The following is a 288,358-nucleotide window of genomic DNA, read 5'->3' as shown; positions in this document are numbered from 1 at the left end:
GGAAACCAAAAAGAAGTGAAAATGAAATGTTGTGTATTAAGGATGGCAGAGGTTTGTGCTATTCTCTTCCAATTTAAGTTTTTACACTCCCTTAACATTTCTTGTACCAAACCTTTTCCCTTTAGAAACTATGCTTTCAGAAACACAACTGTGACATTGTATGTTTGCCCCAGGTCTAACTTCCCCTTTAAAATACAAGATACTGCGTGTAGACATCTCTGTCACCTTCTGTGATGTATGACAGAACTGTCTTCAAGCAGAGGGCATGGAGAATTTCATACACAATGTCACAGGATGTGGAGCAGTAAAGAAATAAAGTTCGAGCATTTACTCTCATGCATCACCTTTAAACATGAGGCTCCCCAAATTGTGCCATCTTCCATGCAACTATCACTTCTACTTTTCTATTTTGCTATTATTTGATGTGGTAGACAACACTCAACTTGCTGCTTGTGGTGCAACAGGTCAAGACAAGATAGGATGGTGTGCTTTGCTACATAACTGCATGAAATAAAGCTTTAACTTTGGAAGCACAAGAAACTGAATGAAAGAAGTCCTATGGTAAACACTAAGACACGTGGATGTATTGTGGCACTTTACAATGTAATGACATGAGAGAATGTTTTAGATTTAGTCAGTTCTTTTCCTGCTTTTATTTGTTAAGCCTTGGAATGGAGACAAACCTAATTATGGTACTTAATTTTGATTTCAGAAATTGATTTTCCACTCCAGTTTCTGCTGGTGCATAGGAAACTCCAGTGAGTCACACAAGTAACATAACAACCATTAGCAGCCTTAGAAATAAATAAAACATGGAAAATGCCATTTTATTCTTGCCTTTGTCCCTAGTTCAGCACAGATCGGATCCTGCTTTACCTTTCTGCTAGAAATTTTTAAGCCTGTTCATGCTATGTTAAGAAATCACAACTAAAATGGTGCATAAACCACTCAGATGTGCCATTATGCTGCTCAGATTCTTGTATCAAATCAAGCACAGTGTATGTAGTACAGTTATGTATTTGCATGGCAAGTACTCCCACAGGAAATAACATAAACTACAAAATTTATCCTTCGGGAGGGAAAAAGGAGGAACTGCACGTTGCAAGCAGTGCTTATGTGTGTCACCAATGCATTTTGCAAGGGACTTGCCAAATACAATCATGAACAAATCTGAATTCAGTGCAGAAACACTCATGTTACAGTGCTGTGCATATGACTCCCATCTTGTAGTATTCAAGTACCTCTATTTTCTTTGTACTTACGAATAAGTCTGTATGATAATGGAATATTATATGCCTCTTTCAGAAGGGGATGAGGGTAAGGCAATACGTGACTTGATAACAGCCATAAAGGAAATAAGAGAATCTGCATGCTGCCTTGGAGCCCAGTATCTCATCCCTCCCAGCTGTGTGGCCACAGGGTATGCCATGACCAAAGCCAAGCAGAGTTGGCAAGCCCTCTCTATAAGCCAGTTCTGCGCCAGTCCTGTTCAGAGCAGGCGAGCTGTCCGAGCAGGTAAATCCATTTACATGCATTTATCTACCCACAAAGACCACAGAGATATCCTTTCCATAAGATCTTTTTTTTTTAGCATCAGTAAATGAGGCAGCCTTTAATGAGCTGTTCATCTCACAAAGAACCCCCCAAAAAACATTGCAGGCACAAGAATGGGAATATCATCCTATCATAAACATTATGTTATTCTTGGCTGACTATAAGCTGCCTTTTCTTTCAAAGACTTCCTTAAATCTCACTTTCACTTTATCAGCCTCAAGAGCAACATTTAAGTCAGTTTAAGCAGAATTCATCACAAGTTATAGCAAGTTATCAGTGAAACACATGGATTCCTATGGCCTAAGATCATTTAATAGTTTGAGGTGAATATGCTTAGCCCTTATCTTTATCCAATCTCTCCAGATAACCCTCGTGCCCAAGAAATAAAGTTTGATATGAATTAAGGAATTACAAGCGATGACATCAAATGGGATAGATATAAAGTAGCCACATTCCAACACATCCTTGTAGGCAGATACATGTATGTATACCTGGGTGGGCTGAGCCCATCCAGCACATTTCTTAGCAGCAGCAGAGTTCCTGCAGCACGTGCACACCAAACACTGTAATCCCAGAGGCTGGGCTGCCCTTGGTCACTCTCCCAAGCTTCTGCCAGAGAAGCAGTCCCCCACTACCAGCTGTAACTGTCTCCAGCCCTATTCTGCTGTTGGTTGGGCCATACCGCACCTGAGAAGCTCCTACTACCCTCTACCCTCCAGGGGCTTCTATCTGGCTTTTTAATGTATGTCAAAACATAACCCACATGTGGGGAGGAAACAAACACAACAGGTAACGACCCTCTGCCACTTTCCATTTCAGTTCTTCCTTTTTACCTCTGTTCTCAGCTTTCCTAGGCTGTGAGCCTCACAGCTTATGGGAAGAGGCCCTACAGTTCAACAGTTCCATATCAGTTGGGAAGTTAAGTCATTTCAGAGACAAATAATTAAGAATATAGATGAACACTTTAGTTGCTGAACACAGATTTTTTTATTAAAAACAATGTATTCTTGCCAAAATATGAAAGAGTAGAAACATGGAGGTAAAGGTGTTCTACCTAACCCCTCCAAATATCAGATGGTCTACTAGTAAGTAGGATAGCTAAACAAGTCTTTACCCAGGACTGGCTGCAGTTCTTGTTTCCTACAGGCAGAAACAAGAGGTCTCCATGCTTCTGAACTAGCTCACCACATTCCTGTTGCTCAACAAAACAAAGGACAACCCAAACCATAGCAGACCAAACGCCAGGTTTTCTGTCTTGATTCTTCTACAACTCTTCTGCATGAGCTTAATTATTCTTTTCAAGCCAGCAGCTCGCTCTTAAAATGAAAAGAATAATGTTCTAACCACGCTGGGACAGTGTAAAGATAAAAGTATTAATAAATGTGAAGCAATGTGATAGAAAAGTATTAAGGAAAAAGACAGCATCTATCCCCACACTGGTTAATACAGAACCTCACAGAACTCTGCTGAAAGGTCTGTATGAGTCCATAACAAAGCTGATTACTCAAATGCTTCATTCTAATGTGACATGTGAAAAGGTGATTTTAGCAATAGCAGTAATAAATGGTGGTGTTATATCCAATTGGACTTGAAAGGGAAAAGAACTGCAAAGGAATATGAGGTCAAAGAGAAGTTATTCTTAAGCCTATGAGAAGATCTTCAGAAGTAGAAAAATCTATAGCAAATGTTAAAATATAAAGAGTAGGTTTACCCGTCTAAAACACACTTCAGTTAATTCACTATATGCTACATAAGAGTGAGAGAAAATTTGCCACACCATGTTTTCTTAGTCAATATTATTTGAGTGTAACTCCCATCTCCACTTTGCTCCCATTCCTTACGACAAGCATAAGAAACAGTTGTGGAGGTCAATTTTTTTATTGCAAAGTATTTTGGCACTTTGAAAACCAGAGGAAGAATTGAGGCAGCATATGGCTAGTGGGATATACTTTGGTAACAGACGGAGTAGAGCTGATAAAAAAAGTCCACAAAAATTGTAATATCTTTTTTGGACAACAATAAAAAAAATAGCATCTTTTCAAACACTTTGAAGTTTTTAGATTTAATCTGACTGTTTCAAGAAAACAGAAACTTTTTGAGCTCTCTAACCAGCAGAAAATTTAGAAAGTGCTCCTTGAAATTGTCAAAATATTTATCTTTCTTTTCCCATCAAAAGTGAGAACATTTCAGCTTCTCCAGAGCTGTCAATTCTGCTGTCTAAATTAAATTTACATTTAGCTTTCCCTCGGGATCCCAGTCAACAGGTATTTTTAAAATCTCTGTTCTGCACATCTCAGTGGAAATGCTTCCTTTGGATTCATGCATCTTGCAGCCCAAAAGGTTCTCCTACACTTTCTGCAAAGTTGATTTCTGCCAAGCTGGGCACACCAGTTATCTTCACACATGTCACCCAGACACTGTGAAGATGCTAGAAATGAACTTCTGTGAACTTTTAGGAAAGCATCTTAAGGAGAAGTACCACCACAAAGGCAAGAAATTATCTGCTTCTTATTTTTCATGTATACTGGTAAGCGCCATATTTCATGCCTAGACCTTCCAGAAGCAGAATGAAAGTTGAAGAACTGTTTCTCCACCACTCCCACAGCTAAAGATGTAAAAGATTGAATATACCCAGATTTTCACAACTCATCTTTCCCTTCCACATGGCGATGCACCAGAACAAGCATCTCCAAGGACTCCAGTTATTTGTTGTATGACTCTAGGGAGAGACAGCTAGATAGTGAACTGAAGCAAAAGCTCAAAAATGCTTTCTGCTTCCAGCTGAGATAATTAAGTAATGAGCAATGTGCCAAAAGCCCATTCCCAGCATTGGAGGGCACTCTGATCTTAAGAGAAACATTCTTGTTTTCTCCACTTTTGTCCTCTTTGTGCCATTTATAAGTCTTGAAAGGTTCAGTGAAGATAAAAGTGATAAAAGGGTCCAGACTTCTACAACTCCTTATCCTAGCAGGTTCAGGCTCCTGGATACCGCTGGTTTTCACAACCTACCAGTCTTGCAGTTAATGATGGCAGTTAGTCTGGGTTATGGTGACTCCCAGCTCTAATGTGGATTAGATCCTTGTTACAGCAAGCCCCACATTCAATGGATAATAAGGGGAGTGCTTCCAGTCTACCTCAAAATAACCTGCCTAGCATTTCCACAGGTCATCATCTTAAGGTTAAGCACATCCCACCATCAAAAAGTGGGTTTTTTTCAATGCCTTCTGACATGTCTTTTTCCTGCTTTCAAGTTTTCCCTATCAAGTGTGTAATAGTCATCTACTGGGGGGGAGGTTTGTTCCTTAAAAGCAATGGATTAAGTAATACCTATTTACCTGAGAAGATACCCTGCCTATACTAATGCTGTAGGAAGACAACAAAGAGATGGTGGATTAGCAAATGCATTACACAAAAGTGTTGGCAATTTGTTGTGTTTTAACGATGAGGTAAGCAGGCAGCATAATCTTCCAGCCTCAGATGGTTTCAGCCTGAAGCGCACTGGAGGTAATCAAAAGGTATATTCCTTATTTGTTATGAGCAACAAATCACCATTAAAACTTAGAACATAACATGACACACAAATATGTTTATATGAATGCATGACCTGCCGTATACTTCAGGGGCAACAACTCAGTACCAAAACATGCTGTTCCTACATATGGGATTTCCATCAGAACAAGCACATGAAAGAGCACACTAATCCTTTGGCTTTCATTGCATGCTCAATGCATATCCCAAGCAATATATAATGGATATATGTTACATGCTACATCTTGCATTTCTTTGCCCATGCAAAGAGATAAGAAATACCAGACAGTACTTTACAAGTCACGATTTTCAGCTGTATCTAGCACAGGGAACATGGCCTAGGTTTCAGCCTCCACAGCTGTACGTTTAGGACTGTGCAATGTACCTTGCTGAGGAAGACCTGCATTTTAAGTTGCACAAGCACTGAACATGATGTAGCGGCAAGGCAAGCTACATTACAAATGTAAATTCAAGAGATTGAAAAGAAAAAAGAAAACAATTTCAAGCCATGCTGGAAATATATGTAAATATAGTCATTGAGTTGAAACTGGTCGAAAATTACAAGTGTGTAACCTTTGAAAGCCCAAGATAACAAAATTAATTACAAACGACTTGCAAAGTTCTAGCCTTCAGAAGTGAGTAATTTTCCACAATGCTTTTCCATGCATAGGGGGAAACTGCTAAAGCTGATATAATCTGAGCTACATTTAAACATCCAGTCTGTGTTCCTTATGTGTATTGATAAGCCTAGTCAGAGCAACAAATACAGTTAATGAATATCACTTTTATACCTGTTTTACTTATACGTCCTTCTTGGGCAGGTTTTAAAATCAGGATTGTAAGTAAAATAGGACTCTAAACCACATTCATAATATATAATATTGTTTTAAACTCAGTATGTTCCTAATGGGGCTTTTGCTACAGTAGAAGTTGTAGCTGAATCATAGCATGCACCAAAATTTCCCAGTAATAATTTCGGGATGTAGACAGAGTTATACATAGGATGAATACAGTTATACCTAGTATGCTCTATAGGATGCTTCAGTTCAAACAAACACCAACCAACTCACCCCCTTCATAATTTTGAAGCATTAAATTCTGTTCTTCCACTGATTTAAATGGGAGTTTTTAACTAATGAATGACATTTTTTCTCTCTCATGACTGTGGCAAAGCCTCTCTTCTGCTTTAATATAGTTCAGAGTTTTAGGTACTATACAAGAATTTACCAAAAAGATTACATATTCACTTGATAGGAGCCTGCCTATTTCTCTGTCCCAGACAGTATTGCGTACAATGGTAAAAAACTAAAGGTTACCTAAATGGCTTAGGCATTTACAACATATCTAGCTATTGTCATCACCAGCCAAATAATCTACAAGTAATTCTTCAGTTGGGAAGAAAGGTCAAACCATTGGCTGCAAAAGTCACACACGTTTGATTCATCCAACCAACATTTTCTTTAGCAAGCAGAAAGCCTAAAGACTTGGAAAGCTACAAAAAGTAATATCTTTCACTTAATTAGGCTTCTCAATACATGTGAAAGTACTTTAGAAAGTGTACCCACAGGTCAATGAAAATAAAAAAATCGACAACCATAAAAGCTCTGAATTCATTTATAAATAAGTACTGATTCTGGCACTTAACTCTAGTGTAATTTATCCTACATGAAGAGGAGAAGCTATGCAAGAATGAGCAATTTATCCTTTCTTCAGCTGTGATCATAGTCCATAGTATTAAAATAATCTGAATGACACTGCTTTACCCAGGAGCACTCACGTATTTTTTGTGATTAAATAACTCTCCACATCTGTGTTATGATGTACATTAGTATTATTTTTAAAAAACCCAAATTTGAATCCATCATATGATAGAACATTTCTGCAGAGACAACACAGATTCCATGTCACATTTTTAATGCAAACTAAAGCATTATAACTACAAGATTCAAAAAGCAAGGATTCAGTAATGCGCATAACTCTAATTAGATGGCAACTGAGCAGAGCTGTTCAGCTAGCTGGCTTAACAGCTGGTCTGAATCTCTTAGGGAGGAGCATATTTTTACAAAGCATTTTATGAGGCCACACACTGAGAGCTACAGGAGTTTATTATAGAGGCAGGCAGGTTGATTAATAAATACCAATTTTGCTTTGGGAATCAGAAAGGTAAGTATCTCGCCTGTCCAAGATGCCTAGGCATTTTATGGATTTATGCTTATTTATGTGTGTCATTTAAATGACTGAAAATGTCATATTCGATAAATAGCCTCATACATAATTAGGGCACATCTTTTATCAGCTTCTCAAATGCTCATCTTTGGCAGCATCCAGGAATGAACATATCCATCTTCAGGACAAAAAGATTCAAAGAAAATGAGGATGAAATAGCTGAGCCAACACGTAACAGCCATCTGTCTCCAGGACACAGTTACAGACAGTCCTGGGAAGATAACTAGGGCAAGTGGGAGTGGAAAGAGAGAAGGCCAAAGACTGGGGTGTGTCAGATATGCAGTTGTGAGTCACTTTATTGTCCAAGTTACTGCACAAGATAGATGTCATGACCTTCACACAGCATTGTGGAATGAAGTGTTAGCAATACAAGGTGTCAGTCTGGACAATAACTAGAACCCTTTTATTAATACTCAATAATACTTGAGGTTTTCCAAGAGGCACTCCTTTTCTGGAGGCCACTGGTTCTGTATTCTGGGCAAGCAGCAGTAGTAGTCTGATGCATAAACCAGATTTTCTAATTTTACTTTATTTTTTTTAAAGGAAATCTCTATCTGGCATTCACTCAGAATATGCTTAATACTGAAACCCAAAACCTTTTCTGTATACTCATAGCTGTGAAAAAAAAATCAGACTGTCGACACAGTCTCAAGCTACTGTGTCCTTTATTTCCTTCTCCATTTCCCTGTTCTTTCCTTAACCTTCCAATTAATATTATAGATTGTTGCTGTTTTGTTCTATGTTTTATGCCAAACTGCTACCCAATCCTAGCTGCTTCCATCAGAATTCCAAAGCAAGTTATTGAAGAAGATGTGCGTAGGAGTGCACAGCTCCATAGCATGAATGTATACTTTGCATATATTTAAAGTACACTGGGATGACCTTATGCCTCTCTTGACTTAACTGAGCATCTGTGTATGGAACACAAACCCAAATATTTTCAATCCAACCTTTTAGAAAGCCATTGGAAATAAGAGTCAAAAAAGTACACTATGATGTCTTTGAATGTCACCAGTCTTATTAAATCAAATGTTCTTCTGAGTGTTATTCTTAACTATAATAATTAACTATACAATTACATATTCCTGTCTGTCAGCTCATGAAAAAAATACAAGTGAACGTTTTCTGTTTACTATTATAGGATGTTTACAAATGCTATATCAAGGCATGATGTGACTGTTTTTCAGACATCTAAAAGTTATGTGTCTCAGTCCAAGCCTGACATCACAGATCCCACAGTAGTCAGTGGCAAATAGTAGGAATGTTTGTGTTGCTGGTTTTGTGTGATGGTCAGTCTGAGTTTATGTGAGAAGTGATGAATCACACTCAGAAATCCTGGGAGCTTCGTATCAGTGGGAGACAGGGCTTTGGAGTGAAGCTCGCAGTTGCCGATGGATTTTTAGGGATGATGCAGCCCACATCAGGCCCCAAAACTTGGCAATTAGGAAGGATATACTGCACAGCATAGCATCTGGAAGGAGTTAACTGCTTTGAAGCAGAACAGGATTTAGTTATTCAGGGAGCAACAGCATCTCAAAGAATCTTGGTCTAGGGGTAAATTGTGGTTTAGGGACAGCTAATAGCTTTGCAAGCACTTCCAAACATTGCAGCTACAGCTTAAAATCTCCATCTACACTGTGTAATACCAAGATCATTTTTACACTGAGATCATAACTGTAAAGATACCCGTGGCACAGACTAATTTGAACCAGATAAGAGATATTCTGGTTTCTCCTTTCAAAACCAAACCCAACAACAATAGAAAACAAGTATCAGCTCTCTGGCCATGGCAATTTTCCCAGTCTCATCCGAGTGGCAGCTCTACCACAGCATTTCAGCATCACTGCAGAGCAGGAGGTACTGACCTTCCCAAATAATGAAGAATTCCTACAGGAAGGAGACATCAGGAAATGTGCCTATAACAAGCCCAATGTAACATACTAAACTGACATCGCTTTGTTTGGAAGTGGGTGCCAAACTGCTGGTAAAAATTGGTTTCTTTTCCTATGTGGTGCTGTATCAATGTGTGTGTGATTCAGAAGTTGACCAGGTATATCGCTAGAAAAATCTCTATAACAAAAGTTTTAAATATGTATTTAGCAGGTACAAAATCTAAGTTTCTAACTTATTTCTGGCTGATTTGGTGTCCTGGTGAGGTTTTTTGGGAGGGGTCTTTTTTTCTGTCAGCTTTTTTGCTTTATCTCAGGGTATTACAGTATAGGTCAGTTGTGTTTGAATTCCTATACTTTCACATATTCTACTTTAGAACATTTCCTTTTGATAGGGGGAATATACTCTATGCAGTCAATAATCAAAATGTACCAGCAGAACAAAGGAATGTCCCTTCACCTGTTTTTCTTGGATTAATCCTTTATGTCATGGTGAAGAAATTTTGAATCAGACTCCCTCTGGTTCCTGCATCATGGGCATAAAAAAGTTCTCTCATAAGCTGAAAACCTCCGAGGTTGAATGAGGTGTTTAAAAAAATGCTTGAAAAGTGACAGATTTTTAATGAACTGTGGATATGGTATTGACTTTTTTTCCCCTTAAACTTAACTGGCAGATGCTTTGTGACGTTTCAGAAAGTTGCCTAATTTTATTTCACAAAATAAATTATTGGTTAAATCTTATAGGCTGGAAATACAAGCAAAGGAGTTGGGGAAAAACAAAAAAGCAAGCTGGATAATCTTCTGCCAACTGTTGTGAGAGATCTGTGCTTGAGTGAATTGGAGAATAAAGGCGATGAGAACAGCCTGAAAGGAATGACACTGTGTCCAGTTTGTACCAAGCTGAAAGACATTACAAATGAAAAATAAATAAGAAAAAGTGTGGAGGGAACCCTGACAATTTCAGATAGGCAATCTAAGAGAGCCCAGTCTGCACATTTGTAACAAGCTTGTTTTGCATGGATGGGTTTGTCAGAGAATTAATACACCTCAACCTATCGGTGGCAGAAAGCAACAAATTGTGTTTTCATACAGCTAATATGCTCTCCATGACCCTAATGAAAGAGGACTAAAGAAGAGAGATACACAGCAGATGAACATGGGTGCCCTCATAGGGATGCTCTGAATTAATAGAGTTAATGATGGGGGATGATTGTTCATATTATAGCAGGGCCAGCTTTTCTTATACAGGGCCTCAACACAACCCTTCCTTATTGCTAAAGCAAGTCATGCCTACAGTTTGTTTCAGGCAGTATATTTGATTTCTTAGCCAGTCTCTGGCTGCAAGTGTAATCACATTATTGAAGATACTTCTTGACAATACCCAGGGATAGACCCGTTTCAAGTTGCCCTCAGTCACAATATTTAGGAACGAAAGTTCCACATAAACTTTGAGGTTTAAACATTCACCATCCTTCTTGTCCACACAGTTCCAGGAGATTTAAAAGGATGGCACCTTATCATGCATTTTCCACCAGGGACAGATAACCCTTGTAAAGATTAATGTGCTGCCTGACTACCATTCCTAAATGTATCATTTTAAAGTTTCATAAGACTTTTTTTCCTTCCCCCGCTAAGCTGAATAATGCCCATAGAGCTTCCTCTTGCATGCTGCAAGGAAGGAAAAGTAAAACTTGCCAATGCTAAATATATTTCCAATATTAATATTCATTTCACACACACACTTTGAATAAGTAAATTTACTGCAGCATCAAGACTTTAGACTGCATTCTTCTACCATGTCAGACTTCATGGTGCTGTACAATACCTTAAAGGATATATTGAGTATATCTTAATGAAGGTTATTAGCATTAATTTGTTATTTTAATGCCTGAAATATTTCAATAGGAGTATCTACAGAAGGCAGTGAAATAGGTAAGCTGAATGCCACTGCACTTTATTGACTCATGTGCCAATTTTAGTATTAAAATGCAGACTTGACCTGAATGATGCAAGAGATGGGAATTTATTATGCATTACTGCTAGAAGTTATATATTAATTGCAGAAATCAGAGAAAGATTTGACAGGAAAAAATGTGTCAGCCTGATCCAATTCCATGAACAGAATTGAAAGCATGCATCCAACCCAACTATATTTCTCTGAATAAGTAATTTTAATAAAAGAGTTTGAGTCTTTAATGTATATCTAAAAAACTGTAGCAAGACAGGTTATAGAAAATGGAAAAAACTCACTGAACTAATCTTTTAGGTCAGCCTAGGTAAAAACCAAAATTAATTCCTCATTTACCTCCTTGCTTTAGAGGCAGAATCATGTTTCTGCCTTGTTGATAACAATTATTTGCTTGTTATGCTTGCCAGGCAATGTGGTATGTATCCATCTTCACTACATGCTACATGCCAGCATTGCTCTGCTAGTGCTAGGCAGCTGGAAAGCAATCTGTTAAAGTCCACAGTATGACGCAAACCCATTCTCCTCTCCTCCTAACACCTTTCTCATTGAGAGGTGTCTTAAAGAGCAATCTCTCTCCGTCACATCTCCTTACCAGGGCCTGGCCAACAGATCTTACAGTCTACATACAAGTTTTTAAATGATGCTTACTTAGATCACAAGGGGTTTTCTTATGGGTTTGTAGAAGAGAACACAGGTGAAAAACTACTTGGTTCTACTTCAGCTAGTTATATATTCTGCTGTAATTTGGATGACCATTACTCAGCTACTTCTGTAGAGCTGGGTAATTCATCAGTCTGCCTCATTTAAATCCTCATGCACAGTGGAAAATATTTAGTGTAACAGTCCATCACATCACCACTGCATTAAAAGAATGCATGCACTTTGTAGGTGTTATTTCATATATGTCTGCCTTGCAAATTGCAAAACTTCTAAACCAGGGCATTTTTTGACAATATGTAATCCCTGTTGCTAAAATAGTTTCCATCAGCATCTGGTAATGTGGGTCCTTCAGCACTCACCCATCATGTCTGAAGTTCTGCTGTCCTGTTAAAGCATCTCTGACTTTTTGCAAGCGTTTTACTATAGAGAAAAACAATCCTTTTGTTATGCACAACAACGAATATTGGTGATGGGAAAGAATTGCTAGGGCACTGGAAGGGACCCAGGAAACTGCTGCTGGCTCAGCCATGAAATTGTTGTGCAACTCTGGGCCACTCTGTGCCTTTGTTTCACCAAATCAGAAGACAATGGTAATACTGATCTCTATAGCGCCTTTCAACATAGGCTGATTGAAACTTCTTTATGGGTCAATACAATTACGGAAAGGTAAGATTCTCTACTATTCATTACATCTAAAACACAAAATGCATAATTGCACAGAAATCTGTTCCAGTTTACAAATTACTTTATGTATGTTCTTGTAAACCTCCTTCACCTTATCCCTTTAGCCTTTTTCATTTTAGGATAAGAAAACCAAGAGAGCCATTCATTCATCACGTAAGTTTCCCTCTGGTCTAGTCCCAGTTGCTTCATTATAAATTAGTAACTGAAATTACTAATTTACTGCAAAAGAAAAATGTAGAGCACGGATGAAGCTAGTATGAGCTTTACACTTGTGATTTCAGAATGAAGAGTTTCATATGAAAGAAACTCATCTGAGAATGGTGTAGAGCTGCAGAATAGCTCTGCAAGTAAGGCAGCAACAGAAGAGATTTCTCATTAAACCCCAGCAGCTGAGTTTAGCAAACCTGCATTTCCGTGCAGTTATTGGAGGCACTACTGCACACTATTTCTGTGCTGGAATTGCAAACCCCATCATAAATATCAAATAAAACAAAAATGTTGGGTTTCTCAAATTGTAAGTACATATTGATGTAAGTACAACTGACAATGAAGAGCTAGGAAGTACTTTCCAGAAAAACTGGCAGCAGAACTTGCATTTTCATTAAACTTCATTAATTAGTTTTTAATGATAAGAAAGTTACTCTCTTCCAGCCAAAACATATACAAAATTTTCAACCTGCCCAAAAAAAGACTACTTAGAGCATATGAAATAACTAGGCTTCTTTTTTATCCTACTACACTTTAATTGCTTTACTTTATTCTATATGTTTTTCCTCCTAGAGCTACTCTTTTATGTCCTAAACTAGATTCAGAATGTTCAGGCTTCTAAGATCATGCTTTAGGCCTACTGTGTAATTCAACATAATTTGTTATAACTGCTGGAATTATTAAAAAGGTTTCAAGGGATAATTTTTTGGACTAAAATATAGCTGCAAAGATTTCTTGCTGACAGAGGCCCAAAGGAGTTTAGGTTTGTCTTTATATTCAGCTGCCAAGTGATGGCATTTTATCTTTACAATGTTATTAAATTTATATCAACTTTCTCTGATTACTATGATTTTTATCTATGAAATTCACCAGCATTCGATGCAATTGAGATAATTTCAGAATAGCTGTTTAGAATCTTGCCTTTATATTTCTAACATGTAGCATATGCACCAAAACCCAAAAATGAAATAGAGCAACTTGAACAGGAAATGCAAGGGGCATCTTCCTCTGTTACCACTGTAAGTGGTAAATATTGCTTTTGTTTTGGTGTCTGGAAGGATACAGAAACATTTATCTTTCACTCTGTTTCTTTTATTTAATTCTCTCAAAAGAAGCACCTTCTTTGCTCACATCTTCATTGTTTCATCTTGTCTACAAAGGAGGTCAGCACCATATATTGGAGAAAAAGTGCTGCTAACTCTTTAAGGAAGATGAAAGGAAGAAGACACAAAATGTTGCTTAAAATGGGTTCTGAATTTCCTTCTGAGGGATGGAATACACTTAGTATATGAACCGATAGTCTGCCTTTGATAGGACTTGGGACACAGTAATGGAAGGCAAGAAGAGAACTTTCCATTAGGGCAAATGAAGGTTGAAAGCACTAATCTCTCCTTTGTTCAAGGGGGAGAGAAAAAGGTAAGGATTATGCAAGGTTAACATCAGCATGTTAATGCTTTCGCATTGCTGCCTTTTGGCACCATATCAGAATACCTAAAGGTCATTTTGTGAGGCAAAGACATTTCTGAGAAAGGCTGATGGGCAATAAATGAGACTTCCCTCAACAGCATTACAGGAAAAGCACATTTGCCTAAAGAAAGGGTCATCTGGACTCTAGAAAAGGAGCTACAAGACCTGAAAGACAACACAGCTGCAAGGAAGTCAGTAGCTGAAAGGTTAGTATGGCCAAAAGGAAGTGAATAGGCCCTGGTGTTCATCCAGTTATTACTGGAAACATCCAAACTGGAGCTGGAGGAACAGAACAGAACAGGCAACCTTCGCTCTGCAGCCACAAACTGGACAGTGGATAGCTTCAGCATTCAAACAAAGTCCCTTAGGAGCAGATTTCAAAATTAAAGCCATAGCATGATAAATAAAAAATGTGTTAAAAATAATGCTAAGACCAATGCTGGCATAAATTCTGGTCAGTATTAAACTCAGGAAAAACAGCTTAGTGACTGCAATAAATCAGATTCTGCTTTCAGCAAGATAAAGTTTAGCCTGTGCCTTGATACGTAACAAAACCATAAAGCTTCATTATTCCTAATGCATCAGCACCAATAGTAAATTGCAATAGGCAAATACTTCTTGAATGTTATATTAATGTTTCATTTCCAATAGATGACACTGAAGAAAAAGGAGCCAACCTCGAGAATTCTCAAGTGCATATTGAATCACTGGTCATTTCATCCTCAGAAGAATTTGAATTTCAACAAGAATTTTTAATTGAACCCCCTGGATTTTAGCTTATGATTTAATCTACGCAAGTTGCTAAGGCAACCAACGATTATAGCTGCTGGGCAAAATTCACAGAATTGTTAATCAATCTTAATCTGGATATGCTGCATCAGTAGTTCTTTCACAGAAGAAAGAGATAATGCTATGAAAATAAAACAAACGTTTTAATCCTTAAATTACAACATACAATGACACCAGAATTGCAAATATGCTTTTCATACTAAACATCTATACTAGAAACACCATCTTTTAAAACCGGAGAGAAATCCTTCTAAGGTTTCTATGTCCTCAGCAGTGTGTACTTCAGAGACAATCAATCAATGAGTTTTTTAATGTGCTCAACTCTCCCTCTGCTCTGAAAGGGGAAGAATGGATTTACTCTAATCGAAAGTTGCACTCATTATCCTAACATGACTGTGTTAGAGAGTAACCTTTGTATGGTGCTATTTTCAAGTCTGTCTACTATTTGCCTGGCTCACTGTATAAAGTATAATGACCACCCAAGTTGTGGTCAAGAACTTCTGCAGCTCTGCTCTTTATCCTATTTTACCATGAGCAATAACCAATCACTGAAGCGCTCAATGTCTGTTCCAGGTTACCATTTCACTAGTAGAAGGATGTAATTAGAATTAAAGTGATGTTGTGAGATCCACTGAGTTTGAAAATTTGTTGGTTTAAAATATTGTCAATATCAAGTGTTATGATTAGTTGATATATAGCAAAATACTTTAATGGCTATCAGTAGTTAGCCAGAGAATATTTTTCTGTTATATTGTCCCATTAAGTGTCTGTAAATTTATGCATCCAGATGTATCTAACTTAGCATTTATGAGAGTGCTTTCATTCTGGTTTAATATAATTCACTTTTAAAGAAAGCAACTAAAACCTTCTGAAGATACCCAGCTAGTGTCTTATTCCTCATTTATTTCTTAGAAAAACCTTAGCTGTAGTACCTTAAGGCAGAGGTTTGTTTTTTCTTTTGCAAAACAAATCAATGTAGTTATTCAATATATTTACTTATTTCTTAAGGTGGTATTTCTCATTCAGTGACTGTTCTTCACATTCTTTTGATCTTGTAATCTAGGATATTTCTTGCTCATTTTGCTTTCCTCACCAAATTTAATCTAAAATACTCAATCTGAAAAAATAGAACAGTGAATAATGCCTTTGAACAAGTTACTACAAAACAGAATCCTAGGTGAAGGAGTAAAAAAAACCAGCATATATTTCCTGTAAATGCCTGCACAAGACAATCTGAACTCCCCTAGCTGAACAGGTTATATAGATGAGGAATATTTTTTCCTTGGGAGCTGATACACAAAGAAAATTACATGATCTTCCACCATGTCCTGGAATTTATGATACTTTTTGATGGAAAATTTACCTATTACAACATTCAGGGACATGAATTATCATAGAGTATTTAGGGTTGGAAAGGACCTTAAGATCATCTAGTTCCAACCCCCCTGCCATGGGCAGGGACACCTCACATTAAACCACGTCACCCAAGGCTCTGTCCAATCTGGTCTTGAACACTGCCAGGGATGGAGCATTCACAAACCTCCCTGGGCAACCCCATTCCAGTGCCTCACCACCCTAACAGTAAAGAATTTCTTCCTTATATCCAATCTAAACTTACTCTCAGTTTGAACCCATTACCCTTGTTCTACTACTACAGTCTCTAATAATGAAAAGTCCCTCCCCAGCATCCCTATAAAGCCCACTTTAGATACTGTAAGTGCTGCTCTGAGGTCTCCACGCAGCCTTCTCTTCTCCAGGCTGAACAGCCCCAATTTCCTGAGCTTGTCTTCATACAGGAGGTGCTCCAGTCCCTGATCATCCTCGTGGTCTCCTCTAGACTTGTTCCAGCAGTTCCATGCCCTTTTTATGCTGAGGACACCAGAACTGCACACAATACTCCAAGTGAGGTATCACAAGAGCAGAGCAGTGGGGCAGAATCATCTACTTTGACCTGCTGGACAACGCTTTTGATGCGGCCCAAGATACTGTTGGCTTTCTGGGCTGTGAGCCCACACTGCCGCTCATGTTCATTTTCTCAATTAAACTTTTCAATATTTAATAATAAATTAATATTGTTTGTGGAAATATAGATTTGGTCCTCCCTTATTCCTCCTGAAACAAGAAGCCCTAGTACTGCAAAAGCATATGTGGATGCAACTCACTGGTAAATTGTGAGTAGCCTTCATGATCATAATGTGTTAAAGGAGATTATGCTCAAAAGAAAGATAGATATGAAGACATGTTTCAATTGGAATTGTACAACTAACTTACTTTTTATTTCATATTAAGATGTTGAACCAAAAGATACACTTACTCAAATTCAAACATATATTAGATAAAGGTTTTTTGAAGGAAAGAGTGAAAAAAGATGGAAGGAAAACTGGTAGCACAGAATGTTACAAGACAACTTTTTTGTTCCATTGTTCTGCTTTTCTCATTTGTCTTCCTCTTATCTTCATCTTCACAGTAATTTATTCATCCTCTCCCCAGTGTTTATTACAAATTCCTCGTTTGTTCCAGTCCTAGTCTCTTTTCATTTTATGTACTGTTTGCTCAGGTTTTTAAAAGACTGCTGCCCCCTTGTGTAGAACGCTGTCTGTACCTTGAGTTACCCATTACCTTCGTTTCTACCTTACAGTAGTTACTTACCTAGTTGTTTTAGCTAAAAGTACATGCTGCATTGTAATGAGGAGAAATTCTGGATTATTTTAAAAGACTGAATTTAATAAACATACATAGCCCCAGTTTTAGGTTTGGACTCTGTGACATTAATGGTCTTTTCTAACCCAAATGTTTTTATGATTCATTTCTTAAAAAGCCCCAAGAGTTTTAGGCTTCTTTGCAAACATATTATATAATACACATACATTCACACATATATAAATAAGACTGTCAACTGTTTTTCTGTCTTCCTAAGGAAGCTAGATAGAAATCAGATAGAAAGCTTTGAACAAATTAAGGGATCTCTGCCAAAGATGGAAATAAAAAATTATAATACATTAGAAATTCTTATAAGTTATATGCAATGTCACACACATAACACAGGATGCTACTTGAGCAGAATGCTTAAGAAATAACAGTTGAAACAGTAAAGGTGCTTCATCCTTTCCCAAATCATTCATATACCATAGATCTTAAAAAATAACCACCCTTATCTGGAATCTTACAAAGCTTTTCCAACAGGACATCCTAGTTTTAACCTTTTTCCTCTCTTATCTATATGAGGTAGCTAAACAAAACGTACTATACATGCAGTCAAGTCTCTTGTTCCATAACTGTTTTGTCATCTAAAATACATCACTAAAATGCACTTAAACTCTTTTACACCAGATGCCTAATTAAAAAGACATTATTTATGTAATTTGATGATAGTCCAAGTAAAGGACAATCACATGGCATTTAGGCTGAACTCCCCATTGACTATAACCAGGACTTCTGCCAAAATATAGATATGCCCAGTAACAGTTTCACATGCATACAGTTACAGCTAAGTATAATACTAAACACTTTGGGTTTGGTGCTTTTATTACTTGTTATTTGACCTTCTTTTTCTACCCGTTCCAAAAAGACATGTTCATACTTGACAAGAGTTACATTTTGTCTGGCTGATTCTCATTATTTTTCTTACTGCAGTCAATTCAACATGCTGTGACACACCATGCATGTATAATTATTACCATATATAGGGGGTTTTATTATTTTTAAAAAAACCCTACAAATTATTCAGAAAGGTAAAATCTATAAAAGATGACTCAAATAGTTTATGAATGACCTTCTTAAAGTACTTGTCAAAGTATAATCTTTATATCTTCTGTAATTAATTACAAGGTATGTTATAAATGTAAAAATAAAGACTGTCATTTCCTTTGACTCTAAATATAAGAAGTTTTAATACACTGCTGTAACTAGAACCCGAGTCTTATTCATGAACCCATGGAGGATTGGATCTTCGAAAACCTTTCTGAGCTAATTTAAATCCTATCTCTTCTTTTGCTTTTTGTTGGTGGAAGAGGGAAAAACTGTGACCAAAGACTGGTGTAGCAGAGGAGCACAGAACTATGAATTGGTAATTCATAGATTTGGATTCAAGGTACAGTGGAGTACACCCTATGTGATACCCATTAAGGACTTTCTTGCACAGCCTTCCCGCTGCCTGAACATGTGTCACCCTGACCTCGGAGCTACCTCAGCTGGAAAGCTTAAAGAAGGAAAACATGAGCCATAACAATTTAAAAACTATATATTCAAGTCCAATCCCAAATACAGTAGTTAAATATATTGCCTTGTTATGTATGTTGCTATCAAAGGCAAGAGACTTATTCTACATATCCTGGACTTTAAGAAATATCACCTCTCATCTATCCCTTCCAAGCCATATTCCTCCTTATCATTTGGACCATGGTGTTGGAAAGACACATAATGACTTACCCTTAAAAAGCCTCATAGATACCCAACATTAAACAGATGAACATTCCCAAAACAAAGATTAAACCTCAGTGAGGTTTTGATAAATGAGTCTGTTTATTCTTTTTTTGAGGGGTAAGAGGATTTCTCAAGCATTTAGCAAATAACTCAACATATCCTGCCAAGAGCAGAATGGAAATGCAGTATTTCTGAAGCAACACTGCATGTTTTGCCAAAGTCAGCCATAGATGGCTCATTGCACACACTGAAAGAGTTTGCTATTCTAGAGCTCACAGTACTCCGTGTGGAAACTGTCTGCAAGCTAAGGTGTGAAGGGTAACTTTTATTCTATATCTTCATAAATCAATATTAAGATTCAAAACTAAAAGGTTTGCTGTATGCGTTCTCAGAAAGTCGGTACATGTTTTGTCACATATGCCCCATAAAGCTATGTAAATAATGGATTATTCATTCAATAAATGAGCAAAGATAGTAATAGTGTCAGGTAGACCTGAAATATATCATTCAGTCCAGTTTATCTGGAAAGTTGAACATTAATTCTTTTGCTACATTTACTTCTCTAATATTTTTCCATGTTTGAATGCCAGTTTAAAAAGACAAGTCCAAAATTATTTTACAGCTTTGAAATAAGATGGTTTAACTTTTCAAAACAAACCTTACATTAAAAATATCAGCATAAGCCCCTGCTATTGCTGATTTCTTACTTCTCCTTAATTCAGATGAAATTATTTGTTGACTTTCGTTTGAATTTTTAAGACTTAACTTTTTGTTGCAAATTTACTATTAAAAATATCACCATCTGTGCTCATGGTAAATACTGCATTCTTAGCTTTAAGATATCATATCTGACAATAAATATTCATGCCTGGATATTTTTGGTGCCGAATGGTATAGCTTTGTTGCAGCCATTTCACTTACAACCAGAAGAAATCTGTTTTCTGCATATTTGAACATTATATATCGCCGTAAATATTTCAGGAGATCACAAAATGCTTATTAATTTCAGCAGACTGCTTTTAGAATGAGATAATTTGTCAAATTGCACAGCAAAACCCACAGGAAGGTATCAAGATCTTGTAGGATCAGCTCTTTTTTGGGGACAGGAGTTGGCTTTCTGAGATGAGTGAACTGGTTGGAAAAAACCCCTTAGAATTTTATTACACTATAGCAGTAACTCTGGAGCCAGTGAAAGTTGTACATTAACTTGTGCAACGCCCTAAGGTGACATCAGAAAATTACTCCTTCCATTTATTTAGGGCTTTGAGTTAAATTGATTATCACCAACTTTTACTAAATCAAATTAGTATAAAACCAGACTTTTTACTAAAAAATGTTCTGTTTCTCTCAATCTGTGTATGATCTTATCAGTCAATGATTCAGAAAAGTAACAGGAATATTCCAAATGCAATTTCTTTTCAATTATCTGTTTGTTAACAAAACTAAATCTTAACAAAATCTTTTTCTTAGAGCATGCTAAAGTACACCAGAAAATTCACAATTAAAGTTCAAGTGGTATGCATAACACTTGGAATGTATATGTACAAGAAGCAATATATGTCTAGTACAAAACCATACCATAAAATAGAAGTGAAGTTGCTATGTATGTGTGAATTGTAAAGAGCTGTAAACAATACATATTTCCTTCCGTGAGGCATTTAAGACTCTACTGTCACTGATGTAAATATGCATTTTTTTTGTCAGTCTGCTCAACTGGAGGCATGTAATTATGGGAAAATCTGTCTTTTTACAGAGTAACATATTTTCATTGTTTCAGTTACAACAGACCTTTGAGTCCAGGAATGAAAAATTAGAAGTATAAAGTATTAAGAAAATAAAAGGAAAACTGCCTTAAAAAACCATCTTAAAAAAAAAATCCATCTCAGGAATTTCAAACACCATCAGTGGGTTTTTTCCTTCTGCAGATTCCAGAAATTGACACTGAACTAGCAAATTGCTGGATTTTCCAATCTTCATAACATGGAAAAGATTATATATAAACAGGTTATTATGTCCTACTAAATGGAGATCTGTTATATCAGAGAAATCCATGGGACAGTGACATACATTGTAATCTACAGTTTAGCTGAAAACTTTCCTAATTATATTGTAGCCATCTGCATAGTTGCTATGATTCATATGTTCTGATTTTTTTAATCTCCTATTTAAAAGGTCCTGATTTTTCTTGTTTTCTCATTAAATATTTCCAGATTTCAAACAAATAGACCCATGAGCAGCAAAATTAACATTGCCTCCCTTCTTGTGGCTTTGGGTTGTGTTGTTAAACTCTGATGTCTAATAACATGTAAGCTCCAATAGAGGCTTCTGCTGCAGTGGAAATGTCATATTTGCTCTCACGCTGCCATCTCTCATACTTACCTGTATTGATTCACTGGTATCTTATACCAGATGAAGTCGATGCTATATCATTCCCTCTATTGGTTTTCTGATTTTATGGATAGCATTGGAATTTCTTTCAGACACTGACTTCTTTTAGACTTGATTGAAAATTAACAAAGATAAAAAAAAAATATCAGAGAAGGGGGCAAAAATTAGCATCATGGCTTAATGCAGCACTATTTTTTTGAAAACGTGATATTTTAAGTTCCTTTTCCCATTGGAAATCAATGTATTTCCTCTTTTCTCATTTCTAGAAGCTTTATGTTGAGAGTTTCTTAAGGAACGAGAATGTTTTCAATATTTCAGTTCTTTTGGCTAATTTTGCCCATTCATTTGTAAGCATTTTGCTCAGTGAATTCAGTCACTTCTGTGCTTAAGGATTTGTCCACAAAACGATAAGCCATCTCTAAAACATTGAGCTGATTACAACATTATGCTTAACTTATATTCCCCTTTCTACTGTAGATAGGCATATTTTTCAAAATTACATTTTATCATCTGCCCATTCTTCCAGATCTGAAATGCCTCACAGCTTTGTCTTGTTTTCTGTATCCAGAGTAATTGTATCGCCATCTGGAAACTGCCCCATTGCCTGTCTAGCTAATGCCTGTCTTTCCCTCATACATAATTACTATATTTGTATTTTTATAGCCCAGTCTAGGACAGATTTCAAAATGTGGAATAGATTTTCCTGGTCCAGGTTGTCTTCAAAACATTAGACTTCCTTTGCATGTACAAATAGTTCATTAATTTCTCTTAGCTGTTTTGATAATTTATATTCCAATATTCCCTAATATTTTATTTATGAAATTTATTTTCTTTCCTTAGTGGCTTAGAGTGATGGGACTTTATCAAAATTATTTATTAAGTAGAAATAAATTAATTCAGCCTCTTTCCACTTATCACTAATTTACTGACACTATCAGAGATTCCGTTGAGTTAAAAATAAATCCGTTTTGCCTTATCGAAGAAGCTCTTCCTGTTTTCCCAATCCCAACGCATTTATCTCATTAAAAGTATCTGGCAAAGATTTCTGATGTGTAATTCCCAAGATCATCTAGGTTTCTTAAAAACAGATAAACATTTGCTGCCATCCAGTTCTTTGAATGGAACAGCTGTGATATTGTACAATTTTACTAGCTTTCTGTCAGCCATCTTATTTCTATATAATTAATACTACCTGTAGGAGAGAAAGATTTTTGTCTATTTCTCTTTAGAAAATAAAACCACTAACTTAAAATCTCAAGTTAATTACCCCAATTTCAAATTTACTTAAACTCTGGAAAACAGCCATAGACAAAAGTGCTTTGCTTCTAGGACCATATTTTATCCCTGATGCCCATCCACCGTTCTGGAAAACTGTGAGAAGAGTGTTTGGGACCTCTGCAACCCTCCCAACTCTGCAAAGGTTGGCTGACACTGATAGCCTGAGGCTAACAAAGACAATGAGGACAAGCGGGTGGTAGATTATTACTCTATGACCTTAATGCTTCAGAAAATTAGATGAGACTGGAGAAACACGGCATGAATACATAGGGTTAATGTGGTCTGGCACTGCATCCACACTAACCAGTCCCTTAGCAATGCAAAACACAGTATTCCAATGGCCCCAGCACTTTCCCCCCATCTTTACTGATGTGTGAGATCTGCAAAAAAGAATGTGAAGTGTGAGCTACCTGTAGACTCAGGGCATAGAAAGGCTAAGTTGGGAATGAGGATGGGATTAAAAATATGAAGAATGTTCTTTCCTGTCTTCTCCATCTTTATAATGCTTCCTTAAATGCTTGTTCTTGTCCCAGACTGATAGACAAGACTCAGCTGCCCAGGTAGCTGCCATGCCCCTCAGAAAATGAAACTTCTCCTTCTCCACAGTCAAATAGATGGCAGAACAGTCATTCAGGAGACTTCACATCTCACAGGGAAAAGGAACCAGGGAAAGATGCTGCCCAAGCAAACAGACAATTCCAGGGAAATAAGGAGACATTTCCAGAATATAAGGATTTTTTGTAAATTCTGTATTTGGACATTCCATGAATTGTCGCCCCAATAACTTTTGGGTTTATATAGCAAATTGATAATTTACAGCTTATTAATAAGATCTCTCAGATTTAAATGCCACTGCAGCCTCCAAGATATTGCCAGAGAACAGATTTACAGTATACCCTGATGCTCCCCATGAGGGCTCCCAGAAGGCAGTGTCAGAACACTAAATTCATTACTAAATAATAAACTATAATACTCTGTAAATTAACTATAATAAATAAAATCATGGAGAATTTGGATTAGACTGTCTACTTATCATAGGTCTTCAGTATCACACCAAGTAGGCCAAGGAACATCAGCAGAGTTTGTGAGTAGTGAAAATGGGTGTTTCTGCAAACAAAGGGTCTCCACAAGAATGTGCACATTACTATATTATGTCTTAAGTCTCCTAATGAAGCATTCACATTACCCTAATTAAGAAAATTCATTTATACTAACCATTATAGTGAAAATTATGTTGCAAAGCCCATCTAACTGAAAGTATAGTAACACTCATCAACTCAGTTTGACTCGTGTGGAGATTAAATCAAGGACATTTGTTAAAACATTAAGTGGTGGTATATTAGTTGATGAGTTAATTTCTACATTGGACACCCATGGCAGTTCCTGTTTAGGTCTCTTTGGTGTAAAAGGGACTCTATTGACAGAATTATTTTCAATTAGCACAAAGTATTTTGTTGTTTATTCGGGGTTTTTTCCAAAATATGTATATTTGTATGTGTGTTTCTCACTCAGCAAGATGCAAAGCATCAATGCAATGATAATGCGAAAAAGCCAGTAAACATAAAAAGGTAGCACTGGTCTATAACTTAGCCTCAAGATATGAGCATTTATAGCTAAAGAAATTACAAAGGAATTATATGACAGTAAAAAAGTAGATATAATTTGATTACAGTAGATAGATTAGTAGATACAATTTGAATATACACAGGGATTCCTATCAATTTCTGCTCACTTTTAGTGGTTTCAACCCAGGCAATGCGATGGTATCACAACATTTAAGCTTTTCCTTGTCTGTACAGTGCTGAGGACAATTGAAACCTGCACTACAATCATAGCCCCTGGGTAATACTATAACCTAAATTATCATCATAACCATTCAGATTGAATTAGAGGCTTGGAAAGAGCATGCATCTAGGGAGGAATCTCTGGGCTAGTCTTGCTTAGATTGTTACTGATAGCTATAACAAGAAGGGCAGTGTAATATTTGCTTTGATGTATTCGGGGGGCCTGGAAGGACATGCTAATAACCTGGTCAATAATCTGATGTGGCAAAGATTGCAGTCTGAGCTGTGCTAACAGAATTAAGACTTCAAGACTGGATGAATTTCATCCTCACCCACACCTCTCATTTTATTACCAGATGAGATTCTCAAAAAATAATTTAAAAGAGTTTGTAGCTTACAGCCCTTTGAAAATCAAAGGAAGCTCTATTCCTGCTTAAATTAGGCTGAAACCTACTTTTCCCAAAAGCCTGAATATAAAAGAATCCGGCTTTTCAAGATTATATATAAACACAATCGTCATCACAGGGTTTAGCAGTGTTTGGGAAAATTTTGTACTTATCCACCCACATATGATCTTACTGAAGTCTGCAGAGAGCTCACCCACAGACTGATGCGACCCACCATGCTGTATTTACAATAGTGGAGCAATACTAACAAACCCCAAATTTCAGTCAAGTCCAGTGAAAATCATTTGAAGCTCCTAGTTTTGTTAAGGTTTCTTCCTTGGTAACTCCCACTGGCAATGCAATAAGCAGCTACTATATGGGCACAGCCTCCTTTAAATATTAAATTACTGAAGTTCAGAAGAATTTAATTAGTAGCTCACCTACTTACCATCTTCCAACTATACCTCTGCTACAATTATGGTACTACATTACAGGCAATTTCAAATTAATTGAATAACTTCAGGAAAACCTGTGTTCCATGTGCTAGAATTATCTGTATTAAGATAGCTATAACTGAATTAAAACCCCAAAAGGTGAGATGATCTCTACACATGCTGCGATACCAGGTTTCCGGCAGATACTCTAGTTAATTCACCCCTGATATTACCATACTGTCAGAAGAAATAACAGTGCAGATATAAGCATGTTCTGGTGTGACCAGTTGAAGAATTGCAAATTCAAAACAGGTTGTCAGGTAGCAAAAGGTAGGATTTAAAATGTTTTCAAATACAACCCTTAGAATTTTAACAGTTTGTGCCTCTTTCCCCCAGCTGCACATACCCATGTGCACTTCAGTCACTGTCAACTTCCATCCTCATCGCTCCTCATACTTGGCTATTTGTAAAATAACTTTTCCTACAAAAAGCTTGTAACAGAAGCAAGAAAGGAAAAGTATTGCAGAGATCATAACAAAGAGAGAGGAACTGAGCAATAGGACAAAGCCTATATTGCATTTTCCTCAGGCTATTCCTCTATCCTGTCACATTTCATGCAGCTCCAAACTGGCTTGGATCCCCCTTGGTTTGAGATAATGACCTGGCATAGGAACCTAGCTGCTGAGTCATTCCACTTCAGCGGGAAACCATGAGAAAAGATGTGGTGATAAAGTCAGTGTATGAAAAGTTATGGAAAGCCATAGATACTCTTCCAATAGCTCTACAGTCCAGTTGAGTATATAGAGTTTCTAAGTCTTTTTGGTCTGAAAGATAAATCTGCATTAGGAAACATCCATCCTGCTTGTCTGCAGCTACACTGTAAAAGGACCACACAGCTCATCAAATGAGAAAGATACGGCCTCTGAGCAGAGATGCACATTGTCCTCCAAATGCATAAATGTGGAAATTTACAATACATGAAGTGCTGAACAGTGGACATTGTCTACCTGGATTTCTCCAAGGTTTTCAATACAGTTTCCCTCCACCTCCTCCTAGGGCCACCTTCAAGTGGTGTGTGTAGCAGATGGGGAGCTGGCTGGCAGGTGGGTGGTAAATGGCTCCTTCTCAAACTGGCAACCTGTCACCAGTGGATTGGTCCTGGCTCAACACTGTTCAATGTCTTCATAAACAATCTGCATGATGTTATCAAGTGTGCCCTGGTGAAGTTTGCCAATAATACAGAACTGGCTGGGGAAGTGGACACATTTGAAAGGAGAGCCAGCCCTGCCAGAATACCTGGATATAATCATAGAATGGTTAGAAATGGAAGGGAAGAATGGGTTAGCAGGAAATTTAGAGAGTTCAACTAGGACTTGCAAGGTCTTTTACCTTAGCAAACACAGTTGAGGAGTGAAGCACAGGCTGGGATCTACCCAGCTGGGAAGCAGCTCTAAGGAAAGGGAACTAGGGTCCTGGTGGACAATCAGCTCAATTAAAGTGAACAGCATGCTGCTGCTGAAAAAACCCAATAGAATGCTGGATTAAATCAACAAGGGCATCACCAGCACAAATAAAGTTGTCATTACTCTACCCAGTGTTTTTGAGGCCACACCTGGAACACAGTGGTCAGTTTTGTCTGAGGGGAGACCTTATCACTATGCTCCAGTAGTTAAAGGGTGGCTACAGAGAAGACAGAGAATCCATTTTACAAGGAGTCACATGGAAAAGACAAGGGGTGATGGGCGCAAGTTACTCCTGGGGAGATTTTGCTTGGACACAAGAGGGAAGTTTTCCACAATGAGAATAATCAGCAGCTGGAATAATCTCCCTAGTGGTGGATTCCCCAGTGTTGGACACTCTTTAAGACTGGGCTGGACAGGGTGCTGGAACATGATTTGCCTGGAAAGGTTGGACCAGATGATTCCTTCCAGCCTGGTATTCTATGATTCTGAAGGAGAACAAGTGAAGCAAACTAAATTTTCCAAAGGAATCCACACACCTGGTTTTTTTCAGCAATAATAGGCTGACACATTGATGCTCTGCCACTTTACTCAACAGGGTTTTTTCCCCTTCTGTTTATAAACATAAGTACCAACACAATGCTCTGCCTGCCTGATTGTTGCCTTTATATATACAGCTCTACTTTATTAATCTTTGAGAAACAAGTATTTAATAGTCTTTATGGTCTAGTTTATACTTCAAAACAGAGACAGGATTGAAATTCATTAATACCAGTATCTTTAGGTGAGAGTATGTAAATAGCACTTTCAGAAATGGAAACCTGTCTTGGGTATTTTAACTGAGATTGCTTGAGAGAGTTTTTCAGACAGACAATCTCTTGCATTACAGCTATTATAGTAAAGTATGAGGCAATGCAGAAATACCCTGTCTGCACTTCGGTGTATTCATTCCCCTTTGCCTTAAATAAATATCAGCATCTCCAAGATACTGAAAACATAATGCCTTTTCAAAATGGAAATACATTTATGAACATAATTAGGAAAACAACTCACTTTCAGCTGAAACCTGAGTTCAGATCTGCTCAGTGTGCGTATCTGTTGCAAACCAGTAAAGAAAACCAACTGCCTAATGACCGCTAGAGAGGAAACAGCATCAATTTGACTGTGAAATAAGATGTAAGTGTGGTCTTCAGAAGTTGGTTGATGACATTAACACTCCTAGAATTAGAATGACATTAACATTCCTAGCGCAAAGGTTGTTAATTTTGTGCTATTTTGGACAATTCCCAGCAATTAATATAAGCCTTTATTCTTGCTGTATGCTATCACTGAAAATTCTACTTCACTGCTTGGCATTTACTCATCTTCTTGATCAAAGACAGAATTTGTGACACTGAGTTCAAAGTAAAAATGTATTTATTTGCTAAAAATACAGTTCTCTTTCAGCCTTTTCAATGCCATGTTATCAATTCCTATAATTTCATTAACTCAATTACTAGGTTTATTTAATGATTAAATTAAGTTATTAATATTTTTTTATTTGGAAGCACAAATTTGAATCACCAGAGTTAACTAAATCCAATGCAGCAATCCAGGTAGATGTTTATTATAACTGTAGTGGAAGGCAGGCTTTGAAAAACATCAGCTATGTACATTGTCTTTGAGAATGCGGTTGTATTCTGCATAACACACTTGGACCTAAAAAGCTAACCTCTAGCTCTTATGACACATTCTGTTCACATTTGGAAGATAAGAGTTGCAATTAAGTGTGATTGTGTCTGTTGGTCAAAAAATCAGTTGCACCTGCATCTGTGCAGGGTTTATATATCTTAGTAGAATAAAAGGTGCCCAGAGTGCTTCCATTTCAGTGGACAACTGTGATCCACTAGACTTGATGATTTTCAGATGTATTTCACATTGCTTTTGCTTGGGGGGGAAAAAAACCCTGCCTTCCAGCAGTAAGAATAATAACACAAACAGTTTATGAACACCAGGTATGATAAAGGGAGTCACAGGGAGAACCATGACTCCTATTGATCATTTTGCTTTCTGGCTGCTTTGAGAGAAGAGGAGTACAATTGGCTTGAGTAAGAAGGGCATCAGTCATTAGATATTAACAGCTACCGGGTGCAAAACTGTACTTCATAGGTGGCTTGTGGTATTAAGATCCATGTGTAAGAGTAGGAATAAATATCACAGAAAACTAAGAAAGAAATAAGGAATGGATCCTGGGGGTAATTTGAACTCAGAAAAAAAGGTACACTGTTTAACTATGGAAAAGGAAAACAAGAGCGTGGAAATGAAAAAGAGAGCAAAACGTACGATGGGAAGTCAAGTCAGTAAACAGTGAAGATCTCAGGAAAGTCACTTGCTGACTATTTTTTGACATTTTCCCCAACTGCATCAGCTTCAGCAGCAATATTGTCTTTAAAAGATTATTAGAAAGCAAGTAACGTGATCTGCTGAAGTAGAGATGCTGAAGGGAACCAAATGGCAAAAATTATTTCCCATTTAAAAGTCTGAGAAGCCTCAATTAGCTATGGATACCAAGATGTCACACTATCTTTAAAAACTCTTTATACTAGATTCTTGAAGAGAGTTGGAAAAATAACATACACTTCAGAAAGATTTTTTTTTCCTTTAAACACCAGAATTCTGTTGGGTTTTTTACAGCTCCACAGTCCACAAAACTACATTACAGAAAGATGAAACAAGAGGCACAAGAAACAAGAGTTTAAAAAGGAAGCACTTGGAAACAAAACATGTATCAGCTTAAATGCTTCTTAGGCTGCCAAGATATTCTTCCATAAGGTCTGACTAAACAGATTCTGTCCTCTTTGTCCTGGAGGCTGCACCTATCCACAGCTTCTGGAGCTGCAAACTTCTGCTTTGTATTCTTTTACACCCAATATTGACAAAAGCCAGAACGCTTTTGATGTGTCACATCCTTGGATGTATAAACCACGGATGTAGATCTTCTGAGTGAATTATCAAGATAGTCCTCAGTGAAAATGAATTACAGCAGTTTAATGCTTCATTTAAAACGTAGAGTACATTCCCAAGTGTCAGCAGTAGCTGAAGTTTGACAGAAGGGCATTTCTGCTGCTGAGCTGAAGGAAACAACTGGTGCTAAACCTGTCTGACATCTCTGAGGAAAATCCTTCCTGTTGCAATCTGACTGAAACCACCAAGATGTTTTATTGCACTTTTCATCAGGAGGTCACAAAACACTTTGGAAAGGTAATAAACTTCTTTACGGATTCTTTACAAATATACTGATAGTCCTGTACTCCTAGAGTAGAAGAAAGGAATTGAGAGAACATACAAATCTGATGTCTGCAGCATCTAGTAGTGATTCCATGGATTTATTGGATACATTAATTTCAGGTGGGGGAAAATATAAGTACCTTTGTAATAGTACATCTCTATTTTATATTCTATAAGTATTTAATATGGCAAATCCATAAAGGGGGGAAAAAAAACAAACAAGTCAGTGAATTCCATGGAAGCAAAGAATAACTGCTATTATGCAAAACATTATGGAAAGACACGGAGAAAAGGGAATTTCTGTAATCTCCCATTTTCTTGATGGGAGAGTGATGGAGAGACATGGCCAGAAATATTTGTAATTTATCAGACTTTAATCAAAAAATAAGACTCAGGAACAAGATTATCTTTAAGGAGAAATTTACTACCTAAAAAGAAAAAAGATAAAGCAGTTAATTAATACTAATTGATAAAGCATGCACAAGATCAAGAACACAAGGTCTCCTGAAACTGCAATTCAGATTAACATTTGAAAGGACCTTCAATACCTACGGGGCCCACACAAAGTAAATAGGGACTACAGCCTGAAAATACTTCCAAATTCCTTTGAAAATTCCTTTCTTTATTCTTCAGGCAAATCTAAGAACATAAAATGGGCCAGGAGACACTGACAGAACTTGCTTTGCTTGTGTCCATCATAGGCCATCATTTATTTTACCAAAAAAGAAAGCATTGCAATGCCTCAGGTTTACCTTAGTTGTCGAGATTTCTTCCATTAAATCACCCCCCTGACAGAAGCAATTTTATTTGGTTTCTGTTTAATTCTGTCAGAAGTTCTCAAGATAACAAGATACTGTCTGCAACAACATAAATCACATAAGAAGCCATCGGTCAGGCATCCAAGACACAATAATGAAGCCCACAATACAATGGGTTTAGCTTTGATGACAAAAGCCAAAACCTAATGCTCATTAGTAACTATTGTTCACTGCAACATTTGAATTTTGCACCATTTTAGGTTTTCTTTAGAGTAAGAAAAGTATTGCAATAATGGAAGACGCTCCTGCCTACATGAAGCTGAGGCACAATATTCTTCAGAATACTAATTCATAAGCAGCTTATTTTGCCCTGAAACATAATCAACTACTTTTGCCACTTCTGTAAGAGCAAGAACAAGCACAGGCACATTTGTGTTTCCTTTGTCTCCTGATCCGATTGGATTTTTATATTAAAACACACAGATCAGATACAGATCTATGATATATGCTTATCTGCTGTTACAGTAAGAGATAAGAGAAAAGCAGCACATGATTAAACATGGATCAAGTGTTGTATCTTAATGAAGCAAGCTACTGAATATGCAGTGGAATTCACTAACTGACTGCAGCATGGGGCTTTGCCAACAACTGCATATTAAAAAGGGGGGGAAGGCAAAAAGACAGAACAACCCCCAAACACAAAGGCTAGGAAGCTACTAGGGCAGAGATCAAAAGTATTATTATAAGATCATTGCTTCTGAGCTGAGCCACCCCGAGGCCAAAAAACGCCTCATGCAGATTAGCTATACTTATGAAGTGCAGTCAGTGTAAGCAAAGAAAAGGATGCAAGATTAAGTTTTAGATGGCTTGCCAATATGTCCATGCATACATTAATATGTCCTCTATATAACCCCAATTAATTTTGTAACTACAAGAGAAAACTTCAGACTTCTGTTGCTGCCACAAACAAAACATCAGCCTCTCAGTCCTTTACGGCTCTTAAGAGCCTCTGAAATGCAGCATCTTTGCTCTGGAAGAACAGCCTATGCTATGGCACAGCCTCAGCTATTTGTCACAATTGAACAACAGGAGTTAAAGCAAATTCAGCCTTATATTGTTCTCTTCCCTATCTGAACTTCACCATTAGCATACAGTTCTTCTCAGTAATAAGAATTAACAATGTTCAGGAGTTCTGGAAAAATAAATGGGCTTTCTTATCACAGGTGATTCCTCTATAAGCACTAGAAATTCTATTTACAAATGAGTATCAGGCAAGGTAAGGCTGAAAGCTGCAGCAACCGGCTTTTCCTGTAAATCTGGTTCCCTGGTAGCTAGAGGTATTTACAACAGCATGAGAAGAGGGCTTCCCTGCAATTGCTCATTTAAAACAGGCCTGTTGAATGTATTTCCTAATGATGTTTTGCAGCTCTGTGCAGCAACACCTCGAGTGATCCACTGCAACATCATGAGAGCCTTGGAGTTTGCTCTTTACACAGCATCTGTGACTAGTGTGTGACTTTGTATAAGCAGAACAAAAGCAAGTCCAGAGGAAGGCCAAGAGGGTGATCAGGGGCTGGAGCACCTCCCATATGAAAACAGGCTGAGAAAGTTGGGGCTGTTCAGCCTGGAGAAGAGAAGGCTGTGTGGAGACCTCAATAGCAGCCTTCCAGTATCTGAAAGGGGCCTACAGGGATGATAGGGAGGGACTTTTCATCAGGGACTATAGCGACAGGTTAAAACTTAAACAGGGGAAGATCAGGTTAGATACAATGAAGAAGTTCTTTCCTGTGCATGTGGTGAGGCACTGGAACAAGCTGCCCAAAGAAATGGTGAATACTCCATCCCCGACAGTGTTCAAGGCCAGGCTGAACACAGCCTTGGGCAACAAGGTCTAGGATGAGGCATCCATGTCCATGACAGCGGGTTTGGAACTGGATGACCTTAAGGTCCTTTCCAACCCAAACCATTCTATGATTTCATTCTAAATAGAGTGTTCAGTAATAAAAATCCAGTCCAAAAATTTGTCAAATTAAGGGAACTGTTGTAACCAAAAAACAGAACACAGAAACCACAGAACTAGCATAGAGCATTTCGACCTTATTTGTCCAAATTGTCTTTAGAACTTCATTTTTATTGAAGTCAATGTTAATGAAATAAATAGATCTTACCTAATCTATGTTTTTAGAAATAAAGAATTACTCTTTGTGACAGCTTCCAGGAAGCTCAGGCTAAGGCATTTTCCATGGATTAATTAATCATCCAGGCTCAGCCTCAGAGCTCTTTCCCCATCTCTGTTAACTTGCCACACAAGCACAGCAGCCACTGTCGTGAGGTCTGACTCATGCTTGGACACAGAAGGCTTCAGAGATGACAAAAGGCTGTTTCATTAAAGACAGAAGAAGAGGGTGTGCCAGACTCCAGGAGCCTTCACAGGAATGACCTTCCTGCACCGAAGCGGATAAAAAGACAACTGATAGGTGTGCAAAGGACACTCTACACACCCACAGGAAGATGGGAGTTGGGGAAAAGATCTGGCTTGGAGTATAAACAAAGCATCTTTTCCCGTCTAGATACAGAGAATCCCAAGTAATGGGTAAGACAGGGACTTATCAAGTTATCATCAAGCTAAAATAACAAATGGAATCAATGTGCTCTGGTGCTGGAAGAAGCAAACCTTCTGAAAGCAATTTGCACAAATGTCAGTTCATGTATAGCCCTAACTTTGGAGGCCACTGAGCAAAAGAATTGCCCATGTGCTCCGTGTGGAGATAGATTTTCCCCTCTCCACTCAAATGTCATTCCACCAATCCTGACTTTCTGTGAGCTTCCAGCAACCCTGTTGAGCTCCAGGACAGTGCCCTGAGACAGAAAGCAAAGGAGGAAAACCCAGAGCAGCTCCTTCTCTTCTAGTAAGCAAGGCCAAAGAGAAGGCAGCTGAAGTTCGTGCTTCCTTGTTTGAAAATATCCTAGGCTGAGATAATAATAGCTTACCTGGCTACTTGTTTTTGTGCTGTCATTGATGCTTACACTCAAACCTTGCATTAAATGAGGAAATTAAAAAGGAGATAGTTGGAATAGACTGACAGTTAAAGTGTCCAGGCAACCAAGAAGATACAAGAACCCTTACATGTATTTTTAATTTTATCTAAAGGAAGCAGAATACACTTAAAAATAAACCTAATGCCACAAAAACACTAATAAGATTCATTTCAAAACCAGAGTTCATTCATTAATGAACACTGATTAGCTCTATTCCAGGAAGAAGGGAAAAAGAAGCATGTAATTTAGTGACAGAACTTGCAGAATTTTAGGCACAGTTGCGTTGTATTCAGATTTCTCAACATATTAAAGATTCTAAAAAGGCATTTTTACTGAATTAGCACTTTCTATGACATATAAGAAAAACCTCCATAGCATGTCACCGAAGCTTTATAGATCAAAGGATTCTGAGCTTACTGCACCATCTAGTGTCATGCGAGAGAAAGCGCAAGAACATTTTAAACGATCCTTACACCACATACGTTTTCCTTTTGCAGAATAACAAAACACAGTTTCGACACCTAACTTACAAAGAACATCTATCATCTTAATATGGAACCTCTCACAAAGCTTCTCGAAAGTTAACTTGTTTCTCAAATATTAATAGAGCTACATAATTGAAAACTTCATCTATAGCTTTATAACTTTAGTATTCAAAGGTGCTGAAGATGTAAATATTTTCTACAAACTAATCAGTAGACAAACCTTTAACAGAAGTTTTCAGCTTTCTAAACATTAAACAGTGTCCAAACCGAGTTGATCGTACAGGAAATGCTACAGGATGCTAGAAAGTGAAGTTAATGCAACAAACCTGTGAGTTACAAAAGTAAAAATCACAGTGAGAAAAAGGGGTCTAGTTTTCAGTTCAACTGTCTTTACTGCTTTCCAGAAGACAGTAATGAGCAATCTGTGTAGTACGCACTAGGTTTTAGGTACGTGAAATGTAACAAGGCATGTCTAACGCCAATGTCAACTCTTATTCATATTCCCAAACAGTATTTATCCTAATCAGTATCCAGCTGTCTCAAAGAGACTTTCATAGTGTCTAAGGACCAGATTTCTAATGACTCATCACACAAAACTAGCATAAGGCTATTAAAGAATTCTTTTTATATTTTGGTATCTAAAAAAACCCTTCTGAAGTAACCAATAATGACGAGCTCCAGTAGGATATTTCTGGACTACATCAAACCACATAAACTGAAACATAAAATTGTTGCCAAGCTCTTGAACAACTTGTACACAGCAACTTGATATAAAAATTAAGATTCTTCTGTTCTTTACTGTATGGACCATATCAAGAACTTTGAATCACAGAGGTTAAAAAAGAAGAAAAGATGAGCTGAATCCTTCCATCCTGACTGTAACGATCATAGAATCATAGAATAGTTAGGATTGGAAAGGACCTTAAGATCATCCACTTCCAACCCCCCTGCCATGGGCAGGGACACCTCACACTAAACCATAAATGCTAGGCTGTGCTCAAGCTGTGGAGCTGGAGTATGATATAAACCAAAATGCCCACTGGAAACTTGGGAGCAGAGGCAGGGCAATGGCACCAAGCATTCTATCTGTACAGACAAGGTGTAACACCTATGACTTCCAGAGATGGCCAGCTGTGAGGGATGGAACCAAAACCCCTATGACCCTAAAGGGTAGTTTTAGGATTGCATGATCTTTGCAGATTTCTTTATAAATGAACACAAAGATATGGAAACAAGCAACTCTTTCCTCTGCCAAACTCAAGTTACTTCGGAAAAGTGATGTGATTAAGATGGATATGTGGCTTGGCCTTGGGATAATGCTTCAGTTCCAAAAAATCTTAACCAATTACTTTTACGCACAAGCATTTTTCTTTTATGATACTATTTCAAGCAAAAAAAATATTGTGCAAAATGATCCTGTTGTCAGGTCATTGTGCTGCCACTAAACACAAAAAACTGCCTCAAAACCTCTTTTGAGAGGTGCACCCTGATGCTGCAGACCCCACAGTGAACTTCAGGCAGTGAAATGCAGTCAGGCAGTGACTTAACCCCACTCAGCCAGGCAGCCACCACCTACTCATGGAGCATACTGTCAGTGGGGTGGCTGGTCAGACAGTCCTAGTGCCACACATAGGGTGATGTGGTCCCTCTCTTGGCACAAGCAAACTTGTGAGACTTTCATTTACAGGCATTTTCCATTTGCACCAAGTTCTTTGACCTGTATTCAGAAAACTGGGGCAGAACAAGTCAACCTTTCCAATGCAAACAGCTCTCAGTGGAGTTTCCCAACAGCTTTATCCCACTGCAGTTGCCAGTTTCTCCTCACTCCTGGGAAGCTGACAGGCTGCATTTGTACCCTGGCATTTGTTATATATCATCAAAGCAGGATTCCAACAGTTTCACCTCTCACTCAAGGCAACCAAATATTTAAATAGGAGGCATATTTATCCATCCAATCTTTGAAACAGATAATATTCTGTTTCCCTAGGAAGGCACGCTATGGGTTGAGAAGCAGTATACCTCAGATTTAGCTATTATTCAGTGCAGCCATGGTTACACAATACTGCTAAGAAGAGTGCTGAATGGTTAATGATATCTGACTACCAGATAAGAAGGCTATACTTCAAGAGAATGACCACTTTTGATTGGATTTTGGCAAGTTTGGAATACGATTTCTCAACTATGTGGAAATCTCCATGACAAAAAGCTTTCCAAACAGGTATTTAAGTCAATTCCCAGAAACAAATAAATGCAAAGCCAATATTTTATATAGGAAGGGTATCACAGTGCCATGAGCATTAGAAGATTTATTCCAGCCCCTTGAGATGATTCTCTACCAAAGGTTAAAATACAGGACACACTCTACAGGAGAAAGCAGGCAGAAACTTCAAAGATACCACATCAAAGACAGAAATCCTCAGCCTGAGGATGGAACTTGCATAAGACACAAATTTCCAAGAGGAAATACTATATACTACTCTTCCCCCTTCACTTCAGGAAGCAGCAGACAACAACTCTCTCCTGTGACAAGAGCAATTTAGAGTGGGAGCAGTTGTAAGACAACTGTAGATGTCTGAGGATACCCTTTACATCACTTCACAATAAGCTTTATATTATCATTGCTACATTATCAGCTTGGATCATGCAGCCTAACTTGAAAGTCTCCAAATGTGAAGAAAATTACCTAGTTTTGACTTTTATGAATAAGAAGCACCAGTATAATCTTAATACTCAAGAATCTCCAGAGGAACAGGCAAGGGATTGTTCTGTCTGTGATTGTCCCCTGAGGTTCCACAGAGGAGGTAATCCCTTTCAAGTAACTAAATCAATCTACTCCAGTGTAAGAAGATATATCACTGCTTGATAGCACTGGTTTCTGCAGTATAAATTACATAAGCAACCCAGAAAGCTGCTAAAACATGCTAACACATGAAGAGACAAACACACAAACTACACACAGGAGCAACAAGTACAGAGGGCAAAGACTAGTTTGCATGACTATCCCATGAAGGCTCAATGAAGACCAGCTGCATCCACATCAATCTTTAATAACAAATATTTCATTTCACTTTTAATTACACTGTAATCACTCTGCTAGGCAAGTGATGCCCATTTCATAGGTTCTGAGCACCAGAAGGAGCAAAGCCCACCTGCCTTGCTTACTGCTTAGTTGCCAGAATAAAACCCTTACCCAGAACATCATCACCTCTAGTGAAAACATTCATTTTTTTTCTCCTCACCCAACCCAATAAAAAACAAATTAGGAAAACCATCATGCTCATCATTATCTAATGCTGGTTTCATTAGAGAAGCTTGAAGAAATTCCTCAAGTTATTACAGGCTTATTAAAGAGCAAATGTAATTTTCAGGAATGGATATCTTTTTGGTTAATGTTCAGGTTCAGCATGAAGATAAGCATTTTTCGCCCAGCAAGATTTATCAGAGGACACTAGCCACACACAGAGAAAACCTTCTATATTCTATAAATAGTTGCCTTAGATAACAGAGAAATGCCTCTACATCACTCTAAATTGTAACAAAACCTACAGAAAACAGCAAGTACTTGAGTACCTGAATAGTGGTAAATGAGCTTTTTTTTTTAGGCATAACTCACCATTTTGATGTAGCTTTTTGAGAGATGCAAAATCTAGGATTCCATCGGACAATTATACTTGTAGTATCTTTTTTCAGTTTCTAAAGAAGGGCAATCAGGAAGGGAAGTCTGCCATACCAAAATCACTGTGATATTGAGACCAAGGACCTGCATTATTCCTTTCTCAATGCACAGAAAAACAGTCTTATTTGCCAGGAACTGCTCAATTTCTTGCTTAAGCAAAAAACTCATAAAACTTTGCCAACTAAACCATCACTTGTTACACTATAGTGAGCCATAAAAAACAATCACAGGACAATGAGTCCCCAATAACACCTTTCACAAACCAGCTTGTCTGTTCATATAACAAAATAAGTTTCCCAAGTATTTCATGCTACATGCTTTCTATTATTTGAGGTCCAAAGCCACAGTGATCCTACCTTCAAAGGAGAAATGTGCGATTGTAAGACATATCCATGGACATTCTCGATTTGAGACAAGTTTTTCTCTGACACATGAACCAGCTCTGGGCCTCTCACTTCATGGGTTAATCGAGGCAAAGTATGATCATGTGGAGCATCCTCATCTTGATAACGATATTTCTAGAGAAAAGAGATAGTAAGGAAGAACAAATTAGCTTTAAGAAGGCAATGGACATGTATTCAAGTAAACATGGGATAACAGGTGAAGTATAAGACATGAGTCAATATAATCCTTGGATTTCCTAATCAGTTCTGGAAAGAATACCTCATTCTTAACATTTGAGCAGAGAAAAATATGGTATATCATATTGATACACAAAACTTCCACCAAATAGACATCTGAAACAACATACTGGAAAAGGTTAACAGTGAAGACATTTTTATCAGTTGAGCCATAGTGTCAGCTCATATTTCACACCCCCAACATTAATATCTCAACTTCTATAGCCTTTCTGCACAAAGTATTTGAGTGATTTTCCATTTAACACCATGCATCCTGATGCTGGAGAGCTCACATGCACTTCCACAGAGCCACACTTGAGCAGAAATTTACTCTTCAATAAACTTTCCTCCTTACCTGGAACGTTAATCAGCATGTGAGTTGTTATAGCTCTGTGCTCCATGAAGATGCAACATGACAAAGAGGAATCAAGAAGCCTGTCTAAGATCTAAAACAAACTTTGTAACAAGGAAAATAATCCTAAAAATTAAACTAAACTGCCAGATCAGTCCTTCAGCTTGATTCCTTTTTAAAATGGCACAGCCACATGGCTGATGGGCCCAGCTGTGTCTTGTAGTAAGGTCGTTAGAGTGAACCAGAACCAGCTGTGTCTGGTATGGGCAGTCCTGACCTCTCCTTATAGACGTGCCTGCAACCCCCCATTGCCAAAGCCTTGTTTTTTACACCCAATACACATAGACGCTGCTGTTTTGAAGAAGACTATCAAGAAAATTCACATGACCTAACCCACTTGTGGGAGATGTTGAGATGTTACAGGAGAGAGCAGGAGGACGAGAGCAGAGTGTGAATTGGGAGGAGACAGATCTTTGGCAATGAGTAGGAGAGATAGTCTGATTGTAAATGCCATTTTCAGCTGACAGGTATGTGCTAACATATTGCAATGAGGAAAATCAAAGACTAAAGAAAAGACAAAACCAAAGACTAAGACTTATTTGGATGGATATACAAAAAAAAAATAAGAAGTCTTATGTTCAGGTATGCTCACAAGGACATTGTGAAGCAGACCTCTGCATTTCACTTTGATCACTCAGTTCTGGGATATTACTTCATTTAATCATAGAATCACAAAATGGTTTGGGTTGGAAAGGACCTTAAGATCATCCAGTTCCAACCCCCTGCCATGGGCAGGGACACTTCATGTTAGACCATGTCACTCAAGGCTCTGTCCAGCCTGGACTTGAACACTGCCAGGGGTGGAGCATTTGCAACTTCTTTGGGCAACCCATTCCAGTGCCTCATCAATCTCACAGGGAAGAACTTCTTCCTTGTATCTAACCTGAACTTCCCCTGTTTCGGTTTAAACCCATCACCCCTTGTCCTGTCACTACAGTCCCTAATGAATAGTCCATCCCCAGCATCCCTATATACCCCCTTCAGATACTGGGGGTCTAAAAAATCATCCCTATTTATTCCTCCCTTCACTCTCATGTATGGAAATGTTTCAGCAGTTGCCAATTATTTTCAGAATACCCATATGACATGATTTATTCTCTTCTTTTCTGGAACATGCCTGCAACCCTTCACGTACTCACTTTTCAGATAATAAATGAATATATAAAATGACTGGCAGCAGACAAATAATATTTGGGCAAGACGCCATCAGCCTAATAGATGGTACTCCCACCAATGTCACATTTAAGGCTTGGCACATGGATCGTTTAAGCCCCAGGCAATCAATTATTTTTTGAAGCCAGTGAGGACTCTCAAAAAAAGAGATGACCGCTCAGAGACACCCTTTTAAAGTGGGTCATTTGCTAAAACATGGTTAGGAGAAATAACCACATACTAGCAGAGTCATCTCCAGGGAACTGGTAAGATGAAATGTCTAGGAACAGTTCTTTTAAAGAGACAAGACAAAAGTAATGAAAACCATAAAAAGCTTTGTCATAGAATCATTTAAGTTGGAAAAGAACATTAAGATCAAGTCCAACTGTTAAGCCGGCACTGCCAAATCCACCACTAAACCATGTCCCCAAGTGTCACTTGTACAAGCCTTTTAAATATCTCCAGGGGCTGTCACTCCACCACTTCCCTAGGCAGCATGCACCAATGATTGACAACCCTTTCAGTAAAGAAATTTATCCTAATATCCAATCTTAACCTCCCCTGGTGCATGCTGAGGCCGTTTCTTCTCATCCTATCACTTGTTGCTTGGGAGACAAGACCAACCCCAGACAAGACCAACCCCCACTTCCCTAAGACCTCCCTTCAGGCAGTCATAGAGAGTGATAAGGTCCCTTCTGAGCCCCCTTTTCTCCAGGCTGAACACACCCAATTCCCTCAGCCATTCCCCACCACATTTGTGCTCCAGACCCTTCACCAGCTCCACTGTCCTTCTCTGGCCCCTCTCCAGCACCTCAATGTCTCTTGTAGTGAGGTGCCCAGAACTGAGCACATGATTTGAGGTGCAGCCTCACCAATGCCGCTTACAGAGGGACAATAACTGCCCTGGTCCTTCTGGCCACATTTCCAATACAAATATTGTACTATATATATCATAGAATCACAGAATGATTTGGGTTGGAAGGGACCTTAAAGCTCATCCAGTTCCAGCCCCCTGCAGGGGCCCCACAGGCAGGGACCCCTTCCAGTAGATCAGGTTACTCCAAGCCCCTGTGTCCAACCTGGCCTTGAACACTGCCAGGGATGGGGCAACCACAGCTTCTCTGGGCACCCTGTGCCAGCGCCTCAGCACCCTCACAGGGAAAAACTTCTGCCTAATATCTAATGCAGGCCCCTTTAGGCACTGGAAGCTGTTCTAAGGTCTCCCCTGGGCCTTCTCTTCTTCAGGCTGAACAACTCCAAAATCTCTGTCTTCATAAGAGAGGTGCTCCTGGCTTCTGACAGTCAATATATATCATTATATATAGATATATTTACACTATTCTGTCCAGATCATTCATGCAGCTTTACAGCACAAGAAGCCATCTAAGATGGCATTGAAGAGAGAATATCTTTTGGACCATCAGTAAGTCCTTTACCCATCACGGCACTGCAGTTTTGCTGTTGTATGAGAGCCAAGGCCCAGAGGAAGTAGATTCATCCCGAGTCATTTGCTCCCAAAAAGCAGAACACTCACATGGGTCACCACCAATAGACTTTCCCATGAAAACCTATGCTATATTTAATTATAAAATTAAAATCGATCACTTAATCAAATAACTGTACATTCCCATGTCAAATTCAATAATATCCATGTTCATGTGCCATAAACTGGGAAGTTTACAGAACAGATTTCCACTTTTCCGTTTGCCTTTGTCTCCCTCCTATCCCAAGCCCAGCCTTCTTGTTCTTCACGAAGTATGAGCCTAGAGAATTTCTGGGTCAATCCTGTTATGTGTTTGCCTCATGTTCTTAGCACCAAACCCATTGATTTTCATGCATCTTTCCTCCCACAGCATCTCTTCACTGAAATGCTCTCAGCTGTGAACCAAAACATCTTGACACAGTAAAAAACTAATGGTAAGACAGAAAATACCAAACCAGAATCAAGTCTTTCCTGCAGAAATGCCTCATTTGTTTCCATTGCTCTGTCCTGATGGAGTCCTGCAAGTGTCTTTGAAATTACCCCATTCCCTAGAAACCAGAGTTTTCTCCAAGGGTTAATTCAGATTTCAGGAGGGAAAAGCATGATTGCACGGAAATGCTCCTCTTCATTTGACAAAAGAACAGGTGGATGTCTTATGATAATTAAATTACAAATCAGTGCCTGCTGCTGACAGGGTATTGTACGCTGCCAGCTAGCATCAGATATTTAAAATCCTCTCTAATTACCTATAATGGGGGAGTGGAGTGTGCTGCTGTGAATTTTTAACATGAACATGCCTTTTTATAAGAGATCAGCCTTCCTACAATGTGAGATCATTGCAGCATCACTGCTCCTTGCATCATACAGTTTAAAGTAGCATTTCTAAGGCTGTGCTTGCCAAAGAGGTGTCAGATCAACAGGACTGAAGATATGAATCAATTAGAAGGTAATGGTCAAAAGCCTTAGATTTCCACAAAGCCAGTTGTGAAGGAAAAGTAAAAAAGAAAAAAAAAATTAAATAAAATACATTAAATAAAGTTACAATGCAAGTGACAGTAGCCAGACTGCTACGCCTTTATGGAAATATGGATGTTCTAACAACTTGCCTTTGACAGATTGTCAGTGTGTTAAGATAGTTGGGCATTTGTCACTGATTTTGGGCCAAAAAGAAATATTTTTTGTAAAAGTCCTCAGTATTTCTTTGCTGTTACCATCGGTTTGCTTTGCAGAAAATGCAAACGTTTTAGATCAGCTCAAGCTGACCTGTGTCCTAAGCTGCTGAATGTGGTCCTGCTAGAGTTGCCATTCAAAAGCACACATCACTGTTGTCTAGGTGGGTTTTTGGCTGGACCACACTGCAGTACATCACACATTACTTCTGCTTTCAATAGGACTGCTGCAAAAGGATGGAAGAAATTGGATTAAAGAAATAACAAAGTTCTACAACAATCTCTGAAATAAGAGTAGCCAATTATTCCTGGTCCTAAAGAGGATCGTATCCTACAAGAAGACACCCTGACATGTGCAAAAGGCACAGAGGCAAAAAAGTGATGTTGCTTTTCACTTAATTCAAGCTTTATAGTAGGTAGATGTGATAGATACTAATGGTGGGGAAAAAAGGTACCACCCCATACTATGGTAACCTGCTCATGAGTGGATCCTGCTCCCAGTGTCTCTTCAAAGCCAGACTGTTGAAAATACTCTGGCTAGCATAGTATGTTTCTCAAAGGAAACAAAAGCAATACTTAGCTGTTACACATCAGCATTTCAAGTCTCAAATACTGTCTGCTTTATGGTCCTTCTATGTCCTTTATGGGCTTTTCCCTTGATGCAGGATTTGAGGTGCTTTGCAAATCCCATGCAGATTAGCCCCAATGCTAGTCATCTGCTCCAACCTTAGCATGGGAGCTGCCTCTAATCAGGTTTAACATCATTCCCCTTTTGCACAATGTCAGGTTTAGAATTCAATACACTGGATTTGTTCACAGTATTATCAACAGGCAAAAACTAAAACCATAATAGACTTGGACAAAAGTTTAATCTGCAAAGTTTCGTTAAAAATGTTAGTCTCTTGCCTTATTTTTGTGCTCATTTTTCTCAGTGGTCTTCAATGTGTTCAATTTTACTGGTGCTGCTCTCCAAAGGCAGCAAATTTCAATGTCATACAGACGAGTATCTTGAGAAAACAAACTTTACAATTTGCACACACAAGTCATTGGGCATTCATCCAAACATGAGTAGAAATAATGTTACTCATCCAACTGATTGCAAATGAGCAACACAGCTTGAATTCTGAATATTTGCAATCAATCCATAGAGTAAAAAGAGAAAAAAAAACCCAACCTCTTCTCATTATATAAAATGGAAGAAATCACAATCTGCTTGCCAAGACTGTGGAAGTAGATTAGGAAGCTTAAATCATTGAATAATTATACTTATTGTGAATGACTTGTTCTTTTGCTTATCAAGTAGATTTCTAACAAGCTTGTCACTATATCACAGCACTACCTTTCATCTAAGAAGCCCAAAGAGCTTTACAAGTGGCAGTCAAGTCTGATAACATCCTGTTGAAAAAACGTATGTGCATCATCTAAAGGTGGCTAAAATTAGGCACAGAAATACAACTTGCTCAAGGTCACAGAGAGAATCACTTAATTAAGCAGTGGCAGAACTTTGGGAGGCTTTTCAGCCTGCTCTTGTCAGCCTGTAGTGCAACTACACTGACTTTACAGTAATAATAATTACTATTATTTAAATGTAAGGTTGTAGGTTAGTTCCCGACTTTGTAATTTTTTTTCCCCCAAAAAACTGTTCCAGGAGACAGCAGAATTTCTATGATCAAGAGTTAGGCTTTTCTTCATGTCATGGTAATAGCTAGCAGTGCTTTGTGTAATTTATATTGTGCTATCTCTGAGAAACATGCAGTGACTTTTAGGAAATAAGAGGTATCCTGTAAGAACCAAATTGTTTCACAGAAGCAATGGTATCAGTGCTGAATACTGAGAATTTGTATAGATTCTCCATTCCAAACAACAAGAAGTTCCTTTTTTCAGAAGGCAAAAATAAAACGGCAAAGCTGTTATTTCTTCTCTCATTTTACTGAAATCAGCTGTTTTTTGCCCACTGGTATGTCGAATGAAAAAGAAATGCTAGTGCAATACATTGGAACAAATATGTTTTACATTATTATCGTCATCTGGTTTTGGAAACCCTAAATAATTTACTTTTCATGGTGAAGAAGTAGTGAAATGGACATTAGCCAAAGTACCTCTCCCTTGTGTTAGCTGAACGTAATTACACCTTTCGCTCACAAGATGGCACAAAAACCATCGAGTTAAGGCATATTCTCACTGAACTATGTAGTGTTGCAGGAAAAAAGTAGCTATGCAATGTCATAAAACTTCAAATGATTTTTGCTTCTAACTGACCTGCTATCACGTTATTAACAAAAGAGGGGAATCTTTTACATTAAGTACATATAAACAGGTAATAATCATATGCAAAGTTGGCAGCTAGAGTAAACTTTTAACAGTTTATACAAACATCAGCAACTACAAACAAGCAGGAATCTATTGGTTTCTGCAGGCTTTAGCATGAACAAAAACATTATGTATTGACAAGACTGAGACTAGCCCAGAATGCTGCATTCCACAAGGAATTCTAAATCCTAATTAAAACCGCCTGCATGCAAATCTGTACCAGGAGGTATTCAGCTCCATATGCTGCATCACATTTTGGACCTGTTAACAGCATTGGTTTAGCCCTCTGGAGGTTGCTGCTTGCTATCCAATAATTTAAAATAGATTTTCAACTCCAAGTACCAGTATAAAAAAAGACACTCTAAGAGGGCGGCTTTGCTTGTATTAAATGGTGAATGTGGCTGCAGACTGTAAATATCAGTAGCTTCAAAAACTAACCCAACAAGTCCAGCTAATATGGATTGTTCATCTAAGAGGAGCAAAGGAAAGATAGGGCTGAAACCATACAATTTATCAGAATCAGGCTGCAGCCACCTCTCTACCCTCTTGTCCTGCAATAACATCACCTGCAAACTCCTCTTTATAGTTTTCAGCATTTCAATTCAAAATATGGGGTTTTTTGATGTTTTCACAAAAACTATAGAAGTCTTCATGTCTCATTAGCTCCTATCTTCACACCTCCTTTCCCCCTGCAGCCCTTGATGCCCCAAGTCCCCACCACCCCCATTCCCTGATCCTTCCAATCCTGCTGCCACCATTCCTTGGCATGGAAGCACTGAGCCTCACAAATTATCCTTTCCACCCCTTGCCTGAAGGAGTGAAACCAGATTCTGGCACGGGGCGGCTGTGCTGAGGTTACTACTGAGCATTTGGAGAGACAGAGCTGGCAAATGCCAATTGCGGTGTCTCTGCTTCCCTGCCAATAAGCCTGCAGTGGGAAAGCAGCACGGCAAAACAAACACCCTGGTTTTGTACCAGAAGATTAAAAAGTAATCATGTAATGCAATGAATAAATAATATATTATTGTTGCCTGAAACAGATGATACAGAGAAACAAATAATAGAGAGAAACAAACACAAACCACTATTATCTGTACCCAAAATATGGACTTTGATTTAGTCCAGGTTTGCTCAGCATACGGCACAGCAGGCCAGTTGTGTTTTGCACCTGAAACCGTCTTCCCAGTCTTCACTCTTGGGTGCCATACTTAATTGAATTTATACTAAATGTAGGACTCCTTTTCCTAGTTCACAGTGCTAGCGACTTCTTTGTAGTTATCTAACTATAACAAACAAAAAATGCACATGATTTGCATTCATTAGGTTTGAGTCTAACTACTGATTTAAAGCTATAACTTTATATTTTCATTACATTATTTCCCAATGCCATTCTGAGAATCAGTGAATAGGATAGTACCTAACGAGTTACTCCAGAGGACAACCAAAATTGTCCCCTAACTTATATTCTCCATGGTAGTTGGGTAGATGTAGTTGTGGTTTTTTGCCCCCTCAAGCCTGCCCAGTTTCATAATCTCAGTTTGGGACATCAGGCAGTGTTAGTGCCTTGTCACAGTCACTGTGTAGAGCCTACAGACTGAAGGGATGCTGTACGACTGTACTAATTCCGGTGTTAATTATGCTTCCCCAAAAGGTCCCACTGATGGGAATCTCTGGAGAAGGATAGTCTCTAGAGCTGAAGCTTTTCCTATGATGCCCATGAGTTCACTTTATGTCCAAGTATTTCCTCTGTGCGGTCCTGGTCTTCCATCCTGCTCCTTTACTTGTACTGATCCTTCACTGATCAAGATTAGAGCTGTTTTACAGGTGCATCTGAAGCTGAATTATGCCCTTATGGAGCTCCCAGCCTTCAAAAATAGGTGCATTAGCACCTACTCAGCAGAGTAATTCCTTGAGACAGCATTATCAATAAGCAAAAGATTAAAATGTTCCCCCGAGTTCTCTCCTTTCTTGGATACATACATAATCCAATACAGGGATCTTTTCTTGCCAGTGCTAAAGTAAGCCAAGGGATCTCTAATGTGTAATGGCAAATGCAAGGAAGTCTGACTTGTGATTTCTCCAGGAAAGAGAAGGAATAGAAAAGTCATCAAAGCAGGAATCGGAGCAAATGTGGATGAAGACCGAAGTTCAGGTGGTAAAACCAGAAAAGGCAAAGAACTTCAGCATCTGCACTGCTCTGGTGCTCAAAAACACTTGTGAAACCCCTGGGAAAAGCATTTGTCTTAAAACCAGTGATAAGTGATGTTACCCAGAGTTCGCACATTCCTCTTTCCCATGAGTGTTCCCATTGACACCCTTGCTTTCCATGCAATCCCACTTCTAAATGGAATAAGGAAAATTAAACTCTCTGTATCTTAAATTAGGACTCAATTCATAGTTTGAAAAGTAAATCTTCTGAGTACTCAGCAATCAAGGAAGGATGATTTCCTCATGAACCCTATCACATTCCCTGGGCAGGCAGGGCAGCTTTTTGGGAATTGTGTATTGAAGAACACAGGAATTGTGTGTCTGTGGGATTCCAGTATCATTTCTTACAGAAATTGGACAATTCTGGACAAAGGCTACATGAGGCAAAAGGATGCCCTCGGGCTAAGACTGATGAAGGATATTGCAGATAACCTTCTGTTCTTGCTTTTGCCACAGATGTCTCATGAAACGCTATGCATTTGACAAAACTACTTTCCACAGGTGTAGAACTGACATATTCCTCACTTTGCATTGTATTGGTGGACACAAATGGTCAGGTATTGCAGAAGTGCTGAGCATCAGCAGTTTCAGCTGAAATCAGGGGTAGCTGGGCTTTGTACATTAAAAATGCAGTGGAATCCTGTGCCCTCCAAGAAGTCAGTCTAAGGTGGAATTGGCATCAGCTGACATTGGCCACCTAAACCCAAAACTTCTGGTATAAGCAGGTCAACCAGGTTCCCTCGCTAATAACTAGAATATCACAATATAATTGTTATAATATATATAAATATATAAATAAATATTATAAACATATAAATAAATATATAAATACATATATATATAAATATATATAAGTATATATATTTATCAAAGAACTGCTCACTCAAGGCAGTGTTTCTCTCCTTTTTTGTTTTTCTAGCTTCATCTGAAGACAGTTTAGGATTTAAGCATTTTGGATGAGATGAAGTTCATTCTTGATATTGCAAATTGTACACAGAAACTAGTTGATTCATTTGACCTAAATTCTTTTGTTAAATGAATAAAAGTTCTAATCACGTGAGTGAAAATGATTGTGAAAATAAAGTCATTAATTTTAATGGTATGATTGGATATTATCTTCAGGCTCAGTATAACAGTAAAATCAATTAAAAAATGAATAATTCTGCAAATGGAGTACAGTTTGGGCTGCATGCATTAAATAATGCATGTAGACATATGCTGAATGTAAAATGCCATATGAAATACCACTCCATGTGACTGAAAGAAACAGAGGGCCTGTGAAAACAAAACTGTAATTATAAATATATTTCAGTTATATTACACTACATTACAATATGTGGCTACAGAGGACTTGCAATAAAATTGCTTAGACCGTTTAATTCTTGCATTTCCTAAATCTGAGTGGTTAACTTTATAACCCTGCCATCCCATAACTGTTCTTTGAACACAACGTATACATGTATAAAAAAGCCTCATAAACTTTAATGGCATTCGTGCTTCTTTTACTGTGAAGAAGGTGTAGAGATAAGTATTGAATTTTTCAGCATTTGTGGAAAAATGGCTCATCTTAAATGAAAATACAAATGTTCTGTGTGCATAAACCTGAAAAATAATCTTGCTGTTGTCACGCTGAAGAACCCAGACCATTAGCTCTGAAGATAACATCTTTTTGTACCAAACCAATTTTTGTTGGTGGTGAAAAAGTTATTTCAAGTCTCAAATACCTGCTGGCTTTATCAGTCTCCCCTTTCAAAAACTATGATGTTTTAACAGCAACAAGATGGATTTGGAACAACTAGGTGTTGCACAGGTCAGTGAAACACATTTCTTGTCAGGTGAATTTGCACATGCTTGACATCTCTTGAGAGTGAAGTTCAACAATTCTAAAGCAGGGCACCTATTGAAAAAGCAGCTTTGGACCTTTGGGTCTTAATCCTTCTACAGCCTTTCTGTACAGCATAACTGTAGCAAAATATTCTGTGTTTTCAGATACTTTAATAGAGCCCTGGTTATGGCACAAGCAGACAGAATAGCTGTCGATATAAACTGAATATGGAGAAGCATCAAGCTGTTATATGAATTGTTTTACTGAGGTATCATCAAAAACAGCATTTCCTCCTCTTCACCTGTCCACAATCAGCCTAATTCTGAACCAAGGAGTTTATGGTTCTAGGGTAAGCTCCTTCAGGTCTCTGATCTTATGGCAACACATCAAAGTAAAACGACTTCCAGGCTAGGAGCTCAGCAGGAAGAGAATATCCCATTAAAGTGCACTACCTGCAGGTACACTGAGTTTAATGTAATGGGAAAATCTCTTGGGCTTACATCTTTTGAGTCCACAGAAGGAGTGAACCCATCACTCCTTAGGCCATATCTTACTTGAAATGAAGACGGAATGGCTTATCAACATCTTCATTTATTACATTTTAAAATAACCTAATAGAAGCTGTACATCTACATTTTCTGAAGAGCCAAGCACAGCCTTTCTTAGAACTTAAAGTCCTGTAGGGCTTAGCCCAAACCAAGGCAATGAGTGGGTCATGGTGAATAGAACTTCAGGTAGTTAGCAAAATTGAAGGAAACAAAGGGGTATATTTGCAGTTTTTTACTATCTGTAGAACTGCTTTTAGAACCAGGCACCTAAAATTTGCTCTTTTCTTATTTGGACAGGTAAGAATTTATCACATTTGAACTTAAATGTGGAAATCAGCCGATAATTACCCTGTTTGATGGAGAGAATGATTCTCTGTTGGAATCTCCTTCCGCAGTCACATTGGAAGAATAGGCATATCTTTTTATTTTGAAGTGATCTTAGCACTCAGTTTCAAAATAAGCTACTTGGGCTCCCAGTCTATGCAAATATAAGCTAGACTCCATGCCCAAATGATCAGGCATTTGTTTTCTGTAATGTTATATGTATCTGGCAGGATTAGTAATGTCTGAAAAGTTCTTAGAAGCTGAAAAATGCCATAAAAATTCAGATTTATATTATATGGCAGATAAGACTCTGGGCACCAGACAGAGATTTAGATGTAAATCTAATACCAGCCCATTTGATTTTCTAGAAAATCAAGATTCTCCATTTCTTAACCTGAATATCTCAAACCTTATTGCTTTTGAAAGCGACTGCCTGACTGTTCTGTTGGATACATCTGCCTCATGGTTATGTCTGCCTATCTTTGTGCTGAATTTTACAGTATTTTGCTCTTCTTGATGAGGCTTTTTGGTAGCTATTATAGTTGTAGAAAGCAGGGGAAAACAAAGGGAAAGTTTGAACCTTTAGAAGCTAGTAAAGTTCTCTCTGAAGCAATAACAGATTTCTTGCAGACACATTACCAGCGGTCAAAGCCACACTTCTTGCATTAATGTAAGCTTAATCGAAAGGTTAAATCCCTACTGTGGTCACTAAGAATTCCTATTTGAATAAATCTAGATATTGTAACATAGTTTTTTCTATTTCTTTACATTTTTGACTGAGGGAAGTTAATGTCTTGTACAAAATATCACGAAGAAAATAAAATCTAAATTCCTTTGGTCTTAATGGCTAGCCTTCAGGAAGGCTGCAGATATGACTGTCAGCTGAATAACAATGTCATGGTACATTTTCTGTTGTTCTTAATTATTAGAAAATGAGGACAAAGCAAAACCCATCCTGGTTAAAATTAGATGCAGCCCAGATCATAAGGCAATCATGAGACACTGTTAACTTTGAAATGAAAGACATTATTATGAAATGATACACAGAACAAAACTCACAAACAATCTCAAGCAAATAGCTTGGTCTAGACACAGCAGTTTTATTATTAGGTGGAGAGGGATTTTTAAGTCCTGACCCAACAAACGGATTGATTGATTATATAAATAAATATTTGCCAGAGTTTTTTATGTGTAGTAGGCCAAATCCTCAGCCCAGCAACATCCTATTTAGAGCCCTTTGATTATTCATTTTCTGTCTTTTTTAGTACTTGATGAAGTGCTAAATAAATAGCCAAAGACCTACATCACTGCATGTTTTCTGACACAGGAGCAATGTAAAGTCCCCAAAATAAAGGTTCTTTTGTAAAAAATAAAACCCCACTTCTTTTTCCCTGCATAAACCACCTTTATAAGAGCAGACAAGTCACTAGTGCTGCATTTTCTCTCAATCCTGTGCTACTCAGCTGATAATACCAACAAGGAAAACAATTTATTGAGTCTGGAGCTGTGATTTTCTGCTGAGGAAAAGAAATGTTCTTTGGAAACCAAACTGAGAGCTACAGCTCATTTTTATGTTGACAATGAGAAAGTGAGCATGATTTTAACTTGTCATTGACCTTTGCTGCAGTTGGATCACTGATCTAAAAGTCAGTGGCTATATATATAACATTATTCACATCAAACTATCATGTATAGTGTGGGAAAAACACATTTTACTATTTATAAAACATCTCTGCATGAGCAGAGTTCTGCAAACATTAATCACAACAGTGTGAATGATTATTGACACCAAAGAAAATGCTCTTTTGTGAGTGATTCATCTCATCTCTGCTGCTCAGGAAAGGGTGGACTGCCCTTTAATGGTGTCATACACTTGACACTAATGACCCAAAACCTGAGATATTGGCACAGATGAACCTCACTCTGTCTCTTAGGCCATGAGATGAACAGTGGACAAGTGCTACCCATTGGGAAGTGGTTTTATTTTTGGGCATGGTTACTTGGCAATTTGTCCTAATTGCAACCTGACTAAACAGGAGTGAAAATTGCCTATGTGGGAATTTCCACAACCTGTGAATATACATCTGCATTTTCAAAAGCTGATAATCTCCAGGTGGTGTTAAATTAGGCTGGTTCTTCCTCAGCTCCCTTGGGAAGGACTGTGTCATTTAATTTCCCTTGCTACAATGCAAATGATTACACTCAATGTTGAACATAGCATTAGTCAAATCCCAACTGCCAATAACACTTTGGCCATATACGTCCATGTTGTCATAGATACATTTCAGCTTTATTGGCTTATTAAAAGTGTGGCCTTATTAACTTTTTAAACCACTAAAATGATGATTAGATGGTACAGCAGAAAATGTTTTGAAGAGTTTCTTTTACAGATGATTAGGTAGTGTTATGAGATGCACTCTAGTTGTCTGAACAAATGTAAGATGATATCTCATTTTTGTACTGCCTGCCCTCATTTTTTTTCTTTTTTAATATTATTGCAATAGTGAAACATAGGATCTTAACAGTTTCTCTTCTTGAACTTTCCAACAAGTAGAAGTGTCATGGACCCACTATGAAAACGTTCCTTTAATTTTTTATTTCATTGTATTTACGACAAAATCCAGTACCAATTGATGTCCTAAAAAGCTTGATGAATCAGCCCCCAAAACACATAACATTAACAGGATGTCTATTCTCAAAGCTTCTGAAGTACTTTGTTGGAGCCAGTATTTTCCAAGTGAAGCACATTTAGTTGTTGTACCAAAGTTTCTGAAGTGTTTCAGTTATTATGCTGATTGAATATCTTCACCTCTCCAGTTCCTCCCACCTCACTAACTTTCACACATCACTGCTGCTCATTTGCAAGTGTTAGGCGCTCACCTAGAAATAGGTCACATATCTGCATTTTCCAACACCCTTGCATACCTTCTGACAAGTCACTGCCTGCTATCAGAGTTGACCTGCCTGTGAAATAATCTGAACACCTGCACTTTCACAGAATACCAGAATCCCAAGGGTTGGAAGGGACCTCAAAAGATCATCTAGTCCAACCCCCCTGCGAGAGCAGGGTAACCTGGAGTACATCACACAGGAACTTGTCCAGACGGGCCTTGAATATCTCCAATGTAGGAGACTCCACAACTCCCCTAGGCAACCTGTTCCAGTGCTCTGTCACTCTTACAGTAAAGAAGTTCTTCCTGATGTTAACGTGGAACCTCCTATGCTCCAGTTTACACCCATTGCCCCTTGTCCTATCACTGGGTATCACTGAAAAAAGCCTAGCTCCATCATCCTGACACCCACCCTTTACATATTTGTAAACACTGATGAGGTCACCCCTCAGTCTCCTCTTCTCCAAGCTCAAGAGACCCAGCTCCCTCAGCCTCTCCTCATAAGGGAGGTGTTCCACTCCCTTCATCATCTTTGTGGCTCTGCGCTGGACTCTTTCAAGCAATTCCCTGTCCTTCTTGAACTGAGGGGCCCAGAACTGGACGCAATATTCCAGATGTGGCCTCACCAAGGCAGAGTAGAGGGGGAGGAGAACCTCTCTTGTCCTACTAACCACACCCTTTCTAATGCACCCTAGGATGCCATTTGCCTTCTTGGCCACAAGGGCACATTGCTGGCTCATATGTATTGGCAAGGTGAACTAGCTAGCATCATATGCATAAGTGGTTAATCAAGTATTCTGAACACTTTCTGTTCCTTGTTGTGGGTTCTGAATGTTTCCTATTTCCCAGAAGTACTTTTATGTAAAAAGTACTGGCTTTGAAAAGTCTATATATGGCACATATTTGCAGTTCTAAACCAAAAACATGGAGACCCTTTTTTGTGTCCTAATAATTGTGAAGTTGTGAAAGATGCCATTGCCAGGTTTCAGCTTTAAGTTTATTTTAAAGTAAGCCAAAGAAGAAAAGGTAGCTATTTCCGTCAGAACATAATTACTTAAAATGTGGTTATATCTGAAATTTCTATACTATCATTTATTTTTATATGTCTTCTGTTTTTTTATTATACATCAGGAATCGGTATTTGGTCCTCATTAGTAAGATATACAATTTATATTACTTGTGAAAAAGAAAATGTAACCAGAAAAAGTCCCAAAAGAATACAAAAAGGACAAAACCCACCAAAATATCCCAAGTGGTATTATTGCTAATATCTGTGTTTATTTATTTCACTACACACAGGGGTTTAACATTAATTTCTACTATTTCAAAACTGCTTAATCTGCTTTCATAGTGAATCAAGTCAGGAAGTACCTTAAAAAAAACAGGCAAAGGAAAATCAACATATCAGTCAACTGCTTTACTTCAACTGGAGTGGCAGTTTTAAAAATGATATTACAAGCTAACACAAAATACTAAACAAAACTAAAATGAAGATCTGAAACACAATATTTTGCTTGCTTTGTTTTTCCACACATTTCATTTTATGTTTATTTATTCCCTGTCCCTAGACAAGAGCTTGTTTAATGAATATTTTCACCTAAAATCCCTTTAATGTACTTATTTTAGATTTCTGTATATTAAAATAATAGAAAAAGAAGGCTTAGAACAGAGAATAATCTATTCATTAGACTCGAAGGTCAAGAAGGGATGACAAAATAGTTTACTAGAGCTTTTATATAGCTGAAAAAAGTGGGCAAACATTTGGGCATACAATCTCTACTATCAAATTAAATTTATTTCTATCTTTAGACATTTCTAATCCGTTTGCCAATTAAGTTCCAAAGAGAGAATTAGAAATAAAGCAAAATAAAACAAATGCAGGAGCTGATGAATTATGCTAAAATTTGCATTTCCTTCAAGGATGAATGAATTAATTCATTGGTGTCCTAAAGTGAGATTGCCTATTGCTTATTGCAGGGTTTCTTGAATCTCCCTCTGATCTCTTTTGCAATCCCTTATATTTCCAAGTGTTGAAAGAATTTTAAAGAGGGGCTAAATTATTCCTAAGCTAGTTAAGCCACCTACAACTCATTAACTGGAGAAATTCAGCACGTACAACTGGTCTGAAGATCCATTCTGTTTCTTTAGCCTTATCACTTCCAGTGAAATTCACAATTTGACAAGTCTAAGGTGAGATGCATATGCTTAACAGTTAAGAGTTTGCATTCATCCCTTTGTGTGAGATGCTTTCCAAAAGCCATCATAGTGACAATTCTTTTGAATAACATGTAATATTTAGTGAACCCAATTCTCTCTCCCTGTAAAATGGCCTGAGCAGTAATAACACATGTGGTGAGGTGAATACTGAAGGCAGATTTTTTTCCTCCAGATATGCAGAAAACTGAATGCAGAACTTCCTTCTTCCGTCTAAATATGGTCTTAACTTCCTGAGGTTTGTTAGAAGATCCCCAGATAGTGCTGTGTCCAGTAAGTATGCCCATTTATGATCAATGTCATTTGAATAAAGGATCTCTGATAATGGAGGGACGTTTCCTGTTCTCTCAGCCCTCTTAAATTAATAGATGAGCTATGCAGTTTTCTGCCCTGCTCCAGCCCTGCAGCACTGCCTGAGATGCCTCCAAGAGATACAAAGAACACTAGGAAGAAGCAGACCTAGAAAGGGAGTGGGAATGAAAGATCCACCTCCCCAACAAATAAATGAGGAAAGGAGGTTTTGAACATTTTTATGTTCTTCATTAACAGCACAGAATACCTGAAGAGTTAGGGAAGAAAATCATCAGACAGCTAGCAAAACCAGCCAGAAGTTTCGCAAAGACATGACTGGCTAAAAAGAGTTCAGAAGTGAAAATAAAGTAGCTAAAAATAAAAATCCCTTTTATTCAATAGAGTCTTTCATAAACAACTCATGATTTGGTGGCTAGATGGAGGAATTTGCAGCTCTTGGGGATGCCAACATATATAATTGTTGTAACAAACTCAAAGGAGGCTAGTGAGCTGCAGAAGGAAAGCAAGGGCTTGAAGACCTGAAATATGTCAACACCATGTGTAGATGTAGAAACAGAAGGAAATGAAACTAGCAATGCTGAAAATTCCTTTGTCAACTGTAAGAAGCGGGGAGATAGAAAAATAATCATTGATAGAAACAGACATAGTCAGAAAGGTCCATGATCAGTGTAAATAAGATTGCCAAAATATTAAAAGACTACCTCTTTTTAAGGAAATGCCATGGATCCTACAAAAAGACCAAGTTTCACAACAGAACTGTTGTTAGAAGGTGTATAAGCACAAATATATGTGCACAATATTATATAGGGTAAGCAAAGTTGTCAGTGTCAGCTTGAACTGAAGCACCTGTATGGACATAGAATAGTTAGGGTTGGAAAGGACCTCAAGATCATCTAGTTCCAACCCCCTGCCATGGGCAGGGACACCTCACACTAAACCATATCACCCAAGGCTTCATCCAACCTGGCTTTGAACACTGCCATGGATGGAGCATTCACAACCTCCCTGGGCAACCCATTGCTCACCACCCTAACAGTAAAGAATTTCTTCCTTATATCCAGTCTAAACCCCTGCTGTTTAAGTTTCAACCCATTACCCCTTGTCCTGTCACTACAGTCCCTAATGAATAGTCCCTCCGCAGCATCCCTGTAGGCCCCCTTCAGATACTGGAAAGCTGCTCTGAGGTCTCCATGCAGCCTTCTCTTCTCCAGGCTGAACAACCCCAACTTTCTCAGCCTGTCTTCATATTGACATCAGAACTAAACAGTATTAAAAAGGCTTTAAAGTGGTGTTAGTAAATTTATCTTACTGAATTTGAAATGAAAAGTCATTTGGAATGTCAGGGGCAATTTTTCTGTCTTTCTTGATGTTTTATATTTTCTCAGGCAGAGAGAAGACTACACTGTCATATCAAAAACTTTTAAAGCGTTCTTTAGGGGGAAGAAGAATGTTGTTATTGCAAAACTTAAAGCACAGAATATCTGGTTTATTCAAAGATTCCTACTAGCTCTATGGGATAGTAATGACCAAATGCAGTAGCTTTATTCCTATAGAAAAATATTTCACTTGAGAACAACAAGCTCCCTTATCAGTTTGATGGTGATAAGAATTACCAAGAGTGTAAGCTCCAATGATTTTGTAAACAAATTTCTTAACATGAAATGAGAGATTACAAACTGGCATCTTTTTCCTGTCCATTACCTTGGCTCATCTGGTTATGGTTTCCAGTATGGCAAGAATAGATATCATTTAGGGATCAGTCTGGATTATTTACGCACTTTCCATCTCATAGTGACAAGAACATTAATGGTTGCAAACCTGGGAACAAACGTGGGGTATATATAAGCACTTGCTTTCCTTAACTAAGTTTAACTTATGATCTTGTTTTCTAGACGTTTACTTTATTTATATCCTAAGCTAACCAAATTCCAAAATATGAAAGAGAGTGGAAACAGAACATTTCAATTCAAATGTAAAGCTTTTGGAAGCAGCAAGTCCCAGAACAAGATTGCTGTGACACTCCACTGTTCTCTAACATCCTTCAGTTCTCATTATCTCTAGATAACAAGCTATTTTCCAGCATCTTTTGAAGGTTGAAAAATCTTGCTCCTGCTCAGCAAATTAAAATGAAAGGCCCAAAACTGCAGCCCCTAGAAATTCCCAATTACTTCCTACAGCCACATGCTGTAACACCTCATGCTACTGCAACCATTATCTGAAAAATCTATGGCAATACAGAGATTTGAAACCAAGTATCCAAATCTTACACTAATGTACAATCACTCAAACATTCTCTCAGGCTCTTGGGAAGAGAGAAATAAAGCCTCTAGTAGTGAAAACCCCAATGCCATGCATGTGTTTCAGACCCAGCTTGTTGAAAATACAAATGTAGTTAGAGGCTTTTTTAAGGAGGAAAGAGAAAGTAATAAAGGAAATCGAAGGTACTATGATGAAAAGTTCTTGAAATTTCAGATTGTTTTAATGCCTGGCCTGTCTACACCTGCAGATACAACAGAATAGCGTCTGCATGCAAAACAATAGTCTGTCCACTACAGAACAGAGAGCTGGCAATGTGGTATTGCAAAAGAAATCCATCACCATCTGCACACAAACTGAAGCTGACATTTTAAATTCTGGTCAATGCATTTTCTTTTCTTCAAGGTCTATTTACGCTTGAGTTTGACAAAACTCTGACCGGGGATATAATCACCGACACTATGCTGCAATTTAGAATGAGAACAAGGACATTATTAGTAAAGAGAACATGGGTGAGTTACAGTTTACCTAAAATAAAATTGTAAAAAAGGGACTCTAAGAAACTGCATTTAAAACCTGAAGAAACAATTCAACTCCACAATGAAATATTTTCCATGGCAATACCTAATATTTTGCTATTGGAAACAGAAAACAGCTTCATTATTAATAGTCACCAGGTAAAAGAAGACTTGAAGAAATAGGCACCACAACTTTCTGCACAGTGTTTTCCTTATTTAAAAGGAAATCTGTGCGCAAAGAAGGGCCTTAAAATTCACTTGTAGTCATGGGCTGTGATGTTTTAGGACCACAGAGACCTTTGGACCCAATAAAATATAGAGAAATGGGGAGGGTGAAGGAGTATTTTGCACAGTCAAATGGGATTCCTAAGACATGCTAACTGTGGGGAGAAGGAAGACTTCCTTGGAGGTGGTATATGCAGGCAGGCATCTTGCTGAGCATTATGAGCAGATACTTTTGTCCTTGGTGTGATGTTCTTGCTCCTACAGACCACAAGTTTTGCCATCTTTCTGCACTCCCCTGAAAGCACAAAATGAAAAGGAAACATCTACCAGTTGTTTCAAGATCTGAAAACCTAACAGTGTGAATTTGGCACTCAAGCATGCCACTGGGATGTTAGTAACAATCTTAGATACATGTAGGTGGGAACAGAGGTTTTCCACAAGGCAGCCACAGGGCTAATGATAGAAAATAGTGTTGCTGGACGTTCCCAAGATTGCTTTTTAAAAACAGTATACAAGTAACCAACTATTTGCTGCCTCCTGTGGAAATACAATCATCTTATAATTTCAAATGCTATTATCAACTCTGTGAAAGCAATGTATTTTGACTGCATTTAAATATGTGGAAGGAAGGATTGTTTGAAGTAGGTTTCACTCATGAGTTTTTGAAAAGCTAATCTATCTTCTGGTTGTCATTGGCTTGAAATCAGTTCCTAGAGGATGAAACCCAATGGTCTCAACTTATTAACTGCATGTTAAAAGAAAGGAGTTAAAAAGAAAGATAGCGATAGCAACATTTTGATTGATTCCCATTTATGTGAAGGCTGCATATTCCACCTATCTGTGTAAGGAGGTTTTCAACTGGGAGCAAATGCACAGATTCCACTTAACTTAGCAACCCTTTGTGGGTGGCTAAGGTAGGTTTAACAGTATTAATGCAAACAAGAATGAGGTCAAGTATAAAATAAATAAGGATGGAAGCTTTGTTGTCTGTGAAGGGTTTCTAACACATTTTCTGCAAGGAGTACATTCCTTTTCTGTTTCTTTTCACTCACAGACAGTTCTGCAAGGTACGGGAAGCATTACATTGCTAATGAGCTTTCACTAAGGCTTGTTTCGTAAAAGCCATTTTGGAAAGCATCTGCATATAACTGAACTTTATAATCTGCCTCTTCTTATTGCTATTTAAAGACTCTCAACAAAACCTGAAAGAGAGATTGTCAGTTATAATGTGGGTTTTAACCACTGGAGCACCCACAAAGTTTAGAAATGCAATGCTGAGACAATAATGGACAACTCTTTGGTTGTGATTTTGATGAAATGCCTATGAACTTTTGTAGCTCTAATGAGTCTGCTTCAGACTAGCAGTTACTGCAGGGTGAACCCAGTTATGTCAGGTCCTATGAATTTTGCTGTTGTTACTGAAAACAGAATCATAGAATAGTTAGGGTTGGAAAGGACTTAAAGGATCTGCATTGTTAATAACAAGCCCTGAATCAATGAATTAAATAATAAAATAGAGGTTCAAATATTTTTTAACCTCTTATGTAGTTGTTTCACTAATCTAGCTAAAAGGACTGAATTTTAGAGGTCAGTTGTACAAACCTATATTGTGAGTGATAATAAAAATATGGTTAACTATGTGGTTCATAGAACCATAGAATCATAGAATAGTTAGGGTTGGAAAGGACCTTAAGAGCATCTAGTTCTAACCCCACTACCATGGGCAGGGACACCTCACACCAAACCATATCACCCAAGGCTTCATCCAACCTGGTCTTGAACACTGCCAGGGATGGAGCATTCACAACCTTCCTGGGCAACCCATTCCAGTGCCTCACCACCCTAACAGTAAAGAATTTCTTCCTCATATCCAATCTAAACCTCTGCTGTTTAAGTTTGAACCCATTACCCCTTGTCCTATCACTACAGTCCCTAAAATCCCAATAGGCCCCCTTCAGGCACTGGAAGGCTGCTATGAGGTCTCCACGCAGACTTCTTCAGGCTGAACAGCCCCAACTTTCTCAGCCTATCTTCATACAGGAGGTGCTCCAGTCCCCTGATCATCCTTGTGGCCTCCTCTGAATTTGTTCCAACAGTTCCATGTCCTTTTTATGTTGAGGACACCAGAACTGCACACAATGCTCCAAGTGAGGTCTCAGGAGAGCAGAGAAGAGGGGCAGAATCACCTCCTTTGACCAGCTGGTCATGCTCCCTTTGATGCAGCCCAGGATACGGGCTGCACGTTCACCTACAAGGTAGAAGCAAGTTTAAAAAAAGGACTGTTTTCTCAAAGTAGCAAAGCTTAACTCATGTGCCAGCAGTGTCACTACATAAATATCAGTAATCACTATCATTAATAACATAAACCAATATCATTAATATGCAATTTATTATAGTACAGTGAGCTAAACTCCAAATGTGAATTTAAAATGCTCAGAGAATGATTTTACTTCAATTCCCCCCCCAAATCTAGGGGGTTTAAAAAATTATTTTATTTTTTCTTTGGATGTAACAAATGATTCTGCGTGCTTAAAGGTAGAAGTTCTCTGTACGTTACTCTGCATTTCAGAAAGGAAAAAAGAAGGAACTGAAACATTTTTCATTGAATGAAGTCTGAAATAAATTATCCAGAAGCATATTTTACAGTATTGAAATATTAAAACACAAACTGTTAAACAGAAAATATATTAACAGGTTAAAATTGTTAGTACAATTAAGTACATCACAATAAGAAACTAAAGTAAAAACTTAATGTGCTCATGTCCTGAGGGAAAAGGTAATTAAAATGGTATGTTCTTATAAAATGCTGTAGTCTCAATGAAATTGCATTTTAAAGGAAAGGGAAATGCTCAGTCAGATCTAAGATCTAAGACTGTATTTGAATGGCAAAGCTTTTGCTGTTCAGCATTGATACAATATTTAGGAAAACATATTTACATTTGCACTGTCACTTGCAATAAAGAGCTACTTGTTCTTAGCACACTAGTTTTCTAAACTCCGGCAAATCTGATAATTTTAACTTAGCCTGTGATCATTAGTAAAACCTGGGACTTAATTTCTATAATGAGGTACTGCTGGAAGCACTAGTCCTCTTTCAAATCAAAAGAATATCAAGCTCTTCTGAAATGACCTAAAAGCTATTCAAATCAGTGGAAGGACTTTCATTTCTTTGGGCTTTCATCCAGGCTTCATGCTTAGTTTAAAAGACTAGGCCCCTGAATTGTACGCAAAGAACAAACGGTGCTAGTGGACTGGCTGTACTGAAGTGCTAAAACGACACAGAAGTACATAAAGTACCTTTTTTGCCTTTTCAGTAATGGTACTTGAGAAATGGAGTTGGCAGGGGCTTAAAAACAGTATTCTTCAGAAATGCCTTGTAAAATCTGTACCTGAATACACCTGGATTCAGATAATAAAAGCTTTGAGAACACCTCACAATTATCCAACACCACACCCTACAGACAAGCACCTCAACAACTTGGCCATTATCTTTAAAGCTTTTATTGATCTGGATCAGTAACAATGAGAAAACAGCTTAAACTTCTAAGACAGAAGCGATTGATAAAAAACCCAGTGCATTTCTAGCACAATAGATTTGTCCCTCACAAGAAGAAAATAAATTTGTCCAATCTCAAACAAAGGAGGTTGGTAATACATTTGAATAATTCTTATAGTATCTGGAATCTATTTCAAAGTAGCCTATGTGTCATTTTTAAATAACAGAAACACATAATCCGGCAAAACAAAACAATTACTTTATGGCGTATAAAAAGCCATATGTATGATTTTCTTCAAAGAGAGAAAGGCAAGAACCACATATTCAGTAGCCCCTAAAAAAAGTGAAAAGCCATAGTTCTGCATGTATTTAAAAGAAATCACTAGGTATTTTCTTTAATCCTTGGAGTTACATTCTGAGGATGTTCTAGAATTTACCTTTAATTAAAAGAGGGACTTTTCTACTTCATTCTACATAAATTATTCACATGAGTTCTGTGGCTCAGTGATAGCATGTTAACAGCTCTGTTATTTTCTATAATTGCTGCACATAGGTAATCAGAATGCATTATGCTGAAAGATAATTATGACTATTTTCTATTGTCGAGTGATGCTGGGGAGCCTCAGCAGCGTGTTTTAGTTACACCACGTTTCATGTGGATGGGGAGGAAATTGTCAAGAATTTCCCAAGGCTCTGCATTTTTCTACAAATATACTAGTTACACAAAAGAGATCCCAGACTAGTTACAGTTCTTTCTAGTTCTTTCTAGTGGCCAAGTCATGGCACAGAAGTCTACTGTGTTTAGGCAAATGTTTCCTTAATTTTGAGGCTTAAGAAACACTGCAAGCATATTTTGGAGCTACGATGTTTTTACTTCAATGAGTAATTTCATAGAATCATAGAACAGTTGAAAGGACCTTAACATCATCTAGTTCCAAAACCCTGCCATGGGCAGGGACACCTCACACTAGACCATGTCACCCAAGTGTCCATTCAGCCTGGCCTTGAACACTGCCAGGGATGGAGCATTCACAGCTTCCTTGGGCAACTCATTCCAGTGCCTCAGCACCCTCTTAGTAAAGAGCTTCTTCCTTATAGCCAACCTAAACTTCCCCTGTTTAAGTTTGAACCCATTACCCCTTGTCCTGTCACTACAGTCCTAATGAAGAATCCCTCTCCAGCATCCTTGTAGGTCCCCACTAGATACTGAAGGCCACTATGAGGTCTCCATGCAACAAATTTACATGAAAGTCCCTCTAACAGTTGTCATGAAGCAGCATGAGTATAGGACAAATTTTGGTGTATGATTTTTAACCTCAGTAAAAGAAATTTCCATATGCTATGAAGCCAGCATTGGCCTTGTATGTATGAAGACCATTTGGTACTTTTTTACCTTTCTAGAGACAAAGACTTAAAACAAATATTTATCTGCACTGGGATGGAAGTAGTTCTACTTAACTTCATAGAATCATAGAATCATAGAATAGTTAGGGTTGGAAAGGACCTCAAGATCATCTAGTTCCAACCCCACTACCATGGGCAGGGACAACTCACACTAAACCATATCACCCAAGGCTCTGTTCAACCTGGTCTTGAACACTGTCAGGGATGAAGCATTCACAACCTTCCTGGGCAACCCATTCCAGTACCTCACCACCCTAACAGGAAAGAATTTCTTCCTCATATCCAGTCTAAACCCCTGCTGTTTAAGTTTCAACCTGTTACCCCTTGTCCTATCCCTACAGTCCCTAATGAATAGTCCCTCACCAGAATCCCTATAGGCCCCCTTCAGATTCTGGAAGGCTGCTATGAGGTCTCCACGCAGCCTTCTCTTCTCCAGGCTGAACAGCCCCAACTTTCTCAGCCTGTCTTCATATGGGAGGTGCTCCAGTCCCCTGATCATCCTCGTGGCCTCCTCTGGACTTATTCCAACAGTTCCATGTCCTTTTTATGTTGAGGACACCAGAACTGCACACAATGCTCCAAGTGAGGTCTCACAAGAGCAGAGGGGCAGGATCACCTCCTTTGACCTGCTGGTCACGCTTCTTTTGATGCAGCCCAGGATACGGTTGCTTTCTGGGCTGTGAGCACACACTGCAGCCAGCTCATGTTCAGTTTCTCATTGACCAACACCCCCAAGTCCTTCTCCTTGGGCTGCTCTGAATCTCTTCTCTGCCCAACCTGTAGCTGTGCCTGGGATTGCTCCGACCCAGGTGTAGGACCTTGCACTTGTCATGGTTAAACTTCATGAGGTTGGCATCAGCCCACCTCACAAGTGTGTCAAGGTCCCTCTAAATGGCATTCCTTCCCTCCAGCATATCAACAGAACCACACTGCTTGGTGTCATTGGCAAACTTGCTGAGGGCACACTCAATCCCACTGTCCATGACACCAACAAAGATGTTGAACAAGACCGGTCCCAACACCGATCCCTGAGGGATACTACTCGTTACTGGTCTCCAGCCAGACATTGAACCATTGACCACAACTCTTTGAGTGCAACCATCCAGCCAGTTCTTTATCCACCGAGTTGTCCACCTATCAAATTGATGTCTCTCCAGTTTAGAGATCCCTTCATTTGAAAAGTCTGGAAGGCAGAAACCTACCAGAAATGTTGCACTACATGCTGACATCATGCTAACAGGTACTGCATCAGCCCTAATTTATACAGCGTTTCTTCACTTAGCTTTCCTGCAGTGCCAACTTGTTTCTCTTAGGTAGTGACAGTTTTCACAGATAAGCAATTAGCTGGAAATTAAACATGGTATGTGAGTTTGACACCAGTTAAGAGCAGCCAGCAATTAAAGGATGAATCTCACCCCTAATTTATTGTGATATATTGCATTGTTTAAAAGTTATATAAGAAATAACTGTAAAATGACAATCAGGAAGACCTCACAGGTCTGGTGTTCTATCCTCTTTACCTGTGCAAGATGATTTTAATACATCCTGTACTTAAAAGTATTCAAGATTATTATTTTCCTGACATCCATGTGCATTACCATGCATATATTAAATTAATTCAGTTTACCAGGCTATGACTTAGAATCTATTAAATTGGTAAATAACAAAGTGCACTGTGCTTAAAAGCACGATATTATATTAAATGGATTTTCTTTAACCTTAAGTGGATCTGCTTCCACTTAAGGTAAGCAGGATGTGTTAGAAATGCATTATTTTTGGAGACCAGGTTTGCCTCAAGAGTCTGTTAGAAAGTTTCTAGAGCTGAAAAGTTCAAATCCCTAGTCAGTAGTTTACAAAATATGCAGGGATCTCATATCCGCATGAGTTTAGGCACTTCCACTGCAATGACTGCACTTATATTTTAGGATGAAAAATTACTATCAGTCAAATGGAAACATTAAGAAGATTGCAGTACAGAGTATGACAATTGTCACACCTTGCTGTGGGACCTTCACATGCTTTGTATCCTGAAACTGACTTTCAGAATCTGATCGCTTTTCGCTGTGAATGTTTACCCTAGCACAGCAGAGTGCCCAGGAAAGACAGTGACTTCAAAACCTATTATAATGTGTTTTAATAACTTCCATGGATATCAGAGCCTCCTGAACCTATCGCCACATAATGATGTAGTCTTAGTTTTTCTGCTACTTAGCAGATATTATAAGCAATATTGTGCAGAATTGCTTACATTGCCTATCTCAAGACAAAAATCTTTCCTGTGAGGGTGGTGAGGCCCTGGAACAGGGTGCCCAGGGAAACTGTGAATGCTCCATCCCTGGCAGTGTTCAAGGCCAGGTTGGGGTTAGGGGCTTGGAGCAACCTGGTCCAGTGGAAGGTGTCCCTGCTTGTGTCAGGGGGTTGGAGTTGAGTGTGTTTAAGGTCCCTTCCAACCCAAACCATTTTGTGATTCTATTAGTCTAGGATTTCTTGGTGCTGAAATTGGGTTCTCTTTGTTTACCACCCTTATACCATCTGTCTCCATGGGGTAACAAATCAGTATTTGCTCTAGTGAGAATTATGAAGGCATTATGGAAGGCATTGCCTGCCGTACTGTGTGCTGGAACAGAATAATACCTTTGGGTTAGTCACAGTTCTGTTGTGCTCCTCCTCCTGTGGACATTTGTGTGGCCAGGTCTCCAGGCCCCAGCTGCTTTATCACATAAGATTCTCCTTACTTGAAATAATGCTGACATGCTCTAAAAAAGACTGAATGTGGATATATTGTATTCTTTAATCTCTGGGTTGACATTTTTCTCATTGTTCCTCTTTTTATAATCTATGTTACAGACTAACTGTATGTGTTTAGGGTTCTAAATGTAATATCATATTAAGACAATTTAATGTAATAGTATAATAAAATAATAAAAAGGGTAATATTTTTAATTTTCCTTCTAAAATTTTTCCCAAAGCAGAAGTATTGCTCTTGAAATAAAAATACCTAACAGTGGCAGGTAATATCTTTTCATTTTACAGAAAAAGATTTCACCTGTCACATGGACTATAACTGTTGAAAGCTTTACATGGATGCAATTCTTACGAAATATGAGTCATTGTTGATGTTCAAGGCTAAAGCTAGACAAAAGTATTTATAAAATCTATGGATTATTTTTAAAACCTGTTAAATTTTATGTGTAACTGAAATGAAGTACCTTACCTAAATCTTTCAAATACTTCTTATTTAGGAAAATAACACTCTTACGTTATTATTAAGGAGTAAGAATTTATGTAAAACATAGAATCATAGAATCATAGAATACTTAGGATTGGAAAGGACCTCAAGATCATCTAGTTCCAACCCTCCTGCCATGGGCAGGGACACCTCACACTAAAATATATCACCCAATGCTTCATCCAACCTGGCCTTGAACACCGCCAGGGATGGAGCATTCACAACCTTCCTGGGCAACCCATTCCAGTACCTCACCACCCTCACAGTAAAGAATTTCTTCCTTATATCCAGTCTAAAACCCCTGCTGTTTAAGTTTCAACCTGTTACCCCTTGTCCTATCCCTACAGTCCCTAATGAAGAGTCCCTCCCCAGCATCCCTGTAGGCCCCCTTCAGATACTGGAAAGCTGCTCTGAGGTCTCCATGCAGCCTTCTCCAGGCTGAACAGCCCCAACTTTCTCAGCCTGTCTTCATATGGGAGGTACTCCAGTCCCTTGATCATCCTCGTGGCCCTCCTCTGGACTTGTTCTAACAGTAATGTATCTTATTTTGGCATATATTTATAAAATTCTTACGTTTTTTTTTTCCCTGAAGTTAAAATAAAATACATTTTCATTAATATTGGCCAAGACCACAAGCATTTTCATATAATGGGATTCTTTCCCATTTCTTCATTGTAGAGAAAGCAAAGTGCTATTTATAGACATTTATTCATAATTTCAAAAACAGTTATGACTTTAATGCACAGACATTACAAACAGGAAGGGTCACAGTTTAGTTTGCATTATATGATCGTCAGAAAAATTAAGTATTAAATATTTCCAATGTAAGTTGCTTCATTTTCTTTCATGACCCAACACTACCTAATTATTTTCTGCTGATTACAGATTTATTTATAAACTGTTGCTCTCATTAAACATCCTAAACTTTCCACTAGCTTTGAGGTGCAGGACTAGGTGTAAATACTGACCCTATTCTAACAGTAACTGGGTTTTATCTCCTTGATTTTTAAGGGGTTTGGATCTAAAATAAACATTTATGACTTCAGAAGGAAATGGAAGGGTAATAGCAATGACAAATATAGATTTCTTACTGATTCAATGACTGAAAATTCAAGAATGTTTTTCATGTCATGTATTAGTGACCTTGAAAGTTATAACTTGAAGCTGCTACATTTGTTCTGGTTCACCACACATACTTGATCTATTGAAGCACTGACTCATGAAATTCAGGTGTGATGAGTATATAAAGACCATTTGCCATGGAATGAGGAAGACTAGAAAGTTATAAAGGGGCATAATTTACAAGTGATATAACTGGACTAGGACTGGCAGCCTCCTACATCATTATCAGTGTATCAAGACTAGAAGAGTATATAAAAAACATCAGTAGTGATGAAAAAGTCAGACAATAATTTGATTATATATACACAATAATTGGGTAGAATAAAAGAGATATTCAGGTGGGAAAACTATAACACAGATTTATGGTGGATGGGCCAGATTTGCTCCCTAGACAACAGCAGTGTCATGGACTGAATGCAGATCTCTGCATGTAGCTTGGAGCCTTGAGTAATTCAGGGTATAGAGGCACTATGGCCAGTACATATAATAAATGGCAATTTATGAGGATAAATTGCCAACTAGAATTTGAAAATGCCAGCTTTATAGCAAAACAATTTGTGATTGCTCAAATGATTAGTAAGTTGATTAGCTTAACAAGTCTATTCATCTACTAAATGTGAAACTTTTCAAGGTTATTTGGGGATGCCTGCTCTCATCTATCTCACTTTTCCTGTATATGTGACACGACTGTATGCTCTGGCTGGATAGCTACAGGCTTTCTCATCTCTGTCTCTGGAAGACTACTTAGGTTCACTCCTCTAGTAAACTGAAACCAGTAAGGACAGATACTTATATGGTATACACAGAGAGAGTGACAAAAAGACCTTATCAAAGTTGTAAAAGAAGCTAGCTGCCAACTCTTTCCATGAAATCTAAAGTTGTAACAAAAAAGTTAGAAGATCCAAAGTTATCCAAGGTTAAACTCTTTCTTTAAGCTTGATTCAGACTGTTATGTTTTGGTTCTGTTCAGATCTGTGTGAAATTATGTACCTATGAGCCACAATTCCTTGGCAGTAAAATGAAATTAAGTGTCCATCTGCTTTAGCTTGGGCTCTTATTTCTTGCTAATAAAACTCCTCTCAGCAGAGAGCTGATAAACAATTTTCGTTTGCCTACAGTCGCTTCTCAGCAGATGCTCATATACTTTTGAGCTCTGCCAATCACCTTCTAATTCTTCCCAAATCAAACTAATGGCAATTGAAGCTGTAAGCGTATATACAGGCTTATAGACTTGTAAGGGAAGTGCTACACTGAAGTGGAATACATGATTATCTATGATATACCTTGGAATTAAATAAAAGGTTGTTTTCCTGAGATTAAAACTGACGACCATAGCACATTCACCCAACACTAAAAGTACAATGGGTATGTTGTGCAAAAGAAGTGAAAGACAAAGAGTGCAAACTAGAAAAGAAAGTGACTTGGCATGAAAAGCCTGTGCTCATCATACCATAGTCTGTATTGGAAACTATGAAAGAAGCTGTGCCTTTTGGATTAGCTTTAAAAAGGCTTTCTCCACTCCCTCACTAGCTCAGGTCTGTCCTAGGTGCTGTATCACATGCTGTTAAAAGAGAAACAGGTCTGAGATAGGGTATGCATCTTCCACAGGCAGCAACCTGTCCTGGGATCTTTGAATCCTGTCTTCACCATGGCAGCAAAACACGAAGAAATTCTGCCTTTTAAACAGGCAACAACAGACGCACTGAGTGCTATATTTAAAATCATCCCAATTAAAGGCCTAAAATAGAAAACATGGTGATTGAGTTTAAAACCCAACAAAACCAATCAAGCACATCATAAATAGCAGACTTAAAATACATAAATTACAGTGGAAGGTATCTACACTACTCTCTGTTAAAATGGGAACATACATAGTCTACAAAGTCAATAAAATATTTTAAAACAATTTATTCATACAGGATACAAGATTGTCCAGGGCAAAATTTTAGGTATGTGAGCAGATAAAACCTTGTTAATTGTTATTTCCTTATAAAGCCTGATCTAGTGAAGACCATATTTTAATATACTAAAGTAGACAAATAGTATTCCATTTCTTTCAAGGTTATACAAGACAAGTCAGCTAAAATGGAAATTTGATGTGCGCATAATGTTTATACAATAGGAATTTTAAGGGATAGAATGCATAACATAAAATTTGTTTCTAATCGCTCTTTACTTGCCTATCTTTAAAGCTCAGCGAGAAGGCTGAGTCGTTATGTCGTAGTAGATTAGGTTTTAAATCAAGTGCATAAACATCCACTGATAAAACTAATGCATAAAACATGAGACTAGGAATCACTGGGCCTGAACTCTAAACTGCATTCTGATGCACGGATTCATAGAGTCAGAGCAATAAAAAAAATAGATTGGAAGTCCAAACTACCTAGTCGATTCAAATATTGCCCCCAAATTATTGCAGTATACGATTTTATCAGTGATTTTTTTGGTTTCTCTTATTGCCTATGTCTGGTTTTGAATATTGATTTGCACTTTAAAGCTGAATGTAGTTTCATAACACAGTAAAGGATTCACTTGTTGAATTGCAAGAAATTTAAACCCTAAAAAAGAAAAATTTAGGCAAGCAGTTTGCTAGCCTAAGGATAATTTTATTTCAATAGATGAGCTCCACAGTAAATTACACAGTAGTTATGTATTACTTAAGTAGAGTCAGAATTTAACTATTTAACAGTCTTTTTGTACTTTTTCTTTTGGAAGGGTATGTACCACTACATAATTGGAACTTGTATATTTGTTATCCCTTCTTCAATTATAGTAACAAGTTAAGGAGAAGAATAAAATGCAAAATTACTCAAGTTGGAGAACAATGAAAATATAACCATATTTAAGTTTTACTTTTGGAAACACATAACTCCTCCAGAGTAATGTTTAAATTAATCCTAAATGGAACATATAAACAAAGTTAAAGGCAAGAGAAAGGTTTTGCAGATCACAGAAAAGTGTCCAAACTCTAATATGGTTACATACAAAATCTAATCATCTTACTTCTAAAATCACAACAGAGATGCGTCAAAAAAAATCAGGTAAATGGCTTTATGGACCAAGCAAAACCAGGTGTCCCCTGGTAAAAACATCTCTATTTTATCTCCCAAAGAACGCAGATTCATAGAATCCCAGACTGGTTTGTGTTGGAAAGCTCATCCACTTAAAACCATCCTGCCATGGGTAGGGATGCCTTCCACTAGAGCAGGTTGCTCCAAGCCCCGTCTAACTTGACCTTGAACACTGCCAGGTATGGGGCAGCCACAGCTTCTCTGGGCAACCTCTGTAAAGCTGTAGATATCAGAAATCAAAGAAGAAGCTTTGGCAGATAATGTATGTGTTAAAAAATGCACTGGATAGATAAAATTAGCACAAGTTTTTTCCATTGTTAATGGAATATACCAAGAAACACATTTAGGGCAAGAACATGGAATTGTGTTGACTCAGAAATATTTAAATCAAGTACATCGGACTTCCTTCTATCTGTGCTCTTTGAGGTTTGCAATATATAATCCTTACATGAATGGATCTTCAAAAACCCTTTCAGCAAGTCACTCTTTAAAATTCACGGTATTCCTTTGCACTCTGTTTGTACCAGTTCTGAATTTTATAGGTGCATGGTAGTGACTTAACAGTGCAAAACTGTTAACAGGGGTGGTGACAGGCTGTCAGTTCCTAATGGTACTGGCACCATTCCTGGAGTCTCTGATTTCAGTTGTATTAACTTTATCCTGGATGAGTCAGTTGAGGGTAATCACTCTTAAGAGTCGTGAGTATTAATTTAATTAGGGCAAACACTGTTGTTGATCTGCTACTGCAACATCTCAGCTTTCCAGCGACTGTAGTTAAGTAGTCCAAAGGCTTATTACAATCTATGCTTTGAATTGGACATGAAGTGACAGTACCATTAGTTCAGTTCTTTCACTACTGTCAGTCTAAAAGAGTTAAAGGACAGATCTGATTGTCATGAAATTCATGATTCTGCTTCAATATCATATCCTCTGAGTATTCTAAAGTAATAAGCTCAAGTGCTCTTATGAAAGTTGTACATGAGAGCCATAGTTTTAGATTTTAAAAAATAAAACTGAAGTGTTGAAAGATGAAAGAGATTGGGGAAAATAAAGAAAAATAGAGTCAGAGGCATTTATCCAATACTGAGAGGCAAAGGTCATCATTGTACAGCTTGGCCTTGAAAAAAGAATTGTTGTAGAGTACAGTGATTTAACTATAAAAAGAACTCCATTGTAAACATGCTGAGATAGGAAAGAATAACTGCACCTTCCATCACGTTGATGTTTAATCTATAGAGACGTGTGATATGGAAATTATTCCATAGCATACAGCAAGGAATTGTTGCAATTTTTCTTTCAATTGTTACCCTGATTTTGCCATTTTTCCTTTTTTAACAGGGAAAACTATGGTGCATTATTTAGAGCTTAGAACTATAGAATGAAATAGAATAGAATGAAAACTTGTATTTGATTGCACTGTTGAGCTAAGAAAGAAGGTCACACAGAGAAAAAGAATGTAACAGTCAAGAAGAAAAATAAGAAATTTTCAGTGAAGGATCAATTGTTTATCCTAAGCTACACATAAAAAATGGCAACTAATTTTCTATCTAAAACATGCCTTAAGATGCTATAAGACTAGTAAGTAATATGACTGCTAATAGTGGAAATAATTATGCCCTGATCAGACTTCCTAGAAAAAAATGGACTGCCATGAATTGGTTTAATATGTATATATGAAATCTGAAAAGACAAAGATGGCTTGTCTACAATTCTTCTTTGTCTAGTCATCACAGCATCCTATGAAAACAGCATTATGTGGAATGGAAAAAAGACTTGAAGAAGCTACAGCATTACTAGAAGTTGTAGGCAAGAAAAATTGGAGGACCTTCTTAATTTTCTGAGGAACGTGAAATTTCTGACATGTATATGTGTGTATATGTATACACACAGAAGTACAGAGATGCATATGGAAAATCTAGTGTTCCAGGACAATCCCCATGTCATCAAGGGCATGAAAATAAATTTTTGTGAAATTAAATTATTGTGGGAGTAGAATATGAATATTAGAACGCTTCTATCTCTACAGTCATGGGCTATTATGGGCACAGTTTGAACAGGGGCAGGAACAACTGTTGTATAAGGTACAATGGGATGTTTTGGTCACCTGCATTGCAAATATGGTGAGGCTATACCACAGTCAGCCAAGAAATTGCGCTGATACAGGACTGATCATCAGGACTGGCTTAACCCCAGTAGAGAGTGATACCAGGGTTTTTTCACACAATCCAGACGTGCCCTGCAGTTGCCACTTGTTGCCTTCTTCAAGAGCCTTTGTGCCCATCAGCTGCCTATGGACAGGTAGACATCATATGTCTCTCAACCATGTAACCTTTTGATGTGTGGTACATGGTCATGCAGACTGGTCATAAATATGACAACTTCCAAAATACCCATGGTGGAAAAATGTCTTGGTAAAAACTTAGCTCTGTTGACTGTTACACAAATCATAACTCTACAGATATTTCAGGTACACTACTGTACATTGACTAAGGTATGTTCAAACATCCATCTTGAATTTACATTCCCGACTTCTTTCTATTTGCATTTGATCAAGTGAAGTCTGTCCCCTAAAAGGTCTAAACGGGAGATATAAGCCTTTTCTTCTTTTTTTTCCCTTTTAATATCTATTTAAGGTGTATGTAGTCTACTTAACTTTTGACAAAGAACCAGTAAGTTTGTAATGCCATCCAGCTTCTTAAAATGGTGTGTAATAAATCAACAAATCAAAATATGCTTTACCAATAAGTTATTGAACGTCTGAACAAGTACATTACATTTTGAGGAGGCTGTTACAGACAAAACTACACTGTAACTCACATTTCAAAGATCTTTAAAAAAACCCAAACAAACAATTATCCTGTCACCTTTATTGTTGAAGTCCATAGCAACTTTGACCAGGCTAACACTGAGCCCCTCATTGGGGCTGATTAAAGTCTGGAGTAGCCGCCTCATTGAATGTAACATGGACTGAATTTCACCTGTAGCATACAGAATAAGTAGGCAGTGGGTCAGCCAGGCAATGACCAAGGCTATGTCCACACATGAGCACAGAAATTGTCATTAATACCCGATCTGTGTTAATGCATGTTCATTTCTGCTAAGCGGTGTTCTGTGATAGCTTTGTTTGAACAGTTACTTTTTCTCTTTCCTTCTGTAGGCTGAAATTTGCTTCCCCATCTGCCTCTCACTGCCCATGGCCACTATTTCCAGAATCTCACTGCTGCAGTTGCTTCTCTTGTCTTCCATTTAATTTTGTCTGAGAAACATCATATCCCTGCCAAATTACTTGACATCATAGCTGGGTGTCCAAAGAGATGCTGGCTCTGTTGGAGAGGATACACTATAGCTTGTCGTTGCTAAAATCGCAGGAAATGTCACTGGCTCTCCACATCTCACCTACTGAACTTAAACATCTGTATATCTGATTAAATTTTCTCTCCTCATGCTCAAGCACAGTGTGTAAATGCTTGGTGCTGTTAACTGTACACTGAGGGTTTTTTCTTCCTTCTGTCTTTTTCAGGCTTTGAAGCTTTGGTAGTTCTGAAACCCAAAATGTCCCAAAGGAAGAGCAAGTATATGAAAAGATAAATCAATGGGGTTTATGTCAGCTTTTAATCACAATCTCCAAAGAGGAACAGAAAACACATGTAAAAGGAAGCTAGATAGTATCTCTCTTGTATCTATCCTCTCTCTAATTCCGTACAGAGATGTCACTAATCATAATAACTCTCATTCCATGAGACTCATTCATTTTCTCCAAATGGACTGGAGCACTCGATGTAATGTCTTAGATTACATCTGTATGTAAAAAATACTGGTTGTTTTCTTACAGGAAAATGAGCAAGAGAGACAGAAAAAACTCAGTACACTAAAGAATCACAATTTTATAACTTTTCATAATAGAAGGTGGTACAAGATATATAAAACCCTCTTTCTAGAATTATAAAAGTGAGGATTTTGCTTAGCAATCCTCTACCTGACTTTATTTCACAATATAAAAATAGAGAATAGAAAAATGGCTATCACTTTAGTTTAAAATCCCACATTTGAAAGTCTCCTTTACTTAGAGCACTGGACACTTTTAGATTTTTTCTTGAACTAATAGAAGAGCTGATAGAATGAGCAGATTGTTATGCATTACATGAATCAGCACTGCTGTAGCATAAGACCCTTGCCATTGAGCTTAGACACATTTAATAAGACAAAAAGTGTAGTAAGATTCAGGAATCTTGGGTTGCTTTTCAGATTTTACAATTCCAAAAATCTTCACACATCCTTTAGGCCTGTTAAGCACAAGTCAAGCAAAACATGACAATTATTCAAAGAGTACAGTTAGACAAGGATGACCAATCAGTTCAAGGATGGCTGGCCTATGACCCACGGTCCAAATGAAAGCCATCATAAAGACTCAGTCATCTTACAACTCGCTCACTGTCCTACTTTCTTTTATTAGTAGCACTGGTGGAAAGCAAAATATTTCATATGAAAAAGAAATTTGTACATGATAGTTGGTCTGTCAAGGCATGTAACCCCCACACTGGTTAGGTTACTTCTGAGGTAGCTAAAAAGTTTAGCTATTTTGATTTCTTAATAAAATCTCTTAAAATTTCGTGTCTGTCTGGTTCAAATGATGATGATGATAATGATAATTATTATTATTATCATTATCATCATCATCATCATTATCATTATCATTATAGTTATTATTATATCCAAATATCCAATGTAGTTTGGAATAGGTTGAATGAAATATTCATAACTTCCAGGAAAAAAAACCCAAAATGACAGACAAATAACAGATTGTTTCTGAAATTTGTATGAAAATTTATAGACAAGCACTTTCTTCTGATGAAAATAGTTGGAAACCAAGTATTTAAAACAATATGAATCTAGAAATAACCCCAAATTTCAATAACTTTCATTGTCTAAGTGAGAAAACCAGGAAAAAAAAATGTATTTTTTTCTTTTTCATTAGCTACTTTTACCGGGTTTCAAGTTCAAACTTCATTATGAGTTTATATAAGAAATAACAGCAGGTTGGTTACTGGTCACTTTGTTAATCATATTTTCACCTTCTTAACAAAATGAGATAATACACATGCTTTTTATTATTAATTTTATTAGTCATTAATGGTGTATGATTGCATGTTATGATCAGTTAGGGTTTTTTGAGCTTAGTAACAACGCTACTCATTGCTGGCAACTAGACTAGATAGCAGAAGAATTAGGTTGAAGTTAAGGAATACTCTATTTTAACTCTTACTTTTTTACATGCAGCAAATAAACTACATAGTATTGTCAAGTGTTTTTTTCCAGTAAGTAGAAATATTGCTTTGATTTCTCAGTGTGGGAAAGCTGATGCTTTATTTTTGTAAACATTAATCATTAGATGATAAAAAGAAAGATACAATAAAGAAAAATAGAAGGCTTCTAACAATAAAATATTGATAAAGCATTTGTGTTAGAAGAAGTAAAATGAGCAGAACTATGTAACTGAGAAAGCTTGATGTGGTTGGGGCAGCCAAATTCTTTACTTGTGAAGAAAGAGACTTAGAATCATAGAATCATAGAATAGTTAGGGTTGGAAAGGACCTTAAGATCATCTAGTTCCAACCCCCTGCCTTGTCATGTTCTTAATGGATAATGTAATACTCAAACTTATCTTGATAAAAGTCTTCTCAAGTGCTTTCCAACAGATGTTGTCATTCTGGAAATTATAGTCAAGAAAATTTCATTGCTTTAACAAATTAGCCAATTTAGAAAGTCTTCTAGAGGTAGAGTTAGTTGCAGATTGACTACTGATTGCTCTAACTCTCACAGTTTAATGAGTCTGTAGTCATAATGACTTTACAGATGTATTGCTCCAGCACCTGTAGCAGTCTCAGTCTCTCAGCATTGAGAGAGAGGTGACTCAGCAGCCAGGTCTAAAAGATATAATTCACTGGGTTCCTGACTTAATGGTCTGCCTTTCCTAGTGTTTAGACTTATGCTTGAGATAAAGTTGTGTCCTGGGTCCAGCAGTAGCAGTCATTTTTTTTCCCTTCTTGGTAGCTGGTGCGGTGCTGTGTTTTTGACTTTCAGCCTGGGAACAGCGCTGATAACACTGATGTTTTCAGTTGCTGCTTAGAGGTATTTAGTCTGACCAAGGACTTTGTGAGTCTCATGCTCTGTGAGGGAGGAGGGAAAGCCAGGAGGAAGCAGAGACAGGACACCTGACCCAAACTAACCAAAGAGGCATTCTATACTACAGCATGTTATGCCCACTATATGAACTGGGGGCAGTAATCAGGAAGGCTAGATCACTGCTCAGTTGGGCTGGGTATCAGTCGGCGTGTGGTGAGTGGTTGTATTCTCTTCCCTTGTTATTTCCCTTATCGTTATTATTATTGGTGGTAGCAGCAGTGGTTTGTGTTATATCTTAGTTACTGGACTGTTCTTATCTCAACCCATGGGAGTTACACTCTTTTGATTCTCCTCCCCATCCCTCCGGGAGCAGGGGGAACGAAGAGGGAGAGTGAGAGAGCAACAGTGTGGTTCTGATTTACGGCTGGGCTTAAACCACAACAAGGTGTCACTGATATTTAAGGGAAAGTTGTCTACCCTCAACTTAATTGGAGAATTCACCCAAAGGCTAAAAATAAAATGGTATGACAAAGACTTAGGAGAGACTGCATGTAGGTATATCTGGTACTCTTACACATGAGGTGGCAAAACCATCTTGCATAGGCCACCTTAGCGTACAGCCAGTGTTGAGATTAGAGGAATGCAGCATAGTGTGAATACTTCTGAGATTTGCCCCAAAGCCTCATTTTCCAGGTTGAAGTCTCCTTCTCAGGTCTTTTCAAGCCTCCTTTGCCATTAACAGGAACTGATGAGATTACAAATTCACTAAAATGTTTCTAGAGGAAAAGAATATTTAACTAGGAAGGTACGATCACATCTTTGTGTCAGTGTGAAAAGTGTGAAAGAGTGAAAACTCATTACAATCACCATTTGCACAAAGCCAGTCTGGTTGTCTCAGCAGCTGGAAATAGCATTAATTGCTTTCATACAGAGCGTAACTCTATACTCAGGGTAATTTCAGTCTAATGTACAATGTGCAACATAGATTCTCCTTTTCTAGAAGTGCTTGATTGTTGCAGTGCTAATTCAGCTCCTCTAATTCTATAGATTGAACAAATGCAGTCAGAGCTTATTTGAGATAACTGACATTAAAACAATTGTGAGGGGGAAAAGCAAAAGTTTAAGATGTCTACTAAGAATAATATAGTCTTTTGCACAGATGCCTTAGCATGAAAATTAAAATTAAGCTACAGTTTCTGTAAACAAGTGCCAAACTGTCAATGTTTTATAAACATATCAACTTATATTACTTCCTCAAATCTGTACTTGCTGTGATAATCCTTAAGATAAATTCAGAGCTGAATTTGTAGGTCCCATTGGTTTTCAGTTAGTTGCACTAAATAATATGGTATCAAATAGGAGTAGAGATGTTACATTAATAGTTGTTCAAGGACATTCAGGATTTTTACCTAGGATTTCATGAGACAACCTAAACTAAACATGACAAATAGAACAGCACTGATTTTGGGCACTTCCTTTTTGGAAGAAACTGTAAACTAAATTGTACCTGCTCATTGTAAGCTCTTTGAGATAAGGGAATAAATATTTTCTTTTTATCTGTAAACAATAGAGAAGTACCTATATGGTCATCTATGATAATGAAAGGAAAATAACTGCAAGATTCAGGTATAACAGCTGACATCAACATTATCTATTATCATCAGATAAGTGACTGAAAGTTTCTACAGGTGTAAGATTTCCTGTATCTATTTAAATAATGGAGAATTAAAATATAGAAATTATTGTATTTTTAATAATAATGTCACTAAGCATCTCTCAACTGAAGCAGCACCTAGAGGTATTCACTCTCATTTCTGCAGACTTTATACCAATCTTCTGACCATTTCTGCTACCCATTAACTACAAGACTCAAATGGCTACTGAGTCCCAGATCTGTGTGCCCCACAACAAGAAAGATACTGGAACAAGTTCAGTGGAAGGCCAAAAAAATGGTTAGGGCCTTGAAGCACATGACACAGAGAGGCTGAGAGGGGTCAGGTGTTGAATACGTCTAAGGATGGAGACTTCACAGCACTTGACCAGACAAGGCTCTGGACAACCTGATCCAAGTTTGAACCTGGATGTAATTTCATAATTCAAGGTTCTTTCTATTTTGACTGGGCACTGGACCAGATGACCTCCAGAGACCTGAATTATTGTATGATTTCCAGACTGAAGAATCATAATTTGTCTTTTTAGCCTGAAAGATTAAACTTGGTGTGATTTTTTTTTTTCTTTTACAAGGAAATGTTATAAAATCACCTATTCAGCTTAGAAAAAAAAAAGTCTGCCAATGGAATCTAAGACCTGAAGGAAGATAACTCTAACTTTCATTCATTGAGCCTATGTCCTTTGAAGATACATTTCTACAACAGTATCACTGGTAGTGATATCATCATAGTATAGCAAATTATTCATAAAGACTGCAAAATTTTATAATGAAAGCAAATTGGGGGGGGGGGGTGGTGGTGTGGGGAGAAAAGGGAAATTGAAATCTCCTCCCTTTGAGCCTGTCTCTGAGTCACTGGAAATAGTGGCATTCAAATTTTCAAAGTCCTGCCAAAATCAGGAAAAAATGAAAGATTATTTGCATAAATTATATCCTGTGAGGTATGTAAACCAAAGAAATAGGCTCCTGCAGAGTTGTTTGTATGAATAAAGTTTTGCAGATTCTTCTAACAGCGAGTGAATTGCATTTCTGAACACAAGAGTAAATTAATGAACCTGCAAGTTTTGCACCACTGATTTTCTTAGCAAGGCAATATCTCCTTAGAGAATGGAGATCTGTAATATTTGTAATGCAGATAGGGCACTTCCCTTAATTCCCAGATGGCCCAAATCTAGATATCCATGCATGAATTGGAGTAGAAGAAGGAGCCTTACCATGAACTACAGAAGCTTATTTCATCTGTTGGCCAGTACATGTTATATTTTCTTTTCTATATTCAATGCAGTTTATAGATGCTGGAGACTTGTCTACACACATGTTGGCTAATGTAGCACCAATTCTGATGAACAATACAGACCCTAGCATAACAATCAGCACTCATTAGCTTATGTAAAACTAAGACACAGATGGAAATCATCAACAACAAAAATAAAAGTTCTAACGGGAATTAAGAATAGAAGAGCCTTAATACATATCCACAGAGTTTCAATCTAACATGTCACCCCTGTGGTCTCTTTTGACCTGAAGCTAGAGAGCTTAGCTGAGCTACAGAAATATCATTAGTGACCAGTAGTACAAATAATGAGCATTTCCTGCACTAGAGCCAACCCTCTCTTTTCCAGATTACAAAGGCTGTTTTTCCTGGTGCAGACATTTTATTGCCAACTACTACAAGACCTACACAGGATACAGCCTCAGCTGTTGGCAGAAAGGGTTTAACAAATATGTGCATTTGTCACTTCGCTGTCCCAATGCGCCTGATGGTGGAAGAAAACCAAGAGCTATCTAACCCTTGTACACCGAGCATGGAAAGACGTTAATGCTGGACAACTTTATGGAGCACCTCCAGAAGATCTTGCAGACGTCTGCACTGTGTGATGCAAGAATGACCTCTGCAAAAGCTCAGGCTGTGGGAAGAGGGCGATGGTAGTCCTGATATCCCAGGGCTCCAACCATGCTTGCCCGACACTGGGCAAATCCATACCTGAGGTGATGACATTTAGCTCCATCTGCCACATGGCTCTTAGCTTGAGTTTCCATGCACTCGGCCTGCTGCCAGTGCAAAGCCTGGAGTGCTGCCATGTGGGAAGGAGGAGCCCGTTACACTGTGCAAATTGCTTTCATATCTCCAGAAGCCAGCAGGGAAGAACATTAGCTGTATCTGTTCCATTCATTATTTCAAAAAACGTAAAGCATGAAAAAAGCTTAATACCCAGAATCCCCTTTTTACAACTACTGCCATCTTAACACCCAATATAAGCCATTTTATCTAGCTTAAGGGTGTTAAATGCTGCAGTAAAAACTGAAAAACCAATGCATAAAATAGATATTTTTATTTAAAATATGTTAACATTAGAAAAATATCTCTTCATCTAAAAATAGTGTAACAAGGCAGAAATGTCAAAAAACAGGGATGAAAAGAAAAGAGCATTTACTGATGTTTCATGCTTTCATTTTCTTGCAGTCATGATGAGTAGAAACTCTCCTTTAAAAGGAAAACAAAGATTCTTAATTCGTCATACATCTCCATTAGCTGGGGCAATCGGAATAAAACAACAGAAAATAATTTGGGATGTACATAAAATGTACAAAAGTTGTCATTTCTATGGGATAAGAAGGGAATAGTACAGATTCAAAGCAGAATATTCAGGAATGTGGCAAAAGGGACTTCTTTGGTGTTTGTGCTTTGAAATATTTATCGTAATTAAACAAAAAGAAACTTGCATTTTGAATGCTGTAACTCAAATGAGCCCAAGTCAAGCAGCTGCTTTATTAGCTCAGAACTCAAAGAGAGAGACAGGAGGTGTGTAGTTGGTGTCAAACGCTGCTGACATTCTGTCATATTTATAAGTCCTCAATTTACATATATGCACCTACTTGCACTTATAGGTGTGGAGGTCAATTATTGAAAGCATAATTAACATCTTACTGCCAAAAGCTATTAAGGTATTTAGGCAAAAGTAAGATTTGAATAACATAACATGATAACTAGATACTGTATGTCTTGGGTTCAGCAGTAGCAGTCAAGTTTTCTCCTTCTTAGTAGCTCATGCAGCAATGTGTTTCGACTTTTAGCCTGGGAACAGAGCTGATAACACCGATGTTTTTCAGTTGTTGCTAAGTAATGTTTACTCTGACCAAGGACTTTGTGAGTCTCATGCTCTGCCATGGAGGAGGGGAAGCCAGAAGGAATCAGAGACAGGACAGCTGACCCAAACAAGCCAAAGAGGTATTCCATACCACAGTACGTCATGCCTGGGGTGGTAAATGGGAGTTACCCAGAAGGGCTCACTCTTTTCTGGATCAGGCTCTTTTCAGCAGGTGGTATTGTACTCTCTCCCTTGCTATTTCTCTTATCATCATTATTACTGGTGGTAGCAGTAGTGATTTGTGTTATACCTTAGTTACTGGACCGTTCTTATCTCAACCAATGGGAGTTACATTCTTTCGATTCTCCTCCCCATCCCTCCGGAATCTGGGAAGGGGGGAAGGAAAGAAAGGAGGGGGAGGGTAAGAGAGAGATTGTGTGGCTGACTGTGTTTAAACCACAACACTCTATTAAAGGATGAGTAATAAAATTTAGGATCTGAAAAACTTGGCTCATTTAGAATACTGTCTGTTTCAGGAAAAGAGAGTTTAATAAAAAAAAAAGTATTAGAAATTATTGTATTCTCTAGCATAACTAATTAGCATGAAAGAAGCTTGAAGAAAAAGGTCTATTGAGTAGAGAAATTGATGTATGACTGTTTCTGAACAACAAGGAAAGGTGTGGGGGAATGTTTAGAGGCAGCTTCTCAATACTTGCAAGGAGGTAACCAAGAAAATATAGCCAAGCTCTTTACTCAGATGTTTGGTGGGAGAAAAGACAACCGTTATAAACTGAACTGGGAGAGGCTGTGAGATCTGAGTCCTTGGAGGTCTTCAGGATGTAAATGGATAACCCTGAGCAACCTGCTCTGATTTCAGTGTTGACCCTGCTTTGAAGCAGGACAGAGACCTTACAAGTTTCTTTCCAGTTTAGCACTTCTGTGACACATATAGTGATGGTGAAGACTAAAAACCATTCTGAAATTTTGATATTGAAAGAAAATAAATTTATGCTATATGCCTGTCTTGAAAACCAGAGCACTAGCAGTATTTATAGTCACAACCTCTAAAGCACTTCTCAGAAACAGTAAATGAGCTCTGTGCTGTAAAGAAGGAATAAAAAACAAAGGCCTATATCTGAGAAGCTGATTGAGGAGTAGGCGTTTAGGCAAATTAATTCCCATACATTCAGAATATAACTGTATTGTGTTTATTGACTTTAAAAAAATCTATATAACCGCTAAAATCTTATAAAGTGAGAGAAAACATGAAGCTAATGAACATGTGATTAAACAAGTGATTAAACAAGTGATTAAACAAGCATTTTATTTTTTAAAGAAAAATAAAGCTGAATTTAGATGTGGATAGCTTTCCAACTCAAAGCCTATTCACAAATTCAAAATTCAATTATCCATAAAGTCTTGTTTCTGCATCTTTGGAAGAATATTTAAGCATCTTTCACTTACTAAGTAATCTCTCTCTGGCACATGGCACAGCTATTTTGGGCAACAGGATGTACTCGTGCTGGCAAATAAGAAGCACCAATTTTGTCCTAACATAAAATTATATGAGGATGTCAGAAGTACAAAGACTGATGTCACAGAAATAAAGGACATTGCTCACAAGCCATGGAAAGCAATGAATCACTACAGTTTGGTGTTTTCAGAACACAAAACATAATGGAGTAAATCAGAAGTCTGGATGAATGAAAGTGGAGAGTTGGCTATTCTGGATGGCTTTATTCAGTTATTACCAGTCACTGCTTTGAGTCCAATGTCACCTAGACTATTAGAGTAGAAAAAGTAAAGATGCGTCATTGTCCCTGGCAATTCCGAGGAAAAGGACAATATATACTTTTATCTACCAGGGATTCTAAACATTTTATAGAGAACTCAGAGAGTAAGAACACTATTGGCTACAGTAGTAGTTGCACATAGAATCATAGAATAGTTAGGATTGGAAAGGACCTCAAGATCACCTAGTTCCAACCCCCCTTATACACAATTTTTGTGCATTATAATCCATTCTATCAGAAGACCTCATAGTCATGACTAAGAGATGTATTCTCTTTCCAAATATCATCTTTTCAACTAAGCAAAAGAAATTTTGTACACCTTTTGGTCAAAAAGATTATCTGAACAGCTGAACTGGTCTGTGACTTTAATAGAGAAGTATGATTGATGATTATTATGTGTCAGCCTTTCAAACTGGAAAATAAAAAAGGCAGATTTACCTCTGAAATTAATACTTTAAAAATATATAGATAGTTACAGCTGTTAAAAAATCCATATATACATACTTTCCAGCTAAACCGAACATTTTTTATCTATTGGTATATCACTCAACTAATAAAATATCCTTGTATTGATTTTAAATTCTATGGTATTATGGCTGCAGCTGATGTTCAGGTTGATATATCAGGAACTTCACAGTGGAGTATAAAAACCCTGCAGAGCAACCATGTGAAGGATCCCAAGAAATATATTATTATAGCTGGTCCTTTGGAAACTTAGAAAATGCACATAGTTAGAAAACAGAGATTTTCAATTAGATGAAAATCAAAGAAAAATGTGTGCTTGCCCTAGATTTTATGGAAAACAGGTAAAAAACACCTGCTAAACCTGATTGCATCCTCTGTTGAGCTTACTGCTTTGGCTGACAAAGATAACTGTCAAATGTAAAATATTCAGACTTCTGAAAGGCCATTACATGAGAACCACATAGAAAATTAGCACTATGAATAGTATTAAAGCCTAGATTTAACACACAAAGAACTGACTAGACAATAAATATAAAAAGCAGTCAACAGTGGAGTAACATGATATGAATGAAAATGTCTCTAATGTAGAATTGTAGCTATAGCAGTAAGTCTTGCACTACTGAACCATTTCATTAAAGGGTTTGAAATACATAAAAGTGCTTCTGATGAAAATTTAGGATAACACAGCAATTGGCATGGTTGAGAATATGGAAGACAGAGCTGGGGAGGTTCATTCCCCCTGAATGGATGGGTTTCATGTGACCAAATAAACCTTTCTGCTTGGCAGGTATCTGAGCTAGTTCCCTCACTGTAAGAGCCACTTACTTTTTGTAGTCAAAGGAGAGAAATGGGCACTTTTAGGTGCCTGTGGCCTATGATAGCTCAGATTAGTAACACCCTAATCACCACTGATCCTAAAGAAAACACAGTCTGACTCATGACATTGTAAATTTTCCTAATTAATTGAAAGGATGTGTTTCAGCTTTCAATAAGGATGCTGAAGATGGACTCTTCATCAGGGACTGTTTACGATAGGACAAGGGGTAATGGGTTTGAGCTTAAAGAGGGGAAGTTCAGGTTAGATATAGGGAAGAAGTTCTTCCCTGTGAGAGTGGTGAGACACTGAAACAAGTTGCCCAGAGAAGCTGTGGCTGCCCCATCCCTGGCAGTGTTCAAGGCCAGTTTGGACTGGGTTTTGAGCAACCTGGTCCAGTGGAACATGTCCCTGCCCATAACAATGGCATGATTCTAGATTATTTAATAATGTCCATTCCAATTCAACTAATTCCATGATTCTATGCTTATTTTGGGAAAAAAAAAAAATCTTAATCCCCTGATATACATTTGAAAAGCAATCAGCCCAATTAGTAGCAAAGGGCAATACAGAAGCCCAACACATGTATACTGCATAAAATTACATTGTCTACATTTTCATAAGGACATTGTAAAACAAGACATAAGGAAAGAGAATAAAGAAATTATTCAGAAGATGGGAAAACATTTTCTTTGAGTGAAAGGCTAAAAATCTGTTTAACTTTCCACCTGGTGACTGAGAAGTGATTTGAATGAAGTGCTTAATATACTAGAAAAAGCCATAACAAGAACCACTGACTGTAAACTGTTGCCAGACAGCTTTACACTGGAAACATGGTACAGGCTAATAATGGGGAAAGCAACCATCAAAACAAACTGTCCAAGGAAGTGATGACTTCTCTGTTACATGATTCCTTTTAAGACTGGAGGCCCTCCCTGCAGGGAAATAGAAGTCTTTGAAATACAAATGTTCTTTAGTCCAGTGCAAGTTGAAGCTTAAGGAAATTGGACTAAATCTAATCTCTCTCTGAGCAGCCTCCTACCTTCTGGCCTTAAGCTTCCTGAGTCTTGATTCCTGTGGATTGATGAGTGGAGAACAGGGATCAGGCAAGTACATATGCACTGCCTGTGTTTCACTTCTGCTACAGGATCTACAGGCACCAAGTCCCTGACTTTACATATGGACACATTTCTTTCCAAAACCATTTAAACAGGCCCTCTGACAAACTGGTGCTTTAGCAGCATGTGCTAAAGCATGAAGAGAACAAAAGCAGAGCGAAAACCTGCAATGAAGTATATAGATGGATATACAAGAAGAGTTAGGTTATGTGGTTCTCTACACAAAGGATCACCTGGAACAGTGACAAGTGGGAAAACCCCTGGGTTTGCATCTGAGCAAACTTGTTAGGTCATCAGACCAGGAAGATTTGCAAGAACCAAAATGGAGACACAGCAGGAGCCTTTCACTCCTGCCATCAGTACTACACTGGCATTGGATGGGATGTTAAGGACTGCATCATCATTCTGGACACTAGCACTGCTGAAAGGAAATGAATAGCTTTTTCTGAAAGGTTTGTCATTTTAATCCCAGGGCCCTGGGTAATACTGATTTAAAATTTAAATTTCATCAGTTGATTTTCCTGGTACTTTCACTTATTTTACTTCTTCCTATGAGTTACATGCACTGTTCAAATAGCTGTTTGATTCTATCTCAGATAGCTGTCAGATGCATTTCAGTGCCTGGAAAAGTTTTCTATATATACTTATGTCTCTCTAAGTTCTTACAATGATGACATTACCTGTTAGCATGCATTAACTTACAGAGACAGAGGGATATTTAAATTACATTGTTATCTTCAAGGAGATAGCTAGGCACAAAGAGATGTGATTTAAATTCCACATGGATATCAAATTTTTTCATTTTAATGGAAATGTAACAAAAGTTAATGCATAAGATTAATCATATACTTATGTATCTTTCTATGTTGATTCTTTTCTGTTATGTACTCATTGCAAAGATTGGCTAATGGGAATCCTGAAATGTTAATACAAAGAGTTACGCTATTTTTGTGGATACCAAAAAGGAAAGACTGCAAAGGCAGGAGGCTGAAAATAAAGACTGAGTTCATGGCTCTCCAATCTTTGCTTTCAAAGATAAGCCATTGCAGCAGAAAAACCCAACACCCTTTCCCCCTGCTGATACCCATACCCACTCTGCTACCCAAGACACACATTCCTCTGCACTGACTGCCTAAGATACTCACTAAGAGGACAGGAACCAGTTTCTTCACTTGTAGCTTATCAAGTCTCACTATAAAGAGGGATGGTTTTCCACTGATTGTTAGCAAATCACTCTTTCAGACTGCATGTAGATAATTTAATGCTTCTCAGCTGCTATAAAAATGTGTTGGTTCATAGCATGAAACCTCAGAATTATATGCAGGAAATATGTATATCTTATGCATGCAATCCTTACTGTTACAGGATCTGAAAATTATAACAATAACAGGCAATATTCTTTACAAATAATATTGTTTCTAAAGCATTCAGGCCATTAAATCTAAAATCTGCAGATATAAAAAGCATGCTTAAGAAAAAAGGTCACATTAATTTTATGAACAAATAAATGGTTCCAATAGAAAGAAAAGTATGGCAATAGGATAAGAATGAAGAACACTGTAATATGTTTTAGAAGAAGGAAAAAAAAAGGAAAGAAAAAAAAGCACTGTAAAGAATACAGATCAGGAAAAGCATGAGATAAAAAGGAGGTGATTACAGAAAATGCACTGTACCATCTGGATAATGTTTGACATCAGCAAAAGCAAACAAGAATCTGAAGGAATACATGTTCCCAATTATAATTATACATAATATATCATAGCTAGTATAATGAAGACTTCTGTAGTTAAGGTTAGTTTCTAATTTCCATGCTATTCCACACTTTTGCAGTTACTTGTAACATTTTGCTTCCTTTTGGTAGCATCATGTCCTTTCTTAGAATCACAGAGTGGTTTGGGTTGGAAGGGACCTTAAATCTCATCCAGTTCCAGCCACCTGCCAGGTGCCGGGATAACCTTCCACTAGAGCAGGTTGCTCCAAGTCCCTGTGTCCAACCTGGCCTTGAACCCTGCCAGGGATGGGGCAGCCACAGCTTCTCTGGGCACCCTGTGCCAGCACCTCATCACCCTCACAGGGAAGAGCTTCTGCCTAAGAGCTCAGCTCAGTCTCCCCTCTGTCAGGTTAAAGCAATTTTCTCTTGTCCTGTCCCTTATAAAAAGTCCTCCAGGTTTCTTGTAGCCCCTTCAGGCACTGGAAGCTGCTCTGAGGTCTCCTCAGAGACTTCTCCAGGCTGAACCAGACCAGTTACCTCAGCCTGTCTCCAGAGCAGAGCTGCTCCATCCCTCTGATCATCTTTGTGTACTCCAAGAAGTCCTTCTCATGTTGGGGGCCCCAGAGCTGAACACAGGACTGCAAGGGAGGGTCTCACAAGAGTGGGGTAGAGGGGGAGAATCACCTCTCTCAGCCTGCTGATCACACTTCTGTGATGCAGCCCTTTCTCTATGACTAGCATATTAAAAAGTTCCTCTCACTAGTGTCTCCTGAAAGTGTTTCACACGGATGAAAGATGATACCAGAAATACCACTGGAATAAAGAGGACGTAACAAGTGAAAGACATTTTGTTCGTTTCCACCAATATTTTCAGGGTATCAGACTCAATATTTGGATTTCTTTTGGCCCATGGAATAATTGTATATAAACTATGCTAAAATATGACAGTTTGGTTTTATTAATTGCCACAGTTGTTTCTGAGTATTAAGTGCCTGAGCAGTCCCATTTTTTTCTGGTAGAGGCACTGAAAGGAGAATCCAGTATTTCACCCTGAGATGACCAATGGCCTGGACAGGCTGAAGGCTGGATAGAAGTTGCTATTAGAAAATTCCTTGTTCATGAAAATAATCTGAAAAGGTTAAATGCTTTATTCCCATGTCTTAGAATAAGGAACCAAATGCAATTTTGCCTATATTATATAAATTGGTCTAGCCACTAGACTGAGAAACTGCATTTTTAATTTATCCTTGAATCCTCACTAATATGAATATCAAATCATTTCTCTTTTTCAGTTTATCCAATACAACAGAAGTAAATTGGAAACACTTTAATTGACTTTCCTTTGGGGAATTGCTACTGTGTGGTTTTTATGAACTACTTTACTATGAGCAGACACTATTCACAAAATTAGGTGATGCATTCTGAGCTCCTTCCAGGGACTACATACAAATAGTAAGTCTGGGTGACATTTTGTAGGTGATCAAAATCTCACTCAAAGGACAGAATGACACAAACAGCAAGCAGAAATTTCCCATTAGCTGCTTATAAAGCACTGCTGAGTTTCTTTGATATCTCCTAAATGGAGAGACTAAGATGAATGTCGCTCTTTCAACATTTTAATGCATATTAATGAGCATTCTGTGACAAATTTGGACAACATACCCACACCCACCCCCCAAATTTTATAGTATATGCCACAGAATATAAGAATATGCTGGTAAAAGCATATTCCCTCTTCTGGGCATCTGTACAGCTACAACCAATGTAAAAATTAAGTGTTATTCATCTGAGAGCAAACTTGTAAGTACCAGGATTTAGGCAGAATGACACCAGTTGACTGAGTAAGCAGAAAAGGGATTAGTAAGATTTTGTCATAAGTTTTAGTCATAAGTCTGTCGCAATCAATGTCCATTGTTACTTTAATTACGGTATTTGAGACCAAAATATGTCACAATGCCCAAATGCAATTAAATGAGAAGCAGTTTGTTCTCAAGAGAAATAAATAGATGGGCAACCAATATACTTAATTTGGGCAGAGACCTTCATCAAAATCTAAAGTTTAATTTGCAAGGAACATGAAAACCTCAATTGTTGCCCACCAACGGAGTGGTGGAATAGATTAAAAAGTGTGTGTCTAACTGAAAATGTAACATGTTTAAAAAGATATTGATTAGAATTTCTAATAGAAGTTCACCTTATACAAAATATTTTCGTGTATGGGTTATGTGTATTTGATATGCATGCATTTCAAATTATTAGACCAATTTTCATTAGCAGTCCCTATATCAATCAGCGTGCTTTTGAGTGCTAGAAATGGTTCACTCTGATTCATTTTGTGCGTCAGTATATAATTTGATGTCAGAATTAGCACTGATTTTCTTTTTAACCTTTTCCCTTTCACAGTATGCTTTCACTCAGGTTTGCTTGATCACCTCACCAGAGTGAAATATATGTTTTGTTTACTGTGCTGAACAGTGGCAAAGATAAAATAACTCAAGAATCCTGCTGTGTTCCAGGAAATGAAATGAAATATATGAGTGGGCAAGGAAAAGCCATGGGGAGTCAATTTGTCCAGGTCAGTGGTGGAAGAGAGGAGCTGGCTCCCTTATCTCAGCGACAGTGCAAAACTATTACAGAGTTGTGCTGTACTTGGCATTGTCCTGCTCCTTGGCTTTGGTACAGTCACACTGTTCCCATGAGGTAACTTCTGGGAATGGGATACTTAGCACTGTATCATCTTCTGAATATTCTTTTTAAAGACAAAATATTCTTCATAGCATCTGATAAGGCAATGTATACAGAAACAGAGGAGCAGCATTCACTAAGTAAATACTGAAGTCAGAGCAATTCTCTGCTCTTTTTGGAACAACTGATGTCAGCATACTGATAACAAGATGAAAACAAATGACCAGACTAGAATTAGACATCAATTGGAAAGTCTTAATCTCTCTCTGCATCATACAGTATGAAAATCCTAAACTTTGTGACATCAATGACTAATTGTGAATGAACAGTTTATGGCTAACCTAGCAAAGCTGTAGCATTCAGCAGCACTCCACAGTACCTGGTTTAGCACACCTGGTAAAATTTGTGCTTACTCCTATTTATACTTTGTTCATATTAAATACTCAAGGACCCATACAAATGTTGCTTTTAATCTCTGGGACCCTCCTACATCTAAGAGTACACTTGTCACTGGATTGTAAATTTGGATTTTAAGCCAAAGGTTAAAAAACTTAAATGGTATTAAAACTGAATTCCCTTTTAAAAAAATGAGACAACACTTCTCCAGATCTGTAGACTCTACTTTTCATCATGATGAATTGCAAGAGAACTGAGACACAGTCTTCACAATGTGTCTCCTACAAACAGGCTTTCCTATTTAATCAGTCATCATCACCCTTTATTCCCTGGAGACAGCTTATTTCACATTCCTAGTATCACAGCCTACAGAGGCTGTAGGCACTTAACACCTTAAATTACAGCACAATAGGTAACTCCTTCTTAACTTTGTCTCTTTACATTTCTCACTATGGTAAGAAAGGTATCTGTATTCCCTTCTTAAAAAAATATATAAAAAAGTATCTAAGAAATACAAAAGCACAAGGATGAACAAACAGAAAATCCATGTCTTTATGATGAAGTTGACCCACTTTTTTTCCTAAGTTACTTTTGAATCTCCCTCCTCTGAATCATGTACTGTCTTATGCCATTAGATGTACAGCCAGGCATGTTAGGGATATCCAGTACCATACATATTTATGGTACTCAACCAAAATAAACCGATGGTTTGTGTACACATAATGTCATTTTCTGCTCAGCAATTCACAAAAATCATAGAATCATAGAATAGTTAGGGTTGGAAAGGACCTTAAGATCGTTTAGTTCCAGCCCCCCTGCCATGGAGGGAAATGATATGAAATGCCTGAAAAGAAGAGGTTTCACCCTAACCCTAACCCTAATGGTCAACAGCTACATTTAGGTATGTGAATGATCATTTTCTCTTCCACCAGGAAGTGGAATGTGAGCTTTGTTTAGCTTAAGATGGCAACTCAAGAAATCTAGACCATCACATCTTTCCCCATCATTTCCATTCCCAAGTAACTGTTCATTTGATTCAAACTCTCAGAGTTGTAAATGAAGTGTATAGAGGGGTGGAAAATTTCTGTAATGTAACCTTGTAATAAGGTTGTATGACAAGCACAAGACAAATGTTTCAGGCATCAGATTAGACAATTTACATTAGTTAGGTTCTAATAAGATCAAGCCTTTAATCACATAGGTTGCCAGTTTCAGACGCAAGAAGCCTGGTTACAGGATAAAGTTCAGGTCACAGTGTTAGTTTTCAAAATAGATAACTTTGCTTGCTTTTTTTTAACAGAAAATTCATCTGTAAATGGCTCTAAATTATTATATATTATTTCTCCTTTCATTGTAAGACTTTCTCAAGTAAATAAAGCATAGGACTGAACTCCAAAGTTGCCCTCTCCCACCACATATACTGAACTAAGCAACTCCCCTGCCAACACAAGGTTACTGATTTGTCATATAGAAACAGCCAGTCTCTACATAATCAACAGAAAGAGACAGTCTAACTTAGGAAGTGTCTCTAAACCACATCTGCAAGCCTATGAGTATCCATAGCATGTACATACAAAGAACTTTGGCCTAACTTGCACTTGAAAAGTCACATGCACCAGTATTAAAATGTTTAAATTTAAGAAAAATGAGGAAGCTGATCAAATTATTCTGACCAAATAATTTAGCTCGTTTCTGATCATAAAATACAGCTAGAAACCCACTGTTTTTAGTAAGTAATCTTCCAGCCCATTCAGTAACATTAAATGCAAGAAACTCTGGTGTTATTTATGTGACATTTCTTAACTTCCTAGAAATGCCTGCAGGACAGTGTAATATGGAGTACTATTCCAAAGCTGTGATTTATGTTAAATATTCGCTTCACAAACAAAATGACAAATATAGGGCTTTATGCTCTTTTGTCCTAGAATTAGCTTTAAAAAGGGAAAATATATTTATTTGCATCAATCTAAGAATACATTTTAATAGCCTGTTTCCTTACATTTGTGTAGCCTGTGCACCAAAATCTGAAAACCAAAAAGTTGATGTCAAGGGCATGAGTTCTCATGTACCTTTAAAAATAGGGATTAAGTCAGTTTTGAGCTCTTCAATCCACTGTTACTGAAGAACCAGAGACAGTTGTTTGAATAATGAATTCTTTGGGTTATTTAACTAGAATATGAGATGCCAGGTCATGTTTATCTTTAGAAGACAACCTGTTTTATGAGATCTGAAAATTCATAGAACAGCAGAAACAGTAAGAACGTCCTATATATTGATTTTTTCAAGAACAGTCCCTTTGCATGAACCTGGACAGCCCCCACTTATGAAGCCTACTTTTTTTCTTGCATAATTCATTATTCAAAAAAACATCAAACAAAGAATATTCAAAAAGACCAACAAAATAACTTACATCTTATGGAGATGGATCTCTACGAAGGACAAGTTACACAACACACACAACTCTAGGGCATACAGAATTTCTGCTTGCCAATTAACCTAAAAATTAAGCCAGGATAAAAAAAAATATGTTTTACTGCTGTTTGTGGGGCCTCTTATGCCAGCCATATCAACCAACTAATTCCTAGTACCAAAAATAGCAGTGTGCTTATGCACAATAGTTGGATGTGACTGACGTTTTAAACTCAAAGTCCTTATAATATTAACTAATTCTGAAGGCACAGGTTGACCAGAGAAGTCTTGGCAGCCCCATCCCTGGCAGTGTTCAAAGCCAGGTTGGATGAGGCTTGGAGCAAACTGCTCTGGTGGAAGGTGTCCCTGACCATGGCAAGGGACTGGAACTGGATGAGCTTTAAGGTCCCTTCCAACACAAATCATTCTGTGATTCTATGACTAGAAAATATCATATTTGACTTTTCAAACCGGAATCTTATGTGAATTTGCTGGTTTCAACTGCTGTAAAACAGTAACAAAAGTTGGTCCTTTTCTTTGTCTAGAGATATTCTCATGTTAAAGAACAAAAGCTACTCTATGGATTTAGATGTGCTTCTGTCTTAACCTTGCTGCAGACTATTGTTTCATTTCTAAGAAATACATTGAACACAAAACTAAGAAAGAAAGAGGAAAGGACCTTTAATCAGTTAATTTTATACATCCTGTACTGAGCAAACCATAGACACTTATTTAATAGGCAATTTATTAAAGCCCTTTTCTTCCCACTTTTCTTCCATTGCCATAGCTTTTTCACATTTTTCAGACTCACTCTTCCTTATGTGGTGCCTCTCTATAGACTTTTCACTTATGTTTTTCTAATTTGCCATCAAGCTATCATTTTCTTCTGCCCCAATATACCCACCATCACTCTCTGTCCTACCCCAGGTCATCATCTTTACCAAGAGATATATGAACCTGGGAGAAAAAGTTAGAAGTGCTATTAGAAAGCTAATGTAAGAAGAGAGGTTTCACTCTTTTTGATCAACCACTTGTTCAAAAGCTACCTATCTCCCAGCAGCTAAAGAAGACAAGTGCTGACATTCACAGAACAACTTTGGAATTTGCTCAGCAATTACCTAATTCAAACTGCTGAATTACTAGGAAGAAGGGCAGCAAATAGGAAACCCTCAAAAGGTTTTAAAGAAATATCTTGACTCAGAACTCAAGAAGTCATCTGGTTGTTTCAGAAGTCGTAGGAAGGTTTTTACACAGTGTAAATGTAGGTGAAATTTCTACCTGCTGATACCAGACTCCAACCACCTCCAAATTACAGTTCTCTTTTCCTTCTGTTACACTGGGGAACAGTGAGTAAGATTTAGCCATTTATTATAGATCAAGCTTTTTTACTCCATAATTGCTTGAAATAGCCTTGTGAATGCCCTGTTAATTCATCTGCAGAAGAAATGAATACCAGTTATTGCCAAAAATATGAGAAGCTAGAACATGTGTGGTGAGCACACTTTCAGGCTGGTGTACCACCTCTTGGCCTAGGGAGAATAACCTACATCCATCACAGCGGAAACAACATTTTTTCCCCTATAAACACTTGATATTAAGGTAAAAATGGTGTTGACATTCTTCAGAATGGACAGGGAAGAAGTGTTATCCCTTTTGTCAAGCATCTGGTACACTAAGAACATGTGAAAATATCCTTGTGGCCACTTCCAGTATGTATTTTTGGACCCCTTCTGTAAGTTAAGAGCTACTCTTTTTGCATGTGTTACAAAGCTCAGAGATCTCCCAAAACAAGGGTAAAACTGGATCTTGTGCAAGTTCAGTTTCCTACTGACTTCCCAGGAATAGCACTTAAAAGCTGACAGCAAAACACGAAATCCCACAAAGCCACTCCTTTATCTTCAGGGGCTTTTGGTAGTAATTAGTTAAAAGTATCAAGGTTTGTTGCTGTTTTCTTAATATGCTTTGTACCTACTCTGTCCTACATTGCTTATTTTTCATTTTTCTTCTACTTAATTCAGAAGGTATTTGGGAAAAGGTCTGCCTTTTTATTCTGTGTTCCTATAGCACTACTGCCTGATGCTCTAGTTCCAAGTTTTCACAACAGCTTTAAAGATAGCAAGAAAAATATTACCTGAAAACAGTTGATTTTGCACACTTTGTTTGCTCTCATTAATGAAAAGTGCCTTAACTGCTTGACAAAGATTTTATGGGGTTTTTTTTGAAGTTCTGACTTAGATTTTAAGATTTCAATTTCACAAAAAGATGCATTTATGTGAATTGTAAATGCAAATTATATCAGAAAATATATTCCACTAATTCTTGTATTTCATTACATAAATAATATCTGAAAGTTGCACCATCAGTGGCATAACTATAATATAAAAGGTTATAGCATGGTATTGCAGACAGAGACTTGGCAAATTCCAGGGAAGGGATGGCAAAACCAAAGCAAAATGACCAAATACTGCAAAGTTAGCAGAAAAAATAGCTCAGTGCTATAGAAGTGAAGAGGAGAGAAAGGAAAAGCTGAACTAAACATTAAGAATGACAGAGGTGTGGGTAAGAAACAGGGGATGGGATTTCTAAATTTGGATGCCTACAATGTCTAGTTCTTAGTCTATAATTTCACTCTTCAAAATCAATCCCTAATTAATTGCAGTGCAAGTCACAGTACCATAAAGTTATAGAATTACAATTTGAGCTGGAAGTGGCCTGTGTCATGTAATTCTCAAAGTAGAACTAATTTCAACATTAAAGCAGGTGGCTCAGGACCTGTATTATTTTAGCAATAATTTCAAGGCCTTATATTTTAGAAACCTTCAAAGGGAGCTTTGAAAATTTGGGATCCAGAAGCTCTGTGGAGTTTAATATTAACAATTTAAGCTAAGAAAAGGTCAATTCTTTTGACAGAACTTCTAAGCAAAATGGAAGAATCTGGCCATTTGAAACATAGTTCAATGAGCTGAATTGCTTATTTCTAATGGGATAGAGGCTTTCAGAGGTCAGTAGAAGGGGAAGAATTACATTGAATATAGGACAGAAATTGAGAGTGAGCTATATTTTGCTTCCATTTGTAAGGTTATAAAGATGTAACTGTGAGAAATGCTATCTGTCAAAACAAGACATGCAATTTTCAAATACCTATGGACAAAATGAGACATAACTGTACTTAAATAAGTAGAATACATTACAAGTATATGTGTGCGTGTGGGAAGATCTAAGCCAACTCATTCAATGATAATTAAAACCTGCAGCAGTATTGAAGGCTTACATAGTAAAGAAGCTATACATATTCTATGTCTCAACAATATATTCTGACTCAGAAAACCAAACCATACTAAAAGTATGATTTTCTTAATTCTCTGCATTTTCTTTGTTTGAATTAGACAGTTGAGTAACTATTTTTATTAAATAGAACTGGAATAAAGGGCGTGCTTGGCTCATGTTTGCCTCATGCTAGGATGCTGAATGTGCAAAGGTATCGTAATTTTCCATGGTTTATGGGATTCAGCTGCTTCTTGATGTCTGAAATTTCTACACTTTAGCTACAGATTAAATTAAACTCAGTCATTCCTCATTTGTAATACAATCAGTAACAATGTTTTTTGGTAACAAGGACAATATTTTTTTCCCAGCAAAAGTACTAATTTTTGTTACTGAGGATGGGTGCAAAAGCTTTGTAGAATAAAAGTGTCTCATGGTAGAAGCTGAGGTCAGGTGTGTTAATCAGTTAATTCAGTTTGCTCTTTCTTTTAACCTGTTTCTTTTTTGTTCTGTAAAATTCTTCAAATTATCTACTAATTCTTATGTCTCTTTTAAGTACTTCACTGAATAAAGGGTCAGAATAACAATATGTTTTAAACTGCGTTCCAATATCAAGGAAAAATTTAAACCAAATATTTTGTTTTCAGAGACAAAGTCACTTGATGCAACGGGAAGTTCTACATTTCTCTATTGCACCAAGAAAGAAAAAGTAGAATTTTATATGAGATTCCTTGAAATACAGCTCTGTAGTGTAAAGATATAATTTTATCATGATTACTTTTACCCTGGGAAATATTTTTTTCAAACAACGTATGAGAAGAACTCTACTTGTAGCTGTAAAGCTCCTATAAACAATTTATATAAGCGGTCAAAGGGCTTTGAGTTATCCATGGCAAGAGCATTAGTTACTAATAAAATTAAAGACACTGTTTATATAGCTCATATTTCACAATTTCTTTGTGCTTTTCTGAATTGAACATTTGCAAGTTCGAAGCAAAGAGAAAAATCACTTCAATCCTTTTTAATTGCAGCTAAATAGGACAGTTTTTAATAGGCAGCAGGCATCAATGTAAAGTAAATGCACATAGTATATTTTTAAGATATCCCATGCCTCTTTTCCAGAAAGATTTTACAATTGAAACAACTATTTTTCCTTAAGCTACATGTTGAATTATGACAAATTTCTGACTTTGCACTTAGAGCTAACAGAATTACATGAATTGCTCCCAATGATCAGAGATATCCCAACTTTCTAAGTTTAATAAATATCAACATTTTAAAGTGTTTAGTCAGGATGTTGACTCCAGAGGCAATAAAAGCACTTTACTTATGATCCTTAAGGAAAATGACCCTTACCTGCAAAACTGAAAAGATCTGAAAAAGTGAATTCAGATTATGACTTAAGGCTCCTGATGTTTTCAGAAGCTGAGTTTCTCAGCTCCTTACTGCTGTGTAATGATGACTTCAAGCAATAATTTAAAGATTTTCTAATAACTTGCAAGATTAGAAAGATTGCTGCTTCTTTGACTTTTTAGCCTTGGAAGCTTTGGGTCAGTCTTTCAGAGTCGGGAAGCACTTGTAGCTCTTGTGATAGCCAGCTGTCTATCCAACCTCAATTGGCTTTATAACTAGATAATCCAGAAATTCCAGGCAGAGTAAGTTGATGTTAAAAAAATAAACAAAATAAATAAATATCATGTCTGACATGGGGGAAAAAGAAACCAAAAACCTCTCAAGGAAGTTAAGAGCAGTCTGATATTACAAGTTGATCACATAAGCTTCTCTGTGAAAGAGAGGGAATGCAGGCGGACTATAATTAAAACTAACAATTCTTAAGTTTTATTGGCTAGGGATGAGAAACAAATTTCCTCTTCCTTAAAAAAAGGCTGACTTCTTTACAATAATGTAAGCTATCTTTAATCCAAGTTACCAATATACATCTCACTGTTACCATGAGACAGATGGTCTAGGGACCATAGGCCACATTAATAGACGTGGTCTCCTCTGGGAGGAAATATGGAGCATATTCATCACTGCAGTGAGGTTAGGGTTTATCCCAGAATCCAGGGTTAGCGGATGGTCAGGTCCACACATTTGCTGTAAAGGAGGCTATGGAATTTAAACTGACACAAATAATTAGCTCTTTTTGGCTTCATTTCTGAAGAATGCAGGAAGTGCCTCTAGCAACTGCACAGTTATGCAGGTACCTCTTGGAACCCTCAGACTTTATGGGGTTTTGTACAGAAGGGACCATGAGACTGAAGCCACGGTCATCTCAGAAAACAGTTATATATGAGCTACCAGCCTCCATGGCAAATCTTAACCTAATGTGAACTAACCCCCCCTAGTTTTTAAAGTTTATATAATGGAAATAACAACTGACCCAGCACCACAGAGTACAATTCTAATTAACAGGAGACTCTTCTGAAAAATATCTGTGGTACCTTGGGGAACAATGTAGGTCACAGTATCAATTAAAAGCAGAACAACCTCTTCACTGCTTCTGTAACACTTAACCCCAAACTATTCTGTGGCTGTAATTAAACAATGCATTCTGCATTACATCGCAGGAGTGAAAAAAGTAAATAACTAGTTTAAAAACTAATTTCAAGCTCAGGACTCACTTTATCCCACATAACACAGGCAAGCAGTACAGAATACTGATGTTATCACTATTTTCCTCAGCTTAAGCAGAACCATTACTGTATATTTGATTTTCTTTTACATTATCTTGATATAAATATTAGACCTCTGCAGGAAAGTATCTGAGAATTACTTAATTGAGGATTAAAACCAGCAATTACCTTTGCTGCTGACTGCAAAGAAGATGTGAGATTGTTTAAGACTCTAGGGTTCAGTTTTGGTAACTGGAAGGTTTTAGTGAACACAGTTCTATGCAGAAAAAGTGGGATATAGAATAAATAATTTCTGATAAAATGTTTCTGCAGGGGCCACTACAGGCAGTTCACATAATTATTTCTCTAATATTATATGAAATATCAATGATGACTTATATTTTGAAAGCTTTTTTTGAAAGATTTTGAAAATAGTGTTCCTTTCTAATATTAATAATTTCCTGTTTCTGAGCAACAAAGACAATTTTCAGTAGCATTAAAGCCAGAAGAAAGATATTTGGTCATAAAGGCTCTCAAATTTTGTCCACCTTTGTGTTTGTTTGTCTAGGAATAGTGGGCAATAACTTGCATTCGTTTAAGTCTTTTGAAGTATTGTTTGCTTGGATTGGAGGGGAAGCAAATTCTTCTGTTCAACCTGAGAGGTTGGGAGGTCAACTACATAGCAATGATAAACTGGACATCCTGAGCAATATCTGACAAAATCCATGTGAGAGACCACAAGGGAACATCAACTGACATCAGGAGGAAACAGAAAACAAATGTATAGGATGTGCCTCCAACTCTTCTACTAGTCTACTACTACTATTACTGAGTAATCATAACTAATGAAAAGGTACTGAGGGCAAAATTCGACTTCCTGATAACCATGAAATATTTTCAGCACAAAAATTCTTCACAGAGAAAGGAGTTCATAGTTCTATAGGGGTATATAGGCAAAAGCAAAGACTCATTTCTAAAATCTTAGCAGGGGATAAAGGAATAGTTATGTTAATAAATACGTCCCTCACTACATGAAGGAAGTGGATCTGTATATCAGAGAAATTCCACTTTAATGCAATCAGGATTTGAGAATCAAAGTCTGCTTATGTCCTCTAATGAGTTTTTCACATTACAGTAAGGAGTAGAGGAGCTCAGTTCCCTTTTCCCAATTGAAAAGTTACAATCATGAAAAGCATGTTCACTCCTGATTAGTCCTGTATCCATTGCTATAACATCTCAGTGTCAGTGTTAAGGACTGGAGTTCCAGCTTTGAAAGTTTTCAGCAAATCCAGAATGAAAAAATGGAGTTGCTAAATTCAGAGTTTCCAATCTGAGTGTAAAACAAGAGCCAACAGACAATAAACCATTGCTTATTGCTTAAGAGTTCTCATCAGGACTTGGCAAAAGTCTTAGACCCCTAATTACCTAGCCATTGATTTTTATTCTTCTTTTTTTGACATTAAAATAAAGACAGACTTTGCTGCTGAAAGCAATTAAAAAACATGAGCATGTTTCTTTGGAGGCCTTCACAGTTGAAAAATGGGCCCTTCCATCGTTGCCAAGCAGGAGAGGAAAGCCACTTTCTCCAAGTGAATGATATAGGGTAAGTAGGATGGGAATATGCAAAGGTAGTTTATTTTAGGTCTAGTGAGATGCAGTCACACAGCACTGAAATGACATAAAGTCCTCTCAACCAAACCTTGCTTTTTTGGTATTATTTGTATATTCTGGATTACAAATCAGTGAAGGAAAATTAATTCAGAAATCAATGATCTCAGAAGGATTCAAACTTCATCCTCCTCATGGATGCCAGGAGATGGTTGTACTGAGGTTTTTACGGGATCTGATGTATTATGGAGTTAAAAAATAAAATAAAATAATGATAAAATAAAATAAAATAAATAAAATAAAATAAAATAAATAAAATAAAATAAAAACACGTATCTCCAACAAAAAAACAACAAAGAGAACCTAAGGACCTCGTAACATATTGTGACTTTTTTCCCTGGAGCAATATAACAGAAGAGTGGATGACAAAGTATACAAGTGTCACTTATTTATTATGAGATGACTCTTCAAGTAAGAGGCCAAAAGTAAAACTGCAAAAGTTAGCTGCATGTAGCATGCCTTCTAGCTTCTGTACAGAGTCTGATTGATTCATAATTGCATTAAAATGCAAGCTGAAAGTCTCAGCTTGCATCTTAATCTCAAGCAAAACATAAAATGAGAAAAGCAGTGCTAGCCTCCATTCATCCATAGGAAGGAAGTAAAAAGGAAGTAAATGCTCTCATTAGACCAAGTAATATAGCTCCACATTTCTTCATTTGAACTAGTGGTTGGGGAAGAAGGTGATAAACTGCATTACTTATATGAGATGAATTTCCCTCTACCATATCATCTAATTCTACATTCCTGTGCTGAAGTAGTTTTTTGCTGATTCTGCTGGAGGAAGGAACAGGCACCTGAAAGATTCAGGGTTTCAGGTAAAGTACCATTAGATCATAGATGTTAGCCTAATGTACTGCAAAACATTAACACTAACAGTAACTTGTCTTAAATTAAAGTGTGCTATCTAATTCAGAAAAGCATCTAATCTGGAAAACATAACAAGATTGAGATTTACCACTTCCCTTGATAATTTGTCCTACATTCTCACTGTTAAAAATGCTTGCCCAGCATTTGTTTGCTTTCACCCTGGTACATACATATTCTGCTTTTCTTTGCTACTCTGAAGAATCTTCTTATTCCCAGTCTCCCCTAAGGAATACACTGTCATTAAGTCCTATCTCTCTCTGAAGAATATTTTTCTTTCCACTCTAGTCTCTTTTCTCTCTCTTTATATATATTTAATGTATTTTAAAAGCATAGAATCCCAAACCTGGCACAATATTCTTAACCTCACAGCACATACAAATGAAACCACCTCCTTATGCTTAACTTTTAGTCCTTTAACAAAGTTCATAGTACAAGCCGTGCTAAGTTGTCTATTCTTTCCTCTTGAACATTCTTAGTGTCGCTTATTTCCACTGTAGGGGTCCCCTCTGTGTATGTGTGGCTGGCACTGCTTCTTTCTGGCTGTGTAATACTCTACTAGGTAATAATAATACTGTTTGAGTGGCCTCTGTTTACGAGGCTGGACTGTAACTGGATTGATCTGTCCAACTACTGTGTTCTCTTTTTTCCTGCTTTTTCAATCTTTGCATCATCTGCAAATTTTACCATCCAGGAATCCACGCTGCCTTCCGAATTACTTGTGAAGGTATTAAAATATGCTGTCCACATCCAATTCTAAATTGTGGAAGACTGTCCCTCAAAAATTCTGTGCAAAATTCATTTCTCATTGACTAGTACTTAAGTCAGTCCTGAAGGAATATTATCTTGATAAATTATACTGTTACTTATTTGTACTAGATACAAAGTAAAATTAAATCAAATGCCTTTCAAAAAACTTAAACAACACAGGACCATTCATCAAGCAAATTCATATTCTCAAATTAAGTTTATCTAACATAATTGCTTTGTTTTAGAACAGTGCTATCATGAATTTATTCCTGACATTAATTTATTCTTATGTTTACTTTCTTAGCTAAATCCTCATTAATCTTCCCAATGTTTTTCCCAGGGCTGACATACAGCTAATATGCTGTGCGGTATTGTTTGAAAAACAAAGGTAAAAATAATAGCATGATACTCACACTCCACCTCTCTACAACTCTATATTCCAACACATCTTTTCAGCCTCCTTTCTTAAGGCTCTAAGGTGAAAGTCATCAAGTAATGAGCCTTCTGTTTTACTTATTATATCAGTGGCAGATGTTGTTTAACATGCTTTTAAAGATTCAGTGCTGTTTGCATAGTAGGGACACTGGATCTCCTACCACCATATGGGCTTCTTAAGGAGCAAACAGCACTCTCCTCCTACTGTGTGCCACTCAGTAGTGAAGAGGTTTCAGAGTTTTTGTTCGTCTTTGCATGAATATATGACATGATTAATTGTGACAGTGATTGACTAGCTTCATTTCTTCTTTTTGGTGTTACAAAAAAAGCAGCAAAAATTAGTTATGTGCATCAACAATAAACCAAGAAATAAGCTTCATTAAACCTTACTCAGAGTCTTAGGAGGCAGAATTCAGGTGTCCAGAAACATACTGTAGAGTTCTTTTCCATTATTCTTGACACTGAATTCATCCTAGGTTACCACTTTAAGTACCACATATTTTTGGCCCTTATATTTAGGAAAATAACCTAGACATCCTTAGCTATTATAAATGGATGTCCAGCTGGCAGAGAACTGCACAAGGGTCACTCAGAATCTCCATCTGCCCTATTTATCCCAGTGTCTTGTTAACTCTGAAATCACAGAATAGCAATTTGGACATGAGCAATATATCACTTTAGACTACTTTTACCAGAAATATCTCAGTGTGCATTATCCTGCTATCTTAAACTGCATTCTTCTCCTCCTGAGATTGCAAAGGACCCAGCTGGCAAACAACCAAAATATCAAGTTTCGCACACATCTATTATCATAATGGCAGGAGGTCATATACTGAAAACTGAGAACACAAATGCAACATAAACTAAACTGAATATTTTGATAACAGAAGTTTATCGAGGTTAGTATCCCAGTGCAAAAGAGTCACTGGCACTTTGGGTTGGAGGTTTTTGTTTCAATGACAACTCATCTATTGAAAACTTTCTCTGAGTAAAAAAAAACAACAATCAAACAATGAAATTCCACAATCCTCTTATCTGTCAGTCTCTTCTGGTCCATGATAGCAGCACTATTCAACATAAATACACCTAGTCTTCCTGTCCTGTATCCCAGGCTGCTCCTGCCTGTTACACCTCAGAGACTGATTGTATCTGTACAAGGCCAACAGAGGTTCAAAAGAAATTTCAAAAGCATAACAACGAAATTTTTCTGACCACATGAGATATCAAAACTCTAGACATTTACATCTAAATTATTTGATCATTAAGGATGTCTAGACAATGGAGAGAGACAATAATTTTCAGGGCAAAATCCACCTCCATCTATAGGAGACATCCAAAACAGGTTAGAAGAATTGCATTAAGGAAGAGTCTCTCCATTGACTACCGTAGCAATGTGGACTTCCTCCAAAAGTCAGGTGAGGCCAAATTGTTTTCCTAATAGTTTTCAGTTTGATCAGTTTGTAGATGAGGCATTTTAGATGCAACAGCATCTTGGCAGTCATTGAAGCATTCAATATTTTTTTACTGGAAACACGTACTTTGTGGTCTGGGGGAGCATTGGTGAGGAAAACAATTGCAAAACTATGAAGCATCAATCCAGAAACTCTTTCCTTTCCTCACTTATTTCTGACAGCTAAATTCACTACTCTCACCTGTGCATTAGTCCATTCCATTTCAGGAAAGGGTCCCAGCTGAAGGCCTCTACCTGTGGGATTTTCTTCCTCTTGGCCTTTCTGGAAGTACATAGAGACATCTACTCAGGATACGTTCCAAACTCAGATTTTTCATCGTGTTTGCATACGGTGCTTAGTTGTGTGGTTTGCTTCCCAGGTTGTTTTGTTGGGTCTAGGAGCTCATTTTTACTATAACTGCTTTAGGAAATAATCTGGCATGCCATCTATTCCCTTCAAGCTATAAATTGGTGTTAATACATGTTGAATTGTCCAGAGGCTTTTTAACAAAAACTAAGTGGCATTATGTTATATAATATTAAAAATGTGAGCATGTATTATTGATTATAAGTACCTATTGAATAGCTATTTATCCTTTAAGGGAGAACAAGCAAAGGATATACATTTTACAAGGATTAACACTACTTTTATATTTCAGATTATTTTTTGTATGCAGCATCTACCAATTTCAATACTAATTATTATTAAACCAAGCAAAAAGGCTATAAGGAATAAATAAACATTCTCTTGACAGTCCACCTCTTTCTAGCTAAAATTAGGAATAACTCTGTTACTTCTAAATTTTAGAACCCTGTTTAATTATCACAATGAATTTGTGAAGTTTTAACAGCAGGAGACTATACATTTGATTTAATGAACACAGTTTATTTATTGTGAAATGGAAAATGTGCAATGAATTCAGGTTCCCACCTAGGCATTAGTCAATGCTGTTGTAGAAAATACATGAGTTCTTAACAAACTGCAACAATATGAAAGAGCCCTGTCAGTAAAAGGGAGACTTATGTCACAAGGATTACAATATTTGTTAATAGCAAAACTACCTTATCTGTACTAATGCATTCAATAGCTTTTTACCAGAATGTTTAATGCCTAAGGTACTGAAAAGCATTTTTACAAAGGCCATATTCATTATGATGCTTCTGTAATACTAACCTTCACCTTGTAGTATATTACTTAGGAGACTTTTTGTTTCTATATTACTAAAGAATACAACTTTTTAAAAACAAGAAGGACAAAGAAATAACAAATTTTCGCTCTCATCTGAAAGATTAAGTCATTTTTTAAACAACAAACATAAAACCAGCAGGCTAACAAATGATTCAGGGAAGTCATGAAGCACTGGTGGTACAAAGAATGGCTACTAATAATTGCCAAAAAAATCAGGGAATAACATTTTTTAGTTTTAAGTATAGTTTAAGGAAAAGGGAGTTCTAGCTCCACTTAAATGGACTACTGCTGTCATACAACAGTATTCTTAAGAACTGAGGTTTATACTGATGTTGTCAAATTCCAGGCATTTTGATGCGTTAGCTAGGAGCCATGAGAGCTTTGAGACATGGGAAACTCCTGAGAATGGTTCAGGGCTTAAATGCACTGAGTCACTTCTTGGAGGATGCATTCCCACCTCAGTGAATTGGGATGAATTGAGGCCTGAACACTCAATCAAGCTCATACAGTTACTATTTTTAACACTGAAAAATCCAGATTACAGTGTAATCAGTGGCCACAGATTCTCATACATCAGGACCAAGCCAATTGGGAGGCATTTAATGAATAAGTCCGCTGGGGCTGATGTATTTTTACCACAACAAGCTTCTTCTGTATATGTAGTTTAGTTTGTGGATTTGGTTCTGGAGACTTTTGAAAAGAAATGTGTAGGTTCATAAACACAGATAGAATAAATGCTTACAGAGCAGTAAGCACTGCTCTGACAGAGCAAACAGCAAATGCAGAAATGCAGAGTAAGGAAAATCTGTGTGAAGATCATTCACCAAAGAGGAGCCAGAAATGAGGTTCTGTTGCAAGCTGGCCTTCTTTCAAAATATAAATGATTGCTGTGTATAAGGACATGGGTTATAACCATTGTGACCTAACCATTGATCATGAGACACACTCATAACTGTACCATTTGAGAGGCACAGTGTTTTAATATAGGTACTGAAAAGAGAAAGGAAATCTACAAGAGAGGAAAAAGAGTGATGAAAGATTCAGAAATTACAACCCAGGAAGAACTAAAAATGGGAAATTAAATGGGGACAGTGATCAGTTGTCTCCATTGAGAATAGAATCCAGTGAAACTGCTAGGGTGCTGAAACATCGAAACAAATCCTTTCCAGTCCCGTAGGCTATGACTCCATAGTTTTCATACATGAGAAGTTTATTCCCTAGTAGTTTCAGCAATTTTAATTGGGAGCCAGATGATTAATAGTCAGCTAACAGAACAGGAAACATTCCTTTCTGCTAATTAAATATATATATATGCTTGCTGTCAAAATAAGATTTTATGAATGGCACTAAGTGGATATACAATGCAGAGATGTAATCCTGTTTGTAAAACTAGGTTTTTGAATAAACTCTACTCAAATGTAAATGAGATAGCATTTGTAAACAGCATTCTTCCTAGGCATCATATTGCATGTTAGTAATGTGACAGCCCTGAAGGTGATTGAGTTTCCAAATAAAGCTGTCTTGTGTCATTAGTTACACTAAGGTATCACTTTGTCACCAGCTGCTGCTTCAGAAGGGTATGGGTTTCCTTCTGTCATTTCTGACACCCACATGCACATCTCAGATCTTGCAGGACATCTAAAATAGCACTAGATGCCTATCTTAGACAACTGAATCTCACCCCAGAGTCTTCTTTTTTTTTTTAAGGAGGTCTTCTATTTGTTAAAAGACATTGTCATTGACACTAGCTATAACTGAGTATAAATATATAGTTTACATACAGATTTGGGGGTTTATTGCATAGAAAATCAAAATCTGTTCTTTAATTCAATAAAAAAATAAATAATGTAAGTTTCAAGCTACCTTAGATGTTACGAACTACCATCACAGTTGTGATCCCTTGACAGAACTCGCTTTTAAAGCCCCAGTCTACGCTTTACATAAGACCTAGAGACAACAAGTTTTGGCGTCTAAGTGTTCCATTTCTAGAAGGATTTAAATACACATATAATATGGGAAGCCTTAAAATCTGTGTATTAAGGAAGGATCAATTTAGTGCCATGGAAAAAGAATTAGCAGTAAATATTTGGAAGTCTCTTGGTCCAACAAAAATTACCCTCATACAAGAACATCTTACAGTACCGTACAAGTCAGCCGCACAAAGAAAACTGAGGAAATAAAGGTTTCTGTTTAAAAGAAGTCTTCAGAGGGTGAAGAAGATCTCATGAAAATCTCAAGGAACTACAAAGTTCCTGTTAACCTTATGTAGAGGGCACTGAAGTACTGCTATGCCAAGTAACAGGAACAAAACATGAACATAGGGAGAAGAGAAGTGTCAAGAAAATTGCAATAGTGTTTTTAAACAAAGCAGTGAAAAAATTGTGGCACTTACAGGAACTTCAATGTACTGAACAGTATCTGTGATCACAATGCTAAGTTCCAGTCTGTTCCTTATGCCAATGATGTAATTACTAGATGAATTCTGCAGAATTTACACGTATGCAATTACTAGTCACTAAAATTGGCATTTAGCGTGAGGTGATGAAATTTTGTGGCAAATAACTGCTTTCAAACTAAAAATTTCAATTACATCAGACAATGAGGGGAAGACAAGTTCCAATGAAAAGCTCTGGAATATATAGGAGGCTACAATTTCCTTTTAAAATTTGAATAATTCTTCTTACCAGCTTACAACAGAATAATAAAGAGTTGATAGCACATTGGTGATAAGTCCAAAAATACTTTTAAAACGGGCTTGTGAATGAAACGCAAATTCAGGAGCAGCAGATGGGTTTAACTGCTGTTCAATGTGGAGCGGCTTCCAAGAACATGTTGTATGCAATAATAAATAGCCAGAGACATAAAGTTTCCCCAGTAGTTTAAATCCTGTCCATACAAGCTAAGCGAAGGCTTTCAAGCTTTGGCTCACTGCAACATCTTTACATTTTCCCCTTGTCTACAGCAGCAAAGATGCTTGTTATTGACAATGTGTGTCAGCAATGTGTGCAATTAAAGCAGCACTGAACACAGTTTCACAAGCAGGCAGGTTTCATATGGGCTTTCTGAAACAAGAATAGTTCTTGGCTGCACTTGCAGGTTAATCACATTCAGCACCAGCACACCCATTGTCAGCAGTGGATAATTACACTAATGTACACAATGCCTTGGTTTGTGCATATATTTTACATAATAACCATATTATGAATTGCCTCCCTTTCTAATTCCTGATCTGGATGTGGGAATTGTGATGGTGTAATGTATCTAGGATTTCTGCTGTCGGGATATGACTGCCTCCATGTCTCATGCCCTATTGCTTTGAAGTAAAGTCCCAAAAAGCACAGGAAAAATAGGCAGCAACTTTTCTGTTTGTACTTAAAACCACCAGAAAATGGCTTTGCCAAGTGGCTATGACTAAGTTAAAGCTTCTACACTTGTTATACCGTGTATCATTATATTTGATTGACACAAGTATTTGTGACATGGATAAAACTGGAATTTCTAAAGCCATACAGTAATGCAGAGATGCACAAAAAAGGGTTTTTAAAAAAAAAGAGTACAAGTGACAGAGAAAAGAAATCTACACTGTGATTTAAGCCCATGAAAAATCATTGTTGTCTTCTGTTAAGCTAATTCCTTCAGCAGAAACAAAAGGTTTGTGTGGCAAAGAACATCACTGGTCCAAATAAGTCTCAAGTTCGGTGCCGACATACACTTTATGCATCTCCCTGCATAGGTGCATCAAGGATGATTCTGATTAGTTAGGTATAAAAGCAGAATCTCCTTAATACTATCTTGGACAAGCTGAAGGGAAGGGGATTAGTAGGGAAACAAGTGAAAGAAAAGAAAGGAGAGGAGCTAAGTGAGAAGCTGTATCAGATAAGTCCAGAGATGTCAGACCTTCATGCAGGTTATCAAGTATATGCTTTCTCTGTTGCTTACCTACTATGTTTCTCTGTTTCTCTAGAAAAACATGTTTTCTAAATTGTCCCCCCATAAAACACCTCTTTTTTCAATTAATTATCCTCATAAAATAAAATATTGATATAGCTATTGCAAAACCACATACTGTAACACTACTACTCCTGGAAATGGCCATATGACCAACAAAAAGGGGGCTGAGTAACAAGCACAAGCCTTGATCCTCACTGTCCTCACTGTCAGACATTGAAGCTGTCTTGGGTCACTCAAACTGCCTCCTTCCAGGCCAAAACTGCTCTAGAAAGGGACAGGCTTAAGGACATTAGCCAGAACGTGCAAACAGATCTTCTGTTTAACGGTGTAGACGCAGCCACTTTCTACTATCAGAGATGTACAATACCATTACCTGAAGTAGGAGTACCCAAGAATACAAACTGTATCAATTATTTTGTCATGTCTCTTTCAATTTGAAGTATCTGATGATTTTAGGGGTGGTTTCTAGCAATGCAAATATACTTCTTGTCAGGTTTCTATTCATCAGATTTATCAGTGATGACCACTTCAGTGAGGTTATCCTGGAGTTGCACATTGCTGAATATGGATTACAGTCTGACTGATCTTGCAGTAGTGGTTTTAAGGCGGTTTTGACATTATTTTCACCAGCCGTTTAGACAGGGAATTATGGCAATAAGAGATTACATGATTAAACCTAGCATTTAGTGAAAAGTACTTAAACACGTGCTCAGTAAACTGCTGTCTGTTCTCAGATATTACTCAGCCAGTTGTACTGTCTACAGCAAAAATTATTTGATGTGCATGAGCTCCTCTCTCATAGGAGCATCTTCTGATAAAGTAAGGCTAATTGTCAAGTTTTGGAGGATTCCTTTCCCTCCCTCCCATAAATGTAAAAAGTAAAGGCCTTTTTTTCCAGGAAGCCACTTTTTGCTAACAACCAATTTGAGACTCTTTTGCAACATGTAGGTTTGCGAATCCTGCAAGACTTCAGATCAGCAATAATACTGCTTTCCATCTGAAGCCAGTTCAATATATTTTGCACCTTCTCTCGTGGGTTGTTCACTCTAAATGGTCTTCATTTTAATATGTCTTTGCTGTAACTTTTTAGAGATCATCTTTCTAATGCCCAACTCCTGTGTGCTCAGGTGTTCTCCCCCAGATTGGTAATAAGGGTTAAATACATGCTACAGCCAAAAGTAGTCATTTTCCAGTGTCTTACCTTGAATCTGCTCTGGCAGCCTCTGTGCATGTCTCCTCTGAGACCAGACTGGTTATTAAATTCCGGTTATTTGGAAACAAATTTAGGCTTGGGACAATTTTTTCTACTAAAGCTTTGTCAAATGCATGAGCAACTCTGTCTACATCCAGCAGCTCTTTTACAGGTTTATATTCAGTTCATGAATCCTACATTTTCACAACAATAACAGAAGTTGTTTAACTGTGTGAAAAGTGGGAATTTCCCCAGCTGTTTTGGCAACTGATTTGTGGTCAGTATTAGCTTAGATTAATTTCTGAGCAACAGTGGCATAAGATACTTGCACACGCAATCTAAAGTATTCTTCTTTTGTATTACAGCAAAATGTTCAGTTTTTATCACCTATTAATGCCAAAGCTATTTTCAAGCTTCACAGACTGGAATATGAGGCTTGAAAGAAACTTAGTATTTCACTAATGAAGATCATAAATGAAATAAGATCCTCCAATTCTCTCAGCTTCCCAAACTCTATAGTAAGATTAAAACATTAATGTTGCTGTGTTGCTCTCCCCTCAAAGAAACCATTTACGTTGAGGATACTGGTGTCAGCATGGATCAATGTTATGATGAGCCAGTACTCCTAACAAGCAAATAAAACAGAAATCAGTTCAGGTTTGATGCAGCAGTTCACTTTTTTTTCCAGAGAGCATCTGCTCATGGCTTTCTAACTTTTCAATGTCCTCCTCCTTGTAAGGATAGTACAGATGTTCTTAGTGAAATACTTGAGCTGTCAGCACAACTCAAACGGCAATATAGAGTATTTTCCAGGGATGGAAAAGGCATAAATGTATTGTTTTTTAAGGTATCTGCTGATGCATCAAGCTCATAAAAACACCTGGCACAATTTCTCACTGAAACATCGTTCCCTGTCTTTTCTTTCCTTACTAAATCAAATGACTGCTCTTAGGGTAAGGGATATTTACCAAAATGCATGAATTAGAGATTGGTTGGTGTCCATCATCTCTTTTGATTCCTCTGGAGGCTATAACCATGCTCATCAGCTGAGATGGTGTTTATGACATTTTAGTACCAGAGAAATGTCTGCCCATCAGCTGTCACTGGAGAAAGACACAGGTTTCCTATAGGTGTGATGACATATCTACCACAGACATATCTGTGACTCATCTCAGATACCCTATCACTTTTACAGGGCTACTAAATGTCTGTGGTTTAGGAGGTTTATTACTCCTGGAGAATATTTTTCCAACCTCTGTTTTGCTTCCTTCATTTTAAGGAATGCAGCTTCTTGAGGAGGAAAAGGAGCTTCCATATTTTCTGCTTGTAAAAGTATGTTTTCCTTAGTACCATTGCAAGATGAGTGTCTTCCAGTATGCTAATCATCCATCCAGTTAGTTCAAGACTTTAATGTGGGGTCTCCAAAGTGAATTTTGTTCTTCTGAAATCTCTCCCCCTCTTTATTTTTTGCACATTGATGTTTCTTCAATGGCAATAGGTGCAGCACTTAACACTTTTATTATCAATAGTATATTTACTATCCAGTATACAAGCCTGTGCTTTTCTAACAATGAAAACAACTGTTTCTGGCAATGTAACGGTGTGTATGCCATGTCCAACTTCATAAACGTCCCATTACTTTCAGCTGAATAGTGTATTTATCTCCTAATGAACTGCTGCTCATTTCTCCTATGAGAATTCATCTGAGCAAAACACATTGTTGGCTCTCGCCAACTTTTGCAAAGCGATATAATCCATCCTCCTTCTCACTTCTTTCCTTCTGTGACACCCACTGGGTTGGCTTCTGTTAACTAAGTCTGCTTCTGGAACTCCACAAGCTTTTTGCTGCAGTCAGAGTTGTGATGCTGTACACTGATCTCTTTTCTTTTACAGAGCTGAGGTTCTCAATTTCCCACCCATTATCTTGAGCCTGGACTCAGACCCTTCTTTTGTTTACCAAATTGTCACATCTTTCCTTGGAATTCTTAGTGACATTCCTGAGGTATCCTACCCTCCCAATCACAAGACCTGTGTTGGGATGTGACTTAGGCACGTACAATCCCTCCTCCACTATTTTCTGCAACAGGACAGCTAAGCGTACTTGATGTGCTCTTGGAAGAGCTCCAGCTAAATGACTGTGAGAAAACAAACACAGGGTGTATGTAATACAGAATACAGAGTCAGGATGTGTTCATGGTGCACACCAAGGATCAGCTGTGTGGGGGTGCAGAGGAGACTGCACTTATGTCTCTTTGGGGTTGGAGTACGTGATCTCCAGAGGTCCCCTTAACTCTGACAATTCTGGTGATTCTTTGAGTCAGTCTAAATGTACATGTAAATAACATGATCCCTCTTTAGAGAATCAGCCCCCCAGAAATGCCAAATGTCTCATTATGGAGCCATTGAGAGTTTTGTATCTCTGATTAAACCCACTACTCATGCATATTTCATGCTTATGGGGTAAAGGGCATTCCTCATCATTCTTAACTTCAGTTTTACAGTCTTTTTGGCTGAGGTAACAAAAAATATCAAGGATCTGAAAGCAGCTATTGTAAGAAAAGAAGCTGCCCTTTGCTGGCATTCACTGCTTGCAAAACTAGACTGGTGTTGCTTTCATTTTCCTCCATCTTCCTGGAGAATTTCAGCTCTGGTGAGGCTGGCTTTGAAGTGTTTCACTCTCCTCCTCTGTGCTTTTTCTCTGTTCCTTTTAACTCCTTCTATGAATTGTGTTCAGTAATGCCTTAGTTCTGGCAGCACTTGCAAGAGGTCTCCTTTAGATCAGATCATGCCTGGTTTCAGCTAGCTGGGAATAACCAAAGAAATGTGATGTCACCTCCCATGACCCAGAGACTGTGTCTTACTGACATGAAGACAGAAAACATTCACTGGTTGTTTTAGAGAGGACTAATCTAAAAGAAGTCTGTCATGAGGCTTTCTTTCAAATATGTCCTACCTGATTTTAAAGTTTAATTTCAAACCTGTCTTTATAACAAAAATACAGCAAAAGGCTCTACAAGCAAAAGAAGAGTAATTACAATTAAAGACATTTGGGGAGTATAATTGTGCTGTATTTTCTTCAGGGGCATAAACATACATTTCAGCTTTTGTGCTAGATCCAAATAAATAAAATCTACTAATTCAGAAACGTGTGGGCAGGAAATCTTTATGCTGTTTAATTTTAGCAGGATGTGAAGTATTAGACATTGACCTCATGACTCACAGGAAAACAATGTGTATTTAAAGAACAGAAATATTGCTCTACTTCATTTGGTTCAGCTTTCCTATATCTATAGGAGACTCAGTGCTTAAAGGCGTTCTCAGATTTCATTGTCCTGACATGTAATCCTCCCAACGACAACAGAATAGTGTTTTTGTGAAATTTCTTTCTTAATATTTCTCAATTCTCTTTAGATGAGTTCCAGTGAGTTAATACTTACATAGAATCATAGAATAGTTAGGCTTGGAAACATCTGTTGTATATACTCACAGCTCTTCAATACAGTTGAACTCTAACTTTTCCTGTCTTTAGGTTTATACCTTTGAAATTTTAGAAGCCTGAAAATCTTTGTATCATTCTGAGTCTGCTCAGAATATATTTATACATAAATTATGCTTATGTTCTGTATCTATAATGTTGTCTCTTTTAACTTTATACAACAGCTCAGCAAGAATATGGTCATACTCAGCAGGTGAAGGGATGTGCATTTATTTGTATACAAAAAAATTATACACACTCAGTTCTTCTGAAGTATTAATCCTTTCTCTGAGTCACTACCCTGAAGAATTATGTCACTGAAAATAGAGATACAGGACAAGCACAGGGGAAAAAAAAAAGAGAAGCTGTAGTCTGGAAAAGTACTTTACGTAACACTTGTAAAGCTCACAACCATGAACATGGCATTCACTGAATCTTGTGACAGCAATAAAAATCATTAGTACCCTTCAATGTCTTCACCATCTAGATACATTTCACAAGGTGGGGGGCAGGTGTTGGTGGAAAAACTGGACATGGGAATGGTGGGGGATAGAGATGAAGAGATTAAGGAAGGGATTAAGAGATTAAGTCTCATGGGAATGCCTGCTGGAAACATTATTCCTTCGGGTGGTGCAGGAGGTCTGGAGACGATTCTGCTACGTCACCAGACTGCTGCATCCTCCATAATCCCTGATGGACAGGCAAATGATACTTAACCCTTTAAAAATGTATGGGTGAAATTAGCTCTGCAATATTAAGTGCTAGCATCAAAGTGCAATGTGTTTGATATTAGTGAGTTCACTGGAGAAAAATGCTTAACAATTTCGTCTTGGTAGCTCTTGAGATTCATGACTGCAGGGTGCCTGTCACAATCACAGCTGAATTTGAAAAATGATAGATCAGATTTATGACAAGATATGAATTGTTCAGGCATTATGTTTTAGTGTGAATACTCATCAGACTGGACAGAAATTCACGATCTCCTTGACATTGCAACACTTGGCTAGAGAAATAGCAAAAATAAATCACTTTTAAAGACGAGATTTCTGGTGTGATTAATGTCTTCCTGATCAGCAAGTCCTAAATCATTCTGATCATGATAATGAATGATCCTATTTTACACAAACATACACATACATCCACTGCACACAGGAGACGGAGCTAAGGTTGCCATGGGAACGTTACCTCCAGATTTTCTGGGTTTATATAATTAAAATAAAACAAGCACAATGTTTTAATAATTTATCTTTGTAATTAAAAGTGCTCATCTTTCCTTTAGTCAGGAATTTAGTTTAGCTGACAGGTGCAGTCCAATGCCATAACTTTACTCAACATTTCCAAAACTTGGTTTTCACAGTAGGGGATACAGTGCAGGAGTGACTACAGTATAGTACAGAAATAGCTGTGTCAGTGTTAAACCAGGTGGTTCAGCTGCTGATAACATAACCTCCATGGCAGCAATGAACTCAGCACAAGCTGTGCAATTGCAGCATAGACTGTGCCAGCTTTTGGCATAGGCTGATGCTAAGGGATGGGAAGAAGCAGAACATTTCTGCAACTTGATTTCTCCCCTCCACCAGCTGCCATTGCCCCACACTCATGTAATCCACCATGGGGAGCACCAGCAGTCCCAGCCTTGCTCACAAGGGTTGCCCTCCACTCACTCTTTCTTTGTTCATCTTTTTTCTTCTCCTGTGCTCCTTCAGGAACAAGTCCTAGCTTTGCCTGGATGTTTGGACAACTTGAGTTAGCTCTGAGTGTAGGAATACACTCAGGCTCCTCATGCTAAACTTAAGTTCTGGGTTTTCAGAACAGGTGACCTACAAACCTCATTGATGTTAACAAAAATATACAGGAAACTGCCTTCCTCAGTAAGTCTTCCCTCCATTTGAGAGCTTCTGTGTCTTACAGAAGTTGCATGAAGATACCTCAAAAGAGTAGCCATTGGAGTCATCTGTCTTTTCAGTAAAGGGAAACTCAACCTTTTGTGCTATCAGTCTCTAGAGCAAGACATACTATTGAAGAAGGCAGAGAGCTTTCTTCCTTGTTTGAACATGTTGCTTGCTCTAGAGACTGAGGCTATCCTATAGGTTGTGTGCAAAACAGAGGATACTCTCACAGTGCCAGCATTATTGATCTAATTGCAGTAACAGTGCCACTACCCTGGGAATATAAGCTTCATAGCAAGCAGCTGATGTACATGTACAGATACTGCTGTCAGTGCTGCAGGCGTGGAAAATGTGCTTTCTGAAGAGCCAGCTGGTGTATTCAAGGGGAAAGGAACTGAGAGAAAACGAGTCTTTGGCACCGTAATGAAATGAGATTGTACCATATAGGTCTGTATTGAGGAAGACGTTTAGTTAAAATATTCAGTAAAAGTCTCCTCCCTAAAGGAATAGCACTTAATACACGTTAAAATATAATTGTATAATTGGAACTCAAGTGTTTGGGTTATGTAAAAGGTGCTGTAGGCGTATCAGCTTAGACAGAGGTAATTAGATCCTGTATATTAACATTTCCCTCTTAAAGGGATAACCAGCAATATTTTTAGTAGTGGAGATGCTTAATCCTAGAAACTTGGAGAAAAATCGGTGTTGTTTGGAACTCCTCATTTTGCAATGTATTTGAAAATCCAAGAGATCAATCAGCGGCATTCTCCTGTATTCATCCTATGATGGAGTAGTAACCTGTGTCTACTTTATTCCTATCTCTGTCGCTGACTGGCCTGTAAGAATATTTTTGCAGTAGATTGCCTGTTTAATGCAACCTCAGCTGGGTGCCCACACAATGGCAATACTGCTACTGCTTTTGGTGAAATCAGCATAAAACTGAATTGCCTGCAAGCATCAGTCATGGGGCTGAAAATAGGACCAGATAGTAGCATTAAATAATACAATACTTAGCATGTATATATAGTAACAGGTCATACAGTGAAGCCACAGAAGTCTGTGACAGGGCCAGGAATAAAGAAATCAGAGCTTTTATCTCCCATGAGTCAAGAGTTAAGAGTTTATACAGAAAAGAGTAAATAGCCACACATCACTGCTTAGCTCAGTCAGTTTGAAGGATACAATAAAAACAAACACGATTTCACTCACAGTAAGTCGAATGACAATCAATGGCTCTACAGCTTCTAAGTATCCAATTGAAGCCCTTTGAAAAATCAAGTGGATGTATGGGACGACAGGTTACTACTCCATCATAGGATGAATACAGGGGAATGCCACTGATTGATTTATTGGATTTTCTAATACATTGCAAAGCATCTAGAGAAGAGGACCTGTTAATTTTGAAAACAGAACACTGCATCTCTAGGAAGTGGAACAGCAGAGCACAAATTAGAGCTGTTTCAAGGGTTTTCCCTCTTTTTATAAGATATGTACAGTTCCTCCAGCCAGGAATACCAAACAAAGCCAAAAAATACCCATGTACAAGGGCTACACCAGTATTTTCTAATTTCATCACTTATCCATGCTTGGCTTTTCAAAAACAAACAAAAAAACCCAAAACAAACAAACAAAAAAAACCCACCCAAAAGAAATTCCAGGAAGCAAACCCAGGCCTTAAGCTCCTCATTGAGAAGTGTGTGCCAAACTTTGGAATCCAATACAAATCTCAACTGAAAACAAGAGAAGATGAATTCACACTTCCCCAGAAATGTTCCCCAGTTTGATGTTTTTCCATCTCTGCAATGTCCACTGAAGACTGCACTATCTCTACTCATAGGAGGCTTTCTGAGGAGTTTGAGAAGAGTACAGGTATCTTGTTTCTAGGTAAGTCAAAGCCTGTCCCTGTAAGTGAAGGGAAAAACCTTGTTTTTTTGGTTTTGATCCTAAAGTCTCAGAAGACCAGGACTTGCGGATTGAAAGAGCTGGGTAGTCTAAACAGAGCTCTCCAATGCTCACCTACACATGACAGGCAAAGAGAAGCAAGGAATGGTCACCAAGACCCATGGGACAAGCATACTTTTCTTTCCTTAGTCCAACACACACCATGTATGGGACAAAGTGATGAACACCCCTCTTTCAGCAGTATTCCCAACACAGATATTAAACAGCTCAACTGGATTTTACTCTTAGTCTAGTGACTGGAAGTTCTCAATACACTTAATAAAGCATCCTTTCAAAGACAGCTATTCAGACCAAAAATCTACAGCAAGAGTGACAGAGCTCGTTTAAATATTCAGAGCCTTTTTCACTTGTCAGTTTTTCAAGGTGCATTAGTTCCAAAAGGTGTTTTCTGTTGCGGAACTGCACCTGAAACTGATCTTTGCAGACAGTAGCTGAGCACAACAGTGCATTTGGAAGCAGGGAATCGCAGCAAGTCAATGTGTCTCTAAGCAGTCTGCACTCATCTCTGGGTTCAAGCTGGAGCTCAGCGGCAAGATGCTAAATGGTTGTTTGTATCAACCCTGCAGGCAAGGCCAATAGGTTACCTACAGCTGAAGAAGTGATGAAAACAGCTGTAGTTGGTAGCAAACACAGCCAGAAGGCCACCACCACCTGAAGACTGTTTCCAACCACAAACCTGTCAAGTCCTTGGCTGTCTCTGCTCATATTTATGGTGCTAAGTGTTTAGGGATAACACTATGCAAGTGCTTCACTCATCTTTTGGGATCTCACCTGCTAACCCATACATATGACGGATGCCTATCAAAGGAGAAGGATTTTTCTCTTTTGAGAATGGTACTGAAACTTCAAACATCATTATATAGGCACGTGTCAGCCACAGAAATATTTTGCTTGCACACTGTAGGTTCAAGAACATTATTATAAAGCAGAGAAATTAAATTCACTTTCAAAGATTCACACACAGAAAATGTGATTTGCAGAGTAACAAGTTCAAAACCTATTGAGCTCATGCTGGTTTCTAGTACTTTCTCATTTGGCCTGGTATAGCTTCATTATTTTCTCATTCTTTGCAGTGTACACTAATGTTTTGAATGAAGAGAAACCATTCCCTATTAGTGACTCCAGAAAAATGAATTTTGCCTTGCAGTTGGTGAATTAAGATTATTAGAACTTTTATCCACCTGCAGAACATATAACAGCTAAGGAACACCAAAGAAATGCTGTGTTTAGTCCAATTTATAACTTCCTCATGCCTTGACTTATACTCAAAAAAGCCATCGAATGCATGACTACATTAGTTGTCTTCAGTACGTTTTGTACCAAAGCTTGCTGGTCCTAAATCCAACTAAAAACCAACAGATACCAATGGACCACATGTAGTGTTACCCTTTATGCTGATTTGAGACTTTGAGAAGGTTTCGTCAAGCTATTCTAGGCATTATAGAGAAGCCAGTCTTCTGGGGTCTTGCACCTTTTAAAAAGGCAACAATACTTTCAGACCAAATAGCCAAATTTCTTTAGGTACCAACTGAGGTCTGAGCAAGTAAGTATCTCAGTAAACTCTACCTTCTGAAGCTGAACTACACCAAAGGTTTGAGGTCTTATTAAGTACAGTGCCTTGGTCTTTAAATTAGTCTTTCACATGGGTTAGCCAAATCCAAACTTACTGATATGGAGGTATGTCACCACAATATGCTTAATCAGTCTTACTTGGGTCCTCTGCATCAGATTCTCACCATCTAACTAGGTGAAGAAGTTATGTAGGAAATTCAAAACAGAATTTGCCCTCTTCCCCTTTCTTGGCTTATTTTAGTTTTAGTTGTTCTTAATTCAAGGAGGTAGAACCTTCTTAAAGAAATGCTTTAAAAACATTGGCAGATTTAACTTATTAGAATTTTTGACAACAAATTATGTTATTATTTACTGCATCATCTAAAATCTTGTCTGACTTCTCACTTTTGCATAACAAAATTCAGGGACCAGCCAACGTGCGTTTTCCATATAAAGAAAATAGACCTCTGTACCACAAACACATTTGACACTTTCAAATGCAACTTTACAGCCTTAAACAGACATTCCACTTCTCCCACCCACCCACCATCTCATACAAGGCCTAGAGTCACCAATTTTTCAGGATTTAAGAGTGGGAGTTTTGCTAATGTAGCAGGTAAGTGCAGAGTTTAGTGACCTGTTTGTTTGTACATACATATATGTGAGATGGTATGGACACGTTTCCCTATGCCTACTGCTATTTACTCTAGAAACACCCTGATAACTTCTTTCTCTCCAACCACATTCATTGACCTGGGGTCTAACAGTGAATTTTAAGTGAGAGCCTGCAACAACAGCAAAGAAAGCAGATATGCATGTTTGAGAAGTAAAGCAAAGTGAGGGAGGAGGTAAGGCATAGTGCTGAATAAAGGAAACACTAGCAGAAGAGAACTTCTTCATAGGCAGATCCTTAGAAGGTGCTCAATCACCATCAGAAGTCAAGGGGACTGGTACTTAAGCATCGCAAGAATCTTGACCTTAGAGTCTCACAAACTCTACCTGAGCTTTTTCACTAATAGAGAAACTGAAGGACAAAAGGTCCTATATATATGCTAGCCTCTGTCAGAGCTCCCAGATTCATCAAAATGGGCTAGAGTGACTCTCTCCATACCTTCTATAGTATCAATGGAAGAACAGGGAATAACATCCAGAACATTTAACTTCCTTTCCCTTGTTTTAAACACTGCATTATGCTTCCCAAATTCCCTTTTGGTTTAGCTGAGGAGATATTTCACCTGGCATTGCTTAAAAACCAAACCATTTCTGCTGCAAAGTGAGGTGTACAACTGCATGCCAAATCACCTCTCACTTCTCCTGCTTTCAGTGAAATTTGGATGAGGTAATTTGTAAAGGTCATTTCCAATCAACAGTTCAATGATTCTGTGATTACTTTGTAGACATTCTTATAACATGAGCTGACCCATTCTGATCTAGAGTCCTTTCTTTTATGAATAAGAAGACAGTAGGAAAAAAAGTCATCACACTACAGAACAACTAATTCTCATTTAATAACAGAATCTTTATTAACTCATGGAGCCCTATGCTGTCCCTTCTGGTGAATACAAAGTCAAGAAACAGCTAATGTGTGCATGAAGAATGTGGATTAGTTTGAGTCCAGCTCCATTTCTCTGGCTCAGCACACTGAACATTTTTATTCCAGTTACACAAGGAAGAAGTAGTTGCTAATGCTCTGTGAAAAGGTGCCACAATCCAGTACCAGTAAGAGATTTATACATGACACCAGTAGAGATGAGGCAACTGTAGACAGAAAATTAAACCTCAGCTTTGGGAAGCTAGCTTCACCACAAGATGCAATAGTCTGGGGTTCAGCTCTCAGCTCTGTGAGGGAGACGATGCTCCTCTGTCCTTAGAGCTGTGCCTGACCTGAGGAAGCAAGCATGAAGCTCAGCAGCCCTACAATAACGATTTAATACGAAAGCTTCTTTGTCATAACCAGTTCTTGCAGTCCTCTGAAAGTTTCTCTTCCCTCTGTCTCTGCTAGCTTCCAACACCTTTACAGGCTTTGAACTTCAAGACAGTGGAAAGACATGCCTTTAATGCTGGAAACTTAAAGAGCTGAATGCCTGGAACTACCTTGGGGGTTGATGCATATGATAAAGAGTGCAAGACACCAGGTCTTTAAGGGAGGAGGTGCAACAGACTTGCCTGTAATACATGCATACACACAAAATTAGATCCTCAAGTGCATTTTCTAGGTCATCCTCTTGTACCTTCTCTGCTCTCCCCTGAGTTTTCTTAATTGTGCTGGGAAGAAATACATGTTTCAAAATGTACCACCAAACTTTGTCTTATGAAAACATACTGTCCTGGTTATTTCATAGCCCAAGCTACTGTGTATGGAGCATTAGTCCTCAGTTAACTTTGCCAGTGCAGTAGTATGCTTTCTGATGCTGTCAAGCTTTTAGTTCCCACACAGCTAATTTATTATCATACTCGAGCCAAGGACTGGAAATCCAAGTGCAAGCACTAACAAGGGGAACGGAATGTGGAGGAAAAGTGTAAATGTTACTGACAATAGTGAGAAGACCTCCAGTCACAGCTCTGAAGATTGTTGTGTCCCGGATTTGATGGGACTCTACAGAGCTTTGCTTAATTCATTGTAGACTGCAGAACCTAGGATTTACTGTGTAGTTTACGAGAGGCATACGGCCCTCTGAACTGGACTGAATGTTGCTCCTAAAGAACAGCCTTAGCAGAATTCCTGAACAAAAATCTGTGTGATGCAGTTGCTGATTCGCTTCCTTGCAACAGGTTTAAGTTCATCAGCTTGTCTGCTTCCTGCTTCATGTATCATTATCTTATGACTATTTTTAAGCAATCTTTGCAAAATAAAAACTTAACCAGAGCTCTGGAAAGTGCTTCTCCCCTACAGCAATTTTATATAATAAATTAGATGATAGTAGCACTACTTGGATGGGTGGAGATAAGAGCCTGTCAGAACTTTCTTAACAAACCCCCTTCTCCAGAGACTTGCAATTCAAATATAACAATATGCTATGGGCAAAAAGTGGGATGTAAAAGCTCAGACCTGGAGGAAGAACTTTAAAAAAGGATGAACTATCGTATTTCAAGGTATACCTGAAAAAAAATACCTTGGGGGGAGGGCTGGCCAGCAAAAAGGAAAGAGGAAATGCTTCGATTTTCACTGATACCATTCCATTTGCCCCTATACCTTTCCCTGTCTTAGCCTCCCCATGGCTTTATGTTGGTCTTAAAATCAATGCTGCATTGTACTTATACTGCACATTTAATTTCATTTCAGTGCTGCATGCATGAAATAACTACTCATTCTCAAGTATCATCAACTTGATTTTCCAGATAGAGACACAAGGCACAACTTGCCCCAGGCCACAGAAGGAACTCTGTAAGTGCCAGGAATAGAAATCGGGAGTTCCTGTTCCCTGTCCTTAATTGAGGCCACAGACACCTCTCTGGCCGTGACTGTTTTATGGATGTGATTATCCTGTTATGGAACTATGTTTAATACAGACTAGGATATCTCCAGGATACATAAGGATTTTAAGGTATCTCACTGCCAGCTGACAATACCTCAGGAACAGTGTGCCAGGACTAACATACTTTAATAGCTGACTGTTATAAGCTATATACCAATCTTACAAGGTGGTAGAAAAGCAGGCATTACTAAATTAAATGCCCTTATAGGTATGCAAATTTTTAATTCATTGAACTTAAACTTCTCTCTTACTTGCAGGATCTATAGTTAATAAAGTGTAAGGGGGTAAGGCTAAGCTAGTGGGAAGTATTTGAGGGTGGAGTACCCCCATGTGCTAGACACAGGGTCCTTTGCATTTTGAGTCCATGGCAAGTTACTTATAGATTTGGGCTTAGAGCTCTAACACAATATACTTGGGTATATTCCAGGTGGACTGTCACAGGTGTGGTAGTGGTAGGTCCAGAAGAACCAAACCTGACAGAGCTATTATGGCCTCTACCTTATTTGTTAGATTTTTCAAGCTCTCAGCTGTGGAATCAGGACTGAGACCTTTATACTACATCTATTATGCTAAATACATCCATTTCTTTGCATTCATCCATCTATTTCTTTGACAGGCTGAGAAAATTGGGGCTGTTCAGCCTGGAGAGGAGAAGCTGCATGTAGACTTTAGAGCAGCCTTCCAGTATCTGAAGGGGGCCTACAGAGATGCTGGGGAGGGACTATTCATTAGGGACTGTAGTGATAGGACAAGGGGTGATGGGTACAAACTGAAACAGGGGAGATGGAAGGTAGATTTAAGGAAGAAATTCTTTACTGTTAGGGTGGTGAGGCACGGGAAGAGTCTGTCCAAAGAAGCTGTGAATGCTCCATCCCTGGCAGTGTTTAGGCCAGATTGAATGGGGCCTTGATCAACCTGGTCTAATAAAAGGTATCCCTCTTTTAGCAGGGTGTTGGAACTGGATGACCTCCAAGGTCCTTTCCAACCCAAACCATTCTGTGATTCTATGATTCATTATCCTTGGTTCCTGAGCAAAGTTGTTTGGAGAAGCTTGTGTTCATGTTGCTATTAAAGCGGCATTTTTATCAAATGAAACTGGGAGATGTGTTACAGAGTTTCTAATAATGTGAAGTCAAGGGGCAGAGGTGGATGATGTTTGAAGAGGACTGACTGGAGGCTGCAAGTAATCTTAATTGATGCAGTCTCATCCATACTCCTTCTTGGAAGATCTGTGAACAGTCCTTCAAGCCATGTGTACAAATTGTCTTGAAAGAGGTTGGGAGCCCCTCAAAATACAGCGAAGAACCCAAACTAACAATTTTGCAATATAGAGTATCAGGAGTCGAGTAGTTGAGTATACTCATTAGCCGTCTTTTATTTAGCAATATAGGCAAATCCTAAAAGTTCTGCAACTGGCCCCAAGTCTGTAGTTACAGGTTTTTCCTATGAAGGATGAGCTCACATCTTGCAAAGAAATCTATGTGTCTACATTGTCATCTGCAGGCAGCTACCTGTTGACATGGGCTGTGTTCCACACTTGCCATAGCTACAGAGCCTCCAGGTGATTCATTGTGTACACTTCGGTGCTGACACCAGCTTACATCCTTCTGAAAATTCATACTGGGCATACTGCATTTAATTACACTGAGCAGCTGTGAGCATCTCCTGGAGGAAATCTCCCCAATGAGATGCGTCAGGGTTCTCAGAATCAAGGTTTCTGAAATGCCAGTTCGAGGAAAAACTGGAAAACAAAACTCAGTTTCTCTAAGAGTCTGACATTTTCTCAGAAAGGCTGTTTTCTGGCCACGTACAACACAGTAGAATATTTGAGCGTTAAGGGGTGTAAATGCTCATTGAAGCTGGGTAAGGAGGCCTGATTTTACCTTACATATTCACAATGATATTTCAATACACTCCATAGCCAAGCAACTCAAAAGAATAGCCCAAACTGCCTTAATATATCATGAGATCATTCTGTGCCATCCCTCCTGGGATTGTAAATGATTAACTCCCACAGGGAGTCAGAGGAATCCCCATCACTAATCTTTCTCCCCATTCAGGTTTCCATTGCATTCAGCACCACCCCCAGCTAGGCTCTCTTTAAGAATCCTGTCCTTAATGATCATTAATACTATTTCAAATGCTTACAGCTGAAGGAAATACAGTCATAAAAGTGCAAATAATAAGTATCTGTATTTTCTTAATGACAATATTTCTGATAGCTACACTGCAAAATAAAAGCTACTTTTCAAAAATCAGGAGAGCTGCTCGGTGACAGTTATCAATTTTATTGCTATTATCACTTAAATATATTTATATAACACCATTTATCACCATTCTTTTCTATGACACCTTATAGATTTAAAACGAAAGTCTATATATTACCTTCTCTTAGTCAGTAATTAGTTTGAAAAAATCAATCAGCTCATGTAACCATGCATCAAGTGATTCCAGTATTTATACATTTCTATTTCAAAGTACCTCATTTTATGTAATTATTATGTATCATTTAAAGTAGAAGTATAATTTAAAAATGGAGTGAGCAAACTCTGAGCTTCTCCTTCAAAATATTCAGTAACTTCTATATGCCTCCTGCCCCACTTTTTCCATAGGTGCGTTTTATTGTCATAATATCTAACCCAGTGCTTGTGACCATGACACTTATCCTGGGTTCAGCAGTAGCAGTCATTTTTCTCCTTCTAAGGTAGATGGTGCAGCACTGTGTTCTGACTTTCGGGCTGAGGACAGTTGCTGATAGCACCGATGTTTTGAGTTACTGCTCAAATGTTTGGTTTGTCCAAGGCCTTTTCTGAGCTCATGCTCTGCCAGGGAGGAGGGGAGGCTGGGAGGAAGGAGAGACAGGACACCTGACCCAGGCTAGCCAAAGAGGTATTCCATACCATAGCACGTCATACCCAGGATGTAACTGAGAGTTACCTGGAAAGGCTGGAGCTCTGGGGGTTGGAGGAGGTATTGGTCGGTGCTTGGTCGGGTAGGGTGGGGTGAGTTATGTGTTGGTGGCTGGTGAGGTGTTGTATTCTCTTCACTTGTTATTTCCTTTATCATTATTATTAGTAGTAGTAGTAGCAGTAGTGATTTGTGTTATACCTTAGTTATTAAACTGTTCTTATCTCAACCCATGGGAGCTACATTCTTTGGATTCTCCTCCCCAACTCTCCAGGAGTTGGGGGAGCAAAGGGGGGGGAAGGTTAGTCAACGAGCTGTGAGATTTGGGTTTAAACCATGACAACACTCAATTCTACTTTATTACTAGCTTAAAAAAAACCCCAAACCATAGCTATATGTACAAAGGTAAAATACAGAGGATATGCATGGCATCCTTTGGCTTCAGGTAAATTTTAAGCAATCTAGAGTGGTGAAAATCAGACTCCATTGCTGTGCTATTAGTGAATATTCTTGTTGTGATGACAGAAAAATGCACAGCAAACATCATGGGCCATCCAGTCCAGTGTCCAGCCCCTGATGGCAGCTAGAAACAGATTTTATGCAAAAATATATGCAAAAAGCCAGTGATTCAATGTGATGCAGGGACTGAAGATCCCACCTACAACAGAAGTTTCTTGCAGTGCACACACTTTTCAAAGAACAAAGCTTCATTTTAAAAGCCACTTTAAGCATTGTTTTCTTAATTTAAACTGACTGCACATTTGTTAAGGAGTGGTTTCTTAGGGAATCTCCTACCAGCCATCCATCTCCTTCACAGCGTACAATGAGCTTGTGGGCAGGACAGTGTCAGAAAAACGAGATGCAGTATTCTCACACAAGCAGAATTATTTTTAACATCTGATCTTGATGCTTTTAGAAAATGCCTGGGCATCACCCCCCTCAGACATTGGCCAGTGCCAGTGAATGACAGCTAGCGAGTGAGATACCTCCAAGACTGAAAAGGCAATGCCTGTTTGAATACCCTAACCAGTGACTTGACTTCTACCTGACTGAGGAGATGGGCCCAGCATTTCAGAGGATTCAAGACCTAACAATATTATTTCCATTTCCATCTAGCCAGACCTCACCAGTGCTGCTTTCTTTTCTTGCCTCCTCAAAACCCTTGCCCAGGCCACTGCCTTCTCATCCTACCATTGAGCTTCTGTCTCTGCATCTACCTTCATTATGCATTTCCTCCATTTGCCCCACATGGATCATCCTCTTGCCCCTTACCCCTCCTTAGGTTTCTGCTGTCCTTGTATCTCCAGCAATACTGATACCTGCAACACCCACTCAGAAAAAAAAATAAACTCAGGATCATTTACTAAGTTGCAATCTACTCACCTTGATACCAGACTATTTCACCAGTACAATGCTCCTCAATGGAACAAGAAGTTCTGAAGAACAGGATCTGCTTTATTAACTTTTCAATACTGGGAGGAGATCCTGGCAGGGTCCCACAGCCTTATAACTTACTACTTTGGCCTCAGAAAAATTCAATCTGGTGGCCTTGGAGTACATTGTATAGTTCATCAATTCCCATACACACTGATGATGGGTGGGAACTGCTGGGAAGGGATTGCACTTGTACTTGAGCCAAGAGTTTTAAAGTGTAGAGGGTTAAGCAATACCTAACAGAAAGAAAAGATAGGGCAAGCTGAATGTGCTTTGGGTTACACCCCATGGTAGTTTCTATAGATGCTATGCCAGAGAGAGAAGAAAAGCTCTTCCTTCCTTGAGCACTGTACACTAATGCACAAATCCTCTGTGACACAACCAATCATACTCAGAGCCACTTGCCAGTGGCAATCCTCCATCTCTTCTGCAGCTCCTTCTATTACTGAGTATTTTTATTTTAACACCACAGTGGCTCAACAACAATAATATGTGGAAGGAGGTTTCTCAGTGCCACTGTCAAATGTTATGCATAGCAAGTGGCAGTAATGTTCCAGCTGGCTTACTCTGCTGATTGTCTATGAATAAGCAGTGTACACTTACAGAGCGTTCTCAAACCCTATACAATACATTGGTTTCTATACATGGATCACAGAAGTCAGAATGACCACAAATGTTTACATCTGTCCAGTTCTGGTGGCCCCAGAATGAGAACTGAAATATGTGAGTGGAGTCAGAGCTTATGTCCACATCAGCAAGCAGCAGGAATGGAGCCACAGGATGAAGAGCTGGTAAGGATTCAACCTTAACATTACACATTTTGTGTTAACCTATTTTTACAAACTGAATACCCTCAAGATTTTAGAGTACTTGTTGTGTTCCTGGAGTACATCTTTCTGTTTAGTTTCATCAAAAAACGCATCCTGTTTACACACTCCAAGCCTACTCTATAATGCAAAACAAAGCAGGACACATGGGTAGAGCTGGGAGATTAATTTCAAAAGCTCATTTATCATTTGAATGAATATTCTATAGAACTACGTCCAGAAACGACCTCAGACTCTCCCACGGAATGCAAAATCCCACTTCATGGAGATGCATCAAGAACCTAAAGCATGCAAGCCTTTGAGCATGGGCTACTGTGTATCATACCTAGTTGGAGAAGCACTTTTTCCTCTTCTCAAATTACTGTTTCTTACAATTACCAGATCTAGGGTATGACAATATCGAGACTATTCTCAATTAAGAACTAAGTGACATACCAGAGTTTGTTCAAGAGACTAATGCCAGTACAGAAAACTAGTAGTTTTCTAGTAGTTTGGTCATGATAAAAGTAATAAAGATGAATGCCAAGACATTTAGTAATGCCAACTAATATTTGTTTTAACAATAAAACCTTCTGTAATGCAACAGTTTTTCAAAACATAGAAGTTTTAGCAGCTGAAGAAACAAGTGGTTTTATTTCTGTGCTCACCTTGGATAATGGAATAGGTCACTATTTTCCTATTTCAGCTAAAACAGAAAAGTAGTAGGAAAAACCCACCAAAGTCAGCTGTTGTGCTGGAGAACTGGTTGTGATAAATGTGCTAGGAGGAAAGAAAGGGGGCAGGGAGGAGAGAGGTACATCTTATCCCTTTTTTAAAAAACCCAACTTTTAAATTATGCTAGGACAGACATAAAAATAAACCTAATTCAGAAGGAAAGTAGGATTTATCACAATACCCAGTCAAGGTCAAAAAATCAGGGAAGTCGCTCATCTTTCAGTGGCATCTCCTCAATATCTATTTTCAACACATAGGGGTAAAGGAGATAAGGCAGAAAAACACTTCCACATGAACGTCAGAATTGTGGCTGAAATGTAATTTAAGAAATGTCTCAGTCAACCTGAAATCCCTTCCCAGCATTCCTAATAAGAGCAAAATGAGCAGGATATTAAGAGTCTGGAGATAACTCTTCTGCAGCACTGAACAAACTATTACAGGGCCCAATTCAGCAAAGTGAGTAAGCACACACTGACATTTAAGTGTGCATTTAAGTCTCATCATCTTCAGTGAGAATCTGATATATGCTTCAGCACTCCTCTCGATGGAGATCTGGGAACGCCCGTCTACCTTACACACAAGACATCCTTTAATCCATAGACACAAATCAGTCCGGTAGCTATGGAGCAACTCTAGGACTCAGGGGACATACATTCAAGTCCCAGCCCTGCAAGATTATGAATAAGACAGTTCTGCAAAACACCTCATGGCACCTGAGGGCCATATTTTGAAACCTGATTATTCCCTCTCTGCTTCAGCTCTGTACCACTGTGACGGAAACACTGGTACTTCCCTACCAGAAATGGGAGAAGTGTTTAAATATGCTAAAGTAGGTTGCAGTAGTGCCACTTCAGGTAGACACTACCTTGCATTTCAGATTCAACTTCTCTGAATTCTTTGCAATTTCAAGGTCAAGGATCATAAAACTGGACATTATTGAAAGTAAAGGTCCAGGACAAGGTTAACTATCAAAGTCCAGGAAATCAAGTTGAAAAGAAAAGCTTCCCGCAGGCACAGTTAAGACTCTTCTACTGCCTTCTTTGGAACATATGGTGTAGTAAGACATGCACACCCTCTTCCTGCCCCCCCAGATTAACTCCCTGGCACCACCTGTTAGGAGTGAGCAGACTGAAAAAATACACCATTGGGAACAGAACAAAATTAGTATAATGGTTCTGATGTGGTGCATTTACGTTACTCACTTCTGTGCCCATAAGAAAAGAAGTCTGTATCTGGTGTAAAATTAAAAGTAAAACCTCTAAATACAGAGTGTGAGCAACACTGCAATCCTGTAACCTGCACTTTTCTTTCAAACGGAGCTGGTTAATAACCTGACCTGGTAATTTTATCACTTGGAGATATTTGCCCTAACTTTGAATTCCTTTGTAGTCTATTCCACTAGCTAGATTTCCTCTGCCACTCAGAATTAGGTATATTACCCTCCTTCCTGAGTTCAAGAGGCACGTGCTTGTAGAAGTCATAATATTATGACTTATGTTTAGATACATGGTTTCATGGTATGTAACTAAAAGATTTCCTAAACAGAAACATCCTTATTTCTTGTGCGAACTTCTTGTCATGTTAACAGTGGATCTGCACCCATAAATGTAGAGATATAACCCTATGAGTCCAAAGCAGAAAGTAATTTATTTAGATATGAGCTGCAGAACAAATGGAAATGAGAAACAGGTATTTAAAGTGATGCATTGGTATGTGCACAGAATATCTCATGTATGCTTGACAGTGGTATCAAAGAGTACTAATCCAACATGTGTTGAACCAACCCAAGATAACTCAGTTTGCTCATTCTCCTTCTCATCCTTCTGAGAATGATCACCATCCCACACACCCACTTTTCATTTGAGAAGCAGTTCATAGACCACCACAAGAAGATAAAACGTTGACTGTGAGGAACTTAATGAGCTTGAAGCACTAAAGAAAGAGGAGGAAAAAAAGTTGGAAATTTTTGATTTTTATTCTCTTGCTCCTTCCTAACAGGATCTGAAAAATCATGAAAGAACTTAAGTGCATCAAAGAATGTCCTTTGAAAATCATGCTTAGAGGCAGGAATACAAATTGGATACTAGTCCCCAGGCCGCTGGCCTACCTTTGTAGTAGGATGGCTTGCATTTTATTTTCCCTACTAACAGTTCACTTTTAGTAATTAGAATTTAACACTGGAAAAAGAGAGAGGTTAAGTTTTTAAAGTTAAAATAAAAAAAAAAAACAAAAAAAGAGATTTTTTCTCATTAAAAAGATGAAAATTAACAAAGCTCCTAAACTGTTAAACTCTTGATGCTATTTATATCACTAGTGGCATCGTGACACAGCAATTAAATTATAACCCTTTCACTAATAGAATGTATTTTTGCCTATTTATAATGGAAGTAAGGAAACGAGAAACTTTAGTTCAGAAAAGTCTCAAGTCACCAGAGATGTAGGCAGGCTGCAGCTTGAGGAAAAGAAGGTAGACAAATAATATGCAAATGTTTGACTGTAACCTAATTTGAGTTTAAATATATTATACGAAGTAGTAGATGATCTGTCATTAACCTCTAGCTGAACTATATTTAGGGTGCACTGGGCATCTATAACCTATTTCCTAAAGTTACTTGATTTTATTTAGGCTACTCTGTCACATAGGAACTCAGAAAATTACACTGCATTCCCTAGTTTGTGGACTGTACAACTAAAACCTGATTTTTGCAGTTTAGCCATTTTTGAGGGTTAAAAAGTTACACAGATGATTTAAAAATAATTACTATTGCTACCATTTTTATGTAACTATATTTCCTACTCTATTTAAACACAGAGGAACAGTTTTAATATCAGCTAGTATTTAAGGATAGTAAGGAAAATGGTTGGGACAAAATATGTACACACCCCCCTCCCCCAGTAAAATCAGCATGATTGTGCCAGTGATCCAATAACCAAACTTGTTTACCTAAAGAAAATAAGTTTTAACAACATGCCATCACTTTTCAATTATTTCAGTAGAATAACAGAAATAACAAACAACGCTGGTTATAGTCTAATGTCAAGCCAGGATGCATATGGGTAAAAATACAGTCCAATCCAACACCTTTCTTAAAAAATAGGGGTGGGATTGCATTACACAGCCAGAAAAGAAACTTCTCTGGCTAACTGCGCCACCTTTTGATTTCAATCTAAAAGAGAAATTAAATGATTGTCCAGTTCCTTAAAGAAAACACTTATTTAAAGATACTCCTGTAGACTTAAAAATGGGTTCAGGAGCTCACTTTGTGTATTTCTTACAGAGAAGTGCAAGGCTGTAAAATTTAGCATTGCTTTTATGGTTAAAAGCCATGCCAGCAATAAAAATGGAAAAAATACATTCAGTCTGGCTGGTTTGTGTTTCTGTAATAACAGATTACACATCAAAATCAATAAAGCTGGGCAAATGGCAGAGTAGTGGTTTAGTAATTACCACTGTTAGTTAAGTATACAACCAACTCTAAAACAAATACTTAATAACCCGTTAGATTCTTCTATGTATTTCTATACTCATACAACCCTGAGAAATAAGGAATCTTTACTTCTCATTCTTTTTTCTTAACATTAAAACGGATCGGCTGTAAGCCCTTATTTATAGGCAACATATCGCAATTTGCACTGAAATCTCTAGTCAGACATGAAATTAAATAGCACAGATATACAAAGGAGTTACAGCATGCATTTAAATACATTAACCACATCCTACCTTGCATCCAAACATCAACGACAAAGTGTTGTTGGTGCATGCAACTTTGCAGTGGCAAATCATTGGTGTAAAGCAGTCAGGATTTTTAACAATAGGGCACATTCCTTTAGTGCTGCAGTAGTGGCAGCCTACTGAAGGCTGAAAACAAGTAGCTAATACAGCACATGGAGTGGCAACATATGCTGCTCAACAGCTAGCTTTTCTCTTGCTGGTCAGAAGCAGCCTGCTTGAATCTCTACCTGTGTCCCATTCAGCCATCCCCTTCTTTGTTGATGAATCAGCGATGCAGCATTGATCACGGATCTCAGGATTTCCCTTCCTCTGGGAAATTAGTTTTCACATCGGGGAAAAAAAAAAGGGGGGGGGGGGGGGAAGAGAGAAAGAGATGGAAATGAGGGGGACCAGCAGGTGTGGCAGTATTAGCATGTAAAAGGATGTAAACGCCTACTCATAACAATCACATAAGATTGTCATGCTAGCTGAAGTGGGCTGAAATTATTCCATCGGAAGAAAAATACTGCAGCTCCTGATTTGGTAAAAAGCCAGTGAGTTGCTGCAATACATAGTCATTGTGGGGAGAGAAGAGGGGAAAAAAAAGAAAGAATTACTTATCTAAGAAGCCAGAATCCTCAGCCTTTATCAATATGCATTCCAGTAAGGATTCCCTTCCCAGCGCCTCCCCGAGAAAAAGAATCAAATCAGTCGCAACTCCGGAGAAGCGATGACCTTTGCTTTCCCCAAAAAGATGAATCTCGGCAGGAAAAAAAAACCTGTACTCAAAGCTGAAAATCCCAGATGCTGGGAGTTTGCAATCAGAGGAATACAAGTAACATTTATCCAATCCTGGCTTGCCACATGGGAGCTTTCTCCAGGCACAAATTTACAAATAGACAGGTTGAAGGATTGCAGGAGACACTGTATAAAGATATAAAGTTACAGAGAAAATACACAGCTTGAAGCTTAAAGCTCAACCCTCTTTAAACTCTCCTTTGGAAGTAATGTAACTAATGACTCCAGCCAGTACTATAACCCTACAACCTGCAAACAGCTTGCTGTGCTCCAGAAATGCAATAATTAAAGAAGTTTGGGAGCATAACGCTGGTTTGGATTCAGTTACAGCTGTCGCTGCTCCTTCAGTTAAAGCAACACCAGCTGAAAATGCATAATAAAGCATTTGGATGAGCAAACCGCTAGCTGTGCTTTTTAAGAGGATTATTTATATCAAAGTTGGATGAATATATCCTTCAGTTTTAGGTTCGGTCATGGCACGCACACAAATACAAAATGAAAAGGCTACGATGTAGAAAGGGATGTCTTCAATGCTTTCACAGCTGACAGCAAGGTAAACCCAGCAGTTGTTTCACAGTGACTTGACCCTGCTTTTTTGCAACTCACCAAGCTCTGCCTATCAAATTAGAAACTCTTTCTAAAGAAATGAGAGCAGCTTGTCTCCCTGGCAATTGCGAGTGAGTTCTTAAGGCACAACTGAAACAATTTCCTGTAATAAGCCCGAACTAGGAATTTGTTACACAACAGAATGGAGAAAATGGCACACGGAGGTCTCTGTGTGCAGCCAGGTCAAGCAGCAAAGAGGCTGGATCGTACAGATCCACCTGAGACTGCAGACCCTAATGTGGGAGACCTTGTCTATTAAGATTTTATGTTTATATAAATATTTATACATGCATATCTGTCGCATATATGTATCTATCTAAATTTTAAGTAGAATTTCTTCAGTATAACCCTCTCTTTGCAAAGTTCAAAACCATAAAATAACCATTTCCTTAAACAGCTTTGATTCTACTCTTTCTTTTGCACCCTGCCATAACTTCCTTTTTACCCTGTTTTTTGTTTGTGGCTAAATTCCAACTTGGTAGAATATTGTTTCTTACTCTGCATTTTTGAACTCAGAGTTTGCAAGAGCCCAAGCTCAATAAAATGATATCAGTTTCTAGACTGAAGTGACAGATAGAACTGCTCCACATTTAGAGTTGCAACCCAGTTTCATTCCTGAAGATTTACTTCTTGCAAATAACAGGCTCTTAGAATCCAGTGTCCTCAATTCATTCAGCTCATACATCTTCTCCTAACAGCCTGGACATGCGCGTTATGTGTCATGGGAGTTCACTACACGATGCCATCAATAATCTAAGTTTCTTCAACCTGTTAGTCCAAAGTGACATGGCAGCAGCACTTGTTTCTGACTTGCTGTGGTAGATATCATCTGAAACAGTGACTGAGCCTGTTTAGAAATGTACCATGGTGACAAACAGCAGCCATAACACTGCTATATCTTTGATCTGTTTATTCCTAGCTTGCCTGTCTCATTATTAAGCTATATATTATCCAGATTTTCTTTCAAGTACTGTCTCTCGCATAACCAGCACTGGTGTAAATATAGAAAAGTGTAGTTTCCATGACAATACATTCCATAGTTACAGCCAGCAGCCACTATCATTAAAACATGAATCACAGTGCTACCTTAAGGTGTGAGCACACATCACTGGCCTTAGAATCATTAATTTGGGAGGGGGGTGGCATGACAATATTTTTAGAAGATACTACTACATAAATGCTAGAAAACTGTGCTATTTAACTGGTTTAGAAGTTCAAATATCCATCCATCTTAGACATCTAAGTGATCAGTAACACTCTCAATCTGTCCTAATCATTAGCATTTCCAATATCAGAATACATTGCATCTGTACTTTCCAATGTTTTAAACACAATGTCCTGATCTAAAACTGGTCTCAATCACACAAATGTTATTTTCAATTAATATTCACAATGCCTACTTAAAATCACCTGCCTTTAATTTCACATTTAGATCTCAAAGAAGGGAAGGAAAATTAGCCACTTAGCTTCTTGGATCTTTTGGATCTGACTGCATTCAGTTGGCTTGTTCTCTCAGAAGGAAGGACATATCTGGTCATTAATATTCCAACTTCCTTCCTGGTCCCTGACCCTGTTGCAGATTTTCAACCAGAACTGGTTAAACCCATGATTTCATTTCAGTGTTAAGGTGCACCAAACATCAATCACCTGAGTATTGCACAAGGCACAAAATACAACCCTTCACACTAATTGTTGCTTTCAAGTGAAAAACTATTACTTGACACACAGTCATTTGGGAAAAGATCAGAAAAGGAAGATTCATTCCAATGGCAAATTGGAATAACTCATATCACAATTGTCCAAGGTATTTACATCAATTAAGTGACAACAACATATAGAAAACTGCCATAAGAAAACATTTGCTCAGAGATCCTACTCTATTTTTCTCCCAGTAGCACTCATCACAGACACAGAAATACATTGCTAATTGACAGGAAAGGCTCTTAAATCACAGCCATACTGTAGGAGCAAGGGCTCTCAGAAAATCTATGTCCACTTTTTGCTCTGTATGATGGCATATACAGAAGAACATATATTGTGGTGTTACTGTGTGAAAAAGAGAGTCCACACATCTGCTGAGTTTTGTGAGCCCTGAAATTTTCTTTGGACTTGAATGCACTGGTCCAGACCACTGTGATGCCACAATGAAGTGCACCTTTTCTGCTGTTAGCAAAAGGGGCTCTCCTAGCAAATTCTAGTGTACTTATTGTCAGAAACTTCGAGTAAAATTACCCTATCAGTGAATAAGTCACCTGCTACTGTCTCAGCTTAGCGCTGGCAAAAGTTACTCTCACCCTCATCTGATGGATGTGGGAGGAACAAGAACCATTGCTCCATTTATCATTCCCATTTGGTCCATTCAGCTGGTAAAATTCCTCTGGCTCTACCAGTTTCTCTGGCATTTGCCTTCACCCAGCCGTTCCAGGTTCTCTGATGATGTCGGTCTTTCATATAGCACTATAATGTGGAAATAGATGAATCAACTTGGAACAAACTATTCCTGAATGTATTATGGCCCATGTTTACATAGAACTTCCTCACCTAATGTGTATATACCTCTCCCTGTATTGGAGCTAGTTCAAATAGCAATCGTTAGTGCTACACCTGATATTTCATGTGAGAATCAAGAAGACCAATATAAGTACAAATAAAATACCTGGAGATTCACAAAGAATTTTTAGATATTCACCCTTGACTATACTATAATATTTAATTGTTCTTTTATTTTTCTTTTATTTTTTTTTTACATTTCTTAAATGCCATAGTATAAATTTGTGTGTTTTCCCTTCCCTGTTTTCACTGCTCAACTTTTTATTCCGTTGCTATACCATTAAAAATTCCTCTAACTCCTTTATCGCATGCATTAGATAGCAGAAGATCAAGATGATCTATAGCCCATTGGCCAAGCTATGTGAATTGTTAACTTTTTTCTAATCTTTTGTTAGAACTCAAAATTACTTTCTCTGTTTCTCTTCTCTAAATTCCCTGTACACTAATCAAGCCTCCTTAAAACCAAAGCTGCCTTTGACAGTGATTAAAGAGAAGTTGTCTTCTCAAAGAACCAGATGAAAGAAAAAGGGAAAAAGCTTGTTGCACCACAGGCAGCATGTACAAAAAGAACCAGAGAGTATAAATATAAAACAAACTTGAAAGATCCCCATCAAAATAGAAATGACAGCACACAACAGTGTCATATGTGCCTTTAGAACAAAAGACTCTCAACCCTCTAGTCAAAACCAAAGTTTTCACAGCTGTCCCGTCATTTGGAGGGACTCTACTTAGAGCATTTCAAGGACCTCAGCTATGTCTACACTTCAGTTGAGCTGGTCATTTTGGGGAATAGAATGGACATGGCAAGGCTTTGTTTTGCTGGCATTGGTCTGCTGGTGGGTATCATAAGCCAGAATCAAATACTTCTGGTTGGAAGGGACCTTTAAAAGGTATCTAATGCCCTTTCCAACCTGGCCTTGAACACTGCCAGGGATGGGGCAGCCACAGTTTCTCTGGGCATCCTGTGCCAGCGCCTCAGCACCCTCATCATAAAAAATATCTTCCTAATACCTAGTCTGAATCTCCCCTCTTTTAAAGTCAATATCCCTTGTGCTATCACAACAGGATCTGCTAAAGGGCTTGTCCCCATTCTTTTTTATAAGTCTCATTTAAGTACAGGAAGTCTGCAATGTCTTCCTGAAGCCTTCTCCATGCTGAACAACCCCAAGTCTTTCCTCACAAAAGAGAGGCTTCAAAGCTTTGGCCACTTTTGTGTCTCTCCTCTGGCCTTGCTGCAAGAGATCAACATCTTTCCTGTGCTGAAGACTCCAGAGCTTCAGGCAGTACTCCAGGAGGAGTCTCACCAGAGCAGAGGAGGAGAATCCTCTCCCTCAACCTGCCATTCATGCTTCTTTTTATGCAGCCCAGAATGCAGTTGGCCTTGTGGAATGCGAGTGCACATCATTGGAGGCCACCCAGGAAAGACCCTACATCACTGGATATCAGCTATATCAATGAAGAAGCTACTATTTTGTGATCTATCCATACCTCATACAAAGCAATGTTTGAACTGGCACTAAGGGGTAATATGAGATGATTGAATTTTCACCCCTGTTCTTTGAAATGGGGATAAGGTGACTTTTGTGTTCAAAAGCTCAGGGCCTAGACTAGATCTAGCCTGCTATAGGAAGTAGAATATGCCCACTTGAATGGAGGTGGGACAGACAGTCCCAGGGACATCTCTATAGAGACAGGTCTGTTACTTCTGTGAGATACCATTGTGACTGCTGGGATCCACTTCTTCTATGCCATGAGCAACAGCTGCTGCATCTCGCACGGTGGCTTATGGCAGATGGTTTGGCTTTCCCAAATCTCTGCATATAGACAAGGATGAGTTGCCAGTTGGCTCCTGCCAACAGCAGACCCTGTTGGTGGAGAGCTCTTTGCTTCGCCTAGAGCTGACAAGGGCATAGACAACCCATGGAGATAGAAAGTTCTCCTCGAGCACCTTTATATCACGGCATGGAAGAATACAGACAGGCAGAGGAGAGCTCGGATGCTGTGAAAAACACCTATGCATAAGGAATTCAGATGTTGTAAGCAGCTTGGAAAGCATTAAATGACTCAATCTCTCCACCTGAAGTTGGAGATAATGTCTTCTAATTAAATGCCCATATCTTGAGGTACACACTCATCTAGACAGTGATTTTTAAGTTAATGGGAATAGTTTAATCACATTCACAAGTATTTACACATTTTAAAGTGCCACATTATCAGCATAGTCTTGTATTTTTAACTAGTGGAAAACTGTCTGAATTATTTAAGAAAACAGTTTTACTCTGTTTAACCATTTACAAAGTCACCAACTGTATAGAATTCTTTAAAGTAGCTTCTTTAGCAAGGTATAAAGTTAAAAGAAAAATGAGAGAGGGGGGAAAAATTACCTGAATTGAATATCAGCTTAAGGAAAAACCCAAGCACAATACTTCCAGTCCTCAATACCTACAAAACAGCCCTGCTTTTCTAAAGATTCCTATTTATATCTTGTGCTAGAACTTTTAAGAATTTCTGTGACAAATTAAACAGAAATAAAGGCCTGGTCCTGCTGACACAGAGTGAAAACACACACACAGCACATTCAGAATATATATGCCCTACTTTAATGTCATTAGGTAGACCTCCCAATTTATTTAAGTGATCATATTCTAATACACCTGCACCTAAGTGAACTTGAAATGATCAGATGAGACATTGCACAGTAGAACTCACCAAGGATTAAGACCTTCCATATTTACCCAGACTGCTGGGGCAGAAGAGGGGTTAGTCTACACCAAAGTTTGTGTTACTATACTCTTGCTAGCACTAAACTGTCTAACTTAGTTATGTCAATATGCATTGGAGTTATTGCACCATACACATATTTGCTGTAAGCCTTAAATAGATGCATAAGCTTGGCCACCGTCCTACACATGGACACCAGCTCTGCATGTGTGTTCTTCCTGCTGTGTGCATGTGGGACTTCCCCAGTAGGAAGCACAATAATTAGTAGCAATTTTTCAGGAATTTTCCAGTCTCCCCTTTCATTCATGTGAATTGGTGAGAAATTCCTCAGGCCTTGATGACAGCCTGAGGGTGATGGAGTTGTTCAGCCTGGAGCACAAGACAAGGCTCCAGGGGAACCTTAGAGCAGCTCCCAGTGCATACAGGGCTGACAACCTGGAGAGGGGCTTTGGAAAAGAGCCTGTAGGGACAGGACAAGGAGAATGGCTTTAACCTATCAGAGGGGAGATTGAGATGAGCTCTTAGGCAGAAGCTCTTCCCTGTGAGGGTGCTGAGGCACTGGCACAGGGTGCCCAGAGAAGCTGTGGCTGCCCCATCCATGGCAGTGTTCAAAGCCAGGCTGGACGGGGCTTAGAGCAACCTGGTCTACTGGAAGGTGTCCCTGCCCGTGGGAGGGGTTGGAACTGGATGAGCTTTAAGGTCCCTTCCAATCCAAACCATTCAGTGATTTTATCAGTTTCTCCTATTTATTTTGAATCTTGCTCCTTGTATCTTTACCAGCTGCCTCAAAATGCTGCAACAGAAGAAACAAGGAAGAGTCAACTTCTATTTATGCTCTCCATGTCACTCATGATTTTATAAACTGATTCTGCATCTTCTCCAACTGGTGTCTTTTCCATAGTGAAAAACTGTAGCCTAATCAATCTCAGGCATTGCTATACCCACAGTTTTTATATATTTGAAGACAGTTATTGTTTATCCCAACTTGTTCTACTTTTTTCAAACTTCACCATAGCTCATGCAATATAAAATCCTTTTCCTCTTTTCCTCTGAAATCTCTACATTCTTCTCAAAGTGTGCATCCAAATGGTGACTTTTCCCAGCAGAAAAATTCCTTCCATCTCTCACTTACAGTAATTGTCTAAATATAGCCCAAGTTTTTTACATTAGCTTTGTGATAGCCTCACATTTTCCACTGAGAATCACTTTGAGATTCATTTCTACTCAACCCCATCCTTCTCTGCTGCCTACCTAATCAATACACATTTGGTATTCATGTAATTGGATATCTCTTCCTACATGCAACAGTTCACATTTGTATCTCATGCTATTGCTTTCAGGCCATTTATTTAGGCTGAACTTTACAAGGGCTATTCCTTCAAGAATAAGCCCATTCCTCCAGGATATGGGCTTCAATAACAAGTACTTGGAAGCAATTCTTCCTGGGATTTAGACTAGTTGGAGCATAGATTTACATCCCCCAAAAGAGTTTCAAAGGGGAAGTCCGCTTTCAAGAACTGTGTCTCTGGTTACTAAGATAAATGCAGTGCTTAGGCTTTATTGCCTTTGGATCATATGGAATTCAAATTCTGGTGATTGTTAGTGGCCTATATAAGTGGGAAGTCAATAAGGACTATACCTGGCAGAAGGAAAATAAGGAATCTGTCTCTTTAAAGAGTCCTGTGTGAAATGCTGTTATGATCTAAATAAAAGTTAGGAGACAGAAGAAATAACATAATCAAAATCAAATAAAAAATCATGTAAAAAAACCTTAATCATCAGTATTATTGTTATTACTATTACTACTACTACTCCCACTATTATTATCTTGACCATTTCCTGAAAGTGTCTTGTAAAGGCCTGACGTTAATTTGTTTTTATTGCAAAGCCAGCGCCTATAGAATCATCTGTAGGAGTGAGAAGTTGAGATTGCTGCTGGCAGCTCCAGAAAGGAAACACCGGAAACCAGTCTTCGCTTCTTGTGTCATATGGTACTACTATTTAGAGTGGAATTATAGGTCTAAAGGAAAAGTACTTGATGAAAGCAGATGTAAAAATAAAACTGATGATGCATCACAATTCACGAGAAGGTTGGGCTTTCTGGCACTTTGGAGAGATAAATTTTTCACAACATTACTAGCTTTTTGCAAGCAAGTCTGATACCTTGATTGAAAAACATCATTAAACAAAGCTATCATCTCAGGCAGACAAAAATAAATAGATTAAACAGATGGACCGAGTCTAAAACGAAGCCCTATTTTGTCAAGTCTTACATTACTTGCTCCATATTATTATGCTTAAGATTTACTATGGCTAAGGGTGCAGGCATACTGGCTGGGTGCTAATCAGACACACATTTCATGTCAGAGGTGAACCCAGGCTGTTGCCACGTGTGCTAGAAGCTCTGTGAGGGTCTTCTTTCACTCAGAAATATTTCCTTATATATGGAGAAGGCAGTCCTGATTAACCTGATGTTTGATTTTTTTTCCTAATTTCTGTCTATACAAAAGTACCCATTTTCCCCAGTTCCCAATAAAATTAGTGTTTCCTAGCAGGTCTTTGCAGTCAGGAAGATTGTCACTGATTTTCCTGATTTTTTTAACTGGAAACTCTGTGTCTGTATCTGGAAAATGTCACTAATCTCACAGCTTTTAGCATTTAATGGCTTTTGAGCTATGAAATTCTCAATCCATAAAAGAAGCAAACCAACCAAACAAACAAAAAGACACCAAATAACCAAAACCCCAAGAAAAACACAGACCTTAAACTTCATTCATTCCAATGTCAGCAGACAGCAGATGTAACAGTGGTCACAGCTAAATCCTACAGTAAGTTTTCCAACAATACTCCAACAAGCCTATAGCAGAAACATCTGTATGACAACACCTGCTTCAGCTCTCTGGTTGCTGGCTTCTCTAACCACAGGATACTCAGGACCAGTCGTGTACATTGGCCCTGCACACAGTAGGCATACAGGATCCCCTTACATGAATCTGACAGTGTAATTTGGGGGACAGAGACTGCAGATACCTCTGTTAAATGCATCCATCCCACATCTGGGAAACAACCATTTTCAACTAGGGAAAAACATCAATGCTTATCCTTTTCTTTTTGGAGAGGGGGCTGCCATTGACTGCAGACCACACAGAGATGCCACCAGCTGAAATTGTAACAATGGCAAAGGGTTCACTGGAGAAAAATGCTCTGACTTTTTCTTCTTTCAATGATTCTTGTGTGTCTTGCTCTGTAGCATGATCAGTTTTTCACAGTAGGAAATTAGAAGGTTACCCAGTGAAAGCTGGGAGGGTGTTGCTTTCATGTTTTTAATATTTATATTAAATTTTATTTTATATTTATATTATTAAATGTATTTTATATCTATAATATAAATTATATAATAATATGCCTTTATATTTATATTATTATTAATATTTGTGGGTTTAATATTAGACAACTTGTCTCTGCGTCCATGGGCTGATGCTCATCATCATAGGTCTAAAAGAGAGACTGCAAAGCCTGCAGGTCACAACAAAGAGATGGAGGAGAAGAGAGTTTAATCCTGGGTTTCCTGGGAATCCTAACAATTCTGTCATGCATGGGAGCTTCTGGAGTAGGCTCTTTTATGGCATAGACACTCTAATCCTCACAGTCCTCACTTGACCCTCCCCTGCAATGTGTTCTGGGAGATGCACAGGGCTGATGACAGTGACCCTACCCTGCTCCCACTGAGTATTGACCACTGGCCCTTTACAGCACTTTTTCTCTTTCTAAGAGAAAAAATAGCCTCATAAGTCAGGACAGGGATTTTCCACCCTGCTGGGACTGCACAAACACTCTCTGTCCCCAGGGCTATGGGAGTACTAGCAGGATCTGTTGGTCTAGGTGAAACAGACCTGTAAATTGAAGTCATTAAGCAAAAGCACTTTCCAGCTCTGTGTTGGTCAGGAACATCTCCTGCCTCCAATGTTTCACCACAGAGGGGGGAAGGAACATTATACAGAGGGAATGTCTTCTTCAAGGTGTCCATGGGAAGAATAAGATGAAATCAAGCTAGACTTTGAAGAGTGATTGGAGTACTCAGTCTGCAGCCCTCTAAAGATGACATTTTTAATGCCTCAAAAAGTAGGAGCTTAGTGGAATATCAATGCATTTCTGAGCAAAAGGAGCCAACACAGCTTTAATTGCTCCCAGTGGCTGCAGGCCTAAGAGAGCTTGCAGAACCCTCTGAACTAATCTGACTTTCTCTGGTGACTGAAGACCACCTCCACAACACAGGGTGGAAAGCCTGCTGCAGGGCCCCATCATAGCCTCAGGACCACTGTGCCACAGGCAGCTCCCATGTTGTTCAGCAGGTGATGTTAATGCAAAGTAACGTGCATGAGATCAGTTTGTGGTGTGAGAACAGAAGTCTCCCTGTCCTCCTGTTATTATGTCCTCCTAAATTAGCACCAGCCAGCCAGAAAAGAAGTGTAAGAGAACACAGGCTGAGGGCTGTTTGACTCTTGCCTGGCTGAGAGCTGTTGTGAGTCAGCTGGAGATACAGCCGGAGAGGACCATAATTCATCAGCATCCCTGGTGCTGCCCCATCCAGGTGTGTGGATGAGCACCTTGGTGGTGGTGGTTGGTTAGCTTACCTGGGGAGAGCTGCCCTCCTGCTTCTGCTCAGTCTGCTCTGCAGCTGACTTGTCTGGAGCAGGCTTCCAGGGAAAACAGAAAAAGCAGGCTAGGCAAAGTCTGCTCACAGGCTGTGCTGCAGCAGGAGCATCCATCTTAGATCCAGTGGAGGAGGAGAGCTTGGACAAGCTCCCTTTTAAAGCAACAGTGCTCCTACTGAGCATGGTGAGGAAGGGTAGTGCTGCGCCACAACAGTGGTTGCGCTGGATATGTGCAGGGCACTTTATAGGCATTAGTTAATTGATCTTTGCAAAGCCCTTTTGAACTAGGCAGTTAAATATCGTCCATCCAGTATTACAGGCGCAGAAACTGAGCCATGTTAACATAAACTTGTGCAGAAGTAGCCCATGATTTTAGGGTGCCTGAGCCAAAAGGCTTTTGGTCTGATTTTGTAGGTGTAGAACATCTGTAAGTCTGACTGACTTTGACAGCACAGAGCATCTGTAACTCTGCTTGCAACTACAGGTGCATGGCTGGTTGTGAAAGCCAGTACTAGGGATATGTCAAGTTGGAAATCCAAAAAAGGAAGCACTCCAAATCACTAAGCCTTTAGGATAATGCTGGCTTTTGTATCTCAGGATATCTAAGCAGAAGAGTCTAGAGTCAGGTTTAATTAGGTTTTGTCTCTCTGCTTTCTCTTTATGCATCTACACAGGCCCTTTCCCTATGGCCTCCCCATGTATTCCTGTGGATCGGTTGGCACAGAGTTGGGGTTTGAGAAAGAAAACAAAACTTCTCTTGTACAGGGACCACTTAGCTTGCATAAACTGAAGGACTACAAGATGCTGGATCCATCACCACACTACAAAAACTGCCATTGGGTAAACAGGACAGCTGATCTGAGAGTGGCATTTATCCTTTCATGGCCATTGGCCATTCTAACTCTGCATTGGCCTCACAAAGGGAGAAAATAGGCAACATAAGTAGGAAACAGGGACAGGGTACACATGGGAGATGCTGCATGGCTGGGAGCTGATGTTAGCAGAGTGGTATGTGAGGTTTGTTTAGTTTACTCTTTATTACCCTCATGGCATATTCCTGTTACACAGCAGAGCCTTAATAAACATAACACCTTTACCTCTAAGTGTGCTTAACCAAACAGCTATAAAAGAGACCTCAGGGGCTGTTTCTCTCCTGACTTGCTAATGCTGTAGCAGTAGTCTACCAAGGCCCATATTTTTAAAGTCAGAGAGATTCAGTCTGGTACCTCGTGGGGTTTGCACTTGTAGGCTGAGCAAGTTTGAAAATAAAACTAAAAACAGGGCAAGTGAGAACACCCACTTGTGACTACTTGTGATTGTAGGTTCATAAATAGCTATAAAAACCTCAGGTTCATCTCACGTAGGGCTCCAAACTGGAGAATTCACTTTCCTTACAGCCATAAGACAACAGCTGAAGCTCCTGTTGTCCTTCAGCTGCGCTTGAAGGTACACCCACGTACTCATGCAGCCTTTTTCTCCTCCAAACTTTACAGATGCGTGAGAGCTACAAGCTGAGTATTCTCCAAAGGGACAGGCTTGAAGTAATTCAAAGTCCTTTGTTAGGCACTCTGTCAATGCTGTAAACATCGCTATTTAATTGATGTACCGTTTTTATTATACGTGCCCTAAGGGAGTATGCTGACCAGAGCCTCTTGTAAACTGAATAAACAAATAAATAAGCAAGCATCCATTGCCTTGGCCAGCTCGCTGTGTGACAGAAAAGTCTGTGTGGTTTAATGTGGTTTCTACACAACAATCTTGTTGGCTGGAATGACTTGTTTGATCTTCATTAACCCTGGCAGGCTCTTCCAGCTCCTTCCTCCACCTCAGCAAAGACAGAGAATGCCACTCTTCCTTTCTGGATTTCTAAGGTCACTTTGTTTATTTAATATGTCATTTTAAAAGCTCCCCATAAAGTGCAAACTGTCAATTCCTTCCCTTCATCTGGAAAATGGGTGAAGAATTTTGTCATTTTCTGTTAAAAGGGATGAAGTTGTATTCTTCTCCCATTATTTTCCTTTCCCTGCTTGTCTATCTACCCCACTTCCCAGCTCTGCAAAGCCATGATCTCTCATTTTGCTTCTCACTTGCATATTGTCTGGACCAAAATACTTCTCTTACGTGCCTTTTAACAAAACCTCAGAAAATACATTTGTACCAGTTATAGTCAGGACTGCAGTGCAAACTGTGCCAACTGGGGATGTAATCTAGCTAAGCCAAGTACTGAAAGCAACATAGACATAAGATCCATCACTCAGTAGGGCTGGCCACTCAAACCCTAGCATTGCTGCTTGAGTGGGTTTTACAGCCTATGCTCATGCTCATGCTCAGCAAAAGCACTATCAGTGCCTTGGTTGGCTGGTTGTACACGTCTATAAGACCTGCAGCCACATACTGACTGCAGTCAGACCTTCATGGTCATGAATGTTATGCATGTGAGCAATTTTACAGCTGTGAGTCACCATTTTGCTACATTCATATGTTCTTTTCCACTCGGGAAAGGAAATGCTTTCATTCACGAGAAGAAAAAATAGGTTTCAAGCAGTATCATGACACAATCACACCCTTTTACAGTGTTCAGATCCTTGTTATGAAATGTGATTCCTCTGAGGCATGACTGCAGCTTAGAGTGCAGAAAAGTGAGTTAAAATGGAAAATGGGTTGTGCCAGCTCTGCCTCCGTGAATGCCCAAATCATTCTGCCTACTGTAGACTTTACTCACATTGCTGCTTAAAAATTGCAGGACAGTTATTTGAGATTGTCTTCACGCTTGAATGCTACAGATAAGTATCATCAGATGTATAGTGTAGAGCTTAAGGAAACTGAAGAAATTAAGATGGACTGAGCAAGAGACTGAAGAGTCCGCTTACATGCCCGGCTGCCCCAGAGCTCCATACCTTTTCCCCCTTAACCAGATTGCAAAATTGGTTTGCAGCACTGGAGGTGCCATAGCCAGGATGTCTGAGTGAAACAGAAAGAAAACAATGTACCCTAGTTCTCCCAGGTATGTGAGGCCCTTGGGATAGTTATTGACTAAACCCAGTTGAAATCAGGAAGTGTCAGGGGACATTTGCAGAATGCTTGAATTTGGACATACTCCTAAAATTGTTTCATAATAGGAAAATGAGACAAGATGTCTGCTTCTTTTCCATAAGAAACTGGTAATGTTTGACCTTAAGTTATGATTAGCTGTTAAAGGACTTTCAAGGAGACTTTCTTAGGATAATCTATTTAGCCTTTAGCACCCACTTATCACTTCATGGTGGAGATTAGGATCGATTCTAAGGAACAACATTACTGAAAGCCTACACTATATATATATATATATATATATACATATTTTTTTTAAGAATATTATTCCTTGAAGGGAATACTGAGAGAATTTTATGTCCTCTTTTTTTCTTTCTAATGCATTGCTATGGAATAAATGACTATGAAAGTAATTAAACACTGCAATTTAGAAAGGATTCACTGAAAAAAGCTGATGGACTTGTGGTCACCCAGAAGGCTCTTAAGATATCTGTGAATTGTGGGTATGATGGTTGCCACATTGCTGCTACCAAGTATTGACCTACACATTGGCTCTGGGAAGAAGTTAAATATTCCAGGTTAAATTTGGAATAATTAAATCAAGGTGAGATTTGGTGCCTGTAAAATGGAAAAAGATTCTGGTAAAGTTTATGATTCTTAGACATACTCTAGACAATTCCAAGAAATTATCTGTCCAACTGCATCCATCTAAGGCTAAGAAATGTAGCATATCTCATACTGAAGCTATTCAAGACTCTTTCCCTATAATGCAGAGGTCCTATTCACACAACACAGCACTTGATCTTGGGTTTTTCATGAAACTAGAAATCTGCGTTGCATTCTTGTGACATCTGTGTCTGAGGATACAAAACATTCTGGGGTTGTGCTGGAAAACTGTGTAGTTTTCAGGCTGTGCACTTTCTTCTCTAGCACTTCTACTGTGGTGTCCCATCAGGGACCTGATCCAGCATAAACCTAACCCAACATAGTTGGGTTCAAAAGTCAGACAAAGAATGACTGCAATATGTCCAGGACTCTGGAGTAGGCTGGGAAGTTAAAAACGTGCATAGTGGGAACAACAGATTTGGAAAACAGTGCTTCTTGCCAATTCTTTGCTCAGAAAGGCATGGATCTAATCCTGCTCTGGGACATTAGAACATCAAATACTGTCTTCAGCACCACTGCTGAGCACTCACCTGTAGTCTGTCAAAGAGTATTTGTGACCACTTTAACATTTTAAGTTTGCAGACTCTTAATGTCCAGATTGATTGCCAAGTTACTTTAATTTAACAATTGATTTTGCCTCAAATTAATTGTGGTAGCAGTCCATATGTTTACTCTTAATCTATGGCAAATGCCTCTTTTACTGGAAATGAAGTTTAATTGCATTACCTCATATTTACTGCAGCAAAAGAGCAGAGGAACAGTCAACCACCTGCTCAACAGACAAGTGACATCACATTAATCTGTGGTGACTTGACCATGAGTTCAAATCCTTACATATATGTGAATGAATGTGTAGGACTGTGCTCCTTAGGTTCTGTTATTATTACTTTTGCTTCTGTTTCAACATTATTGTTTTAAAGATCTTTGTCCACGGATAAATACCCCGTTCAGGTTATCTTTGCCATTCTCATTCCTACATTTCTTAAAAATTAATGTAAGTGTATAGCTGGCTCATGATTCTACTCTCAATCACATTAATTCTGGCTGTTATTTAATGGTTCCTACCAATGTGTTACGTACTATATCATATAAGATGACAATACATCTCCAAAGGCCTCTCCAAAGAGTTGGAAAAAAACTTGCATCTATATATTCATATATAACTTAAAAATTAAATAATTAATCTGCAGGTATTATTGAAAATTACAGTGTTTAAAGAAACAGATTCATTCGGTCGTGAATATATATACCAGCTTGTTTTACCCTGGATGGTTAACAGAAATACAGAAATACTGAAAATCTGTTCTTTAATATGAAATCACTTTTCTGAATAATATAAACTGCCAGCCAGCCACAACCTATAATTAAGCCTCTTTTACTAAGTATATGCAACATAGTGTCTGGTATAGACAATTGCATTTTCAGCCATAGGAAGGAGCTAAAGTTACATAAATATCCTGGAGGAGTACTTAGACATCTCTTTACCTGTAATTATGCTTGTTTCTGGTGTCATACACGTTATTTTGTAGTTATGGGATGAGTGTTGGGACTAGTCTTGTTCAACATCTTTGTTGGTGACATGGACAATGGAATTGAGTGTGCCCTCAGCAAGTTTGCCGATGACACCAAGCTGTGTGGTTCTGTTGATACGCTGGAGGGAAGGAATGCCATCCAGAGGGAACTTGACATGCTTGTGAGATGAGCTGATGCCAACCTCATGAAGTTTAACCATGACAAGTGCAAGGTCCTACACCTGGGTCAGAGCAATCCCAGGCACAGCTACAGGTTGGGCAGAGAAGAGATTCAGAGCAGCCCTGCAGAGAAAGACTTGGGGATGCTGTTTAATGAGAACATGAACATGAGCCAGCAGTGTGTGCTTGCAGCCCAGAAAGCAACTGTATTCTGGGCTGTATCTAAAGGAAGCATGACCAGCAGGTTGAAGGAGGTGATCCTGCCCCTCTACTCTGCTCTCGTGAGACCTCACTTGGAGCATTGTGTGTAGTTCTGGTGTCCTCACCATAAAAAGGACATGGAACTGTTGGAACAAGTCCAGAGGAGGCCACGAGGATGATCAGGGGACTGGAGCACCTCCTATATGAAGACAGGCTGAGAAAGTTGGGGCTGTTCAGCCTGGAGAAGAGAAGGCTGCGTGGAGACCTCATAGCAGCCTTCCAGTATCTGAAGGAGGCTGATAGGGATGCTGGAGAGGGACACTTCACTAGGGACTGTAGTGACAGGACAAGGGGTAATGGGTTAAAACTGAAACAGGGGAAGTTTAGATTGGATATAAGGAAGAAGTTCTTTACTGTGAGGGTGGTGAGGCACTGGAATGGGTTGCCCAGGGAAGCTGTGAATGCTCCATTCCTGGCAGTGTTCAAGGCCAGCTTGGACAGAGCCTTGGGTGACATGGTTTAGTGTGAGGTGTCCCTGCCCATGGCAGGGCGGGTGGAACTGGATAATCTTAAGGTCCTTTCCAACCCTAACTACTCTATGATTCTATGATTCTATAGCAGAGAATTAATAAAGAAATTGTTGAAGTATTAGTACATAATTTATATGTTTATATGCATATGTACCTCACAAGAGGATGCTCTTACATTCTTTGAAGAATATTGCTAGTGATAAAACCAATATATTGCTTTGATTTTTCTGCATCTTTACATGTAACAACAGATTTAACTCATTTAGCACATGAGAACAAATTTCAACAAAAAGCACGTATGAAGCCCTTCAGAGTTTAAGGATGCTCACACAGTCAAATCCTCTATCAACACACCATGGACAAACATATGTTCTCTTGGATTTAAGGGGGATTACTAGTGTTAATATTCCACATATCAGTGCCAGATTGAAATTAAGTACTGTCTAGCTTTAAAGGGTGCTATTCTCCAAATTGCAGTAGGCAAACTGAGCCAAGCACATGGTGGAAAGCAGACAAGAGCCAGACAGTGGAAACTGCCTTACAACCAAGGGCAGAATAACAAAGTCACAGCTAAGCCTCCCGCTCACATTCACATGGGATTTGTGGTTGTTGGTAAAAATGACTTCCCTAGGATGCACTGATTCCCCTAAGGCTCCCCATCACTTCTTGTCCCATATTTGGGAGGTCTTTACGCCTGTAAACCTGAGCTGCCTTTAAATGAAGAGATCTATTTGCAGGGCTGCTGTAACTGCAGGTGACATGCCAGACACGTGAATGTAGGTTGGCATCCTGAGGCTCTGTCAACTGTTCTCTCCTACCACCTGTACCCTTCCCTCCATATCCCAGGCAGTTTCCTCTTCCCTCCCTGTTGGCACATCCAGTCTCTGGCAGAATAACATGAAGCTTGTATCACATTTTGGCACCAGCATATAAAGAAGAGATGCTGAACAGGATTCGGTAGCTGTGGGAGAATTCTATCTACTACTGTGGCTGCCGATCCATTATGAATATCACAGCCAGAAACACCCATCTGGAGTCTCCTACCAGCTGCTCTTGGGCAGGCATTGATGCAAAGATATCAACCAGCTGAAACTTGATCTTAGAGAGGAGTTTAAGCAGAAGTGGAAACTCTACCCATTATCTGTTCCTCTTATTTGAGAGACCAGGGTGCAAGTGGATCATAGTTTAAAGTATTCTTCTGCAATCATGTGGGTTTAAACCATCATACAACCAAAGGAGGGTTAATTTAACTTCCGATGCTGTGTTCTAAAGAAAGATAAACTGAAAAATATCTCAAGACAAAAAAACATAGTTCTTATGAACTGAGCGTTCCTGATACTAGATGTTTCTGTAGAGGTTTTTTACAGCTATTTTGCACAATGGAATACAGTGCCACTTTTCAGTGCAGACACATTCCTCATACCATGAGAAAATCTGACAGTTCTAAAAATGTTTCTTTTTTTTTTACAGGAAGGAAGACAGAAGACCAGGCTGTTTCTACTAGGAGCAGGAAATGTTCTATGCTATGCATTATTTAATGTGAAGAAATCTAGATCATAGGATAATTCATGTTGGAAGTGATCTTAGGCAGTCTCTGGTCTAAACTCCCACTCAAAGCAGGATCAACTATGAAGTCAGATGAGGTTACTCAGGGGTTTATACAGTTAAGTCTTGAAAAATTCCAAGGATAAAGACTGCATAGCCTCTCTGGGAAACTGGGCCCACTGCTTGGCTGTGTTCCACTGGTGAAAGTTTCTCTTTATACCCACTCTGAACACCTCTCATTTCAATATATGCCAATTACCTCTCATCCTTCCAACATGTGCCACTGTGCAAAACCTGGTTCTATCTCCTTGTGGACCAACTCTTAATCATTAAGGTCTGTGATCAGGTCCCCCTTGAAGCCATGTCTTCAAAGGATGAATAAGTCTGGATATTTCAGTCTCTCCTTAAATAGAAAGTACTCCAGCTCTGACAATCTTGGTGGACATCTGCTAAACTTGCTTGAATTTATCAACATCTTCCTTGTGCTGAAATGTACATGCGGTCTAACAAGCTTTGAGAAGGGAAGGATCATTACTTCCTTGGATAGCCTGGCTCCATTCCTGATCATATGTGTTGAATTTCATGAGATTTCTGTTGGCCTCATCCTTCATACTGTCCAGGTCCCTGGGGATGCCAGCCCTGCCCTCAGGCATGTCAACTTATCCCCTGACTATGGTGTCTGCTGACTTGACAAGCATGTGCTTCTGATCTCCAGATCATTGATAAAGATAACTGATAAAGAGGACAGGCCTCCATATAGACTTCTGTGGTACTCCACTTGTTACCAGGTTCACTAACCACTATGCTTTAAGTATGATCATTCAACCAGTTTGTCACTCATGTAGCTGTCCAGCCATCCAAATAATAACATCCCAACCTGGATACAAGAGGACGTGTTGAAAGTTTTTCTAGAGCTGAAGGAAATTATGTCCATGGGTATCCCTCACTCATGCGTCTATTCATTTTATCATAGAACTATGGTAGTCATGGCCATGTCTGATGTAATAAAAACAATTATATGGAGATCACTGCATTTTAACAGAAGTTTTGATGAACTAGAAGAAGCTAGATTAAGAAAATAATAGAATCCAGACTGAATCTGTAGAACCAGAAAGATCATAGGAAGTGGCCATGGTCACCTGCTTTCCTTAAACAAATGCTCCTACTGTTAATGCACCATAAAGCCCTCCCAGGGAAAGAAAGGTCGAAAGGAGAAAAGGAAAATGAGAAAAACAACTGATTGTGGCACAGTGAAGTCACAAATAAGAAAAGAAAAGTGGTACAAGTGCCACAGAATCAAAAATACGTTGGTAGGGAACCCAAGGGGCAACCTGATCAGACCATCCACAACAGCACTCTGCTCCCTGGAAGCACCAAAATAAGCCAGTGGACATCACCCCCTGCTGCACTTCCCACAGGTGAGATGATGAAGGAAAGGAACTTATCCTCCTTAAAGTTTTCACTGTCAAGTTCCCTTTTCCAGCAGATGTCTATGCCCAAGGCTGGGGGAGCTCCGTGAGGGTGTCCAGTGTGTGCCTGGGGCCCTGATGAGGAGTCACTTCACATCCCGAGACAAGATATGAAATAAAGGAGGCACTGGTCCAAAATGGCCAAGTGCTCAGCAGGGCCATTAAACCTTTTAAACCTGTAAAACTTAACCTACAACTTTTAAAAATCATATTTGTTAAGATTTTTTAATATATTTCTCTATTTAATAATAAAAGTATTAAAATTCAGACTCATAACAACTTATGCTAAGCCTAGGCTTACTGAAAAGGTTACATCTAATTAAAGAAATGAAAGTGTATTGCACGGGTGATTCATCTCCAGACTTTAAGGAGTTAAGGAGTGCTACCTTTTTCTGTAATGACTTAGCTTAAACTGAGAAATTGCTGCTTTTTAATGACAGCTCAGACTTCATAAATATGTCACATTACCCCATATTGTAGTTTTTACAAAAGGCTGAATGCAAATATTTACATGTTTTCCAAAGGCCAGTACTTTCTGCTTTTGTTGTGTAAATAAGCATTTGCTTTCATTTCTTTTAGTTTCTGTTTATTATCACTTGAAGCAGGCATATTTTCCTCCTGTGAATTAATCCATTGAAATCTGAGAAAATGATTCAGAAATATATTAACAGACATGCTGTTCTCCTTTTGCAATTTATAAATAAAAGCCAGATAGGAGAATATGAGACATACAACTGAAAATGTAAAGAACACACGGCCAGTTTTTTAAAAGTACCTATAACATGTGAGACTTGACTTTGAAAAGTATCTATAATACTAACCAAAACTAGGCTTCTAATTCTGATTTAGTTTAGACACATTTATGTTATCGAGAATGAAGTGCCAGGACTCTTATTGGTTTTGAAAATTGCACTGATTACCTATTTGCTGTTAGACACCAACACACCAGATTTTCAACCCACCATCTCTCTAATTAACAACCAGTTAAATTCAAATGCAATCAAAAAATTAAGACAGAGAAAATATCTTATATAATTTATTCAATGGATGTGTAGGTATCACACACCCTTCTCATCGCATCCTTCCCACTAGGAATCAAGTTTAGTGTAAAACCCATGTCTGTCTCCACATCATCACATTTAAGTCATTGGACCAGCCTTTGAGGAAGATTCTTTAGGACATAAATCACAGTTTAACTGAAGTTTTCCTGCTTCTGATTTTGTTCATTACTACATCACATAACCAGTGATTTAATTCACTTTGTTTTAAATCAATCTATGTTGCCTCGAGTTTCCTATTTATCTATTTGACATTTATTAAATGGATAATATTAGGATGAGCTGCTCTTTTAGCCCGTGTGCCTTATTAGGAAGAGTGATGCTTCTTACAGCTTAAGGGGATTTTGCACTTCTCCACGGTCCTTTGGTCCTTTGCTAATTCTTCCTGCAACAGGCAGCCAGAAACACAAGGGTTTTTTTGTGATGAGGACATTTGTCCACTAGATGCTGCACTAAGCCCACCTACTTACTTCATACTAACACCCTGCCTTAGACAGAGATCCGTCCTTCTCTGAGGAGGTCCTCCAGGTATCCGAGCTACCTTGGGAAGACGTCGGGCTCATGAGCCTATGAGAAGAGGTGCTTCTATTCAAATTCCCAGCTTGCATTCATCTTTGGTCTTGGACTGGGTGATGGTGAAAAACCTTTGTTGTGACTTGTCAAAGCAATACACAGATTAGTGATCATGAGTTAAATTCCCATATACACCTCACAAATATTTACTCTTTCATACTGAATGTGGCTTAATCTCCCTTTCTCAGGGACATCACCTGCCTTCTGGGGCTCTAGTAACATAGATGTGAAATAAGGAGGAGTTGCAGACTTTGTTGTCTGCTCCTAGGGTTCAGAACTGCTGGAGCAAAGCCCACATCTGGCAGAGAAGCTGATGCTGTGGCTCACTTGCAGAGGGGATAGTATATGCTCTGCAGGAATAGGAAGCTTTAGAGATCTTTCTATTTTCTATTGCCCAGCTCAAACAACAAAAGAAAGACTCTTCTGACTTCCTAACATCTAATTATTCCCACTCAAAAAAAAATAGCCAACCCGAGCATCTGTTCCAAGAGGGAAGATGACACTGGGGTGGAAGAGATGGCAAAGCAACACCAAGGGCCTGTCATCAAAGCCACCTATGGTATAGACAAAACCAGAGGCTCTGCAACTTTTCAGTGTGTCCAGTGCATGGAAGAGGTTTTGACAATTTAGATTTACATTAATTTGCTTGAAATCTACTGTGGGTTTAATTTTGTCTAATTGTCCTTGTTAGAACACATCAAGCTTAATGTTTAAGCTAGAAATTTAAACAAGAACTAAGAAATTTAAATTTCATTAGTTTTCACTATACCTTTTGAATATCTCTTACATTTGTGCTCTAGTGATGGAACTTAAAATACTGGTAATACTAAAACAGTGACTTTTGTTCTACTTCAGTTAAATTATATCTGTCAAGTACAAATACTGTGTTTTTTATTGATCACGCTGCAATTGAGCTGTACAACTTTCTTTAGTCAATCCTGAAATGGAGCTGCTTTTGCTAAAAGTTCTGCAAAACCATTGCAATTTTCTAACAAAACAATACATTGGTGCCTGAACTCCAGCCTTTCCTTTCCAAGACACATTATCCTTTACTTTGGAGCAAGTTATTTCATGCAAGGTCACAAACCAGCAATGGATATAGAATGGGCTAACTTCCCAAACTGCACTTGTCTTCTTGATGGAGAATGGGAGCAAGAGTGAGTGAAGGACTTTGACTACAGCCACTGTGACACAGGATCAAGAAATATGTACAAACTCTATGATGGCTACTACTCTGTGAGAACTAAGAACTCCTGCCCACAGCTGAATTTCTCATATGACATTTAGTTTATGATCTGGGAAAGAAAAATAAAAGCCGCATGACCTCAGAAGCCTCTGAATGTGGCTTCTTCCCCAGCTATTTGTTCCTTGCATCTGAGTAGGGATGCTGACTGCTTCTCTACCATCAATTAACTTTATTCCTTTGCCCATTTGCTGGTCCCAGACAATGATTTTATAAGCTTCTAAATATCACACAGAATTTTTTTTTTTTTGGAAAAAAAATCCTATTTGTTATCCTTGAACCGAAATTTAAATCCTAGCTGCGGACAGCTTAGACCATCATTATGCCAGCAGGATGTGTCTTCAATCTTATTGCATGTGCTGGAGCACATCACACACGCAGACTCAGCTCTCATATTATTGTATGATATTTTCTGAACCTACAGCTTTAAGTACATTTAAGTACATAGAAAATTTGAAAGAAAAATATACACAAAGCAGTAGACAAGATTTCGGATTTCAAACTCATTCACAAAATAGACACTGATTTCAAAGTCTGCGGGAAAACTTCCCACAAACTTTCTGGAATTCCTTCTACTTCTGACTTTTGAGGCCAAATTAATTGCCAAGATAAATTTTATGTTTAATACCAGAAGGAATTATTAGACCACTCAGATTGAGCTCTTTAATACAAGATATTAATTTTCTTCCACTTACTTACCTTGTACTGAACCCAGTAATTTGAGCTAAAATACATGATTTCAGCCCTTGAAAAACTAAATTATTAAGTGCCATAAGCAGAGATTAGAAAAGAACAAGGTGTTACCTTGGGCTTCAACAATAACAGGGAATTGATCAGGTGAGAAATGATCCATGCTCCAAGCTATAACAAAAAGTGAAAAAATCCCAAGATTCCTTCTAATCTGACTTGGGGAAAATTCATCCCTGTCCCCAGTTCTCATGGCAAATTCAATTCTCACCAGCTGTCTAGAAGTACCAGCCAAGTATTTAAAGCAGAGGATTCTCGATACCCTTCTATCTGGCACGTCTTCTCCAGTTGCATACAATGCTGATGTTTTAAGAAAAGGGAAAAGAATATTTATCTGGATCATAGGAGACAAATAATCCTTCCTGGACCTTGTGATCAACTGGATATTCTTAAAATATGAGGTTTAAGGACCGAACAGTATTGCCCAGTATCGCAGTTTCACAGACCCACCTAATCTATTCTGGTTCTGATAATAGCTATTCATGATATAATAGTATTCACACTATTGTGTTTAACATCCGTTGATATATTTATCTTATATAAATGAATAATATTTATAATTATACATTTATGCAGTATAATTATGCACTCTGTCAGAAAACACAGATTCTCATTTTTCAATCTGGCACTTAATGTTCTCATTAGGTATACACTTATTTTTGTTGTGTGAAAAAACCAAAGAACTGATGCTTTTCCATCTTTTCTAGAGATTCAGTATTATATACATCCATATATATATTGTAGATTTTTATGTGTATGTATATATACATACATATGAAGATTTAATTATAGCCACTGACTACAAGTCATTAAGACAACTATGAGAAGCATTATCTTCATATTGACCAGGAAGCATTAGGAGTGTGTTGAAAGTAATGCTGTCTTACCATGTTACAACCATGTTGCATGCTTACAACCTGTAAAATGAGTAAGAAGGACATGTATTTTCATTGAAAGCAAAGTCAGAATGAGCCAAGCAGCAGGACCTAGGCAAGAACAGGGTTCAGGATGTCTCCCAGATGCCATCCATATTTAAGGAAGATTTTTAAAGAAGGTTATCAAATCTCATTTTAAGAACGGCTAAGGTTCTCTAATGTTTATTCTCACAGCTAAGTGGTGTTGTCTTATCTAATTTCTGCTGTCAACCTTTCCCAGCAAACTGGAAAACCCCTTGATATTTTCTCTTGATGCATGAACCCAAGCCCAGTAACCAAATGTCGTGGTTTAAAACCAAGTCCACACATCTCATTCACTCACTCCCCCCTCTCTCTCCCCCAACTCCTGGAAGGAGACTCCAAAGAATGTAGCTCTCATGGGTTGAGATAAGAACAGTTTAATAGCTAAGGTATAACATAAATCACTACTACCATTACCACTACAAATAATAATGATAAAGCCAATAACAAGTGCAGAGAATACAACACCTCACCAGCCACTGACCCATAACTCACCCCACCCTGCCCAACTGAGCACCAACCGATACCTCCTCCATCCCCCCAGAGCTCCAGCCCTTCTGGGTTTCTCCCGGTTACGTCCTGGGTATGACGTGCTATGGTATGGAATACCTCTTTGGCTAGCCTGGGTCAGGTGTCCTGTCTCTGCTTCCTCCCGACCTCCCCTCCTCCCTGGCAGAGCATGAGCTCAGAAAAGTCCTTGGACAAACCAAACATTTGAGCAGTAACTAAAAACATCGGTGCTATCAGCAACGTTCCCAGCCTGAAAGTCAAAACACAGCACTGCACCAGCTACCAAGAAGGAGAAAAATGACTGCTACTGCTCAAACCAGGACACCAAATCACCTTCACCCTCCCAGCAAATGGAGTAGATTGAGGTCCTTTAGCCTGTTTTAGGAAGGATTACTTTTCCATTTTCTTTTACATGCTCTCCAGTGCTTCCACATCTGCCTTAAAATAGCAACTTAGACAAAAGTCTAGCAAGTACCTTATTAACGCTACATAAAATGTTAGACCACATTCAAATTTCTTGCTGATTTTTTTATTTCCCCGGGGGTCACATCACAGTTGTTAGTCACACTCAGAACAGCACTTGGGGAAAATGGCTCACAGCAATTGCTTACAGCTTTATTTCAGTCCTTCTCTAAGACTCATATCCATATATCCGAACTAGGATTTTCCCTTGTTGTTGCAGTTCCCAGCATGTTAAAACCACATCCACCTATTCACATCCTGCCTCTTATTGCTCCCAATTTCAGCAGTAATAGATATTGTGTTGCTGTCTTTAGCTTCTTTTAGCAATAGTTTTGAATCTTATGCACATTTCTTGGTTTTTTATTCCACACCTTCTGTATCGCTTCTGTTTTTACTAGTGCATTGCATTCCCCTCCAGTTTGTTATGGCTGGTTGGTTGGTTTGGATTTTTGTCAGTAAGAAAACCTTTTCCACTATATTATCTGAGACATGACTGACACTCAGCATGTTCAAGTTATGCTAAACCTTCCTATTTCAAGCATATTACCTCTTCACAGACAGGCCAGGAGTTATTTTAATCCTTGAAAAATAATGCATTAAAAATTATTATTGGTTGATGCTACATTCTGTTTGTATAAATATAGATAGACCATGATTATTGCTACCAAGGCAACTGCTAATTTTCGGTTCAGCAATTAACCATTTGCCTGTCACTCCCTTGTTGAGTTACCAGGAAGCTATCTGCACATATTTGGAAGCTATTGAGGCCATTACTTTCTGCAATATAGCCAGAAATGATGCAGCCACAATTTATACAGAGGCATATCCAGGCATCGTGCTGGACTGAAATGCCATATAACAATGCTTCCTAATTTTCACAAAACACTAATGCCAAATTCTGCAGTTTATTCTAATTTCTGGAGAAGTAGTAGCTGATTGCAATGTTGCTCTAAAACAGAGGAAAAATAAGAAGGGGAAAAAAACACAGATCTAAAAATGCTAGCCATAATAGAGAACCCATTACATTTACCCACACAATAATTGTGACTGTGTAAAAGGTATTGTATCTATCCTGTGAGTGGTTTTGGACTTGCTATGCTGGAGCCATAGTGAAGCAGTGCCCAACAATGCTGGCAGAGAGCTGACATTGTACCTTCATAATCAAGGTGTCAGAAGCACAGAGGGTCCTTTTGTCTGCTCAGTTCTGCAGGAGGGGATGTCACTGACACCATTTTTACAGCCTATTCTTTGGTTTAAGGACAGGCAATAGATAATGGGAAAAGCCAGTGCACCTCAAGCAAAATACAAAACAGAAAAGAAACAGATAGCTACCAGGAAACTGAAGATATTTAAGAATCAGAAAGGTTAACATTGAAATGAAAACCCAGAAATGGAACAAAAGTAGCTGTCTTACAGGCAGAACATACTAGAAACCCCTCAATAAAGAAAACATAAGCAAGCAAAGGAGGCAAAGACAGCTTCTAAAGTCCCAAAGGTGAATGTTTGTGTCTCGGAAGTGGATGTTCTGTTTTCTTTTGACATAGGAATGACAAAGATGGGTAATCTGAACCCTATAAATATTGCTCCCTACTGTAAGTTATGCTTCCAGGGAAGTCTGTGGCAATACTCCAATGAGTCAGCTCCTTCACTGAAATTTTGACAGTATTTGATGGAAGCAGCAAATGGCAACTTACTTCAAGCAAGGATTATGAACAAAAATGGAGAACATGAGGTGTTAAGGTTAAATTCAGAAACCAGTTCTTCAGCATCAGAATAAGGCTAAATATTGGGGTTTTCACTTCTTCACAATTTCCACAGCACTTGCTGTGGTGGGACTGTGTCACAGCTGAAAACACCACTCAGCTCAGTGGGTATTCTCAGTCAAAGGAAACCCAGCCCCTCCATGTGCTCACTTCTTACCAGCTATCACAGAACATATACCTTTGTAGGGCTGAAAACATGATCACTGCTCTATATTTCACTGCATATTTTGCTCTGATATTAGACAACTGCATAAAGAGTGATCTATATTGTGTTTAGGTATAAATTAAATACTTGTAAATATACTAATTGATCCATAGACTTAGCTGGATTTGGATCCAGAAAGAAAATGTGTAGGGCAAATAAATAGACTTTGTAAGTGACAAATGAAATTCACTAATTTTATATAATATGATGATAATAGCAATTAACATTCACCTGTGTTAACATGTTAAATAGTACTTTGACTACATCTCTGCTGAAAGGCATGAGATGTCAGTCCATGGAGAGCACAGATCTCACTGCTGGAATGGCAGATGACTAAACCTGATTTTTGGATGTGTTAAGGCTTTCCTGAGATACAGCAATGTCTCAATATAGCCTATGAGCTAAGTGAAAATAAAAAAATATTAATACAAGTAATTTAGAGCTTATAAAGCACTTACTAACACTGACTGCTATAACACCAAAAGCATCAATAATTCAGAAAGAATTATAAAGCATTTTGGATACTAGCTGCCAAGCTCTAAAGTAAAAAAACTTGTGTAGCTCATAACCTGTAAATTCATGAAGCACTCTCTGTGAATTTCCCTCTGTCTGAGCACACATGTTGAAAACCCAACACTAGCCCTGGTTCTTGCAAGAGGCTTTCCTGCCTGTATATTTTTCAAGCCTGAGTTTAGAGGAAGCCCTTTGCTTGTGCAGCTTTAATTTCTTTCTCAAGATTCTCCAGCATTGCTAACAAGCTTTGTCCAAAATGTACAATATTCCTTTCATTCATACGTCTTAGTACTTCTTGTCTTTTTAGAGACATTTTTGCTTGCTAAATTCCATATAGGAAAAGGTCATCTAGACATTCTCAGTGTGTAATAAGTGAGAGTAGGTGGAAAAAAATAAAGCATCATAGACTGTATTATTAAGAGGACAAATGTTTTTGAGCTATGCTTTCTCCTTTCTTTAATAATCTACTGCTTATTATCATTATATTCCTCCCTTGGAAACCTTTCTTCTCAGGGAGTGCTGACCCTTACCCTGCTCTCCCATCTATTCCTCTCCCACTGCACTGATAAAACCATTAAATCTGCATTAAGAACAGTGAAAAGAAGAATGTTTGACAAACTGACTTGACTGCTGCTGACTCTGGTATCATCTGCCATCATTTGCCTCCACTGCTGTCAACTTTAAAGGTCAAAGCAAAGAGTAAGCGTAGCTTCTGAGGAGCAGTGGTTCTGGGGAAGCAGGTTGGCATCTTCAACTGTCTCTAGCAGCTTGTTTCTTATAATGGCTGTTCAAAGGCTTTTATATCCTGTGTCACTCAAGCTGCAAAATTGGACTCATAGGGTTTGGGTGAATTTTTCTGAATTATCAGTTTTTATGTTCCAACAAACAGATAAAAATTCTCCAAAGCTTTAATTACACATGAGTTTTGAAACCCAAATCACCCCTCCTCAGGACAAAGAAGGATGTATAAGCAAACACTGATGTGCCAGGCATTGGGACTTAAACACAGAAACAGACTTGTCAATTTTACAAGGTATGCCAAGAAAGAAAAATTCAGAACTAGAGTCCATTAATTAAAAATGGGATATAAAGCTCACATTTTAAACCTACCTCTCTGAATGTAGGTAATTAGGATTCATTTATCTGCTGAGGTGAGTGACAAAAGATGTGTACTAAATGTATTCTTGTTAAAAGACTTAGTCACATAGTCCTATGCGCAGACATTTGAAAATTAGCCCCTATTCTATCATTATCTTTATGCACTCACGCAGACAATGAACGCAGACAGAAACCTCATACAACCTCACACAAATGAATTTCCATTTGACACTGTTTCTGTAAGGATCACTTTTTCTATAGCCTTCCACTTTGTGGACCCCAATATTGCAAAAAAGTCAATATACACGATGACAAGAAGTTTTCAGTTAAGACCTCAGTGACACCGATTTTGCAGTGGACAAAGTACAAATAGCAAATGTTTGTTTTCCTGTTTATGACCCTTATTTTGCATTTAAGTTATAATACCTCCCTTTCATTTTCTATGAAAGCAGCAGTAATACGTCTTTTCCATTTCTCTGACATTTCCAGAGTGTGCTGTTTCTCAGATCGTAATTCTGGCTATCTCTTTAAACACAGTTTTCTCTTTCACAAAGCTTGCCAGATTTCTTTCTTTTTCTCTTTTTCTTTTTCTTCTTTTTTTTTTTTTAAATCTAGTTCCTGTCAATCTATTACAAACTTTTTCTCAGAAGTTGCGTTTGGCACAGGAATATTTTTTTACTATAATCTTAAACTTTCATCTCTTTCCCATCTGTTTTAGATGACAGTAATGAGAGTCTTAAAATGAGACTCTATTTTTGCAGTGCTCCAAAAATGCCTTCTGTGCTGCATATTGTTTAGTAATACTCTTTGCACAGTGCCATTAATCTCCAAGGGCCAGATGTTGATAGTGGGTTTTAGTGCCTCAAATTCCATTAGAGTCAGAAAGAGGCGAGGATACTTCTCTTTTTGCAGAAAGCAATCAGTACTTGGCAGAAGCAGATGCTAATTGGCCCATTGGGAGAAACATAAATGCACAGATATATGTAAGTGAGCTTGTTTTTTATCAACAGTAACCACAGGTTAACCTCATGGTTTGTCTAAAGTAAATAGCAATTGCTGGGTTTTGCTGAACTGTTATAGTTCTCTACTCAGAAGCAGCAGTAAAAATATAAAATCAAAAGCTTATCTCATTTCAGTTTCCTTCACTGAAAGCTGTTTTTTTCAGTAATAAAAATGTATTCACTGAAAGAATGAAAATGAGAAAATGTATCTCTCAAATTGAAAGTGTGAATGATAGAAACAGCACAAAGCAACATTACCAAATTTTCAGTGTCTAAGCTATAATCTAGACATTTATCAACTTGGATAGTTTCTGTTAGCGGAAATGGAGGATATCTGTAGACATTCCTAACCTATTTTTTCTCATAACAAGGAAACTTCAATTCCATATGCTCCAGAGCCAGGAACCCCTAGATGCTGATAACCTCAACAACATGGAAAAAGAACAGATCCCATTTACGTGCTATTGTTTTTCATAATAATATGAAGCCAACCCACTCATTGGTAAATATATAAACAGTGACTTGGTCTGCTCTTTCTAAACAAAATAAACCTTTCTAACTAAACCCTTTTTTAGGAAAGCAAAAGTTTGATTAAAAAGTCATTGCAATCTCTTAGATCTTCATGAGTTTCAGGTATTTTATTTCCTCCCTTGCTGGTCCATTCACACAGATACTTGCAATGAAATTGCAAGTAATGGCAATCCATTACTTACGGTTTCATGTTTTTAATGAGGAAGAATCAAGCTGAGATCAAACTGTACAATTTAGTTTATACAATATTACCTCCAAACAGGAATCAAGACTTTTTAAAGGACTGGGGTACTGAAGTACCAAGCAACTCCATCTTCCAAGCTGCATGACATGGGAATATTTGTCTGGATTTTTAAGTCACACAAAGCCAGGAAATGAATGTTAGTTATTCCTTCCTTGCATGGTGATGAGGTAACATTCACTTCTAGAAATAGAGTGAAACAAACAAATCCAGAAATACTTAGAGACAGGTTTATTTCTACCAGAGATAGTGGCTTATTCATTATTTTATGGCATTACTGGTAGGATCCCTATCATCCCTACTAAATCGTAGTCCTCCTTGTACAGCATGAGGAAAATCCCCACAAATTCTTTACTAAACCCTTGCTGGAAGCAATGAGAAAGCAGGCATGTCCTCAAAAGAAACCTTTGAACTGGGCAGCTTCTAAGACTGCTGGTTAGAAAAAGAGACCAGATTGACTCCGAAAATATATGCTGAATAGTTTTACATTTATATCCACAGAGTCAAATTTCTACTTATAGGGTCAGAATACTGTATATAACAAATGCTAATAGTAAAATTAACCTTATTTAAATTGAGTTCTTTGAAACATTGATGTTTACTCTGTCATGTTGGACAGACCTACATGAGCAAACTTAACAGCACTACCAAATCCTGCTGCATGCTAGAAGTCAGTTGACTTTACAGTTATGTTATGACAGTTTCTAGCAAAAGTTTATCATAGAATCATAGAATAGTTACGGTTAGAAAGGACCATAAGATCATTTAGTTCCAACCCCCCTGCCGTGGGCAAGGACACCTCACACTAAATGATGTCACCCAAAGCTCTGTCCAACCTGGCCTTGGACACTGCCAGGGATGGAGCATTCACAACCTTCCTGGGCAACCCATTCCAGTGTCTCACCACCCTGACAGGAAAGAATATCTTCCTCATATCCAATCTAAACTTCCTCATCCACAAAAGTGGATGCCATCTGGACACCCTTCTCCATAGATATGTGGTCTAACATAAGCAACTGGGGGAAGCTCAGAAATCAAATGGTCTCGATTGTTATTCATATCACTTCTGTTTTATAACTAGTATTTTATATTTCTTCCACATCATCTCCTGACTCCAGATGAAGTTGAGATCCACTGTGCCATGCAGTGTGCAAAATCACAGGATTGGGACTTGAAGTCTAAACAGAACTACAGATGTGAAAGTGAAGCCTCTGTCTCAGGGTACACATTATCCAGTGTAGGCTGAGAGCTAGATGCTCAAACACAATAAAACAGCCAGGAGAAAAAGGCTCTTTCAAACTTCAAGATGTTTGATGATCACTGAAACATTCACTGCACCTTCTGCCATTCCATAAAAGGTTTTGCACTGAGTTTAATGAAGCTTGTCCTGTAGACAGGGAAAAATGCAGCTCATTTGTGCCTTTTCCACTGCATTTTTCTTCCTTTGGAGCTTCCTTTCCTTCTTCCTCTGCTAAGAGCAGGACTGGACACATGAGAAGAGGATTTGTGCTCACCAGGACAGAAAGCAGGAAAAGAGACAATAGGATGTCTGTGAAATTGGTTTGTGCCATTCCATTCTTCTACCAGGTGTTGATCATGCTAGAACAGAGTAACGTGGGTTTACTTAATTCACCAAGACCAACTGCTTTCTTGGACATAAGGGAGTTTGCAGACAGTCAGCTGGCAGGGATCCTCAGGGAGAAAATCAAGGAACAGCCAAGCCCAGAGGGGATCCTGCTTGTCTATTAGCTCAGGCTTTGTTTTCTTTGTTAATGAAGCCAAAGCCTTTGAAAGGGGAGAACTGGGCATTTGCTAAATGGAGACTGTGTTCTTAGAGTGAGCACTGGCACTGCAATTGATGTGTCAGATCAGATGCTGCCCTGCAGAGATGAAGTGGGATAAAGGGATGAAGCTGGAAAAAGAAGCCAGTTGAGAAATGCAGTGTACAACTGCATACCTTTAAAAGGGACTAAGCTGAATCCACTTTATAGTGGTGCTGAAATAAATCTAAAACAAAGCATTTTTTTTTTTAGAATCATAGAATAGTTAAAGTTGGAAAGGACCTTAAGATCATCCAGTTCCACCCCCCCCTGCCATGGGCAGGGACACCGCACACTAAACCATATCACCCAAGGCTCTGTCCAACCTGGCCTTGAACACTGCCAGTGATGGAGCATTCACAACCTCCCTGGGCAATCCATTCCAGTGCCTCACCACCCTGACAGGAAAGAATTTCTTCCTTATATCCAATCTAAACTTTCCCTTGTTTAAGTTTGAATCCATTACCCCTTGTCCTGTCACTACAGGCCCTTTGAGTTCACTTTGAACTCATGCAATTTATTAGAATAATAGAAATTAAGAAAAAATGGATACATTTGAAAATCAAATATAGCTTAGATCTCCATGCAGCTTGTGGATGAAGTCTGATCAGTTCACATATCAAATTCTGATCCAGTTGTTCTCTGAAAACAACACTATTTTGGTTTTTGATATTCCACGTTCATCAGCTTTCCCATGCTAGAGATGGAGCAGCAGCTGCTGAAAAGTTCAGCATCCTGAATTTGCCACTAGATGTCAATCGCTTATCTTTCCTGCAGCACTGCAGAAAACCTGTACAACATCAAATGAGCATCTTCTCCAGGCAGACTGCTCGGGTACAGTTTCATAATATCCTTTCTTTGTAGCTACCCACTTAGATCAACTCACAACACTAGATGTTAAAATGGACTGTGCAGTTTAAGAGTAGAAAGGTAGGAAATGACTCATAGATAAATAGGGCCATTGCTTCTTTACAGGTCACTTAGTACAACCCTCCTGAGATAAGCAGGGACATCTTCAAATAGACCATATTACTCAGAGCCCAGTCCAACCTGATCTGGAACACTACCATGGATAGGGCATCCACAGCTTCTCTGGGTGATCTGTGCCAGTGTTTCACCACCCTCATTGTAAAAGCTTTCTTTCTTACATCTAGTTTTAATCCACCTTCTTTTAGTTTAAAACCATTGCCCCTTGTCCTATTGCAACAGGCCCTACTAAAAATTCTGTCCCCATCTTTCTTATAAGTCTCCTTATTAAGGACTGAAAGGCAAAGGTTCCTTCAAATCCCAGCTGTTCTGTGATTTGGCTATTCTCAACTTTTCAGCCCTAGATCCTAGCACTGGGCTAGGGGCTGTAATCAATTACTGCCAGAAGTTTCTTATTTTCATTTGGTTTGTTTTGTAGAGGTAATAAATATTGAACACTTACTCGGTTTCTCATGGTACAAAGACCAGCATCTCACAATAAAATTGAGAGTGTTAAAACAAAACATTTCAGTTCTCAATGATTTCCTTTTTGCTTGAAATTATTCAGTGAATTTAAGTGGGATTTGTGTGCAGGTCACATTCAAATCCTTTCTGAAATTTATTTTAGTGAAAATAAAGTTCCTTATAAAACTAAATACATAAATACAGCCCCTGCAATACTCATAAAGAAGGAAAGCATTGCCTAGCTGGAAAGGCACATCCTGACTGAGACCTCCTCCTGCATGCTTGCTTTTCCCTCTAACAAATGTCTACTAAACAATAGAAACTGCTTATACTTTTTGTCACACCAGCACTATCTGGAAAAAAAACTCTTCTGTATTATTTGACTCAAACTGATATAAATTGTACTGGAATCAAGCACAGTATTTTCAGCCACATAATAACACTCAGAAATATCTATAATCTTTCTTTTTTGTGGTGTTTTAACTCACAAGCAAGAACTGGAAGAGATATCTGTATTTTTTATAGATTTACTAGGTTTAGTGGGGTTTTATTCTTTTCTTGTAAAAACTATAGTATCTAGCACTTGCCTTACTGATATGGGCTGTACGCTGAAAAGTTTTCCCAGAAATTTGGTTTTGTACAAAAGCTGGTGGCATATTTCTAAAACACGGAAAGCCTTTACTAGATAATTTACTTTTGATAGTGGCAATCTGTCTTCAAAAGGTCTGATAGTGCAAGAAACAGCAATTTTTTTTAGCTAGTGTTCGAGATTTCTTTCTTGATGTTAAGGAAGACTCTCACCCTCCACTGAATGAGAAAAAAGTATTTATTCTTTATATACCCTTTTCTCATGGGGTAGGCAAAAAATGCAAAGCCTCATCTCTTCCTATGTGGCAGTTTTAACTGCTTTCTGTTCCTGCCTCTTTGTCAGTCAATCAGACCACCCATAACTGCTTTCCATCCCTCTTCACCCCTTGACATCCACAGCCCTATTGTCTTCAATCCATGTCTGCTTAGATGGTGTGGGTAGGTAACTCTTGGGAGCCTCTTCACAAGCAGTGAGAAAGCTACAGTGTTGGCGAGTCCACCCTGCCATATGTAGGAAGATGGTTTTGGCTGTATCCTTATTAATTAGTGATCCCTCTGACAGACCAGTTACAGTTTTCTTGTGTCACACAATGGCTTAGCCATTCAATGCTACTGAGATTGATGTAATAGTGCAACTAAGGTTTTCAGGTTTTAAAGTCTCAGCTCTCTGTGCTGTGGAACTCTTTCCCCTGGGCCCTGAAGTATTTTTTGCTTGTAAAAAGAAGCTAATTTTTGCAACACCAGTATTAGGAGCCTAAATTTTTTGCTAGATATATTGTTCCCTTGAACGGTAGTTAAACTGGTTTCTAAAGTACTGTTTTTCTTATAATGGAATTAAAAAACACTTATCAAAGAAGCAGCTGCTGGCAATGATGGTGTCTCAGCTTCCACAGGGAAGGATTTCTTACATGAGGACAAGAAACTTAGGTAAATTTGTGGTTAGGGCTACACAAAATGGTTGCCTGTGACAGCAGAGCACTGAAGTCACTGGACTTTGATCAGTAATGGCCAGGGAAATTATCACCATTGAGAGGAGCATCAGTTAGAAGTGGTGGATTCAGTTTTATCTACCCTGAGTTTCCACACTGGCAGAGCTCACCCATGAAGTACAATCACTGGTGAACTCCTTTTGACTTCTTTAGGAAGGGATATTCATGGTGACTTTGTAATGGTCACACATGGATGCTGTGTTCATTCTTCATATTTGGAAATGGCACAGAACACACTGAATGAAAGAAATAAAAACCAACACACCTGCTCAGCCAGAAAACCCTGACTAAATAAAAACAAGCAAAACTGGGATAAACATAAATCATAGGAATGGAAGAAAGTGTTCTAAAACTATGCAGATGAGGCACTCAGTGGCGTGGTTTAGTGGTGGTCTTGACAGTCCTGGGGTAAAGATTGGATTTGATGATTTTAAAGGTCTTTTCCAACCTAGCTCATTCTATGGTTCTATAGAGACAAGCACCAAATCTCAGAGTGCTTTCAAAAGCAATGAAACTTTCCCAAAGCCATACTAACACCAGAAGCAGCTCACAGCTGAGACAAGCAACCAGCCTCAAGCAATAACGACTGGAAAACATGAAAAGAGGAATGAAGTTTACAGCATCATCAAAATAGGAATTCCTGCAGTTTAATGAATAAAAAGGCACTGGTGGCTGAGGTAACTGCCAGTGCAACTCCATTTAAAATCTTTCTGGGCTATGAGTTGATACACTTTTGGATGGGTTTTCAAAAAGTTTCCTAATTTGCACTGACATTTCTTGCACCTCCACAAGCATTACATGACTAATAACTTGGCCGAAGCAACGAGTTTTTCTGCCTGTGAGTCATAAAATGAACACAGTTGAAAAGGGAAGATAAACAGCCAAATTGAGACAACTTTAGAAACATAAGCTTCTCTCACCAAATAGAAATAAAATCATGGATTGTGCATGGCATGTTCAGTAATAATAATAAAAAACCCCAATCAAACCAACAAAATTACATGCATTTGTTTATGCTGGTTTCAGTTGTGATTATCCCTTTGGTATAACCTAACTAGTGCTATCACAGCCTGCCTCTATTCCCGGGTTGTCTTCAGACTTGTAGCAAAGCTTACAATAGCACTGAGGTAGCTTAGGAACTTGGGACCGACTTTCATCAGTTAAGGTCATGCCTAAATTGCAGGTTGAACTTAAGACATGGTAGCCTGGAAACCAAAAGCAAGCTGACAGCATGAAGCTCTGTGGGGGTTGATCTGCCTTGCTATAAGAGAGGCAGATTGGGGTTGAACCCCCTGACTTGGGTATTTCCAGGATTATTGGTTATTTATTTTTTTGCCTTTCATCTCCAGCTCCCCTAGCTGTGAGTGTCAAAGAAACAACACAAAACAGGGAATTTATGGAAAGCATTAGCAACTCTGCCAAATGGGAAATGATCAGTAAAAACTGAGTCTATGTACTCTATATACTACTGCAGAATTGCTGCCAAGAAATAGTGTACCTCAGTGGCACACCCTGGTGGGTAACTTGACTGCTGCTTCCAGAGTTCTGTTTCTATATCTCACATTTGTATGCAGAGATAGATGAGAGTTTAAGTTTAAATTTCGGGTCAAGCTTTGTCACAAGAAATCTAAGAAAATCCAGAAAAAACTAGAATATTTCTTTTAAAAACTGCAGAATAAAGGTTGTTGGTTTTTGTTTTGAAAAGAATTTATTTTAGATGCCAAGTATGTATTTTAGAAAGTAAAACAATACTAAAGAGGTTTTATATGTTTCATTTCACATGAACAACATTATCCTCTTAAATCATCATTTACTTTGTTTCACTGGGCAGCAAAATTGAGAAGTCAGCTATTCACACTGTTCTACATAAAAAGCCTGGATCTCAAATGGAACAAAAGAAAGATGGGTGGGAAATAAGCAGTCCAATACATTGAAATAAGACCTTTTAAAAGCCCTAACAAATATACTAATAAGCCACCAACTGAGATTTCATTTCAAGCCCTGCAAAATTCATTGTGTTTGTTTTCAGTACATCAGGCTTACATCATATAATGTTGTATTTGAACATATTCTGAAATACTTTTCTTTACTTTGGTGGTGTTTCCAAAATGAATGAAGGTTAAAAAGGGAAAAAAAGACTGTTCTGTGCTTCTGCAATATGTATACATCAAGTTTACTTAATGAAAATAAAACAAATATTAAAGGGAAGTCAGTCAACTTCTAAGGAATAAAGGGCCAAAAGAAACAAATGATAGTGTTTTATAAAGAAGGGATTATTTCACAGTGGTCTGCTATACCCAAGATATCACGTTCAGTGAATTGTTTGCTGGAAATGGGTCAGAGAAACCAATTATGGTTTCTCCAAGATCACTTGCAGTTGCTGGGGCCAGTCCCTTCTGCATGTGGAACAATCACAAAGCTTTTAATCACATGCAGGTGATTTCGGTATGAACATTAAAATGCACTGCAAAACTGGTAATATTTATCCTGCACCAACAGGATCCCAGGGCTGTTTTGCAGTAGACCTAAATTCTTACTTAGAGAAATCATAGAACAGCTTGGGTTGGAAAGGATCTGTAAAATCATCTAGTCCAACCATTCAGCTACTAGCTAGTCCAACTGCTTCAGCTAGGTTCACAGTTACTTTTGTCTTTCATCTTTATTCGCCATTTCCAAAGTTTTTTCCTCTTTTTACCTAAACAAAACACTATATAGCATATGAGGTTTGGGTTTAACATCTTCATTGTCAATGAGCTCCTAATGTTGTGCTCCAGACTCTGGCCTCCTGTAGAATATTACACCAAATTCAAGCTCTGGAGCTTAATTTCAATGTCCTTCTTAGCTTTGGCCTTAAAAGGAGTGAGACCTCCTTTCCGCAGAGCTCTGACATTGTCAGCTTCAAAGAGAACACTGAGCACAAATAGAAGTTTAGGGCATCGCAAAAGAGACACAAAGGGTGAGGGGCTCCCCTTGCTTCAATGAGTTGCCCTATTGCTCCCACCACAGTGAAAAATAGTCCAAAGAAGAACAAGGGAAGACAGGATGGAAGTGTTACAAGAAGAAATATTAAATACCTTGGTCTGCCTCAGGGAAAGTAGAAAACTAAGTTTAGACACCTAATTCTGTGACATGGGTCCCATCTCTTAGGGGGAGAGACACCACAACTAATGCAGAGTGTGGCAGTGTATACAAAGGATGATCATTCTGGTTCATGGCATGATGACCAGTGATCAACCACTGGTTTACAATGCTGGAATAAGGTGCCAATTTCTCTGTGCAGCCTCTGGTGGGACCCTGTGGCTTTTTAACTGCAGTTTATTGTAGACCCAAGATGCTGAAATAGGGGGGTTTATGAGGAAGCACTGTTTAGTTTCCTTACTTCATCTATTACCTCTTCTGTTTTCTATGTCCTTCCCATTGATTCTTCTCTTCTGCTCACATTTTCCATCTTCTAAACCTCCTTATCCAATTGTTTGTATTTCCAGCACTTTAACTGCACTGGCATATTGTCAGGCTCTCCCCTAGTTGGGCTCTCTAGCACATTCCTATTGCCTAGTTTTAGTATTTCAATAATGAAAACATTTGGGGGTTGTTTTAAGTTGACTAAAACCACATCTACATGTAGCCCTGTCATCTAAGAGTTAGGCTGAGGGTAGCTGTAACATTTGAGTTTAGTAATATCATATGGAGTTTCATGTCAACTTACATTGCAATGTGAGAACTACTAAGTGAGTCATTTCCATTCATATCTAACACAAGGATGAGGGACTGTGTGCCAGGTCTTGGGAAAAGGTTAATGAAGTAACCCAGCTTGGTGTTGAGTTCAGTCTTACAAAGCAACTTTGTTAATTATACCTGAGAGTGGCATTTAAGGCACATAAATTAAATAAATCTTTGGGAGCTGCTATAAGTATTCATAGTCAAAGATATAATAAAAAGAGGCCTTAAGAAAACAGAACTAGAATTACAGACAGATTGGAAAGAGGAAAAAATGCACACAACAGAGGGAAAACTCTGAGACCTCAGCTTAATTTTTGATAAGCAATTTAATAAGCTTATGATAATGAAATGAACTAGATTGGAATATTTTATGTGCAACAATGACATTTCAAACTTGTTAATTTTCCATATTTTAGCCTATATAACCATGGAAATGCTAAAGGGCAACTGGATGCTCTTCCAGCTATTTTCAAAACAATTCTTTAAGAAACCTTTGCTAACACACACATTCAGTTTAATCTGATTAATAAAATCAAAAAGGGGATGAAAGGAAAACCAGATTTCGTCAAGTTTTCTCCAGCCTGTTTGTTAATTAGCAAGTGTTTGAGCTGTAGTCTGATTGTTCCCACCCTGCTGTACTGTACCTCCTCCTCCCACTCACTCCTGCAGAATAACTCTTGTTCTCCACCTTTTGGCACCAGTATGATTTCAATGGCAGAATGATCCCCCTCTCTACTGCACACCCCCACTTCCAAGTTCACATCTCTTGTGATTACACACATATGCAATCTGTCTACAAAGCACAATGCAGCACTATACACAGATTAATGATGCACTCTGCCTCAGCTAATAAATACTGGTTTTCAGCAAGTGCATTTCTCTTTGCTGCATAAATAAAACACTCAGCTTTCACTGCAGACCACATTGTCCATAAGCTGATGCTGTAAAATGAAGCGGAAGAAGAGATGCCGGGCTGAAGCAGAGGTAACCCCCATTGACATCTGGATTTCCTTACTCACAGAAAGGAAAAATAATTGTCAAATAGTCAAAATTTTCTTTTGCATGTAGATTCCTCATTTGTGCTTTGAAATAGGAAATCTAGATCATAAGTCAGTAGTAGAACCTACAAGCAGTTAATTTATATACATCTAAGACAAAATATTTCCCAATACTCTACAGGAACAAAAGAATATCTCCTCTAACAGTTTTATGCCCATTTGCTACAATATTTATATTGACGCCATCAAAGTGAACAGTCTGCATGTGAGCATTGCTGCATAAATTTCACATGTAAATTAACTTCAAGTTCTAAAGTTTCCTCATTTTCTTCTACCATAATTTTTTGATTGCTATTACAAACATATGCAGTTTATTAGCATGCACAAGGAATAGTAGGGAAGGTTGTTTTGCATAAAACCTTTGGCAATAGATTAAAGACCTTTCCAGCCATACCTTTTTTAACAAGACTGATGTCTTTATCAGCACTCAGAAAGTGTGCTGCAGTAGCAGCTGTCTTAATCTACTGCAATACTTTATCTATCCTTCAGCCAAAGCTCCTGACCTGAGTGGTGAGGAAACATCAGCTACTTTTGAAGAAGCTATACAACTTGCAGCAGCTCATCCTAAGTCAGTTCTACAATAGTCTAGCCATATAGCTGAGCTGCTTTCTTGAATCCCTTCTCTACTTTCAGCAGGGCAAGAATTGCCATTTTTACTCTGTTTTAATCAAAATTGAATAGCCTTTTTCACTTGGAGGAATCTACAATGATCATGGAGTCCAACTGGCTGACCAAATTAAAGCATATTGTTAAAGGCATTTTCCAAGTGCCTCTTGAACACTGACAGGCTTGGAGCATCGATCAGCTCTCTTGAAGCCTGTTCCAGTGTTTGACCACCCTCTCAGTAACAAATGCTTCCTAATGTCCAGTCTAAACCTCCCCTAGTGCAGCTTTGGAATATTCCTTCATGCTCTGTTACTGGACACCAGTGAAAAGATCAGCACATTCTTTTTCATGTCTCCCACTCAGGAAGCTGTAGAAAACAATGAAGTCACTCTTCAGCCTCTTCTCCAAACTAGACAAGCTCAAAGTCTTTATCTGCTCCTTACAGGACATGCCTTCCATCCCTGTCACCAGCCCTGTTTCCCTGCTCCGGATGCATTCAAGAATCTTCATATCACTCTTAAACTGTGGGGCCCAGAACTGCACACAGTACTCAAGGCAAGGCCACACCAATGCTGAACCTTGAGATGGATGCTCTCCTCCCACTTAGACCATTATTATGCAGTTAATTCCGTGCAAAACACAGGGTTACACAAGAGCAGCCCTATTTACACACCCTCAGTTCAAAGCCGAACAAACCCACCACAACTTAGTGTGTTTGAGTTGTGCATTGCAGGATCATAATCAGAGCTACAGAATGCATGGAAATTACTCTCTGTACTTTAAAGCACCATGTGTTTTCTAGTGCTTTCAGTTCTCGCAGAGCTAATGCTGCTTTTATTGCAAAATGGAAGGTTTCTAAGAGAGGATTGTGTTTCTGGCATGTTTCTAACATGGGAATGAGCTGCATGTCTCATACCCACAGTATGGATAAAATTTCCTGAGTGAACTTTTATGCCACTTTTTAAACTCTTTTGGAAATTACTATGCAGAATTGCTCCTAGTGACATTTAAAGAACTAATGTGATTTTAATTGTGCTAAGAGTTTCACACAGAGCAGAGCTTCCCAAACCATTGCTGCCATGGGGTCCTTTGTAACTAAAGCCATAGTTTTAATTATATGTGGTATCGTTGTTCAATACTTGCTGTTCTGCAGCTTTACCAGAAAAAATACATTAATACATTTTGTCCTCAGAGTGCTAATTCAGGAAGACAATGATTTATTAGCTTCCTCTAATAAAGGAAGGTATTTTTCATCCTGAACCATAATTCTATAGTTTTAATTTTATTTATTTCACTGTTGTTTAAATCCAAAAGAAAAAAAATACATTCTTTTACAAATACTTGATGCACTTGCATGGTTATTCAAGTGAGGCAATGTTTAAGCACCTATTCATAAGGCAAATTCAGAACCGGCATATCTTAATTCAGTTTACACCCATCAGACTTTTGTGCAGAAGAAAGAAAACAGAAGAAACATAATTAAGTGACACCCATAGAAATAGCACATATAAGTTTGGATGAATATCTTGCTTTTCTTTCTGAAACCATGTAGTTGCTTTGCCACACCATTAATCTTTATACAACTCCAGAAATGAAGATGCCTGCAGTGACTTTCTTTTGTATCACTTTATAATATATATATGCTGTGTTACATCTCCACACCACCATGAGACCTCCATTCCCTTTGCACAGAGGATTTGTAATTCAGTTCTGCCCTCCATTACCAACAGTAGGAGTAGTAGCCAGGGCTACAGGGTTAAATTGTTAATGAACTAATTGGAAATAATACCCTGGGATAAAGGCAATTCAGTCCAAGCACTTGCATATTCAGTCCCTGGTACAGCCAGGCTATATTCACTTGAACTTGTAATTTAATATGCAATTCTGTGAGAATACCATATTTGACTAGTTACCACAGCCTTCACCCAAAGCATATACTAACCATAGCAACATGGGCATCAGATGTTGCATAAGCAACCTGACAAGGGCTGTATTTTTAAATTTGCACACACAACAGCTTCAAAGCCAAATGCCTGCACATTTGGAGCCCCTGAAAAAATAAGTAAAAAAAGGGAAAGAAAGAAGTGTTTTAAAACCACAGTTAGCAGCTGGTTTTGGACATTTTGGAAGGAATGTTCAAGCTGAGATCCTAAATTAAATGCCTCAGTTTGAATTTAAGTAACTAAGTAAGTGGCTTAGTTAAATTGTCAAGCACTGAGTGCATATCTACTTTTTACTCCAAGGAATGTGACTCCCTGTAAACCTATAAGGAGGTGAATTGGACACTACTATAGATCATCCTGAAGGACCCAAGCATGGAGCACCGGTCTTCCCTTTTGAAACTGCATTTTGATTGATCTCTGAATGTACCCGTGACACCAAAACTGAATGCAAATAGGCAGTGTCCATAAACGATGCTCTCCTAGGCAAAGCCAGCAGGATTCCTCACTGTCACAGGGCACCTCTCGTGGGTGCTCAGTTGTGTGAATGCTGCAGCACTTTTGACTGAATCTGATAATGGGAATTGCCTGTGGTTTGGTGTAGCTATGAGATGCTCCTCATGCTCAGCTCGCAGCTTGCTGCTCTGCTTTTCTCAAGCATCATCCTCATATAAGCAGAGATGGCAGTTTATCACAATGCACATCATTGCACCAGGATTGTCTAGGGGTGCTGGGGAGGTAAACTGTGTCATTGCTTGCTCTCAGTTACAATTCCTCTCCCAAAGGGCTGTACGACTCTGTGTGTCTTTTCATGCTTCTTCTAACCCATTCCTAAATAGGGAGAGGGAGACAAGCCAAATTCACTCTTTCTTCCTGCTCAGCATTTTGTCCAAGCCAAAAGCCTCTGCCCCAAGGCAGACATGGGAGCCATTCTGGTATTTTTATATGCTAATTGAGCTTAGAATTGAGCTTGTGGTGGCACATCTCTCCTAACCAGAAGGCTCAGCTGTTTACAGATACTCAGCTGTAATGCCTTCAGCATTCACAAAAGATGAAGTGCAGGGCTGCCCATCCTGTTAGTGCTCTCAAGTTGGCCAGATCCAGACCACAAGGGAGTTTACTCCCAAAAAAGCATAATGCTGTAAAGATGGCATTTCTCTAGAAAGTCTTCCACTTTCAATTGCGAGTAAGAGCTGTGATTTGACCTGGAAACCCACTTCTCACAGGAGGCTGCCTAAAGCTAGCGATGGGGTCAGCATAGTGCAGGCTGGAAAATGAACCGAGCAAGATGTGAAAATTCAGAGAAGCTGAATCAATGTATTTCTGCTGCAGATAACAAAAGAGAGGCTAGAGGGAGTCCACGCTCCACTGCTTAAGAAATGGAGCAAGACTCAGCTGGTTTTGAAACACTCTCTGTTGTCCTAGAAGGCACACGGAGATAATGAACTATGACCATGGGGAAGACCTGGCAGACACTTCTGCAGGCCACCATGTGTTAACACAGATGACAAAAGAAGGTCTCTTCAGGCTTAGACATGCCTTTCTACATGGAAAAAAGACCTTCAGTGCCTCCAAGCAGAGCAGAACTAGAGGTAAATAGCATCAAAAGTAGCACTGGGGGCAATGCACAGGAGTTGTCCTTTCTGAGAATTTAGTTTGACATTATAACCCTAGCAGTAATCTCTGCATATCCATTAAAGATTACCACTGCTTGCCTTAACCATAATGACCTATCTTATGCATTATATTGCTAACCATCAAGTCATATCAGAGCTCCTGTCACATAATGTTGATTACATTTTCAATATTCATGATGGATTGTACAGAATGGCTGGCACATCTCCGTATCAGAGATCAGAAATCTGCTTGGGGCAGATCTCATGCTTTGCATTCAGCTATTTTATATTTTATTATTTTTCTACTTTTTGCTGTTGGCTAAAAGAGAGAATCAGTGTCATGATGCTCTTCTAGTGAGGGTTTCTATGCAAAGAGAAAGGCTTTGGAGGATTCTGTATTGTTCAAATGCTGGGTTTTCCTGCATGCCCCTGTTACATGGTTCATAACTATGTCACATAATGCCAGTACCTTCTGTGCACTGGGGTCTGCTGTTTGCAATCTGCCTTGCTCAAAGAAGCGTACCTGTCATGATGGTTCATCTACTGGTGTATCCTCTTCACAGAGCTGAAGATTACTTCATTAATTGCTCCAAAAATCAGGGCAGAAACTGGCATCAGAAACAGAGGTGCATTTTGTATTTCTTACTAATCTAGAGGTTAAAGAAAGTGGTTATAAAATATGAGTGTACCAGAACACCTCCCTTTATGGGGAGTTGTGAAGTGTACAAGACCTTCCCATTAGATCTAGCAGATTAATTGTGTAATGTTTTCTACTGGAATAGATATCCTCATGCTACATTATTTTGCCTGGAAGAGTCCTTTCAGAATAACATCTTGTTAACACCTTATGTGGAACTTTTTTCAGTTACTGGAGGGTTTAAGCAACTGTGAAATGAATGACAATCAGCCTGGTTTTAAATGTGATGGATGGGTTTTGTTGGGAATAGTGAACAGGTTGTAAGTACAACTGTTGAAAGATGACAGTTATTTGGTTGGTTTTCTTTTTCCTTTATTTTATTTTCTTAAACAACGCTATTGGGCTTGTTCATAATAGGTTGACTGGGGCCAGTTCCAGACACAGACCATCTAAGCAGCTGTGAAGGACAACAGAGTGCCAAGAGACAGCAAAATAACCATGATTTCACTATTTATTTGACCATGCCAAAGCTCTAGAAGGCCAAGCTGCAGATACTGCTGCTGCAAAACAGAAGATAGAGACTATTTGGGGCCATCCATGGCTTAACCTGGCTAAAGGGGAGCAGGAGCAGAAACTTCAGACCTTGTAGATTTTTCCTTGCCTTTCTCAGTCCCACTGACCTCTCTGAGGCAGAAGGACAAATTTCAGCTTCTCATCCATAAACCAGGAGGATATAATATTTAGATTTGCCTACAATGTTGAGATGCTTTTAGTGCACTTACAGTGATCAGACATGAGAGATGGATCATTTGCATTTTTATTCTATCAGAGGATATGTTTACACACACAAGGACAGGCAGATCCAACCTCCCTCTGATATGCCTCATCCAAGCCAGCTCTGGTCCAGGAGCTCTGTAGCTGCAAGCAGCTGCAGCATCCTGCTTCTTGGCAAACACAGCCACCCAGCAGTGGAGGGGAGCTGATCCATGACCACCTACCAGCAGTATTTAGTTCTCCTCCATGCAGTGCCTGGCCCTATCACCCTTGGAACCAGGACCTCAAACCCACTGCATGGATATGAGGTTTAATTCAGGGGAATATATAACTTGAGCTAGCAATATTCTAGCAAGGTCCCAGTTAGCAGTGGAGAAACCTTACTTTGCTTGGAACTTTCTGACTTGGTTATGTTGCTCAATTTATTCATTGCTTTTGGTCATGTTGTTAACCTTAAAACTTTGAAATGGGAGCCTCGTTTTTCTGACACCTCTGCACAGCATGTAGTTTATTGGGAACCTTGGGACCTACTGAATTACAATGGAAGGAAAGAATAGCTTAGCTGATTAACGTGATACTAAGGGCTATTTTCTTGTGAGCTATTCCATGTGATTATTTACAAAGCCCTGTTTACTGCTTGCTATACTTGACCTAAATTCTGCAACACTTCAGTGCAAGAGACAGGAGATTATGTTGGCTTCAGACAAATTAAGGAAATATGTTCTCTCTCATTAAATATAACCAATACAGGCAGTAAAGAAACTCTGTCTTCTTTAATTTAAGTTTGTTTTAGGTTCCTAGTCTTAAAAAAATTTATATTTCTAGAGGGTACAGATTTTTTCCAATTAAAAATGCATAATACAATTATAGAACTTGTCTGGGGGGTGCCAGAGGCACCAACACTTAGGCAGGAAACTGGTGTTTCAGCACTTGGAAATTCATGGGATACGTATGCTCGAGTTTCATGTAATTTCATTAGCTGGCAGTAAAATCATTAATGATGGAACAAACAGCCATGTGGGAGACTGACAGGACAGAGTGCAAGGTCATGAGACAGTAAAACACTGGCATGGAGTCTTACACAGGGATAAGCTGCAGTTCAAACCCTCTGTTGCTTGGTTCTTCAAATCCATCATCTGGTGACAAGGCAGAGATGGAGTGCAGGAGGCAGATTCTGAATCTCAATAGAGTGGCATTTTACCTATTACTTTTGTGGTCAGGGGATATTTCTATTCACTTTGCTAGTGACTCAGCCTGCAGCTGAGATGAACTGGATGGATCACTCCTCTGAACTACTATTTCAAAAGCTTTTGTTTATGTAAGTGAGGTTTCTATCAGCCTTCATTTGGTTCATATCTGGCAGGTGTTCTTTGGAGTAAACTGGACCAGAATGAAGTGGGAAGAAGGGTCTATGAGCTGGTCTGTCAGTTGCAAGCATGCAGGGACCAGGGAAGACATCTGAGGGCTCAGTCAACAGATGGTTCAGGAAGAAGTTTCTTGATGTACATACTTATGTTAGTCAGGGATGCACTATCTACCTTCAACTGCTAGCAGCCACCTACTATCTTCCAAATCAGAGAAGTGAAGGAAAACTTTTGCTCTGTCTCCCAGATTTTGGAGCTGAAATTAAGGTATATGAGCCAAGACTTGCAGAGCAGCAAAAAAGCCAACTGTTAGAGAAACTGAGAGGTTTGATCATGCTCTGCTGCATCACTTAATATTACACGTGCTGTCATATTGTTTCTCATCACCGATGACACATGTGAAATCAATAACAATATGCTTCAAGTAAAAGATATTTGTTGAGCCAGGGAGACAGTTTTGGGTGATCCAAGCCATGTCAGAAGTACATAGTAGCTGTATATTCATGAAAATAAAGTATGGACCTGGCTAAATTCAGCATGCTACACTCAGACATAACATTTGCTGAAATATTTGTGAATCAGTTGCATTATTTGAGCTACTGTATGAGTAACAGGATCCTCTAATTCTTCTTGCATTGGATGACTGGTATAGAAATGAGTGAGTACCAATCTAATGGAAAAATGAGTGTCTGAGGTCAAGCTTCAGATCATAGAATCATAGAATAGTTAGGGTTGGAAAGGACCTTAAGGTCATTCAGTTCCAACCCCCCTGCCATGGGCAGGGACACCTCACACTAAACCATATCACCCAAGGCTCTGTCCAACTTGGCCTTGAACACCGCCAGGGATGGAGCATTCACAACCTCCCTGGGCAACCCATTCCAGTGCCTCACCACCCTAACAGTAAAGAATTTCTTCCTTATATCCAATCTAAACTTCTGCTGTTAAGTTTCAACCCGATACCCCTTGTCCTATCACTATAGTCCCTAATGAATAGTCTCTCACCAGCATCCCTGTAGGCCCCCTTCAGATACTGGAAGGCTGCTATGAGGTCTCCACGCCTGAACAGCCACAACTTTCTCAGCCTGTCTTCATACAGGAGGTGCTCCAGTCCCCTGATCATCCTCGTGGCCTCCTCTGGACTTGTTCTAACAGTTCCATGTCCTTTTTATGTTGAGGGCACCAGAACTCATCAGAAACTTATTTGTAGTTTTAGAAAATGGTATAACATTTTCAAATTCAGACATAGACAAAATTCAGCAGTGACATATAACTAAAAGGAGACACATGCCACTCAGAATCAGTAAAGTGGAGGTATTCATGTTTTAACACCACTGTTAATGCTTTTTCTTCAAGTCAATAAGAATCCTTCTCATAAACATGTTCATCTTCATCCAAATTCACATTTATGTTAGACACACAGGTGGGCAATGCACTTCAGAGGCTGTAAAACTAAGGGCATTCTCTTCAGATTTGGTGTGATATTGACTCCAGTGTGTGTGGTTCTTCTGGAAGTGCAAAATAATCTTTGCATGCAGAATAAATAACCCAGGAACCAAAAGGATCCAATGTGAAACCTACTGAAATTCTTTATCAATAAAGCATCCTATATATGCTAGGGCTGGGAGAGATTTGCATGTTTTCTTTGGGTTTGTCCTCAAATGGCAGTCATGCTCTAAGTGTTGTTAATGAAGAATAGATATTTCCATTTGAATCTTTTCTTCTGTGTATAGTGTATAGAATGTACAAGGGAATCCATAATACACATCCCACACCCTTTCATACATCTTTCAGCAAGATATAAAACATTGAAGTGCATGAATACTGCACTAACTCTATACATATATATTTTTTTAATGTAAGACCAAAGTCTAGGAGGAAATCAATCTCCATCTGACATCGACAAGTTTGGTACAAGTCCATCACAAAACACTGACTTTTTGGTGGATTTTATCATACACATAATTTTCTTGTCATTCACAATGATCTCCTGTACAGGAATTACTTTGATGCTGTTGAGGGTGTTACAGCACTCAAGACATTTTTAGGTTACTCTGAAACTTAGATTCTCTCCATTCCCATAATAAGAAAAATAGCTTTTTCTGTAGAACTGTAAATGCTGTTACTGCAGGTAGAAGAGAATCAGTAGAGTTTGTGTTTAAGGTGTAAATATCTGTGTAACAGATATTTTTCCTTGTGAATGACAGTGTCATTTTATCTTTATGGCTCAAATACCTCTTGAGTCAATCTTGTCTTTGCATCTTTGAAATCTGTTCCACTTACTGTCCAACACAGATCAGAGCACTTCTATAGTCCATCTGTTCTGAGACTGCTCTTTCACTAGGCTAAGGCCTGCTGTTATGATTTTGAAGCTTTAAACACAGAAATAAACCCTTCTTCCTTCTCTAAATATAACACCATTTTTCTGTAATCACTTCGTTATTCTGTGTGTCAAAGATAAGAACCATGAGCCAAACTCTGGTCAGCCTGCTGCCAACTAGCACTTAAAATTTCATAGATGGATGGCCTATGGCATGCTAATCGTGAGCTTAGCATGGATGTTAAACACAAAGATGTAACGTGCAAGAGATGCCAAGTCCTCATTCTGAGTGCTAAAATACCCAGGCTGTGACTGCTGAATGCAGATTCAAAGCCAATCAACTAGGTAAGTCCTGGGAAAAGGGAATTAGGCTGGTCACTAGATGAAAACCTGAATAATACCATCTGAAACTGTTTTGGAGGGCTGGTGCAAGGTGATTGCCTTCACCTTAATTTCTTTTGTATTTCCTGGATCCAAAAAAAAATATCATAAATTCTCCAGATAATGGTAGGACTTATAGAATATACAAATACAGATTTCACATATTTGTAGTGCCCCAAAAAAGCACTAAATAAAACTGCTAATCTTGCCTTCCTGATTATTCCTCTAATGAAGAATTGGGAATAGCTTTGTTCCCGTAGAATATTCTTTCAGCCCAGCTGTGAGCAATACATCTGTCAACTGCACAACACAGTGTGGTAAGTATTAAAACAGAAGATCGATAATTTAATAGGGAAGACCAAAGTGAAGATTTCAAGGATTACTTATGCAATTCATAATCATATCAAAAGCATCTGTAAAATACACTCACAAGTGATTCCTTTAGAAGAGTGGTTCAATTACTAATTGTGGTCCCTCTAACCAGGTTCATGTTTTCAGCAAAGAGCTTAACCAGCTGCTGAAGGATAATATAATGGAATAGTTCTGGGATTGATCATTGAAGAAGAGTTTGGATGATGAAAAGACTTTACAGATACGCTTGTATTCACATTCCCCAGATATCCAATGCAAAACACCTAATGTTAGCTTCAGGAAAGAAAAAATTTGAGACATGACAGTACTGCAAAGCTGGCTTTCACAAGATCCTGGCAATAATAAAGGATCTATCATAGAATCATAGAATAGTTTGGGTTGGAAAGGACCTTAAGATGATCTAGTTCCAACCCCCCTGTCGGAAAAGTTGAAAACATTTGAAAATAATTGGGAATTAAAGTGAAGCTATGGAAACTTTCTCTGTGAGTTATTATCAACTTAATAATGCACAGTTTTTATCACCATGCCTTAAAATTGGAACTTGGCTTCAATAAAATCCTAGTTCAATACAATTAAGGAATGTGTGTTCTGTCACATTATATATATATTCCATAACTGGGAATCATATTTCACCTAATATACAGTGTCCCTAGACTTAGTGATGAGTGACTTATGAACAGTGATTTTCATCTTATAGAAATGATTTGTCTTTGGAAAAAATCTATTAAAATATTTTTGTTATTGATTTCTCTGTCATGTGTCTTCAGCAATGAGCAGGACCACAGAAAGCAATGAAAATTGTGCTGGAGACAGCTTCTGGGTAACAGTGCTCATAGAGATGAACTGATACTCTAAGATGTGCAGGTCTGCATCCCTTGCCAACCTCCTAATGCCTATTATTAGAATTTTTTGGCTAAAATACACTTAGCTATTGTTCAGAGAAAACAGTCTTTCAAACAGGAGACTTGCTATATGATGGCAGCACAAGATAGAGCTAATATTAAAGCTGATTCTAAAGAATTGGACATTATATCATACTTACATTACTGAGTAATGCCGCAAAGCATGGGATGCTGGAGACAGCAAGGCCATCAAATTGGACAAGCCAAAAAACTTCACACTTCATTAACCCTGGCCTCCACCATGAAATGTGGATTTACAGAACAGAACAGCAACATTCTCAACTAACTGGTATTTCTATTTTTATATAACTTTTATGATTTTATTACTGGATAACTAGAAAAGCATTTTCTAATTATGTAAATCCTATAGCACAGTTTGGATACGCTTTGCTTGTTTATCTTGGGCAGGATGTATAATCTATAATGCAGATTAAAATCATTAACAGTTTAAAAGAAGCTAATAAATTCCCTGTCTGTTTTTTGTTTTAATCTTAACGGCTGCATACAATAAAGTTTAGAGGAAGGGAAGCTTTTTGCAAGTAAAGAGCATTTCACCATCAAATTATTTCAAATCTTGAAATTTGGACACTACCTTTGCTGATGTACTATTTACATTGGTATTAGATGTTATTTTTGCCAATGCTAAGATATCAGCATAAGAAAAGTTATCTGCAAAAGAGAAAAAAGACCAGGGCATAAATTAAAACTGCAGTGAAACCCTACCTCTTGTTTCACTGATGATTAGAGAAATCAATGCATTTTTGGTTTTGCTGATCCATTGCTGAGTCACAGTCTTAAAATAAAAGTAATTTCCTTCCTGTTTGTTCTAGAAAATTCAAAATTGCTTCTTAGCCACAAATCAGAAATTATAGAGTCACCTCGGCCATTCAAAAGATCTTCAGAGTGATTGCAATAATCAGGCAAACTTTATAATGAAGTACAGCTGTAATGAACACTCATACAGTTGCACTGCAGAATTTTCCACTGGGACACAATATTCTCCATTACTGTAAGTTCTGCAGTAACCAAGCAACATGACATCATTGCTGGTCATGTTGTCTTCCTTGTCTTTAGTTCTCTACTTGACCAATCCTCACAGGTCACACTCTCTGAAGACATATGGAGATGCAGGCAGGATGCAAGCCTGAAGAGCACTCAGGAGATGAGTGTCTACTGTTGACTACACAAAGTGGCCTCCAAAAGTTTACCTCCTGACCAGTTTTGTGCCTTTGCTCTTAACTTCTGTGGCCTAAAGAGGTCATTGCTTCCACATATGTGCGTACACCAAGCCTCATGCTATAGATTAGAAAGATTCTTTATGCTGTGGTTCCAGGATTATCTATATCCCTATCCTCTTTTCTAGTACCTCTGAGTACGCTCACCTCAGGTCTTGGCCTCTTAAACCCTAACTTGAGGCTAACAATCTCTGTATCAGCTTATTTCCCTCTTGTAATCCAACTGGTTTATTTCACTTTACTTTTTTCCTTTCAAATGTTTGAAGCCAATGGAATTTACAGTTGCCAGACTCCTTTGTGTGTGGATGTGTGTACATACATATACATAATATTTATAATTTGTAATAATAATTAAACACTCAACTGATAATAATTGTTTGCATACATGCTTACATTTTTAGCTAGATGAATAAGTTTCAAAAGAATAAAATATACATATATTTTCAGTGAGTTGACACAATCATATCTCTTACTGAGTTTCCTGCCTTTCTGTGTCACCCCACAGTGGTGTGTGTGGGTGCTTGTAAACAGTCTGCGTGAAGGAGCACACAAAACCTCAGTGGATGTTTGCCTGACAATGATCATGTGAAGGAGGAAACAACCACCAGTTAGATTAAAGAGCACCAGGTAATTAGCAAGCATTTTAAAACAAAGTTTAAAAGAAGCATTAAAATCCATAACAGTGGTGAGACACTTTTTCACGGGGACAGGGAAGCAGACAAACCAGGTTGATGCTACCATAAGTTTTCCCATCAACATCACAACGTCCATATAGATCCCAACAGAGCATCCTTCTTGCTGAACCTTCATCCTCCGTGAAGCACCTGCACCAAACTAATGGGCTCACAGTGCAGGCTCAGTAAGTACCCACGCATGGGCTCTGTGGTGTAAGAGAGTGTGAGTGGTTTTCCTCAGCAGCAAGAGGATTAACAAACTGTCAGGGAAACACTCTTGATCATGAAGGTGGAGCATCCATGGCTAACAGTAAGCAAGGAGGGGGACTCACCTCCAGGAAGAGGGAGGGAAGTTGCTCTATGGGGGTATATGTGTGACTGTGTGTGCATATTGTGGTTTATCTGTGCATGTAATTTACTGCTCATCAGTTAATTAAAAATCATTAATAGATCAATACACTGGTCCTGATTTGATTATTGTATGTGAATTAAGCAGTTATTCCTTGTGATAGAGATGACCTAGATAAGACTACCTTCTTCAGGCATGTACCATGCCTACCCTTTGTGTTTGTCTGGAAGTGTTTCCTTCACCAGAAAAAAAAAATCCTTTAAAATCTCACATCACTTTTTTACTTCTTTTCCTGCTGAATCAACTGTTTCTGAACATCTTAGTTTTGAAGTCTCCCTAGAGATCAAACCAATCTAATCAGCATCCCCTGAGGACACTAGGGTGAAGGGGTAGGTGAGACTCATCTCAACCTATTCTTTTGCTGTTTTTTATCTGGACAACACCTTGTTGGGTAACTCAGCATTTATACTGAAAATATGAAAAACAAAAATAACCAGGCCAACATATGGTGCTCATAAATTATTACAAGAGAGTCCTATATCTGTCACAGGCTGTCAGTAAGCAAGTTCCAGGGAAAGGCAACCATCCCCTGGGTTTTACTGGATTCTACAGAGGTGTTTTGACTTATTTATTGAGCACAACAGGTTGAAATCTTTCCTTTCAACATGCAAAAGCAATAGAACTCTCCACATGCCTCCCACACCTTTTTAGCACATGTCACTACTTACTTCCTTTCTTCTCCTTATCCATCCGTATCCTCTCAGGCTGACAGCATTTAAACTATGTATATGGTGGAGATGTCAGTCCAAAGTCTAGTTCCAAGTAAACTCCTTGAGACACTTACTATGAGGATTTAGGGACTTCTTTACCAGCTGCTTCAATCTGTAGTGCTCTGAATTGCTAACACAGACTCAGGACTGACTCAGATTTGCAGCGATGCCCCCAAGCTCTCTAACAACATAGTGTTGCATAATAGTTTCTGGCACCTGTAGTAATACATGGCTTTAATAACATATGATTCTCTTGTTAAAACTCTAGCTCCTGGAAATGCCTGATTTTCAGAGACATTCAGTTGGCTTTCACCCAACAAAGAACAACTTTTCTAAAGCTTCTGATTAACAGGAAAAGCTTGAAAATGTGACATGAAAGCACCCTACCAGCTCCTAACTATCATGAAAATGCAATAATACAGAAGTCTAATGCTTCAAAAGACTCTTGGTTTAATTCTGAAGGTAAATGTATGATTTTGATTGCTTGTGATCATGACTACAAATTAAGTACAGTGAAGGTATCAACAGATGAAGTCCCAATGGGCAAAGTAAACACAGTTAATTATAGAAAACCTTTTTTTGCTGCTTTTTTCCACCTAGTTTTTAATAACTACAGGTAAAAAGAATCAGTAGGTACATCTTTGAATCTACATTGAATTTTTCAGACTGATTTGTTCATTTTGTAATGAACCTGAAAAAGATTGACAAGTACTAGCTCTTGCTCTGGCACTGCCTGAATGAGGAAAGAAATCCTCTGATATCCCAGAGAACACACTCAGGCGCCAAGTGATCCTGGTGCACTGGCTGATAGACAAGAAGATGCTGCTGTAAATCTCCACAAATAACAAATCAAACTATTGTGAATTCGAAGGAGAGCAGAATACTTTTGTACAAAGACCAGGCTTATGTACAGAGCTCTGCAGAACCCTCTGAAATGGTCTCCACTCCCCTCAGCTGCTATTTCCCAGGACCCAGATTGAGGGATTTCAACCCTCATGAGCTTACACCTTTGGTTGCACAGACTTGCAGCAGCTGAGACAGATCCATAGAATCATAGAATAGTTCAGGTTGGAAAGGACCTTAAGATCATCCAGTTCCAACCCCCCTGTCATGGGCAGGGAAACCTCACACTAAACCATGTCATCCAACCTGGCTTTGAACACCACCAGGGATGGAGCATTCATAACCTCCCCGAACAACCTATTTCAGTACCTCACCACGCTCACAGTAAAGAACTTCTTCCTTATATCCAGTCTAAACCTCCCCTGTTTAAGTTTCAACCCATTACCCCTTGTCCTGAAACTACAGTCACTAATAAACAGTCTATCCCCAGCATCCCTGTAGGCCCCCTTCAGATACTGGAAGGCTGCTCTGAGGTCTCCACGCAGCCTTCTCTTCTCCAGGCTGAACAGCCCCAACTTTCTCAGCCTGTCTTCATACAGGAGGTATTCCAGTCCCCTGATCATCCTTGAGAAGAGCAATAGCCTGGTGAACCACAAGCTCCCATCTTGCTCTTCCCATACTGAAATGCAATGGGGCCACCCTGCGCTACCCCTGTGGAGTGCATGCCTCCGACATGGACAAGAGCACCAAGAGAAGAAGAGGCTCCCTGCAATGATGTTGCTGTGTATACTGCACACCCACACAAGGACCAAGGACAACCTGACTCTGTTTGCTGGTTTACAGCATTGCTAATATTCCTCTATCCTGTCTGTATCTTCTTAAGCTTGTACCTATTAGTGGTTTGGCTTAATCAACTCTTCAGCATTGTTTAATCTTGAAGACTTGATCACCAGAAATAACAGCTTGCAATAGAAAAACATCTATCACAACTTTATATTCATATATTCATGTCCTTCTTGCCACGTTTTATTAATGTGTTTATTTAAATAGATAAGATCTAGCTTATGAAGCCAAATCATAACATACACTATGACATTCAAAATTCAAATATTGACGTGTCCTGATCTTATCATGCAGAGAATTCATTGAATATCCTTGCTTAAATACTTTCTCCCATTTGAAGAAACAACTCATTTTGAGAAAAAGCTGAAAACTCAGAATAATTTTAAGTAGTCAGTGAACTGTAATAAATATCAATTTACAGGCAATCTGGTATCTATTCTCTGACTTCTGCCTATAATCTTTTGTATTAAAGTGGTAAAATTGCTAATAACAAATAACTTTATTTTTACATTTATTTTCACAAGTAGATTAGTAGTTGGTAATATCATTGACTGCATTTTATACCAGTGTTGTAATATTAAAATGTAGCTGTAGTCTGAAATAGAGCCTGGCTCTGGAGGAACCTTTTTTTCCCATCCTTTGTATCTTTCATCCAAAACTTTCACAGTTGAAAGCCAGAGAAAAAAAATACTATTTTCTCCAACTGTCAGATTTGAAGTCTAAACCAGGAAATAGAAATTCACAGTGCATTCCTTGAGCTTAAAGCTAGAGAATTGCGTTAACTCAGCAATTAAATGCCTATGGCTGGATCTGTTAGCTATCAAATGGTCAATTATGAAGAAAACAATGAAGAATCTGTCTGACTTTTACTGGCTGTGCAGCAGTAAGAGCAAATCCGAGGTATCACCTATGGAAGATTACCTATGTAACATAACCACTTTGATCTCACCACCATAGCATGCGAACACATTGACTCTCATGATGCTGTGGGAGGTTTGAGGCTACTGTTTCTGTTTCACAGGTAAGCCAAATACTAAGAAGCCAAGTAACTTGGCCAAGGCCAAACCACAAGCAGGTAACACCTGCTAAGCCCAGCACTCTTGTCCTAAACTCATACTCTACCACAAGAAGTGGTCTTCTGTGCTATATCATATATATGTGCTAGTCCTGTATGTTGCTTCCTACCGTTTGCTGCTAACCGGATATTTAGTGTGCATTCCCTTGCTTTTCAGGAATCTCTGAAAATAAAATCACTCTTGAGAAACTTGGATGAACAGAGATGTCTATCATTGCAAATAGAATTTTTGTCAGCTTCAGGTTGCTAATGTATTTGTGTCCACAAAATGCTCCCAGCTACTGGAAAAACTACTTTTCTTGTTCTGTTACTCCAGTGATCTGCTTTTCCAGATCTTCTGAGCACTTAATACTCCAAAACCTACCTATGGGAGTTAACATTCAACCTGCCACAAAGTTATCCTGATGATCTTTATGTCGCTGGGATATGCCACACAAAAGACACAAAGCTACATATACCCTTAGCAAACCTTTGCCTGAAGAAGTGTAGAATAGATAATATGGCAATAGGACACAGTGAGAAGGCCATTGCAACACAAAGGACATGTTTTGAAAAGTGACTTTATCTGAGGAACACACTGATGCGTGTGCTGCTCTGAAAAGTCAATGTGCCTTTAGGAATTCACAGCACATTTCTGAAAGGTGTTTAAATTACTTTATTCCAGTGTTTTGGCAACTTCTTCCTTAACTCAGCAAAGTTTAAGCTAGCAAGCCTAGCAAGGAAATTACCTGGGGTTTGCTGCTTTATCTGTACTTAATCACCCATCTGATTTCCCCCCCCCTTTTTCTTTTGTTTTTAACAAATGGTGATCACCCCATGTTTTTTCTTGTCCTCCTCAGACCATATTGCTGTTTCAGCAGTGCTGCTTGATCCGTATACTGCTTTCAACATTAACATTACACTTTAAAACACGAATCAGACTTATGATTGAATTTTCACAAATTAAGAAAATGTTTCTTTGACAGGAATACAAGACTTTAGGGATTAATAAATAGAATGGCTTCCATAAGTCATGCGATGATTGATCAAAATGAGGGAGCAGAGGAAATAGAGTATTAGTCAATTATAGACTGTGAGCCTCCAGCATGAAATCATAGTCCTAAAAAGATTTAACTACACAGTTGTATAGAAGAGCACAAATTAACCTCACTGGCAAGATCTCTTAAAAAAAAACAATACAATTGTTTTAATGTCTTTTTGAATAACAAAATTCAAACTGGAAACTTGCAGAGAAAGTAAATGCTGAAAAAGAAGACACAGAATATAATCTGACTATGAGTCATTCAGTCTGGAAAATTAGAGTTCTAATTGTAAAACCATAATGAACCTTTCACCAGGAGGACTGGGAACAATAAATCAACCATAACAGGATGGAGTTATCTAAATAATGATATGGATATTGTGTTTATGTTCATACTAATAAATTAAACAAGGCAGGCACTGATGCTGAAAGCCAAGTGGCACAAACTGGCTACTATTCATTCTTACGCTTAGTCACTTCCCAGTCAGCTTCATGTTGGAAAAAATCTGCTTGGAATGGCCCAAACAGAGGCAGGAAGAAAGCTAACAGTTGCCATTTAGAGATGCAGATGTATTTCACTAGAGTCTACTATTTAGTGTTCCTCCTTGGTCTCTGTCATTGAGGCTTCTCTACCACAATTTCCCCTACCCCAAAAGGGTAATGCTACCTCTTTTTAACTCTCCCAAACTTGAATTTGCAGCACTAAATCAGTTTCATACACTTTACAGCAGCATCAGATCATCTGTAAAGATACTGAGCATAGTGGCTGAGTTGCTGATAATGACAGATCTGTCCTGGTTAATACTTCAAACCATGTGCGTTTCGAAAATAGGAAGATGTGGGCAGTCTGTGAGGTAGAGGCTAAAAGCTGACCAGACATGAAGGGTGGACACAGAACCACCAACTCTGCTCTTGAGTCTAACCTCCCCCTGTTCATGCTACATTTCAAAGCTGAATTCCTTGGAGAAAATCATGCTTCTATTTAAGAGGAGAATGCTGTAGGGAGGCAAGGAGAATAGATGAAAGGAATGCTCCTGCTCAAATTGCTGTGCTGTACTGCAGCTCAAAAGGGCTCTTAAATATATCATCCTCTTCTATCAGTTTTCACAATATCACTTGAAATAATCAGTGCAGAAGAATCTTGTTTGAGGATTAGGGCTTCCTGGTGCTGCACAAACACAGTTAGAGGTGCAGCCTGTGTCTGCACAGGCATATTGCTAAAGCAAAGTGGAAAGGTTTCTTGTTGCAGTGAAGTTACACTCAATGTATAATATAAATTATGTTTGTCACTCAAAAGGGAAAAAGAGAGTAACAGTTTCAGTTCTGTCTTTGTCACTCAAAAGTATTGACAGCTTTAGTGCTTTGTATTATCTTTAAGCAGCCATGCTGAAATTAAATGCCAAAATAAGCAATGTATTTGCCAGTTGAAGTGGAGTTCTGAAACGTGCTGGTTGCTTTGTGGGAGGAGAGGATTTGTCCTCAGGGAAAGATTTTCTGTGCTACAGAAGCGGCTCCGTAGCACAACCTTCTCTGCCTAAACTATGTGACTCATCTACTCTCAGTCTGGAGCTCTGCAAATTATGGTATTGTAAAAACATGCAAAGTTCACACTAAGTTTCACAGAGCTTCAAAAATAATCTGTTTCCCAAGCAATGCGGAAGCAAGCAGAGCTCTGTGCTGGAATTCAGCTGTCCTGAATCCTGCTCTTGAATATGCTACTGATTGTTTGAGTGACTTAGGAGAATTTTAAACTGAAAGAGGTGATATTTAGATTAGATATAGGGAAGAAGCTCTTCCCTGTGAGGTGATGGCACAGGGTGTCCAGAGAAGCTGTGGCTGTCCCATCCCTGGCAGTGTTCAAGGCCAGGTTGGACAGGCCTGGGAGCAAGCTGCTCTAGTGGAAGGTGTCCCTTTCTGTGGCAGGGGTTGAAGTTTGATGAGCTTTAAGGTCCCTTCCAACCCAAAACATTCTATGATTCAATGATAAAGGTGAAGTCTGTGCTAGCCATCAATACTAGCAATCATTTTTCCAAACTTATCATTTCTTGAAATGCTATCTATAATTTGGCCATGACAGATCCTAATGTAGCCTGTTCAAACTATTCTAGATGCTGTCATAAGATCATTTTTCCAGCTCATCAATTTGACCATATCATCCTCTCCATGCTCCCAGCATGGGCTTTCACTTCCTTAATGCATCTAATAGAGGCTTGTCTTCACTGTCAATGCTCTCTGCATGCTCCCTTCAGTCATTATCTCAAAGATACAGGGAGTTTTTCCTCCTGCATGGCCAGTGCAAAACATTCAGATAAAACTTTTGTGCCTTTTCTTACACTGCCTCTAAGGCGGGGAAGAAAGTTTCCTTGGCACATACAAACTCATTCGCTTATGAGGTGGGCTGATGCCAACCTCATGAAGTTTAACCATGCCAAGTGCAGGCTGAGAAAGTTGTGGCTGTTCAGCCTGGAGAAGAAAAGACTGTGTGGAGCCCTCATAGCAGCCTTCCAGTGTCTGAAGGGGGCCTACAGGGATGCTGGTGAGGGACTGTTAATTAGGGACTGTAGTGACAGGACAAGGGGTAACGGGTTGAAACTTATATAGCAGAGGTTTAGATAGGATATAAGGAAGAAATTGTTTACTGTGAGGGTGGTGAGGCACTGGAATGGGTTGCCCAGGGAAGTTGTGAATGCTCCATCCCTGGCGGTGTTCAAGGCCAGGTTGGACAGAGCCTTGGGTGATATGGTTTAGTGTGAGGTGTCCCTGCCCATGGCAGGGGGTTGGAACTGGATGATCTTAAAGGTCCTTTCCAACCCTAACTATTCTATGATTCTATGATTCTAAATAAAATAATCCCAGGTTTGCCTCCTTGTATGCTGGTTCTATTGCCAAGCCAACATCAGCTTCTTTTTTCCTTTTGTTTCCTCAACTACCTGCTTGTCTCACTTTGTTTTCCCAGGCTTTTCACCTCAATTGTAAGGTCTTTGGAACTGAGACAGCCTTCTGATCTGTGCTTGTACCGTGCTCTTCTGATTCATGTGTCAGGCTCCCTGGGTGCTATGGCAATACCAGCAGCAAAGCACTGAATGACAATTTGGTTTAAGCATCACAGGAGAACAACGGAAGAATGGGAACTGAGAAATGCAGGCATAGCCTCCAGGTGTGTTCTCCTTTTTAAAGCCCGTTCAGTGTGGAACTGAAGTAGCTAAAGGACAAAGTAACAGCAGGTAGAACTTTTCTCTGGACTCTGGACCAGTTTCTGACAAAGTCCAACCTTTTCATAGAATCATAGAATCAACTGAGTTGGAAAAGAACTTTAAGATCATCAAATCCACCCCAGGACTGCCAAGACCACCACTAAACCATATCACTGAGGGCCTTGTCTAAATGGTTTTTGAGCACGGTGATTCCACCATCTCCCTGGGCAGCCTCTTCCAATGCCTGACCACCCTCTCTTCGAAGAAATTGCTCCTAATCTCCAATCTAAGCCTCCCCTGGTGCAGCTTGAGGCCATTTCCTCTTGTCCTATTGCTTGTTACTTGGGAGAAGACACTGACCCCACCTCACTGCAACCTCCTTTCAGGTAGATGCAGAGTATGATAATGTTCCCCCTGAGGCTTCTCTTCTCCAGACTTTCCAGCGTTTCCAGATGTGCTTGCACAGCTGGCTCAATGCGGTGGGGAATTAGGCCCATACTGTGACATATTACCAATCACTTTACTATGCTGTATGTTTTTTAAGCACATTACACTTGATTTCAGGATGATTATTCCAAAGCTTGATATTTACAGTATACTAAGAACTGCTGCCAAATAAACAGAAAGAATTTGTAGATCATACTTAGTGGAAACAAGAAGAATGATTATGTGGTGAAGGCACTGGACTGGGTTCAGGAATTAATCCAAATAATCCTCAGGCATTAGATTCTTTTTCTCCTTTGCCACAAATTTTCTGCAACTGTGAGCAAATTACTCATTATCTGGATGTGAGAAAGTCAGAAATGTTCTTACAGATCTCCATGGAGCCTGACTAGTTGTTCTAGTGGTCACTGTCTGTTCTGTGTTGTGACTTACACTTTTTATAGGGATGATCAGCAGCATTTATAAGGAAATCATCTGCCCAACTCAACACCTGACCATACACAGAGGTGTATATTGCTGAAATAACTGTGCTGTTCTAGCACCTAGTAGAAAATACTCAGTGGGAAACATAGAAATCATTTCTGAATTAAGATTTTAGCCCACCTCTGAGTGACTTCTGCCTGGCAGTATTCCTTATTCATGCACTGCTCTTGCTGATGGTGTATCTATACACTTTGGTGTATTTTTCTGCCCCACAAAAGCTTCTGGAAATAATCTAAGACCAAAGACTTTCTAAAAATGTATTAGAAAGTGGATAAAGCTCCTGTATTACTACCAGTGCAACAGTGTCACTCAAAGTTTTGCAAATTACTACGTGTTGAAATGTGTGAACATGCAACTGATTCCCTCTAACTGCTTTGATAAGCTTCATGCCGCCCAAATGAACTGTGTTATAAGCCTTCTGTTATGTACCTCCTGGTGACATCAGCACTCCTTTGAAACAGAATTAAATTATGCACTTACTGGAAGTTAATATCCCTGAAATTAATTCCAAAAGTCAATTTAGTATACATGGTATTTCAGTCATAGTAGTGTCATTGCTATTAAAGAAACCACCCACAAATCTATGACTGCAATGTTTGTTCAGCTTCTGGTTAATAAAACCTTGATTAGGAGGATTCAGACACTATGTCCAGAATGGTATATTCAAAAGAAGTATAATCAGTTTATTAAAGCTTGTTTTCCCATGCAATCAGCAGACACATTGGCAACATGGAAACCTGTAACATACTTCTGTTCCTTTTCCAAAATACAGATAATACCTGCCATAGATAAAGACCACCTTCTCTTTTTACAAAAATTACATTTCTTAAACCTCTTATTTTCTCCAGGGCTACTGCACAGACTTCTTAACACAGAGTTCTCTGCCTTTGATCAGTAAGAGAAGAGGAGTGATAAAGATACTGCTGGGGAACACGTCTCTTTGTAGATTTATTCTCTCCAAATATTGTTTGAAACTAATTCAAAGTAGTGTCAGGAAGACTCCAAGTCCTAGACCTTGTTGCTGTTATAAAACCAACAATGCAGAGAAAAAGGTGTCTTTCGAGTATCATTAGTAGATGAGAAATCAACTCCTATGTAACAGTTGCACCTTTGAAAATCTCTCCAGATGTCTCTGACTCAACTGTGCAACATGTTCTGGGGCACGGTGGAAAGGATGAGTTTCATAATGTATTTCTTGCCAAAGCTGGAAGAGGCTGCAATAGTCAGCATCTAGTTGTACAAAATAACAGGCAGAGTCCACGGAAAGGGTAAGAATCAGTGCCTCAGCTGGACACAGTATTTGGTTAAGTAAATGAAATCCTCTGTATGAGGCTCCAGTTCTCATCCTCCAATGTCTGATGTTTTCCCATGACACAGAGGACAATGGTTTATGCATTCATGCCTAGAAATTAAGCCTTGGACAAGCATTAAGGAGTTTGGAGAGGTTATTATGGTCCTCACTAGTATTTTACTGTATACTAGAAGAGGAACAAGAGAAGAGGATCTACATACATGTAGATGTTCTACATCCATGTATGGATATTCTAACATGTGTCTATGGATGTTCTAACATGAAGTTTTCTCACATACCTCCTAAAAGGCCTACTGCAACCAGGCATCTACACAGGAGGCAACTTCCATGGCTGGAGGTAGAGCTGCTTCTACCAGCTTTCTGTCCTCAGGCACTCTGCAAGGACAAGTCTCCTCAGACATCTCTGGGCATTGCAAATACTCTCAGCAGCACACGGACACTGGCCATAGATCCTACAGTCCCACATTACATGGAAATGGAAGATTGTCTATACTCTCCACATTTGCTATCATTCTTCCAAGGATGCACTACTGCTCTGTGCCACTTATCACTTATGTAAGCATTATAAAGGGATGCTAAATTTGCTTTGTGATAAGTGGAATGAATTGAAATTGTTCATGGAGTGTAAGCCTATGATTATCTCATTATCTTTTTCTTTGTAAGGTCTTACAAACCTGGCTTTTCAAGAGGAGAGTAACAAATTGTTGTTGGACAATGTGAAGAGTTTCAATATTTATCATCAGTATTTTTTCATTACGTAAAACAGCTTTTTAAAAATATATGACCCAAAAGTGATCTTTACAGGAGAAGAGATAAACTTGAAAGACTGTTAAAAAATCTAATGGATTTATACTTAAATATAGTTAATGTTATGCTTAAGCTAGTAATGGTTTTTAAAAGGACTAGCCATTTCAACCTGTGATTAAACTGGAAAATCTCACTTTTTTTCCTCTCACTTAGAGATGATTGTTATTATCAGGAATATGAGCAAAGAGTATGCCTCAATTACTCAGTCTATCCATTGGTGAACTGTGCATTTACAAACATAATTACACTTCCCTTTACTGCTATCCCGCACATTAAATCAAGCTCCAAAGCTGCTTCTTTAAGAGCCTACTAAATCCCCTCTCTTCTCAAGTCCTCTCAACTGCTCCCTCATGCTCTGTGCTCTTACAAAGTTTCTTCCTTCTACCTGTCTGTACCACAGCACCTTTCATTCACACTTATCTTAGATCTCTCGCTGCACAACTTTCCCACAGTCCCTCCCAAAACTCATTCTTAGAAATTATTTATTGTACATATAGTAGCAGGAAAATGTACTTTTCCTGTCCAAGTTTCTGTCCCATTTGTGTAAGAGATGGTTCACTTTTTACTGTCATCCTGTCCAAGGACTCTGATCTCCCATCTTGTAAATCTTTTATCTGGATTCTGTCATAAAATCTTTCAGCCTGAGACCTGGGTGAAATGGCAATGTCATGAGCAGAGCCACAATTCCAGCCTTTATGTGACAGCCTGCTGGAAAGAGATTCCTCCTATGCCTGCATAATCTACTGAAGAGCAAACATTGCCTGTGTTCTGCTCAGCACTGTGATGGTGTACATCCTCTATAAATCATTAGCACTTATCCATACAGCTATCCAAACAGCTCTGGGGAAAGAAGAGCATTGCTTTTACCTCCAGATAAAATACCATGAAAACTCAGTGATTAAATTGAATATTAAGTGGACAAGTCAAAAAAGTCATCTTTAAACTCTTATTAAGAAAGTGTGGGTGCAAAAAGATAATGGAGAACTCTAATATTGGGAATTTTTTCACACTACTAAACCTAGGGGGAATTTCTTTCTAAAGAAAAGAAGAATTCTGTTTCCATAGTAACTCAGTGATAGGGCCCCCTTACAGTCCAAATTTAGCAGAATTATATGAGGGTTTATTCAGCATACTACTGTTCACTTGAGGCTATGATGAAGCCACTAACCTCATTGCATTTGGGATGTCAGGTTGAATTTGAACTGGCACTGATAATATTTCGACCAGTTCCAAGTACAACCCTAAAAAGTAACATCATGCCTTAGAGACAAGGGAGAAATTATAGGTGATAACAAGGCATAAGCTACCAGCTTGATAATGACTTTAAATATATAAAAAATGCAATGAAATGTAAATTAATTTAAAAATTATTTATTTTTATCCCAATCCTGACATTAATTTATTTATGAAACAGTAAAATTTCACCTATGAAACAAGGTATGACAGTGATGGTTCTATCCCCTGTAATGCAGACTGGCAGCATTTAGCAGAAGTTTTGCCTTTATGCAGAAGAGAGGTCATGTAACCTGTCCATAATGAGATATTTTAGCACAACTTTTTGAGCAGTTATAAATGATACATGAGGACAACACATTTATGTCTATAGGGAATCTCTGCACCTTACCTGGCAGTGCTTTACTTGCATTTTTGAAGCAGTTAAAAAAACAACCAAACAAACAAAAACCCCAACAAATGAAATGTTTCAGTCTTGTAATTAGTCAATAGGTGCTCAGCAGAGGTAAAGTGAAGTGCAGGTGGCAAGAAAATGAAGGTAAGAACAGAGGTAACTTAATGAGGATGAGGATCATTAGAAAGGTGGAACGTGCTGCTGCAGAGTTTGAACATCAAGTCCTGTAAGCCCTGCTTGAGCTTGGTGATGACTATATGAGCTGTAAGCTCAACACATTTGTCTGGAACAGATAAGTGGAGCCTTTCCCTGCTCTCAGAAGTATTCAATAGTGCTTTAACCGCATTACATAAAGATTATGGCCAGCTCTGCCAATTTTCTCACTTTGTCAGATATTTGAGAAACTATGAGCAAACCGAGACATCTAAGTGTGGTGCATGTCAAATACCTCTTTACACTAGAGATAAAGTACTTTAAAACAGACACCTTCCTTGGGTTGTCAGGTTTTACATCATCTATCCCATTTCAGGATCAAATCTGTAAACTTTTAGCTCTGTTTGATCAGTGTCATTTTGCTACATACTTTGTCCTATGTTATCATGCTTTGTCTCTGTTCCAAACCTGATGAGGGAGAAAATGACTATCATAAACTTCAACATTAAATGAGCAAAAACCTGACTTTAGAGCTAAAGCAAAAATTACATTCCTTAGTAAATAGCTGTCTTCTGGATCTATGTAGGTAGGAGGCAATTACATTCAATAAACTGATGTATTAATAGATACTTCAGCTAATTCAAAGTTACAGAAAGAGCAAAATGTCTTGTCTGTGGGGGTGCAAGTATGCCAACAAAGCAAGACCACCTACTTATACTAGCAAGCTTTATCTTTTCTTCAGTATTAATATTTCAATTGCCTTTTGAAGGAAATCAAAGGAAAGTAAACAAATTCCAAGAGATTCCTAAAATCCTGAAAAGACAACTAAACAACAAACTAAAGCTGCTTTAAGCACTTTCACCTTCATCAGAAAGACAATTAAGGTACTTAAGCTTCAATCTCTTGGAAAATTGCTGAAGCTGCAGAGAAAACTAATTGGCAGACTATAATTTGCGTATGGATATTAAATATTAATAAGGTTAATGTTTTGTGAGGTTTAAACAGGAGCATCTATATACCAACTATATAAATGTGCTGTTCAAAACCAAGGTACAATGTAAATGCTGTGTCCAGCTAAACACTGATGCAACCTGTTGTGACTCTAATCTGTCAGGTCCAGAAAAGGCCATAGGAAGAAAGAGAATAAAAGGATACAAAATCCCTCTTCATCTTTTTCCCACCCTGCCACAGCATCTTTGAGTCGGTTCATTGAACCACCCAGGGCAATATGAGCAATGTTGGCACTGTAGCCTGGTGGTGGTGTTAACAGTTTCTCCATGCTCAGTTCATCCTAGGGTGGCTTTCCTGCCTAATTCCCATCACAGCTTGGAAGACAGCAACAGGGGATGCAATGCAGACCCTGCGTGCCAGCTGCCTGAGTGCCTGGAGCTTATCCCACTCTTGGCACATAACTTGCAGAGAAAGGCTCCAAGCCTACTTATTCCCCTTCATGTGGATGTTTTGCTTCTCCTTACAGAGCAGAATGAAAGAGATGTGTCTTGGCACTTGCTGAGGATTTTTAAGGGTCAACAATCTAGTCTCACGTTCTAAGCACTTTGCAGTTTACATACGATATATATCTTGACCACTCGGCTGGTCCAAATGTAGGATTTCCACAGCAAAGCCACATTGTTTTACTGGTCCATATATGCTCAAGATTACATTTGTGCTGGGGGAGGACATTTCTACAGAAGCACATCAGTCACAGGAAGGCTTAGTGCTGCTAAGCACTGCCTTAGCAGCATCACCAGATGAGCATGGACTGGATACTGTTCCTGTACTCTGGCCTGCATTCTTACAGCAGTGCTCTTTCCAGCTAACTCAGCTTAAAAATGCCTAAAAAAGGATTTACATCTAAAGTTCGGGCTAAATGTGCTCTGGAAAGCAAGCATCCCTTCAAGGCAATCAATGAAAGGCTTGAGTCTGATAACACAGACTAATCTGTTTTCTATTTCTCTCCTTCCCACCCAGAGTAACCAGGCAGCAGATGAAGGGATGTTCCAGAAACCCTGCTTCCTCACAGAATGTCATTCCCAGGAAAGTGATGACTTCTAAGCCTCAGACATTGAGGCAGATGCTACCAGGTTATTGGGCTGCCACCCTTCACCTCTCCGAGACCACCAGGATCCATGAGGAAAAGGGGTTCTCCATCAGCAGCAGCGTCAGGCAGCTGAGCATGAGATAGCCTGTCAATGCTGAGCAGCTTGTGAGAAACAAAACAGGTATTAACTGCACAAGACCTATGTTTCCAAAGGTGTTCAATGAAACCTTTTAGCATGCCTTTCCTTTCCCATGTAGTTCTTCCACCTGAATTGATGATGTGGTGTCAAGTAAGCGACCCAATAAATCGGACAGCTATCTGCAGTCAGTTTAAGGAAAACCTTGTGTTATTGCCAGAGTGAAAACAGCAATGCAGTGTTTCTTCATCACTCCTTCAACTAGGGGAAAACCTAGCAGCTTTGCAGTGTTAACACCATTGTAATTTTCATTGAGGAGTGAAAATCTCTTCCTCTTGCCTTTGTGCCTAAAAATTGGCATAAAAGAACAAGTAATTAAAAAAGGATGGTTTTTAATGTAAAAGAAAACAAAAGCATAAAAAGAAGTAAAGTATTTGAAGAACAAAAAAATACAAAAAAAATTGCTAAAATACATTTTTCTTTACATCCAATCTTACCATATAAATAAGTCCCATTGTCCTCCACAGCTCCCTGAGGAAGGAATTTGGAAAGGGAGGTGCCAGCTTCTTCTCCCTGCTATCTAGTGACAGGGCACGTGGGATTCATTCCAAGCTGCACCAGAAGAGGTTCAGACTGGAAACTGGGAAGCATTTCTCTACTGAGAGGGTGGTCAAACACTCTCCCAGAGGGATGGCCAATGCCCCAGATCTGTCAGTGTTTAAGAGGCATTTGGACAATGCCTTTAATGATATGCTTTAATTGTTGGTCAGTCCTGAAGCATCAGGTTGTTGGACTAGGTGATCTTTAGGTCCCTTCCAACTGAAAACTTTCTAGTCTGTTCTGTCCCACTCCAGAATGGTTTGGATTGGAAGGGACCTTAAAGATCATATAGCTCCAACCCCCACCTTCCACTAAACCAGGTTGCTCAAAGCCCCTTCCAAACTGGTCCCTTTCCAGGGACAGAAGATATTCCCAAGAAGCCATCTCTTCTCTGGAACAATTCTTTACTTTTTTAAATTCAATTCCTCCTGGAGCACTTACAAAAGAGATGATATTCACAGGACTCATTCGGAAAAGAAGCTACTGAGAATTTGTTTTACCCTTCTCATCTGCACTAGGTATTTGCTTCCTTTCTCTTTCACCATGCCCACAGCATAGCTGCACACACGTGTATCCATCATGCCATTTGAAAGGAGAAGTCGGCATGTGCACATTGCACAGTCAGTGACCTATTTGCAGTGTATTGCAAAACCAAATTGCTACCTGCATCTAAAAACCCCTGATAGATATGTACCCATTAGATATTCCATGAAGTAGTGCACATGAGCTGCTTCATCCAATGGAAGTAGTGTATTTCTGGTTGGGAGTGTCTTGACAGAAGCAGGTTTCATGCATTGAGCACCACGTGTGCACAGTGACTGATGCTTCTGGGAAGGATCAGGCCTACTGCTCTTGTGTAGACCATCTGTGTATCTGTGAGCCCATGTTGACAGAAGATAGATAAATGTGCATTTTGAACAATTTGCCTTTCTAGGATTTTCATGAGTAGCTGCATCTATTTAATTGTCCAGATTTTTCTTTCAGATAATAATTAATGAGTCTATATTTGTCTGCAACACAGAAAGAATCAGCTGTTAAAGACTTTGAAAAAGCACATTTCAACAGATGAACCACATATAGCTCTGGTATACTTGTGAAAGGCCAGAGAAGTCAAAGGAGTATGGTCAAAGGTTATAGATATTATCCTGAGATTAGTTTACCCTGCAGGTTTTTAATGTCACTGGGGGTAATCTTATCAATAAATATCACAGCTTCTGTAATAGAGGAAAATCATGAATTTTCTTCATAAGTCAGCTAGAGTACCAGAACTTCTCTGTGAGACTGAGCGCAGTAAAACAGCCAAACATGCCAGGAAGAAGCCTATATTGAAAGTATTCTCCGTAGCTCATTAACAAAGATCTAGGAATCTGCAAACTTTGTTATCCAGCCTTAACTTACTCTGCCTGCTCTGTTGTAAACTTTGCTTCATAATGGCCCTTTAAAGCCAGGTAGTTTGTAAGGTCATTTACTCCTTGCCTGTGTTGAAGGAGGGCAGATAAGAAAGGAAAAAAAAGAAATTCAAGCAATTCTTCAAAGGAAAGAAAATTACCCAAGGGGACAGTTGATATTTCCAATAAGAAGGCATCAGAAACCATAAAGGCCCTGTCTCAAGAGCTTTGTTCTGGGGGATAAAGCGTTCCTACATTATCACTGGCTCAAACGTTGGGGGTTTATACTTGCTTGAGACCAAATGACTGAATAAGAGCTGGGGAGACCCAGACCATGTGGAGACCAATTACTTGTACAAAGATGTAGCTTTGAGAAGTGAGGAAAGAGGTGCCACTGGGAAGGATGGACAAGGACACATTCCCTGTTGAGCCATCCCTTTCTCTGAATATCCCCTTCATAAGCATAATCATCCCTCACAGCTCCAGCATCTGGAGACTTCTCCCACCATGGGGAGAAGAAGGAAAGGACAGCACAGGCACCCACGTAGATGGCACGTAGCACATGCCACCATTGTAGCACAGCAAGTGAAGAGCACAACTCCAATGCCTAGAGTGGCTGGAAATCCATGACAACACATTGGGTGCATCTAGAACAGAAACTTAGAAAGCCACAAGTAAGACTTGTAGGGAGCGAGAGGTGTCAGATTGTTTTCCCACAAGTGGGATCGTTATCTGGTGTGCAAAACATCAATACACACACAGAGTCAAGGTATTTCACAAAACAGGGATTTAAGTGAAAGCCCCAGAAAGCTATCACACCTTAGGTTTTTGTACATCAGGTTACATACATTTCATTGAACAAACAAATTACTTTTCATTGGTCAAAAGTTACCCAATATATGATTAATTATTATTCTATCTTTTGTTGGGTAAATTGTCCTTGCTTGCTATGTAGATTAGCACAAGTTTCATGACAGACACAATTATCATGACGGCAAATTCCATTCTCACTGTACATCAGAATGAAATGGTACTCTGACAAGGTTTGCCTTGTTTCATTGAACACTATGAAAGCTAAGGTAGATCAGGTTCATAAAGACACTTTATGGCAAGATAAAGGAAATCCACTAACAAAAGAACAACAGCTACTTCACTAGGCAACAGAGAAGGCAGATGTGCTTTGATTTTGCAAAAATGAGGCCCACTTATGCATACATTTGGTCAGAGGAAACTCAGAAAGGATGATTGTTATTGATGTCATTAATAATTACAGAAGCTGGGTCCTTTCCCAGTCTTAGAACTAAATAAACAGTACATGCTGTGAATAGTGACACCCTGCTTAAGGAATTATGTATAGAATGCTTAGCACAGCGATGCTATCATGCGTATATTGCTTCACAAGTGTATTGAATTGATCACACTATCTGTCAGTTACTAGGCCAAAGCTATTAACATAAAGTTAAATAAATCATCTGAGAATGCCAGTACTAACACCCTTATGGAAGGATCTGCTCAGGAGATGACCATGACAGAATATAAACCACCATGGAAGAAATGCATGTGTGAAGGGATACTGGGCCATTAAAACAGAGGAAATAATTGTCTTGGGAATTGATTTCATAGGAACAAGGAAAAAGAAGAGAGAAATAGTTGGGAAGAAAAAAGACAGACCAGGAATGTCTAATGGTAATGACTAGCTGTGTAGACCCAGCTTTCTGAGGGAATGACAGCAGGATTCTCCTGGGGCAAACAAGTCAAAGGGTGAGTAAAAGCAAATCCTAGGTCAGAAAGAGTACTTAAGTGTAGTCTCCCTCACTATTGAGAAGGATGAACTCAGTCAGGACACAACATCAAGAAATAAAAATATGGGTCCCCAAGCTTGACAGAAAAAAAAAAGCAATGTCTGATCAAGGTAGATAATGGCAAGAAAAAGGGAGGCTCAGGAATGACTATGAAACCCTCAGGTCCTAATGGATCTGACTGTCGGATGCATGCTCAAGCAGAACAGGTTATATCTTCCCAGTCCTCTGCTGACATTAGCTGTGTTATACTCCTGAGAAATTAGCAAGTACAGCTTTCCACTGTAAGCAGAGTCATTAAATGACTTCCCAAAGCAGGTGTCTGACAATAGAGCAGGGATTCAGGAAACTTCTGGCTCTGTGTCCTCTGATCAATTTGCCTAATTATTCACTTTCTCATGCAATTACTGCAGAGGTGAAAAAGAAAAAAGACTCAGTATTCAGTTAAACTATCTTTCAAAGGCTACATCTGCTTAAAAGAAGATTAAATGCAATAGAAGAAGGAACAGTCTCTTGGAAGTGAAGAAGGAAAAGAGATCAATATTTGGCATCACCAATTCTATAGATTTTACAATCAAGCAAATTGATTTCAAAATGGAACTGATAGCAACATTTTTTTTCTTGTCTGGTCAGCACCCAAGTCTCAATTCTTTGTACACTTGAGTAATAAAGTGATGAGCATTGCATACTACATAAAGACAGCCAGAGCAACTTTCAATAGACTTGAATGTCAATCTTTTACTCCAGAGAAGCATGTTCTCACATTTAAAACTACTGTTCTTCTAGTTCATTTGGAAATTGAGGTGCCTTTGTGGACACTAAATTACAGTGGGACAGACTTAATCAGACATCTTGTCAAGAGCTTAATGGCTGAATAGAAAAAGTTGGGCAAAGAGCTAGGAAAATACTCCTTGGTCTATAGTTTTTATAGCATTACAGTAGGGGAATCTAATTTTTTTCTGTACCAGGATAAAACTATTAGACATGAAGTAACTATTTCTTCTCTCTTTCTACATATTATACTGCTGTTGTCATGATTTATTTGATTATTTCCCAAGCAGAACTAGGGAATGTTTGGCTCAGCCTTACTCCATGAACAGAAGTTCATGCTGATGATTGGTCTTTCCTCCCCATTCCCATACCATAAAGCCACACTTACATTTAAAGCCAAATCAAATATTATTCTTACAATGTCTGATTATAAATACAACAAAAGCAAGCTGACAAAATCCATATGGATACTCAGAACAGATGGCCTTAAAATGTTCAGAAGACTTAGATAGGTCAGTTTGTAAAGGAGAGGGAAAAAAATGTAAGTCAGTTTTGTAAACATCACAAGCATTGACCTTTCCATACTCTTTTACCAGATAGCTATGACGCAAAAATAATCCTAACAAAAATGACAAATGAATACATGTTAATTGTGAAGGCAATAACATTTTCTTAACTCTTGAAAATATTGATGCTTAAAAACAATGTTAAAAAGTTCTCATTTTAGAGTTTCAGTAGAGCATGGAGGGGGGGAGTGAGAAAAAAATTACTTTAAGGGATCTAAAAGAGAAATCATTACATAAAAGACATTTAATGGCACAATAAAAATTCCAATTTTAACCAAGCTCAGAATAACAGAAGTGCAAGCAGAAGAAACTTCGATTGTGTTTACCAAAGAAATCGAATGTACCCAAAGGAAGGCTGGAGCTAGACATATATGCCCCTTCCTGTGACACCCCCTGCAGTGCTGACATGCTCTCCCACATCATCCTCACAATGTTCCTGTGACCTAAAAGAATAGCCTGTGTTTGGACATTATCCAAAAGCCTGGAGAATATACACACTGGACTAATTCATCTCTAAATGGTCATTGATTAAGTGTCTACACAAAACACCGACTGATTTAAAAGTGATCAACAGTTACAGATAAGGACTTTCTATTGCCTTGTTTTATCGGTTTTAAGAAATACCCTGTATTACTTTTTTGTGTACACCTGCTATTGGAAAGACAATTTGAAGGAATTGTTTTTCCCCAAAAGTTTCTTGTACCCACCAGTGGTATATCACATAACAAACAAAACAGATGCTGTGAGACAGCTGTAGGAAAGATGCTTACAGGTAAATGGTGAGGTGCAAGAACAGAAACCGCACAAAGGCACCATGAGAACACCACCAAGGTAGCATCAGATATCTTTTTTCCTCAAGATACTGAACTGTAGAGATCAGTTAAGTTGGAACTGTGCTACTGTATGTACACTTGCAATATTCCTGGAGTGATATAAGAAAAAGTATTTTCAAGCAACCTATGTTTGCCATATGATTTCAAAGTACTAAACCCTTTAAGAAGAAGATGACAGGAAAAAAAATCAGAGAGAACACCTAAAAGAACAAGAAAAAAAGTGTTAGTTCAGGTGGCATGAAGAAACACTGAAAATCCTTAGGGTGTTGTGTTTACTTCTCTTTTAACTCAAAAACCACTACTACAGAATGCATTTTGCTCTAAGCGCAATGGTGACAGTGCTGTACCAAAGCATAGATATTTAGTCATCATGATCAGGTTTGTAAAAGGAGAGTCTAAGCCCCACCTTTGATTTGCATGTCTTAATGCTGCTGTGTGCACACAGAAACAGAGAAACTTCCAGAGGATGCAATCAGAGACTTCAATTAGTTTCATTACCATTTGGAGAGCAACTGGAGGTAAAGAGCACAGAGGCTCTTTTGTGTGTTCAGCACAACTAGGCTAAGCTAGACACAATCTAGTGCAAGGTCTTTCAATGCTGCTTGCTTAATTCCCCCTACACAAAAGATTAATTCTTGCAATTGGAGAACGGCCGTAGTCCTGCTTCTGGGGAGTGACTTGAGTGACGAGGGAAGTGACTGCTAAAGGTGACATTCCCTTGAAAAGTGAATGAGTCTTTCTTTCTAATAGCAGAGAGAAAACATTGTTTGCTGCTTATTTTGCTTTTCCAACGTCAGGGAGTATTTGATCTTATCAGCTAGAGACAACGCCAGGCATCTGATTGGCCTCAGCTCTCAAAAGAGATGAAAACATATCCCACTTCTGCGTGGTGTCCCATATCACCAAATACGCTCAGCATATTTGAGTGGCTCAGTCTTTCCACAACAGGAAATATGCTAAGAAGCATTATCAATGGAAAAGAGGATCACAGCTTTAAAGCATGATTAAAGAGGATAACAATTCCTCAAAGATACTAGATTACATGAATATTCATCATGATTACGCCCAGTGTAAACTCAGATTCACATAAATTCTAATGAAAAAAGAGTCTAGCCAGTTACTGTCTACTTTTTCTTGAGATAGAAAATCAGCCACCCATGCATAAAGGAAACTCAAAGGTTGGGAGAAAATGCAGGAAACCCTTGTGAGTTAAAAGTGGGATGCACATGGCAACCCCAGCAGATATACCTGTGGTCACACTAAGCTTTCAAAGTTGAACCAAACTATGACAACCGTGATGATCAACACGAGGTCATTATTCACAAAAACAGCTTCTTGAGAAATAGTTTTCACCAAGGTGGTTTATAAAGTTCATTTTCCTATGTGCTTTCTTTACTACTCTGCTCCCCCAAAAGACTGTCTCGTTTCAGATATGTCTATACTTCTCTATCCTTTCACAGTTCACTACGCATTGTTGAAATGAAAAATCTTATTTGAGGTTCCTTAATAGCTGCACAATTCCAATTTAATTTATTATCCTGTTTAACATAACTTTTATTTTACTTTCAAAATATTCTAGGGTTCTAAAGTGGGAAGAAAGAAAAGCAAGTGATTAATGACTCTCACACGCTCATGTTATTTAGGCATTATTGAAACTCAGCATTGGAGTCAAAAGCCCAACCTTCTAGTCTAGGTTCAACTAGTTGCTTGATCTGTGACTTCAAAAAAGTGAAAGCTACCATTTTGCTTTCTCCATCTTTGCAATAGATATTTCCCTTATCCCTTTCTTTTATCCCTGGAGGTTTGAAAGGACTCACCATTCAGTGTCAACTTTGATACAAGCATAACTCAGACTCTACTTTGACACCAAAAGCAGCCAGCAAGCTAGCAACGAGTACATCTGGTTTAGATCCAGAATTTGAAGGTATATTGCACAGGAACTTGGAGCTACAGCAGATGTATGGGGAGTCATTGATGATCCACACACATTTAACATGCACAGCTGTGCGTCGGTGTAAGTAGGCTCTTAACATAGACTTTGAGGCAGGACAAGAAAGTGGAGGCAGAGTCCCTGAGTTTATCCTAAGCATTAGTTGAACAGACTGTATAGACTGCAAAGAATATTCATCGTCTTGGTTACTTTTTCTGTTTTGCTGTTCAGTGTTTGAATCTTAATCTCCTTTTAATTCTTCACTCTTTAAACATTCACAACCCTTTGGCATCATAGAAATAAAGATCTTTCTATGAAATTGTTTCATAGAAACATTTGCTGATACATGGATCAAAGTGCACAGACAGATTCCAGGGAAAAGGGCACAACAGTTCTGACTTGCAAATTTTTGTGCTATGATGGTCAGAAGAAATGAATTGTCCTGCAACCATATTTCAAGTGCAGTCCACTATGCTGTTGTTATTGCAGATGCTGTCAATTTTACACTGACAAAATACTACGTAGATACATTTCCACTCAGAGACAAAGAGAGCTCATGCAGAAATTAAAATATATATAAGAATGAAGACTGTAATGATAACATTATTCATTTACATTGTCCTACAGAGCTCCATTGGCAAATTCCTGCAGTAAACTTACTGTAGCTGATATTGACAGGTTTTGCGTATATTCAGACTGTTACATGTGCAATTTTCTGCTTAGAAATGAAACTAGCTCACACTTATAGTAAATGTTCAACTATAATACATATACTGACTGATTTTGTTTATCTCTCCAAATGCAAATATACTGCATAGTTTTTTAAGCTCACCAGAACTGCTGGGAGAGTGACCATTTAGATGGGCAGAGAAGCTATTACTATATAATTATATCAAAATGCCCTTTTATTGCATCACAACAGTTGTTGAGGATTCTGTGTCACTGCCGCTCAGTTATCACACGGAGACGATGCACTGTGATAGCTAAAACTGCAAAGCAATGCCAGACCATGAGTATTACTGCTTCATCATTTTGCTAATTTAATTTTATTCAGTAGTACCTCTATTTCTTCTAACCAGATAACAGAAATGAGGAATAATAGCACTTCTTTGTCCCTCTCCTGACTGCAGGAGGGAGTGTCTTCAGAAGGCCTGCTCTACTCCTTAATCATTCCCTCTAACAATTGCCATTTATCACAGAGGCATAAATTTTCAAGCACCACAGGATCATGATGTTACGCCTGTGCTCTCTTTTTCTGAATTCAGATGCAAAGAGAGATGTGAGCAGATCCAGGTGGGTTGAGAAAGTTATAAATGAGAGGGTGAAACCTATAAGATAAGAAACACAGGCAAACCCGAGGTCCTACTCAGCTGTCTAGGACTTGTATGCACAAACACTCCAATATAAAGCGGACCTAAAAGAAAGCTGCAGAGGTTTTTTTTTTACAAGGACCTGTAGGGACAAGACAAAGAGCAATGGCTTTAACCTGGTAGAGGGGAGACTGAGATGAGCTCTTAGGTAGAAGCTCTTCCCTGTGAGGGTGCTGAGGTGCTGGCACAGGGTGCCCAGAGAAGCTGTGGCTGCCCCATCCCTGGCAGTGTTCAAGGCCAGGTTGGACACAGGGGCTTAGAGCAACCTGGTTAGTAGAAGCTGTCCCTGCCCATGGCAGGGGTTGGAACTGGATGAGCTTTAAGGTCCCTTCTAACCCAAACCATTCTGTGATTCTTAAACTACAAATGCCTTCACAACCTTGTGCACGGCAATTTGAGCACAACGAAAACAAGCTAAATAAATTCAAGGCAGATTTACTATGAGGAAAAGAAGAAGAAGCCAGTAGTTGTCACACACATTGCTAGATTGGGAGTAGCTGGGCAGCTGAGCAGCCATTGCTCTATATTCCCTTGAAACATCAGAGCTGAACTGGCCTCTAAGGAACTAATAGATACAAAGGAGTGACAGTAATTCACCACTGTGGGTCAAACTCTCCTTTCATTTAAACCCATGGTACCTCTGTAATTTTTATGAGCTTCCAGTGACTTAACTAAGATCAAAACTGTATCCAGTACACCTCTTCTAATGGCCTCCTTACAGCCCTATTTCCTACAATTTTGTGTGAGCAGTGCACTGTTATTTGTATGTGAATAATAGCAACAATCAGGAATGGTCTGCAGTGTCAGTAAGTGCATACAAAATGAATATGGACCTTTAATCTTTACTACACCCAACATTTTAAGTATAAAATTAGGAGGTCTAAGACATTAAATTCATTGAAGGAATAGCCTTATGAATATTTGCCTCATGATGAGTGCCATTTAGACCAAAAAGCTCTACAGAAAATAGTTTCAGAACAAGATGCTGCAATAACTCCCAATAGCTCCCATTGCTACAAAGAGGTAGTGAAAGGTAAAAAGCGTAAGAAAAATGTAATGGTAAGATGAATTCAAGCAAAGTATGCCTTAGAAAAAGGGTTTGCCCTAGTCCATAAATTCAGCAGAAGCAGCTTACAGCAACCAGATTTTCAGTCCACTGACTTTAAAAACTGCCCCTGGAAACCCTCTCAGACCAATTCAGGCACAAACAAGCAATCTAATGGAATTAACTAATGAAAGTGGCAAAACTGCTACTATCAGACTTCTCTGACTGAAAGAACAAAGATCTAACTGAATCGACACACTGGGACTTTGACTTTCCCAGCTACCACCCTTCTGGAGTCAAAGATCCCCAAATACTGACAAGATGGAAAAACCCACAACTTTCATCTTTGTGATGAAAGATGAATAACATTTATAAATGTTAAATATTAACATTTATTCTTTATTATTAATTTGTAAGGAATTAAACGTTAGATACTGATATGTATCTAACATTTCAGTGTTAGAACCTCAAAAGTCAGTGATGAACACAGTACATAAACAACCAACCAGTCACAAAAGCTATGATCACAGAAGCAGAAAACAAGACAAAAACATACACTGTCAAGCCCCTCTCCTCCTCATTGAAACATTGCAGATATGAATGGTTTGGAACAAAGTCATGACCTAGAGAAAGTGGTAGATGAAGACAGATGAAGAAGCAACTAAATGGAGTACAAATGCTTACATTAAGAAGACATCACAATGAGACTGCACAAGAGGAACATCAGTATCCTGATTGAGAGATATAATGGCAGACAATAAGCAGGAATATGTCAATAGAGGGTAGAATTAGAGAGTCAGAATTGCAGAGAGGTCTCTCTGCAAGAGAGAATGTAGAGATTGCTTTTTTTTCACTCCCAGTATTTACAAGAGCTCACCCAAAAACCATCAAAATGGCAAACTGTAATATCACCAATGCAGCAGATTGCAAAATACTGATGAGAAATGAAGGCACAGAAATTCCAGATCATCTAAATAAATTCTTTCAGAACCTGAACAACAGTTAAGAAGCAGGAATCTGAGCTACAAATTAAATGATAAGGGAATCAAGGATTGATCTCTCTTGTAATGGGTTTCTTTCAACAGTTCTGCTAAAATGGAAATGTACAAAATATGATGGTGATACAGGTGTAGGTGATGCTAATACAACAGAAACTGGCAATAAGAGATACACAGCTGTTATGCAGTATGTAGCAATGTGGGGAAGATCAATATTACAGCAATCTGAATTTAAGTCCTAAACAGTTAAAATCGAGGTGTACAATAATAACTTACTTCTCTGGCATGATAAGTTTTGGAGCCCATTTGATGACATTGATTGACATGATGAAAAATGCCATTAGCACTCAGAAAGTGCTAAACTAATTAAAGACTGATAAAAACTGATACGATCAAGGCATTTTGAATAAAGACTCTTAAACCCAAAACTTGGGTATCCCTGAACCTCAGTCTGAATTTTCTTTAACAAAGCCTTTATTGGTAGAATAATTTGCCATATTTTGGTAGAATAAAAAAACTGAAGATGGTTAAATTTTTTTAAATGGTTAAATGATTAAATTTTATTAAATATAAAATTGGAAAGCACAATCCTTCAGACAGGCAAGACAAAAAGACATGTTAAAATGGAAGCCCACCTTCTCCAATGATAATGGTACAAAACCACAGTGATATACTGGAAAGTAAACCAGAACGTAAGGAAACGACCTCTGTACTGGTTGTTGTGAAGACATTGTTTATGTCCTCTACAGAAACAGATGAAAGTCTGACATCAATGCTCTGGTCTGGGAAACCATGCAAACTGTCCTTTAATGCTAAACCAAGCCCAGACTTTATCTTTCCCAAGATGCAAGCCAAAGCCACGGGAAACAGAAAACAACAAAAGCTTACAATAAAGTTTTCATTATGCCTTTTGATTCCACTTAATCACTGGCAATTTTACCACATTTCCTTAAGTGCAGGTATAAGATAAAATTTAAATCCAATTTACTAGGTATCCAGCACCAGTGATTTCATTGAGCATGAGTCATAGCATGCCCTGAACAGGTTATTACTCTTGTATTTAAGAAAAAAAGAATCATCAGTCTTAATTCTTTGGTGCCTTACACCAATCATAATCATTTATACCAGGGTAGAGTGATGGCCAAGAGGCTTTACATCCAGCATCAAGGTTTAATATCCATTTGCCACTAGGTAAACATCTCTGCAAGGTTCAATGCAACAGAAAATTAACTCAAATTACTTCACAGCTGCCAAAATCAACTATGTGATTCTTGCCAGAGAAAGCAGCTATTTCACCCAACAGCAGACCTCACTAGTTCCTCATTCCCTGTAGTCCTGTTTTCCCTTGGCACCTATTCCTACTGTGAGCACTTCCCTGACATGCTGACACTCAATAAGGTGATGCTCTGCTTCCATGCTGTATTACCCTGTGCAACTGTGGTAGGGATTGAAAAGCCAAAGCCAAAAGGCTTGAGGAGTCACTCTCTGGCTTATGCCTTCTTGAAGCAGAAAGGTGGGAGCAGAGGGATGCCAAGGTGGCAGCTGGATTTTCATGTGTATTTTGTTCATTGGCTGTCTCTTCCCTGTAGCAAGGAGGGAATGACATACACCTACAAATTTAAGCTCAAATAAAGAGATTAAAGCCTTTCTGTTTCCTTTAATAGTTGAGATTAAGAGTCTGAGTAGCTGAGGGCACAGATGCATTAATTACAGATATTTCATTGAATTTCATTATTCTCAACACTTAATGCACATAGGTACCTCCAGAGTCTGATCTGACTTTGCTTCTAAAGGTCAGACATCATAACACAGCTATTTAACCACAGTCCCTGTCCTACTGAGAGTAGAAAGTCTGAAATGCATTTCCCAAATGCACTTGGTCTGTTTCATTGGGTTTGGGATAAGCAATTTATCTCTCTAGGAAAGACTAACCTGGTGTGTATTGAGTGCGGTCTCTAATGTTCTCACTCACCAGAAGCCCCTTGGTGATCTAACATTAAGAAGAAGCAGGACCTGCACTGAAGATTGTTAAGTCTGCAAGCAATGTCCAGTATTTAAGACTGGAAGAAGCCAACTCGTACAAGTGCTCATGCAGCCAGGACACAACTAGTAGAGCCTTGGGGAGGGGAAAAAGAGAAGTATGAAATCTGCACAGGGAGCAAAAGTTCATGGACACCCTCATCCTGTTCATGGGATGGAGTAGGAAACTGAGGAACGGGTTCAGATAAGTTGCTAGGTAGCTGGGCTTTTCTCACTACCATGTTAAAGGTAAAAGATAATACATTCGCAAAATTCATAGTTTTAAAAACCTATCTCTCTGAGTTTCATTTTCTGCATCTCCTCCTTAAGTAATGAGGCAAATGGACAACACATCCTCTGAGTAAACTGTCACTGACACAAGGTGGGGATCCACCTTAAACGCTGATGCCCTTCCCAGCTTGTGCTATAGTAACGCTCTATCATCTTCTGTGCTGCACATCCCAGTTCCCAATACACCAAGTAGTACCCTTAAGCAATATTATGCTGTAGAGATTACATTCCACCATCTCTAATGTCATCTCCAGGCTACCAAGCAACCCATCTCTATAAGTAAATTCATACTCCTTCAATCTATTTCTGTCCATGTTTATGAAAGCCATTAATTTCATTCATTCACCTTCCATTATTTTATAAAAAGCAGTACAATCCTGGCAAAAGGGAAATCTGGTTACAGCCCTAGGGGAAAAGAGACAGCACAAAAGACCAGGAGAAGAGAAAGGGAAGCAATATGTATTTACAATGTCCTGTGAACTGATAATGTGAAATGCTGCAGTCAGGATGATTCTTTTTTTAACTCAACATGCAAAGCCTTGGAACTCTCACTGTTATCAGCATATGACCACATTGGATAATTCATGGTGCTAGACTTTTCTATTATAATTTCACAAACTTCAAAACCTTTTCTACAGTTTATTCAGTCAAAAGTATTGCTTAATTTCCTAAATTAAAAAGTCTATTGAAGGAATTCAGTATTGCTATTTGGAAGTTGTCAGTACACAGGCTTGACCATTTGGTAATCCTAGTATGAAAAGCAATCCAAATCCTTCTCTATCTTCTCCAAGGCTCAGACACACTCTACCAGTCAGATGAAGGCTTTCCAGACATGCATTGCACAGCAACCCATTCACAGTTCATACAAGGACAAGCTGCAGATCCTGCCTCAGATGTAAGTAAACACTCAGTTCAAGATGCTTTGTTCTGGCTGTCAAGCAGAGAAAACCTTTCCAGCTGACAAGAGAGGTGCTCATGTTCTGGCAGAGAAGGATCCACAGAAGATTTTTACTAATAAATTATTCCAGGACAGAAAATTGAGATAATTGTGTGCAGTACACCACCTCTCCCACCCCATTTTTACATTAAAGTAAGTCTCTAAAGAGTGTTTCTGCTTTCCATAAAATCCCTGAATAGAGATATTCATGTAAAAAGACACATAGTCCTGACACCTTGCTCAAGGCTTCACATTTGGAGAGGCAATGCACACTAGGTACTCTAAAGTTCTGAGCAATTCTCTCACCTTTATTTCATTGAATGGTAAGGTTTGCCTTCATCTTCTGTTTTCTGGATAAACCACCAATATCTTCCACAATTTTTTAGTCTCTCGTCTTCATATATCCTTTTACCTCAGGGCTTGCATTTGCTCCTGACCACGACTACTTGGCTATCAGTTAATGATAGTGTTCCAAGGCTGTAGAAAGTCTGCTTGCGAGGCAGAGAAATCAGTGACTTCTCTGAAGTTAAATCCCACATCCAGAGTCACTGTGAATGCCATCACTCTGAACTCTGTGCTGCACATGAACCTAAGCTTAGATAAGATGAGCAAAGACAGTATAAACATAGCTAGATTGTCTAATCTGTGACCTTTGAGGACAGCAGTGCTGATAGTAAAATGCCTGCAACCACACTTCTATAACTTAAAAGAAAAAGTAATGGTTTGAATTAATCCATCATTACTGGCAGAGGAAAGCAGCTTTCTCTGCATGACTGCTGAACACTATCCCTCTTTTCCCAGCTGTTGCTTGCAGGGGTAGGTACAAAGAGAAACAAAGCAAAGCAGAAAAGCTGTCCCCAGTTTTTGGCTGCAGTTGTCTGAATTACTGGAGGCAAATCCCTGAAAAGGTTTTATCCTGTGGCACCAGCCTCAGTGTAGGTGGAAGCAAGGAGAACTTTGGCACAAATGCAGTTTAATGGGTAGGAGCACTCTGTGGATCCCCAGTTGATGACTTCAAGGAGAGAAAAGTACCCTTTTGGTTCATCTACTTTCTGAAATCCATGCTGTGAACCCAGCAGCAAAGACTTTCATAATGCATTAAAAAAATATAAAGCAAATTATTTTATATAAAAAGACACTGTATACAGGACCAGCATTAACTGGTGGTGTCATTTACAAGGCTGATATCACTTCACTTGCTTTGTTTCATTTCAGTCAACAGATGTTTTCTCTGTGGAAAGAAAACAAGCAAGCTATTTTTACCATGGAGAGGACATCTGACAATGATGAGTTTTTTCCATTATCTGTGAGGGTAGGATTTCAGAGGTGATGACAAAAGTCCAATCTGGAGCAGTTTTTACTACCTTTCCTTAAATAATAACAGTTTTGTGACCCACAACTGCTGTGTTAAAATGGCACAGAAAAAATGTATTTTATTTCTAGTATGCTTTTCTCTAGAAAAACAAAACCAAAACCCAAACCAACTCACTAGCTTTGATTTATGAGAAGGATGCTGTCTCTCCAAGCTCCACTACATAGGTTGTGACATGTCTTCTCCAGTAACTCCCAGCCTACATCAGCTCAGGCTCCCAACATGAAAACAGAAACTTATTTTCCTTAAACATTTGGCTGAAAAGTGTAGTCATTTAGGAACAGCTTCAAGATCAGCCCAGCTGTAGGTGCATCCAGAGGCATGAGACTCAGGTAGTGATGTTAGACTGTCCCTCCATGCACTCAGAAGCAGAGTTGTGGAATGGTCAGTACAAAAGGTAAAAACTGCAGCTTTCACTTTTCCTCTAATAGCCTGTTGCTGTGTACTTTTGTTTCCTCAGTACACCCCAGGACTCACCTCCAAAGTCATGACAGGTTCTGAATGTACATAGTTGTGCTTCTAGTCAAGAAGGAGCTACGCTGGTTGGGTAGTACAGATGCAGTTGCTATATACAGACTCTAATAAAAACCATAACCACTATGGACTCCAAATGTCTTTCACCTCTTTCTGCTGAAGAGCTGGCTTGAGTTTGCATGGTGATGTTTTGGCAGCTGAGGGGCTACAGCATGGCTTCTATGAGAAGCTGCTGGAAGCTTCCCCCATGTCCAACAGAGACAATGTGGCTGGGTCCAAGGTAGACCCACCAATGGCCAAGGCTGAGCTCATCAGTGATGGTGGTGGTGCCTCTGGGAGAATATAATAAAGAAGGATAAAAAACCTGTGTAACTGCAGCCAGAGAGATGAGTAAAAATATGTGAGAGCAACATCCCTGCAGACACCAAGGTCAGTGCAAAAGGAGGTAGGAGGTGCTGCAGGCACCAGATCAGAGATTCACTGGGGAATGCTGGAGCAGGGGGATGCCTGAAGGAAGCTGTGACCCTTATGAAGAGCCCATGATAGAGCAGGGTCCTGGCAGGACCAGTGGACCCCACTTTGGATAGTTTGGGTCAGGTATCCTGGCTCTGCTTCCTCCCAGCTTCTTGTGCCCCTCCACACTGGCAGAACATGAAACTGAAAAGTCCTTGATCAGGGTAAGTGCTACTGAGCAACAGCTAAGAACATTGGTGTGTTATCAGCATTGTTCTCAGGCTAAAGCCAAAACACAGCAATGCACAAGATACTAGGGAGGAAAAACAAAGCAAAACAACCTGTAAAACTGTTACAGCTGAAACCAGGACAACACATATCCAAATACATGCAGATCCCAGGAAGAATCCTAAAATTTTATAATGGCTATATTAGTGTCAAGCAGTTAAGAGCTACATTACTTAAGATACCTAAAGTGTTGATTTTCATTAATACTAGAATGACCTTTGCTAAGATTAAGGTGATTAGAGTGTATGTTTTCTTTCCAGAAAGTTGAGTATTTAAAAGTACTAAAGCATAACATTACAGTAATATTAACACAAGTGATTAGAATATTGATAATAGTAGCAATTGTAATAGATGAAGAATCAAGTCTATTCAGAGTGTTAAAATCTCACACCCAGCCACAGCACAAATAGGGATAAAAGATCAGCTATTATCTGGGAATTCAATAGCCAGTTATTCCATTTCACAACTTCATTTAGTAGGACAAAGTGCCTGAAAAAACATTAGTTAATTTACAGAAGTTATTTTGTACAGAAGTACCATCTCCTCTTCCTTTTTGAAGGATATATTATGTTAATTTACTTGCAAACTGAAAAGACACTGGGATAACCATCTATTTCTTGCAATAGACACTGAGAATCATTTTTACAAAATGAACCCAGATATATTTTCACCAACTTGTCCTAATAAGCAAAGTACATTTCAGATTTCATCCACAGTGTTATATAACTGAAAAGTTATATATCCTCTAACTCTTCTTCCCTGGAGATACCATTTTACAAGATTCTTATTCAGGCACTATTTATGAGCTTCCTTTATGCCACATGGTACATAGAGTAGAAAGATGCTCCATCTTTCCACAAAACAGAAAGAAATGAAAAAAGAAGTAAACAGCAGCTGCAGGCACCAATACACCATTTCACTGAAGTGTAATGCCTGCATCCAGTTTAAACACCTTAACTGTGGGAGTTCACAAACACTGACAGGCAGAGAGCAAGAAACTCCCCATGATGGATCTCAGTTCAGGAAAACACGTAGTTTACCCTGATATTTGACAAGAAGTCTAATTAATTCAGCCTACCTTTAGAGACATAACTGAGCAGTCCAAGTTAAAAACCCTCCTGTTAGCCAGTCTCTGCTTTAGAGTAAGGTGTCCTTTAGAGCTGAATGTCTTCTTCCAAAGGGACCTTATAGCAGCTATGGTTCTAACTTAGGCTTTTTGATTTACTTGAAGATGATCAGAAGATTCCAGGAAAGTCTAAACCCATCCTGAATTAGGTACTGGAAGCATTCTTTTCACCAAGTTTTCAAACAGAATCAGAAATTCTATTTGCAGTTCTGTGCTTGTACAGAAAGTGTAGTAAGGGTAAAATGAGCTCATAATGTGAGCAAATAATATTATATTATAATTATATTACCTAATTTATCATATATAATATATTTTATATTATACTATTATATATCACAATATTATGTTGTATATATTATATTTTTGCTCCTAGCAAATATTATAATTATATTACATAATATGTTATATAATATACATTATATTATAATACTATTATTATATTGCATAGTATTATAATACAATTATCTATTATAATATTATGTTATGTATAATTATTATATTATATTAATTATATTCTATTATATATATTTGCTCATAGCAGACAGACTGAGCTGCTGGGTAAAAAATGTTGCCGTTTCTAGCATTGCTGAACCCACCCAGGCTAGGACAAAGAGCTGCCTTTTGTCATTAAAGGACTGGAAAGATAAGTTGAAACTCACGAAATCACTTTCATTGGTAATGCAGAAGGGATTGACAGCTCAAACTCAACTTCAGAATTGACATTCAATTTACAGCATCAAAAGCTACTATGCCTTAAATTGTAAACTACAGAAGGGAGGCAGGGGGAAAGAAAAATAGTAAATCTGATGAAGGTTCTCTGAGCATCATTTTGGGTTGAATAGTGAGATTTTTTACATGTCTGGGGCAGGGGAAGGAAAAACTTCATTGATTGGTTTGGGTTTTTTTAATAAAGTGTTGAAGTTTAAAACAATTTTGCCAGAAATATAGTGAAAAAGAACCGTACAGTGTTACTGTTAGGAAGCTACAGGTTGGATCAGCTCTAAGAAATACAGATAACACTTCATTTTACTGCTGAGTAGTCCTAAATTCTTCAATATAGGCATTTCAATGCATGTGTAAACTTCTCACTTAAACCAGCAGTATTACCTGTAAATTTTTCCTTCTCTTATGCTCCTTGTGTTCTGGATAATACTGTTTGGAGGAAAATTATTCTTCCCCCTTCTTTACACTCGCTCATAAAGAAAATCAGAGCTGGAAAAGGCTTTGAAAGAATACCAAACCTAATTGCATATCTGTTACAAAGTCTGAGTCACAGCAGCAATTAGTTGAACTGAGTTGCCTTTCAGCCTAGCCTACAGCTACCAATTTAAACAATAGACTACTTAAAATGTTGCTTACCTTATAAATGTAGTGTAATTACTTTTCTAAGGAAGATTCAATCTGGCATAAATATTAGGTACATCAGCGAAATCATGTAGGAATCTTGCTGCTAACATTCATCATTCCTAATTCTGTTATGTGTATTGGTGGTTTTCACCATCAATTTACTTATCTAGCTAAAACATCTATGCATGAATTATGATGTAAACCTTTAAAAGTAAGCTTCACAATGTAATAAAAACTAAGAAGTGGAACGAATAACTGAGATATTTTTACTTTTAAAAAGAAAACGTGTTCTGCAAAAAATAAAGTTTCATGAAAAATGACTGCAGAAAATGGTGTTGTGAGGTATCACCATATTATTCAGTGACTCCAGAGCAGACACATTCCCTTTGCAAAGAGGAAAATCACTTTCTACATACCTCTGTTCCTAACTCGGGCCCCTGAGACTCAACAGCATCAATAAGTTTTCCACTGGCTGACTCAGGTCTTCAGTGCAACACCAGAGCAACCCCACAATTTATGCCTCTGTAATACCTCCAGGTGCCCCGTTGTGGGAATTTAACAGAGGAACCAATTCAGCTGATGATGTGCAAACTGGGACAGAGGTGTCTCCTTGCTCTCATTTAGTGGTGTTGGCTCAGCAGGTCTAACAGGAGCAAAAAGCAGTGGAAAAAAATGGATTTTCACCACCGAAGTGAGCAGCTGTGACGCAGAACATACCAAAGCAACAGCTTTCTTGAGTTAGAAGGAACCATGCCTGCTGTGTCAACTTTGCTTATGAATCTTCCCTGCTCCTATTTTCTGGATTAGGAATGTGGAATTGCACACACTCTCCATAACAATTAGTCCCGTTTACATGAATAAGCATCATGAATAAACCTCAAAATCACACACATTTGAAACAGAAAGAACTTGAACAAATCCCCTCTGGTGAGAAGACACAGTCACTTCTGAAAACAGCATGTAGCTACGTTAATTTCGCGTCTGTTTGTACTATGGTCTCATGTGAAATTAATTATGTGAAGCAGTATGTATCTATAACTGGTGATGTAATAATTACAATCCAGACAGGAAAAAAATAGAAAGCATGTTACAGTAATAGTCATGGCTTAAATCAGCAATTTGTTCTACCTAATAGAGCAGGCGATATAGTATGAAATAGAATTAATGAAAAGTGCTGCAAATAACATATTACAGGGACTTCTGGCAATTTTCTGACAGGTATAGGGACTGAAACTCAAGAGCAGCAGGGAAATAAAGCAGATTTCATTTCTATTTCTGTCTTCCTGGTCCTAAGCCACTCAAAGGGCTGGAAAGAGCCTGATGCAACTAACAGCCTTGGGCTTTGTAGCATACAATGGCCATCCAGTGCTCTTGGAAAACTTTGCAGAGCTGTGGGTTGTTTCCCAGAGAATTTACAGTTGTCTTCCACAAAGGCTTTTGCAAGGGAATCTTCTTAAAACTGGCAAAAAACCCTTGAGGGCTCTGTAACATCTGTGGCATTTTTATGTGCTGCGAAGTAGGTACAAAGAGGATGAGGACTGTGCCCAAGTAGACACTAAAAGCTGTTTTAATCCTACATTAAATTATTCTTACGTCTGTAGAGCACTTCTTACCTATAGAAAAAGCACATCTTGAATTCTTTGTGAAGAACTTATTTTAATTTCATGAACATTTCTTCATAAAATTATAATGACCTAAGATTCAGACCTGAGGGACAATCAACATTTTTCCTGTTGAGCAAATACTAAACTCTTATTGCTACAAGTTCCCAACTTTATTTCTACTGGAGTTTATCTACCAAATGGGTTAGCAGAAAGAGATCTTTATCTCTCTCCACAGAAAATTATTAGCAACATTTTCTAGAGTTGATCTGTATAGTTCATTATTCACCACAAGAGTTTAAGTCTCTGCATCCCATTCGGATTGTTTCTTCTTCCAGACAAATAATGAGCATTTTCTACTACAAGCAGTAAGTGCGTTAATGCATTTTCATAGCCCATCTCGACCATCTGCATGGATGAATACTTCCTCCAAATAAAACTCTCCAGCTGAAAAGGCTCACAGCTGTTGTCTGTATTCACCACTTGGGTTTCATTTTTACACGGCATATTTCTTTCTGGTGAGCTATCATTTGAATAGTAGTTTCGCTGATAAAAGGTGATAGAAGGTATTCTGGGACTAGATCACTACAGATTACTGCTGGCCTAATGTAAGGATATAGACCTTGCTGACAGAACAAGGTGCACGAAAGGTAACGTAAGACTACAAATCATGCAATTCCTCAATGAAAGCTTTCTGTTTACTGTAATTCTCAACATTGACTGATCCCAATGCTCTTTCCTGTTGATAGAAATAGTACATAAATTGCATCTACTACCATCTATACGAATTTAAGAGCAGAAACAATCTGAAGACTAGGACTAGTGCATTCCTAGTTCTCTTCTTCGGAAAGACATTATCTGATGTAAAAGATTAAGTCAAAGTAACCCCAGGGATTTCATGAGAAAGCAGAAAATGTGTTGAAACATGAGCAAAGGTATTATAGCTCCAAGTTTAACATTTTGGCCTCCTCTGATATATGTGTGAATAGCTTGGCAAAACCAATGCCACATGCAAGAGTTTTAAATGCTTCCACTGACATGCAACAATTTGGAAGACCTTTGGAAGATCTGGGGGAGTGGGAGAAGGTAACTTTTACCAGAATTAGTTTTTTATGTGGAATGTAAAACCATTTAATACCCAAACCTGTTGCTATTTTCATGGAACAGACTTTTTCACTTTTGCATTTTAAATAATTTCAATTTTCTGTTCCCACCATGAATGTTTTCTAGCCAATTTTAAATAAATGTTTCAAGGAGAGATTTTTTTGCTTAAAGTCCTTACATGAAATTGTATGATGCAAGAAAGGGTGTTTGGGCTTTTTTCTTCTACACATTCCTAAATTTTTTGATGTTGACTTTTATGATTTCCATATCATTTGCTTATTTATTTTATCATATTCTAAGATGTACTGTGAACACTTTAAGCAGTGGCTAAACCAGTACCGGACAGAGTAGCTAAGCTTCTGTCCCCAAGTCTTGGGAAAAGCAGGACAAAACCAACTTTATGCAAGTAATTGAACCTCAACTACTAAATCAGAACCTCTTTTACGGTTGTTCTCAAAGGCAGTGTGAGAAAGCACGGTTCCTTGAAACCTCCGCAAAAAAAAACCCATTATGCATAGAAAGAAAGCAATGCAGAGTTTTTCTTTGCATTTAAGTTTTCAGAATAACTCACAACACAAAAGCAGGCGTTTTCAAACCCTGTGTGAAAACGCCTAAGAAAAATAAGTCCTGCACAGGAGCGTTAGCAAAACCTAAGTGTCAGCAACAGGAAAGAAACATGAAGTGATTTCTAAACAACATCACTCAGATTGTAACTCTTCCCAGAGCGTCACATGAAGAACTGTTTTTCCTAAGGCGAATTCTACTTCTTTTCCAGCTAGAAATGTACGTACCTTTCTTCAGCTGTCTTTAATGCACTTGCATTAGTTCTTCAGAGCATCTACTCAATATTCAATGCAACTTCAGCCTGCCTGTACTCTGAAGTCCTGTACACTACCACTTACACTTAGTTCACATTCTTTTGTATCCCAGCTGTTAGCATACTTGTTTTAGATGTTTGGAACTGTATTTTCAACCAGATGTAGTTACAGTAAATTAGTATATATCAGAAGTTCTCTCTCTGCTAACTTAAACGGGAGGAGTCAAAAGATAAACTTCAGCCAAATATACCAGAGGTTATAAATTCCCTCAGAGAAATGGAGGCCAGAGAGTCTCTGTTTCTTGAGCCTAAATCTTCATTTCATCAGCCTTTCTTGAGGGATTATATTTCAGCACCATGCTTATAATTTATTTTTTCCTAATTACTCTTAGAACATAAACCACAAAACTGACATAAATCATCTTATTCATTGACTTGTGTCTGGCAAAGAAGAGTATCAGCTGCTTCAGAAGAAGGGGCAAGAAAACTGAACAGCAACAGAATAACTTATCTAGTTTGTTGTACTTTCAAGCCCATATTTTGAAATCATATGTCAGTTTTCCTATTGTTTTCTCTTTTTTAAGTCTTTCCAATCTCTCGACACCCATGATATTTTGACACTGGGTTCCAGTGTTGCACTATCATTTTCAATAACATCTACTTTCATCAGGCTTTGGAGCGTTCCCTTTCAGCTTCACTGAACACCCCTTTGGTGAAATGTGTGGGAAAATGTTGAGACAAGAAGAAAATTTGCCTTATTTACAATGTTTAGCACTGTGGCTTCTTAATTCATGTATGTTCCAAAGGAAACAGCCTCATCTTTAAAACCTCTCATCCTGTAAGCCTTTTTGCCTCTATTATGTACTGACCCTCAGATAAACAAAAGCTGATGGATTTTGAGATCGGTACTGTAGGCTTGTTCTTGCTCTAGGCTAATAGCATTTCAGACATAACAAGTAATTACAGAAAGGAGGGAAAAAAACCTCTTCTGTTTATTTTTAATTTAACCAGGAATTGGTATTATCTGGTAAAGAAAGTGAGGTGAAAAAAAATAACTTTTTATTTTTCCCCCTGAAGAAGGAATAACCAAGGCAAAAGAAAGTCTTCTCTGATGAACGTGAAGAACTGATCAGCAAAGGAGCTTAGTTATTTGAGGGGGAAAAAAATGGTGAATATAGGAAAAATTCAGTGAAAAACACAGGACAGGGGTTTCCAGCTGGTGAGGTGTTTTATCAAAAGAGGCTCAGAGACTGAGTTGGAAAAGAGAAGACAGTGGCAGAAGTACCTGAAATGACACGGAAGGAGCAACAGCGGTCCTGGAGCCAGAATGGAAGGGAAGTATGGGGATGAGATATAGTGAGGATACCACTATAGTGGTGTGAAATCAACCTGTAATTTGTCTATGTCCAAAATCTGACTCTATTGTTATCTTGGACTTTCTGCTATTGTTTCCTTCAATGCAAAATATGTGGATGCAACTTTCATATGCATTGTTTTGACACAGTATTGCCTTAAACTCACTATGTAAAGGGAGACTCTCAGAGGATACAGCAGTCAGCTTCTGAAAGACACAGAAAGTAAAAGAAGGGGAAAAAAACCAACCTAAACTTGGAAGAAGATCTGGAAGATTTGAAACAGTAAGACTAGCAATGTTTTTGAGCTGTGTCCCAAGGTATCAACTGAAAGATGTGCACTGCAAGAGAAACAGACAGTATTTCAATGAGAAAATAGCACTGGAGGGAGCAGAGAGGTAGGAACTGTGTGAAAAGTAGTGCTCCATAGAGAAGTTTGATGCAAAGCCAGGAACTAGCATCAAATGTCAGCACTGGAGATACTGTACATGTGTGAAGAAGAGACAGGGTCATGGCAGATGCAATTTAGGTATAATAAAACTGAAACGAGTAAGACCAGAATAAACCAGGGAAATCCAAAAGTGACTCATTGCAGTTTACAGCTAGAGGAGGCAAAGAGATACTTCTACTGAGGGTTTGGGGAGAGTGGAGGGATTGAGGATGCATTCTGCCCAGTCAACTGCAAGGCTGATTAACCATTGAGGGTTAAGAAGTGTGTGTAGTCATTCATTTGAAAAAATTATTACAGTTGCTTTATCTTCTTTTCTCCTCCCAGTGTAACATTTTTTACTGGTTGCACATTGCTTTAATCTCTATACAGCTCAGGGCTTTCCCTTTGCAGCCCTTCATGTGCAGTGCTGTAGTCAGCTTCTCCCATTGACTCATCCCACCTACGTGCCCCTAGTTGCTGTGGCAGTGCCTCTAGCTCTTGTTTTACAGCATTTGAATTGCTTTGCCTTCCACTCATCCATTGCCATTCCTTAAACCCTAAATTTTGGTTTATAACCCTGTGCTAGGGATTAAGTATTTTGCCATAAGGTGCATACACAAAGCTTTTTAGCTTTGAAGCAGCTCTGACTGATCGGAGTGTTCCAGTCAGCTCTGTGAGCATAACAGGCAAAAAAAAACCCCAAAAACAGTGGGGACACTGAGAAGGTCCCAAGAAAGCTGAAATTAGTTTGGAAAAGGAATTTGGGAAGCCTGGTGCACTGGAGAAGATGCCTCAAAGGGAATGCTCATATAGGGACTTCACCACCACTTTCTGGTTGACCATAGGAGAAACTTCTCATTTTCTCTTTTCTCATTTCTTTTCTTCCTTTGCCACTAGAGCTGATGTGTGCCACCAACTGTGGACTAAAAATAAAATAATCTTTTTACATCTTTGTTTTATCATCCTTTGTGAAACTAGATCCGGATGAGGGACAATCTGTTCATTCATGATTTACTGGCCTGCCAAAAAGCTTTAAAACACTTTTCTATATTAAATGTATTACTTCCCCTAAAACCAGAAGACAGTAACCATTCTCCCTTTGCTTAATACTATTAAAAGCAATTATATAGCAACAAGCTACGTGTTACAATTAAATCTGATCTTGTCTTTAGGTTGAGAAGTATTGCATTTTAAATGTGAAAAAGAGTGAAATAAATATCCACTGTCAAAATTTCAGTGGAATTTAATCTGTTTAAAAACATATCAATATTTAAATCTTGCTGGGGGAAAATCTCAGGATCAAGTCACCTATTTCAGTCAAATGGTTAATGGTAATTACATCTTCACAAATCCCCTGTAACCAGCTCCTAACAACTTCTGAAAAGTTGGTAATTACCTTAAACAGTCCCTGACACTTAAATTGCTTGCTAATTTTACCACGTCTTATAGAAACATAGTAAATTTTCAGTGGATGTACTGTACAAATATTTGTTAATTAATCCTCACAAAATATTCCCCTAAGACATATTAGTGAGTCTATTATTTCTATTGACATTTTCTGGTGAATCCATGGGAGCAGTTCAGGTCTTCCAGAGTCAGAACCCCACTTCTAGGCCTATATTCAGTCTTTCTACTTGCACTTCTAGCCAAGTTCACCCCTGAGTTGATCCCATAGTTTTGGGTCTTTTTTGAAGTTTAGGATACAGTTAGATGTTCAGCTGGACACCTGTGGGTATCTGATTTAGGGTGAGCTGAACTGGTTTCTTAGTTACCCAAATGTACTGGCTGATAGGAACCAAGTTCAGGTGGGAGACCCCCTGCTCCAAAGACAGCTAAAATATTCAATACATGTGCTCTGTGTCTTTCTTTTGATGGCTGTGCAGCATCTGCCTACACTGTGAAAGCTGCACAACTCTCAGAAACGAGCCAGACCTAACTGTGCAGTCCTTAATTTGTTCTCTCATAATTTCAAAGCAACTAAAATATAACAACTGAACATAACTGAAATAATTGGCTGATCTACCAGCTGGGCAAGAGGGAAACATACTTCAAACAGTTCAGTTCAATTACTCACTCCTTATTTTTTTGTATATTAATTAAGTAATTTAGAAGAAAGAATCATAAAATCATAGAATCATAGAACACTTAGGGTTAGAAAGGACCTTAAGATCATCCACTTCCAACCCCCCTGCCATGGACAGGGACACCTCACACTAAACCATATCATCCAAGGCTCTATCCAGCCTGGCCTTGAACACCACCAGTGATGGAGCATTTACAACTTCCATGGGCAACCCATTCCAGTGCCGCATCAGCCTTACAGTAAAGAATTTCTTCCTTATATCCAATCTAAACCTCTGCTGTTTAAGTTTTAACCTGTTACCCCTTGTGCTATCACTACAGTTCCTAATGAATAGTCCCTCCCCAGCATGCCTGTAGGCCCCCTTCAGATACTGGAAGGCTGCTCTGAGGTCTCCACGCAGCCTTCTCTTCTCCAGGCTGAACAGCCACAACTTTCTCAGCCTCTCTTCATATGGGAGGTGCTCCAGTCCCCTGATCATCCTCGTGGCCTCCTCTGGACATGTTCTAACAGTTCCATGTCCTTTTTATGTTGAGGACACCAGAACTGCACACAATGCTCCAAGTGAGGTCCCACAAGAGCAGAGTAGAGGGGCAGGATCACCTCCTTCGACAAAAACAAAGGAAAACAAATCAGATGATCTCACAGCCCTGCAAGCTCTTGCTCTTGCCTCATCTCCAGGGCATCTTGGCTGACCCTTCCCAACAGCTTGCTCCTCCTGCCCACATTTTTATGTCTTCCTTCTGTTACATGTGAAAGGAAAGTAGGGAAAAGCTGCTTGACCAGCACTAAAAATCCCATCTTTGCTGATTCGAAGGATGGGATTAATTCTACCAGATGGAAATGTTTACAACAGAGAGACCTACATACATCTCAGCTAGTCACCTCAGCTCTCTCTGGTAAATGGAGAGAAACTGGCACTTTCAGGACACAATTAATCTCATGCCCATGTAGATATTTAAACTAGGTCATATGAATCATGCCTTAGAAGAGACAATTCCTCCCTACAGACACTAAAGGGAGCCTGAAATCACTAGATATAGATGTTTACATCAGTTATACCTGAAGTTAAGTGAGCTGAATGCCACCTGAGTTCTTTAGATTGCTTTCTTGCTTTAGAGGCAAAATGCCTTATATTCACTTCCCAGTTACACACATGGCTGGTAACCAGCACGCAGCTTTCACATCCCCATTTTTAAGAACTCAGGCACTACGAGAGATGTATGAATGCACCATGTGACACTCTACAAAAGCAGGTTTTCATAAGAAATTAATAACATCTCAAAAGCACACAGGAAGAGTGTATGAAAGTACACTCCAATAACTGAGAAGAATTCAGGTTCTTGACTTCATGGATCATTTTGTAGAAATGAAATAATCTTTCAAAGTCTTAACTGTTCCCTTTTCTTGATTTAATTTCTAACAAAATGATGTTTGTTATAATGCCTGGTCACTGAGTTACTACTGTTATCATAGCCATGATAATCTATGGCTAGAAGTTAGAACAAAGGGTACTGTGTACTTAACGACACAGCCACTGTTTTTCAGCCACTGGAGATAGTCCAGTAAGAGAAACCATCTCTTTGACACAAGCTTTGTTCACTAACAATTTATTAACTTTTCCATTCTAACTGGGATACCCCTATTTTGCCAGAAGATAAACCCTTCAAGAATTCCTGACTTTTGCTTACTACTCAGCTAGAGATATATCTCTAAATATCAACTTAAATAAGGGCTGGCTTTAGAGATTCATTCCTAGCAATTTCTGCTGTGCCAGTCATGGCTAATTAGCCAAGCACTTAGCATGAAGTTGCTGATAAAATATATATACATTTCTGAAGGAAATACACATAATACCAGGTTAATTAAAAACAGATACTGTCAAACTAACTAACATGCTATCTTTTTCTCAGATGGGATTACAGATTTGGCTGATTATGGTACCAATATTGATATAATATGCTTAGACTTCTGTAAATCATTTGACACAGTGCTGCATGGTATTTTATTAAAACCAAAATCAAAATGGCACACATGAAACTGATTAAAAGTGTCTAACAGGATTCAGAATGTAATTACAAATGGGACAGTTGATCAGCTGTGTTCAGTGGAACCCTCAGGGACTGCTCCTGGCCTTATGCTTTACAAATGTTGATCAACTCAAGTCACTACTGATCAGATTTATCAATGACAGAAGAAAGGTAGTGTGATAAATGGTGCAGAAGATGGGCCACTGATACAGATCAATATGGTTTTAAACACAGGTGGTAATAAAGTCCTAACTTTGGAAATATAAAAAGCTACTTTACCCTATAGGAAATTTTGGAAAGCTCTGCTGTTAAGCAGATGGCAATAATGCTAGATACAGGACAGAACGTGAACTCCCAATGCAGCAATGTGGCTAAAGGAGCCAGCATAACCCTGGACACACACAGAGTATCTTTAGTGGGAGCCAAGACATCTATTACTTCTGCATGGGGCTGCAACTGCTCTGAGGCTGCATGCAGCTGTGGCATGCACAGAGCAGGAGGCCTGCTGTGAAACTGGAGAGAGCTCAAAGACAAGTCATGAGAGGGATGAGAGCTCTGGCAATCACATTCTGTAGTGAAAGATGCCAGGAGCTCAGTTTGTTTACTTAATCAAAGACATGATTAGGTGATGCCTTAACTGCAGCCTAGAGCTACTCACAGAGGAAACAACCCTTTACAGTAGACTCCTCAGTCCAGTGGATTAAGACGTAGCCAAAACCTGAAAGTGACCCAAAAGCTGGAAACGGAAAATAGATGAATTCAGAACAGAAATACGGCACATGCTTCCAACCGAGTAATTAATCCCATGGAATAACAGATTTGTAAAGGTTCTCAGGGGTTCTTTCCCATCAGAAATAATCCAACTGAAAGAGAATGTGGTTTTTTTTGTAGAAGGTACAGCAGGTGTCAAGTGATTTATCCTTCCTCCAGAAATTCATGGTAGTTTTACAGTCTGCGCTGACAGACTGGATCAATTATGATTGTTCTGACTTGAAAATTTGGCCACTTATTTTTGTTTGCAAATGAAACCTGAAGTTTTGAAAACAAATCTGGAGCAGGCTGAAAATCCTGTCCAAAATATCCGCAAATATGTGTGAAGCATCTATGATGCTTTTCTTCATCTGTCTTCAACTTGAACGAAAACACTTTTCTGAGTCTTACTTCTCCAGTCAATCCTCCTTCCCTAGGGTTTTAATGGTCTTCTCTGCTATGAGAGGCAGGCAAGCCTTTCCAATTACTTCTCTGCAGAGATTCCTTTTTGAAATTTGAGAGGTTTAGAAAGTGAGACTATAACAAAAAATGCTCTGTCCCAGGTTTCTTTAATTTGTTTTCATGGGATTCAGGTTTTGTTTTACTCGCCTTTCCAGAAGTTTGGAAGCTACTCAGTTATCGGGAGATTTTATACAGCTTCAAACACTCAGATCTGTCTGGAGATACAAAGGGGAAAATCAGCGATATGCTCCTGCTTTGAGAAAACAGTAATGGCTATGCTTTTGTAATAGTTTTTTCATTCTGTAACTTCTGTATTAGTCATTAATCTGTAGCTATCACTTATTTTGGCATGGGGACACAGGTGGAATGCAGACTGCCTGAATGTGGTCCAAAGTTCAGTCCTTTGGTCATGTGAAAAAATACAAATTCTTCTTTTGGAATCTTCTTTTGCATCTTTACTTTCAAAAGACACTTTCCTTGTCTCCCACTGTCTGTAAGGATATCACAGAAGGAAAGAGGTGGGGGCTTCTGTCTCCAAAACCAAGGAAGCATCTTATACATCCATCTCATGCCAAAAGCATGGGAGCCTGGATAGGAATAAAACATCTCAGTATGTCCAAAATATATATACAACCGGTAGCATTAAGAGAGGACACACCTGTGAAGGCTGGCCCTGGAAAATGAAACATTCCACCCAGCCACAGACACAAAATATCTTTATCCAACCTAAAGTAAAGAAATGGGACAGGGGAAACAGATGAAGTTAGAAGTGAATGTAGATAGAACCTAACCATGAGGGATTGTTGGGCAGGCTTTATTTGTGACAAGCTATTACCAGCTCCATCCATCACCGATTAATGGTCTTTTGCACTTCTCCATACTCCGGTGATAGGAGTCACATAGTTTCCCAAGAAAAAAAACAGCTTACTTTTGCCTGGGTCCACTGCACATTCCTCAGTATTTTGTAGGCAGCATTGCTGCCAGGATTGTTGATCTAATTTCTCTGCAATCTCATAAAAATCACACAAGCACTGGCACCTGAAGTACACAGGGCAAGCCTATCAGCAGTGATTTAACAGTAGAGGATTTAGCTTTTTACCGTTTTTATGTAAAAAAAAAAGTTGTCACATATACACATATTATATTCTAGTTACTTGCACATATTAAAAACCCAACAAATTTAAATACTTTTACAGTCCTAGATCTTTTTAATTCTCCTCTAACAAAAAGGCCAATTATACATCTCTGATAACAATAGCTCATCAGATAAGCTCTAATAAGCCCACATTAAAATGGGAGACACTGAACTATTTTTCTTGGTACTAGTATCTATCCAGAAATTTCTGAATGAAGAAAATAATGCCTAGCCTCCATGTCTTCCAACCGCTATTTTTGTGACTAACTCTTCTAACTTTAGATAAGTAGCCCTTATCCCCACAGCATAATATTCATATTTGCTTAGTGTTCATAAAGAATTCTTAGAAGTAGATTTAATTTCTTACATTGTTCTTGTCGTTTTAACATCTCTGTACCTATTCACACATTTATAATGGCCTTTAAGGGAATATTATCCCGGTCTAGGTGTTAAATATAGTCCCAATCTTCCTATATCTAGAAAACCAGAGCTGCTGCTTGCTATTAATCTATTCTAATTACCGCTTTCATTCATAACTTGTTATAGTTGTGTACTGTGAATCAACACTTGCAGCTGGACAGAGTGGTGAAGTATGTACTTAGGTATTTCAAATGATTGCAAATCTGGCTAAGATTAATTTCAGAAGTGGAAAAATCAATCTTCAGTATTCAAATAATGTGCTTCTTATTCAGATCAATCTACTATTTGAACTGTATGAGACTGAATTCAAATCTCCTGTTTACCATCACTGTTACTATTACTATTAACATCACTGGTGTAATTGGCTTGATGGTTCTACCATCCACACTCAGAGTTATGGTCAACAGCTCAATGTCCAAGTGGAGACCAGTGAAGAGTGGTGTTCCTCAGGGATCAGTACTGGGACCAGTGCTGTTTAACATCTTTGTTGGTAACATGGACAGTGGGATTGAGTGTGCCCTCAGCAAGTTTGCCAATGACACCAAGCTGTGTGGTTCGGTTGATACACTGGAGTAAAGGGATGCGATCCAGAGGAACACTGACACACTTAAGAGGTGGGTCAGCCTCATGAAGTTCAGCCAAGCCAAGTACAAGTTTCTAGACCTCTATTGAAACAATCCCAGGCACAGCTACAGGTTGGGCAGAGAAGAGATTCAGAGCAGCCCAAGGAGAAGGACTTGGGGGTGTTGGTTGATGAGAAAATGAACATGAGCCAGCTTCAGTGTGCGCTTACAGCCCAGAAAGCAACTGTATCCTGGGCTGCATCAAAAGGAGCATGACCAGCAGGTCGAAGGAGGTGATCCTGCCCCTCTGCTCTGTTCTCATGAGACCCCCACCTGAAGCACTCTATACAGTTCTGGTGCCAGACACGTAGCTGTTGGAGAAAGTACAGATGGAAACAGAGGGTCTTTAAGGTCTCTTCCAACCTCAACCTTGTTATGATTCAAGGATTCTACAATTACAAAAACTGGACCATAAATGAGAACTTTAAATTCCTGCATAGCATGAGAGTGGGCAGTAGCAATATATTTTAGTAACAGGTACAGCAAGCTACCAAAAAAAGAAATTCTGTGGTATTATGACTGTCATGATTTTGAGAGAGATTTCTTTGTAGAAGCTGGTCCAAGAGATCACTAGCCTCTTTTTGCAATGAGTTATGCCTTTCTTAAAATTCCATCTTTATTTAATGGAAGGATGACAGGAATATAAACAGCTCAGCTGTTTTTAGCTCTTAAGTCTTGATCCTGCAGGTGTTAAACAAATTCCTTATAAAGTTCAGAGTCCTGGTTGTTTTATGGCTTAAGCAAACATTTTATAAACAGATGACAAGATGTATTACAGAAATTCAAGTAGATATTCACAACCTACTTAGTGGTATCCTTGTCCCTAAATGTCTCAGGACAGAAATTCCACACCAACATTGTTTGCTTTCTAGTACTAACCTACATTTTGCCTTGATGTCCTAAAGTATTAGAGGAACTGTACTTTGACCTGCCACTTTTATTGTAGCTATGACTATGCAGTTATGAGTAAAGTAAGTCAGACTGTCAGACATAATCAGAACTACATAAAGGAGTAAACTCAAAACCTACACTGAATCTATTCTTAATTACTTTGAAAAAAGTGAGAAACCAGTCTTTCATGCTTGCTCCTTTTAAAATGCTATATCAAAGCCATTAGTGTGACTTATGAACTGTTCCTTACTTAACAGAGAGGTGTTAGAGGATGGTGCATGATAGAACACTTACAGGAGGAATAAGAAATCAAGGACCATGTCTGTAAGTCTGTGAGAGCTGGGAATCCAAACCCTTTTGACTTCATGCCCCATTTGCAAAGAACATCATGAGACTACAGCAGAACATATTTTGGCAACAAAGGCCCAAGTCTGAAAGATCCAGAAACTCTTTTCCTTTGAAAAACCAGAACAATTCTTGGTACAGGTGATGAAATATGTGATATTTCTTACACTACTTAGTTATGTAGCTATATCATTAATACACATTGGGAGAAGGAAAGAGCTACAGCTGTGTGTAAAAATGTAGACAGAATTCAGCAGCTTGCTTGGCATTTGTGACATTTTGCAGCTTTTGGCCGTGAAATATTTTTCTATTTGTTACTATGATTCTTCTGACTTTTGCCTTTATTCCTTACTCTGCAACTGGAAACTGCTAGATTAAAACAATTACCTATATTGAAATGCAGGTAGGACAAGAGGATGAACAGAGAAAGCTGAAGTGATTAAAATGTGCTAGCTCCTAGCACCCTCCATGGATCCTGGCCATACTTTGTTCCTACCTGAACACATCCTCTACATCACCTGGGAGCCTCAAAAAGTGACCAATGCACAGGTCAAAAATTCAGCCATAAATCACTTCATGGTTATTCTTTGACACAGGCTAGCATAATGTTAGCTAAAGCACAGGACATACAAGGGATCATAAGCAGAAAAATTCTTTCACCACCACAGTGACCCAAAGTTAGCAGTCAGAACAAAACCAAAAGGCTCTTAGTGTTCAGGTAGGGACTCAGTTCTGTGAGGTGCCAAGTGTAGCCATTAACACAAAGGTAGCCTTAAAATCCTGCTGAAGTAACTCTGGAACTCCTGGGAAGCCTTTGGTACTTCAAAGTGTATGGATCTGAATTCATAACAAACCTCCCCCTGTTCTTTACATGAAGCTCTGATGACCCAAGAGCCAGTGCTGACTGCTGCTGAGACTGAGGTGCTTGAAGGTGAGAGAGCCCAGCACTCACATCAAGTCCCATGCTAAAGTACAAATGAAACACATTGGCTCTGCTCTCCAAATTCCCACAAGCACCAACTGTGCCTCCGGTAAGACCCTCAAACTGTCAGCCAGAAACAGCACTCCAGATCCAAAGTATAACCTGTAAGAACTACACATCAAGGGAAGGGGAAGGCAAAACTCATACAGACATTTAAGAAAAGCAAGACTCCAGTCCATAAAAGTTTCTCAAACTTAGCTCAGACTATGGAACCTAAATATCTGCAATGTTTGCCATAGTTTTACAAGAAATATTGCTAACACTGAGGGAATTAAAAATACTTGCCTAAGCCAAGAACAGAAAGTTTCTAATGGCAACCTCTAAAAATCTTTTCCATATAAATACAGAAAGTATTTTCAATACACAGTGGGCACAATTAAAAATCCAAACATTTGACACTGGGTAGACCCCTGCGATAGTTAACCTGTGCTCCTGAGACTTATTCATGCTGAAAATACAATATATTTCACAACTCCATATAGTCGCATTTCACTTTTTCAGGCAGACTGCACATTTCCACAAGAGCACTTCTGATCTTGGAGCCACTGTTTTCAGATTTGAATTCCCTGATTTCTGTGCTCATTTATGATATTTTCCACTGGGTGTAAAATTGTGCATACATGAGAAAACAAGAAAGAGATCAGTCAAAATGTAGCATTTTAATAGTGCTGTGTGTAGTGAGCATGCCATAGTAAGCAATAGTTGTATTTTTTCTTTTAATTCAAGCTGAATAAAGATCTTTTGCTCATAACTTCTCAGACACCTTTCTGCCTTTTTTAAGCACTGACTTTGTTTCTGCTCAGGCAGAAATACATAATTATTCACATAGGCAGGTACATGTTCATGGTCAGTACTATTCTTTAGTCAGCTGTAAAAATAGGTTTTCATTAAGAATGCATGGGGTAGACCTCTTTTTATAGGTCTGCATATGCCAACTGAGTTCACATGTGCAGTTTCAGATAGGCTGGCAATAGAGAATTGAGAGTCCTACCTTGAACTTGAAAAATCTGCTTTCTCTAAAGCCATAAACTGCAGCTGCCATCAGAAACAGACCAAATTGCTTTTCTTTTTCACTTTCCAGGGCAAGCAAATCTATTTCCTGTTACAGCCTGTACTTATAGTTCAATCCTATCTTATGACTTAAAGACTAAAATATTTGAGAACCACTAAGATTTTTCCAGCTATTAAAAGGGGAAAAATACAAAACTCAAAACAGATGTTTTATAATGTATTTCATTTATTTTGGCCACCCATAAAGTTGTGGCTGATGTTAATGCCAACCAAGTTAAAAGCAACAGAGTTCTGCAGAAACACTATGCATGGGGAGCACCTTTCAATAAATCCCTATTTATTAAGTCATTTTCAATGTTAGGAAAAGCAAACAGAACTACTGAAGATGCAAGTGGTACTGCTGTACCTGGGGAGTTCCTGGGGTGATTTTCAAACTCTGTGCAGCATTTTTATGTTCTTGTAGCCCAATGCTTAGCTTGGAAAGTAGATGAGCAAAGTATGCATTGAAAGTGGATGAGTTTGCCAAAATTAGAACTGAAGATAATATCCTCAGAACGATACCATGTAAATAACAGATACTTTATATCAGTCATTCCAGAGACACTTAACAGTTGAAGAAGTTCCAACACATTAAAACTATCTTATCCAAGCAATTATCAAACTTGGGCTAGCGCAAACCTTTCACTTTTTTTCTGTGTTTATGAATGGAAACAAAGACATTTCTAAAGTTGAACCCACAAAGCCCCTAACAGTTGCTGTGGTACTTACTGACAAGGTATCTTGTGGAAATTACAGTAAAAAAGTAATATTGAAATTTCCCCTGCACCTATTCTTATTTAAACTGAGAAATCATTTCAGACACAGACCCACTTTAGCAGAAGACCAGCACAGTACTGCAGGGCCAAAATGAATAAAGAATGATTGGTCTCAAAACATTTCTTTATTGATAATTTACTGTATAGCACTCAGGGCATATAATGGGATATAATTTACTAATCTTCAAAAAAAATATATAGGGAAAGCATAAGGAAATGATAATGTATGTATTTAAGAAGACAGAACAGCATTAAAAGTTTTAGCTTGTATGTTTTGGCTTGTTGTCCACATATTCAAAGAAAATATATTTTTCACATTCCTCCTCAGAAGTGGCACAGAAAGTGAACTGTAAAAGTTAATTAGAAAGTAATAAATGTGGAAGCTTAGTAATTCTGTACAGCAAAGAGCTGTACAGACTTTAACCATATACATAGGACAGACTGTTAGAATGTGAGCTTTTAATGCAAAATACTTTTTCAATCAAATAGCTGCAAAATATTTTGCCCTAATAAATAAACATGAAGTTCAATATTACCAAACCAAGTGCAAATCCAGAAACTCACTTTAATTCAGAGACATGCTTAAGGCAGTTTGAAAGCAAAATACCTTTTACAATTATTTCTCCAGGTAAACCAGTTTTAATTATGATTATCCGGCATTTGCCAGTGCTTTTCTTCCCAGACAGACACACTCATTTGAACTTGAAAAAGCCAGAATGCCAAAAGTACCTCCCCAGTATGTTGACTAAGGACAGTAATTCATTTAAATTATGCAACTGGATTCCCACAGCTGGCCCACAGCTTGGCTTAGAGCTCAATTCAGTGCCAATGATCCTGTCTGCTAATATTATCCTACTTCCAGAGAATGTAATATATCCAGCAACTTATACTGAAGTTCTGACACTAATTAACAGAACAAGCAAACATTGACATGAGTGACAAATGCTGTTTAATAGTTACTGAGAGATCAGTGCTGCCAGCTGGCATTTTCCTATAGCGTTTTGTAGTAATATTCCTTTGTTTATTTCTTAGGACATAGCTTATAATTTGTTTGCATGCATTTTGTTTCAAGTTAGAAACAAATCAGTACAAAAACCAACCCAGATAACAGCAGCAAGATCCCCCGATTGTCAGACAAGTAATCAACAAGAAAGCATGCAAGCAGCATCACTTGGAGGATGCAAGGGGGACTAAAGTATAGGAATTCTTAACCCATACAAAGCTATGTAGCTTTACACAAACAGCCTTTGGCATCTTGTTTCTGGCCTACCTGGACAGTAGCAAAACATGTTTATCACATCATAAAAGCCCAGAGCCTGAACTGCAAGCAGTTAAAAACTGAAGGTCACTAAACTGCAAAATTAAAACATGCTTCTATGATTTAGCTACACAGACAACGATAAAACAAAGCCTCCACAACCACCTGTAATAATATGCATGTACAGCTAGCAATTCTAAAGTACTCAGCAACACAAGGTAGACATTTTCTGCAGCTGGTTTTACATGTACATTCCTGCCAAATTGTTGCCTCGTCCCCTCTTACCTTCACATTAGTCCGGAGTGCACAGTAACATGCAAAAAACATTGCAGTAAACAAGGAGCATATGGACCAGTATTCAGCGTCTCTGCTCTGCACAAACGGTACACACACGATCCCGAGCATGTGCTACTAAGGAGCATCCGTTCCCTCTGTCAGTTTGAAAATGCATTGATCTCTGTTTTTCTGACTACAAAAAGACATGTCTTGAAGGCACTGAGTGAAAGCTACATATCTCTTCATCGACTATATATAGAAATATGCCCAGTAATTTCAATTAGCAGAGAATTCGGCATCTGAAACTTGGACCTCAGTTGCTTTTCCTTCCAGCATTTTAAATTCAGGGGGGAAAGAGGAGGGGGAGCTCACCCAGAGGGGAAAGGTGAGGAATTAAAATGTAAGCAGCGAGTTACTTATATTTCCCCCTGGCTTTGATGTTATTCAATATGTTACAAACGTTATAGAGGGGGAAATGAAGAAAGGTTTCTCTTCCAATTCTCAGATTTACTGTAGATTCTGCACTGTTTCTGTCTGCTCTTGTTAAAGATGCAGCATCCCTTTTAACAGAGACAACGTCATCAATCATGACAGATTCAACATGTTCTACTTACAAATACAGTCTCTGATTAAGGACAATGGCTGGCTGGCTTATTAACGTTTCCTCAAATGCAAGTTCAGTCCCTTGTGCTAATCTATTTTTAAATAAAAAGTCCCACCTACTCCTTCATTCTCCTTTAATAAGAATGCAGCGGACTAGTTCTAAAGATCCTGAATTGCATTGTCCCCTAGCTCAGACACTGGACATCGTTTTCAAACTGTTTTCTTCCTCTCTGGGATTAGAAACATAGAGGAAAATTAAAATGAAAGCAGAAAAATCCTGGAGAAGGCTGTGCCCTCGTATTTGTAACTACATATTCTGAATTCAAAATGCTCAAACATCTTCCAGGAGGAGGGAACTCAGAACGTAGCCAGAAGGCAAAGCTTTAATTCAGAAGCACAAAAATAAGATCAAACTACTTCTTTCACTCCTGTCAACCACTGGGATCCTACAGATTAACCGATTGTTTACTAGACTGCAGGGACACAAAGTCAAAGACTCCACTCTTTGTTTACAGCACCGGGAAACACCGGTATCCACAGTGAATTGTGGAGCAGACTACAGGAATAAAACCAGAAAATAGCCTCCTTTTATTTTTTTTCCACTGCAGCAGATACTGTGGGAGGCAAGGAGTGGAAAAGGCTTTACTACCTCCTCCTCTATCAGCACAGAGCAATTTGTGTAGGATAAGCATAACTTAATAGACATATCTGCAGTGACTTTTAGGATTTCTTTAAATAATGCTTTACGTAAACCCCCTTGGAAACCTGCAGAAACACTGAAGTGCTATCAAAGTCAGTGGGTACCTTTCTGTGGGCAATGAGGTGAAGAAACTTAAACAGAAGGACGTGCATTTAAAGAAGAAGAAAGAGGGGGAGGGGGAAGAAGACAGCAGGGTTTTTTTCCAACATCTTCCTCAAGACAAGCTCTCAGAAACTGTCGTCAACTCCAAGTGAACAGCTATTTTTAGCCTGTCATTGTTTGTGCCTTTTTTTAGGAACGGAGAAGGCAGTCGTGTTTAAAGCTAGATATTGCTCTACAACGTATCCTAAGACAGCTACTTAATTTGATCCCCAGCTCCATCTGTCATACAAATCAAGTAATTACTAATCACAACCTGCTTTGGCAAAAGCAATGACATCCAGAACACAAGAGATGTACCCTGTTCTTAAATCTAGTCCTGCAATTGTTTTCCAGTAATAAAACTGGGGTCTAGGTGCCATAGTTCATGAAGCAGGGATATCCCAAAGTTCTGACAGTTCAGACTTTGGCTGCAGCAATATCCATCAAATAAGGGAAAATATAGTAACGCATTGCCCAGCAAAAGCATGGGAGAATTAATTGATGTATTTTTCTGACACCCCTAAAGTGAATAGAAAGGGAGTGGGATCATGGCTTGTTTTGCAGTACAGTACATTAACAATTGAAATTAAGCATCTTAGTCATTGAATAAAATAACACAGATCTTGGGGAATTCTGATCCACTGGAGAGATGCAATTCAAAAAGCAAAGATGAATAGATGCACAGTCCTGAAGTGAGGCAAAGCTCAGGCAAGCATGTAGCTGCATAAGAAAATCAAATTCAAACCTCCTCCCTGCCGAAGGAGTTGCACAAGGTTTCAGACAGCAAACAACTTTCTTCTTCATGATCCTAAAAAGTTAATGTTTTTGGGTTTAGGTAAACTCAACATGGAGAAAATGGGGATCTCATTGAAAGAAAGCAGGGCTGCACAACTATATTATTCCCAAGTTATCACCTTTATAAAAGACTTCGGACTCATTTATGAAGACAAGAAGTAATGAAGTCCCAAAGTCTTCACTCTGAAAAATCTCCCATGACTCCTGAGTGTATAGGAGGAAAAATTATCTAGGACATTACAGACCCTGACTCTCATAACACTGCAAGAGCAAAAAAGGGAAGATTCCCATCCATGTGGCAGCTACCTCCTATAATAACCGTGGGGCATTTGAGAATTTGCTGGAAAATTGAAACCTCTGTACCAGCCAACAAGGTATTACTTTGACAGCAGAGCAACCTAACACATTTAACGGAGACTACTTCAGGTAATCTACACAAGCAGATCCCTGCAGGGCTTGATCACCTCTGCAAAACATTTTTTAGCATGACCACCTAATTGTTAAAGATGGTGTTTTCATCAAGGACCTATAGACAATATTTTACAGCAACTGACAGTTACTCAAAAGCATCACATATTGGTGATATTTACGGTCTTTGACATGGAACTGATGACAATGAGTGAGGAAAAAGCCTTGCTCGAGTCTGCCAGACATGCCCAAAATAGCAGAACATTTTAAGTGCTTAGGGCCTCTTAAACTGGACACCACAGGGAAGAACTCCACAGATGAAAGAAGTTACTGTAAAGAAAAATGGGTCAAATATAAAAACAGTAGAGAGGCAGTTGTTCAAAGGAGCATTCCAGACCCTCTATAAAAAGACATACAACTTGTGACCTGAACATTCTTAGATGACAGAAATCACTGGAGCCACTATCTTGAGCTGTGAAATTTCATCATTACTTTACCCTCCTGTGCCTTCAGAAGGGCAAAAGGGAGGGCTTAGAAGGAAACCCTGGTTGTCTGCAGAGGTTTGAAGAGAGCAGAGGGAACATGCTGCCCTGGAAGACCTTGATCTCAGGAGGTCCTCAGGGCAGTCTGCTTCAGAGGGGTGAGGGGGGACAGTCTTTTGCAGCATCTGTCACTGCCCAGAAGGAATTAGTAGCAGCAGTAGTAGTAACAGCAGTAGCAGTAGAAATGTCCTGTTGCCATTGTATCCCAAAGCTGTGGTCAAGGACCCTGACTGTGCTATGGCATTATACAAGCACAAAGCAGACAGTACTAGGATAACCCTACCAGGGGACAATGAAACCATATCAAAGAGCAATATTTTCATCCTCAGCAGCCTAACCACTTACAATTATTTTTCCCCAGACATCATGAAAAAAACAGCATTTTAAAGGAGAATAACAATAAAAGCAATAGACTAATAATGTAGTGAAGAAAGCAACACTCTCCAGTGTTTGCCCTATGGGCAGTGCAATGTGCCCCTCTTCACTTAAGCATCGCATTTGTGGGTAAATATTATAAATTGCTTCTAAAAGTCTTGCTGCAATGAAACAGATTTTGTGATCACACTCTGATGATTACAAGGAAAGCAGATATCATCCAGAAAAAAGAAAACAAACCCAGAAAGAAGAGGGGAAAGTGCTGGAAAAGAAGGTGCATTTTTGCTCTTTGAGTGGACAGAGGAAGGAATGACACTCCCGTTCTTCAAAAGAGGGGAAAGCTGATGTCTGCAGGCAGTTGGACAGAATGGTGGAGGTTTGCACAGCCATTGTTAGGGTCTGCCCATGCAACTCTTAATAGTATCAATATTGATAATCTGTGCCACTGACTTGCAGCAGCCCAGTGTGCAGTTCTCCCTCTTTTTGCACTGATATTGAACTCCTGGCTTGTGCAGTCATGGCATTGTGGCTACAGTCATGCTTCATCACACCGTGTCTTTGGACAGTGCAGTGATACAATCTATATAGCACTCTAGTGCTAGATTGCTTATATGGCTCTGATTTCAGCACATGAGTTTTAAATTGGAGTGATTTTACTCCTTTCCCCATTTCTGAGATTCTTAAGTTGCCATAAAAATGTTACACTGCAGCTAATGCACAGCTACAGGAGGTTCATTACACAGAAAATATCCATGTCAGAGGGGCGGACGCCGCAGGAAGCATTGGTCTGCTCTGCAGATCTTGGGTGCTGTGTAGTCTACAGTTTCTGAACATGTTGACTATTGAGAGTGGATTGAGTCTATGGGATATCTGGAAACAAATGCTGAAAAAAAACCAGGAACAAAGCTGCAATTGGCAAGAAGGCTCCCTTAGACTTTAGAATATAACACAGTCTAGTGAAACATAACAGCGGAACTAAAGCAGCAATTTGAGCTCAGCAAATCTTAAAATTTCCAGAAAGAGAATAAAGAAAGATTGAAAAGATTATTTGCAAAATCTCATCTCCAGTACTGTAAACATCTTTGTTGGCAACATGGACAGGGGGATTGAGTGAGCCCTCAGCAAGCTTGCTGGTGAGGCTAAGCTATGCGGTTGGGTTGATACGCTAGAGGGAAGGAATGCCATCCAGAGGGACTTTGACACAACTGTGGGGTGGTCTGACGCCAGCCTGATAAAGTTTAACCATGACAAGTGCAAGGTCCTACACCTGGGTCAGAGCAATCCCAGGCACAGCTACAGGCTGGGCAGAGAAGAGATTCGGAGCAGCCCTGCAGAGAAGGACTTTGGGGTGGTGGTCAATGAGGAAATGAGCATGAGCTGGCTTCAGTGTGTGCTAGCAGCCCAAAAAGCCAACCGTATTCCGGGCTGCATCAAAAGGAGTGTGACCAGCAGGTCAAAGGAGGTGATCCTGCCCCTCTACTCTGCCCTTGTGAGACCTCACTTGGAGCATTGTGTGCAGTTCGGGTGTCCTCAACATAAAAAGGACATGGGACTGTTGGAACAAGTCCAGAGGAGGCCACGAGGATGATCAGGGGACTGGAGCACCTCCTTATGAAGACAGGCTGAGAAAGTTGGGGCTGTTCAGCCTGGAGAAGAGAAGCTGCGTGGAGACCTCATAGCAACCTTCCAGTATTTGAAGGGTGCCTACAGGCATGCTGGGGAGGGACAGTACAAGGGGTACTGGGTTGAATCTTAAACAGCAGAGGTTTAGATTGGATATAAGGAGGAAGTTCTTTACTGTGAGGGTGGTGAGGCACTGGAATGGGTTGCCCAGGGAGGTTGTGAATGCTCCATCCCTTGTGGTGTTCAAGGCCAGGCTGGACAGAGCCTTGGGTGACATGGTTTGGTGTGAGGTGCCCCTGTCCATGGCAGGGGGGTTGGAACTGGATGATCTTAAGGTCCTTTCCAACCCTAACCATTCTATGAATCTATGAGTCTATCTCTCTGGCATCCTGGCATTCTGATCCAAAAGTTGCTATGTTAAATATTCTCCCTCATTTCCAGGCCAATAAACAGACCTGCCCTGGGATAATTTAAATTAATCCAGTCTTTCCTGAAATATATTGTTTCCTTTGTCCACAACAATCTTGGTAATCCAATTGTTTGATTTCTGAGTATTTCATACTTTTTCTTCCAATAATCCAGCTCTCTGCTTTCTGCTCTATGTGGCTGCACTGGGGAAGGTTCTGATCAGATACATGAGAAAACCACACAATCTACTTAGAAATCATTCCTTCTCAATATTAAATGTAAATGTAAACATATTTTATGACCTAAGCCATTGATGTATTTCAAAGACAAAACAATTATAAATAAGCAAATTTAAAAATAAAACCTATACAGACAAATAATAAGCAAAAATAAAAAGTGAACAGTGGTCTGATCCTGTGAGTCTTGTCTGTGACTGAATTTCTCAAGGAAAGGCTTTCTCGTTGCTTCAATGACCCTAAAACAGAATACTGCAAAACAAGGTACAGAGACCCAGAAAGAAGAAATTGGATAAAGAACCACAAAGTATCTTGTTACTTAAAGCCTCATTTTTACACTGCTGTACCTGTAACCTGTGGATCAAGTTCATCTTATAACTCATGTTATTCAACCAGTTGAGAAGATGTAACTCCATTATAATCTTCATTGAGAGACTCTGGCTGTGAACACTTTTTCAGCTCTGAAGATCACCATTGAATTTCCTGAATTTCACTCATATTGATGACTAACATGTTTCCACAATGTGCATTTCATTTTCTGAATATAATAGGACAGCTGCCTTTCTTCTTGACCTGCATTTCCAGCATGACACCTTCAAAAAGGTATTTCTATCCACAATCATATTAAAGGCCACGGCAATGTGGAATCCTAGCAGATTATCTAATCTGCTTTCCTTGCTAAAGGAAGGTTAAGTATACATAGACTATTTTTGGCAAATATTTGCCTAAGCTGTCCTTCAAAATCTCTCATGGAGGAAGTGCAATCTTTGCTTTAGATGGCCCTTTATTCTTGTTATGGGACTGTTTCTGTGAAGATCAAGAAGATGATTCACAACAAAATACCACCTTTTATCCAAATTAGATTAATTTGACAAAACAGCCCTTTTTGGAAATTTTCCTCTTCTGGGAGGTTATAATGATTGATAAATCAGCAGGAAAGACATGAGGCCCTAAACTTTATAGTTTTGAAGCACTGGAAGTGCAAATATATGCTAAAGTTTGCCATCTGTGCTTGGTGCTTTTTATACTTTCACCTTTGTAGAGTGAGATTGTCACCTTAATAGCAGTGTGTAGACAGATTGCTATTTATTCTGCATTGTTTATATATACACACACATTCACATGTACACGGGGATATGCTCGTAGGCAAAGTGCACATCTGTGAGACAGAATACCAAGAGCAAAATGAGAAAAGTATTTTCAGTCCTGGTCCCTACAGAAGCCAATATATGATGTGGTTGAGCCTTTCTGATATACATTGCCTGTCATTCAGCCCAGACAGATGTAAAGCTCAACACAAGGTGAAAAGCGTAGACAATTAGAAGCCTATGTTTGTTTTCCCCCAAAACACCTTTCACCATAATTGTTTGAAAAACTTGGGGAAAATTAAACTTGGGGAAAGTGATGTCTAGCTCCTGATGATTTGCCACCACTCCCCAATTATGAATTAATGTTTTACTTTTATAATTTATGAACCATAATTTATGAACTAAGCTAATTCATTTAAGCATAAAATCCACATTTCCATGGTAACAGCATGAATGAAGGAACGAACTTCCAAAGTTCAACTGCATTTATTACAGTACTTAAAAATAAACCTCCAGCAATTTTCACCAAGGAAATTGCTGTAGTCTTTTCTCATGGGAAAAAAAAATAAAGCTCTTACTGTAAATTTGTACAAGAATAACTTGGTTTTGCATTATACTTGATAAAGACCTGTACGTGTCAAAACATGTAGGATCTTTTTTGTATTGAGATTTTAGTTGAGGAAACTATTTAAGGGGAACCTATTGTTAGAATGAGAAATAGGATATAAAATTGCATAACAGTGGAAGTAGCCTATGTTTTCATGAAAACACGAGTTTCAGCTTTTTTTTTATGTAGTCAGTATTTTCATTAAACAAGCTTAGTGTCAGGTTTTACAATAGAGAGTATAATGATGGATATTCATTGGCCATGCTCTAACTATTCCTTTTCATTCAACTGAGAAGTTATTAGTTTAATATGTTTACAAACTTCAGCTAGAAATCAGATCAATGAAATAAATACCTTGTTTTGAAACTATTTTTAAATTTAGACTGTTCTTAAAGAGTTATTTCAAACCTGCACAGCAGTTGAAAGCAAAGGATAATAAATGAATGAAACTATTTACAAGGAAATTAGTATATCTTCTATGTTTTGTTTCAAACCAAGAATCAAGATATTTTTAGAAGCATTATGAGTAAAAAGCAAAATATTGGGCTCAATAAAGAATAAATAGGTAATCTAGTTATTCTAATAATGTAATAAATCTAATAATCTATTTTCTTTCTTTAAAAAATACTTAAATATATTACAAAAATAAAGGAGGAAAAATATCTCCTAGTGGAAAGAATTCTGTTTGAAACACAGCCAAATAAACCAAAATAATCTACCTCTATGTGTGAAAATACACGATTCCCTTGTACTCAGAGCTTTTACAAACAGTTTCCCAATTTTACTATGGATTTAAAAAAGAAAAAAAAACAAAACAATATGGCTAAATCAGACATCCATATTCCTTATGTAGAACTATACATCTAATGCTGTAAAAATCCTTGTCAGCAACAAGGAGAAAGCTGGTGATGCACGCTATGTCTGTATCTCCTTTGGGATATGTGACTTTCAACATTTGAAGACATCTGGCCAACCTAGGATTTCCCTCTAATATCATTCAACTCAATAATCCCAGACTAAGAATTCAAAAACTTATCCTATCAGAAGCAATAAAGTCAGCAAAAAACTCCCATGACTGACTGGACACTTCTCCTGTAGTGTTTTATCAATGACTTCATTCCTTACTTCAGATCTACTTTTTGCCATGAAGTAACAATTTTTTCAGCTGTATTATTTTCAGTTGCACATACATAAGTCCATGTGAATTGATGGGATGCCCCCATAGTCGTAAGGAAACTGGCAAATGTAGCTAATAAGCCACTTTCCATATTTAAAGTCATGGCAGTGAGACAAAGTACCCAGAGACTTTTAAAAGGGAAATAACCTTTTATTCTTTAAAAAGGAACAAAAAGGATGACCCTGCAAACTACCAACTAGTCAGACTCACCTCTATACCTGGTAAGATCATGGAACAGAAGCTTCTACAAGCAATATCATGTCATATGTATGGCAGGGAGCTAATTAGAAACAACCAACATGGTTTCACAACAGGCAAATCATCCCTAAGTAATCTGCTGGCCTTATACAATGAATTTGTGGAATGACTGTGCTGCTGGATAAGAGAAGAAAAACTGTTTTCATCTACCTTAACTTCAGTAAGACCTTTGATACAACCACACACAACTTTCTTGTCTCTAAAGTGAAGAGATAGCCCCGTCCAACCTGGACTTGAACACTGCCAGAAATGGGGTAACTCCAGCTTCTCTGGGCAACCTGTGCCAGCGCCTCAGCACCCTCACAGTAAAGGATTTTTTCCTTACATCCAACCTAAATCTCCCATATTTAAGTTTGAACCTATTACCTCTTGTTCTACAATTGAAGTCCCTAATGAAGAGTCTCTATGTGTGTATAGTAATCAACTTTTGGAACCACTGGGAGGTTAATTTCCACATACATATAACCACAATGAGAAGATCACTGCTCACTCTTGTTCCATCCCACCTCTCTGCTACATATCTCTATGCCTCCTACATACCAATTGACATATTATTTCTAGACTGCCTAAAACAAGGTGAATGATAGCTTTTCTCCAACAGGATTCCTAAAGCAAAAGTACTTCTGAGCAGCAAGTGGAAAAAATCTACATCTCAAATCTCAAAGTCATGCCCGGCTAATCACATAACACAGGTTTGAATCTACCATTGCTTTTGAGAATTTCACCACAAATTGCTGTTGAGAAAACTTAATGGAATTATGAAAAAAAGACAATTTTTATATAATTTTTATATTTTATACTGTGCAGTGAGGCCCAACACATACTGACTGAAACACTATTGTCATCATTTTGCTGTTCTGGGCTCAAGAAATACTTCAAATGTTGTATCTAAAGCATAATTATTTCTTTCTGGAAATAGACTCTTCAGCGACTTAAGCTGTGGGGAATTTGTCACACAAAGTCAAAATTTTCAAATGACCTTAAGAGCTTTTTCAATTTAATCCATTAAAAATGTTTTGTTTCCACAAAGAAAAAATGCTGACTTCATGGAAAATGAAATATAGAAAGTTAACATGTGATACTAGCTTAATATTATAAAGAAATGCACTAAAACAGAGGATTTCAGTGTTACCAAAATTAGTCTAGAAAGTCAAAATTATTCGCTTCAACATTTATCACTGAAAATTTTATCTCAACCTGCAAAATATATTCAACAAGTTATGTCTGCATAACAACTTTTTATACTGATCGTATCTAAGCAATTCTATTATTTCCCAGCAGTTAAAGAACAATTTTGTACTGATGTTTAATCAGTTCTATTACTTCCAAGCAGTTAAGTTTCCTTTTAAAAAAACATGCCTTGTACATTTCTTCCAGAGATGTCCTCTTCTCATTTCAATATTCCCTTTAGTCATGTGCAGTGAAGATCAGATAAATTCAGAGAATATCTTCCATTGAAATACTCTTATAAAATGCAAATTACTGGTATAATCTGATGATATTTCACAAGTTGACTGACTTTAGCACTGCTTTCTCTGCAGCCATTTAGAAAAGCTACAAATCTCTGGCAATCTTTATGGCTATGGGGCTGTCTATAAACTTTTTATTATTATTTCTATATGCAAAATTATTCTCAGTGTAGTACACAGGGTCAGTATCTCTTTTGCATGGAGGACAAGGCTGAATGAGACATGCATGTCAACAGAATATCAATTGGCTAGAGCTGTATTTATCTGAGAGGAATATTTTCTGTTCCCATAATACTTTACTTAATAGTTTTAGAAATAGCACTCCCCTTGACCCAAAGAAGTTATAGCATGCCCCATTTCACACATTAACCAAAAATAACATAAAATCTCTTAGGAAAACAAAGCCAGACAGATTCTATTGTTAATTGTAATACAAGTGTTTAATTCAAAATAGGACCATAGAGAACTACTGTCACCAAATATAAGAATCTGTCCCAAACTATAAATAAAATCAGAGCAAAATATGATATACGCTAAGTGAAAATCTACTTCTACTAAAGCCAATACTAAAAAAAAATCTTACTTATTTCAAAGGACATTGCTGACGTTTCTTAAGGTATAAAATAAACAATGCAATGCCATGATAGTGAGTTTGTATGTAAACCTCAAATATAAAAGTTGGTGCTCCTTCGTATTCTTTTGGCGGATTATGAGCTCTAGTTTACCTAGTCTACCATAGTAGAATAATACAATCTGAGGATAACCTTTTCTATCCCCTTCTCATCACCACATTCAAAGGGGACTCAGCATAGTGAAATATGCTTTAGGAGGCATTTGTGAATATTTATCCAGTCACAATGCCTAGGACACTGGATACAGTGTAAGGGCATCATGCAATTATCAGATGGCTTTCTGAACACTAGAATACTGTAATCTGAACAATTTCATATAAATTCACAGGTCTTGGGTACCATTAATCCAAGCATGGTTTCCTGATCTAGCTCCTACAATGAATTCACTCCCATGGAAACTGCAGAAAGGGCAGAGAGTATATGAACTAGTAGTGATTGCACACTGAAAGTGACTGAAAGTCAGGGAGTTTAGTCTTGATTTAGATGACAGAAATATGATGTGGGTATCTAGTGGAAGCACATTTGAAGGGCAGGAGATATTCCTGCCTGTATTTATCAATCAGAATCAAGGAAAGGCCACTAAGAGCTGCTAGTGACTCAGCAAGACAAGTCAAACTGGACTATAAAAAGATTTTCACAAGGGAGGAGGATAGGAGGATCTGTAGTGACAGGTGACTCATCTAGAAGTAAGAAGAATGAGATAGGGTTAGTCTTCTGTGAGCTGGAGAGATGAAGCTATTGACTGAGTCTGAAGAGAGAGAAGGGGAATGAATAAATGAATAAAATAAACATACACCCTAGCACAGGCTTTTTTCCATCCTCCACCAAACTAACACAGGAATGCAGCCCATCTCCCTACCCATGAACTCTTGGTCATTACCTGTGATGTAATAAGGTAATGAGAATTAAATTTAATGGTTGACAGAGTGTGCATATGTGCATACACAAGTTTATCCTTTGTATTGATAAGAATGTCTCTCTCTAAATATTGGTTCAGAAATCTCCTTATTAATGGATGTTGCTGCTGTATACAACACTCTTGAAATACAAGCCAAACCACAAAATGCACTAAATAGGGAGTTGATTGCTGCCTGCTCATTTCAGTGGAGTTCTGTCCAGGAAGTCAGAGTAGATGATAGCCCAGGCCTTCTGGCCCAAATCCAGATGTACTTCTTTGCTAATTCATACACACACAAAAAAAGAACAAGATTGGAACAATCTGGAAAAGCTTGCAATTCCCTAGTTGTTACTGCCTGTAACAGAAAGCTGTCATTTCATACTTTTGCTTTGCATTGTTCTCTGCTTCTTGCCCTATGTTTGCTATAAATAGTGACATTTCATGCCAATTTATGAGATGAATTTCTGTAAGAAATGCAGAAATTCTAAAGCTATAACTGAAGCTGTAAAAACTCAAAATTAAGCTATGCAATGCTCAGAAATGTTGGCCATCTGCTATAATTAAAACTTTTAAACATATCTCAGTACTTCTGATACATTATTTTTCTCTGTCATTTGACAGCCCTCAGCACTGAAATAGCTTCTTGAATATTTTAGAATCAACATTACAGTGCCATCACTTTGGTGAAAGAATTAGAATTAATTTTTCACAACTGCATAATTTCAGGACATTGTGAAACAACTTCAGTGGGTTTCTTTAAGCAGCAGTGTCCCAATATCATATTGAACAGTTGTGTCTATGGCAACATGTTCCCATTGTCATAGGTCTCATACATCTACCAGCACCTCTGCTTCCTTTTTTTATATAGTTAACTCAGAATTCCATCCTAATTGTTAAAATCAGAATGAAAACTGAAGCTCATGTGTAAAGCACCTTGTGTCTATATACTGTCCTACACAGCTTGAATGGGCAAAACCTCTTTTTGTTGAATAGAGCTGGGAAACATTTGAGAGCAAAAGAGATCACAATTTACTTTTTATTTCCTGTATTCTGCTACCACAAAAAAAAAATCCATTTATTCATTATTTCATTATTGCATAGGAAATAATGCAAATTAGAAAGTTATTTCTTTATACTAGAAGGCAAACTGAAAGCAGTCAGAGGCTGAATGAGAGCCAGGGCTCTCAGGATCTCTCTTCCACCTTATCAGGTGTGGTAAACAGGTTACCCCTCAGTTTATTCATCAGCAAACTGGTATTTATGGTATCATTCCCCATAATCATTCTCAAACTGTCAATGTTCTTATTACAACTCCCAGTCCTTGCTGCTCTGCAACTACACTGCAATTGCATCTTACCTTTCAGTAAAGAGACACTTCAGACTGCAAAGCTTTGAATGACAAATATAACTAACAGCAGTTAACATTTTCAAGTCATTTTTACAGATTGATTTGAAATATTTTATTTCCTAAATCTGAGCAAACACATCTCATTGAATCTTTGTGCTCTACCACCTACAGCATTTCCCAAAGTATTTTTCCCTCTCTGAAAGCATTTCTTTGTACCTTCCTCTATCACAAGCAGCAAGCTTCATTTCAAGACTGGGACTTGATCTTTCTCACAACCCTCTTAGCATATAGTGAAGACATCTTCAAGTTGGCACCCCACATTTCTAGGAAAAAAACCCAATTGCTAAAGCATCTAGCACTGCTGTATTCCTAGGAAAATATCAAAATCAATAAGATGTCATCTATTGCAATTTCTCTGTATTTTCCACTAGAAAAACCTTCAACATACTGCCACCTTTGTTCAGATAAACTCTGAATTGTTGTGTTAATGCTTTCCTGGTATGTGGTTTTACATTCAGCTGAGCCATAGTCATCAAAGGTAGCTATGAAGCACCCAGAGCAGCCAGCAGTCTCCATCTTGCCTATAACTATCTCTTGCTGCTTTACTCCTCCTTATTTTACTATAATATTTTAGGTATAGTATTTTACTATATTATCTACAGCTATTCCACAGAAAACCAGCTCAAAGTGAAGAGCATCAGAGGGGAAGCAAATTTATACCCACTAGCCAGATTTTCTGAAGAAGCCTTTAACAGTTTTATGCCTGAAACATAACACAGAGCTATGTATGTAACATCAGAAGGTCCAGCTGCAGAAATAGGACACAGAAAGAAGACAGTAAAGAATATTCTTTAATTCCAAGAAAAAAAAAGAGACTGCATGTGGAAAATCTAGTGGATCAGTAGCTGCTCACTGCCCTTTGCAACTCAGGAGTTCACTGGTTTGGGCAATAGCTTGTGGCTCTCAAGACTTAGTTCAACTCCTCGCTTTGCTACAGGCACACGCCAGTGTGATAAAGAGCAAGATGTTTAACCTACAAAATCTCAGGTTCATATATATGAAGATAAGCTTGTGAGCATGACTAATTTTTTAAACATTTTAAACCACCACAGCAAAAGCAATGTTAAATCAAGTCTACTTAATCCGAACTAATCTGGGACATAGCCTAACACCTAAAACCCATTTAAAGCCTCAAAGAGCCATCCAGTCTGCTAGTTCTGTAGGATTTCCAGAGCCTCCAGATGCCTAAATTAATTTGTATATTCTGATTTAGCCTAGAAGTCGTCTTCTCTTTTTTAGATTAACACAGAAGCATGTATTCTAATGAACTGGTAACTATGTCCAACCTAAACCCTGTTGCAGATCACCTTTGATGAGTTAGACACTTAAACCCTGATGAAATTCTTCCTTGAGCTCTATTGTAATTATCTCTCAGAAGCATAAAATCTAGAAGTCAACACTACTATTTGTATCAGGTAGTAGTGCAGCAGCAAAAATGATGCCATCTTTACATCCTAGATCCTTGTGATTGGATCACTCAGCAAAGACCACTTACATCACTCATCATTATTTTCAGAAGAGAGCTATATGTAGAGATACTGAGTGGATAGGCTTTTGCTCATGGACCCTCATTACTCACAGAAGATAAGAGACCTAAGTCAAGCAGACTATATAGGTCTTTGGAGTCTCCTGAGTTCTCTCAGTATATGGAGAACAGCAAGCACCTGAGCCAGGGAGGTTGTCCTCTGCATGTCCTGACAGGTCTACTGCATCCCTTGTTGTTTTCAAACATTTAGTTATGGTACGCAAACTTATCTGCCTCTGCTCTCAAGCAGATGCCTAAAATTTTACTGAGAATGCCTACGTTAAGCACTGGAATTGGGCTGAATGCAGCTGATGGAACCATGCTAGGAAGCATTTATGGAACATACCACACACATGTGTTACAACAGCCACAAACTGCAATCCAAATACTGTTTTCAGTTAATAGAACAAAATTTCAATAAACAAAATTCCCTCCACAGAAACTAGACCACTCTACTTCAGGTACAAAGCCACCATTTTAGTGTATGATTCCAAAGGAAAAAAGGCTGCTTAACTGTGCAGGGAAAGTTAATCAAAACTCCATTCCATCACTACACATGCTCCTGGAAATGTGATTCATGCCCTTGCTCTCCTCCTAGATAGCTACAAAAATGGAGGGAGGTTTAAGGAACTCCTTTCTATGAGTAATTCAAAAGCTGAGTCACCTCTTGATATTCAGTCCATAGCCTGAAACAGCCTAACCTTGAGAGGAAATAACCAAAATTTATAGATAAAGAAAGTGAAAAGAAAAGGCTAGAAAATAAATGAATCTGTGTATGGGAAAGCCCAAAACCTGTTAACCAACCCTGTGATGAACTGCTAGAGCACAGAGCTCAGCAGCTGCATAACAAAGAGTGGGTAACCATGAGGAATGTTAACGAGTGCTCCTGCATCAGGCTTCACTAGAAGGATGTTAAACACTAAATTAAAACCTAAGCATTGGCTAGAGAATGTATGCAAGGGTAGTCGTTTGGGAGCATTTTCAGTCTATCATTCTCTCTTCAGAAGCAAGACGGAAAAGACTCTCTATAAAGCAGAAAAGGCTGAAACAGTCACCACATCAGTTTAGGAACACAATGGCTGCTAGGTGAAAAAAGTAATTTTCAAAAAGGAAATCCAAACTTGTCTTCTCCAACATTTGCAGGCATCTCTTATCTCCTGGAAGCCAGAAATGTTCTAATCCCTTTAGTAAAACAACATCCCAAAGACCTAATTGAATGTCCAGGGACTCGTCATTATGCAGATGCCACCCACTTGGGACCTATACTGATTTTGAATATGTATATACTTCCCAATCTTGGTTGACTTTGTGCTTTATCCCATCTACTTTTTATTGCATGTCAAAAGCAGAAAAAACATAATCATTCACCTTAGAGCTGAGTAATCTTTCATGTAATCTTCTTTTCTGGAACTGGAAATTTTTTAAGATAATGTGCATATTGTCTGAAATTAATGTATGCACAGCAGTTTTTCTATGCTGTTTAACAGCACTACTATGGCTCATGCCAGTTAAATACATTTCAGTAGATCTTAGAGTAGATTTCTGCATTGTAATCTGCTTAGTATTGCTCACAGCAAGTATCTGGAAACTTCAGTAGATGTGCAATATGATGGCCAACATGACAACACAACCAGGAACAAATGCAAAGAACAAAACAATTTTCACACAACTAGCCCTAAGCTCTAAATCGTCTGTTCTAACTTCAAAGTACTCAATGGCAGCTAGTAACTACTGAAATTATATACACTGGTGGTAGCAGAGAACTTCAGTTGCCTGCAAATGCATTGTTTCATTGAGCTCTTGCTTTCAAGCATTTTGTTTCTCTGGTTTTCAGAGACTGTGCCCAGTATAATAGGGCAGGAAAGTGAAAAGGTGCCTTTACATATCTTTTACAGTTGCTGAATTTATCAATGTCTCAAGGTACAATTGGTTTGGATATTATAAGAACATACTGGCTACTGTGATGATAACAAAAGGTCTCAATATGTTAGGATTTGCGTAGCTGGGCTCAACAAACAGCAATGCAACCAAATCAGGGTACAGTGTCACTCCAGTACAGCAACCACTGTGACAACTAGCCTTGAGATGCCATTCAGTGTAACTACTCTGCCTGCTCTCTGTGAACCAAGGGAATGTGTAGGTGCCATGACTACAACCTTGTAACGCAAGAGAAACTTCATCCTGGACTGCTCTTGTATACCGTGGATGCATTACCAACGGTTCCCAGAGGCCAGGCTTGATTGTTCCCAGAAAAAGCCATATACTCAACAATAGCTCCTAGCCATAGTTGCAAAGGTGGTGTATCAATTAACAAATAAGTAATAAATATAAAATAATCAAAATAAATAAATTATAACAATCAAATCATTGATCTATAAAGAGACAGCAAATGGTAACATGAAGATTACAAATAGAGCTTCATTTTCAAAAGCTAATCTGATGGTAACTCTAATGACTACAACTTTGATTTAAGCACAATCAGAAGTATCAGGTCAGTTTACAGAATGAACTGACCTCTCTCAAGCATTAAGCTAGATATCTACTAATATATGTTTTGTTGTCATGAGAAATAAAAAGAAGAGGTTTGACCAAGGTAATCAATATAACACACTTTTTGGAAGCAACATCCATCAGTTTGCTGTAAAATAACTGTGGTGGTTCTTAAGCTGCCTGGGGGAGGAAATCCACATGGTGAATTTATCCACAATGAAAGTCCAAGGCAAATCTTAACTTGGATAGGGGAGAAACTAAGAAATCCATTTCTGTGGCTCAATGTCAAACCACTGCTGAGAGATATAAATATCACAGTGGCTTGTTTTCACTCTGATCCTTAACATACCTTCTTCTATTTATCCATCTTTCTTTCTTTGGCTGTGTATTCCCAGAGGCAAGGGAAACTAATGGCTTGCTTACACTTCAGTTTGATAGGACTGTCATTTTCTTCCCCTATTCCCATAAGGGACATGACGAGACTCACACTCTCCAGTATGCCACCTTCCCCATTTGCTGATCCTAGATGAAGGATGTGGTCCACAGCAACCAGCCCCTGGAAAAGCAGCATTTCTGCACCCATCTCACACCATGGGACCCAGCTGCCCTGTTTCCTGCTCCTTCATGTCCCACAGACTCATAGGGCCGTGGAGCAGGTTGCCACCCACTCCACTGCCCCCAGTTCTGTCCAGGACCAAGCACAAGGGGCAGGGGGAACCATGTTCTCTCCTATTAAAGAACCAGTCTTACTCACATTCTCACATTCCCCTGTACATTTGCTGTAACATAGCAGCCTGATTTCACAGAAATATGAAGAAGTGAAGTATGCTTCAGCAAAAATGATCCTCAGGCTTCACACCCCATCATACATCGATATTGCAGCCTGCAGGGCAGTGCATTGGTATCTGTTCTAGCTCTCAATAAGCTAGCTGAGATACTGGAATTAGAGCGTCATGGTGTTGTTCATAGGTTAACTTCTTTTCCCCAAGAGGATAAATCAGCCTAGAGCAAACATATCTTTGACTGCAATCTACATGCAGGACTGTGCCTCCCTGCTGTCCAGCACGCTGTCAGAAGATATTCACTCAGAAACTGAAATGGAATAGTTCTGATCTCTGCAGCTCATTTCAGCCCTAACACATCCCATACCAGCGGCAGAAAGTGGCATTAAGGAAATTCAGTATTGGTTGTGTTTCCCCCTACCCCGCACTGACATTCTCCCTGTGGGTCTTCAACCAGCCAAGGCAACTTGCAGCAGAGAAAGGCATTAGACTGAAGAAACCGTTCTGTTGTGTAATCAAGTGTTTAAACAGACATTGTAAGTAGGCTATGGTGCACATGTGCACAATCCTATAAAGACTAATATACCTGAAAAATTATTAGGAAAAGTTTAGTCCTCAAAAGAATACCATTGTGAGAACTAGGCGTTCCCTGTCCTTTTTGTAATGAGGCAGAAGCAGCCTACAGAATAGGCCAGATAGGACAAATAGGGTAACATTTACAAGTCTCATCTTCTTGGTATAACATGGTAGATGGTATTAAAGGTCACTGATAAGACACTATATTTGAAACTCTGACATAACTCAAGTCCTGTTAAAACCTCACCAAGGCCTACAATTTTATATGACCTTTCCAATCAATGGCATGTGTTCACAAGAGTTTCTTATGAGAAGGCTAAAAGTGAACTTGACTTTGTTATGGATAGGTAGCAATTTGGTAGCAAATAACTTGCTTGATTAGTCTCTTTTACTGAAACTGCCCACACATTGCTCACATGCTTCTCCAGATTACTTGTTTTACATCAATTACATGACAAGTATTTTGTGTTGATTATCTGTTTAACCTGTGAAAAGTTAGCAGCAGTTTGTTGTGAATCTTTTCTATTCCACCTTTCAATTACAGTTGATAATTCTGACTGGATATCACTTTCTGTTTATAGGCAGGTTAACTCCTATGATTCTCTGTCCAACATAACAATCTTCAAAAACCTCATGGATTTCTTAGGGATTCCTGCTAGTAAACATGTTTGCTAAAATAACTGGGAAAAAAACACGACAGTGAAAAGTAAACAGCCAGAATGTATGGGGTTGTTTCCCCAGTGAATATTCATAGGCAATGCCTAAGGTTCATAATATTCTAGCTTTTACAAATGTACAATAAAATACCAAATAGATATCTGGCATTATAATGTACATGTTTCAATGTATTTTCTGCTTGTTAGGCTATATTAATGACATATATATGTATATCTACAGAAGATGAGTGAGAAACAACAGGGAAGAAGGTAGGAGTAAGTCTGTAGAGGAAAAATACCAACCTTTAGTCACTGAGAATAGGAGCAGAGAAGAGGGACATGAAGCAATTAAAGGTGTATAAGACTGCCTATGGTAATGAACTACCTATATATTGAGTTTGCATTGGAAGAGGGAAAAATGAAAGGGTGGGAATGGCAGTGGTGCCTCTTGCTCTTATCCTGAATGTAGATCCCTGTATGGGGAGGCTTTTCTCTCTCTAGCCCTTCAGGAGCTGTTATTTGTGTGGGAGGGTAGAATGCCATTCTTCATTACTCACCCCTTTCAATCTGCACAGCACAACCCAGCTCAAATATTCTGCTTGCCCTGTGCACGCTGCTCCTGGGAGAATGCAGGGAATCCAAGAAATCCCTCACAAAATCCAGCAGCAAAGAATTGATTCAGATTCTTAAGTCCTGCCATGTAGCCATAGAGACTCCACAGCTCACTGCTCCCATCGAAACCTCTGCTTAAAACTGAAGGGCTTTTCAAAACAGTTCATGCTGCACTTCAGTCTATGCATGATGCAATTCTCAGTTTGCACTGGTGAGGTAGGAACTGCAGCTGGAGAGGGCAGCATGTATGAACTTTGGATGAAGTTTGTGAATCCCTAAAGGGCACTGACTTGGCAGGTTTTCTTTCTGCATTCTATCCAGTCAAAACTGAACAGAAAGCTTACTGAAGTGTCTCCTTTTGCTCTCCTGTCCTGATGCTCTCAGTTCTGTACATTCCATTAATTTTCACTTACAATGTTTGTATTCTTTTATTCAAGCTTCCAGACCAGGCATTTGTATTTGCACCTTCACCTCAGAAAGCATCTTTCTTCAACTGTAAAGGATATTTCAAACAGAATTCATATCAAGTAACTCCATTAGGCTCATACCTTCAGCTTAAGCTCAGTCTCAAGTCCAGTAATAAAGTCATCTCAATCATTTATGTTTAAACCATGAAATAAAAGAGCCATAAGAACACAACCAAACCTTATATAGTAAAAGAAAAATCTTTATCCTTAAAATACAAAATTAAGTTATTCAAAATGTAAGTAAAACATACTTATGGGTGGGAGCACAATTCTCCCTCCTACATATTTGTCAATTAATCTATGTCAATACATACAGGAGAAAAAGCAGGCCCACTGGTATTTGAATTATGTATATTAGGAAAAAAACCCTTTTAAAATCAAGATAAGAGCCCCAATTCCTCCAAGAGGGAGTATAAGACAACTTTGATCTTGTCCCTCATGACTATCTGTTGGGACATGATGTCTCACCGGGTTGTGACAGAATGCTCTTGTATCTCAGGCTGCAGTGAGGGTCTCTTAGCTATTGTATGCCACAGGATCATAGGATCATAGAATAGCTTGGATTGTGAGGGAACTTCAAAGGCCATCTAGTCCAACCCCCTGCAGTAATCAGCAACATCTTCAACTAGATCAGCTTGCTTAGAACCACATCAAACCTGACCATATATAAGTATACATGTCATATGCCTACAGTTCAAAACAGATACTGCTCAATGATATCTGCCTCTTTGCCTCATATAGACACCCAATTGCTTTGCTACTGCTTCTTGGTGATGTTTATTTTTTAGCAGTAAACTCATGTATGGGTCATTTAGCCTTCAAAATGTCAAGAAGACAGCATGCAGAAACAGTAAGCAATTAACACTGTTCCATCCATTCAGTGTACATTGTGCATTAGCTAGTATTGTGGTTTAAATCTAGGCAGTGACTAAGCCCCACAGAGCTGATCACTCACTTTCTCCAAACAGCATGATGGGGTAGAAAACTGGAAAAGTGAGGAAATGACAGAAAAGGAATAATAATAATAATAATAATAATGGAATTAGAATACAAAAGTGATGCACAATGCAATTGCTCACCACTTGCCAACCAGTGCCCAGGCAGTTCTCAAACAGCAGCCACTGGCCAGCTCTCCCCCCAGTTTATATACTGAGTATGAAAGGATATGGTATGGGATATCCCTTTGGTCAACTGGGTCCTGGCTGTGTCCCCTCCCATATTCTTGTGCCTCTCCAGCCTTCTCTCTGAAAGGGCATGAGAAGCTGAAAAGTTCTTGAGTCAGTACAAACATTACTTAGCAACAACTAAAAACATTATTCTCATCCTAAATCCAAAACACAGCACTATAACCACCTAATAGGAAGAAAATTTATCCCAGTTGAAACCAGTTGAAACCAGTCTACCAGTGAGCAGTGGCTGTCAAGGCTAGTTAAGTTTCCTGTAATTCCGGTGTTAGTGCACTACTGCCAATTTCCCTGGTTGCCCATTAACATTTGATGTCCTACAAATGTCCAAGGGCCATAAAGAGTGCGTAGCACTCATCTATTGCAAGTTCAGAAACAGCAGTGAACCCATGGAAGGCATCCATATGTACCAAGTTTGAATGTACCAATGCAAGGAAAACAAAACCTTTAAATCCTCCAGATGGAGATGATACATAATGCTGGTGATTTGTGAAGTACTGACAATTTTGGAAATCATTGCCAGGGACATGGATCAGGTGGCTATGAAATGGTAGTCACCAAAGGAATTTGTGACTCAGATCCCAGAAATGAAGTTTTTCTAATAGCCATCCCCAGTACATTACACAGGAGAAACTACAATACATAAATTCAGTGATATGATGAATGAGAAAGATGCAATCACAAAGCTCATTTTTCAAGGCAACACATGGTTATGTCAAATACAAATCATTCCTGGGAACCATTCATAATTCTGAAGTCTTTCCTAAAGATTCCCACAGACTTCATCCAAGTTCCTTAATTTAGCTCTGGAAACATCTACTTTTTAACCACTTTTGAGGAATGAACTTTCTATTCCTCCCCCTCCAAGTCACTGAATTGGGTATGGCTAGAGGCATACTGCTGTTTCACCTGAATTTCTACCATTTTCGTTCTACATTGTTCTAGTGGAATTGGTACTCAGTTCACCTAAGTTAGACTATATACCATGATCGTGTTCAGACCTGTCATCTTCTGACTGCCTGTGTTTCATTAAGAACATACTCATTTACTCACTTTCTGTTGACAAAGCTGAAACTTTCAAAGAACTTGTAAACCGAAACAGTAAAAAAATTTGCAAAGCCAATTAACAAATATGTTAATCTGAGGGGGAAAAAAAAGCTCCTTTATATGCACACTAATGATGTCATCAATTTCAACTTTCTATTTCTGAACAAATATTCATATCAATTAATAATGCATGCCACCTACAGAGCTCTTTTCATCTTGAAAGAGCTTTATAAATATTAACTAATTAAATTGCCTGATCTTTTTCATTGTAATTTTATATATTTATATAAAATTGGGGGACAGGGAGGGAAAAGACATTAGATGCCTAGGGACTTCAGTACCACAAAGACAAGAGCAGAAACTTGTTTTCAATTTATGTGCAAGCTCCTGCTTCCTCCTTATGGATGTTTTCCTTCTGCAGAGAAGCTCCCACCCAGGAAAGATGACCAGCAGAGGACATTTGTATTACAATTAAAACAAAATCTTTCTGAGGTTACTCCAGCATTTAAGACCAAAATTAAGTAGGAGGAGCTATTTTTACATCATTTAAGAAACAGCAATCTTCTTTGCCCTTTGATGATTCTTGTTGGGGTTTTTTGTTGGGTTTTGTTTAGTGAGAAAGGGCTAATTTGTCTGAGACATCTTAGCACCTGGACAATTACCCTGTATGGCTGTAACTATCTGAAATTATATTCCTTTTTTGTGTGGTCCACACTGAAGTATTTTAACTCAACATTCAATCACTCTTGCCTCTTTTTCATACAGAGCATCTAGTCTTGCAATGCAAATGCTCCAGTGTTCAAGGCCAGGTTGGACATGGTCTAAGATGAGGTGCTCCTGCCCATGGCAGACGGGTTGGAACTAGATGGTTTGAAGGTCTTTTCCAACCCTAACTAGTCTATGATTCTTATAAGAAACCACTGTAAACAGAGTACATGAAACCCTGCAGGTATACAGCATTTATCAGCTAAAAATTGTGCTTTTCTCAGTCTTGAGAAAAGAGCCTATGCTTCCTGTATCAGTTAAATACTTTATATAATGGAGCAGTTTTACATGCATTTCGGCTAGAAAGTTGTTGAAATGCTTATACAACCTTCCAAAGGATCTTTTTTCACTGCTAGAGAAAGGATTTTCAGCTGAATTATATCTAACAAAGATAGCACTGTTGGACAGGTTTTATAAAAGATCATTACAGTCAGTAAAAATACCACAAAATTCACATGCTTCATCCTTCTGGGAAGTTGTTATCTCTCAGTCTAATAACTATGAAATCTCAGATGTTTTTACACCCTCAGGTGACATTACCTGAGATGTAAATTCAATGAATGCTACAAAATAATTGTGTGACCTATTTATGACTATGGTGAGATATACCTTAGCACTGAAATACAGAAGTTCAATGTGTGGCAATGATATGCTCCAGCGTATTTTTTAGGATCATTTCTTATTTATTTTAATGTACTTCTTTCAGTAATTTCATTAGAATCAGTGATACATCTGCAGTTTTTAATAACATAGACATATCACAATTTCATAGAATTAGTGCCTTAGCAAGTGACAGACCTAAATTTCACAAATCATGATGCTCTTGATGGTTTATTACTTTCTATGCATTTTCCATATAAACAGATTTATGAACACGTTAAATTTTAGTACTGCCATCATGAAACTATGATTTTTATAGCACCAGACACACTTGGAGTAACCCAACTTGCTTTACATATTTATGAGTTATTTAGTTACAATGTGCTCAACAATAGCTAAGACCCAAACCTAGACATTAACAGGCTTTAATTAAGATGGGAATATTATCCAGGATGATAAATGTATTACCTGTTTTTCTCTAAGAACTTATCTCTAAGATAAGTGTTATCATTAATGTGATATCCACTAGAATTGGATATTTGTATTGTTTGCAGCAGCTACAATTCTCAGTGACAGAAGGCGACCTTTGGGTCAGGTGCTGTACAAACACATACCAATATGCAATAAAGAAACAGTCCATGTCATAGAAAGTTTCCAGTAATATATAGGAGACAAAGTCAACAAAAAATAGAACATTGTCTTCTGCAATTGCTTCAGAAACAGACAAGAGGCTTCAGCTGAGTATTTCCCTGGGAAAATGGTATTATAGAATCATAGAACAGTTTGGGTTGGAAGGGTCCTTAAAGATCATCAAATTCACGCCTCTCCAATTTAGAGACAAGGATGTCATACAGGACAGTATCAAATGTTTTGCACGTGTCCAAGTAGATAATGTTGGGTGTTCTGCTTTTATCCATCAACACTGTAACCCTGTCACAAAAGGCCACCAAATAGTGCAGACATTATTAGCCCTTTGGGAAATCATGTTGACTGTTACCAATCACCTCTTCATTGTCCATGTGCTGTAGCATTGTTTCCAGGAGGATCTGCTCCATGATATTGCTGGGCACAGAACTGGGATTGACTTGTCTGTAGCTCCTTAGGTCTTCCTTTTTTCCCTTGTTAAAAATGAGGTTTATGTTTTGTCTCTTCTAGTCAGGGGACCATGTATGGCTTGGTAGTCTCTTGGTGACACCCCTGGTATGAGCTTCTGATAAGCAGCACACCTCTCTAGAAAGTGGTAAATGGGTGCATTTGTATATCTCAGAAGAGAGTCACCTACTACTATGACCTGTCGCCTCTTCTCAGTTGTGCTGGTTGTTATACAGGGAGCAGATCTGGCTACCTTACTCAGCTCCAGTGTCTCTCCTGATGTGTGCAGAGCAGTGGAGCAGTTCTTCAAGGGCACCTCAGGCTTCAGGGGAAGTCTCTTCTTTCTGCAGGTCCTTGCCATTGCAAGCTTCCATTCTCCTCCATTATTGGCCCCATTTCCTACCATGCTTGTTGCTTCACCTGGGCACACCTTCTGCAGGCTGCTGCCTGTCCCTGTCTCACTCAGACAGGGGAATGTCCCTCCTCAGAAGCACCTTCCTGTGTGAACTCTCCTACAACAGCCTGTTTGCCTGTCCTGGTCACAATGTTCTTGGTGGTGTATCCTACAATATCACTGTTCTACAAGGTGAAGTGTTGTGCTGCATCATTATCATCCAGAACTCTATTAGGGATGCAGATAAAATGAAACCTTGATGCAATACACCACCTTATATCATTGGGTGTCTTGACCTATAGAAATTAACACGTATAACCATAGTAATGACTAAAAGTTGGCTACTGCAGTTCATACTAAAAAGGCATTATTTTGAGCAATAATTTTTATGGAAGCTATAAAAGGAATTGTAAATGTGAGGGAGAAACATGGTTAAATATCACTGTCAAAGAGTGGGTTACAGAAAATCTGCAGTGAAGGAAAAGGAAACGGCTAACATATGAAGACAGGATGCTGCTTTTGGATAATGAGAGTTTTCAGCATCCTCTTGTTTCTTCTGTCCATATCCTGGCACTGGTTTCAGAGCTTTCCTTCTTCTGCATCTCCTATATGTTCACATCAGCCTGCAAATGCCATGGTAACGTTTCCTCTTAATGCCACTGCATCATTGCCACCCCCAGAAACATTCTCATTCACCATCCTTGACTGTTCAGCCTCCAGATTTCAACATATACTGAATCTAACTGCCTACTTTCAACATGAAAAGCAATGTCATACCCAAATATCTGTCCCACCCACCAGCAGTTCCCTTCAGCTTTTTTTAAGCCTTCAATTCTCCATTGCTGTCTTCCAAACATAAATGTTATTGATGTTATTTGTAAGTGTGCTTCTTGTGAATAATATTCTATAACATTTATTGATCGCTTCAGCAGGTGCCAGAGGATTTCGGATAGGAAAGCCTGCACATAAAAGAAATGTAATTTTTGTTGGTTACAACCCACTGCATTAAAGAGGGACGCAGCTGCCCAAAAAGATTTGCAAAATCTAGCATTTAACGGCCATTACATTCAGTGCCTTATGAATCCCTGAGGAGTGTACATTCTGTGGTCATATCCACTTTAAGAAGAACTTTCCCATTTTCTTTTGCTAACATATCTCTAAATCGGCTCAGCCATATGGGCATTGCTCCTTTACCTCTGTGATATGATCAGGGAAAGTGAAGATTCTCAACAACCAGAAGAATTAAGATAATGTGTTGGAGAGAATCTGCTTACTAATGTGAAATGAAGCTATTCCAATGATTTCAGTGACACTTCTGCCTTTCACAGAAGCAGGGAATTTGGCCAAGAGAGCCTTCAGCCATCTAAAAGCAACTGCACAACTCACAGTTGTCCTCTGGGAGGAAGATCCTGTCCTTCATGTCAGTCACTGATTACTGAGTCAAATAAGCTTTCTGCCACTCTTGACATTCAAAACATCAGAGGCAAACTATCTTCTCCATGCGCACCAGTGGCTGGTTGACAAAGTCTGCAATATTGATCTTACCAGAAACTGAAGACCTGTCACTCTGAACACTGACTCTCCTCCCGACTCCCACAGTATCTCCAAATAAGCCAAGATCCACGCAACTACCAAAGGTGGTAGTAAGGACAAATATTCACTTTCCATTTGAGGACTTCTGACTCAAAGAGCTCTGTGGCAAAATTTCCAGCCCTTCTATTGAAAGAGTGAGGATTTTCTCCTTAAACCTTTCTGGATTCCAGCTTGAAAGATATTTAGATTTTATGTTTAGGAAATTATACTGAGATGTTTACACAAAAGGTTCTTTCAGAATTTTAAGTTCTCTATTGAAAAATTAAATGAGATCCTAATTTTATTTATTCAAGGGAAATTAAGAATCAAATCAAATAGACATAGTCCTCTAAAGGACTTTTCTTTCTGTAAGGAGACAGGTAATTATACCTTACTCTACTTTGCCTCTTAATTTTTTTGTGTGGTGCTGTGTTTTGATTTATGACCAAAACAGTATTGATAACACAGGGATGTTTCAGTTATTGCTGAGCAGTTCTTACACAATCAAGGCATTTGCTCCTTACACCTGCCTGTCAACAAGATGCTGGGAGAGGACACAGCTCAGGACCCCAACTGACCAAATGGATATTCCATACCATATGATGACTTGTTCAGCAAAAGCTCAAGGAAGAAGGTGGAAGGGAGAAATGTTTGCCATTATGGCTTATATCCTTCCCAAATAACCACTAGGTGTGATGGAGCTTTCCTGGGTATGGCTGAACACCTGCCTGCCCATGGAAAGTGGTGAATTAATTCTTTGTGATTGTGTGCATAGCTTTTGCTTTGACTATTAAACTGCCTTTATCTTTACTCATGAGTTTTCTCACTTTTACCCTTCTGATTCTCTCCCCCATCTCACTAGAGGAGAGTGAGAGAGCATCTGTGTGGGGTTCAGCTGCCCACTGGGGTTAAACCATGACAATGTTAAATATGATGTAGAAAATATAACTTTGCCAGGAGCTAAGAATAAATCCATATGGAAAAGGGGACATCTCTTTGAGACTCTCCTTCCCATTTCAACCTTGTACCTATCCTTTATTCTCCATCAGTCCAGTGGAAATAGCAACACAGAAAAGATAAATGTATACAAAACACCAAAGACTGAGCTCCAGAGAATTAGTGACTGATACTCCTCTGGTAAATGTGACAGCTTTAATGGCTGACTTATACTGAAAGAATCACACAAGTAGTTTCAGACCACTTGTATCACTACCAGTGGATCACTGATATTATCACTAATATCAGACCTATAAGCAGTTTCTGTAGTGTAGATGCAAGGTAACTTCTCCAGTTTGGGTGTTAGTTAGGATTGCCTGCAACGTGTGAGACAGCTAAGAGCATACATGGAGGGAATGTCTATATTGGGTTGACTCCACAATTACTGAATCTATTTTACTCAGGCTATGCTGTAACAGGAATTTAAATGGGACTGCTGCCCACACAAGCGCATGTTCAGTTGTTAAATGACCAGTTTGGTTCTGGAAAACCAGAATTTTCCCAAACACAGTTTTGAGCATGACCTGGGAGTTAGCATGGGTCATAAACCACTTCCAACACAGGATGATGGGTACAGCCATCCTGCCTCAGGAAGGTAAGGGACCTCAGCTGAATAGACACAAGCCATGTTGAGGCAGAGCTGGTCAGGGCCACAAAACAGTTGCTGGCCTTTTCTTTGTATTTTTTAGTATACTGACATCTTAACATCTGCTCAGATCATGAGTACAGAAAAAGAGAAAATAGACCCTTATATACATTCCACCATATATGAAAGCATTCATGTTTGGAAATTCCCCTTGGTGTCAAGTTGGAGGGCAAAGCACACAAAGATCCCAGCTGGGATCACAAATCCTTACACCAGTGATAAAACAGGGTCCTCTCCTTGAAAGAGTATGGCAGTTCATGTTTATACCTGTGAAGGAGAACCCTCAGGTCTAAATCACATCCCTGTGACAACAAAGTCCTGAAACCCTCCTTATTCTCCATCCTGTTATGTGCCCTTGAGAGCCATTTATTCTTACCTCTACAGAAAAATCCCTGCAAACCATCTAACTAAATTGCTCGTATCAAGAGGGTTTGGGCTGTAATGAGTGAACCATCAGGATCAAGGAAAGTGCCAGTCTGCCAGGAACTGAAGGGCAGATGAGATTGCTAGACCCATTGAGAATTTGCACTGTATATTACAAACCTGTGCTGCAGATAGATAGAACTGAAAAGCAAGGGAAAAAGCTGTATAGCAACAGTCACAGAAAACTCAGAGCAAATGCTGGGTCTCACAGGGATGCAGGCCAAACAGACTCCAGACACCAGATAACTGTCTCCCCTGTAACAAGGGAAGAGACGCAGGACACAACTTAGACCCAATTCTGAATTTTCCTTAAAACCAGGTAGGAAGTTCGGGATTATGAATCTGATTCTACCCAGAGGCACACTGATCATTAAAAAATAAAAATCCTCAGGAGTAAGTGTACGAAAATCAAAACCACTCCCAAGTATAAGATTTGACAGTAAACAGATAGAAAGGTCTAAGGTTCTTCTCTGCTTCAAATTACCAGCAAGACCAGATCTGGACTGCCTCAGTGCCAAGTCATTGCACCAGTTCCAAGTTGTACGGATAAATTCAGCAGAGGCTAATACTCCTATTCTAGTCACTTCAAGTTCCAAAGTTTAAGTATTCAGATGATAAATTGTCCAAATCAAATTTGTTTGCTCAGCCTTATTTCAGCACTTTTATCTAAATGCATAATATCAGTCTCACTGGCAAGGTTCCTCTCTGTCTTTTCACAGTATTACCTTTTACAAAACTTGGAGATTTATAAAGTAAAGATTACATCACCTGGTAATGTACTGAGCTTCCTCCCTCCTCCAGCTCATAGAGTTGTTAGAGCCATACTGCCATCCCCTACCAATTGTATGATGTGTACCAGCTGTAAGAGCGATGAAGACAAATACTTACTCACTAGAGTTTATGGGTACATACTGTATTAATAAATAATGAGATCAGGACTCTGCAGAGGAGTTTTTCCTGGAGGCTCTCATCCTCTGGTTTCTTTCTCTGCCACAGCTGTCAATCTGCTTTCCCTGTCCAGTATGTCTCATTGTGCTCTCCTCAGGTTCTGGTCTTGTTGCCCTTCCTCAATCTCCTGAAGGCTTGAATCTTACTCCCATTGTTTTCTTACCGTCACTAAACCCCATTAATCTATTTTCTTCCAACATCATACTCTTTTTTTCCAGTCCCCAGGGATGCCTAGCCCAAATACAAAGAAACAGCATTGAAACTAAGTAGATTAGGGACACCTCTGTTTTGTTTCTTGTGAAAGTCCCAGTCAGCCTTGGGTAGGCACGACAATGCTTTCCTTTACAGACTCCTGATTTTTCTGTTAAGCCAGCATGAAAGTACTGGGCCCACTCAAAACTGATGGAGTTTCAGTGACTGCAGACCCATATTCCAATAGACTCAAACTCTACATTTTATTTTGTGCATGGAAGCAGAGGGCACATTCAGCTTAACTCAAGTCCTGAATTCCCAGAGACTTATAACAAAGGTAAAATATCAGCTGTAACAGTTATCTGAGAGATTTCTGGCCCACAGAGTCATTAGAAGCTGTGTGGACATGTGACAAAGGCAGCAGACAACTCCTCACATGTGGAGATGGCCTCCTGAAAAGAGCAGAAGATACCTCCCACTAGAATCTGGGAAGGAGCTACTTGACCTAGAGAACAATGTCAGATAATTCATCCCATCCTGACTTTTGTCAGAGAGAAAAGACCCACCGCTACTAGTTCATTATAGGTGAAACACCTACAAAAGAATTTATCTGCAGTGATTTAGCTAACACTCCCTACTGTTTATCTTTGGTTCCACTGAACTCATTGCTTAATATATATCATAGAGCTTCCACAGTCTCTTTTTTCCAAGTCCCATGCCTCTGACCCTGCTTCTCACAGGCAAGTTGTTGATATATACATTGAAGCACGACTTAGTGATGAAACAGAGTTATCAATTAACAAAAAGTTCTTGTCTTTGAAGTCTTGTCAGCCTTTGAAGGACATGCTTCAGCTTAGTGCTAAATCAACCAGTGGAAGCATTTTATGGACCACAAACAAAACAGAAACTCTTTCAGAAAGCTGCAACCTTGCAGTTCCAGATAAATAAATCATATAGACTATGAACATTCAGAGGCTGAAGAAAATATTCTGATTTATTGTGAGGGTTTGGATACTGGCTAGACACTTGCTTGAAATTCTGTCATACTTTGAAACTAAACAAAGCTATTCTGAGAAGTACTCTCTCATGAATAAAAAGCAACAGAGGAAGGGGATTAAATATAGTCAACTAGTTAGCTATACACTTCCACAAACTCCATCATCACAGCAGTTATTTGTCTCTAGGTTCGTTGGTATAGAAAATCACACTGATGGGTAAAAAGTAAAATTGAGGGGTCAATAAAGGCCTCAAATTTTGTGTGTTCAAATGACTACTGTGTCTACCAGTGAGGACTGTAGTAGCCAAAGCAAATGGAAAAATGGGGTCCTCGAACTCAGCACTATATAGACAAGGTCACACAGGCTCTATTGTGTTGGCAGCTGTACCTGGAGGGTTGAAGACAAGATAAGCTAATTTGATAGGCTTAATAGTGTCTGGACTGCAGGTGGGGTTTGGAAAGTTGGAGACAGCTTCTTTCCCAGCTGTGTTTGCATACGAATGGAGCTGACCCGGGTCCTGAGCTCAGAATATCCCAGACAGACCTTCTGCAAGGTGACTTGTCCAACAGCCCCACATGTCAGACACACAGTCTAGTGGTGACTAGATGACTAGTCATCCTCCGATAAATTCAGCACTAACATGGATATGATGAATCCACCTGTTACTTCTAAGGTAGTCTAAAATACTACTTTCCATATTCATTATGAATCAAACCTAAATCAGAGTCTTCTCTGATCAGCCTTCTACTGGTCAAAATAATGTTGTTACTTTAGCCTGCTTTGGAAACCCAGAATGCAACCTTTGAATGTTGCCATGACATTCAGGAAAAAGTTGTGGCATTCTGACTTCAAAAGGACTTGTTGCACTAAGTTACTATGCTTTCTAACATTAACACAGCTTTAGGAGAGGAAGAAAAAGCAATTACAAGCACAATATACTAGACTTAGATTACATGGGAGGTATGTTTTCCTTTGTCCTCCTCAATTACAGAAGTTCTTTAACCTCTCTCCCAATTGTCCTTTGCTATCATAAATATGTCCTTTCCTTCTATTTTATTCCTTACCTTCAAGTTTATTTCATTTGTTAGAAGAAATTCTGCCCATATTAGAAGCTTTTTATCCCTGCTGGCTCAAATTGTTTCTTTATCTAGGTATGGATTCGCTGCCTCTTTCATGTTATTCTTCAGCACTTCAGCCTTAACACTCTTCCATGTTCCACAACCATCTCCTTCCAGGAGAGTTAGACTACCTGACTCTCAGGTTAAGGAAGTCAGCTCTTAGGTTACCTGTGTTATTCTTAGTCTGATTTCTTATTCTCTTATTCTGTGTTATTTTTACTAACCTGTCTTCAGAAGATAGCTGGTTACACAGCAAGGATAGCTTAAAAGTTTAGAGAGATCTATAATTTTATTGTAACCAACAGGAAAATCCAACTTGCTGGTTCTTTTGGAAAGTAATAGAAAACAATTTTTTCTAATTACCTTGTAGATTAGAAGATCAGTCATTTTCCCAAGGCACTGCAATCTTTATAGATTATTAGGTGAGGACTATAAGATTAAAAAATATTGACTAGGCCAAGGCTATACTTAAATTTATTGTTTACTCTATGCACACATTCTCCCAGAAGCATCTGAAATAATTACTTTTTCAAGTAGTAATAATGTAGAGAAGATACTAGTAAATAATTAGAGCTCTCGAATGCAATGCACTAGCTTTCCAGTCCATAGCACGTGATGGCTAATTTTACCCATGGCTGAAGCTGCAATCTGAGAGCACTTTTACTGCATCCAAGCACAGATGATATTCCTAAAAAAGGAATGAAAAGGTTTGCTTTTAGCTAATACCTGTTACAATGACCTCCACATTTATGAATGACACTGGAGGGAGCTACTAACAATCCAAACCAGAGAGCTCAAAATACAGAACTTTGTGCAGAAATATTGCTTTGGGTATTTATCTGCCTTCAGCTCTTGGTATGAGCACAAACAAGAGAACTGCTGTTAGACAGTAATAACAACATAACCAAAAGTCAGCATGGGGGACATTATGGTGGTTCCATGTACCATGAATGATTTCAAGTGTATAGTTTGTACTTTGCCAGGGCATGGAGAATGAAAAAGAAAAGCTGATGAAATAAAGAAAGCATGTGATTCTTGTAAGGCACAGACTGAACTTCTAGACTTCCAAAAAAGCACTTAAAATCTTCCCTGACAATTCATTAAGAACAATATATAAATGATGGCTTGATTGTAAGAAGTTATCCAGAAGATCCTAGCCACTGAAAATGTTGCTTCATGCTTTAAAAAGAGCTTCCTAATAGTAGTGGGGAAAAGTCCATTACTTACCTGCATTTTCACCCTCTGCAAAACCTTCTGGGATGTAACAGCTACAAAAAAAGAGCTAATCAGTAGCATAGGATTTCTGATCATTTAATTTGAAAGGTCAGCCCTTAACAGGAAATGCACTGTTAAAAATATCTGTTCATAATAAAGATCTACTTATCTACATAATTATAATCTCTGTGATATCTTAGCAGCAATTAAACTATGCAAATACCAAAAGATTGAAAAAAATGCCTTTTCTATTCTTCCTTACTACTATAATGCTTGTGCAAGCTTCTTTTATAAAAAGGGGAAAAAAAAACCCATCAATCCTCTCTTCCTCTTACCTGAGGAAAAGATCAAGAAATGTAAGTGAAGCAACAATATCTACCCTAATCCTTCTCTCTTCTTTGTGGAAAAGGAAAAGAAGAACACAGGTAATAAGTGAAGGTCTATCTCAATGTTATGATGCTTACTTTTGTAAGTCAAATCTAATACACATATGAACACAACTTTAAAATCATGATGATTAAAAGTGTTAGATAAACATTACCTAACACTCTCCTAAAAGGTGCTTTTAAGTAGAGCTAACCTTTACTTTCCTCCTTTCCAGGAGTATAGCCCTTCCAAATGGGACAAATTTCCTTATGTCCTTATTTCCTAGAAAATGTTTAGAGACTGAATAACTATATTTAATGATTTGTAAATGAAGGGAAAACATAGGAAGGAACTGCAAGAAAGAATGAATTCATAGAACCAGATCTGGGAAGTAGATAACACATTCAGTATTATTATTCATTTCTTTTATTCTAAATAAAATTCAGAGGCTAAATAACAGCATGCAGAAAGATAACAGAGAAGCAATAGTACAATGATTTTGTACAAGTGAATTGTTCGACTATCTGTAGATCCAACAGCAGCAGCCCTATTCATACTATTTCATACCCATAAAACAGAGCAAGTCCTTCCTAGAATATGAAATAGGCAGGAAAAGTTCACCATACTAGAAAAGCTTAGAGGATCTCTGCATGTGTCTCATGGTGATTAGGTATGGATTGTTAGCTTACATTCAGACAGGTCCTGCAGTTTATCATTTGGAAAAGTCCTCCAGGTGACTAGCAACCCATACACCATTCACTCACTCCTTTCTCTGCTTCCATTAATTCATTGCTCCTGCAGCTTCCTTCCTACCTGCATTGTCCCGTCTATAATTCAGTTACTTTACAAAATCTATTAAAAATTTTCTCACAGTTTCACATTATTTCCTTATTCCACTGCTAATAATTGTTTTACATCACAATTAAAGGTTTTTTGAACCTCTAATCTGCCTGCTCTGTCCAGATATTAACCTTTCCTCCTTGGGTACAATATGTAATAAGGCAGAGTAGCTACTGGTTAGAAATTACTAAACAATCTTCATTTATCACATAAATAATAAAGACATTGGCACTGTTTGAAAGAAAACAAGATGGGCCTTTGGAAGTAATTGAGGCTATTTTTCCTTTTATACCATTCATAATAGAGGCATTTTTTTCTTCAGCCCTCTTGGTCTTGATGATATGCATAATTTTCTTTTTGGCAAAGAAAAGCAGGAGCTACAACTAAACGTGAAACTAGCTCAATAGTTATAGAAATGCCTGAAGTATAATGGTATCAGATGAAAAGAGGCCAAGGAAAACAGGATCAGAAAAAAAGCTGGTAACTAAAACCCTACAATGACGTTGTTTCTTGAGTTAACATATGTTTTCATCTGGATGTAGAATTCACTGTGCAATTTTAAAGCCAGTCTGGGGTTTTTTACTGTTTGGACTTTTTACTCTTTTGCTGTAATCAGTGTAAATTGAAAAGACTGGTAACCTCATAAATCACTGACTGTGATTTTCTTTTACTGCAGTACAACACACTATGACAATCTGGCAGAGATAGCCTACTATACCATCAGCTCATCAGCTTTTCTTTTGCCATGGAGCAGAACTAATAGAATTCAGAGAGTCATAAGAAAAAGCTATGCTGGCACATTAAAAGCCATATTTTTGTGTTATTATAATTCTAAAGCTACATATTAGGAAAAGAGATTCACAGTTCTTACAGGAAAACAAATATCCCTATCTTTCCATATTTTAGGAATACAACAGCAATACAGTTTCAGTTCAGATTATTTACCTCCATATTGACTAAAATTATCCCTAAGTACACCTAGATGTTTCTTAGTCTCTGTAAACATCGCTAAGTACATTTCTTCTTTCAAGTCCACTTAAACCTACTTGATCTCAGTAAATGGGTGTGATTATGGCAAACAGAATTCCACACTTGAAATAATTTTCAGAATAATGCTGCAATACCTGGATCAATGAAAAAAGGTATTTTTCGAATAAAAAAAATGGGACAGATCATTCCGTCATTTTAAAGAGAACTTGTAACCAATCTTTCTTTCGAGTGGTTTTGTCTGACTACCTAGGCTTACTGAAAATCACTGTCTATCTTAGAGTTCAATTTCTGTGTGAGCTCCTGATTGCTGCACCGTCATCTTGCCTGACCTCCCAGTTTTTACCCTCCAGGTCTGAAAAATGCATCTGCTAGTATCACTTCTTTTTTTGCTTAGTGCTTTAATAATGGCCCTCATTCCCTCAAGTTTCTCCTTTAACTCATTACACTCAAGCCTCTTCGAAAGCCCTGTGGAGTTCTGTTCTTATTTATCTCCCTCTAGCTGTCTCTGTTTTTTCTTCCATGCCATTCTTGACCAGCCGGTTTGCTATAAGAGCAAATAAAGACCTTTTGGTTTCCTCACTTACTATTTTGGCCACAAAATCAGTGACACGATTTGTGTCATTTCTTTGATTAAGATCTCCCCGAAGGCTCATTTTTGCTCTCTTGCCTGCGGGTAATGTCTAGCTAATACTGACATAAAGGTTTAACTGTAACCTTATTCTAAAAAGTAATTGTCCACACTGTTTGTTATTCTCTCCATGCCTAATCTATTTAAATGTGTCTATTGTGAACTCCCCAGGAAATGGCATGCCAGGAGTCTTATCAGGGAGGAGCACACATCACAAGAGGTATTTCATCCATCATCATACCCCTAAAGGTGACCATTTCTACTCTGCTTTAATAGAATTTTGAGGATCTGAAGTGGAAAATGCCCACTGCATGACTTATCCTGTCTCATAGAAGTGACTAGGTCATGCTCCTTAGGGTACAACAAAATAGAACGTCCAGACTCTCATTAAAAACATCCAGGGAAGGACCTTCCCTATTGCTGCCTTCCTTATACTTATTTCTTCTTTTTTCCAGCCTGGGGATTGCCTTTCCCAAAGCTTCCTTTATTCACTGCTATTTTCTGCATACTTACAGAGCACATTTTTTACTGTAAATAATGGAACTGCAATCTCTTCATTCATAATTGATAGGTTCTGTCCTCCTGCCGCCCGAGTACATTTTATGAAGAACCAGTAATACATAGCTCCTTTTGGAATATAGTCTATGATCTGTACTTTTTGCTCATTAGTCATTTCTGGAGGCCCACAAAGTCATAATCAGAAGAAAGCTTTGCTGCCTTAAGCTGAATGTCCACCCAGCCCCAGTCTTGCAGACTCATGGGCACCAGGCCTACTGATGCCTAAGGTAAACCAATATGAGAAGCAGGTGAGTGGTGATACTATAACACTATGATTTTCTGTTTAGCCAAGGAACTCTATCCATTTCAGTCCTAATGACTCTTATATTACTTGTTAACAAAGTTCATTTATCTAACATGTTTTTAATATTTTTTTATGCTTTTAGCATGAGGGTTTGTAATATGCCTCTTAGGGCTCTCTCCCACAGTCCAGTTCTGCCTTCAATTTTTAGATCACCTTTATAAACATGTATACTTTTGGTTCAGTTATCTACTTTTATGCATCCTTGGATTTCATCTCAATCTCTCTGTTTCCTACTTATGGTCAATGTTCTGTCTTTTTAGGGTATGTCTTTTCTGAAAGAGCCATCCTTCCTGCTAATGTATAATGAGGAGGTCCCACACATGGGCTACTTTCTTTTATTCTCTGATGCAGAACCTTCTTACACTTACTTCTTTTCATCAACAGTAAGGCCATTTGGATACAGCAGTCCAACCATCAGGTGACCTATTAAAAGGACTATAGTGATAGGACAAGGGGAATGAGTTTAAACTTAAACAAGTGAAGTTCAGTTAGATATAAGGAAAAAGTTCTTTACTGTAAGGGTGGTGAGGCACTGGAACAGGTTGCCCAAGGACGTGGGAAATGCCCCATCCTTGGCAGTGTTCAAGGCCAGATTGGACAGAGCATTGGGCAAAATGTGTAAGGCATCTCTGCATATGGCAGGGGTTTGGAACTGGATGAGCTTTAAGGTCCTTTCCAACTCAAACCATTCCATGATTTTGTGATCCTATAAAAAGTCTTATGGATGAACTTCTCTGCTTGGATGGGTTGCTGCAGGGAGCTGGGGAAGCTGCAGTGGATTAGAAGCTCACCTGGGAGAGCCATAGATGCCCCTAAACATCATAAGGAGTCCACAGGATAATCATGCACATGACTCCCCATGCACTACATTGGGAATATCCACCTCTTTCTAATCATCTGGATTCCTTTCTCCATCATTTTTTATTTCCAGTCTTTTTGAAGGCAGGGAAGGGAGAATATTTTGCTATTGCTATTACAGAGTGGTAACTCAATGCCTCATTTTGCTGGATTCCCTTTCATTCAACATGTTTTGCTTCTCTTTTTATCTTTTGTTTTTTCTGGGTTTAGGAAAAGAGCTGAAGGTTTTCTGCATCTTCCCCCCCTGCTTACCACTGCTCTGGGATTCTGCTCACTTGAGATTCCCAGCCAAGGAAGGCATTATGTTAAGTGCTGCACTATCAGCAGCAGTCATAGCTACTTCTCTTTTTTCTTACAATTATTTTTCCCCTAGTGAAACTGCAAAAATATAATTCCAAGCATTTGTGGGGAGGGCAAGTCTGTAATGGCTGTAGCACAAAGATGCTGCGTTATCAGGCATTGAGTTAATTCAGAAGGAGAAGTAATATAATTATGGCAGTACAGAGATCCCCAGAGTGCTGGTGCTGTGCTGAACCCTCTAATGAACTCTCCTGCCAAGCTATACCTCACCCAGCTACTCAGGTCCAGGAACCAAACCTCCCTTCCCTGCATGGCTGGTTTGGGCTACTAAGCTCAGAAATCTCTGTACCTTACTTCATTCTGCAGTGTTTATTACATTGTCATTAAGTGTTACACGTATGTGTATGCATGCATATGTGTGTATGCATGCATATGTATGTATGCAGCATATGTATATATGTTGCATATCTTACATCTTATATTAAAAGATATGATTATGCTAATACATGTTATTTATTAATGAAGGCTTCTATTTGGAAAAAACACCACCACATCACTGGTAAAATGCATTAAAAATCAGTTGAAGAAAAGCAGTATTTAAAATCAAATTAGTCTGGGAGACTGACAGCTGAACCAGCTCTGTGGGATGCTATGGAAAAGACTTCAGTGAGGCAACTGAACTTCACCTGTGAGTCTACACTGACCATTTTAAATGTTAGGTGCTCCTTCCCCACAGAGCTATATTGATCTCCAGAGCCAGAATTGAGTCTATACTTAATGAAGACTCCAGCTAACAAATGCTACCGCTGTTTAATACAAAGTTTTGGGCTGGTTGTTCTTCAGCTGAGGTTCTTTTCATCTGCTGTAGCTTATACAGCTGCAGAACACAGGCAATACATGTTAGTGTGTGCCCTGAATGCAGATACTTCAGATACAGTTTGACTATTATAAACATCCCAGAGTTACAAAAAGTGTTTTCCATGATAAAACAAACAGCTTTAACCTTCAGTTGATTGTTTTTTGAAGTAACCTTTCTCCAGCTGTACTGTATTTATATGTGAAGTCATTCAGGAAGATGGACATTATCTCTAGGAGGCTTTATATTGAAGAAATGACACATTTGGCAGCTTATGTTCAGAAATGCCAATTATTTAAGAAAATCACAGAAGGAGAAGGCCGAAGATTTGATCTGCTCTAGCTGTAGCATACTGTTATCTATTGATGTCGGGTGATTATTGAGAATCACTTCCTAGCACTAAAGACCAAACTGTGAACGGAAACCAGATCGCCTGATATGTGAAGCTCAGAGAAAGGATAAAACAGAATCAAATGTTAAAAAGCAGCATAAAGCTTTTTCTAATTGAGCATAAGGATGGGACAGGTTGGCATATTCAAAGGAGATTTTGGCCTTAAAAAGCCTGTCTTCTCTCTGATCCCAAGACGATCTGCTGCATTGTTCAAACTAACGGGCCAGGTTCACACAGAACATGGTTGTTATTCAGCAACACCAGATTAAACAGCCTGGTCGATTCACCCACCCTGCTGTGCTCAGTGTCTGTGTGCCTCAGCACTGAGCTGGGCTGGACACTGATCTGGCTGGAAAGATGGAAAATAACAAGAAACCAAAAGATTTCCACCCAGATCTATTCACAAAGCTGACTCCTGGTGCACTGCACAAACAGCTCAAGGGCTGCTGCAAGGGAGATGAAGGGGGACGTCCTCCAGCATGCACAGCCACCCAGCAGCAGTGCATTTCAACCACGGCTCAAGCTGATTTAGAGTATTGGGAATGACACCTTCTAGGTTCAGCTGATGTGATCTGAGTGTGTTGGCCAGTGCTACTGCTTGCTTCTGAGCCACTTGAACAGTATCAGTAGTTTCTGGCAGCAGGTCGCACAGAGGGTACTGCCTCCCCCTGACTGCAGACACAGCCAATGCTCTCAAATGCTGCTGTGTGTTTCCCCCACCATATCTCCCCTGCTTCTTCACAGGGGGCTGGGCTGACTGTAAGATGGCTTATTTTTGGCTAAAAAAGTGTGATTCTCTGTATTCAGTGTTTCTGAGTGGAGGCAATGCGATGCTTTCCCTAACCTAGATTTATATCTATGGTTTGGGTGAAAGTACACAAGAAGAAGGAACAGAGGAGCACACACTGGCCTTTAATCCTGCCCATAATGACTATCATCAGTACTGCTGCCAGATCGTGACCCAAGATGTAATGGGAATTCCTTCTGAGGCTGTGAACAGGTCAAGGTTAACTGCCTTGTGAAATGTGGGAAAAATACACCTCTGCATGGTGTCAACCACAAGGTACAACTTACGAACACGGAGTAGCTGCACCACGACAGCTTACAAACAGCTGACTAGCCGCCAGTCCCACCACACTGGCTGTGATCTGCTCCCCTGTCAAACAACTCCATTATTGGCTATTATGAATACCCCAAAGTTACAAAAAGTGACATAATAATACCAGCATCCCCCTGGGAATACCTGCACACCTAACCCAGCTCCACTGGGTCCTATCATCATCCTTCCCTCCCACCTTTCCTTCTTTCCCCTAGACCATGCAGCACATGTCCTGTGACTCTTGGCTCTGTGAAAATTCAGCAGCCACCCTTATTTAGACTAGTTGTCAGTGATTTGAGCATTGGGCTGGTCTCAATGGAAGGCAGATCAAAATGAATTTAAAATTAGAACTGTGTTGTTTCTCTTGGATAATAGCTAGATTTTCTAATGGAATTGGCTTTTTCCCCCAGATGAAATGTCTTTGATCTTAACATTGAAAAACTGTAATTTCTAGGGGTTTACTGCATGAACATCCAGAAAATTCAACAATGTAGCCCCTCATAAAAATTATTGTAACACTGCATAAAGATCAGAAGATTAACTATTTCTTGGTGTTAGTAATACTGTTACACTGGAAAACTTTTAGACAAGAAAAGATATAACACAAAATGTTCTGAATAATAATACTGTGAATCTAGTTGTTGATCTGGAATGAAACAAGGGATGTGTCTGCATCTGGTTTTGTGAGCTTTTATTCATACACAGAACCACGTTTAAAAACATGCAGGAGATGTCATCAATAATCTGGCAGTGGGACACTAGCACTGTAGCTTACTGTAGGAGTCAGCTCACTTTGCTTTTGGCTTAAACCACTACTATATACAAAACATGAACCTAATTTCTAGGGCTGCTGATATTAGCTACAGCAAACAAGCAGCAGGTTCTGCATGCACTGTCAAGGGCCTGACTTGTGAGAGAAATAAGTTTCATCTTGGTACAGAATGTGAAACTGTAAGCATGCCAGAAAGATATGGAATGCCATAAGTAATTTAGTCAAAATTAGGTTTACTGGCAAAGTCTAAAGCAGTTAATGTTATACCCACACTCCTAGATCCCTACAGTCTCGTGGATCTGGAGAACACAAATAGCCATAATTTGTTTCTTAAAACGATTTAATGTCTTTTAGAAATGGAAGCATGAAATCCACTAATGTTATTGTATGTCCCTAACAGCATTTTCAAAATCATTGAGAAAAGGAAACCAATACTATGAAGTGATGGTGACTGTTTTGAAGACTGGAGGCCAAATCATGGAATAACGTGATTATAAAGAATTTAATAAAACAAAGAAGAGCTTCTTGTTCTGCTAGCATGAGGGTAAATCAAAAGTCATGCAAAGATAACATGCCTGAAAAGCCAGAGATGTCAAGGAATATAAATACACCTCTTAAACACATAATAGAGTAAATTGCTAAACTATAATGCAACTAAAATAAAGCATATGAAAAAAGCGTAAGCATGCAATAAAATATTTATGAAGCTAGTGGCTATGAATGCAATAAGAAGTCTTAATCATTCTTGTTAGTGACCAAAGTTAAGGAAGCTCACAAATCACTGTTAAGGGTGGGTCTGACCAACTTTTCAGAGGCATAGTTCAAATGAGGTCTTGCTGCAGATGCAAAAGTCATTGTGAACAAAGGCCTCTGGGCAAAATGCTCCTTTTATTACCTTAACACTATTATAATAGTATTATAATATTATAAAAGCCTTAAGCTACTTGAAGTAAATGAATGATTCTAATGGTTAACCTGGGAGGAAGCACTCGTTTAAAGTAGCGCTGTCCTAGCGTAGCTTAAGACACTTCAGAAAGAAGAAAAAATCTACAGTACAGCAGACATTTCAATCAGGAAGTTGGTGCAGGAGAACAGGCAGGGCCACACCAGACACATCAGAGTTTCCACTTGTGCTTGCAAGCCAAACTTCCAAAAGTTCCACTCAAAGAGTAACTTCATAGTAAAGATGATCCCAAAGTGTGATCTGCATCAAGCGCACCTGCCCAACAGCTTGGTTTGCTTTGTTAGCTCTTCGGTTTTTGGCCCCTGACCCACACTACACCCATGCTGCTTTGCTCATGGGCTCCCTTTTAGATGAGCCCATTTGGGATCTTCAAAATGATACTGCTGAGAAGTGCTTACCGCACTAAGAGATCACATGAACTTCAGGTCAGAAAATGCCAGCAGCAGGTGGAGAAAGCATAGAGTTCTGCAAATGATGCTTAACTCTAAAAAATGCCTAACAGAAGAAGAAAAAGAGGTTTGCACAGGCAAATGTCTGAAAGAGGGAAAGATTTAACATCTAGCCATATTTTATTTGTGATTTTCCTCTTATGCAACAAGTTTAAAGGCTTATAAACTAATGTGGGGAAATGGAACAGATGGAAAAATAAATACATGTTGCTAGGTGCTGTAGGCTTGATATTGCAAGCTGGTTTGCACCTTCAGAGCTTACTGAAGCCTTGACAAACTCAGGCTCTCACGCTTATGGGGAGTGAATATCTAGCAAGATCAGACTCTTGGCACTGCGTCCAGGGAGCCTATATATCTAAACCAAGAAGTAAACTTATTTCCACCACCCATTTTGTTTAAGGGACTAGGTAGGTTCAAAAAAACCCTTACTAATTTCCATAGTACTATATAAAAATAAGGCCAATGAACAACAGAACTGCTCATGGAGCTCTGTAAAACTAACGGATAGCACAGATCCATTTAGGAGATGTGAGATGTTGAAGAAAAAGACACAAGGAGAAACAAAATAAAAAGACAGATCACCTTTGAAATACACCTGCTAGCTTTGTCTGTACATAAAGTAGAAAATAAAGACTATTTCCCCCTTGTCTGTAAAAGCAATGAGACATCAGGCCACATAACACTTCTCAGGCAGTTCTCCCAGCTGCCGAGCTGGGAGAGACAAAAATGGGCTGCAGCTGTAACATTCACACTAATACAATAAGTGTGCAATTGAAGCTTCTCCACCCATGGTCTAGACTTCTTCCTCTCCAGAGGAGAAATTCTCATGGACTTCCATCAATATTACTCATCCTCTTGTATTACGCTTCTACAAACAGATCTCTTTCTAAACGCTTTCACAATTAAGACCAGTCTGCAGCACCCAGCAACTCTCACTGTACAATATATGGTTGAGTAAAAAGCCACATTACAGAAGCTGATGCTGCTCCAGTTGCAGATCCTTAGTTCATTTGAACATGAGGCCCACATATCCATATTCCCAATTGTAAAATAAAACATACATCCCATGAAGAAGACATTATAAAGTTAGTATATCAGTTCAATCCCATCAAAATTCCCTTAGTTCTTAGGATGGTTCATTGCACATATATGGGTTTTTTTTCCTCCATGAGCTTGAGTATTTATTACTTCTTCAAAGCATACTTCACAATGGGACTTCCAGCATTGATTTTGATTTGCTCAGGGTGCAACCCAATGTCTCTAAGACAAGATGAATAAATCTGTTTAAAGTAACATTCTGTGTCACTGAATAATGCAGCATTTCGTTTGTAGGTAAAAGAATGCAGCTAGAAACAGGGCTTTTTTCTTTTACTTCAGCTAAAGATTTTTCAAGATATAACAATCTGTCTCCTCACTGCAGCAAGATGCTATTTTGATAGAATTAATTTTAAATAAGCTCCCAGCCTTTCACAGTTCAGTGCACTAATTACTTCCACACAACACAAATGCAAGATGATGCTTCTTATGCACAGAGTTGTAGGGATGCTAGAGCCAGGGAAACACAGAAAGCAGAATTAAGACACAGTGTATAATTTGTTAATCTTCTTTTACACACAAAGGTACAAAAGCATATTCAGGCTTAATGCTGAAATGCCAGATAAGGACATAAACCTGCAGGAAAAAGGTACAGATAACTATGGATTTTTTGTTCTTTTAATGTTAGAGCACAGAAGAAATACATAGCTGTTTCCCACTGTTAGCCAAGAATGTCCTTAAAAGATAGCAGTGGGCCAACACAGCTATAATTGCATGAGGTATATTTGAGTCATCTGTTTTATGTTTAACAACAAAAAAGAATCAAGACAATATTTTAAGTTTGGGATTTAAAAAAAAACAAAAACAACAACAAAACAACAAAAAACCCCAAACAGACAAAAAAACCCAACTTAGTTCAGTACAAGATTGTCTTAATGGGAATCTATTTTTCATTTAATGCACAAATGCATCATTTGTACATTAAAAAAGAGAAATTATCCAGGATTTTTTTACAATTTAACTTTCTCCTTCAATTAACTTTCTAATTCAATGTAAGATTTTTTATAATTATCATTTAAATCAATTTCAGCTCTGTGCCATAGGCTGGAAATCACAGAATGAGGGAAAAACAATGTTAAAATACCTTAAGAATAACCTTCTGAAGAACAAAAACAGGACTGGACCCTACCTACATCCATGGTTCTACTTCCCCTCTAGCCTCAGGGAAGGGAAACAGCTGAGAAGGAGGGCTGCATGTTAGTCAGAAGGCTCTCAAATCATAGTGCTAACATTTAAACGCTGAAGTGCTCTGTACGTTAACTATGTTGGAAATGTTTGTTGGCAGATCCTCTACAAGCACTTATTAACTCCTTATGTTAATTTCAACATTTTGCCAGTTAAAAATCTATAAATCAATTCCCCAGCTCCTTCTTGTGCTCATTTAATAAAGCTATTTCAGAGATTACTATGCTCAGTATACATACCAACTACTCAGAAGAAGTATTAAATCAGCTAGCTTGCTCTCCAGTCTGAATTTAGATTAATCTGCTACTTACTTGTCCTGCAAGGTCCTTCACTGCCAGTTTAAAGGGTTTTTCCACTCTTGGGAAACCCTGTTCTGGGAGAGACTTCATCTAGACTTTGGTGTCTAGAAGTTATGACTCTAATTTAAGCTAGGGTCCTAGGCTTTCTCTAGCTTTTCTCTTTTCTAATCAGTAGAAAGACTGGCTTCCTTGGTGGTAACTGGTTTTGGATAGGTTTAATCATCCTTTGGAAGCAGTTTTCTCTCTCCACTGGCTCTTGAGTGAATTGTAATTGTGGACTATATGCTTCTAACACTGAAGGCAAAAGTTAAGTCAGCTGAATCTGGATCATTTGCTCCAGAATAGGGTATAAACTCACTGTAATTACTTAACAGCCTTTAGAAAGAGAACCATTAGGACCAAGAATTACAGTGGTAGTCAGCAGGCAGCTTTGCAGCTGAGTGCAAGAGAAGATAAAATGCATTCAGGTGGTGGTAGGAGAGAAGGCACAGCCTGTTTTCTAGTTGTCTGAATTTTGCAAAACTGAAACTTTTATTAAAACAAAAAGAAATAGAAAGAAGGAAGGTCCCCCAGATAACTGGTGAATAGGCTACTCAGTCTGAGTGCTGTAGACCGGTATTTACAGCCTGCTGTGCTTGACTTGAACCAACCACAGAGATATTTTTACCTTAATGGCATATGCTTCTCTCTTTGTCTGGGGCTGGAAAATTTATCTTGGACTAGCAAAACTTTTTGTTTTCTAACAAGTATATTGCATTTCAAAGAAAACTTTTCAAAAGTGCCTTGACAAGCTCTCATGAGGATACTCCTATGCTCTACATATGTGAGTTAGTCCAAATCACAGCCTCTCACTGTGAGCTCTTGTGAGCAAATCACACTGAGCTCCTGCTGAGCTGTTTCACACTGAAAATCCTGGCTGGCCAACCAAATAATGGGATATGCATTTCACTTCTTTAAAGTGGGAAGACAGGGAAGTTCCTCTGCAGAGCAGATTCCCTACAGGCTTTCCTGCTCCCTGCCTGATCTGAGTTAAATGATATTAACACTACGTCATGCTAAATAAATAAAAGCTTTGGCACTTTACACGTAAGGATGTCCTCGCCTGGAGCATCTCTCACAACTTAGGTATTAAGCAAACAACTAAACACCAAGACATTCTCTCAAAGATGAGTCAGAAGAATATATCACATGGAGCATTGCAAAGACTAAATCTGATGGTGCCTCACATCTGAAAAGCTGCCCAACAATGCACATGCATATCTGACTGGCTGGGGGAGATTATCACACAAACCATCCCAAACACATGGATGATGGAAATGCCTTTATTACCCCTGAAAGATACACATACTAGTTTCCATATAGTTACTTTCAGTTGTATGTTTGAGTAATAGCCTATATAAGTATGTGTGAGGAAAATCATTAGCTGCTGCTAGGAAAGCAACCTCACAAACAGGTAAAGTGCTGCCCTTATATTCCTTCTGTTAACCAGTATCTACACCACAGAGCCATTTAAGCAAAGCTTTTCAGCTTTATCCTTTGCAGGATGCAGTCCTTACATTTTTGGTGATTCAACAAACTAAAAATATCTTATGCAAATACCTTCACTTCTTCCACCCTTTCAACAAAAAATGAACAAACAGTGTGATCTTGAAAAGTGTAAAGGCATAATTTCAATATCTTTTGATCTTTGGAGAAATAGCAAAGCTTTTTTTATTATATTAATCTAGATAATTATATTACAAATAACAAAACAAGGTGCCTACATGAAGTTTTCTTATTATTTCAAGAATTGGGCACTTTGCAATAACATTTTAGTAGGAAACTGCAAAATCTCACGTCTTCATTTGGTTCATACACAAGTGTCAGAGTCCCCAGGAACAAGAATGGTGGATGCCACCAAACTAAACAGAGCAGTGCCACCTCTCCACTGGGGAAAGAGCGTAGTAGAGCCTACTATAGACTTCAGTGTACACATAGAGCATCTACACTAAACCCTTTTGACCTGCAGTCTAACCCCTGCCAAGGCCAGATTTAATACCTTATTCCTGCTGGCTCTGGGAACTACAGGAAGTACTTTTAAATTGCTCTTAACAATTGCACAGCATACACTATGCTATAGAGTAATGAGAAAAAAAAATAAGGTTTTCTATGAACTGGTGTTGCTGCCTGCGCTTTCCCTTGACATCACGAAAGAGAAATCACACCAACCATTTCAAAGAACAGATAACTGGAACTTCTGAATTCCTCCCCATATTGCAATATAAAAACATGCAGACATCTCAGATAAGAAACCAGGTAGGAACTGTATCTATTAAATAGAACATATATATGAAAATAAACAGGCTGTCAGAATGCCTTCAAAGCAGAAAAGTCAGTAGTCTAAAAACCCACAAATAACTGAAATTCGCACTCTATAAATCTTGAATTAGGTTCAACCATGGTGAATTGCATTGCCTCCTGGCACTAAGCCCTGCTAATTGCTTCAATCCTCACTAAGGGAGTGGTGAGATTTAATATTATCATCAAAGTATATCCACTCAGTCCTGCATCAGCCATACAGAAGCCACAACTAAATTAGACCTTGAAACTAGGCTCTTTGTTCCCTTTTATATTAATGGAGTCCTTGTCAACTTAAATTACATGTGAATCAACACAAAGTCTTAAAGACATAGCCGCCAGTAAAATCTTTTCAGCATGAGAGGGATTAATCACAGACAGTAATTAACATTCTAAGAATTAAATGCAACTATAAAATCATATAAATGCTAATAAACAAACTCATTAGTACTTATTTTCTTTCTGTTATAAAGATTAATCAAGGGTCATAACACTAGAAGTGACAGGATTCCCGTAACTGCACTATGCAGTTAACTTACTGTAACATTTATTTCCCTTTTCCTATAGACTGCCTTATAGCCCTTAAAGAAGAATGAGCAAAGTCTAACGATTTTCTTTAATGTCAGAGTGATATTCAAGAGAAAAACTCAACAAAGTCTATGTGAAATGTAACTCAGCATTACAGTAAAATCCCAAATTCTGAACTATTTTTGTACAACAAAACCCAAACAATCTTGTCTGTGTTCTCTGAAACACTTAATGTACTTGTCTGTCCTCTTTGAAATACT

This window comes from Melopsittacus undulatus, chromosome 2 (assembly GCF_012275295.1).
Source record: "Melopsittacus undulatus isolate bMelUnd1 chromosome 2, bMelUnd1.mat.Z, whole genome shotgun sequence".
Taxonomy (NCBI): domain Eukaryota; kingdom Metazoa; phylum Chordata; class Aves; order Psittaciformes; family Psittaculidae; genus Melopsittacus; species Melopsittacus undulatus.
This window is presented reverse-complemented; position numbering follows the sequence as displayed.